Here is a 233871-nt window from a genome sequence, read left to right as displayed (position 1 = left end):
GTACAGTAAAGAGTTGCTGTCCTACCTCAGAGTGATTTCCCCGATGGGCACCATTTGCCACATCATTAGGGGACACTATGTAACACAATGGCAGCCCTGTTGGCAGTTTGTGCTATTTACAGGCTTCAACCAGGCTGATGGATGCGCCTGAAATAGCTTCTTTTTCATGTTTTAAGACCTCAGACATGTTTCGCAGCACAACCATCTGCCAATGTGTCCTCCACCTTCTGTCGCCGAGGCTGCCGACACCACTTAACGCTGCAGCTCCACTGTCTGGAGTCCTCGTGGTTTTTGTTCTGGTTGGTTCCCAGGGCTAAATATATAGATTTTTACCTTTTTAGCTTCCATTGAAATCTTGAGCCAGTTCATTTGTATCAGATTCAGTGCTTCTGAAAGTACAGGCTGGAATACTAACTATAAAATTCTGAATATCAAATGTAACTGACCATTGAATTATTATTGCAGCTACGACTGTGACAAAACACAAGTCTACGGTGGTGGAGAAATACCCAAGAAAAAAATTGTAATAGTATTTTATAAAGTTTACATATAAACTTCCTTCAGTCTAACTTTTTTTTTTCTGTATCTTATACCAAGTAGCGGCCAAATTTAACTATAAACTATAAATGTAGCGCATGTAAAGATACTCACACAGCCACAAACATGACTTGGTTACTAATATCACTTGCACAACCATAATTAGCAACATAAGCTAATAGTAGCCAACGAAAGCCACTGGCCATTCCAGACCAAATAAGGTGTGAGTGAACTGAGTAAGTTTGTTTTGTGACGTATATGGATTCAATGTTTCATTTAAAATAATGTGTTGTATCTTCTAATTGACAGAGTCTCACTTTAATGATGTAGTTGGTAAAAGTGGGTGTTCATTTTAAATACTTTATATCATTTCATTGCCAACCTGACAACTGCAGAGTGACCTGAGCCCCAAATTGTGCATATTTCCAAATGGTAAATGGGCACTTTACAGTAGAGAATAACCCGTCACACACACACACACATTCACACTGTGCATCTATGTGCAGCACTTTCTCTATCACACATCACTCACACACTGCTGGCACAGCTGTCAGGGGCAATTTGGGGTTCAGCTTCTTGCCCAAGGACACTGACGCATGTGGAATGGGGATAGACAGGGATCGAGCAGACGACCATATGGTTGGTGGACAACCCGCTCTATTACCTGAGCCGCAGCTGCCCCAAATATAAATATTACATAAAGTTGTCATGAAGCAACCTGCCGCAAATTAATTCAAACACAAAAATTTAGGCCAAAATTAAGAAAGGGCACTAAAAGTGTTGCTCGATGTCTTTGGGTATTTTAATATAAAACTATACATCATGTTTTTAGAAGATTGTCATATTATTTGTGCGGAAACTTTTTAACCATACCTGTCTAATGTAGTCAAGTCAAACAGCATCAAATGAAGATACTGCCTCAAAGCACAATCTACAATGTAATTATTTAGTTGCATTAGACCACTGTCCTATAAGAAATGTATAAGTTCAGCCGGTACCATTTGTTGAAGTACATGAACTCACCTACCAGTACCACAGAATACCTGACCATTACATACACCTTCCTTCCATTTGTTCTTCTTCTTTGTTCAGTTTATTGGCGGGTGGCAACCAACCTCAAGGTGCAGTATCGCCATCTACTCTGTTGGTGCACTGTTGCACGATGGACGGAGCGAGCCCCTGTTCCACCCCCCCCCGTTCCAAAAACCAATTTGATATTTCTGATATTAATTCCTTTGATATTTCCATTTGGAGACTTGCAACTGAAGTATGCACTCATTGGCTGTTGCTGTGCACTTGGCAGGAAATTGTCTCGGCCATCAACAAGTGGCTTGTGTTTTCTCGCCTTTGATACTTTGGAGCGATGGGTGCAGGAGATTATTGGAGAGTGGACCGCCCGCAGTAGCTTGTTTTATTAGCCTGATCTTCTAAATGCAAGTCTTAAGCCAAGTGGAACAGGCTCCCTGGGGCAAACAAGGAAGTGAGCCTCACAGGGAGCAATTAACAACACAGGAGCCTTTTTCCTTTTAAAATACACACGACACTGCTGTTAATGAGGTCCACTTCCCCCATTCGATCACATACCGTTGTGAGAATACAATAGGAATCATTTCTTTGCAGCAATTTGATACATTTTCGCTGTACAATCCTCGCCACTTTTGTTGTGGGGGCCATTTCAGGCTTACTCCCGACTGCGGGTGAATAACAATCAGGCAGTATGTAGGTCAGGCTCTCTGAGAAGTCGTCCCTCCGTCATACCCTCCACTCTGCCTTTGGAGCCCAAGTCGGAGCATATGTTCTCTCTCGCTGTTCGTCATCCATCTAGACCTGCCGGAGTGTTTGATGAACACGTGACTCGTCTCACACGCGAGCCTCATTTACACGGACGTGTCATGATAAAGAGTCAATGAGAGCGATGCAGAGAGACACAGGAGGACCAGACTTTAAAATAGCTAAATAAAACTTTAATAGGTCTAATTGCGAATGTACATAAATTGCACAGCCACATTTTTGTCAACACAAATTTCTCTGTACATTATTGTTTTGTCACCGTCGTCAAAGGAAGCAGAATCCAGCAAATACTTTATACTTTCAACATACTTACAAAAGTATCTTCTACAAGATAATAGAAAACATACAACATCTTTTACTCTATTTATAGCTTTATATTTCTGATTGATATTTTTGCCGGACTGGCTGAAGTGTGTGAAGCGCGAGCTCGCGGTTTTCTGACTCATAAAACGGAACTTGGAGGGGAAACATGGGACAAGTGATCCGATGGCAGAGAAGTCGTATTAGAAACCAAACATTAGAGTGGGTCTTTTACTTTGTGGAGATGTGTTGATGTGGTCGACATTTGTATTATTGTACACTGCAGTTTATAGCAAGTCTTTGTAACTTTTACTGAACCAACACCAGGCTTTTCATTCCTGTCATTCTAATCCATGCTACTGTTTTAGCTAAATGCTAAAAGGGCTAGTTTTGAGTTTAGCTGTCTAACAGTCATTGAAAATATTGAGATATTGTAACCATAGGAAAAGTGGAATCAATCAACCCTATACCGAAAGATGTATTTAACATTTCCAACTGTTTAGTTAAATACCTGACATGGTTTATCACTTTCAATAGCGTTCAGCTACAATGCTAAGCTAAGCGCTAGCAGAGATTCATATTAAACCTCGGAGCTCGGAATGACGCCACAACCGAATAACCAGAGTTGATGTTTACGTTAGCCATCTAGCCATTGTTAGCAAAACCAGTTTATAATAACGCATTACGCAGCATGTCACGCTTACTGACACCGTAGTAATACGTCCACCGTCAGTAATTGGACAGTACTATGTGTACGACATATTAAATGACAGAAGTGCGAATAAACGGTAAAAAACTACAGCTTTCACTAATTTTGATACACGGAGCAGCCATCTTGGATTTCTCAGTCAGGGGTGGTGAGGTTCCTCGGGGGTCTGTTATTCTGAAAAGAAATTTGCTCACCACCAAAGCAGCTGCTAAAAACCGAGCTAAAGAGCAATTAAAACCTCTGAGTGACGACTGCGGGAGGAAGAATGTGTCATTTCTTCTGTCAAAAGTAACATCATCTTGCTTTAATCTCTGCAGTTGTACAATATTATTTTAGGACTGGATGTCAGATATGAGGAGGAAAAAAGTCCCGTGTGATTTTTCTTTGTTTGTTTCTACTCAAACAGGAAAAAGCTGTAAATAGTTCTCTTTATCAGATACAACGGTCTGTGATTGAGCTTTATCAAAAGTCCCTTTCTGCGGGTTTGAACTGTGTTTTTCTTTTTAAACACCTGAAACCGGTGCTGTGCTAAAAACAGACAAATCTAATTATAAACACCAACCACTGAACGTAAAAGTGCATAGAGCCAGACTGAGGAGAAATACAGGATTGTGCTTGTGAATCTCATCCAGACTGGACTCGGCTCGGCCTGGAAAACCAACAAGTTCTCCGCGACTTCCCGAGAGTCGAACCCCTACATAACCTTTATTTTTTATTTTTTTTGGCTAATGATATTAAACTCTAAATACAAAAAAACAATAGCTTTAAACAGGGAGAACACTGAAAGGTTAAACTTTATAGTTCTACCCAATGAGGACAGATGACCGACTGAGCTAATCTGTATTTACAATATCCATAATGATACAGCAGAGTTTGAGCACAAGATACATTTACAAAAAGCTCTGTTTAACGTTAGGTAAAAATAACGTGGGCATTTTTATTTACACATTCCCAGGCTGTCCTGCCTCTTCATACACTCATCTATCATATGTTCACTATATATGTCTGCAGCAAACCATTCATCACCACCACCACCTTCCAATTGGCAAATAAAAACAAAACACAATGGTGATACCGATGCAACCGTTGGCGCTAGAGCGAGGATGAAGCATGCAGAGCCTCACACCTGACGCATATATTCTGTTACAGGTAAGAAAACTCCATACAAAAATATACAAAATAAAGACGCTGCGATGCGGTGGCGTAATGACGAGAGAGATCGGAAGGACTGCAACCCCACGTTAAGACCAACTGTGAGTCTTCACATTCAGAAGAGTTTGGGGGGATGAGCGAGGGCGGGGGGGGTGTGAATAAGGAAAAAGAGCCAAAAGAGGAGAGGATGATGCCACTAGGAATAAGAGAGTCACAGTATGGATGCAGCATACTTCATTACCACTGATAAACAAAGCAGTTAAGAGGGGAAATGTTGCGGGAGGCCATTGTAACAATGACTCACCAGTCCAGTGTATAGTATGAGTGAGTGCGTGGGAACACGTCTCTCAATAGCTCTTGTGCTACTGAAGGAGGGAGACCACAACCCAAATCACCACCTGGGTTTAACCGACCTGCGTCTTTAAGAGCAGCGGCGAGCACCGGAACGAGGGACCGATCGCTGTGGCCGGAGCTGTACAGACATTTCTTTGAGGTGTAGCGCAGGAACTGTGCGTAAAGGGCGAAGCATCGTGGGCAATTTGGAGTGCGGATCAGTGGACGGTGCTGATCGCTGCTCCGCGTGGTCTCCTCCTCCAGGGCTCGAAAGCACGCTACACACTACAGTCTTTCATCGTCACAGAAGAAAAATAAAACTCCTAAATAAAGGGCTGTTTTTATATATTTGAGGTTATCAAATATAGGTTCATGTGTGTATACTCTATAGAAGAAAAAAATGCATACATCTATATTCAATTTCATCAATATAGTATCACATAGAATTTTTCTTTAGTGTTCATTATACATTTACGTGTGTACAATTTATTTTTCCACAGTATTTACGTTGTGCCTTTTTTTTTTTTGCAGAAATAGAGGAGCTGCGGGAGAAAGTCGAGGTGTGTTCCTTACTTTAAGGCGTTTCATGTACCAATAGCCTTTCACAAAGTGCACTACATGGGGGACGGAGGGGCGGGACACAGGGGCAAGGAGCAGGAACACACCCGAGGAGTGAGGAGGGAAATAAAGACACTAAAAATATCTATTATTCTTTTAATTTCTATTTGGTTCTTTATAAAGAGTGACTTTAGAATAAAGCACTAGAGAGTAATCCTCTCAAGAAAACTAAAACGGTAATCCTCAACGCCTGTTATTGTTTATAAGTACGTCCACTTGGTCGTCGAGAGGGAGCAGAATAAAGAAAGAGGAGGAGAGGAGGGTTGCTAGGGCGACCGTGTCTAGCGGCCGTCACTCCGTGTGGTTATATAGTGGTTTGTCCCAGGCGTAGCGAGGGCTGGAATTTGTCCGAGCGACCGCACACATCCGCCGGCAAAGTGTGAGACTGATGGACAGCTTTACAGTTCCGTATGTACACGCTCCGCTCCGCCTCCTCTGGCCGTCACCCTCGTCACGAAGGCCGTCTGGTGATCCTGTTTCCTTTGATGATCTGTCCATCACGCTGCAGCCCCGCCTCTTCTGGCTGGCCCCTCAGAGCGATGACCTCACGTCGTGTCCGAAAAGTGGAAACGTCCTCTAAAAAATACTGTCTGCTTTTTTAAAAACACACACACACACACACACCTTCAAACGGGCATGCATCCATGCACGCACAGCGGCGTCCTGTCGGTGAATGACTGTACACTCGCAGGCACTCGACACACACTCTGAGGGTGGGGTGGGGTGGGGGGGCAGATAGCGGTCTGTCTAGCAGTTGCTGCTGTTCCTGAACTCTCCGTTCTCGGTGATCTGCAGTTTGGTGGGGTTGGTGGGGGAGATGCCGTTGCGGGTCTGCATGCTGTAGCGTTCCTTCAGCTGGGTCAGAGTGCCCATCAGACGGGCATTGGTTGCGTCCAGCGACGCTATACGCTTCTCCTGCAAAACACACACACACACACAGTTAGAGAAACATAGTACCGAGCCTCTAAAAAGACCGTGATCTAAATTTGGAGACATGCCACAATGATCTGTTCCTCCTCAGGAGATTTAACATTTCTAAAATTCTAATGCTCAACCTGTTTTACTTTATCGTGAGCCTTGTTCATTAAAACCCCTGAATAGCACAAACTAACTGTAAATAGCTTATTATGTGCGCCAAGGAGATTGTGTTTTCACCCCTGTCTGTTTGTCCTTCCTTGATGGAAGGATGTGGTATGGGTGAGGGAAGGACTCATTAAATCTGGCTACAGATCCAGGAGTAAATTTTTCCCTTTCTTTAACATGGCGAGATAAGGTGTTCTTCAACATTTGCATTTCCCACAGAAAAAAAACCCGGACATATTTAGGCAACTGAAGGCAAACTTATGAGTGTGTGGAATCTTGTGTGGCTTGATTGAATTGAAGGGGACTTTTGGGCCATGGCAGAGGTATGTGCTCGAAATGCCAGTCTGGCTTGAACTCCTGGAATGATTCCATGAGTAGGTGTGTGTTGGTCATTAACACACCTTTGTGGAAATTTTCATGAACATAAAAATATTTTTCCATCAAAAGCTTCATGTCCTACAGTTTAAAACCTTCATGACGTACGTGGCAGCCGTTACAGGGACGTAAGAACCATGCAGGTCTTAGATGAGACCTACAGAAGGTGATGCTACGCTGCTGGATGTTGCCCCTGACAACGACCTGTATATCGACCTTAAGAAACAAGAATTTCCATAGGAACTACTGAATTAAATTTATTAGGTAAAAAATATGCCTGTAAATGCTTTAATGTTAAACTGATATGGTGAATAGAATATTAAGTTTGTGCTATGTCTCACTTCAGTCTCATTTATTGAGATTAAGTTATAACTCTTAAATCAAAAAATACTGAATCTCAATTGTATGAGACAATGATGAAAATAATAGCTGAAACAAAATAATCGCCCCTAATAAATCTGTCTGTTTGAGTTCCCACACATGGCTCACTGTCTTCACTGTATGACGGAGGCTGGCCTGAACCACAGATAATGAGCTTTTCATTTCCATTCTCTCTGCCTGTTTACTGACACGGGCATCTTGTTGCTTTACTGTGCCGTGTTTGTTAGCAGATGCAAAGTCCCATTAGTTTCAGCGTGAAGGAGATTAATCATCCATGTACGTTTGTCTCTGGTTCTTTTTTCCACATGTCAAGCTGCAGCATAGTTTAATTTTTTTTCAGTTCTATTGTAAAATCACTTCCAAGATATAGAGGAAATAGGATCCGAAGAAATCTTTAACAAAGACAATATTCGAAATTGATTTCATTGAATCTATACAAAGCTGCACTGAGGAAGTACAAACACAATTTCACATGAATAAGAGCCACCATGGATCATAGAGGAGCTCCATGTTGACAGAAAAAATAGACGAGAGATTTGTAAATGTATGTTTTATAAGAGAGGGGGAGCTGAGAAATTCTGCTCAGCCATTCAGGCTTGTCAATGCCAGAGTGGAGAGGGCCATGAATTAAACATCTCTTTGTGTTGCAGTGACCCTTTGTTTCCTCAAGCAGAAGACACGAGTGACAGCACACACAAATTTGAAACACAAAGACGGGAACCATATGCAATCTGCAGAGTGCGCAAAGGAAATGTCCTGTCAGTCAGCGTATTGTAGACGGAGGGCAAACTGACCTGTGCATCGATGATTTTCTGTTTGGAGTCGACGACCGCCTGCATGTCGGAATGATCCTTCTTCAGCTCCTCTTCCACCGACATTAACCTGGAGAGGAGATCAAGCAGAGTCAGTGATACAGGCCTAATGGAAATAAAGGCTGCATCCATATGACAACAGCTTCATTCATTTCATTCAAACTTCAACAATCTCTGTCCACACATACACATATCATGTGACCACTCACGTACAAAGGGCATGCAAATGCTGGTGTAAACAGGAAGCATTTGGTTGTTGGTTGCAGAATTGTCACAAACTTTTGTCTCAAGCACACATAAACAGTTATATCATTGTAAAAAACAGAATTTGACTGCACAGCTGCTGTAGGCAAAGACAACAGGGTCTGTAATAGTTGTAATTGATTATGTTGCGTTCTACACTGGTCGCTGAGGCGGATGCCGGTTGCCGGTTGCTTTCTTTTCAAAGGGAACATTTGATACCAGCGAAGCGATTGTGAGTGCCTACGTCATCGTGTCCAAAACATCTTAGTTTCTGCCCGTCAAGAAGAAAACTCGGAGCGGGAGTTTTCAGACTACAACAGCGTTTCCAAAGTTCTCAATTTTAGCGCCTCTAAAACTACGGAGTAGTGTGGTTGGCAGACGTATCCGTAGTAACGTAAAACATTGTAGTGTGGATGTGGATAAGTCTCAGAACAGCTGCATTCCAACCAAACTCATTCTTCCCCACCTGCTGATGATGCCCTTCATCTGCAGGTCCTTGTCGTCCTGCTGTCGGCGCAGGCGCTCCTCCGACTCCTCCAGCCTGGCCTGGTACTCCATCAGCACCTTCTGGGCCTGCTCGTCCTGACCCTTCAGCCGGGCCTCATACTCCTCCAGCTTCTGCACCGATGCCCGCAGCTTCTCCTGCAGCACCGCGATCTCCTGCTGGTACTGAATAAAGAAGCAGAGAGAGGAAGAAAAATCATCAGCGCCGTTGTCATTACCATCTTGATAATCATTTTCATCATCATCATCATCGTCAACCCTATCAGCAGGCTGCCCTTCTTCATTACCATAGCTGACATGAAAGAAAAAAAAAAAAAATCTCTCAATCAGGTCGGAGATAACGTCCTGTTCCCCATCATTTATTTTCTGAATAGAGAGACTGCCTGTCTCTAGGAATCACAGAGTTCATTTGCCAGCATTTCTTAAGAAAGCACTAAACCTGTATGGCTGCACCACAAAACTAAACTCTGCTTAAATGGCTCTGATGATCTGTTCGGAGGTTAAGTAAAAAAAACCCCAAAAAAACTGGAAGATAAGCAAGGAAGTTTAGAATGAAGAACAGCACGAATGAGTGAAGAAGGGAGGGATGGAAGCAGTTGGAGTCTAGTGTGTGAAATAAGCTCTGAAATCTCTTCCTGACCTCTCGCTGGACCACAGAGAGGCTTCTGCAGTAGCTGTCTTAAAGTGAGGGGGGGGGGATGAGAGGAGGAATCAAATGTTAACTGCATTTTCTCCCAAAAAAACCCATATATAAATATATATAAATAAAAACATCTTGAGGTAATAGTATCGGATGTTGTGAAGTATCAGTGGAAGACCAGTGAGAGTGATACACATAGTTACACTAGACTACAACATCCACGCCAGTTGCTCTTTGAGGTGGTTCTTAGTTCAATGTTAACTTCAGCATGCTAACAATAACAGTTCTAACATGCTGATGTGTGCATATTTCCCACTATTTAATTTCACGTTAGCATACAATAGCCTATTTGCAAAATGTCTTTAGATGCCTCCACCAGGGGGCTGTTGTTTCCATGCTGTTCGACTGTGTGTTAGCAGTATTCCCCAAAAACGACTTTGGAGCGAATTTGATAAAGGGAGAGGATACAGGATTTTCTTTTCACTTTCTGTCCTATTGCGAGATTAGCATTAGATTAGATTAGCTGTGGCGGAGGGACGCGCTCTCTGAGTGACCTTCTAGTTTGACATGCATTTGTTCATAAACCAACGTCGGAACAAATTAAAATGCTTTCAATCCTCAAAGATAATACAATTAATCATGAGGGTCATGAATGTCTGAACCAAATTTCTTGACATTCCTTCCAATAGACATTCATTCAAATGTCATCAGGTGTCAACCTCATGGTGGCATTAAAGGAGAGATCAGGGGCTTCATCCTCTGGGTACCATGAATGTCTCCATTAATGTCTTCATGGTAGTCCATATAAAAGTTGTAGTTATTAAATTTGGACCATGGACTGTACTTAAAGATGGTCGACATGACGTCTCCACAAAACTGAAGCCAAATCATCTTGAACACCACCTAGTGGCTGGCTGCAGTACAGGTCATAAAACCCATGGATGGATGGATAGTGGAAGTGGAGATGTGTTGTCCATCTTTAAACGCAGTCTATCGTCTGGACCAAAGAGGTGGACTCTCACCAGCTACACTGCTACTATGGTAAATAGTCTCATAAGATCATTATGCTTTGGCAGAGTACGGTCACTTGTCAAGTATTCAATACTCGTCTCTTGGAATTGCAACTATCAATTTGACCGAAAGTCTCCTTAATTTTTGCTAAAATTAAAAGAAACATTATGATCAATACTATCCATATATAACAGCATTTTTTTTAGACTAAACTAAAACTAAACAAAAACCGCAATGACTATTTTATCCGTATATTATGCCTTATTATTCATCAATGCTGAAGCACATAGTGAAAGACAAACAATCAGAGCGCCCTGAACAATGGGATCCAATTACACAGAGTGAGGAAGCTGCCGGGATCATTTATCTTTCCCTGTCACCTTGTTTAGCCTCATCACTCTGCTGCCCACCACTGGGACATTCTTATACCATCACCCCCCTCCTCCCAGGAGGAAGAGTGACCTCAGAGTGGTCCTTCTTATCGTCTTTAGTCTTCTCTCCAGCTCTAATATCCCACAGCTCTTGTCACTAGGTCCCCTGAGAATGAAGGACATCTACTGTATCTGTAACTGCCTTTGATCTGACCCTTGTTCCCTGCACTGCTCTCCTTCAGATGCACAATACATCGCAGTCTGCACACTGCCACTGTCTCACCCTGTGTTCTCTACACCTGGAACGTAGGTGGCCAACTCAGGGGGGGGGGGGAAACAACAAACTATAACAAATATATTTTGGACAATATAAATGTTCGTGGAAATTATCATAAGCTTCTTTGTCGCTTAGTTTGACTTAAATATTTTAATTTAGGTAGAACATACCCCTAAACTAACTTTAGAAATATTAAATAATAATACAACAAAAAGAGCAATACAATATGATGGTAATTAAAAATCTGCAAGTTAATTGTCCCATTATTCGTATTAATTGTAATACAATTTATGTATTTAATTGATCTAATTTACTGAGCTTTTTCCCATTAAAACATAATAATGGTAGCATAAACAATTGAAAATGTTGTGTAATCTTGCAGAAAAGTTTGTCTTTTGTAATCATAGTAACAATTATCCTCTAGCTTTGTGAAGAATAAGATGTACAAATAGAAAATTCAAAGCACAAAATTGTGTTTCATATAATACATTTAAACACTTGAAATTTAAATTTCAAGCATTATTTTATGCTGACAATGTCTGACTTTTGTACTGATAATAATTTATATTTCGTCCTGATGTCTGAAGAAGACAAACGTGTACCTTCATTTGTAATAGATCACTGAATGTACGCTGTGTATATATAAATGAATTTGGATGTTTAAAATGCCTCCAGTGGGGACATGTATTGTTGAGACTGTTTCTAAGCTGCTGATTTCCAATCCTCCTCTTGTTGCTGCTCGGCTATTTTAAGGTGGACCGTGGCTTCTTTTGGTGAGACGGAGGTTATTGCCTTCTTTGGTTGCTCTCCCTCACTGGGCTGCTGGCTTCCATAAAGCATGGAGTTACGTTAGGATGACAGGTTTGTTTTCATTACGGATAGAGGAAAAAAAAAAAAAACAGGGAGCATTTGGCAGCCAATAAAAGCAAGGAAGCGAAGCTGAGGGTGAATATTTGTAAATGATGCTGAGAAGAGAAGCAGGGAACGTAAGCAGAGGAAGCAGCAAAGAGCTTGTTCTCTCGCTCTGTTTCTCACATACAGAAGATGCAAAGCACACACACACGAGCTCAGACATGTCTGTGTGGATGTGCTGCATGTGCATACACACACACACACACACACCTTCTATGGGTAATTACGTTCATTCCAAATATAGTAAGAGGGGCAGAAAGGGGGGTTTGGGATGTGTTTTCAAGATAAAGGCTAAAAAGTAAGACGTGAGCTGAAGTAACAAGGTTAAAGGGATAGTTTACAGAAAAATGGAAATTCACTCATTATCACCCCTATGCCGATGGAGGGGTGGGTGAAGTGTTTGAGTCCACAAAATACTTTAGGAGTTTCAGGGGTAAACAGTGTTGCAGCCAAAGGGACTGCTTCATCAGACGTAATTAAACAACAGAGAAAAACATAAGATGCCTCCATACTGCTCATGTGGTGTCATCCAAGTGTCCGTAAGCATCAACATTCATATTTGACTCAAATGTCGTCATTTACACCATGTTATGAACCCCTTCTGGAAGTAGCGATGCTAGCGGACGTAGCGATGCAAACGCACACCCCACGCGTGCCCTTGGGTGAGAGCTATGCGGTTTTCGGTGAGATGATTAACGCACCTCCAAGGAGGATATCAGAGGATACTTAGGCTAAAAACATGGTGTAAATGACACCGTTTCCAATCGAATATGAATGTCGGGGGCTTGTGGACACTTGGATGACACCACATGAGCAGTATGGAGGCATGTTGTTAAAACACTTTCCCCCACCCCTCCATCTGCATAGTGGTGAGTGGATAATGAATGAATTTTCACCCCTTTAAGAACATAATAATACTTCTTTAAGTGTGTAAGTCCTCCAACTGCAACAACTGGGTGATTCATGGCTTAAGCACCAATTTTCTCCCTAGTTACCTCCGTACGGTGGCTGCGATGTCTCACACAATCACATAAAAAGAAAACACAACTGCAAAGGCCACAACACAACTGCAAAAGCCACACAACGGAAGTGAGTTACAACGGATCTTGACAAAGAAATAGAGTTACATTCTGTCGTCAAGTTGTTTTTCTTGCTCCGGTCAATTGAGCCTTCGTTTGTGGAAAACCTGGTCAACCAGTCGCCACTTAAAATTTGATGCTTCTCTATTTGAGGTGTTACGGTACAGGTGCTTGGAGCACCCAAAAAAGGAAGAAAACACTGGACTCATGCATCCATGACTTGACGGCAGTTGGTAACAACTGTGTTGTGGCTTTTCGAATGTGGTGACACTTTGTGGTTGTGTTGTGGCTTTTGCATTTGTGATTTTTGTTAAATGCGCCTGTGTGATAGATGGTCAGGATCCAGATCGGGGGGTGAAGGCAGGATTTGTTTTTCACTTTCTTTAACACTGTGAGATAGGGTATTTTTTCAACATTGATTTCTCAGAGAATAATTCAGGGATATTGATGGAAAAAAAATCTGGCCACTTAAGGGGACTGATATTTATGTGTGTGTGCTATTTGATACTAATAAAAATCTGGATCAAGTTAATTTGAATGGGGTTTCATAAGGGGACTGCTGGGCCTTGGCATGTGCTCTACTGAGTGCCATTCTAGTTGTTTACTCATTCCAGGTTTACATATAATAATAACCTGTACAGCTTTGGAGTTTGGTTGAATTAAAAACAAGACATTCGTAATCATCTCTTTAGTCTGTTGCATCTTTCACAATTTTCTGAATTTTAAACCACCAGATGATTCATCGAGATAATAATCAGCATGATGTTGAAAGTCCTGGTGGTGATATTTAATCCTGCCTGCTATATTTAGCCTCACAATTATGTCTGCTGTTATAACTGCTTTCTGCCATTATTGCTGTTGCTATGACTTTCCAGCAGCTGATAGCCACAGTTCGCTGCTGGCTGTGACAACAGCCAAACAACATCACTGATAAACAGCTTCAACATCAGTGAGAAGCCAATTTCAGGGAAATTGGAGATTAAGGTATTAGGGGGTCACATGCAGAGTACTATATATCCTATTTACCTCAATGCATATATTATAACTTTAAGTAATAAGGGTTGGTCTCGCCCTTGTAAGGGACCTCAGGGAGGGCAGAGCTGGAATAGATACAGCAGATAATTAGAGTGTTTTAAGGGAAGGGGGGTATATGAGTGAGCTAATGAGAGGTAAAGAAAGGAAGGACAGTTCAGTTGAAGCATAACGGCTGCAGGTAGGGGCGGTCTGTGAAGAGGAGGCATTGGCAAAAAGGTCAAGAGTTGGACGAGGAGGCAGGTTACCTTCTCCACCTGAGTCAGATCCTCTCTGTTTCTCAGTGACTCGGGCTCCATCCGCTCATGGTCTAAATACTGCACATTCATATTCAATAGCCAGGCTGCTGTGCGGTCCAGCGCACTTGGGTTCACAGGGGAGGGGGCCTATAGTGAAACCAACACAACATCCACACACACACACGCACACACACGCACACGCACACACATACATACATACATGAGCTGAGTGCAAGTGACGGGGGGAGCAGGGGGAGCAGGGGGGAGGCAGGTTGCAACAACAACAACAAAACAACAATAGCACAGAAACAACAGAAATCAGCTTGAAATGCACCAACTCATCTGGTCTGAAAGCAGCAGGTGGGATGGAGAACACACTCCTGTCGTCAAGCTCACACATGCAGGGCAGCACAGCACACACTTTGAAGCCCTGATTTCCATGTGTGTGTGTGAGTGTGTGCGCACGAAACCAGCCTGTAGGCAGAGACTAGCAGCTAATGTGTGTGTGAGTGTGTGTGTTTCTATCCGTCTCATTTCTGATGGATGGTCTTTTACAGTGCATGAGTGGAGACGTAGGATGATTTTATAGTTCAACAACAATTTGCATTAAAGGCTTTTAAAAAGGTCGAAATATCCAAATGTTAAAACGGCAAATGGATAAAAATAAATGAAACTTTGTGTCGGCCCACACATGAAACAAAACTTTACAAAGATGTTGGCGTTAGTACCATGGCTACTGACTAACGTTGAATGGTTGAATAGGATATATAAATCTGCATTTTAACTTTTATATATTTCACCTATAACCTATAAAACTCTAACTAAGAAGCCAACACCATATCAAATGTGCAACATGAAAGTTAAAGCAAACAGATTTAGTTTGTTGATAAGCAGGTTCTTTCTTTTTTTTTTTACAATTAAACCTTTCAAAAAGTGAATTATCTGTGCAAAGTTGTGCATATTGTTTTTCAAAAGGCAGCTAATTTTCATTTCAGAATATTATGATACTGCTGAACGCTGCTTGATTCATATCAGCTCAGTAAGAGTCTCTATTGCATTTGACATCATTTACAGTCGAGTTTCTCTCCGAGCGGAGAAGGAGCAGAAGAGACAGGTTGACAACTTTTGCAGACGTTGACCAAAAAAGGAAAAAGAGGAGGTCAGGAAAAATATCAGCATTTGTTAATTGTGCACAATTTGGTGAGAGTGGATGTTAGCAGTTGTCGTGGCTACAGCATTAGCAGCTCTTCTGTTGTCACTGCCAAACGCATGTTTCTGGCACAACAATCAGCGTTGCTTGCTGCGCCGGTGTCTTGTACCTTTTTTACACCTTTATTTAAAAACAGGTAAACATACTTAAAAAAGGCAATTGACTCCTTTCCCACTGACAGTAGAGGAGTTTGCCTCGCTGATGTAATCCATTGCCATTGCAAGAAAAAACAAACAGATGCTGGTGTTTTTTTGGACCACTGGAAAAGACGCTTTTCAGACTTGCTAATTTTGGTTGATGCTGGACAGTATCAGCAAAATCACTACGATAATCACAGTAATTACAGATTAAAACCTTTTATTTAGTTTCCTATGTTTCATATTTATACTTGCACAAAACACACCACAGCAAATTCCGTGTATGTGTAAACCTACTTGGCAATAAAACCAGATTCTGAGTCTGATTCATCCCTACAGGGAGGGTCCCACAACTCAAAGTCCTGGGCTTGGTGCTTAGTGCCCTGAACATACAAATTAAATGAGGGTGTGGTACCCTGCTGTGGAGTATGGCACAGGGAGGAGACCCAGGCGAGATGGAGACATGCAGATGCCCTCCCCTTCAGCCTGTCACCAAGGGCAACCATTGACCAGTTTTTTTAATTACAACCTTGTAGTCCTGACCTGCCAATACTAAACACTCAGCAGCAAAGTCATAAAAGAGAATGCTCCCACTGTGACCACACACGCTAACACACACTCTGCACCAATACACTGACACAGTCATGTACTGGATCTGTTCAGAACCATGAGGGTCTAGTTTTTCTGATGCCTTGCTGGCACATATATCCCTTGTTAATAAAATGCTAATTGTGCCTACACCCTCATTCTCAGCCCATTAAACTTGACCAGTAAAACAGTGGTAAAGTGATGAGCTGCCTGTATGCAAATTACTGTCATTACATGCACAATGACTGCAGTTCATTACATGCACAATGTGCAGAGCCGAGGCCGCCCACACAGACTGTCCTCAACATGCTATGAGACAAATGGGCACTTTGTAAGAGAGACTTTCTCTATCAGTGAAATTTCAGGTGATTATACAGACTAAAGCAGCTATAGTCGACTGTCTGGAATCATAAATACCAGCTTCAATAGACGTGAAGTTAAAGATGTGTAGTGGTGTGAGCCCCGTACCTGTTTGTGCTGAGCCCTCTGCTTGGTCTCAGGACTGTCACCTTTGGAAGAAGAGGACTGCTGTCGTAACCGAGCACCGCTGCCGGGCCAGTCGGGGGATGATGTCATCATGCTGCCAGACGAGGGCCGGGGGTAGGGTCCGCTGTTTAGCAGATTCGGCGGGGTGCGGCCCCGAGTGATGCTCTGAGGCGGGGGCTGGTCTATCCTCCGCTGTGGGCCAGCGCTGTTCTGTCTGGGGACGGTGGGCTGGTGCTGCATTTCCGTGAGGGATAGTTGTCGGCGGTTGAACTCGCCCGAACGCCTGGCGTACTCGTCCCCGCTGCTCCCCCCACCACCACCTCCACCATGGTTCAAGAAGGCGTGTTTTCCTCCTGCGGGTCCCTCCTCATTGTTGCTGTGGGAACTGACAGAACTGTGGCACTCTGACCCTGAGTCGGTCATTCCGCGCGGGGAGACAGGCAGGCAGGCCGCCATCTGGTAAACTGGATTCTGGAAGGATAGGGGGGCGAGCAGTTGGGCGGGTCGACCTGGGGTGCTTTCTGTTCCTGGGGTGGTGGGGGTCTGGCCTGGCCTTCTCAAGGTGGGACCTCCCAGGATGTTGCCTTGTGGTACTCTGGCTGACCAGCCACCACCAGAGCCTGGGCCTTCACCCAAAGTGTCTGAGGTACAAGGACCCGGGCCACCTTCCAGACTGCGTGGGTCCTGGAGGTCCACCATGGACAGGCTTTTGCTGCCATTTGCCATGCCCAGGTCCGGCTCGTTGGTCTCAGAGTAACTCGAGCTGCGTGCTGGGGAGGGCTGGATCCCTGAGCTCCGTGTCACAAAGAATAGGTCCTTGTTTTCTGGGGTTGGGGAGGGTAACCTGGTAAAATCAACCAATCTGAAAGAGAGAAAAGGGATCCAGGTTAAACTCTCAGCCAATCCCTGATTGATCACTTGTTGATTGAAAGCTTTGTAAGCCTATAGGGGACTATACCAAAATGATAATGTAAACTTGAAAATGAAAAAACTTCCATCGAAAGCACTCTTGCAAGAAATGTCACTATGACATGGCCAGTAGGGGGTGCTGCTGAACTCGGCGTTATCTCGAAGTCACATGATAAGAGATTGTCTGCTGAATGTTAGCATATCTGTTCTGTTATTTACGCAAAGGTGAGCTCATCGTTCTTATTATCATATGGCAGCGTAGTTCTCCTACATGCTTGGAAAGGGAATGGGGGAAAGTACGGGGCATTCAGTTGGTTACAATATGCAACTTCACCACTAGATGCCACTAAATGCGACACACTTAACCGTTAAAGGAAAGAATCCGTGGTCATCTTCCCAAATGTGTGATTTTGTCAGATAATTTATTCGTCACATCTCGCTCATCTCATCCCTCCGTTCCATTACCCTTCTCTCGTTTAACTTCTTTCTACTCTTCCATTCTGCTCAATTTCTCCCTTTTTCTTTCTCCTACTTTGCATGTCACTGGTTAGTGGATGAGAAGCGATTAAGTCAGAATGGTGAGCTCATTCCAATGCTGTTTCAGACCTACAGCTTGCTGATGAGGAAACACACACCCACACACAAGCACACACAGGTCAATATGTGAGCAAACAGTGGCTGTGATAAAGTAAAGCAGGTCGGCTCTGACACATGGTCACATGGGGACATTACCTAATTAGTTCAATTGATCCCAGCCCCCTGATGAGCATAATGATCCCAGCTGTCTGACTCCCTTCCTGTTTCTCCCGTTGTCTCATCTTCCTCTTACATGCAGCGCATACTCATCTACCTGAGACTTTCTCTGACTTATTATTCATATCTCTCTCCTCCTTTGGGTCCCTGTGCCTCTATGTTAATCTTTTCTAAGTTTCACCTTGTTACTGTTCTGCCAGGGAGTAAGAGGACAGGAGATAAGTGAGATAAAGGTGCCATCCCGAATGTGTGTATTCATCCGTGGAGTAAACGAGGTTTCATCTGGCAAACAAGAAGGGGTGACACTCGCCTGACAAACATGAACCCTCAGCAGAACTGGTTGGTGGCGCAGGAAAACACACTAGCTGATTTGAAGAACAATGGGTGTAGAGTATCAGGGTTGACTCTACAACGAGGGAGGGTCTTAATCTTTTCTGCAATTAGCTAATCGCTACATCGCCAGCAATCAAATATGCCCAGAGCCGCCTGCTGACGAAAGCAGTGGGAGCAAAAGCTGAGAGCAGAAAGTGGCCCTGGGATTTATCTGTAACAGATGCTACATGAACAGGTCAGCTGTTCCAAGACTTCAAAGTTTATATCATTTGGAGAGTAATGGAAAAATATCTATAAATCCTTATACCTGCTTTATTGTCTTTAGTGATAAAGGGACATTTTAAGGTCTTTTAGTTTTTTCAGGACTGATATTTTACATCATCAAAAATGACCTGCTGAGTTTTAATTTAGGTTCAATTTATATTTACTTATACTTATATGTATACTTTGAACTACAATAATTGACACCAATGTCAAAAGCAGCAGCACCAATACACTGGACATCAGCTGCTGATTTAACATTTCCCCTGATCTGCACCAAGATTTAATGGGTTCTTCCCTGACCCATAACACATCCTTCCACTAAGGTTTGAGTTTTTGCTGCCTAACAAACCAACAAATAAACAAACACGGGCGATTTCTTTGTGTGTATTAGCTGAGATCTTGAATATTTCTTACCCTGAAAGTTCATTGTCTATGACCATCTTCTGCAGACCAGTGGAGATGCTACAGCTCGCCTCGGCGGGCGGCGATCCCATTTGCTCCGAGGACAGCCCGGGTGTCATCTGGACACTTGACGGGTTGGACAGAGCTGTGTTCACCTCCCGCAGGATCCTGGGCAGAGGACCCAGCTTCGAGGCCGCACTCTGAAGAGAGTTGACAATTGACAGTCAGCCAAATTAAATATAAACTCTGGACCACTTCAGTCGGGGCATTGATTGGATTTGATACAAGTGTTATTTTGATTGAATTTCACATTTGCATATTTTTTAGACCAAGTTATTTCCCCTACACCGTGCAATCAACTCTCTTATTCAGAAAACACACTAAATAATAAAGTAGGCCGGCTTGTGTGATTGACTGGAGTATCAAGCAGACTCGCTGTGATTTCTGAATTATTGAAAGATAAGGTTTAGGATAAGTATGAGGAAAGTATGAGGAAAAAAACCTAAACAAGAATCTGCTCTTTATCTAATAATCACAAGCTTCCTATCTGCTACTGAAGCTAATGTCAATGTCCTGGTAAACCATTAATATGCTTCGCCCAGTTTCCGAGGCTTCACAGTGCTCTCACTGTTTATGTAACGCAGCAATAAATTATTGATTTCATGTAAGATAAACATCCTAATGTAGTTAAGCATGATTCAAATCCTGTTCGTGCAGTTCAACCTGATTATGAAGAGAAGAGCTTTGGATCTTTTGTTACTTGTTGGATCCTTTATGAAATCTTATGAGCATCTACATTATACAGTGTGTCATCTCCAGTACCTGGTCCATCTGAGACACCACCTCAGACAGGAGGGAGTGCAGTGTGGACAGCTCCCTGCCGAGGTCGATGTAGCCCTCGAAGCCCGCCGTGTTGGAGATCGTCTCAGGATTTGAGATTTCGAGCAAGAAGCGCTGCATGTTGGTCCACTCGTGCTCCAGGAATTGGTTCATGAAGGACATGTACTCTTCCTTGTTACCAAATCTGATGTCACAGGGAGAGGGAACACAAACAATGAGTATTGTAGAAGTATCATATCATAAAATCCCGTAACTCTTGACCAGAAAGCTAAGCGTGTGTCTAAACTCACTTGGTGAAGTTGGCCAGGTTTTGGGTGACTTTGGCGATGAGCGTGAGGGTGCGCGCCGTGCGGTCATCGGGATACTCCTGCATCAGATTGAAAAGTGACGGGGACATGATGGCCGGACACAGAAACCGCAGGAACAAAGACGCACTGATCAGACGCTCGCTGATGTCCGGTCGACCCCGGTTGCTGCATTCCTGTCGCCACGACGCAAAGACCTCTTTCAATTCTCGGGGAAAGACACTGTGGAGAATAAAAGACAGAAGTTAATTTTGAGATGATTAAAACTTATTTTTGATTCATTGTGTGTTTTTAATAACAAGTTCATGGTCATATGAAAAACATAAACAAGCACCGGTAAAGATGATATTTAGAATTATTTCCAGCGGCAACCCATTTCTGTCAGTAATCCCCAGAAGTGTAAAGTAGCAATTCCTAATAACATCATTAATCATTAAACACAACCTGGATCTAGGTTAAGTAGCAGAACATTTATGGATGTGTGGCTGATTGAATTAATCAAATAAGTAAAAAATAATTATATGAAAGTCGACAGACAGTATTTTATATTAACATATGAAGACTACCTCCTCAGGCAGGCTACAGCAAATATTTAAGGCTTTTGTCTAATCCTTATCAATACATTTAAAGTTTTTTTTCAAAATAAGAAACTCAATCATTGTTTTTTCACAAAAAAAGCTTCTTTAAGGAAACACACATGGACCAAAGTTAGCAGTTTTTGAGAGCAGAATTTGGCATATTTCCTAAAACCATAATTATGGAACAGATAATAATATCACTTTGAAGCTCTTTGTGCGAGTGAAGGAGTCTTCACTTTTACTCCTAATGTGAAACTTAGAATAAAACCTATTCAATAAATGTTTTAAGAATCATAACTAAATATCTATTACTGAGGTCTTTAAATTCCTCTAAATGAAGCAGATTCTAGAGAGAAGTAGCACAGAAGCATCACATAGCTCCTGAGAAATGCTTTGGAGTGATTGTAAAAAAAAAACATTTAGTAAAGCAATATGTCAAATTCAGAATAAGCTATTTTCAATTTATTGTTTGCTTTTGATTTGAGCGTCTGATGGGATGTTACATTACTTTTCGTTTTATTTCTGCATTTGTCAGTGATGCAAACAACAAGAATGTAGCACTGCTGTGACTGCATTTACATTGTATGCCTGTTTATTTTCTAACAGTACTAACTAATACTTTTGTGTGTTGTGTTGAATGCAATAAAATAGGAACGGCATTATTATTATCAGTTATTATTAGCTACACGACCATCAGACACTACTACAGTAATTGTTTATGTCAGGTTGAATTCCATGTGTCTCACCAGTATGAGTTGATGATTTTGCAGAAGGCCAGCTCACAGCACATCTTCAGGTTACTCTGGTGTTCTGGGAGGTCACCTGACGAGCACTTGGATGGATCCACCTCACAGTTCTCATCTGACTCGTACAGAGCCTTGATGAACTCGCCTGAAAACAAAGAAAGAAAGAGAAGGGGAGGTAAGAAATGAAGGAACATCTGGGCTTTTGTAGATCAATTTCCTTAAAGTATCTTTGAGACAAAAACAGAACTAAGATGGTTATTTTTCCTGTTTGTGATTTGAAGTTGTGTGAATCTAAGCTGGGAGAGAGGTTGTCAATGTCATCCACACTCTGTAGTCAGGCCAAAATAGAAACGGATAGTTATGAAGTTATTTTTCAGAGCAGATCACTCTCTAGTTTGACCTTTGACAACAAACACAAAAAGCTGAAAAGATCCAGAAGCTTCTTGTTCGACTAACACTCACAAAAACAGAGGAACAAAATAACTACATCATTATTATTTCCTCCTTTCAGATAACAGACAGAGCTTTACTGCTACAATCTCAGTGAGTGAAAAACCTGCTATATTTCATTATTCCACTCTAATCAATATCATTGAAATGGGGGAACAGCAGCTTCTTTTGTCCCTAGTGCTCTAAAGATAAAGCTTGGCCGTCCTTGTGTTGCCCCAGTCGCAGTTTCAATGATTCCAATAGTTTAGCCAAAAGTCAAACAACAGAAACTCCAGCGATGCATAATTCACCAGCCGTCAGTATTTCTGTCAGTAAAGGCAGCATTTCTAGTTGAAACGATTGTGCCACACACACACACACACATACACACAGAACAATATAAAACACACACAGAGCATTAATATTAGCAGCGTATACAGGTGGTGAGTGCCAGGAAGGATGTGTGCCGTTCGGAGATTAAACCACCGCTGTGTACATTTCCGAGTCAGGCTGGGGGAAAACAGCATACGGTGCATACTGATGCTTATTGTTACGACTGCAGACACACAAACACACTGGATCCAACCTTGGAGTAACTCTGTACAAGTGGGAGTGCGAGGTCAAACAGTCAGCTCGTAATGATTTTCTACAAATCTGAGCCTCAGCCCGTCACAGTTGGATAAATCCAAAATCCAAGAAAGACAGCCGCACATATCGTATGTTGTATATTATGAAAGAATTTGGACAAATTGCACAATCATAAAACAGCCTAATATTGTATACAGCAGGGGTTCTCAAATTTTTCTCAGCCAAGGACCCCCTTCAATATGGAAATTATTCCAGGGACGAATCTGGATAAATCTGAAGGCCACAGTAGCAACAATAAATACTAATATGGACAGACATGGATTAACTAAATAATCGAAATAGACAACAAGCATGACTTGATAACAGAATTTCTTCTGAATAGGACTCTAAGATGACGGCTTTCACTCCTTTTCCACATCAATGCTCCACTCACCCAGCGCGTCCTGCAGGTACTTCTGTCCCACCAGTTTGAGGTATTCCTCGATGGCCTTTGTGGCGAGCGTGTTCTCTCTGAAGATGAGGTGCTCGTTCTCCCCGCAGCGGTCCACCTCCGACATCATTAAGTCTGTGAGGAAGTCCTGCAGAAAATGAAAAGACAAGACAAGCACAGGGTCAACTTCCAGTCCTATAATCCCATGTGATTAACCACACTTGAGTTTTATGAAGATATAAAGCAGGAATTTAATGAATGACCATGAAATTTAAATGTGTTCTTGGGAGGTAAAAACTAAGGAATAAGTAAATGAGGGTTTATCTGATTCGTCTTCATCCTCTCCCTCTTTTTTTTAGTCTGTGATATTTTACATCAGTACCATGGTCTGAAAGTCTGTTAGCTGTTATGCTGCATTCACACACAATTAAAATAATGGGAAGAACAAGAAAAATGCCCCTGGATGCTACTTCTGAGGTCCCGGGTGTTCACACAATATCCCAAGATAGTTAGTGACATGACACTGTCACAGGAATATGAAGGGAATGTTCTATTAGCAACTATTGTGAACATCATACTCTTATAGTATCTTATGCAGCATAAATGTAGATGATCATGATTTCAAGTATCACTTCTCAACGTTACCGGCGGCACCTGTACTGTGCAGGGACACTAGGAAGATGCGTGCGTCTCTCCATACACGACACCTCAACAGTGTGACAGGTTTTCAAAACATGTTTTTTTTTATGACCAAATTAAGACGCAGAGAGAATAATTTCTGTCATTACGATAAAAAGGCAGGAAACTAAATAGCTCCATTCATTTCATCCTTTGAGTTTGACATCTCCCATAGAGAGACGGAGAGAAACAACTTTGTGTTTATGACCCAACAAATGAAAAACTGTGACAGGACTCAGATTTTTCAAATGATTGCAGCAAACATTTTCTTCACTTCGATTCAACTGCTCAAAGACTAATTTTTGACATTTGTACAATGAGAGCATGGAAACATAAAAATGCCCACTCACACAAAAGGAGAATAATAGCTAATTATAGACCTCAACGGCGTTGTTTCTGAAAGTAAAAATCCCATACATTTTCTGGATAGAGATTTTGATATCAACAATAATATATTAATCATCCAAAGTAGACTTGCCACAAGCTACGATAATGTAAAACCATGTTACATGGTCCTGTAGAAGCCACAAGTTTGTATGATATCAACTGTGTTTTACGAAAAATTTGATTTATTCGCGAAGTCAAGGAAAATAACTACACTACCCATAATCCTTCATGAAATTTACTTCCTGAATCAGAGCCATTCTAAAAGTGGGCGGTCACTGCTATGTTTTATAGCCTGGAAGCTCCACATCCCAAGTTTCTTCTAAGTTATTATCACCTTTTGGCTACACATTGCCAATTTCTAATGCTTTTTTACTGATGTGTGAATTATTGATTAAATCTTTTGAACAAAATCATTTCCATGAAAACGATATATTACTAATCCGGGAAAGAAAAGTAACAGGTGGAGATGAGCATTGAAGCTTCCAAAATTCAAAGTCCGACCGGCAGAGATGGAAATGGAGCCACCTGGGGATGAATCATCCCGCGTTTGGATCCCTTCAACAAATTTGTGGTTGAACTCTCATGCGGGTCCCCTGGCAGCTTGTTAAACCAGGAGAACCAGCATGGCAGCGATGGGAGAGAGGGAAAATGACAGATGTATGGAGAGAAAGAGACAAGGAAGGGGGGAAACAGAGACAGAGTGGTGGTCTTTAAAGAACAGAGCAGGAGGCGAAAAGCGAGCAACAGAGCCTCTCACATGGTTTCAGTCGCTGCTGCATTTCAGCCAGTTATCCAGCTAATCAAAGATACACCACGGGGAGCCAATCACCCACTGATGTGCATCGAAAGTAGCCTTTCTGGAGTTTTGGGGCGCATTTCTGTATATAGGTTATTTTCATACTGAAAGATAATGAGATGAGTATCACCATTCCTCTCAGAATTTAGAGGCTTTCATGTTCTAATGTAACACAGAGGGTATGAAATTTCTACTTTTCTTGCCCTGATCAACATAAAAACAACCTTTACTATATACAATGTGTTATAAATGATTTGATATGTGTTCAGACCTCTACATCATCACTGGTGCCATCTGGTTCTAGAAGTCATATCAATGGTCCAATGGAGATGCCAAATGGTAATGGGACTGTATTTAAATAGATCTTTTCTAGTCTTATCGTCCAATCAAAGTGCTGTACTATACAGGCCACATTCATCCATTCACACACACATTCATACAGCAGTTCTATGGGGAGCTCTTTTTCTATCATACACCATGAGTTACCTTGTGGGTCAAAGCCACCCTATAAAAACTATATTATATAGCTCCATCTCTGTAGAGTTGACTACAGTATATATACACTGTAATATAAATAAAACTGTAGTATAAATACACCTGTATCTGGACGGTCAATGTGCTCTGGGCAAAAACCTACAAATGAGGAAAATGGAACAACTCAGCGAAAAAGTAAATGAAAAACACGTCGGGGGATGTAGACAAGAACATTTCTCTACCACTAAGAAATTCCTGGGAGTACAGTTAAATCAATGATTATTATGGAACAGACCATAAAGAAAACTGAGAGACTGTGCAAGAAGGAGACCAGGGAGGGAAGCCGCCAAGAGACCAACGACAACTCTGAAGTTGAGTTACAAGCTTCAGCGGCTCAGATTGAACAGACTGTGCACACAGCAGTGAGCTGGGTGCTCTGCTACTGTTTGCAGGAAGGCAAATGGAGAAGTTAACTCTGATGAGACCAAAACTGAGTTGCACTCACAGCATGTTATTCCTCTTTTACACCAAAATTAGCAGATATATACGCAGGTTTTTTAAATGTGGCTAAGCCTGTTTAAAAGTGTAAATATAGTTTGTATTTCTTTGGTGAGTCATGTTTTATGTCACGAACACGCGCAAGAAACTAAGAAGCTCTCTCACCTCGCCAGTCTTGCATTGCATGCAGGACCATGACAAAAAAAATCTGTTGCACATTATTCCAAAGATATTAAAAACAATAAGTCAACAAGATCCTGGAAATACAATGCGCATCTTCATAAGGTGCAGAAAAGGTGCAGTGTCAGCGTCTACTGTTAAAGTAGATTGTGTCCATTCCCATAGCAGACACCAGCCAGATGTTAGTGGGTTTTTTGACCAGTGGAAAAGGGGCTTAGGACTGGACATTATCCCAACACAGAATCCCCAGTAAGACGCATGGCTGGTGGTGGCAGCATCATGCCACAGGGAGTCCAAAATGAATGCAGGGATAAACAGGAAATCCTGCAGGAAAAACCTGCTGCAAGACAATGAACCCAGGAATAAAGAGAGCGCTTCCCCGGGACGGACTCAAAACAGCGATGTCCTGGAGCGACCCAGTGAGAGTCCAGAGAGGAGAAGCCTCTAATAGACAGTAAATCCTCATAGCTGTAAATTGTTTACATTCCTATTCATATCAGCAACAATAGAGTTTAGGTTATTGGTTTGTTCATTTAATACAAAGTTGTCACATCAATTCTGAAATCATCATAATTACAATTACATTTGACATCTTTATGATATTTTGAATAGAACAAACTGGACAAGGAAGAGTATATGGTTATTTATGGACTCCCGTCATTAAATCAGGGTTCATGTGTTTCTTTTTCCTTTTGGAAGAACATGTCATCCTAATCCTAATTGTCCCTCTAACCTCGACCCCTCTCCCTCCCTCTCTCTCTCTCTCTCCTCTCCTCTACGCTCTCCTTATGTGGCCGCTGAAGCGAGGCAAATCCAGGCCTGATTAGAGAGGACGGTTGGATGAAATGAGAGGAAGAGGGAGGCAGAGAGGGAGAAGGGAAACTGAGAGAGAGACATCAAACTAGAGGCAGAATAATAACTGAAGGATTTCTGCTGGTAGAGGCTAAACAAAAAATTTGACCCAGCGCCCTCTTAAAATAATCTCTTATAATGATGGGGCAACGCTTGAGTAGTTATTTGTGGAACCTAAGAACTTACAGACATGGATTTCTATGAATAAACTTGGCAGTTAATTACAACACATGGATATAAAGAAATTAAAGCGACCATAATGGTGGATTTGCATATTTCATCTCTGATTATTGACTATTTTTCACTGGATACCATATGTTCTACAGATTGATTTCTTACCTCCCAGGTGGCAGTCGGTTCTCATTTCAGCTGCTACTAAAATAGAAATGCCGCCAACCGACCATCTCCTTAATGATTTTCTGTTTTTATCAAAGTTGTGTTTACAGCATGTTCATGCAGCTACAAGAGGGACCATTGTGAAACTGTTGTTTGCTCTCTCTATTTTCTTATTTGTTAAGTGTCCTTAAGCATTGTTAAAAGTGCTGTATAAATGTATTATTATTATTTACAGTCACATCAGCACTTTGAGATAAATACTAATGTCAGCATGTTGACATACTCACAATAACATCAACAAGCTGACGTTTAGCAGGTAGTAAATACACAGCTCAGTTTAGCGCTAGTGTTAGAGTGCCAACATTATTGTCTTTTTCAAAATCATGACTAGTCCAGTTCTATCCCTGACAAATTCCCATATACTGCATTTTTTAAATAAATCTTATTGTAATCAATAAATCAATTTAAATCGACTAAACCAGACCAGGTATAAGTAAACACAATGTGTAGCCTAGCTAAACGGGAATGTCAATATTTACCTCCACCAAGGAGGATGTTTTCACCCCTGTTTGTTTGTCAGCAGGATTACGCAAAAAACTACAGATTTCCATGAAACTTGGTTTAAGGATGGGACGTGGGCCAAGAAAGAAGTCATTACATTTTTTCCAGGAATCTTTTTTTATCGCTTTCTTGAAGATTGCCAGTTGGGATGTTTTTTGACATTTTCACCAATTTCCCAGGGGATAATTCATGGATCTTGATGCCAAAAATCGGACATATTTAGGGAACGGATATCTATGAGTGTGTGCAATTTGGTGCAGCTTGATTGGGGAAGGGGACTTCTGGGCCTTGGCGAAGGTCTACTGAATGCCATGTAAGTATTGCACGTATTTGCTCATAAACCATCAAGTATGGGACAAATGGAAATTTTGAATAAATGGTTGACGCTAGAGAAAAAGTAACAGGATCACCAAAATCAGCTAAATTCATCCCTTGGGGACCATGACATGCTATCCCTACAGCCATGTTGCTGATGTGGCTAAAACCTTGAAAGACGAATCTTCGTTATCATCTGACAACCACGACTAACGCAAGTTTTATTATTCCTGTCATGAATCACATTGTTCAAATCACGTTCTCGACATCATGTTTAAATATGTAGAAATGAAAGATATAAATGTAAAAAGTATAGCATGCTTTAGAAAATGATCAGGCAGTGATGCTAAGTACGTGTGAGATTTGTTGTAATAAGCTGACTCATGGAGGAGAACCAGGGTCATAGAAGTCTGAACAATCACGTCTTAAAGAGAGACTGGAGCTCGCTGCTTTTCCTTCCCATCATCCCTCAGCCTTTTTCCTCCGACTCCCTTGATCCAGCAGTCGCCCCCTCCCTCTGCCACAGCGCTAATAAGGAGAAGTAGAACGCTCTCTGTATCGCTGCCACATCTCATCAGCCGAACCATGCTTCAAAAAAACTCAACGCCCCCCCCCATAACACACAGAGCGCAGAGAGAGGGTGATATGAAGATAGGGTTGGGGCGGAGGGTAAGACGGTGCATCATGGCTGATCAGATCTAATAAATAGCAGGGAGCGGCCCTGCTGAAAAAGATTAAGTTCCCTGTAGATGGGGGTTGCTTGCCAGTAAAAACTCATAAAGTCTAGTCCAACAATATAATCAACACATAGGCACAGCCCTGTGTGTGTGTGTGCAGTGCTCACGTCTCTCTTCGGCCTTATTCCACTGCACATTGTGTAGCTACAAGTTTAGTAGATGAAATGTAAAAACGTGGTCTCTGCTTGAAGTCTTGGGTAACAACATCATCTCCAATATTAGAATGAGGGATCACACTGTCTGACAAAGAGCAGGACGCAGTGATGTCTGAAATGACTTGTCCTTTCCAATTGCTGTGCCTTGAAAAAGTTTGAGAAAGAAAAGAGTGTTTAAGAAAATCGATGGAAAGGGCCAAGTTTAATGCTTTGTACCCACTCAAATGTTTTTCTGTGCTTGTGTTGTGTTTCTATGGTAATATAAGGGAAGACAAATACAAGAGCGAGAGCAATGAAATGCCTTAAAAGGAAAATTCTGGAGACTATTTTCTTCTAAATTCAGTCTTTTCAAAGAAGTCGACATCATGCAGCCTGCTCCAGCTACTTCTGATGAGATCAATCTTACCCTGCTTCATAGTTCTGCAATGTATAACCTGCATGGAAATCAATGCACTTCACGTTGCATCAAATATTATAAAAGGATGAAGCTGTTATAATGGTTAAATGATCGAAAACAAAACACTGAAACGTATTCAGGCCAGTGCTCACACAGTATTTCATTGTGAGAAAATATGTCGACAAATCCTTGTACTTTGTTCATAGTGGAGTTTGGCTCTCACTGCAATTTTCTGTCCGAAACCGACCTGAACACAAATATGATTTCAAAAGTTTTGTCCAAACCCGGCCCGACACTTGACGAGATCAACAATTTAGTTTATAGATTTTTCCTTTATAGTGAATGTATGGAACAATATAGAATAAGTCATACACTGTAGAACTAATACATAATTGATATAATAGGGGAAATCAAAGATTGTTTAAAATTACAGTGTTTGGGCTCAATAATTGGAGAACTGTCACAGATACAGTGTGGTCCAAAAGGCAGAGCTCACTTACCCAGAATGGGAAAGTGATCTCAGAGTGTATGTGAGTGGAAAAAAAGGGAAGTTGAAACCTGTTTAATATTAACTATTCGACTGATCAATGAGCCTGGTATTCCAGCCTCGGGCAAGGGCTGATATTCAGGGAGTGGAGAAAACAGGAATCACTCCAGCCACTCCATCCTTCACTCTCCTCCTCCTCTTTCCATCGCTACCTCTCTCTGCATCCCAGGGATTCCTTCCCCAGAGACTGGTGGCTAGTGTTACAGCGCCATAGCCTGCAGCTCTTCCTGTGAGGGTCACACTGGGTTGATGGAGAGGACCGGAGGCCGAGTGGAAATGGAAGCGGCTCCTCCCCGAAGGCGCGGGCGCTTTTCATGCAACAGAAAAACAGGAAGGGCTGCCGCGCTCCTGATTTGGCTGTTAGAGCACATGATCATTATGAAGATAGGTTTGACTGGAGGGGGGGTATTGCAGAGAGTGTCATCAGCTTCCGAACATCATGTTTGCCGACTTGCTGTGTATGTTCCCCATGTTTGTCTGTGTGTATTTCTCTATGTCTTGTATTTAGTGAGTGTTGATGTTAACAGCCAATGAGGCTGCGGTGTATATTTGATCACTGAAAGGAAATTTCTCCCACTTTTACATGACAATTAAGCTCCTATGAACCTGATCTAAAAACATGTCTTGTTGGTTCCGATACTTCCTCTTGTTTCATTGTAGTTAATTTACTTGCTTTTTTCTTGACTTTTCCAGGCAAATGATATGATCTCACTTAAATTGCTCATAGTGAGATACCTAAACTGACCGACACTGCCATCCATTGAGCCAGGCAGCTTAAGTGGCTAATCAGAATGGCAGATTTTAGTTTCTATCAAAAAGAGACAAACAATTGCAAAAGCAAGTTTTAATTTTTAATTTCCTATCTTTATTCTTATCCTCTGTGTCGGTGCCTTCACCTTTCTCTGTTAGGCCGTTTTCACCCCTCCTCCATCACTGCACGCTGTCAGGAGATGGTCAATAGAGATCCTGCTGGAATTATTTATCAGGTCGAGGATATGCCACAGTAGCCCAAACTGTACAGGACACAGTGTGAGGAGAGAAAGTGCACTGAAATGCTTTGCTTTCATTTCCTGTGTTGCTAAGAGCTCATATAGATCTATGGCCACATGACGAGTCTACTGTACTCTATATGACCCTGGCTCCCTCACTGAAAAACACATCTCACTCATACACACACACGCACGAACACACATCTATCTCCTGTATCATCCATTTTAGTTCAATATAGGCAGGTGCACAGAATATTGTCCGCAAGTGCAAATCCGTGTTACATTTTCTACTCTGCAAAGAACAGAACGGTGTCCTCCTGGCTCCTGCACAACTGCAGTTTGACAAAGTCATCCTGTTCTATGTGATAGTCGTCATCAAGAATATCTCAGGCTTAATAACAGAGTTGGACAAAAGAGAGGTACATTGAGCCAGCCACATGTATAACAAAAATAAGTAACAAGAGCAAAAACAACATGTAACATAGGCTGAACAGGTTATAGGATTTGATTCAGAAGATTCTCTGTACACATAATATGTGCAGACAGGGTTTTTACATGTAGCCATATCATAGCTATTAAAGGTCAACATCAAACACCTCTCCTGTGTTTAATTTGAGGGTTTGATATCCAAAAGAAGACATATTTGTAGTTTCAACTACCAGAAACCATTTCAATGTCGTTTTACATCTCTCTCAGTGTTCCCTATGGAGCTCTAGCAAGAACAGCTCAGTCAGCCAATCAGAGGAGAGAGCCTCTCTTCTATTCAGCTGTTTTGTGGGTGACGCACGGCCCAGGCCAACCGCAGGTAACAGATGTCCTTGCCTCCAGCTCATTCTCCTCTGCTGCTGGACCCTCTGGGCGCACCAGGACAGTGCAGCGTGAGAGTCCAATACCATCACCAACAAGAAGGACATGAGGACAAAAAGCAATGACAGCATAGACGGGAGATGCGATCACTGTACGTTACAACACTTACAGGCTATGATTCTGACATTTTCCCTGTAAATGTGGAGGGTATTGACAAGTGACTAGCATTTTATGAACACTCTGGCCCTCCCTGGGGACGACTGATTCATTAAAGCCAGGCTAAAAAACTGCCCAGAGGCATACAGAGCTACCAGAGTGCTTCCTGTCATGTTAGTAAATCATCTGTCACACTGTATTACATACATACAACAAAGTGTGCCTATGTGCAACAGCTGTGGGGATGAGCATCACTGCCCACTGATGGCAGCGCTGAATGCATTAAAAAGACACTTGCGTTTAACATAACTGAAGCTGTGCTGCGGGCTGGCAACAATTTTCTCACAGCGGATGCAGAGAGGATGAACTCACATTTTTCGGCCTCTTAAACAAAGCTGTTAGTTTACCTCGAGGAGCAGTAACATAAAAAAACACAACGGCATAATAACCAGAGCGCCACCCTCCTCTGGCCAGTTATTGCCAGGATAAATCCTCCGTATCGTCACTTCCAACAGTCCGCTCTGCTGAGAGGAGCAGCAACAAAATTAGAACCCTATCTCGCCAGGGGCTGAGGCGTCGAGAAGACTAGATCAATAACGCAGAGGATTTGTGCCAGGAGTGGATATTTTGGGATGAAAGAAAGGTGAACTTCTCCAGGCAAATGCAGCGCGGGGCTTGTTGTTGTTACTGTGGAGCTTCGAACAGCGCTGTCTGGATGTAGAGACATAACAGCAGGTCCCACAGGGGGATGAGGCGGCATCATGACCTTATAACACAGGAAATGAGCTGGAATATTATGACTGGATTTCTCATTTTGATTTCAGATTTTTTAGATTTTATAGCGTCAATTTCTTTAAACATAAAATGTCGATAGTTTATTTGAGGTTTTGGCCTCTCTATGGGCGTTTTCACACCTGTCCTGAACATGGTCTGAACCTTGGTTCATTGTTTGCATTTTATCTGATTAGTTTTGATAGTCTCCGATACATGACATTGATTGGTTTGTAGACGGGCGTGCGTCTGACGTTGGTGTGTTGTCAATTGTTCCATTGTATTCACTAGGGCTAATCTTTCAGTTTGAATGGAGAAAACGTTGCCACTGTATTACTACCAACAAGATGAACGTCCTTAGCATCATCAGAGGCAAAGACTACAAGCAATCCTGTAAACCACTTTCGCTTCTATTTCTATTGTTCAATGCTTTCTCAACTTCCTGCAATTGGTCCAAAGGTCCAAACTATCCCAAAATCTGTTTTTCACATTGCAAACAATCATGAAACATGGCTTGTTTAGTCTGGAGACACACTTGTTTTTCTGGTGGTCTGAGGCAACTTTCACACCTGTTCAGTTGGTTCAGACTAAACTGAAAAGTCAGAAGGTTCGAACCAAACAAGCAGGTGTGGAAGCCCCCCTTAGACCACATATATCCTAATACAGCTGCAAGCCAACTTTCCCCTGCATCAAATCGGATAAACCCGCTATCTCTCTGCTAATGCCTTGTGATCACATAGGTGTGCATAAAGTCAGCATCTGTGCAGCCATGCAAGGTGGGCCCGTCGTGCTCACCACATCCAGACATCAATACATCATCGGCAATGACATCTCTCCAGAGAGCTGTGGCCTCAAGATGCAACGAAGCATGAAAGAGAGATGAAGGAACACAAAGACGGAAAGTGGGGGGAGAACAGGAGAGAAGGAGTGGGTGTGCAACGGAGCAGAATATTCCGGGTGTAATTATTTGGCGATGGGTGATAAAATGACACATGGAGAAACAGAAATCGAGAAGTGCTGCATGCTAATTTCCATCATAAGCCCCAATCTGCATCTCTCAACAGTTGCCAGCTGAAGTTGGAAGCTGTTTCCCACCTGTGCACAGCTGATTGAGCACGATGCACATCAGCAGAAGTTACTTCTACATCTCAAAAAAGAATCTTCCTGTTCACCGTGAGAGACTGTGCTCTTTTGCAGAGGTGGAGGAAGCATTCAAACATTTTAGTAACAGTACAAATAAAAAGACAAAAAAATACCAAATTGAGTTTACATCCTCCCTCTGAACTGCCCTGTGATTGGTATATAACTTACCTACCCTAATTTTAATATATTTATATTTGGTGTTACTGATAGATAATTTCATAATAACCTTAATGTAAATCAAGGGATCTGAGAGAAAACTAGACTTCCTCATCTGCTCCGTGAGAGAAGGCCTTGACCAATCACAGGGCAGTTCAGAGGGAGGATGCTCTGATTGGCTACTAAGCAGATGCAAGTGCACGTCCCTTAGTACAGACCATTCTTTTATATTTTGAAAGAAAGCTGCAGATGATAGTGATGACAAAACTTGCATTGTCATTAATGATTCATTAATTAATGGCTGAGTCTTGGCGGTGGCCTCTTCTGAATCCATTGTAGCTGTAACACATTACATTGATAAAATGTAGTGTAGTAAATAACAAATATTTGCTGATATATGTAGTTTAGTAAAAGTGAAAAGTACCGGAAAAATGTATCTACTTAAGTAAAAAAACTAAAACGTAGTTAAGTACAGTGACAAAGTAATTTGTACTTTGTTAAATCCCACCGCTGCACTTTTGTGATTTCTCCAACTCAAGTACAATGAAGAGTCTGTTTTTCTGTCTGAGCCACAGAAATCAGCTGTGCCACTGACAGAATTAAGACCCTGACTCGTGGATTTGACTTGAGTTGGGATAGTTGAACTACACAACAAGAACAAGGAGGAGGGTAAATACCCAAAGGGCCTTCCCGAATATAAATCAGCCATGTTCAGAAAAACCACACCCGAGTTTGGCAACGCATGACAGAGGAACTTCCATCATCGGATTGGAAATGAGCAAACGACGCAAAATTGGCCAAAATAATGTTTATGTAAAGGATATCCTAATTAGGCCTCTGGATTATTTTAGGGTAAGTGGTTTGCTGGTGGGACTGCATGTTGTGTTTGGCATGACGTGACGGCTTTATCCATCAAGGCTGAAGGAGAAGCGTGCACTCAAGTCTGCGTGTACTAAATATGTCAGAGCATGTCCCAGTGCCCTGAATGATAAAAGTCTTTTCAGAGGAGGAAGCTGCAGTAACTGCGCTCGCACTTCTCATTCCGACAGTGGCTTTCATTAATTCTCGCTGTTTACATCAGTCCAAAGGCGGCTGCTCGCCTCTTCTTCTGAAGGCGGCTGCAGCTTTTCTCTGTATTTACAGCCCCAGAAGAAAAAAAAGTTTTTATTAAAAGGAATTTTTCATGCAGATTTTGTCTTCTTCTTGAACACAGTTGTGGTGAGGACATTATTTGAGTCTCTCTCTCGTGATTAGCCATCTTGAGGCATCATCTCTGAAGCCTGTAATATTTTACAAGCAGCACATCCTACTGCCAGCAGAGAACCCACTGGGAAGAAATATTTTGGAGAGAAGGAATAAGTTAATACGTTTTAGTGCTTTGCTCAGAAGGTGGGGATTAATTGAGAGTAATTAAGGATGTGACTATCTTTCGAGGGAACAGTCGTGGCCCTCTAACCCCCGTCACTCTGAACCGGCAGACTGGAGGTATACGTAGTGGTTGTGGTAGACGTCACGTCTCTAAGCGCCAATCATTCCTCGCTCCGCTGAGCTGTGATAAAGCCAGAGAAAGTTTCAAACTGATGCTGATGAGATACTGTCAGGAAAACTAAACTGAGGTGACAAAGGGGAGACAACAAAGAAGTGAATGATGCAGCGATGAAAACAGCCTGAAGCAATATTCACTAAAAGCTCAAACACGACAACTTCAGACGTAACAAGAACAAACACCCATTTCCTGACAAAAATAAACGTGTTCATAGGAAATCCTTTGAAATTGAAACCATTAGTATTAAACTTTATTTAAGGCTGCAACTCATGATCATTTCTATTATTAGATCATTTTCTCAATCAATCCCCAAATCACCAGGTGACGAACAGACCAGACCTGGAGCTACAGTATTTTTATTACCCTCACCCATTCAGTAACTTGCCCAAAAACACTTCAGCAGGCGTAATGGGGAAAACTGTGATCGAACCGCTGACCTGGTTAGTGGACGACCGCTCTACCTCCTAAGCCAGTCACCCAGTTTAACACCAAAAGTGGAAAAAACAAAAAAAGAATGCATCTCCTTAAATAGACATTTAACTGTTTGTTTGGTCGATTAAACCAAATGAACAATCGCTCAGCTCTAAATTTATTATTCACACCTCATCAGCTTCCAATAAGAGTTTTTTTCCTGTCATATCTCTTATTCTCATGTTTACACAGGGATAAAATGCCCAGGATTGTTGTTCTGCACTGAAAAGACACACGCTTTGATACCAAAAGTGAAGTGAAAACCAGCTATTTTGGATGCATGGTACATTATCTGAGCCCAAACAGCCTGCTGTCATGGGAGACTTAGCTCCTACTGTGGTAGACTAATCTCCTCGTGCCTGTAGTGCTCGAGACTGAGGTAGTTATATTGTGCTTCCCTTCAGAATCGGTATGCTGGGAAGCACTGCAGGGGATACATGTAAAGGATTAGCTCGAGTTAAAAATGTAATACAGGCTGGTGCAGCAGGAGGAAAATCACCTTCCTGTCTGGTCTGTGTCTGCGGCATATTATGGCTGCGGGGGTCAATAGTTCATCGGATGAGCAAGAAGCAGAGGAATAGTTAACCTCTGTGTGCTTCTATTATGTCTCGTCTGTAACACATGGCAAGATAATGGTCGGATTTTCTGGTTCTGGGATCCATTATTTCTCAGTGGAGAGAATAAATGTGTGTGGGGGGGGAATGGAAATAAAATCGTGTTATTTGTACTAACCTTGGCCTTGCCCGTGCTCTGCAGAATGTGGACCAGTGCACACGCCATCTCCTCCTTGTTCTTGACGCTAATCCCGGGCTCGAGCACCGAGCACAGCAGCATGTAGTTGTTGGTGGTGTACTCTGCAAACTCCTTGTACATCTCCATGGGAAGGATGTTCATACTCTGATAGCGCGCCTTGATGCGGATCATGGGCCCAGAAGTCTTGCCCTTAGGGGGGTTGGGCGTGCTCACCGGATACCATTTCTCCACAAACTGTCGCCCGGTAACCGCTGCGACGGGGATGTTGACGAGTCCGATGTAATTGTTTTTGTCTTTCTTTTTCTTCTTGTCCGTGTCCTTGTAGAGGTGGGCCGTGATACACTTGACAGCAGGTAGGTTATTAAACTCAAAGTGCTCGCCCCAAAACACATTGTCAGTCTTGAGCTTGCAGGTGGTGCGAGCGTAGAGGGATTCATCCAGACACAGCTCGCAGAAGTATTTCTTTTTCGCCGGCAGATCCTTGGCCTCGATGATCCACAGCCTCAGCAGGTTCTCCACCCGGCGACTGTTGTCCTGGAGACAGAGAGGATGATAGGCTCGGGTTTAGTGAGTGACTTTTTTGCCAATACCAGTGAAATCACAAAGAAAAAACCACCACCTTTACACCTGACCAAAGGGATTATAGATGAAAATTTGCCTTTTGGCTAACTCCGGCATTTTGATATTGTCGTTAAAAACTTTATAAATAAACTTAATAAATGAACCTAAAAATGAATCAAGACTGAGTGAATCAAATAACTGCAGAAATAAGGTAATAACAATCAATCAAAACCTGCCTCAACTGGATTTTTAAGTTTCTCCATTTACAAGACAGTACTTCAAACATTTCATTGAATCAACTTTAAAACTGACTTTTAAAAGCTAAGAAATCTCACACCTACATTATTTCAGAGCACTAACCCATTCTTATGTCATAAATTGCCATTTGCCGTGAGTGGGGCACATTTTTTTTGTCCCATTATTCAGATTGCCTTGAAGACTAGCTCTGAAAATGAAGAGAAGAAGGACGAGAGGAGCTAATAATGACATAATTAGAAAGAAAACCAGAAGCCTCTCATAATAAGTAGGCCTTTGGATGTTTGAAGTGCTGCAGTTATGCTATGAAATCTCAACCTTATGTGGATGCTTTTTATATGACAAAAAACATCTTTTGTGCAATTAAATTCAATTCATCCCCAGTGTTTCTATTGCCATTAACCATTAACATATATAGAATTGAATGTGTCGAACATTAAATGTGTGGATCAAGAGGATCATGTCTCTCAATCCCCTTGTAACTTAAAGTAGAAGAGTTTTTCTTAACAGTTGGTTCAAAACACAGGGCTATGTTACTGACCCCACCAAGAAAGGGCAGTGGCATTTTTTCACAGCCCTTAAAATAAACAGGTCAGGCCTTTTTCCATCTGCGGCTACAAGAAACATTTATTCCCCCTCCACCATCCTCTTTTTTGAGTAATGCCAGATCCTTCCACTTCCCCTCACTCTAAATTCCCACAGTTTTTCGCCCATTTATCCATAAATGTCAAGTCCCTCCACTAATCCATCTCCAGCTATCTCACATTCTTGAACCAAATCTCGAGGTGAGGTGACTCTTGTTTCGGTTTCAGGTCCGTTCTCCACGAATCAAGAGAGCGACCCCTCCTGCAGACACTGACAGCGATAAGCAATCGCTTCCATTACTTATTTATCTCCCCAAATGACGCCAGATACCTCAACTCGAATGATTCATGTGCTGAGTCAGTCAGCACGTCCTAATCGGATAGGACGGCTCCGTCTTCTGAAGCAACTCAACGGGAAAACAACAATGTGTCATAAACATTGTGTTCTCAGTCAACTGATGTTCCTCAGACTCTGTAGTGTTAGAACGCCACAGAACTGTTCTCCATGAAGATCCAGAGTTGGGATTTATTTTTGGTAACACGGGTGATCAGTGTTCAGTAACGCCTCCTCGGCAATGCCGTCAATTTTACAGTGTACTCCCACTTTGAATGAAGGTGCTCCGTACCATCAACACAAATTAAACTTGGCTCTGTGTATATTTATATTCACACATAGGTATTAAATATAAAACACCACTCATATTGACGACACCTAAATTACCTATTATCATAATTAGCCATAATTATCCTCTTACATAGGAGATGAATCTGGCTTAAAGCTACAGAGAAAGACCAAATGTAATTAACTCTGAGAGTTGTTTGCATGTTGACGCCCCTGTCCATTGCTTTGTTTGTTTGCTTGTTTGTTGTCAGTAGGAATACACAAATCTATTAAACTAATTTCCACATGAGGATGGCACATGGGCCAAGAAAGAACACATATATTATTTTGGGGGGTTGGACTGGACAACTGGACAGATCCAGTAATTCTGTTTAATTTCTATCCCTTGCTTTAACATATTCAGTTTCATAGTTCCATATTACATGGATCTTGATCGAAATAATCAAGCATGTTAAGGGGACTGATATTCATTTTGGTGCAGATCCAAATAAAAGTCCATATCTAGTGGATTTAAATGTGGTTTCACAAGGGAACTGTTGGGCTATGATGGAGGTATTCACTCTACTGGATATCATTCTAGTTTCTTTTACAATTACTATTTTGCACTGCTTTCTTCTCCACCAGCAACAGAAAAGAGACTTCAGGGTGATGTTAAGATAACAAATAGTGACTGAAAGCCCCAAACAATTTAACAGGTTGAGAGATCTGTCTGCCTCCTGCATAATGTCCTCTCAATGTTCTCCCTATAGACTGTGTATAAAGATGGACGACATGACTGCTCCCCAAGTGAATCATAAGTGTCTGGATCGCCACCTGGTGACTGGCTGCAGCATACATAATAAATCCCTCTTCCTCCATGTTAGTGGATGGGATGGTTTGTTTCTATTTAGTTATTTGCTATAAAACTGTCACTGTATTTCTTTGCTAGCCATTAAGTCCTTTAGGAGCTAAATAAGTTTTCAGTGAAAATAAATGACAAGAACATTCAGCTACTTAAATAGATCTCCATGCTGTCATTTTGTTGGATAAAGCATTTCCTTCACTTTCATATTTTACCTTCATCTTTGGTCGAATCTCTGAGAAGCAGCAGAGTTGACAGTGGTAACTGCAGTAGAAGCAGGTGAAGTGGTAAATTGAGTGTAAAAAAATCTGCTTAATCTCTTTAAAGACAACTTCCTTATCGATCTCCAAAGAGTTCCATCTGTTTCCAGACTACGTGTTTGCCAGAAAACACTGAGCTGCATCTAATCTCTCAAAAATCATAAAAGACGCAAAGCAAAGACAGACAGAAGCAAAGCATCCTCGCCAAATGAGATAAGGGAGACTCGAACGCTATTAAGGATCTTTTTCATCCTAAAGTTCTAATCAGTGAGTAATTTGCGAAATAATGACAGATGAGGAAGCAAAGACATTGCGAGATCTGGACTTTTTTTCTTGGCTTGAAATGTTTGCCATTCTCCCTCCGCCACAGCTGTGTTTGTCAAGATTACATACGGTGTTGACGCGCACGAGAGGAAAACACTTTCGGAGTCTTTGTGTTCCTCGCTGCGACCTCTGCCGCCAAGGTGCAGTGAGAGCACAGCTGGATGCAAACATCAGGCTCTGTTGTGGCATGACTTACGACACGATGTCAACACCTTATAGCCCACGCTGCCTTTGTCTGTCTCGCAGGGTGCGGTTTGGAATTGGGACACTCGCACATGAGGTGATTAGTGTTGATTACTTCACACGGTCTCATCACTCCTATTTACGTACTCACCTTGTTGGGTTGCACCGCTCGCCGCAGATTCTCCATCCATTTGTCTCTCTCGGCTGATGAGCGGCAGGAAAAGCATTTGCTCCCCGTGGAGGTGGTGACCTGCCGTCGCGACGCAGACAGAGAAAGAAAATTAAAGCTTTAATGATTAAACCCTTAATGCATAACAAAGAGGGAGAGGGAGTGGAAAAGAAATGGCTTTTACAAAATTTCATAAACAGCAGTTCTGTGACTGCAAAGAAGCTTATCGAAAATACACACACACACATACAAATATGGGATAACATGAGGAGACTGATGATGACTTGGCAGAGTTCGGGAATGACTGAATGGACAGAGAGAGAGATGGCTGCTTGGCAGACTGGGTGATGACTGAGTGATTAAAAAATGCACAGTGCAAAAAAACTGCATGAAAAGAGAAAATGATGTAATGAGCAGGATTATACAGATTAGTAGAGATTATGGGATACAACAGGGTTCAGTCATTTCTCTCTACAGCTGCGTTCAGACATTTACCGATCTGCGGACATTTTCCTGAAATTTTCCGGAGGGGCTGGACGTGAGAACGCAAATGTCAGAGTCAGGTGCTCCCGACATTTTTCGGAACTTTTGCTGCCAATCCCGTTAGTAAAATGTCCCAGAAAATGTGTGAGCGAGCCCATTGAATTGGAATTGGGAACAGAACACAGCAGCACAACTTCCGCTGACCCAGAATCCTAAAGCAAACTGCTAAAGTTTTTTTTTATTATCTTTAGCTTCTTCTCTGCATAAGCAGAACTTTAAAAAAGTGGCAGCATGACAAGCTGTAAACACAGCACTCATACTGTATATAATCCCCTAAAGTTGTTCCGGTCACCAACAGTACCCTCTTTACACACCCAGCAGATGTGGGCAACATTACGATTGATATGGAGTCACGTGTCTGGCTGATTAATGTAAGTCCAGTATTCACAGGGTTTTGATCTCCAGCAGTTTGTTGGTGTCAAATGTGGCTCATTAGCGTATGAATGCTCCACTTTGTTCTCCAGCTATCGTCGCTAACTTTGTCTTTCTGCCACATGGTGCAGGGCAGGTTGCGTACGGAGAGTTTTTAAATATTTTCCTGCAGAAGTCACTGTCAGCTGTGACTGAAGACGACGTTGATGAGACTAGTGGTTGTCAGCCAAAAGAGTAAAACTAGGGATTTTCTTCATTAACCTTTTAACCATTAACAGACAATAAGAATTTTGATCAGTTATTCTGCTCAAAGAAAATCCTTGTTAACATCTGGGCCTCACAGTTAAGAGACTGTGCACCAGTCTGACCTCACAGCATGTGGACATGTTGCTATTTTTGAATAAAAAACAGTTGTCAGCTTTTTTCTGAATTTACAATTTAATCATTTCCTTATACCTTGCATTGGTATTTTTTAATGCGTCAGACACTTCTCCAATATGTCATATTCAAATATTATCTAAATAATGATTATTTATTTTAACCGCAACAATTTATTTGGCTGTTAAAGAGTGCCGGATAAATTCAGAATGTGCATCCCAAAGCAAAACCAAAACAATGTACTGAAAGACACTTAAGGTGGTAGGTGATATTTCTAATTGATCTTTTCACGTTACAAAAAAGGTATTTTATTCATTGCTTATGATATTGATCTGTGATTGAACCAAGATAATTTTATGTTCCACCAAGTCAAGAAGTCTTCTGACATATCCATCTATACGTCTCTAAAATGAACATGACTTTTACACAGTGATGCCTGAAATAACTCATCCTACTTCGAAATTCCATAACAACATCAAATGTATAGCTGTGTGTGGATGCTTTTATTAAAGTGGAGCCAGTAGTGGGAATGTTGTGACTGTGTGTATGTGTACATGTATGTGTGTCCCCTCACCTCAAAGCAGAAGTCCTGCCCGAGGATGCTGCTGTGAACAGGCTTGATGATAACCTCGTCCTCCATACTTAGGTCCAGAGCTTCTACAGCGCTACTGGGGCTGAGCAATGACTCATGGGAGCGAGACTCCTTCAGCCTCGGCATCAGATGAGATCTAAGAGAGGAGGAGAGGAGGGAGAGAGAGAACTGAGTCACCCTGCAGAGTCTGAGGACGGGAAGTGAGAGAGGGGGAGCATATGCGCCGCACGTATCATCGAGCGTCCGTGGTGAGCGTGAAAGAAGAGAGAGGTGTGAAGTGTGAGGGTGACGACGAGAGAATCCTCCACTTGCCTCAAAGTCAGCGAGTTTTCAGCAGGATGAGTAAATCAACACGTGTTCATTAGAGCGGAAACAATTCAGAAACTGAGACGAGACCTCCATACAAACATTCAAATGGTGAAGGACCTGCATTCAGTCACGCTTTTCTGGTCTTAATGACCACTCAAAGTGCTTTACAGTAGAGTTGACATTCACCCCTTCACACACACATTCACACAGTACTTCTATATCTAGCGCCTGGCCTATCAGTCATGCCTCTCATTCATACGCTGCTAGCACAGGAATTTGAGTTTGAGTGTCTCGCCCATGTACACTTCATCAAATGGACTGGATGAGCTGGGAATCAGACCACCAATTCTCTGATTAGTGGATGACCCACTCCACCACCACCCAAATCACAATCTCACATCTTGATAAGGACCATGGAGCTGGGATATTCCAAACCCAACCCGCCACCGCAGCCTTTTCAGCTCTCATTACTTCACTAATGTCAAAAACTCTTTATTCATTTCATAATTAAATGTAAAATATGCAACTTTGACCACTAGGGGTCTCTCAATCAAAACAATAACAGAAGACCTGGTTTGTTGTGAAGCAGCGTGGGATCATGGGAGTTGTTGTCTTCACCACCACTGCAGAAGAAAATCTACCTGACACAACAAATCATGCTCACATATAAAGTTAATATTAAAGTTTTATTAATGTTACACAGCAAACGGCAACGAATAATCTTGATTCATTAGACCAATACAAACAGTGGAAGGAAAAAAATCAGGCGACTGGCTAACTGGCTAGCAGTGTGGTTTTTCTTCGTCATACGTCGAAGCTCTATTTTAATTTAGGTTCAGCTATATATTTATATGACACATTGCAACCTAACTGCATGTGTCATGTGACTATTCTGGTCAAATCCTGAATGAGTCATCACACCTGCAATAAAAGTTGTGCTGATTCAACACAGATAACAACCCTGAGACTGCAGACACCCGTGTGCATATTCATGTCAATCGTGTGGGAACATTTTGGGGTCCCCATCCCCAAAAACAATACACCAGATCATGGCTAAAAATTCAAGGTCGAACCGAACTATCCATTCCCATGCATTCCATTCTGCTGACGGACGCTTTATGACTTCTCATGCAATGAGTCAATGAAAAGGCATAGAAGATTTGAGTCAAGCCGCTCTGCAAACTGGTGGAAACACTACAAATAGGCAACGATTTGTATCATTGATTATCATGAATGGTCAGACTTGCACAATTTTCATGATGTGATAATGTTTCACGGTGATAAACCTCACACTCAACTGAGGTTCATTTAACAAACACACACCACACAAATAGCATGCTCAGAGCGGATATTTATGACGAGAGCCCCGGAGTGCACTTTAGAAAGCATTCGGTATCCTCACAATGACAGCCCTCGAGCCCTTTCTCTTGGCCATTCTTCAGGCGGAGAATAGAAGGAGACAAAGTAAAGAGCTTTCTGCTGTTTGCTGTGTTTGATGTCGCCCTACTTTCTGTGTTTTTAGAAGAGTTAGAGAGAATGACTGTCACCACAAAAGAGCAAGTGTGTCTTCATGCAGTGATCATATGCATGTGCCAGCGATCCACATCATTCAGCTTAATATTTGGCCAACGTTTAGCTTCACAAACACGCACAAATTAACATGTAGCTTAAAGGTGGGGTAAGCAATTTTAATCCAGTACGCATGCTTCTTGAAAGGCAGACAGACACTGCTGCGCCTGATTCTGGTCCTTGAACGTGTAATTCATGCAAAAACAGAGGGTGTATCTTGGCTACCATTAATGCTGATGTTTTTGGTGGCTAATTCTAATTTGTGAGTGCCTAAATAAGGGGGGCGGAGCTTCCGAACTAGAAGTGAAGGGAAGGGTGTTCTTGTTTTCAAACATGAATAGTCCCTCCCCACAATTGCTAACCCCACCTTTAAGTATTTAAAACTATGTCATCGTCAAACATGTTGTGAAGTGAACAAAAAGGAACTGACGCCTTTAGCCCGCCATCGACCATACCCGTGTTGTCGTCACTCTCACAGTGATAAGAGGATGAAGAAGCTTAATACGCTGGTGGGGGATGTAAACAGCTACATACACATTAGCCCCTGACACTCAGCTACTTGCAGGAATGCGGACGATACAGGGTCAATTGCTGATGTAATGAGAGAGAACATTCTTTCAATAGTGCCCTCTGTGGACGGCTTACACGCTAATCTCATGCAAGTGTGTGAGCCTCTGTGTGGTTGTGTGTGTGTGTGTACTGTACATCTCTGCTGTGGACTAAAAGAAGAGCATTCCAGGAATAACATGCAGCAGCCGTAATGACAGATTAACAGCCGCATGCAGCCCTGTTGTACAGTCGGACAGCTTTGTTGTCAAATCCACCGTCCAATGCAAAGTAGATAATAATCTGTCCACCCTTCCTCGCCCTCGCTCTGTTTTCACGCAAACACACACACACGCATATGCACAAATTTCATCTCTCTGAAACACAACAACATGTGCAAACACCGCCAGGACAGCTTTGCATATGTGAGCATCCAGTTTCAGGAGCTCTTAGCCTTTTCCACAGCTGCAGAGGAAGCAATGTTTGCACCTAGCTCTGCTTTGTGATTGGCTGACTGGGTACCGGGCAGAACAGCGAGCGAGTCAAATAAAAGAGGAGGAGGGAAATCAGGAAGATAGAGAAACTTTATGTCTCTAGTCTCAAAACCTGCATGATGATGATGTTTACGTGATTTAAAAACAGATGAACTGAAGGAAACCAACTTGTGCCATCATTATCAAAGATTCTTATGCACTGGCATATTTCTAATATATATATATATATATATATATATATATGGAATAATATTCTGCATGTTGTGATATAGAAATATTTATTCTTCTGTTGAAATGTTCTTTTCTCTCAGCGTATCATAAGATAAGAACATTAGTGTCAGTGGAAATGGTGGGGGTAGGAACTGATGAATAATAATGCTTGCCTTCATCTGCATGGCACTGTATTAAATTCTACTGTAACGTGTAATTTAGAGCCTTTTGTGCGCCACTTTGTAATAATGACAATGAACGACACGTCTGGCAAGTGAAATCTGCTCATAACTTCTGCACCAGCCAGTCTGACGCTCTGTTCGCGTCGGCCTCCGCACACAAGCAGCATTACAAGCAATGACTGTCATCCTCATCTCCTCATTTTTCCACACTTTGGTTCCCCTCCCCCAGCATCGTCTATTCTCAGCAAATGTTCTCTGTCCTTGACAGCCCTCCAATATTGTGTTCCTCTCATTCAGTGTTTACCTGAGGTGAAGGGGGGTTTGTTTAAGTTAAGTGGATTTTTTTGGTACACAACTTTCCATTTCACTCTTCCACTCCCTGTTCATCTGTTTAACTTTGTTTATCTCCCTTCGCCTCTCTTGCCTACCGATTAATCCATCTCTCCTTGTCCCCTGGGCTTCATTCTGGCTATTTAAATGTTTCACATATTATGTAGGAGATACACAAGTGTCTGACGGTTTGGAAACTTCCACTGGCTCCTCACAACTATGTAAAGAGCAGAAGGGAATAAAATGAAAAGGTCAAACTATAAAGAGCAGTTTTGTGAAGAGAACACTGTTCATATCTTATCTATAATACTATGATACAATACAATAAAATGTTTGCATACATATATGGATTAAATGTTTGTGTGAAAGTCTCTTCATCCAAAGAGACGCAAAGATTTATTTTTCAACATGAAAACGGTTTAGTTTCCATTTAAATGTTGAACAAGTTTTAGCGAAATTCTAAAATAATAAAAAGTGAACTGCATAGTGTTTCCATCATGTGTATCTATGCAACTACCTTCAGGAAGATGTGAGAGGGGGACATCATTGAAGCACCAGTAACTCAGACACATCGTAGCATTTCATTGATGACTTTTCTGTTTTTTAATCTCTACATCTTCACGTTCAAACTATGGTATTTTTTTGATCAGGGGTTGATGGAGAAGGGGGCAACATTAAAAAAAAGCCCCTCTATCTGGACTCAAACTATGGATGCTGGTTATGAACACAGACTATTCTTTACTTCTGGCCTTCTGTTTGAGGGACACATGGCATCAATGCTTTGATTATAGTAGATAAAGCAAAATCAGCGAACACAACTACAAGGTCTGTCCCAGTCTTTTATTCCTTATTATCATTTGTGATATTTCACGTGACATAACGGCTCCCATCACAGGTATACAGACTTACAGAGCTTAAAGACCTAAAACCTCCCATTAGTCAGTTAGAAATGAATAAGCCTTTTGGATAAGAGGTGAAACACAAGCGAGTCCATATGCCTTCGTACTCGAGTGCAACTTCTAAGGATACCATGACCTGGATGACTGAGAATCTTCACAGACTTTGTGGCATTTGGAACAGAGACTAAAAAGAAGTTTTGAGAATGCAGAGAGTTATTACATTAATACATTTCTGCATAATTATCTATGAATTCTATCAGCGCAGTCTGAGAACGAGATGCACTGTGCCCTGCTAAGGTTCAATAGAAACCCAGTTAGGAGCGAGCGCCGCAGAAAGCAGAGCAGAGTAATGGACTCTGAGTGTGTCTGGACTGCGCCCAGTGTGCTTTGTCTCTGCATCCTGTAAAGAGTTCATCTGATAGCCTGTCTGGGATCTGATATAGTCTGAAACCTTGGGCCTATATAGGCGTCAGAGCACTTAGACCTCTGACACACTGACTTGATGGCTGGCTGGCTGCGCCACGAGGGACTATTTTTGCACCGATAGTTGAAAACAGGCTGAATTAATGTGGTGCGGCTCCAAATAACAGCGCTTTGAAGGTCTGCAACCACCTGGGTTGCATCACAAATATGCATTGTTCCAACACAATCACATTTGCAACAACAACAGCACGTTATAGCACATGTGAAGCGGTGTTAATCTTTACATAATACCCTCTTTGTGTTGCTCCTCCACTCACGCTACTGTGCAGTAATTATCCAACACACGAACTTACCCCAATGACCAAAGTTAAGCTTCAGGCATAACCTAAACACAACAAGTACTTCTCTCAGGAGAGGCCCTCACTTAATGCCAGAGCTAAGCGACCTGATGTTAAGTCTCCTTGCTAACAGTTTTTCACCGTGGATACACAGTGTTTACACAGCACTTTGCTTTGCTGTTAGAGCAGCATCTACAACAATCAATACGCTCCCCACTCACAGACTGGCACAGCAATTACTTGTTAATAATGCGCTCGACCAAACAAACACATGCCAGGCAGAGGCGTACAAAGTTTTTGATGATTTCTGTGGCTCCCGCTCCTTTATGTGGACTTATTGTCAATTGTTTTAGACATTAAGTGTCAGCTACATTAATGATATGTTCTAAATAAATCTGAATAAATAAGTACTAAAACATAATGAATGCAGATGCTTCCCTTCAGGGGATGAGGACACAGTGAATGGTTTGAATATGAAAATGGTGTAAATCATAAGCTCCAGTTTGTGCCTCCATATATATATATGACCAGTGCATCCTTATCACAGACGATAATATTAGTTATTCTCCAAAAAATATAGGTGTTATTTTATGTTTATGTTTTTTTCAATAGAAAAATACACATTAATTAACAAGCGTACTTGAGTTCAGCATGTTAATGAGCCAGATTTAGCCAGGCAGGTTACTTTTTATGTAAAGTTTGATCTAAAATAACACAAAAGAACTTGATTTTCAAAACATGGTTCACTTCCTTCAAGTTGAGGAATAGCATTTTGGGCTATCTCAATAAAAGAGGGAGCCCAGTTATAACAGTCAAAATAGGTTTAAAATCTATTTAGCACTATCACGTAACAGCATGAGGGTTCTTGGTCTGGATCTTGGTTTGGCCGGGGGCCTTTCAACATTTACATGTTCTCTGCATGTCTGCCTAGGTTTTCTCTGGGTACTCCATTTTCATCAGATAGTCCAAGGACATGCAGATTGGGGTTACATCAATTGGACACTCTTAACTGACTGTAGGTGTGAATGGCTGTTTGTCTCTATGTGTCAGCCCTGGTGACCTGTCCTGGGTGTACCCTGCCTCTCACCCAATGTCAGCTGGGATTAGTTGCCGCCCTCCGCAACCCCACACATGGATGTGGACTGAATGCAATACTTTTCCCTTTTGATGCTTGGAGTAATCTTTAAGGAAAGGTCATTTATTCATTTTTCAGGACCTGCTTGGCTCTGTGATGGGCCAACACCCTCTGTTACTGCATTTCGATGTTATCTGTAATCAACAAGCCAAAGTCCAATAATGAAAACACAGACAGCAAAGACGATGTTGATGACAAGACAAATTCATCCTCAGCTCTCAGATAAATAATGATGAAAGCAAATCTGCAGCAATGCTGCCTGTAAGGGTTTGGTGAGACCTGAAAGCCCAGTGGTTACACTAGTGGTTTGTAATAGCGTACCTAAGGAGAGGCTGCAAAGTTTTCACCAAATTTATTCCTGCAACATTCTCCTAACAGCTGCATCGCCATGTAACATGGTGCTCAAACCGACAGGCTCCATCCAGCCAGCAACACGCCGACCACTCCGCTCGCACCTGGGCCCCAACTCAAACATTAAAGCAGGAAAAACAAAACAGTTAACAGTGGAACTCCTGCTGTGCACACAATCGCACTGTAATTGTTCAAGGTTGATTATGAAACACACACACACTGCAGAGACAGGCAACTGGACAAATCAGCCATTATTCATGCATCAAGCCTCACACGATAAAGTGTCCATTATTCCCACTGCGTTGGCGCTGACTCAGTGGAAAGGACCACAGGCTGTGATGAAACAACCAAGTGTCTGTCACACTGCGGAGTGCTCTGTCACTGGCTGATCGCTCATTTGAACCAAGCAGATGTGGTTAGTCCTTCTTAATTCTCACAGTGAATAATGAGGCACCCTCAGCTCGGAGAGGAAGTTAAAGTCTTACTGCAGTGTCAGTGTCAGATTTACGTCCTTCATTCGCATTTTTTGCAGCGATACAGTGGCATTTGGAGTTCTGTTAAGCCCATGAAAATATATGTTTTAGTGCATCAACCTGCCAGCTGTCAAATGTCATCTGCACAGGGGTGCCGGAACAGCTGGGTGATGGGTAGCTGGAGAATATAGACAACAAAACAAACATCTGGCCCCACAGCAAGAGACGAGAAGGGAAAGAGTAGTCAAGAGGAGGTGAGGGGGAAGAGACGAGGAGGATCCTGTCAGACGCTACTGGTGCAGAACGGTGGATGTGTGAGCGGAACCATTGACATGTGGCTACAGGCCTCCGAGCCCAAAATCCAATCAGGACGGGTAGAAGACCCCTTCAAGAGCAAGCCTCACTCACTGTCAAAGGCAGAAACAGTACAGAGGAAGGACGATCTCTGGAGACAAACACAGAGTTTGAGGTTGGGGTGAGTTGGAGGAGATGTAGCTAATGTGACGGCCTCAACTACCATTCCTTTTACCAATAACCCCTCAGAGGAAAATTTACACTCATCAAATCTAGACAGACACTCTCAATACAAAAGACCCGGCCAACCCTCCAATCTGTGACCTCAGTGAAGGTATTTGCAAACCAAGTCTGCATTTTTTTATCTGTCAGCCAAACCTTGCACACTGAGTCTGATGGGTCGTATTATTCTATTTGTTCAGAAAATGTTCAGTCGGAGATAAACTGGAGTCGAACGGTGAGGATGATTTTGTGGTCCTCTCACTTCTTGAAAAGTGAAAAAGAATACATTTGGCCCATCCAATTCTGAGACGCCGTCAGGAACAAGGAGAATTTAATCTTGTGATCAAAGAGCGAATTGTGAATTGTCCCAATCAATCCAGTTGATCCAAAACAGTGTTTGGCAGTATGTCTAAGGTAAACACACAAACACATACATAGATAAAGACACACACACACACACACACACACACACACACACACACACACACACACACACACACACACACACACACTATATGCCTATAATTTATCAGGCTGAACAGTCAAACTACTCTCTGGAAAGACCTTTGACAGAAGTGAAAAACCCAGGAAATCAAAACTGTTTACTGACCGGCGAAGGTTTCGAGATCGGTGTGTTAACGTGATTGACACAACATGACGTTGTGTTTATTTAACAGTTTTGTTTGTTAACATTTTCAGACAAATTATACGGACTCGGTGTGCAAAGACCTAAATTGGCTGTGCCGAATGTCCATTAAATCAATAACAAAGACAGCTAAAGAAAAAAAAAAGGGGAAAATGTACATCGTCTCGTTGCCGTCGGTCTAACTCCAGTGCATTAGTGCTTTGCAGCACCTGTGCTGGTTGACGGCTCCTACACTGCCGGCGGAATAATGCACATGAGACAAAAGAGAGATAATGCTGTGAAGAGGGGTAAAGAGAAAGGGACCCTGCCCCAGGCATCACTGCACCAAGTAAAAAAATGAAGCTATAGTGTGACCACTTTTGTGAAGAATAATAAGAGGCGGTTAGAGCTCTATAGAGGGGAACCCACATTAGCTAAGAATGGAAGGAATAGCTGCACACAAAGATGGCCTTTCATTTACAGAGAGGAAGGAAGCTTTTAAGGACAAGAATGAGACACATGCAGACATGTGCACACGCCTCCCTGACAAATACACACATGCCAGACACAGGGAACGAGGGAGTTAGCTTTAGCATTTAGTATCTCCTAAATAATCAGCCTTACTAGGCCCCCTTTATTATGAGTCTGCAGGGATGTCTGACTCAGAGCACTGGCAGACATGCTTCATTGTGGGAAAATCTGGCTGGTGACTGAGATCAGGTGGTTGGAGAACAACTGTTGGAAGAGCTAACTCGGCCACCAAGCCAGGCTGTCTGGTAACACACACACACACACACACACACACACACTTGTGCACAGCTTGATTACAGTGAGAGCGCAGCCTCCCTGCTAGGCTGCGAGGTAATTCAGTGTAACATCTGCTAGGACACTCACTGCGGGGGACCAATACAATACTTCGGCAATGAGAAGCGGCTCTGGAGCGGGGCCGAGCCGAGGTTTGAGCTCTGAGGTCATGTGCCGAGAGTCGGAGAACAGAACAGCTGGTTGCGAACCGCTGGACGCAGACAATCGCACTTTAGCAGCTGCAAAACACAGTACGTCAATTACCTGCAATAATCTGCGAGGACTGTTTACGTTTTTTTTAATATTTGCAGCGATTTCATGGGAGGATTATTCTGCGGCCGACTCTGCAGGATGTGACACATGTAGTACATCCTTTTTACATCTCATTCCTCTTCCCTGGACAGTTTTAAGAGCCACGAGTCAACGGTCACTAGAGCAAATAATGAAGCTTCTACAGCACAATGGATTTTTATGACACCATACTATGTGTGAGTGTGCCGGTGTGTGGGTGTTTGACCATCGCTTTATTCACAGTAATTACATCGGGAGTGCAGCAATTCAAATAGGATAATCAACACATCGCAATTGCAGGGAAATTATATTGAGGTCAAAGGTCAGCCCAAACAGTAACTCCCTAAATAGCAGCTAAAGTCAAAGGGCGAATGTCATACTGATGACTGATGGCCTTCTGGGAGCCTACCGACGCAGTGTGATCGGTATATTGATTTAAAAACTGTTCACTTATAATGTGACATGTGAGGGAAAAAAACCATCATGGTAGAATTTGACTTTACAAGAGTACATATATCTGGTTTAGTCACACAGCCTGGTGGAACACTGTCTCATGACTCATGACACACAATGTGCTGTGACTACTCACACACATGTGGTGTCCCCCGAGCAGGAAACAAAAACACTAAAATTCACGTGAAGATGCTGTCAGAAAATCCACTACAGAGTATTAGGGCCATAATGAGAAAAAAGAAATGAGATTTTCGAGAATAAAGTCTTAATACTATAATAATACAGTCGTAATTTATCAGAAAAGGGTAAAGATAAAGAAAAAAAATACATCTGTAGTAAGTAAGCAGTAGGAGCTTGTACTCCTCGGAGTGGAACTGGGAATATAACAATTTTCTTCATGTATTATCCCATTTATTTGTTCGCTTTAAGTGGCCCTAACACTCACAGAAATGAGGGGGGGAGAGCTGTAAAAATAACTGTGTCTATTTAAACATTGAATTCATGTACAATAATGCCTCATCTGTGACATATGATAAATATATTGCACTGTACTATCATATACAGTATTTACTAATCCGGTAAATATAGAAGTACCAGCATCATGAAAAATGGTTTATAAAACATTATATTGTATTCTCTACTTTCTACTTTTCTTGACCAGCTGAGCAAGAAAAATGAGAATAGCTTGATTGTTTGTCTTTCTCTCTTTCCCACATAACTTCATTACTAAAACCTAATATTAAGGGGTTTCTCAGTTACACCAGTGGGTCAACAATGAATGTGTTCATTGTATATTTTCACTTAAAAACAGCATTAAGAATGATTTTCTTTAACTTAAACTATTTATTATGTGAATGTGAGCCACAGTGAAGTCATGGGTCAGAAATTGATTATTCCATCAGAGGGCAAATTTAATCGAACCAAAATCCATGTAATGTACTTAACTTTCACTCCATTGATTTGTCTTCATTACAACATTTTGTGCATTATTTGAGTTTGAGCCACAAAATGCGTGAGAGCAAAATGAACAACATTTGAATATATGAATAATTGCGAGTGAATACATTTGTATTGTCAACTTGTAACTCGCTGCTGCAAGTATAAACAGCCTTACAATCTAAGCTGTCAGGGAACTAATCAGCCCAGAATGAATCAGATGCCTGATTCGTTTGTTTGTGATAATTATAGGGGCTTTAAAAAAACACCAGCCAAGCTCAGTCCACTTTGAAACTGCCAACGAATAACCTCGACAGGTCAGGACTGATTCATTATTTTGAACCGAGGAAAACGGCACTCGCAACAAAGAAAAACAGACTTTTACTTTTTACTTTGTAATTCAGGGAACCTTTGACCTATGAATTCTGAACAAAAATACCACAGCAGAGAGGGAGAGGGAAGGGATGGAAGGCGGAGGAAAGGAAAATACAGTTATCACCAAGGATACTGAAACAACCGGACTAATCGGGCCAAGTGTCTGCCCAATTAACTGATGTCTTCTGGCTTCGGGCCATCCAGAAATCCTTACTGTTAAAGCATGAAGGGTGATGAGGTGTCAGTGAAAATGTGTCCCTTACCATATTTACTTGAGAACGCACTGCACTGTGAAAAGCTATTTATGGTCTTACTCTAGACACGCAATTAAGTCACAAATACATATTTATGTTGACTTCGGGATTACCCATTTCATAATCCTCATTAGCCATTATTGATCTAGCATTTAAAGCTAGGGTTGGTAATCATGGAAAAGCTAGTAAGTGCAGGCTACACTACAAATATGCAGCCGGTACATCCCACCTCCTCCCAGTGACCCTATCATCAAAGCTAGGCCCCAAAAACACAAACACACACTGGCTGACAACTGCTAGAAGATGACTTTACCGAGATTTGCTCGCTAACTTCTGGCTATCGTCTCTGCCTCAGTGGTGTATATCTCTAGGGCTTGTGAAGATCATGTGCAGTGAGAGCAGGGGCAGGAAGGTCGGTTAGTGACAGAGGGGGTACGCCAGCATATAATTTGGTCCGAATGAAATGATTGGTCGTATTTATTACAGTCCTGCAAGGGCCTGCAAAGGACTTTCTTTATAGGGACGTGGAAAGGATTTTTAAAAATAATATAAAAGGAGAACCAAATTAATAATGGAAATACCACTCTGCTGTAACCACAACAACAATATTAGAGACAAGAAAGTCACATATCAGTGTGTATGACTCAGGCTTGACCATTTGGCCGAGAATACTTAAGGCAAGACAAGGTCATGGAAATGGTGCGTGCCTCTGTGCTAATGTGCTAGTTCCTGTGTGTATAAGCATACATGACACTGCTGTGTTCATGTACTGTATCTTTACAAGAGATTCACTCTATTTGTTAAGCTTGAATTGAAGAAAGTATAAATTAGATGCAAGCAAAATGTAAAAATAAGCCTATTCTCTTCCATAACTGTGAAGCGCTCAGGGCACTGATAACAGCATGTGCAAAGAAGTCGAGGAGATGAGGAAGTGTGTTTTTTCACTTCTTGACCTGAATATTCAAACATCCCTGTGGCATTGGACAAAGAAACAGGCAAACACTCAAGTTCACAAAGAGAAAAAATACAAAACAAAAAGGGTAGAGACTTTCTTCCCACGCAACACGGAACAAAACTTCCATGGATAAAACAATCTAGCCTATGATCTCTGCAAATGCTACTTTTCCCACTTTGTTGCATTTTTTATTAATACTAGATTTAGACAGGTGAGGCAGCTTTAGCACATAATTGGTTCTAAACTGTAGAACCACTGTAGCCCACTGTCAATACGGAAATCTTATTTAAACTCTAAAGCCAAGATCTGCCTCTGGCACTGAATAGTTTTCATGTTCAAGTCTAAACATATCCTTGTTTTTCTCCAAGCACCTTCCTCTCCAACCATTTAGCTACACTGCTTTCCCCTCCTTATATTTAACTCTCCAGACCTTCCTTTTACGTTCAATCCTCACGTAGACAGTACTTTCTTATCGCAAAAAATAGCCAGATAAAATCCCAACGTACAGTCATGGACTGTGGGTGGATGCAGGGACAGAGGTTTTTGTGAAACCACAGCGTGCAGCTGCAGCTGTAACCATCCACGGCAGTGAGCACAGCTATGAATAAAGCATTAAAACAAAACGACACCTACGATCTACTGAATATGTGAAACATGGTCCAGCAGAACCTCGCCGAGCTAGATCCCTGGGACGTGCAGCTTCCCTTTTCCGTCACATTCCTCACTAGTGGCTGGTCTCAGTGTTTTCCCGACTATTTTTGAGTCGCTGGGAACGTGGCTGGAGCCTCTGCCCTCAGAGTTAAACCACACCACTCCCAAAGGATGTATAACACACCCCTCTCCACATCCCATTTAAAAAGACAGTGCTGCAATTTAGGACAAGCCTGCCTATAGCCCAGAGCAACATTGTATTACCATGAAGTACTGCTTAAACCAAATTTACATGGGCATTTAATGGTAAGGGTGGATTTCTAAATAATACTACCATATAGAGCTATTACATTATTCTGCAGAATATACTCTACAGTATATAGCTACAGCTATTTTGTTGTACCTAATGACAGGTTTTCCGTCTCTGCACTATAGTTCGGCTTTGGAAATTGCAAAATAATGACATAAAATGTGTATTCATATATTGCCAAAATAAATTATTCATCTAAGGTACCCTGAAGGACAGTCCAGACTCCCACCATATCTAATATTCATGAAAGTAAAAGAATAATTAAACCAAAAAAGGGTCAAGTAGGGAAGTTGCAAGCCTCTTACAAAGTTATTTGGGTGCTACTTGCTGGGAAATGGAGCAAAGCTCGATATTTTATTCTGGCTGAAGTCAGTCCCTAGGATACACAGTTGCTCTGTCATCATCAGATCTGTCTCCCCTGCTTTTTCTCACACTGATGTAGACCCCAAGTTGGCAGCCAGGAAGTGAGCCTGCCTCCTCCCCCTCCTCCTCCTGCTCCTCCTCCTCCCTACCCGTTTCCCTGTAAGCAAGAAACAATAGCTCTGCCTTCAGCACCACACTCTGTGGGAAAATCCTGGGTCCTTGGCCGGATATTGGGACTCCAAGAAAAATCTGGGGAAAAAAGAAAAAGAGAAGGGAAGGAAGGTACGGAGGAGAGACAGAGGGAGCGAGGGAGAAGTGGAGGAAATGAGGACAGCCAGGTTTGGGGAGGAGATTCGCTGCCAGATGTATCGTATGGTTGTTTTTCGCATAGCTGGCGACTCAGTGAGGGAAGACTGATGTCACAGCTGTCAAGAGACGCTTCAATTAAAACTGATGTTTGAGCTCCGAAAAAAAGCCAAAGACCCAGAAATGCCAGTCATCTGTGAAAAAAATACTCTGAAACGGGTCCAGTTTGGCATGAGCCAGTTTCATTATTTATTTTCCTGAAATGTGTTCTTGAACGACAAGAGAATATTTCAGCTCGATCATTCAACAGTCTGGAGAAAATATAGCCATCATTATGTTAAAAGACTTGAGTGGAACTCCGCAGACGTCTGCGGTGATCGTCTGGTTCATACTTCAACAAAGGAGGTCACTGTGGACCGTACAGTGGAAAGGTCTTCTATTATGGGTGGACGGCTTCTCCAGCTCCAAAACAATTTAAATATCATTTGGGAGGTGAAACTGGAGGTGGTGTAATGTACCTGTGCGCCTCAGATGCAATGGATTAGAGTTGCTTGCTCTTATCACAAGTAAACAGGCCTGCATACCTTGCTGTTTTGGAGAATGGCTGGGTAAAGGTTAACTACAAAGCCAAGGCAAAGCTGGGAGACTAAACACTCAAGGGGATTTCCTCATTCCTCTGGCCTAGGTCATGATAATATCATACTTCACAGGGTTGTTTGGAGTGCGACTGCTCCCGAATATAATGCAGGAGGAGAGGCTAGTCTTTCTGTTGAAGTTTGTTTGTAATCACTGCAGTCGGAGAGGAATGCAGAAAATTATCTTGAATCTCCATTATTCATAGGAAAATGCAGTTTGAACAATGGGCTTCTGTACTCAGAGAGTCATGTGGCTCCGTTTACAACTCATTTTACATTGTCACGTGTACTTGCATTAGTGAGTTCAGAGCAGTGCATGCATACAATCTCACACACTCACACAAATGCAGTTTGTATTCCACGGGATTTTTTGTGAGAAAAAACTATTTCAAATCATACCAAGAAGTGTGTGGGTGGGTATGTGCCAGGGTCCTGAGCCAAGTGTGCAGCAACAGACAGGACAGGGTCATGAGAGAGAGTGGGAGAGACGGGGCTCTCTCTGCTCACTGCCTGTCTGCAGGAGCCCCCCCGCCTCTGAGAAGTTATTCCCCTGCTAACAGCTAACCCTGTTTAGCAGAGCACCACCTGGTTGCGCAGAGGTAAAGACGAAGAGACAGGGAGGCAAGCGGAGGAAAATACATTCCAGGCAAGCTTCCACAAGCTCGCATCGCAGAGAGGTGGGTGGCGGATGGAGAGAGGGTGAGACATGTTGGACAAGGAGATGTTGATAGAGGGAGGAAAAAAAATAACGACGGGGAGAAGAGCAACTCGATATCAAATCAACACTCCAATGACTCATCTAGAGAGAATATGAATACGACAGCAAGGAGGGTGATTACCAAGAGAAGAGCAGGACGAATAATTGTTTATAACACTGCAGTAAATCTGGGTTACAAAAGATTAAGTTTCATTTGACATTTCTGCTGGTAAATTTGAAAGTGTCATCTCTCCCCTGACTGGGCAATATGATACTATATATAATGCAAATGAAGTGAGTTTGTCAACCATTATAAATTTATATCAAGGTGATTATCACTTTAATATCTCTGGTTGTATGAGGGCGTTGGGGGCAACGTCACAAGGAATTTTGTATCAAAGTCATGTTAACTCTGCGCAAAATGTAGTAAAAAGAAGACAAAAGGTATTTTAAAGAGTGAAGACAAGGAGAGAGGTCACCTGCCATGTTTCTTAAGGCTCATTTATGCTCAATGTTACATACGTATAGAGAACCAGCAGGAGCCATTCTGTCTGCATTAAATTCCTCCATATTTTTGCACATCTTCTGAAAACGTACGCATATGGACAAAACAGACATAAACGGAGCAGTACCATCAGAAATAGTAGGGGGCAGTGTAACCAATAGTTCAAGCAAAACGACTACAAGACATGAGGAAGACATTTCAACAATGGCAGAACTTTTTACGTAGAGACTTGGTAAGTAACTACAGGCAAGGAACAGGTATTAAATGTGAGTTGGAACCTGCTGAAGGAAAAGTAGAGGACTGTGTGGGAGCCCTTTGTTCTGAAGAGGTATATTATCAAAACCTCTTCCACCGTCGCTATTTTTGTAGTTGTCAGAAACTTTTCGCGTCTCCGCTGCCCTCTATTGGATGCATTACTTGACAACCATTCCAATTTAAAGGGCAATGTAAGTATGTGGGCAGTGACAGTTACATCATTAAATGAAAGCGAACCTATCTCTTTTCATTGATAAAGGCAACATAAATGCCCCTTTATTCTGACAAATACGTCATCTGTTTGATACATGCAATTTAAGATTCATTTCTCAATCTTTCCATCTCGCGAGCCTCTATGACGCTTTCAACACAATTATCAACTGCAAGTAGATCAGTTTGTAACATTTACACATACATTTTTTTGCTGCAACAGGTCATATTTTCTGGAGGTATCTTTCATTTCCTGTCATTCTTCCTGGTAGATCACCAAAGTAAAGTGGCTTGCATGTCAACGGGTTTTACCGCCCCTTAATTTTAAAGAATAGGTTCAGTGATTTTCTTGAGACACACGGTGTAAGCAAAAGTTACTGAAACAGAAGTAAATTGTACTTCTAAGTCAACAGCAGTCACTGAGTGAAACAGGAGTGCGCACAATATCGACTCCCCACCTTCAATGTCTTCTGTGAGTCCCCAAATCCCTAACATCATGTACGTCACTATCCAGATCTGGTCAGGGAGGCGCCCAGTCAATAGCTGTTAAAAGTTTGAGCTAATGCTAAGACAAATGTCTTCTCTTAAGTAGGTCCAGGAAGAGATGTGGAATGCAAGAGGCCCCTTCCTCCATCCATTAACTCATCCCCTATAGCTTACCCTCCATTTTAATTTGAAAAGTACTGACGTGAAGAGATGGGGTAGAGTGACTTCACATCTCCTGTGTGTTTGTTTGTGTACAAGAAACACATAAAGACATAGAGACAAAGAGACTGAGAGCCGAGAGGACAGAGACTTGTAGGCCTGATACTTGAGAGCTCTCCTCCCCTGTTGTTCCTATTGACTCGGCGCTCTAGCCTTCGGGGCGCGAGAGAGCGAATGAGTGATTCAATTATTGACAACACACAACTCTGCCCCATCATGAACATATGCTTCCTCTTTCATCCTCTCCCAGGCCAGCTATATGGAGATCTGGAATAATGGTAATGCATGCCTTCGACGCAGCCCTCTTTCATTCTCGATGGCGAGCTCGACCAAAGTCAACAGTCTAACCTTCAATTTGCTGACACGCATCACAAATTTTTTAAAGCATTCAACTCACTGAATACAAGCCCTCTGGAATTAGACATTGTTATGTACAGCGAGTCATTCTCTCGTCCTCTCATCCATGGGCTTCATTTGAATTTGCCTCTAAATCCTTTTCAAATTGACAATTTTTAACTAAAACATGCTTGTTTGGTTTTTCCAAGAAAGTCCAGCAATCCCCTACAAGTGTTTAAATCCTGATCAGTTAAATGTAACTGGTGGATTCAAACTTGATTTCATTTATAATCTCCTCTTCCAAAATAAATTCACAGGAAGAAGGGGCGGTATTAATGCAATACGAAAGCAACAGCACCAACAAAATGAAACAACTTCTGAAAGTTAACTATTACTGCTGCAAACATGACAATTTATGGGGGATAAAAAATGGCCAACCTGAATGTTACAGGAGATGTTTTGATACCATTTGTCGATTCCGATACCTGAACTTTGCGTATATGCCGATACCGAGTACCAATCTGATACCGGTGCATAAAAAAAAATAAAACAATTTATATAAACTGAATTTGAATCTGTCTGTTTAATCTCAATCTGTCAGGGATAATTGGTTTGGTATGGCCTGGCTCAGGTTAAACCGTTTAATCTGGGTGAAACTAATATAATTTCAAGACGTAGTATCACATCCGTACATAAATGTGCATACTCACCAGCTGTATGTTTGATGCGGCCATCGCAATATCTCTAAATCTCTTCTGGGGATGTTCACGTTTGCTTGGTCATCACTAAGTGTCGGTCATTATGCGTTTTTAAATGTGGCGGTTCTTCCCTCCCCCTTCTTTTAAACCACCAGTGTGTCAGACCTTTTGACCCCCCAGTCGCGTTGCCCCTGGGCGCGGCCCTGCATGGCCCTCCTCCCTCCCTCCCCTGTACAAGTGTCTGATCAAATCCTCTGCTCCACTTCATCAGCTCTCAGCAAATCAATGGACATCACAGAGATTATCTTTGACAGAGTAATTACACAGAGACAGAGAACTCAGAGGATGACGTGAAGAGATGGGGAGGAGTGGCGGCGGGACGCCGTGCGAAGCCTCAGCTCTGCATCCACTCCTCGCCTTTCACTGCCCGCCCCGATCATATCAAGGAGATGATTATGATATGTATTCGACATCACGACACATCAGTGTTTCATTTCCTAAAATGAGATTGTACTACATTGTCCAGTTCCCGAAGCAGGAATTAACAGCAGCGACCTGAAGATTACATAAGAGCTTTAGTCACCCGGAAATAAACTAGCACACTAAACATCAGAGTGTAAACAACTGAAGTCTGTCGTTTCTCTTATGTTTTGTGATTTCTTCTTATTTATTTCTCTTTTCTCACACTGCTCGTCCTATCTCCATCCCACAATCACTCCCTCCTTCCTCTAGCTACATGTTCAAGACTGTTAGAATGACTAACACCTCTTTTTCTCACTCTGAAATCCCCCGTCTAGGTTACTAATCAACACGATTGTTGGATCATACTAAAACACACACATGCAAAAAAAATATGCATATCAACACACAGTATGTCAACATACATTAATATGCACCGAAAACTCATGCATGCAAGCAGATACAGTACCCCAGCTTGAGGAGAGGAACCACACTGTTAGTGCATACAAACACAGAGAGACGCTAATGCTTGTGGCATAATATGTAGATGTCGAGCAAGGTTTTTTTTCTGTAGGGCTCAGCATCGAGAGGACCACCAGCTGAGCTCTCACACTGAAACATATCAGCACATTAAACGCCACCAAACAGTAATTTATGTGTTTACCAAACCAAAGATGGCTTTCTCCCGTGAAGCCACCTCTGAGGAGAATAAATGTTTGGTTGAAGTGGAAGCTACTTAACTGAACTCTTCCCTCATGATGTCGCAGGAACAAGTTGCAGACTCAGAGCAGCAGTGTTTTATTCATCATCTTAATGAGTAAATAAATGAAAATGGAATAACTCCGCTTAACTGGAATAACTTGATTAGAGTTGATGTGTAGCTGCTGACTAACTTAATGCGTGTCAGTAGCATGTAGAGCTCATCTTACACCCATGTGATTTTTGCATGATGAATTCAAATGTAATCATCCTGAGGACATACTTTTAAATAACCCATGTGGAAAATGTAAACAAATCTGAGACAGCTGACCAATTTAGAACCATTTTGTAAGATTATTTTACATCTAGACTGTAACAGGTTACAAATAGTTACTTCCTAAGCCTGGACGAAAGGATCACCACCCAACAACAGTCGCCTTTCCACTCATCCCTCCTCTCTTGTGCAGCTATTTCAAATGTGTCCACAATAGAATGAGCTGTGTCTCTCCTGAGACCCCCAAACTCTCTGTCCTTCGGCCACCTATCTTTAAACTGCTAATTGTCTCCAACATATGACCGGGACTGTTAATGCCACACAGCCAAAATCAGCGGCTGACCTCACAGCGTGGCCCAGTCATCTGATTTGTGTTAGCTGGCTGCCCTCTTGTCACACAGGCCATTTAGGACGTGGTCAACAGTCACATAATCCAAACTACTCCTCTGCCTTTTTATGTCAGGCGTTATATGTAAATTCACAAATCACACATCATAAATGAGCCACTCTGAATGAAAGCCCTTTGGGAGCTAAAAGCAATTACAGAATAATGGCTTGAATATCCTGAATATACGCAGGATGTGAGTGTGTGTGTGTGTGTGTGTGTGTGTGTGTGTGTGTGTGTGTGTGTGTGTGTGTGTGTGTGTGTGTGTGTGTGTGTGTGTGTGTGTGTGTGTGTGTGTGTGTGTGTGTGTGTGTGTGTGTGTGTGTGCTCAGCAGAACAACCTCCCTTGCATTGGCACTGATAGAGGGAAGCAAAGACAGACGAGGGACGAGCACAGCTGGAGTACGAACAGCAGCACAGAGGCAGGGGAGCGTAAACAGTCTCACTGAAGCATCCTCTCTACACGCACACACGAGTCCACATCTCTATTCATGGATATGCACAAAAAGAAAGAAAAAAAAAGCACCTCTCGCAGCGTGAACTGAAACACGAAGGAGGGTGAGTGACATGTGAAATGCAGGATAACACTCACCAGCCATTGTCAGAATTCCACAGAACAATCAAAGCCGAGCGGAGAGAGGAACCGAGGCTGAGCCAGAACCGGAGGGAAGGGAAATTAAAAATTGAAAAAAGGCAAGGATGGATAAGGGCAGAGGCGATTTCAAAGCTCCATTTTTTTTCTTCCCCCCCCTGCTGCTGCCGATGCAGACTGCCGCTTGCCTCTTCTCTTCCTCACTTGTGGTTCTCTTCCTCCTTCTCTCCCTGACTCCTTCCCTCTCTGCTTTAAGGCAAGGGGTGGAGAATAAGCGCTATAATGCTCTCGCTCCCTCTCGCTGCTCCCTCTCTCCCACCCTCTCTTGCACACCCTGCACAGAGCATGCCCTACTTCCTGCCTTGCCTCTGACACGGGACACACTCTTCTCTCTTATGCTTGTGTTCATTCACTCTGACATGAATGAATTAAAGGGTAGCTCCCGAAAACCTGCCTCTGATTTGAGAATGATGAAGGTTTGTCCCCTTTTTCTCACTTGCTCCCTCTTCCCGAGTCCAGCTAAACCCTCCCTTTTCCCCCCGTCAGTGATTGACTGCACCTCCCAGCTCTGTTTCGCTGCGCAGGGAGGAGCCTGCATATGGATCGCAGGGGGGGGAATCACATGTATGTGTGTGTGGTTGCAGCCCGGCTTGGCCCTGCCCCCCCCTGTGTGGCTCCAGCGGGGGTGTGTGTGTTGTGTGCTCTTTGTCCTGTCAATTCTGGAGCTTTTCCTGTCAGCCACTATTGCTTGCCTGTGTTGCCACCACTGGCAACACAGGCAAAGGCAAGGGGTAAGGAGGTGGGGGGGTGCAATCAGCCCAGAGTGTTGACTCGGTTTAGCTCATGCTGGGCCCTGGGCAGAAAAAAACACACCATACATATGAGGCTGGAACTGCAGCTTTGGACGAAGTGACTTGGCCGGTGGGGCCAGCCAAAGGGCTGCTACTTGTAGTTCCAGACAGGAATTTGGGTGGGAGGGTTTTGCCATGCTCAATTTGAGCCAGAATTGGTGGACTGGCAGAGGAGATAGGGCTGAGTTTGAGGTTATTTCTAGAGCTCACACGGTGCAGGAACTGGCACGAGCCGGGGCAGGACACACACGGATAAGGCAGAGCAGCTGTGGAGCTATGGGCTGGTTTACAGAGCCACCACCACAGCTTCTGCACGTCTGCAATGATGTCATCAAATATGACATCATCCACCCCCATTTTCCTGGACACACAGACACACTCACATAAACCAAATGTCCACACAATAGGGTGCGGAGGACAAATACTGAGCTCAGAGTTCACACCCAGTTTTAACAAAAGCACAGGTCACAGGCGCATTGTAAGCTTTTAAAAGACCAAAACCAGTAAACCTATCCCAGCGGCTTGTTGCTGGCCACCTGTTTCCTCCTGAAACTGAAAAAATAACAGCAGCAAATATAACTTCACCTCCAGCTAGAATTTAGAGAAGGCTTAATAGAGTGGTCAGGGGGCTTTGAGTTGTGTGAATAAATAATATTCATTATTTATATAATGGATATAAATTGCATGATGAAAATAAGACCCACATTTTGCACATTGCATGCTAAGGCTGGTTTAAAATAACAGATGTAATTATCTTTGGTCGGAAATATCATTGATCTCATCATAGAACAGAAATATTATGAAGTTTACAGCTAAAGAAATGTTATTAAGTGTGCATATCCTCTTTATATATTTCTACAGACAACTACTGGCATTTCACTCGGTTTCAGTTAGAATCTGACAGTTTGAAATTCAGGTTTAAGTATATCTGATGAACAAAGCTTTATACAAAACATCATACGTTTACAGGTTTGGTAAAAGGTGTCTCAACATGCGATAAATAAACATCTGTAACTCTAATTTGAACAGTGGACAACAATATTATTATCATCTAGCTTTGTGTTATTGATGAATTATTTATTCATACAGTGAGAGCGATGTCAGGTGCGATCCAGTGCAGTTGGTGGACTTTGTACCTTGGCCTTCTTTGATTAGTTTACTGCAGAATATACAACGTAATATACTCATATGAGTGAATGAACAAATGTGTGAATCTCTGGAGTCGAGTGAAGGTGACTCCATGGATTTATTAGTGCTTGTAGCTGAGCTAGCTCAAACCTGCTGTGGCTAATTCATGTAACAACAAACAAAGTGTTTCAGCGAAAACAACATTTAATATCTGCAATTTTCTGTTATTTTTGTGTTTATACAGGAGACTGTGTATATAAAGATCAACGGCAGGACTGCTCCCAAAAGTGAAGCCAAAGAATCTCAATCGCCCCCTGGTGGCTGGCTGCAGTATAGTTCATAAAACCTGTCTCCTCCACTTTAGTGTATGGGACACTGACCCAACTAAAATGTCAAAACACATGTAAAATAAGTTCTCAAAAAATGGTTTCTGTCATTTTAGATAGTAATTATCACACCGTTGTATGTTTGTGTGCAAATTTTTCCAGTAAGTTTGATTTTAGTTAATCATTCGATGATGTAAAAATGGGAGGAAATGCCATGACTGACAGCTGAGACTGACACGTGAATGATGGAATGCATGCATCAATGGGACCTTGCTAGCGTGGCTCCATCCCCTGATTGGCGCACACTATGAGAAATTGTCAAAACATATTTAAATTGAAGTCTGTGAAGGTTTTCATGCAACGGCGGAGGAAGCGTTCTTTTTACCGGTCGGCTTCTTATCCTGATGCAAACCCCTCTCATGCTTATCACTGTTAATAGAGGCACGCTATGTGTGGCTGCTTTTGAACATCAACCTTTTTTCTTTTTAATACAGCTTAATGAAGGTATCATCAGGAATGCTTCTTCATTAATAACTTCCTCTGAGCAGTGCCTCTGGGCTCCGGTCCATTCATAGATTGTACCGTTTCTATCTATCACCCCATCGGTTTCAAAAAAATCTAAGAAGCGACTCCTTTCTGGTTCACTTAATCCAATTAGATGAGCTGAAAGCTACCACTTCTCTCACTTTCCACGCACTCACGCACGCAGACACACACAAACACATACACACATGCACACATGCACGCACTCTCTCACTACACACACACACACACACACACACACACACACACACACACACACACACATCCAGCCGCTAATCACCGTCCCTTTTATTAGTCCGATTAGCTGCACCTGTAACACGCTGCTTCCAGCTCCTGCAGCCGTTGCCAACATTTAATCACCACTTTACCCACCACCACCACCAGCATCAAGGCTCCATCAAGTCAATGGGATGATGCTCCGGTAGGTTATGTTGCCAATAATCTTAACGACAACTATCATGCGAGTTTTGAAAGGGCTGCTTTATGACACCGCCTTGGTGACACTATTGCCAAACTGCAAAAAAGATGTGAATAGGAGCTGGAGCTGGGTGTAAGTTAACCCATCAATGAAAATAAGTGTGGGGTGTGTTAGGGCTAAGCAATTACATAATATCAATAGTTATCAATAGCAAAATAACAGCGGTTCAATAATATTATGACTCCATCTAATAATCCCAGAAATACTCAATTACTACAGGTCACTTTTACAGTTTCAGAAAGAAAATCAACATATGCCTAAAATAGACATTTCTGCAGTTTAACTTTTGATATTTCTGTAATGTGCAATATTGTAAGATGCAAACAATTTCCAAACCACAGCGTGCCTAAACTCTTTGAATGGATCAAATAGCTGCAGCGTATTTGGATGGACAGGATGAGAGTGCAGTGTGATTGCAGGGAGCTATTTGAGAGAGTTAGCTGAAGCACAATGAAAAGCTGAATGTCTGACCCAGACACAATCCAGCTCATGATGACAGCACTCAGAGAACACAGCCTCTATTTTTTTTTTTTTTTAAAGGGATACTGAGATCTGTCTGGCGCCATCTCATCTCTCCTCCAATCCAGTGCTTGTCCCTTCATTTACAATTCCCCGTGTAGTGGGAATGCAACGCAGTGCAACGACAGCCATCAGTAAAGAATGCAACGGTCTGCATCACGCTAAGGGAATCCGTCTAATACATTGTGACTGATTCTAGTCAGTGGCAAAAAGAGTAATTTTGCACTGGTCGTCTTGTGTTTTGTGCATGAGAATGACAAGCGAGTGGCGTGTGAGTGCGAACCGAAATGCACCTCTGACTTGTGGGGCAACCCGACACTTGTGCTCAGAGGGGAACAGACAGCTCGACACCTTGGTACTGCAATGTTTATTTCTAACCAGGTCAGACTGCAACAAACAGAGCTGTGCTGCTGTTATGATCCACATGGCAGTGCCTCTCTTCTCTTTAATTCAGCTTGAGACGTTTCAGATAAATATCGCAGCATTATTATTTCATTAACAGCGCATAAAAAACTGTGTTTAGTAAAGAGAATGACATAACAGGTATTGCATCCATATTATTACATGAAATGCAGAAGATCTACTGTTTAGACATGTGATATAAGGTTTATAAGAATCCATAGAACATAAGTTAAAGCTACTAAATTAATTTCAGTCAGGTAACTCACGTTTGAAAAATCTGAACTCCTTTGTCGGAGCCTTCAGGTGGATGCTGGGGTGGTGGAAGGGCTGAATTGACGGGCAGCGATACCGACGCAGGGCAGCAGAGGAAGGAAAAAATCTTTGCTGTATAAATAAACCACCAAATTGGGAGTGTGTCTATGATGATTGTGGACAGTGTGGCATGTCCCATGATTAGAACCGATCAGATGAGATAACAGACAGTGAGAAGTGACTCAGAGAAAAGTAAGAAAAGTATCTTGACTCTACTTGACATGAAAAAAGATAATTTATTTGTCATTAGAGTATTTACTTATGATCCCAATAAGTTTCAATGTGAAAACTGAAAATAAATATTTAAATATTATTACTTTATCTTTGATTTGACAGTCAGTTGTTGGCTACAGACAGAGGTTGATAACTAATATTTCAATATATAATCATCATAAATCTAGTTAGACATTATGATGGTCCAGACCTTTGCTTGAGGATGTTTTCTGTATCTGGACCTCTCTAAATTTAGATTTAATTTCCCTGATTTTAAAAAATAAAACAATGTCATTAGACTGAAAGAATAAAACAAAGAACGAATTATACAAATATGAAGAAGATGACGAATACAGAGGGAAAGTCTTTATAACAGAAGTTTTAAGAAGGGATTGTGTTTCTTTGTGTCATTGTATTTACTTTTAAAAACTGATATCACAGTTTCTGAGCCTCAGCACAGACACTGTTTGACCTTGGCGAGGCAGCATCTGGAGAAGGCAGAGCAAGAGAAGGATAATGAAGTGCACCAGGATCCCTGAAACCAAGTCTGAGGTGTTCTATCACCCCAAGGTTTATTCACACACTTTTTAATAATACATTTCATAATTTATTATTTATACTATTTTAAAATAGAAGCAATAGCACTTTAGGAAGTTGAGAAAAAAATGTAAAATTGTTGATGCAGTCAAAGAGATTGATGTGAGAAGGCAGGTCACGAGACAACGGAGTGAAATGAGGTTTGCGCTTTGGAGGTTTCCAGTGATGCAGCATCGCAGACACGACAGGAAGGCCATGCCACAAGACTGAAAGATCAGGGATACATAAGTAACTGAAGTCTTGTGAACACAGGTTGTGCACTGGCTCGTATGATGTACTACAGTCCGACAGGTCGTCAGGTGATTCCTTTATCTTTGCACAAACAATTGGCTGCACTGTAAAGTCAAGAGCGTTTAGGAAGGCCAGACTGTTTGTATTAGGTGCTGAGGATAGAGGCCAGATGTGACTTGGATCAGTCGATGCAGAGTCAGGAGGGCCGGTGGACGCGGAGCCAGCTCGTCTGTTATACGCAATTTAGCAATCCAATTCACTGCTGGCTCACGTCCCCAGAAACAGAAGCACGGATGATGCTGATCAAGCTGCAGAAATCTAAAAAGAGGCTGCCTGTTTTTAATTTTCTGAACATAATGGATAGGCAGATGGTGACTGGAAATGTAAAAAGAAAATCCTCCCCTGCTCCAAATCATGGGACCTGTTAAAGGATGCAGTGAGGATTCGTCTTGCCAAGCCAAAATATCCCCGATATGAATGCTGCCGTCGACGCAGTTTGGATCAGTGGATAGAGCAACGGTATAGAGGTCCTGTCAATCATGACGCTTCAGCACCGAGTACAATGGCACCCAGGAGAGAGTATATATATTCACTAGATCCAGACATATCACTGACAGCTTTGAGAAAATATTATTTGACGTGTACTTTATTTAACTTTGACTTTATAGTTTGGTCCACGTCACATGGGGGAGGTAGGGTTTATGACCTATTTACTGCAGCCAGCCACCGGGGAGCGATTGAGATTCTTTGGCTTATACACAGTCTATGGATCATTATCAGCTGATCATGATGGTGAGCTATACGGTGATGGTAAGTCTACTCTTTTGCCACGCACACGCACACACGACGCACGCACGCACTCACACACGCACACACACACGCACACACACACACACACACACACACACACACACACACACACACACACACACACACACACACACACACACACACACTCAGGGTAATAAGTGGTAAAGTGGCAGAGAGGCCTGTTAGTGAAGGGAAAGTGGTGAAAAGGCATCTAGAGTCATCACCATGGTAATTTAGTGGCTCTGTGATAGTCATTGAGCATCTGGACTGTCATTCACTCAACTCTTTCACATATGCACTTGATTTTCTTCGATATATATACAATTTTTATCGATGTCCTTTCCAAACGCTTTTTTATCTCTGGACAAAAAGTTCTATTTTCCCTTTTATAATTCCTTTAATAGTCTGTGTGTGACTCTTGTCAATCATTTTAACTCAATCCCTATAGATTCCATAAAATCCCATATTCTTTAAATTCAATCCCAAACATTCGTCGGGGAATCTTTGCCGTTTCTAATATTTACAATACTGCTGCGTGATAAATAAATGAAAAGTCTGTGACCGTAGTAGATTAAAGAGAGGGATGAATGAATAAATGAGAGTTTGCATGTATACTGAGCTCTTCTTTAAAGGGATGCGCAGGGTGCTGCTTTGATGGGGCCCTCGGTATTCCTGTCACGCTCGAGGCCCTATCCATTACAGCTCATTACCCGGGGAGCGAATGAAAGAGACGAGAGCCTCTGGCCGCGCGTGCCCGCTCGCACAGAGGGGCCCAGCAGGGTTAAACATCAACTACACCAGCGAACCCCACAAGCTGGGCAGGTGTCAACAACACTCGGACCGCCCTGAGGAGGATTCTGCTCCAAATTACACAGAGAGGAAAGTGATCAGAGGAGCATTATGGAACACATCGAAACTAATGTCCAACACCGGTCTAATAAAGTACAGTGTGAAAATCATGCTCACATTCTGCCCCATTCACTGTAAGGATGAGCTACATATTCCATAAAGGAAGAAAATAATAAGCAGAAAATAAACTTGCTGAGAAGTGAAGCTAAAGCTGTTTGGAATATATGTGCACATTAGCTCAATTTGAAAAAGAACAGGGGATTCTTTTCCTTTTTTTTTTGACGGTACAATTTAAGTTTGACTTAATTATACATCAAACTTTATTGCAGCATATAATTAATTTAAAGCAGCGGGAGTTTCACCTTGGTTCTGAGCTGTACTCTCCAATTTGTAGTTAATGTTTTCAGATAGAATGATTATACTGTATTTATTTTTATTTAAAAAAAACAGACAAGGCAGTTGACTAAATAAGAGATAAAGCACATTAGAGATAAAGCAGTAACACTGACTAAAGTATTGACTGACTAAGACAGTATAAATAAAATCATAAATGTTTCCAGGTGCTTATAGACATTCTCATCTGAAGTTAATTCAAAAGCAAAAATGTTTTTCCTATTTTGACCCTCAGACTTTCACAAGCATCCACTTTTCCAGTACATGAGAGGATCATTTTCGTTGAGTTTACGATGATGGTCTATTTGTATGAGTGTTTGAACGCAAGCAGTAACTGAAACAAGCCTCGTTCAGAACACTGAGTAGAGAGTATCCTCAATTCAGTGGATGCATCCTTGGGATCGCTGCAGTTGAAGAGCAATTGCGTCCTTTCGACCCTGAGCAGCCTCGGCCAGCCTATCCCAGAATTCATTGTGATTTTGTAATTGTTTTTCAAAGAGATAATAGCGGCAGTAAAGGGACGTGATGTCCAACGCTTAAGCTTTCAAATGTATGTATCAGGCTTCAACTCAACCAAACAGCTAACGGTGTGCCTGTTAAAAAACACAGGGGCGACTAAAAGTTTTTACGTCGTGTCCACCTTTAGCTATGTTGCTAGGCAACAGCGGTGAGGTGGCACATGCTGGTGACACAAATAGCGGGAATCATCCGTGGAACAGTCCATCTCATCTGGGTTCGGCCTTCCCACTCTACACAGCCCATGAAGGCTGTGTCCTCAGCTACTTTATCTTAGGTAATGCACTACTTTGAGGGTATAAAGCTTCGATACCCATTGACAGAACTTGTTTGGACTCTGTCACAACAGTAAAACAGAAACACACTCTTGTGCCTGTGTGCTACAATCTTAAAACTGAATAGCCATCTCTGTCCTTGAGCTAAATGAAGAGCACTCTGTTTATGAAACCAAAGGCTGACAAATTAGTTTTTTTTTTTTATATAAAAGAAAAAAACACCCAGCTCTGCCTGAGCACCAAAACAACACCACATCACTCTTGAATTAATAAAATGCTCATTAGGAGATATAGAAACAGAGACAGATGAGGCTATGAAGTCGTGTAATCATGACCAAATTAGAGGCATTAGATGAGATGTTATTGATGGCTTCATTGAATGTGCACGGGATGTTGCTCAATAATGCACAGTAGTAAGTGGAACCTGCTCTGTGCAACACATTAATACCCTGAGAGCTCTGATCCATCTTCACCAAATAATGCTGATACATTGCAAATGAGATGGAGTGAGGAGAGATGCCAAAGAGAGGAGGAGGAGGAGGATGCACTCTTCCTCGGCCTAATTATACTGCAGCAGCGAGCATAATGAAAGAACTGCTGTTGTGTTTCTCCAGACGAGCAAAAAAATAAACCAGACATTTGATTGTTGTCACTATTAAGTACGATGCCTCTCTGGACAGCGTACACATACACATATACTGTGTGTGTGTGTGTGTGTACACTGGTAATCATTAGGATAAACACTGAGTAACACTTATCCTTATCGCATCGATGTTTGTCCAAGTGTACATTTTTCTGGTAATTTGGGTTTTAAATAGTGATTTGATGCTATAAAAACTGGGTGAAACTTCATGCTTGACAGCTGAGACTGACTCGCGATTGGTCGAGTGTATTTTTTCGGTGGGACCTGGATACAGCCGCTCCTCACCATGATCACCACTGCACTGCTTCTGGCTCCACATGACGTCAAAAGCGCAAAAGCCTGTGGATCTGGGACATTTTGATTCAGTTTTTACAAGACAGGGATGTGGAGATGTGTCATATTTTTTTATATGCAGTCTATGGTATGAATTAGCGAATGAATGAATTAGGTGAAGACATAATGAACCAGTTGGAAAGAAAAGAAAGATTGCGTCTGTATGTGTGCATGATTGCGTGTTGTAGGGATGTTGCATGGCCCTCAGCTTTAGAGGAGCGGGACTGAAAAAAGGAGCACGAGGAGCTGGTAAAGGAGACATTTTCCCCAAAAGAGAGAGAGCGATAATATAAATGGGTTGGGAGCAAGCAAATAATGACAAATGTGAAAGAGACAAGAGTCAAGGAAGAGAAACACTGGCGCTGTTGCACGAAATGATGCGGCGAGGGCAGGGAGAGGAGAGGAGAGGATTCGGGGGGGCGAGTCTCTGAGCACTCGACTGGGCTTAATGTAGCGTAAATCCACCAGTGAACTGCGGCTCCAAACAACAGCTCCTAACATAACTGAGAGACGCAGATAAGAGGACCAACGTGACAAATGATAGTGGAGCAGGACTGCACCGGAGAGAGAGAGACGGATGAAATAAACACACCAGAGAGAGAGGAGAGTCAAAGAGAGACAGAGGCAGGGACTAAGAAGGGTTAATAGACTTTGGGATTGACTGTCAGTGAATGAGGGAGTGAGACGTGAGGAGGGGGAGACAGGACCCAGAAGAAGGGAGAGAGCAATAGAAAAAGGTTGGATATTACAGTCAGACCACCTGGGGAATGTTTACAGAATTTAATAACTCTAAATGTCATCACTTTATTGGATTTATGTATGGATCTCTCTCTCTCTCTCTCTCTCTCTCTCTCTCTCTCTCTCTCTCTCTCTCTCTCTCTCTCTCTCTCTCTCTCTCGCACACACACACACACACACACACACAAACTAGCACCCCCACCTGCAACAATTACCATGGCACCCATCGCTGCAGCTTTATGGAGAGATGACAGGGAGGTTTGTATGAAGGGCTCTTGAATTCGGTTACAGGCAGGGGAAGCTCCTTAAAACACACACGCTGGTGCTTCACTGACTTATATGGTCTCTGAAAACTTGACATTACAACTGTCAATACAAGGGAAGACATCACAGAGTTCATGGAACACATACTCAAGACCCCAGTGAGGGAAGATATCCTTGTGAGCGCTTTGCATGATCAACACCCTTCGATACTAATGTAAAGGCTACTTTCACCCAAAAATGACATCAGGGATGTGTGTCCATGTCGCTGAGTGAATGGTTGTTTGTCTCTGTATATAATGGCCCTGAGATACGCTGGCGACCTGTCCAGATTGAACCCTGCCTCTCACCTAATGTCAACTGGGGATGGGCTCCAGCCCCATGCGAGCCTTACAGGATAAGCCATATAGATAATGGATAGATGGATTGCAGTTAGATTTGTATTCATAAACAAAGACTAATAATATATTAAGTCCTAACTGGTTATGGCTGATGTTTATTTACTCTCTCAGAACCGTAGGTCAGTGTAAATCTGGACATTTTATTATGTCCATCCATTATCCTCCCTGAGCCTCTCCCACTATTAGAGGTAGAGTTTAGATTTCAAAGGTGGGGCACACACACTAAGGGCAAGAATAAATCCTCAAAGGGGCTTTGGCTTTAACAATGATTGATATGTCCCTTTCATGTCTTTAAAAAAATGCTTATAATAGAAAATAGTCACTACATTGACTTACATCGTAGGGGGAGACGTGCAGAATAAAACCACATTACAGATATGGGAAGTCCTCTAATAGGCCCCTGATATCTTTCCTGCACCTCAAAGCAATATGAATATTAAAATATGTGTTTCTTATAAAACTAGAGCCTGGAGGAAAGCAAGCAGCAAATTAAAGATAATTTTCCTGCACAAGAATCATGATTGATTTGTCCAATACTGCCTTCTGAAAAAGTGTGGGGGGGGCATATCCTCTGTGCACCCCTGTAATTACGCCCCTGACGGACATATATCTCTCAGCGTGCAGCATAATGCTCCCTGCAATGCAAACATAATTGAAGAATATGCTGAGCAGATTGTCTGAGACGTGCGAGACAGAGGGAGCGGGAAGAGAAATACTGATGTAACAAATCTGTTCAGCCATTTTATCCATCTGCTGATATTCAGAGCTGAAGTCTGAGAGTGACGGCAAAAAAGGCTTCCCTGCTGTGTTATTGAAGCAGCCGTTCCATAAAGACGCATGAGTCACCGGTGCCCACAGTGCTGAGAGCTGCAGTTACTCAAGCAGGCGCACACACACTCACACACACACACAAAAACACACAGCGATATGCATACAAGGAGACATAATCACAAACCATCAGTTACATCAAACTACTCCTGTAGCAACTAAATGCAGACAAACAAGTGTTCCCATGATCCCACAGTGAGGGACTGGATGGACAGGAAAATGGAGCGTGGCTACTGTCCTAATAGGATATAGGACGTAGTTGTCTGTGTGTGTGTGTAAGGGTGTGTTTGTGTGTGTAAGTGTGTGTGTGTGCTTTCAAGGAAGCTGGTGCAGGGTATGACAGTATGTAGTGTGTGTTTGTCTGTCTGTGAGGGGGAGAAAGAGAGAGGTAGTGATTGTGTATGTGTGTGGACACAAAACCAAAACTTTTCTTGCTTGTACGATGCTGTGGGGAGGAAAGCAGCAGAGAAAAGAGAGGATGAGAAACAGCACTGAATATTACATACTACTGGATTATTCAAGTGTTCTTGCCAACACACTTCACTGCTCTATTGGCACACAGAGATGCTTCTTTGCATGTTGCCGCCACCAATTGGCAATCAGTGGAATTGGGTGGGAGCACCGGTGGGAATGAGCAACGTTGTGTATGATACAAAGAAAAAACATGGACCCCCACTAATAAAAGCATTGAACACAGAACTCAAAATGTGCATGTACACGTTCTGATTTTTAACTAAAACTATATCTTCTATTTAAAAAGACTAAAATAAAGATGGGAAAAGACAAGACACGCCTTCTTTATCTTGATTAATTCATTTGTATCTGAAAAAAACTTCCATTGGAAAAACATCTGCCAACTGTTTTGGAAAAAAATTACAACAAGATGGCTTAGTGCACTGTGTAACCAACGCACTGGGCTGTTGCTAAAGAAACTAAAAGCCCAAACGTTTCGACCCACTGTGATATTCATCAGTGTGTCCAGTCAAGGTCGGAGTTGATCAGATGAGAGGAGCAGAAGCCAGTGAGGGTCAGATTTATCTCTGATACAAGAAAAACACAGAGCAGATGAGAGCAACACGACACAGGACAGAGGACATTATCAGGTCAGCACACAGAACAGTGACAGACCACTGCACAGAGACACTTGGTTATATTTAAACAAACACATAGTATAGCCTACATTTGTCCAAATGGTGTCTTTGCAACTGCAGAGCGCTGATTGTCTAAACTGAAATGTATAAACAAAGGTCTCTAAAAGTGAACCAAAGGGCTGAACGAAATGCGCAGTGTATTTGTGAGTCTATTAGCTGCTAACTAGTATTGTCTTTTTTTATTTTTGCCGATCTCGGTAACTAAATACTCGACACACAAAGTCGGAGCCCATCGGATGTTGTTTGATGAAGAATTAGCCTCTAGGGGCAACGACCAATATTGTGGGGCTTCCAATGTAGAAAGCAGATATCGGGGCCATGACTGTCTACCGTTCGCCACATGAGTCAAACTTGTCTCCACACAAAACAGCAATCAAGACATTTTGGCTAATCTCTATTAACATCTATCTGTGTATGAATGTAAATAAATTAAGCAAATGGCATATCTGTCACTCTGCACACGGACTGTTTACCTGTGGGCCACCAAAGCCTGTGTTTGATCAAACTAGAAACAGAAACCAGAAGTATTTCGGTCCCAACAATCTTGGAACAGAATCTGTTTATAGAGATTACTCATCCCACAGCTGCATCCATGAAACTGTCGGTAGTGCCCTTCAGCTGAACGTTTTGTTTATCAGTATCTTTGAGCAGGAAAGTTCACACTTATAGGACACTAACTGAAACGTGTACAGTGGATAGAGTACAGCTCGGGCCACAATTTTCTATTCAAACCCGACTGAGCCAGAGAGAAAACTAACCAAGCGATACCAGAATTCGAGGAACTCTGTTTTCAGAGACCGAACCCGACCCTAGTCAGATATTTTCCCCGATTACAGGCACGTGAAGTGTAAAAAATCAAGTAGATAGCCCAGCTAATGTGACCTTACCTGACCTGCGCCCAAAATACCCATCCACACTGGACTAAAATTACCTAATAAAGGCCTCAACTGCCACAATAAAAGCTTAAATTGATGTTACCTTGAAAATATTATGCAAATATAATGTAATCACTGTTTTTTGTGTGTGCAGTGCTGGTGTGCATGCCTACGCATCGCTGTGTTTCTGCTTTGCTATGTAGATAAGGAGTGTTCAGTTAGTGTCCAGCCTCGGATTAACACAGATGAATATTTCATGTTGGACGTCCAGCTGCTCCTCATCTGCAGGTCTCCCCCCTGAGACCACCTGAGGCTACGAGGCCTAACAATGTCATCACAGCAAACACACACACACACTAAGCATCGACACGTAACACATGATGCTGCGCAAACATTAAAATATGATTATGAAACTGAGATACATGCAACTTTTATTCCTGTACAACGAGATACAACAGCGGTCAGCGCTCGAGCTGTTAAGCGCTCCACTGCGTCTTTCATATTCAAGGCTGAACATCTGCACACCGGGGAGTGTTCGGGGTATAGGATTCCTTCCCTCCTCCCTTCATCTCTACTTTGTCTCATCATTTCTCTTTTTCCTTCTCTCCCTCTGCCAGTTCCCCTGCCCGTCTTCTTCTTCTGCTGTGTCTTCTGCCCTGTGGGGAGACTGCTCCCAGGCTGCCAGGGAGCGTCACCGACTCCCGCTCTCAGCACATTACTCTCTCGTTCTGCATCCTTTTCATGCTTTCTCACTTGTTTTTCGCACACACACACACACACACACACACACACACACACACACACACACACACACACACACACACACACACACACACACACACACACACACACACACACACACACACACACACACACACACACACACACAACGATATCTATCTCCTGCCCTTATAATATCCTACAAGAGTGAAAGCACCAGAGTGGCATTTCTCTCTTCCTCTACTGCATGTGTATGGAGATCATTAAATACGAGTCAGTGTGTGCATTTGTAAGTGAGGTAGGCGTGTGTGTATGTGTGTGTGTGTGTATGTTGTGTGTTAAACCAGGTGAGATAAGCCACCCCCTGGACATTCCAATTTCCTGTCCGATATTTGCCGTCTTCCCGGAGCACTTTATCGAAGAGAGAAACATAAATGCTGATAGCTTAGGAAACCGTTCTGCTGTTTGAAAAATAGGGAAACTGAGGGCTGAAATTGGAGAGTGATGAGTTGGAAATGGACAGAAAGAGGTGAAGTTGGAATGATAGAAGCGATAAAAAAATGTTTTAAATGGGCAAGAGAATGAGAAAAGACAGCGGGACGAAGAGGAGGTATGAGCTCATTTTGTACGACTGCAGAGTTCGCCATGTTCCACGCTAAACACTTGGTAGCGTTCTCTTGTGATAGTCTGACAGTGATGTTAATGCCTCATTAAGAGTAAGAAGAGAGGCAGCCATTCATCTGCCGGTTTTAGAACCAAAAAAAAAGCAGAAAATCTCTTCAAATGCAGCATTCTCATTAATTAAAACCACAGATGGACACCTTGGCTGTTCTCCAGATGCGCTACAAAGATAGGCACAGGGAATGATAGCTGTTACTCGCTCGTGTATGGAAAGACGATCAAAAAACACGGGGTGAGCAGGCGGCGCGGTTACGGATCCACGTGGCCTGGTCTGGAATTCTAATTGACATAGTCAGGCGAGGGTCAATGTTTGCCAAGTGGCCGAGTTTCTGAGGAAATTAGGAGACTCAATCAGAAATGGGCAATTATCACAGCCTGAAGCTAAACACTATCACATGCTGTAGAGCTGTGAGCAGGAGACCCAACCCAGATCTCTACTGTTTAGAGTGAGGCAGTGGATGGAGAGGATTATAGGAGAGGCAGGTTATTGTGTAGGACTGGTCGACTTTCATCTTTCGAGTATTAGGGCCATTAAAAATAGCACAGGTTTCGAGAATAAAGTCAAAATTTTATGAGAATAAAGAAAAAGGAAAAATTAAATCATCATAAAAACTAAAATATTAATTAAAATATTATTCTAATAATATTACATCTTTATTCTCGAAATCTTTTTCTTCACTTTAAGTGGCCCTGGTACTCCTTTGTAGGATAGATGGGTGGATAAATGGATGGAGTAACTATTTCTAATCGGGTTAAATATTTGTTATGTATTTGTGTTTAAGGACCAGAAAAAAAGGGATCAAGAATTGCATGTAAACAAAATATCTACTGAGATAAATCCACTATCCACTATAAGTCTAAATACTTATAATTTATACAGCGTGCAATGTTTGTAGCCACAGGCCTTGTATCTCAGATCAATCCCAACAACAGCATTAGCTGGTATTTATTAATAGAGCCAAAATACCAACATGTTGCTTGTATATATTTATCATACATGCTGTACGTGGTGTGTTTATCTAAAACATCCAATCCAACTAAGGATGTTCTGGTTATCTGATTCGTTTCTGAAGGAATAACATGTGCTTGGTTAGAAAATTTGTTTTTAAGCGATTGGCTACTAACACACAACAATCTAACCTGTTGAAAGTTTCTACTTTTCCCTTCGAGGAAACATTCTATTCCGACCAGTGTTTATATTATTTCTACTGCTTCGCCCAGATGGCGAGACAAAGCAAAAAATTCCTACTTGAGCATAAGTAGGTTACAACCTTGATATTGCAGAGACAAGCCATGACAGTACAGAGGAGAGGAGACTCGTCATGTGTTTCTGAGAGAGAACGAGAGTAAAGAGCGAGACGCATTAGAAGTGACAGATTGGAGAGTCAGGATTTGCTGGTTTTCACAATATACTGACAACGCAACACAAAAACGTCAACTGTGACCTGAATAACCAGCCATCAGAAGGAGCGAGGCACCGGAATAGAAGGCGGCGGACCAACACAAGAGCAAAACAAAGCTGCAGCCCGGCAACCAACGAACCCCTACCTGTCATTGTCGACGCTCCTGAAGCCGGGGAGGATGTGTCTGAAGCTGGAGTTGCGGTCAAGTTTGGGCTGACTCTTGGTGCGTTTTATCGAGCCCTTCAGCCGCCGGCTCAGAAACCCCTGATGGAGAGAGACAGAGACGGTCAATACAGCGGTGTCACTGCGAGTTTGCCACGAGGAGAGTCTCAGAGACGTCAATCACTGGCGCTCAACTTGGCAGCGGGACAGAATACATTAATACCAACATTTACCTGCCGCAACCTTAATCTGCTGAGGCCCGAGGTCACGAGCAGTTAAAGGAGAAACAAATAGGTATAGATTTTCATATCAGGCTGAGAGCAATGTTTACTAGAGAAGCCGGGACAAGGTCATACGCATAATATTTCCTGAATACAAAACTTCTAGCAACATCAAGCACATTCACACACAGGACCATGACTAAAAGAGGATTCTCAGAGAGCGCAAGCAGAAGAAAAGCCGGTCGGAAATACTTTTGGCACAATTACAGCGCTGTCTGTATTTGTGACCTCCAAATACAGTGTTTTGTAATTATTTCCACAAACTAATTCAGCGGATACACCCCTTTATCAGTTTGCTCATTTTCCTCCTTTGTCTGAGTCTGTGTGTTTACTCCTTCCCAACATCTGCAATCGCACTCCCCCAAGCACCTCGCCGTCGCCATGGCAACTGCCGGCTGGCATAAGGAGCGAGAGCATATGAACAAAAATGAGATGTGGTGCAGGAATCTCAGGATGCTGCAAGTTTATTTTAGACCCCGGTCGTCTTGGCCATGCAGACGAAGAGGATGACCACGAAACCAAGGTGGCGAGAGTTGACGGAGAATCTACGGAAGGCAGCATGAAGAGGACAGAGCTTCATGAGTGAGCCAGTGTGCAGGAGAAAGTAGTGAGTGGATAGCGCACAGGCTCAGGTGCAACTTTAGTTACAAGCAAACAACATGGCAGCTGATTCACAGGCTGAACAATAGACTAAAAAAGGCACAGTGCAGTCAAGGCACTCGTTTAACTCGAGTGACTTTAACCTTATGTCATTCTATTACATAAATTTCCCAAGACAGGTGACAGGCGACAAAAATGAGACCTCTTTCCGCCGCCGCCAGGCCATCAGCAAACCTGTATAATCACCACCTACAGTGTGAATAGGTCGCCCCGGGCAACAATGGAGTAGGTTTAATTAGAGAGCGACTTCCAGACAGGCTGCGAGCTGATCACAGAGGAAGCCGCTGCCTCCTGACGAACGACGCCTGTCATCAGGAAAGCACTCCGAGCAGGGAACAAAGACGAGCTAATGTCGGTATATTCAAGCTCACGCCAATAACAGTGTGGATGTTTCATTAGTGTGTGTGTGTGTGTGTGTGTGTGTGTGTGTGTGTGTGTGTGTGTGTGTGTCCAAAATCAATAGCTGTGTCCCAGTTTCACACCATATGCTAAACTGAAAACTGACATATACTCAGTAAATACTTAATTCTCTCCCAAAGAAATCTTGATTTGTTGAGTGTGTTGTTTATGTCCACCGCTGTTCCGCAATGCAATGCTCATAGGAAATCGAGGAGCTATTTGCATCTGCTAAATATTACAGCAAATTTCATATGGTGGTGAGACAGCTCGAGAAAATGTTGGAAAACAAGAACAAAATGAATAAATAAAGGCACCCGCCATCGATTCTGCACATGAAGTTCAGTTTACTAGACATGGGGACGACTCCTCAGCCTGTAGAAGCAGTTGTATAATTGTTTCTCTGGCTCTTGGGGGAGCTTTCTAAAGTCTGTGAATATAACTCAGTTCAGGCTTAGAGACGACACACCTAAACCAGCGAGACTGTGTTTGAAAGAGTTTAAAAGCTGTGGGATCTTTTCTCCCAGCAGGAAAGATCATAGACTGACTATAAAGATGGATGACATGACCGTTTCCCAAAAATGAAGCCAAAGCGTCTTGATCACCACCTGGTGGCTGGCTGCAGTACAGGTCATAAACCTGGCCTCCTCTATGTTAGGGGATGGGGATAAACTAAAAAGTCTAAGTAAACATTAAATAAGATGGTTTCTGTCATTTTATGTAGTTTTTATTACAGGGATGTTTGTTCAAGTGCTCATTTGTCAGGTAAGTTTGGTTTTAATTATTTTTTTATAAAAATGGGGTGAAATGTTATGTTATTGTCACTTTAAATGTGACAAATCAAACTGCTCATTTATCATTATCATCAATGGCTACTGTCTACATTCTAGATAATGATCAGATTTAGTCAGTATCATTTTTAGCTATTTAAAAAAGACCTGTTTGTGACATGGTTCCTTTCTGAATCAAACTTTCATTTCACCCTTTAGATACATTATTCACGCCACACATGTACATGAGCATTTTGGCATGAGGACAAATCAGCATAGGCACCATTCTGAATAATGACAAATATGAGATGGCACTTGAAATGGGATTATTGTTCCTTTGACTGCATTTAGCATGACCTCAGATTACCTCCTTCTACAACATGACAAGAGAATTTATGGAGAGGCAAGATATTTTTAATAGCAACGATGGTGATGAAGTAGAACAATCACCCACGCCCAAACATATGCACAAACACTGGCACACACCTTTTCTCATTTCCGCGTATCATCACTCACAATCCCCTCCAAATTCATCGTAATTCCTTGCCTCTTCCCTTTAGCCCCTCGAGAGTCTGTGTGCCTGCTGTTGTTGGCATATTCACAGCTCACAAATTAAAATGCTTCCCATCCACAGAAACGTGTCCCTGTAGGCGAGGTGGACTGATGGCTGCTCTGTGTGGTTTTTACCTTTCTCCTTCCCCTGATGGATGGACTCTAAAGAGTGGGTGGAGGAAGAGACGAGTTGTACCAGAAAGGTACTCAGTCCCAGGCCTATAATTTCTCTGATTATTTTGTATTTATTGTTCTCTTTTTCACCTGACACGTGCATGTGAAGAGAAATAATATCTGCCTGTCAAAGTTCTTGCCGGGAGAAGGTCAGCAGATATGAACAGCCAATTCCCCCACTTAAAGTCAGTCAGTAAGGATGATTGATGCCTGTATTAACACCAGATTAAACCCCAAAGGAGGCACGGCACGTTTTAGCATTTAATTTGCCTTTGGCACCTACTCATACAGGAAGAGCAACAGGAACAATAAGCGAGGAGACAAATAAGAGAGACAGAGAGAGTGAGGACGGAAATAGAGGTGAGACCAGTTCCTGCCAGGGGAGGCGGGTGTGAGATAAAGGAGAAGGATAAATGGAAAAAGTGGGGCACAATGTGGAGGTGGCAGATAGAAACAAGCAGCAGAATAAAACAAAAAACGAGGGGAAAACGTTCCGCAAATGAGCAACGAGGACGCCGGAGGATCAGGGCTCAGCAGAGCATGGCCCCAGCTGCAGAGGGCAGAATACCTCCCTGTTGGTTTATATTCTGATCAGTTTTCCCTCCTATATCCCTCGTTTTAGCAGATGACATCGGTCGTTGCGAATCAGGAAAGTGACGGCTGACACACTCATGTACAGAGCTTGACACCTCCCTACTCCCATGTCTCGTTGTCAGTTCTTAAAAGCAGAAAGGACGGTGATGCCGGCACACACAATGGAAACTGACACCTAATGAGACGTCGTACATTATGTCATTGTTGTATTGTGTTTTAAAGAAATGTGTTAATTGACACATAGGATTACTCTAATTCCCCAGTGAAGCTTGGTTGAATAATACCTAATTCAATATCAATGCATGAATGAATAAAAGCCATAAATATATGATTAGATGCCTCAATTAATTTCTGATATTGGTGTGAAAAAATTACTGAATTTGCTACAATGTCTTTTACATTGCATGGTGCAAACACATACTCATACAAAGCAGCGTGACATGGCTATTACAGCCAGCGCGACCTGACAGGGGGCATAACAGTGTCACGTGTTATTGTGAATATGAATGAGCTCTTTAATTATTCCACATTTCCACGGTTGACACCTAATTAGGGGGAAGGAGGGGATGGAACAAACTAAATCAACACGCATCCAGGTTTAAAGATACGACTGGCTGTGAAGGGACATTAATGGCAGTGAAAATAATGTGTTTGTTCATATTTACTATGTTACCTAGTTTACAGTGCAGATGTGTTACCTCTGTGCATGCATCTCTGTGTGTGTGTGTGTGTGTGTGTCTCTATAATAAGATTGCATACTTGATCGTAATCTCGGCCTGTCCAAGCCCATTAAGTCAGAACAAGAGGACAGCTCAATTTTATCGCTGCGCTTTTTTCTCTTTTTTTTTTTAGATGTCTTTTTTTTCCATGAAATTAAAGCAAATGCTTGCAACAAGTTAATTCTATTCCCCTTGGCTTGGCAATTCCAGGCTTCCTTAATGGGGGGCTGATAGTATCAGTGCCTGGACAATCAGCAGGGTGTTCCCCGCTTCCATATCAAGCTCTCTTGTCCTCCTCGAGCACAAGCTGATGAAAACAAGAGACATACCTGTCCAATTAGACCCCCTGCTATTATCTGAGAGGGAGAGGGGGGTGGGGAGGGAAGAGTCAGGGGGAGATTGGATAAGGACCTAAGTCACTATTGAGAATCAATCCAGCCAGCTATAGTGCAGTCAGCGGGACGTGGACCTGACAGACATAGATAAGGTTTGTTTTTCGGCTCTTTAAATAAGCCCTGAATAAGAGAAAGTAGTAAATAATAACTTTTATATTTAATGTATGCAATCTTTTACTATTTTTGAATCGGTCATGGGAGATGAGGCTTTGCCGAGAGTTTAGCTTTCGTCCGTGCCTGCTGGTGAGAAATTGTTTTTGAGAGGCACCAAAGGATGTGCTTTTGAATGCGCGTGTTTGTGCACGTGGAATCCATTTGTGTGTGCGTGTGTGCAGACACTGAACCCAGTCTGCAAAGAACATGAGAGAAAAACATTTTGACAGATTTAGCTCAAGGCCTAGGAGGGGTACTTTAGATGTCACTGCAACTCTGTTTTACTGGAGGGAGAAGAGTGAGGGGAGGTTTGTCATCGCTAAACGCGGGAGATGCAGGAGGAGAGGAGGAGAAGAAGAATACGACCGCCTGTCTACTCGTCTTCCTGTTTTCATTCCAACACTTCTGTGTGCCAACAGGCGTATATCCTGTCCCTCTCTCCATCCAACCTGAGCTGCAAATTAAACCTTTTTAATCACATATAATTTGTTTACTAGTTTGTATTCCAGAGAAGTTGGTGAAAACTTAAATTGCTGCAATAAAATCCCATGCCAGAAGGGGGCAGTGTATGGAAAAGTGTAGGACAGGAGGCAAGTAAAGTGGTCATGTGATAGAGACAGGATGACTTTGCTGTAGTATCCCTCTCTCTCTTTCCTCCCTGGAGGGTACAAGTAGCTGCTTAAAAGACACTTAATCAATATTTAGCCCTTTCATCTGACCCCTTCTGTCTCCTACAAGCTCCCTGATCTACCTTTCATTCCTACATCTCTCTCTCTCATACATACTAGATCATATAAAATCTGTTCAGTGACGATATTTGCATTGTTTTTATAAATAAAAGGAGTAAAAACTGTAAAAATGTAGTCAAAAAGACAGAAAGATGCTAAAACTAAAAGAAAGAAAGTGATAGAAATTATAAAAGCGCAGATCTAGTCAAGTAGGTCTCTGTGGAGGCATCGTAGTTTGGTGTTAGACTGAGCACTATCTTTTACTGAAACTCTGGCCATGTTCAGACCTGGCATTAACGTGTGTCTTTAGAGATCCCAAGTGTTCAGCTTCATGTACGTGTGTTCACACAGGTGCTAAATGCATCCTGAAAATATATAATCTTTGACTCCTCTCACTTCCCCCGCTCTATATGCAAATAGTCACAACTGTCATTTTTGGTTGAGAAGAAAAATGGTGTTGTTTTAACCCGGTTTGACTTTACATATGTTTCTGATGACAACGTTCGAGTGCGTGTCGGTGTAGAGAAAGAGAGCGAGCAAAGTCAGGAAGGACCGAATGAGCACAGCTATGTAGGAGGATGTCATTACGTGGTGATCAGTGTTGATATTGTGGCGGTGGTCACAAACAAATCAGCGTATGGACACTGAGAAGCGTGGAAAATTTGTTTAAAGTGTAGCAGGTCAGAGACTTCAGCTGAGTGGGCGGTCCTTCATCATCCTTCACCGCAGTATTTATATTTACAGCAATCGGACCGATTACTTTACACATCTGTCGTGTCCTAACCTCCACTCTGGGACATTATTTGGAAATAGAAGTTTGAAGGTGAACACAGTTATATATTTTTGTAAGTGGTCTCCAGTGCGCTCAGAGCACCTGACAGGACAGTCATGTTCACTGCAGCGACTTTACACACACACGCGCTATATGAAAACGTCCTACTTTGTTATACAAGCGATGTGATACAGATACAATGTGTCCTTCCACCGCCACAAAAGAGAGGCGTCCTCCTTCCCGGCCCAACATATCCCATTATTCTTTGCGCTCCAAAATCTTTTTCAATGAGGTAATGGCGACAAAAAGCAAGGTGAAAACGCCAGGAGAATGTATTTTTAAATGTAGCTACTTAACCGAAATCTTTTCAACATTTTTAATCAACAGAATAACTTTTTCGTCTGTAGCTTTGTTGCTAGGCGACGGCTGTAATGGTGACACAATAGGAAGACCAGACTATCTCATTTGCAGGATGCAGCTGACGTCGGCTGCGTAGACTGGATCCTCCGCATGATGCTGCCACTGAATTGAGACACAGCTACAAGGTGTTTTAGAGCTTAACTTGGCCCGTTACTGTACCTGCTGAGCCGTTACAAAAGGCTGATGACTGAGCACTGAGAGCTTGTGGCCCTCCTGGCCTAACATCTACTGTTTACAGTTCACCTGCGGGTCTTCATCTCCCCGCTCATTATTTATTTATGAAAATGTGCACTGCTAATTGCTAATTAGCTTTAAATTGATGACTCATGGCATATTTCTTTGCTTCATTAACTGGCTGTTTATCTATTGAATTAAACATGGCAGAAAGCAGTCTGGATTTGAATTAGAGCAAGATGGCAGGCAAACGGACCACTCTGTGTGTACGTGTGTGTTTGATGGAGAGGTGTGTTTGTAGTTGAGTGACTGATGGTATTGCGTGTGCACAGGTGTGGAATGTGTGCGCAGGTTGTGAATAATATTCGGTGTGAAAATCACACAGGATCTTAGAAGTCAGTGGGGGATAGTGGGCTGAACACGAGATGTGTAGACGCAGGACGTTCAGAAGCCAAACATCAAAGATCCTGTTCCAATATTTGAAGTAAATGAGTTTCAGCTTGGCACAAATCCATCTGGACGCCAGACAAGGCTTCTGTAAACCTTGTTATATAACTAACAAACTCTTAAAGCAGGGGTGGGCCACCATGCCACTACATAAAGTTTAGGATTTATATGAGAAACTTTGGCTAAAACCAGCTGTGAGTGGCATCATCCACATCACTACCATCTGATATCAGACGCCTTGCTAAAGAGAAGCAGTTCAATATGTGTTCAATAATGTATTATGTGGCCCACAAAGGATATTATAAAAATTTAAATGGCACTTTGCAGGAAAAAGGTTCCCCACCCATGTCCTAAAGCAAACTAATGCGGAGACCAAAAGAAAAGCCAAGAGAGGAAAACCAATAGACAGACAAAGACTCAGATGGTCCATGAAAACACACTCACAGTACTCACGGTGACTCTGAAAGGTGTGGTGGCAGTGGACGTCGCCTCCATGGTGGGTGTGGTCTTGTCTGAGGATCCGCCTGGCACGCTGCGTCGGCGCCCTGTCCTGTCTGGAGGAGACTCTGCAAATAGAGAGATCTTTACTTTGTGGATTCTGTTTTAACATTGTGAAAAATATACCATATGATTATCAAGTGGGTCAAGATGTTGGGGAATAAAATTATATGATTTTCTGCAGAGACTTCGAGGAGATCGATACTACTCGATACTACTATTTTCTATGCCTGAACTATGGAGATATAGCCAGGAGACGCCTAAAATGGGAAGCAAGGAGAACTTTTTATACTTTTTTATATGCAAAGTGATAATTTAGATGGGTATGTATAATTTTGAGCTTTGGGCAGAACCAGGCTCGCTGGTTTCCCTCTGGTTTCAGTCTTGATCTATCTCAAACCGTAGCGTAAAGATTTCCATATCTGTTTGTTCACTACGAATCAAAGGCAAACATTTCAAAGGAAGTTAAAAAAGGGCTTGTTATATCTTTCTATCACAAATTTCTTGATCTTTAATTTGATTTAGAGAAGTTTTCTTAGGATTGCATCCTATTACCAATTCCTCCATGAATATATGAAATTAGCCCATTCAGGGTGTGAAAGACTGTTGCTTTCACTTCCTGATTTTCTCATCTCTTCCCTGTTTACTGAACTTATCTGAACGTGTTATCTTTTTATCTCGCTTGTGTGAGTGTGTGTGCGTGTGTGGCACAGTACAGCGCAGCATCAGATGCGAACGAGCAATGTGCAGATGTGTGGGACATATCTGGACATGTCCGTGAGGAATGTTAGTGTTGTTGAGCATGCAAGTCCCTACAGACTTCTGATAGCCATCACTGCTGACTGCTAGCTCGTAGGTACAGAGCAGATTATCAGTTTGTTAGGCAGCTGGTGAACTGATCTTACCCCATGATAAATAAAAGGTGGTTTTAGGCTACAGTGATATGTACCTACACTGTGAGACATTGACAGTTTACGCATGATGAAAGTTTAGAAAACAAAATGAAACAATCTGTCAGATAAGGCCTGAATATGCTGCTATAATAATGGCCAATCACAGGCCTTTGTGAAACTCATGTGGTCATTGCATCTCTGAGGTCATGTTCGAGATCTACGATCGTCTTCAACATTGAAAACGATTGAAATTACTGAATGTTGCAGTGTGACTTTAATCAGGATGAAATCACATTAAAAAACAAATCCTGTTTAAACACACAAACTACATTTTCATTTATAATATATAAGGACTGTTTTATTTTATTGGGAGCTTCCCACAAACTGCTCATTCAATCACTTGGTATGCAACATCTCTGGACTCTCAACACAACAGGCTCTTCATTAAAATAAATTTGGATCGTCAGTGCCTACAGATACAAAACTAATGTTTGTCTGGACTTGGCAACACAATCTGACTCTTCATCTGTTTAACTTCAGTGTTCTCACAGAGTGACAGCTCTGGATATTGGTAAAATCTTAAAATGGCAAATACTACAATATTACAAATACTAAATGCAATATGATTCTCATTTCTCACTAATGTTAGGGAATGGAAGCTGTGAGGAAGTGGAAACCTGTCCAATCTTTTATCATAGTACAATGTTTATTATTAACAGACCATTTCAAAATGAACTAGAACCTCTGCCCTGTAGTTGTATGCCTCCGCTAACCAGTGCAGTTTCAGTCCCTCCATGTGTTCCACACATATTGCATTCACAATAATATGAGGTCACATATCCTTTACATTTGACCAGTGAAATGTAATCGGTTTATCTTTGAGTCCAAGTAACAATTGAAGAAAATGCCCCAAATTCCCAAAAGGCAGACTTGGGATATCCTGTTCAAGGATGAGGCCATCATGACCTTGAGTCTAAGTGAATATTTGTGCCAAATTTGAAAGGATTCTCTTTAGGCGTTCTTAAGATAACATGTTCACAAGACAAAAGAGATGCAAGGTCATAGTGACCTTGACCTGTGATCAACAAAATCCAATGAGTTCATCTCAGTCAAAGTGAATGTGTGTACCGAATTTGAAGACATATCCTCACTCTGTTCCTGAAATTATGCATTCACAAGACCAAAAAGGTGTTTTTGTAAGGTCACAATGATCATCGCCATCTTAGAGGCTTAAAAATGTTGTATGACTCTAACTGATGTTAAGAAGTTTACAATGTTTAATAATAAAAACAACCTTTCCTGTCCCTTCCTCATTGCAACAGTCAAAATACGGTGGTATTGAAATATCTGCTGTCATGACAACAAGTGGATTTAATCCTTTTACATGTGGAAATCATTCAACAGGAAATAAGCGTAGATGACAATTAAGACACCAGTGTGAATTTCACTTTCTCTTGTCACAAATCATTTTTGTGCTCAACTTCATCAGATTCACCCTTCGCTGCTTAATTTCTTGATGGAAATCTCCCCACTTGTACACAGCTGGCTGGTTTAACAGGCGCTCACAGCAAAGCTCACATAAACACACATTTAGTCGTGAACTAATTGCGGCATGAAACTTCAGTGCCTGCTTCTGCACGTTTTCATCACCTGCGTGGGACACTTCTTTGCAAAAGCATAGACAAAAAATTCCCCTTGCTTAATAACTACTGTGTCTTTTTAACTGAAAGTAAACAGACTCACTGAATAAAAGTTAAATCAAAACACAATGTCTAACCTGAATCCTGGAGGAAATCATCAGAGTTTTGTACAACACACTGTGACCTTTGACCTTCTTTCCAATGTCTTCCCTGTGATCTCTTCATCTTTTCCTCATTACCACTGCCCAGGATTCACAAAAGAAGGTGGATCCATACAATTTTTTATTAAGTTCGACATCCATGAAAATGAATGAACTCTGCTAAACGCCGGGCATCCACACTACTCCAGAGTTTAAGAGCCGCTAATACGGAGAAGTTTGGAAATGCCGCTTGCCTTATTTTATTTTGAAAACTGTGGGGCTGGTTTTAGTCTGTATGGACAGAAACTAAGATGTTTGGAAACAATGTCGTAGAAACCGGCTTCCTTTTGGTCACGACGTATAGCCTTTGCTGATTTGTCAGGCTCTTATCACATGACCACCTTCCAGAAAACAACCGACATACACCTTAGCTACCAGCGTAGGATGCAACATGGATACAGTAACAAACGTTGCAGACCCGGTTGTCTTTAATAACAGTTGTTAAATTCTGCATTTTACAGCTTTTTAATGACACAGCTGCTTACATATGAGTTGATCTTCTAGTTTGTGGCCTAGCTCTTTCTGCAACAAACAACAAAGTGTTTCCTTTTACACTTGTTTACACCGGCAAGCCGTTTTATCATTTGAAAACACCCTCATCAAAGGAAAACGTACATGTAGCCTATCTATCGGCTGTTGATGGAGGTATTCACTCCACTCAGTGTCATTATAGTTCTCCACCTTTTTTCCCCTTCACTTATTCTCATCCTCCTTCACCAATCCATTTTCTTCCCTCTCTTATGCACTCTAATTATGATTCCCTTCAAACCTCTGCCTTCATCTTCTGCGTCACATCACATAAAATCCTCATCTGTCATTACCTCTTCATTTCACCTTTTTATTTTGTTCTCTGCCCTCACACATTCCCTAGAAAACTTCTTTACCCTTCATTACCATCTACCCACAAATAAAGCAATCCCTCTTGATTCCACCCTCCTCATGCCCTCCTCACGTCGTTTAATGAGACCCTGGAAGTGCCAGTGAAGGCCCTGGGGGGCCTAAAGCTGTCTATAATAGTTACTAGAATATTGTGTGTGTGCTGGAGTATATGTGCGAGGTCGAGGTAGAAGCAGCCTGGGAGCGAATGTGTCTCTTTGAGGACTGAACTTTACTTTAATAGTTGTGGAAATATTCACCTTGCTGAGAGGTACATGAAAAGGTTGACACCACCCTCTCATCTCTACGCTACGTATGAAGTTACACATAGCAGGCACACAGCATAGCTTAGCATGAAGAGCGAAAGCAGGGGGAAACTGTGAGCTTAACAACATGTTGTAACTTTGTGGGAGCTCTTGTTAGCAATGTGATTTCTATATTTATTAATAGGTGATTTAAGTGGGGAGAATAAAACTATATGTGAGATAAACCAGTGGTCGTATATGTGTCCTTTCACTTGGTATAAAAAAAATACTGTCTGGTCATAGTTATTTTTGTAAGACAGTGCTGGAACAGAGAGCGCAAGAGAACAAATGAGATTTCTAACCTGCATTGTAACTGTGTGCAGCACTAACACCCATAAAGTGTTTACCATCCATACAGTCAGACCTCATAGTTTCAGCTGCAGTTGTGTTCATGTCCACAAGTGGCATACAATACATGTCTCTCTCGCATGTGTGTGTGTACCTGTCAGTCAGAATCTGTTGCAGGTGAGAGCAACCTTTGTGCGTGCAAGTGCACCCCCGTTACTGCCATAGATTGGAGTAAATCTGTGGGTAACGCTGCAGAGAAAGTGACTTTTTTCGGGGGTGATTAGCCCATTAATTTGGATCTGCACCAAAATTTCATCTAGGGCCATGTCACAAAGTTTCACAGAATTCGGTTCAGTACATGTTCTGTAATTCTGCAACGTAACAAACAAACAAACTTATGCAGACGAGAACATAACATCCTTGGCAGAGGTTATAGTAGATGGGAAATTGTTTTTGTGTTGTGCTCCTGTCTTGTGTAGACTCTTGTAAGTAAGCAATAAGTGTTAGGGTGGAGTTACTGTGAAAGTAATCTATCTATCCATCTCTCCATCTCTCCATCGCTGCCCTCCATATTTTCTTACTAATAAAAGTCAGACTACATGTTTCCCCACCAAGGCGTACTCCATCCAGTGACCAGTGCCAGACCTTCCCTTCCCCTCAGACCTCGCCAACACAGGATATTCCAGTGCGCAGAGTTCCAGCTGTGTATGAGGACGGGGGGCAGAAAAAGTTCAAAGCTTCTTCCACTTTTGAAAACTGAGAATATTCAATATTCTGAACATTTTGTCAGTTGCTGTTAAGGCAAAAGATAAACAGGATGAATGCAGCATAACTGATTCATGCAGGAGATGAGCAGAGGAACCGCACAGTGGGTATTCAGGTGGTGATGTGTCACAAAAGCTGTTAGAAAAACAGATAGCATCGAGTGAATCATCAAGCAGGAGCACGGGAGTGATAATGAACATTTTGCAGAAAGTCTTTATTTGTGCTTATTTTAAAAACACACATTATTATTTTGCCTGGAGTGGTCTTCTTTATAATCACTCATCTTGAGGGGCTGGCTGGGTTAAGAGGCTCCATGATGACAGAGAGAATTCACAAAGGTTGTTGTGAGCAAGTTGTTGCACAAAGCTTTTAATGTGCCTACAAATGAAAGTATCTACACACTGCACAAATTGCGTTACACTATGGTCTAGTGGAAATGGATTTTTGACTATTTCGCCACATCACTGAAAATATGCGTCATCTACAAGGCGTGCAATAACATACACAGTTTGAGTGTTGTTGCTGCTCTTCTGAATGATGCGTAGAGACTGGCTGAAGCATTCTTTCAGCAATATCAAGCTAATTGGGCCTAAACAGGCACACACACGTTTTACGACTTTCTTGTTGGGGCTGATCGGCTGATTTGACTAAATCAGTAAAGAAAATTTAGTTTCAATCGCAATAGATGACTAGTATGGAACTCAGCATAGAGCCAATACCTCTGCCAAGGCCTAATTAACCCATTAAATTCGATCAAGATGCACTAAATCTCACACACTCATACATATCCTCTAAATAAGCCTGATTTTAATGTTAAAGAAAGTTAAAGAATAAAATAGATCTGCCCCCAGTTCTGGATTCACACCAAAATTAAATGGGTTCTTCCCCGAGGGATTTCGCATCCTTCCACCAAGTTTTGTGGAAATCTGGTCGCTTCTATCAAACAACCAAATGGACATGGGTGATAACATAACCTCCTTGGCAGAGGTAAAACTAATAAATATTTTGCAAGTCATTTTATTTGTGTTAGTCAACAAGACACATTAGCCAACTGTTAATAAGTGAGGAAGCATTACATTTTCTGGCCACTTGGAGGTAGTGCAAACAAACTGTAAACGCAAACTGATATTATCTCCTTTTAGCTGGAAAGTACAAACAAATAAAATAGTTGATTATTTACATGTCCAGCAGATATAGGGAGTTCTGTCTGCCAGTATGTGCTCTATTGTCCTGGCTGCCATTGGCCTATTAAATTTGTGTATCTTATTTTGACTGGCCTTTGAATTCATTTGTGTGTTTTTAATGCACAATGTGCTTGCAGTATATGCTATTTACTTATTTTCCACTGCTTTTATATTGTATTGAGTTCTAATTTTATTTGTTTGATGTCACTTTTTTTTCCTGATGGACATGTGCATACTGCTGACTGCACATCAAATTCAACCCAGAGAATAATAAAGACATCCTTGATCTGACTAAAGTAACTCCAGTTTTCATTTCTTTTAGCTCCTCTTCGTTTTGATGTTGACTACATTTTCTATCTCTGTTTTTTCTTTTTTTTCTGCTTCAAAGAGCTGCATGTTGTGAGCTAAAATGGCGCTTTGAGAGTGGTGAGAGAGAAGCAACCTAGTCACACTGCAGAGCACAAAACCAAAACACTGAGCTGAAACACGTCTTACAAACCCATGTAGAGGTAGGAGGAACTTCGGTGTTGGGCGGAATTATCAGTGGGTTCATGAGTATGAGTAACAACTTGCACATTTGATCCATTTTGTATATTAAAATATTGATCATAGTTGCTTTAAAGTGTGTATTTGAGCAAAATAATCCAAACTGTGCTCATCTAACTAATAAATACAGTACAAGACTGTTAGGAAGAGCAGTGTGTGTATGTATTTCAAGAAGTCTTTGCCTTCAGGGATGAAAAATAGCCTCAGAGAGAATGTAGAGTTTTTTGTGTTATGACAGGAGGTGAAAGAAGAGGAAAATACACACACACACACACATTCTCTATGGGCTGGTGAATTATACAGCAGAAATCACAGGCTGTCAGACTGTGTTTACTGTGTTCTGTCTACCTGCAGGACTGTCTTCTCTAGGTCCACGCCACCTCTCATCCCCCCCTTCCTTCACAAATGCATCACTTTCCCGCCCCCCCTTGACTACAAGACAACCAGAATTTGTCTCGACTCACTGAAAGTGCTGCAATAAAGCTCTGTCACTCGCCGGCATATAAAACAGGAATTGATATCAATCAAAGTACGATCAGGCCAGGAAGAAGAAGTCACACAGCAGCGTCTCATTACAGGTATATCAGTCTGCCAGCGGAATGATCATCCATCCTCCATCCAGCAGAGGCCCACACAGCCGCAGCATTACATGCACAGGTTAAGTGAACACATGTGTTGGTGTGTGAGAGACATGGGAGTGCGTTTCCTTGTCTGTGTACACAGGGACTATAATGTGTTAACACTAAACTGTGAGGACAGCGCTGGACTTTTGACCCCTGAGATGCTTTATTTACTCGGTGCAGAGATGATGGGGTGATAAAGAGGTGCCGCTCGGTCTCCTTGGAGTGACTCGGCAGACGTTTCATACTAGAACTACTTCTCGTGAGGACACAGTCAACAGTACCTTCACTCAGAGCTTGGTTACATTGATTTAGGGTTGCTAACACAACATAAATTCGCAGCAGCCTGAAATTATGCTGGGATTCTGCCTCAAAATGAAATATGGAACGAATCAGTCTCCAAAACATCAATCAACAGGGTAAAAGGGCAGATATAAGCAGCATCAAGCAGCACTGCATCGTTTTTTTTCCCTTTTTTCCAAAAACACAAGGATTCTATATACAACCATATTCAAATCCCAATCTCAGAGAGCGTGACTCTGCTTCATGTTTAGTTTGGCACATGCATGCCTTTGTCTGCGACACGTTATAGGAAGGAGTAGAGGGCTGGAAGAGGAGGAGGAGAAGAGTGGGGTGCAGAAGGAGGAAGTTTGTGTTTGTGCAGAGGGGCGACGCAGCAGCAACATTCCTGCGATGCCGTCTGCGACCCTACATACTCCAATAATATCCACTTGCAGACGAGAAGCAAACACAACAGTTTTTTTTAGCCCTGCCTCCCAACAAAAATTCCCAAAACCAACAAAAATGACAGATGCACTCGATTCTTTTGCATGATTGTTGATATCTAATCTGATGGATTGGTTTTATAAAAGCTATCAAGGATTCGTTATTCATTGCCGTCTGTCTGTCAGCAGGATTACACAAAAACTACAGAAAAGATCTTCTTAAAACTCGGTGGAAAGATAGGATATGGGCCAGGGAATGATCAATACAATTTTGGATCAGGACAAAGGGGTGGATCCAGGTTTTTTTCCCACTTTCTTTAACATTGCTAGATAGGGCCTTTTTTTAACATTTTTGTAACATTTTTAAGAAATAATGCATGGATTTTTACTTTAAAAAAGTTGTGCAATTTGGTGCAAATGAATTGAATTTAAGGGACTGTTGAAACGGAATGACAGAGGTATGCGCTCTACTGGGAGCCTCTCTAGTTTCATAACGTCAGACTCCTGCATGGAAAAACAGTAATCCTTATTTGCACATTGTGTCAGCTGTATACGTTGACAGATTGCATATATAGGGTGAGCTCCTATAGTTCTGCAGCTACTTCCCCAAAACTGCTCCCCAGCTCTGGGTCGTAATCTGAGTGGATATCCATGGATTAAGGGGCATTAGCCTGCACCTGTCCTATTGTTATTGGACTTTTCTTCTGTTGCTCAGAGGCAATTTGTCATCTGGCCCATCTCTGCCGTGCACCAGGCTGAGGAATAAGAGGGTAGGCAAGGACACAGGCTCCAGAAATGAGACTATGCAATCGCGGGTTTAACAATTAGAAGATTCCGAGAATTCACTTCTGCGTTTGATTGCTTTATTTACTGTCTCTTCCCTCTGTCTCATGTCTGTGCTTCCTATTATATGATCTCAAAGGCAAACTGATTAATTTTCACTTCACATCCTGTTATACAGAGCTGCCAAAGCAGAGGGGAAATACTTTCTTCCTACTGTTTCATTCCACACACCCCCCTGCCTTTTGGCCTGCCTGTATGTGCTAAAAATTAAATTGTTAAAGCTGAAAAATTGGGGGAAAATGATGAAAGAATTCAGCTGCCTGAGCTGTCAAGTCTTTACTAAAACAAGATCTTAATTTCTGAGAGGTTGCTGCAGTCACAAACTACAAAAGGCTGATCTGCTCTAGAGAAACCAGGCAGAGTGATTCCATTGGCGACGATGTTACAGTGTAAACTTGACACCACTTCGCTCTAAATCTCTATTTCATCTCTCCATCACATTAATACCAGATGCAGAAATAATTAATACAGACGTGCTTCCCGACCCTTCAAGAGTAACTGTGATGCATAGGAAACTGAGTCACGTTTTGTCCGTGTTCTTCTGCCCCCCGTTTCCCAGCTCTCGGCCTGAATTCTGTCCTCACTTCCCATCAGCACACACACACACACACACACACACACACACACACACACACACACACACACACACACACACACACACACACACACACACACACAAACACACAAACACAAACACACTCACGACGCACTAACAGACGAAAATCCGGCTACAGATTAACTGAACAAAAAAATATTAAGCATGACACAGTTCCATAGAACAAGAATGTTTCTTGGTAACTACTGGTTGAGGATATGATCACTTGCAATAACTGTCTGTGGTAATGCATAATTGAGTTGTTATTGAGTTATTAAACATGTTCTAGCAAGCTGCTGGAAGTATGTCCTTTACTGTTACTGTTCATTGTATATTAAATGGTTTCCTTCAGATGTTCCTTTGCTTCTGTTCCTGGAGCATTGTACATTGAAAGAAGAGATTCTTTTTCCATTGCAGTTACTTTAATTAAGCTTGTTTAAGTGGAATTATTATATTGGTCTTGTTATATTTAAATTAGGCTTTATACATCTCATACTCAAAACTGCTTCTGTTTTGTTCTATAATTGCCTTCCTCTAGTTCTAATCAGCTTCCTCTCTAAAAGTTTCTTCCACTTTTTCCTTCCTTTTCCTTTGTCATATTTCTTCTTTGTTTTGCGCAGTTCTTCCTTGTTCTTAAGAGACTGTAAATGTTGTTGATGTGGACCCATAAAGCCCTTTTGAGTCATTGTATGTGATGATGAGCAAAGGCAAAGACTTGACCTGACTTGTTTTACCAACTCTGGCTGGTAGCCTCGTCCGCCAACACTTCATTCCATTCAGTGTAATAATAGTGTAAGAAGTGAAGCCAAAAATGAAAAGGGAACGGATTGAGAAATGCACTTTGTACAAGAAAGTGATGCAAAGATCCAAGCCACTCTCTCCTTTTCATCTGTACAATATGATCTGCAGGCAGTTAGCTTAGCTTAGCATACAGACTGGAGACAGGGCATGTGCTTGCCTGGAAAGAGCTGCACATAGCCCTCTATAAGACAAAAACAAGCCACTTTTAGAATTCATCTTCTTTATGAAGACAGTAAAAAATCTATTTCCCAAAATGTCACCCTGAGGTTAAATTGCTAAAATAACGATAGCTTTATGTAAAGAAAAAGGGTTTGTGAGAGTTAAAACTGGTTAAGTGTGGGTTAAGAGGCTGAGATATCTTGGAGGAAAGGAATTTTGTGTAATCTAGAATGGCACCAAGTTAAATGCGTGTGTACACTTCTGTCACACACTTGCCAAATGTTGTTTAGATGACATTTGTCGGCTCTTTAAGTAAAAGTCAATGAGCGAGAATAAACTGAGATCAATGGAAGAGAAAAGAAGACAAGCTAGTTATTTCTGCCAGGGAATAACCAGTGGATTAGGGTGACATACCTGGAGGACAGATAAACACAATATTTGCATAAACCCTCTGATATCATGCAAAAAAGATTAGATGATGGCAACCATGATGACAGCGAAAGTCAGCCAAGTAATTTGCACAACACGAAGCAGAAAATACAAGACAGAAACCTAACTTTGATAAAAGCATGCCCCCTTTCAGAGACCTAATTTTCACCAAAATGTGTTTCTCCAAGGAGATAGAAGTGTGTGCAATAGTTAAGACAACTTGTGAGGACTTTTACAATTTAAACCTGTTGTGTGTAAAAGAAAAGCAATGTAGATAAAAGTGAGACGGATGAATGCATTTCTGAAAAGGTCACAGGACAATTCAGTAACAAGTCAGATCAAACGACGCCTCTCGTCTCTTTGCAACCCCTCTTTGAGATAAACGGTCATTTTGGATGTAAATGTCAGCGAACCTGACGGAAAACAGAAGAGGGGAAACTGAACCAGCTGAACGGACATATACGATTTTTCCACGCACTGGTTACGACGAACTGACGTGTAGCACACATGCAGAGAAAACAATAACACATGAGCTCACGCAACTGACACCTGATCTGTCCCAGCTTCAGTTTACACGTCAAGAGGGGCTCCAGTCACTTCCTCCAGATAAACTCACGGATCTGTGCTAGGCTGAGCTGTGAACAAAAGTAACCTTTTCGCCCCCGAGCTCCAGGCCCACAGAACTGTTAATTAAGTTTATTTTTGTCCTAACAGACCTAATTTCAATGAAATTAAAGGAAACATAAAGGGATGGAAAACACTGATTAAATCTTTTATCAGCGTGTGTATAATTCTATATCACAATATTGATGTATACAGTGAGAAATTGGAGGTCCATTTTGGTCCAAACTAGTGAATTTAATATCTGACACACCAAAATAAATCATATTGACCGGGTTAGTGTTACTGTTACTGTTTTAGCCATTAAGAGGTGGCAGGAACAAGCTATGAAATCTAAACTAACATATTTCCAGCTTTATCTACAACCTTGTTTGGCCCCAAAGGGCGATTTGTTTTAAAGCAAGACACAACAAAAGAAAACTATAGAAATAAATAACGTAAAAATTGCTAATGTAAGGTACTTCAAAAGGGAGGGGGAAGAGTGGGCAGGGTTAACTGAATGTTGCAGGCTCAGTGTAAAACAACAGTGGTATGTGTTGATATCTAAAATTTTACATAACATTAACATAAATATGTGGAAACAGCCTTGAAAATCATATTATAGACAACCAAAAATCGAACTGGTTAAGTACAGCAGCATTATGAAACCTGTCACAATCTATGAAGATGGCAGACATGATTGCACTCCACTATTTACACATCAAGCAGACCTACAGAGCAAAATTGGGAATCATTTTAGACTCGTGTTTTTTTACAGTCACCACCAGGTTCGTGAAAGTAAACTGAAGGACACAGCAGTTAATGCAAAACTGCAAAGTCATGAGCTCTATTGGTAATATAAAAATACTGACTGTAACTTCTTTAAGTTCTAGTCAAACTACAATTGACCATTTGACTCTTTGTAAATGTCAGAATTGGTGGTGAACATCTGAATTTATTATGTGAGTTCTGTGGGTAGTCAGATTTGTTCCTGCAACAAAGTTTCCTCTGTGGCGAGAGCTGGTTAAAAAATCTGTTTAATCTCAAAGTATATATAATACGTGACATCTTATCCAAGTCTAAAAACAGCTGCTAGAACATTCTGTGCAGCTTCAATAATCATCTACTGACTAAATCATAATAAATCCTCTGGAGGCATGTGATTTTGACAAACAGCGGTCTAATGAAATCTGCCGATGGATGCACATTCTGATCTCCAGAATACCCTGATAAACACTGACACACAGTTACCAGTTGAGGGTCATGCAGAGTACGACATTAACCGTTTCATTTGATGCCGTTGCAAAAAATATCTGGGACGCTCTGGAGAGTCGCTGGATGTGTCTTTGCGATCTTGTCTGTGCATCATTGTGTTAATGTGTGATGTCCCAAAAGTTTTTTGTTTTTTTTGTGAGGGGACTTATTTGCAAAGATCAAGGCAGTGTGTGTTTGTGTGTGTGTGTGTGTGTGTGTGTGTGTGTGTTTGTGTAGTCTTTTGAGGACTGAATGATACAAAGCAGAGACTTCAAAGCGCCTCTTTCATCAGCGAGAGAAGCAAAGTGAAGCCATACAAGCCAGGCAGCTTCCCACAGTCAAGCACTTACACTGGTTTTGTCTGTCTTTTACCATCTACATTTACTCACACTGCAAGTTACTTTTAAAAAAGAATGAAACAAGCAAGGTTCAGTGAGAGAAAGTGAGACTGATGTTTTCCCTGCCTTAAAAAAAACAAACATGCTTGCATCACATCCACAGCCAAGAGAGCAACAGATGCGCAACACTCTCCTACTTAATATCTTACTGTGCATTTTAAATAGTTAACTTGAGAGAAAGAAAGAAAATAAATCAATATGCTGAAGATTTCAGAACTACTTCTTTTCTCTCAATTCGAGTAAGTTGAGCTAAAGCCTTGGGGGCCGACTTATCACTATAACCTAACAGTTCAAACACTGCCTGCAGCGGTTAAGTAGAGCAGCTGGCTACCGAGAGGCAGAACGGCAGCAAAGTGAAGAAACAGGGAGCTTGAGGACATGGACTAACGGAGAACACAAGTAGACATGCGGCACAGAAAATGCTCAGAGGAATAAAAACTAAACTGCACGGCAAGGCACCTGGGCAGGTTGGAACTCTGCAGGTTAACGCCGAGCTATCAGAAGTCTCGTGTCGGTGGTGTGATTTTGAGAGTGGTGTCACTGTGTGAATAGTGACGCCAAGCTGTCATCTCACTCCAACTATGCACGCTAGTCAAAACACATCAACAACAGTGGAGCGTTGCCATGGGTTCAGAAGATAATGTTACTTTAATAGCGGGTCTCACATGAAGAGGAAAACGTTTTAGAAAAAGGAGAACTGCCTGTTCACAAAATGTGGCCAAGAAAAACTTTTCAATATCAAAACAGAAAGTGTTAAAGTGATTATCGGACTTTAATTGAGCTACACTATCCGTTTCTTTTATAGCATTGTGTAGGAACTTTATGACTCTACTGTACACGTGTCTCTGGGTGTAAACAAGGCAAAAACTGCTGCGTGCAGGACTTTTTTTAGTAGTAGAAGTATTTATTACCCCTCCTGGCAGGCGGCCTGGTGCGGCTGCGGGACCGACTTCGCTGACGCTGCAGTCGAGACTTGCCCAGGAATCTGTAGTAGTACGAGCGTCTCCCAGACCCCTTCCTAGTGACCCCAGCCATGGTGCTTAGAGTTCCCAAACTCTGACGGCCAACAACAAGAAGATCTCTCAGCGGCGCCACTGAAAACAAGTCCTCCCGATTCTGGTATCAGTGCAGATAAAAGCCCCCTGCAAAGTTCTCATGGAGTGCAACCCCTGTTTATCACCAACTTGACAAGACACTCACATCTACTTCAGTTTAAGTCCAAATGGATTGTGTCAGGCTCAAATCCACTCCACTTTGAAACCATTTCCCACTGAGGAGGGGAAAGAGAAGATTAAACCATCAAACTTCCCCTTCTGGTCAATACTGTGTCCTCTCCTACAAGCTCAGGATAATGTTTTTTTTGCTCCACCTTCGAACACTCCCCCTCAAAAGTTTCCCACAGCGAGATCCCAGAGGCATGATGTCCGGAATACACTGTGAGCGTGTATCCTGAATGACAGGAAAGCTGTTCCTGTTCCCAGTGCCAGAGTGCACTGAAGGAATGTTATGGACAGCTTCTTTTGTATTCATGAAGCATTAAATGAGTCTCGTATAACTCAAGTATTTTACATCCAAATCCATGTATCTCCAACTCCTGTGTCTGTGTGTGAGTGTGTGGAACAGACAGACAGAGTGTGTGTTATGTAGAACAACAGGAGAAAAAGTTTAGGGCTGGATGGAAAACATGCACAGATAAGAGCTTCAGTGGAATGGAGTCAAGGCAGAAATCCGGGTGTTTTCACATCCCTCCATCAAAGCGTTTCTCTTACAGCCTCACACATCAAACAGCATCTGGCGCAGTAAACAAGTCAGACTTATAAAAATGCCACCGCCAACCCTCCCTTCACCGATAGCAATTCCCGATCCAGTTGCGCTCTCAATCACGCTCCGGGTTTTCCTACTTAACCGCTTCAATTTGCCTCCCTGGGGCAGGGAAGGAAGGCATGGAAGGGAGTGACAGCCAATCAGAAACAGATGTAAATGGGCTGTTGAGAGCGGCAAGGAGCCAATCGGAGCGGGCTCGGAGTGACAGGGTCAGCCAGATGGACCATAGTCCACAGCGAGGCACAATGAGGAGCATGCACAATGTCGGTGCACTGGGGTTAAGCAATGTCAGCTGTTTCCAACTGTGACTAAAATCGTGATGTATGACTGGGCCTGAAGAAAAGGGATTATTTCAAAAGTAATCATTGTCGAGATTAACTAAAATATTAATAGAACATGTATCATAATATTATAAGAATAGTTTTTATAATAAAAAGACTTCGTCTGAGGAAATAATTTGTCAGTAATTCAGCCAGTTCCATATGGTTTTTCTGTTTGTCACATGGCTTCACTCCGAAGTAAAACTGATGGTTGATTTTGTATCACTTAAACTGCATCTTGATCCCAGCAACTAGGAACCTTTGCAGTAACTTCTTGCATTTTCACTGCAGGGACCAAGGTCTTAATTAAGTTCGGGGAAATCTTTTCACATCCCAAAAACGTCCCTGGTCAAGAGGGGAGTACTTTTACGAAAGTACCTGAACATTTTGAGTGGGGCCTGCAGTGCTCTTGGTTTAGTGCCATTTTATTTCTTTTCTTTTATTAGAATTTTTTTTCCATTTTATTGTTTAAAAAACCTGTGGCTGCGTCTACAGGATTTTAGATACTGACATTCGACAAAGTCCAGGCTCTCAGAGGTAATTGGAAACGGTGGTCCATAAGAGATAAGGTTTATTTAAAGATCTCCAGTGAGTTGAGCAAACCTAATATTAGCCGTACTGCGAAACAGTGCCAGGAGAAACTCAACAAATTGAAGCAGGACTACAAGAAGAAAAAAGGCCACAGCAACAGACTCTGATTTTATGAATTAATGCTGAGAAAATAATCAGAAATTGCGATTAAACATTTGGAATGTTCCTCATGAAGTAATTCCTTCTGGCGGAACTGGTGCGAAAACAGTGTGTATTTTCTTTTTTCTTTGAAGATAAATAACTTTTGGGTGGCACTGATGCTGAATCTTCATAGTGTGTGTAAATGAGACATCAAGTGATGGCAGAGCAGTAAAGTGCTGTATAAACACGGTCCCTTTACCATGAACTGAATTTCCATTGGTGGTCATAAAGTTTTATTTGGAAAACAGAAGAAGAACTAGCATAGTGATAGTCACTGTGGGTAAAAAGAGATAAAACTGCAGTGCAGGCAGACTCGAAATGGATCTGCAGAAGAGAAAATGCAATGCAAACACCACAGAACTAACCAAACTGTGATTGACAGCTGATTATTGGATAGAATAGAAAGAAATTAACAAAATAATTTCACCAAAGAAGTGTCAACAAATGACAAATAAAGAATCTTAATCTCTGTATTAATTTTCTGCAGGTTTCAAACAGTTAAATTTAAGACTTTTTAAAGACCATAATGAGTTACATTTAGTCAAGAACAACAGATATGCAGGAAAGACTTACACTTACCCATAATTAAAGGTAAGGTACCACATTATCTCTCAAACTACAGGCAGAAACAGCAGTTATCCATAGTCTTTGTAGGTTTTTTTCCAGTGAGCTAATCTGTATTGTTATTTTGTTATAAGAATACAAAACAAACATATCTAAGTGTGATGCAAGTAGCTTTAAATAAATGTTGACATAATTAACACCTAGTAAATACATTTTAACATATTTAAGACTATTTATGGCCTTAGATTCAGATTATTAAATTGTTTTCAGAGTTATTAAGTCCCAGCAGAAATCCTGTCTATTGATTGTACCTATAATCAAAGTCTCCTTCTCCTGCTTTCTCATACTCTCCCTCTGCATTACATTTCCTCCTCCTCCGTAGTTGTTCAGTTGTTCACCCTGATGCCACTTGTTGCTCCTGAGAGCGGTGAGGGCCATAACACTACACGCTGTGTGGAGTTGTGTCATTACCTCAGCCCATAAACTCCCAACGAAAGAATGCAGCAGTGTGTGTACATGTCTGTAAATCTCTAACATAGGCTCCACTGTTCTCATGGCTCCACGGAGAGTATTCAGGACAACCATTAGTAGGTATATATCACTCCGGGGCAAGTCAGAGGCTCGTGCCGGGTAGCAGAGGGAATGTAAAGGCCCTCCGGTTTCACACTGCTACCGCTGAGTTCATGAAACACCCTGGAGACACGTTCTCGAGGAAAAACCAGAGATATATACGCAGTGAGTCTAGGTTTAAAGACCAAGCTTGTAATGTCACATAAATACACACAAATTTAAGTTACAACTGAACTCATTTGGCTGTAACAGTGAGTGTTATTCACGCACACAAAGGAGACGCGTGTGGAGGCCACACAACCTTTTTAATTGCAAAGCAAAGTGATTCGTCTTTCCTGCATAAGAGCCACAGTGGGACTAGTTATCTACAATGAGTTGCAGGCTCTATAGACAGGCAGACCAGAGAATCAGAGTCGTGCAGAGTTTGTGCGCTGCTGCCGGCCTCCCACCGCCCCGCACACAGACGTCAGTGTGCGGTGGAGAGGCCGATAAAAGGTCAAGAAAACTGAGGTAAAGTTAACCAAGAGATGCTTTAAGTCACTGTATTAATGTGAATATCAGTGGTTACCTCTAATGCTGCTTTCAGACATACTGAATGCCGCAGTTCCTCCCTATTTTATCCGGAGCAGGTGCATATGTGAACGCAAATGTCCGAGTGAGACGCTCCGCAGTTTCTGCAGACTTTATCAGCCTGACCTCCTAGTATACTGCCCGTAGAAATCCAGAAGTCGATGTGAGAACACAGCAGGGGATCCCCCGCTGGATTCACAGCCAATCTTTCGGATTTGACCCGCAGGTCATGTCTGTCTAAAAATGGCTGAAGGGTGTGGGAGTAGAGAACCCACAGGTCAACACCTTAAGAGGAAGCCAAAGAGGGGCAGATGAGAAACTATTGTTGAGAGGTGTAATGTTTGCCTTCCCATAGAAACCTAAGCTCATTGGTCTTTTGGCTATTATCCATATAAATGAGTGTTGCTATCAGATAGAGAAGACTTTAGATATTCTATATTTCTCTTAACGGTCGGGTTGGAAATTCGTTATCGTAACACTTATTTATCTTATTTGTTGAAATCCTTATACAATCAATGAATCAAGTCCTATAAAGAAAAAGCTGGTGTAGCCTGCTCTTGCTAGCTTTTCCAGGATTACCAACCCTAGCTTTAAACTGCTTTCCGACATGGGCAGAACTCTGGTTTTCCTGCCAGACAACCAAGTAAAATGTCCAGAAAATGTCTGGGAGAATATATCAGGAAAGGCATATTCACAACGACTTGAGCAAAACTTTTTTTAAAAACTAAAAGAATACAAACATCTTGGGATGAAAAAGAGGAGCTCTACATAAACAAGACACAGACGAAGATGAGAACTTCAAAAGACAACAAGATACGAGAGCTTTTGGCAATAAGGTCCAACACCAGTGTCGATTCACCGTAAACAAAAACCCCTGATTTCCGCAGAGGAGGGAACGTCATGCTCTGCCTCCTGTAAGCTCAGACAAGGAATCTCTCCTCTCCTGTATGCTACGGAAATGTTCCTGTTGTTGGTTGTGAACACATCTAACCTGGAGAATGTTCATCTCTGAAAACCGCTTTATAGTTCTAAGAAAAGACCGAAGCCTGGTCAACTGATGAACCTAGACCTCTGTTGTTGTCCAAACACATACACAACTCCCACTGTTGCTCCGGGTAATATCTCTTTTCTTACCATGTCCAAACACCCAACTGCTGTTATAAATACTCACTTGAACACAAAATGTGAGTCAAGCTGCTTCTGTAAATAGTCCTCATCAACTACACAATTTACTACAGCTTAAGTCACGATTGCTCAAAACTACAGTGTTTAAAATTATAAATATATAGTCTTTATTACCAATTAATTTATGCCTTGTAACCTTAGAGCAAACCAGTGGGTTAGACCCTTTTCTCTAATGGGATAATGTGTAATCTTACTTTCTACTTTAATACTTCCATTGGCTGTTATAGTGATAATATCGCTTTGCAGGTTTCTCTGCATACTCAACATTATGATACTCAGCATTTCCATTAGGTATTTAAGTGTCCACTTTCCAGTCAGTCAGCACATTGAAATCATCACCATCAGAGAGCAGAGTGGTGGAGGTCTGGAAACAACAGACCTCTGCAGGCGGATACAGACGCACTTGAAAGAAGTTTAATCACGATGAACACATTGTAGTGATTGCAGTGATCAGCAGAAGCCATTAAGTAAAGAATGATAGTGAAAGAAACATGGTGTCTGCAGGTTAACTACGCACCGACGTCCTGTTTTAAGTAGGAACCAGAAACCGAGGATTCTATGGGGGACGGAAACCGGCAAAATTAAAAAGATATATGAAAAAAAAATGTTTACAATTTGATAAATAAAATAGATAAGTAAATGCCATAAAAGATACTTCAATACATATTCAAAAAAAAAATACACAGTTTAGAAATGGAACAGACTATGTATTTTTACATTTATTAACTTATTTGTCTATGCATTTATGATTTATGCATCATGAAGTACTTTATTTATTCATCTATTATTTTAGTTGCGGTCCTCCTATAGAATTCATCTATGAAAGATGGAAAGAATATGTCTGCCGCTTGCTTTAAGAGAGAAAGAAACCTAGAGATGGAAGATGTGAAGAGAACTATGTACCACATTGAGATTCTCACACACAGTTAAAGTAATTCATGTCTTACCTGTTGTTGAGAGCAATGGAGGGAAGGGTCAGGTACACATGGAAGAAAAAAGAAGAAATAGAGATAATGTTAGAGAGAAAAAGATACTTCATTACTTTCCAAATGTATTTAAATTGTCAATAGTTTGTAACCAAGGTTAACTTGTTGGTACTTGAAAAAGGTCAATGTGTAGACCTTAAGCTAATTTAGGCTCAAGATGAGATGCTGTGGACCCTGACGGAGCCTTCTGTCAATACTAAGCGTTCATTTCATCCATATTTGTGCACATCTTCTGAAAGTACCACTGGAACTCGTGGAAATCAACAAACACGAGGAAGAAATTTCTAGAATGAACTTGAAGACTTTGCAAGTTGGTAAGAAACTACTGGCGTCTATAAGATGTTACTTTGCCTGGTCACAAAGAAAAGCAGCTGCCTCTTCTTCAGAGGTACATTATCACAACCTCCTCCACTGTTACTGTGTTTGTTGTTGTTGTCAGATACTCCATCTAATCTGCGCTGCTCTCTTGTGCTTAACAACCATGAAGGACTCATGGAAGTAAGTGGGTAGTGACGGTTACAATTGTTTGAAACAGACAAATCTCTTTTCATAATGTAAGACAGCATAAATCTGCCTTTAACAAGGAATAATAAACACATGCCAACAATTTCAGTTTTAAAAAGGTGCTTTACAAATCTTATATTTTTCACCTGCTGTTTGTTTTACCATATTTTGGTAAACGTTTGAGGCTCATACTACAAGAAAAAAACATTTGTCTTGTTGCTCAGGTTTCACACAGGCTACATCAACATGGATTACACACATAAGTGCATGTACAAGCAAACATTCACGATAAAAAAAGCAGTGTTTGAAACCACAAGAACCCCTGTGAGAATAGCAGACGCATTGCTGTGAATGAAAATTATACCGAAAACTTGAAAAGTCACCAAACCTTTTAAAACCCTGAAACATTTCTTATTATATAAATGCTGAAGTATCCAGCTGAGGGGAAAATGGAAGTAATTCCACTTTCAGAGCAAACAAAAACACAAAGAGAGATGTATCGATCCCGAGCACAGCTCATCCTATCGTCTCTATAGTGGAGGGATCAAGTGGCACATACTGATGTTGTGCCTGAAATATACTGCATACTGCATATTGGAGCAAAACGACCTCAGAGGGAGTCTTTGGGATTAGACTATAGACTCAGAAATAACAGGGCAGACGCTGTGTGATAAGCAACCGTAGAAATCGGAGTCTGGGTAATACTCGTCTTGAACTGACAAAACATATTAGTATGGATTACAAGCGGGGGAGAAGCCTGAAGTAACGGCTGCTGCTCCTTGAATCTCCTTGGGCAGATAATAGTTCTCCCTCTAATAGACAACTTTAAAATACAAAATAAAGTCAGTGGAGTAAAGAGCAACGAACTCTGCCATTTTTTTTCTCTCTGTCGTTCATTAACCAGAGGGTCAGCTGTTCGATCCCAGTCTCCTAAATTCCACACGCTGAAGTGACTTTGGGTGAGATACTGAGCCCCAAACTGCCCCTGGTGGCTGTGCTGGCACTGTGTTTTCTCAGATAATTGTTTGGTCTATACAAATCAGAAACAGCCATTACAATTTCTGTCAAACAATTTTTTGCATGAAAAAATACATTAATTATAATCAATTAATCAAATAACTATAGAATATTTCTCTGATTATCAACTAATTGATTAGTTCCAGCTCTACATTTACTGCAGATAGTGCAATCTAATCCGTTACCGAGTCATTCGATCATTGCATCATCATGGACACGTGTCTACATTTGCATGTAATGTATCCTGGGGACTGAGCCAAGAAGCAGCTGACATGTGTACCAATACTGACCCCTTCTGGACAACATGGTGATGTACAACTGGTAGTCAGAGCACTAAATTCTTTTTTTACTCAATTTGATAAATGACTTCAACAAACCACACAATTAGTTCACTGTGGGAAATGGATCAACACAACCTCTAATTACTGAATCATGTCACAATCTGATACAAGCAAAAAAAGACACAGATTAACTGTAACTGTACAACCAATGAACTTGTTTGTCTAATGAAAAACAGAATTCTTGTTGCGGCTGCATTTTGGTTAATTAGCAACACAGTGATAAATTAAAAAATCAGAGGTATAAGCAGATCTGACAGTGACTGGTGTCCACTTTGATATATTGTGCTGGCTGACCGCCCACTCTATCACAATGTCTTGTTCTGTCCAATCATCCTGTAATCTGATCTAATCCACAAGAGAAAAAGGAGAAAGGGCAAAGATAAAGACAGAGAAATCACTGGCCGCTCTCTAATAACAGATAAAAGACGTCTGCTCTTCAGTTTCATCTCGAGGAGCTCGCGGATTTGATCGGATTAAAGAGAGAGACCAAGAACAGAGCCTGTTTATAATCTCTGTCTAATTAAATGACATCAGTGAACACAGATATTTGTAATAATCTGTTCAGTCTGTGTCTGTTTGTATTCACTTCCTGTTTTATTTTGTTGCCTGGGTTCTTGTGTGTAGTTCTACTTCCTGTTGGTTTCCCCCCACACCTGTACCTTGTTTGTCATTAAGCCTTCCCTATTTATACCCTGTGTTTCCCCTCACCCCCTGCCAGATTGTCATTGTCTCCTTCGTGTGTTCATGCTCTCCAGCGTTAAGTTCTGTGTGTTTGCTTACCTGGTTTTGGACTCTGCCTGGATTACCGATTTTGGATTTTGTGCCTTTTCCCTGAATGGACTTGTTTGCTTCTCTGACTGCCTACCCGTGTATAGTACACACTAAAGTAAAGTTTTATTTTGTACTTTATTTTTTGTCTCCCGTGCTTCCTTTTGCAACTGAGTCCCAGCTTTGTACAGAACCGTCACAATATTTACAAAATAAGACATCCCTCAATTTCTCCGAAATAAAATGGAGGTTTGACAAAAACAAACCATTGAAACATTTATACAAACATTGACACTTTCTGAACTTTCCAATACTGAACCATTTGTAAGAAAACAAATAATTTCTTGCAAATACTGGTTGTATAATTATAAGACAGACGAGTCTTTGCATTTACGTTTTTGAGAAAACTCAAAACGGAACTGATGACCTTTTGATCCATCATGTATAGTATATGAGAGGTCGACATCATTTCAGTATTTTTTGGCTCACTTCATTTGCGGATCGCGGTCTTAATATCTTTCAGGCAAAAGTTGAAATCATTCTAATAGTATAATGAAAGTCTGTCTACAGCTACAGCGGGTGCCTCTCATACAGACACTTGAGCCCGCAGCAGCCACAGGTTGGGTGTCTGACCCATTGCTCTGTATCTTTGACGTAATGAAACCAAACATACCAAAAGTCACCACTTTTTCACTAAAACATTCCAAATGTTCTTCTGCTCTGGACACAAAATTTGCACAGACACACGTTTTTGGATGCACTGATCACAATATCCCTTGCATTATATGCTGGGGGATAGAAAACTGCTCCTGCTTGCTAATGAAGAGAGGCATAATAAACTTGTCCACATGGTTTACTCTGGGGTCTGACAGAGTGGAACGAATGGGGACATAAAAGAGACTGAGATGCCTTGATTCACCAGCTGAGCAGTTGGGAAACAGGTTCATTTGGACATGTAATATGAAACTCATCCATTAGCTATACTGCATTATCCTTTGTGGGTCACGGGTGGGTGGGCAAGAGGTGGGGTACACCCTGGACAACCATTTACATTTGCATCCACTCACATTCACACCTAATCTACAATTTAGATTCTCCTATTAACCTAAGCCCACTCTGCATGTCTTTGGACTGGGGGAGGAAGCCAGAGAAAACCCACACAGACACAGGGAGAACATACAAACTCCACACAGATAAGTGAGAACTGAACAGGGATTCAAACCAAGAACCTTCTTGCTGTGAGGCTCCATATTATATTATATCTATCAACTAGAGCAGCTTAATGATTCCTATAAAACTAAAGGGAAACCCTTTCAGTCGAATCACATCCAACCAGGAGTTGAAGTTGGATCGAGGAATTAAGGGACTGTTTGAGTAAGACACAGGACGTCCATGTCAAAATGTGTACGTTCGGTAATTACTGGTGTCTCTATGTGCAGCGCGGGTTACTTTATATCTCCAGTCTGTCATTAAAGTTCACAGACACAAAGGTTTTGGCTGCACTTGTGTGCTCCTGCTGCTATAGTGACAGACTGGAGCCTTCTATCTGTGCCGCCTTTTCTTCCTCCTCTTATACAAGCCTCCCTCTCCCTCTTGGCCCCAGAGTAAAGGCCAAATTGCAGAATGCCTCGTCCCGAGCAGAACTCATTATAAAGACTACAGACAGACGGAGAACAGAGGACTCTGTGTGACACTGTTGGCCAGAGACAAACAGATACGCAGGATAGAGGAGGATGAGGAGGAGGAAGAAGAGGAGGAGGAGAGGGGGGTGAACTCCTTTTTTTGCCATGATTAAAGGAATGAAGATCACAAATATGAAGCGTGGGAGGGAGTAAGAGATGAGAGAGGGATCTCGCTAATGAAGTGACCACTTGAGACGAGCACAGAAAAGACCTCTGGCAATATTGTTTTCAAATTTAATATCGAATGTGACACAAAGGCACAGACAGTCATACGGCCCATGCACTGTCATGCGCGAGCAACTACTGTTCACAAATTGGATTTTCATGAAATGTGAACACATACAGCACTGTCCATGCACACAGAAACACAAGTGACACAAGTCCACTGCTTGTCACCAGTTAGATACACTGGAAAAAGTATGTAAGCACAATGGAATGACCTAATTTTCGGCATTAAATGGTAACAAAATGTGATCTGATCTTTATCCGATCAAAGTCACAAATACAGACAAACACAATGTTCTTATGCTAAAAAAACACATGAAGATCTATACTCTTTTGTGTCCTTGTTGAACAAACCTATAAGCATTCACAGCTCTGGTGGAAACAGTGGATTTAATAACTCCTCGCACCTCTTTTGGCAGGAAAAACATCGAACAAGCTCCTCTGGCAGATGTGGCTAAGACCTGCACAACGTTCAGGAGGGATTTCTAACCATTGTTCCTCAGAGCTGCTTCAATTCAGCCAGATTTCTAGGATTTCTGGTTTGCATTGCTCTCTTGAGGTGATTCCGAAGCATCTCCATTGAGTTAAGGTCTGAGCTCAGACTGGGCTGCTCCAAAAACCTGCAAAACGATGTGCAAGATAATACAAAATTCTTTGTTATAAGTCATCATCCTGCACCAGCTGGTGGACAGCCATCCTGACAGCCATCCTGACAGAATCTCTGATAAGCCCCTCATTCAAACATTGGCTGTAATTTCCCTTGAAAGAGGAACAAATTAAGTTCACAATCAGAGCTCTTCCAATTAGTTCTATTCCAAATGGGGATCGCTGATGGACTCTGCTAGCCTTCCCACAAATAATGTGTCGCCATGGCATCTCACCTCATGCCTATTCACATCAGGTCAACGCCTTGCAACACTCACGGCCAGCCCCCACATTGGTGAGTATATGTTGTTCCCCACAGACCAACCTACAAGACCTGCAATAATTGGTCATTGAAGTGAAAGCTTTAAATCATCATTTAAAAAAAGGGAATTTGGAAAGTGACATCTTCCTTTTACCCTGCACTACATGCGATAACCACCTACTGTACATGTAAGAAGACAATAATTATTGGACATTTAATATCAAAACAAGCATACACACAAATCCAGTGAATTCTGAAGTGCAGAGAGGCACCTGATTGCGTTTTAGTAACACTTGCCATTTAACATTTTTTTAAAGGCCAACATTCTTAATTTCTGCAGGTAGATACATGACAAACTGACTTCCCACTTTTTTCTGTATTAAAATAGAGCTTTTCAATGTTGTTATTAGAGATTCACTATATAATAAAAAGCAAAAAGATGACAACTGTCTTTTGCAAATGTGTATGTGTTGTCATTGTGTCACTCCACAACCATCTCTGCCTCAGGCCAGTGATAAACACAGGAGAGGAACAATATTTAAACAAAATAGCTTAAAATAAACTGCAGCAGTGGGTTTTGTTAAGCAATCTCAATATGATACCAAACTGCTACTTTAATATTGCTAATTTTGCTCACTCATATAGCAGCTGTAGTGTTATTTCATACCATGCTTATTTACAGGCTGCCTGTGTGGAGTTAAGCTTATAGCCAGAGGTCTCTCCTGTGGCTGTGTACCTCTTCTCTTATCAGCCTCCTCCACTTGTGGTCCTCTGATCACATGGACCCCCACAGAGCCACAAAACACAATAGAGGAGCTCACACCACAGGGCGAATCCTACGAGCTCGAGGTCTGCCCACTCCATTTCTGTTTACCTCACAGCAACAGCTCTCATTATACAGCAGTCAACACCTATAGACTTAAATTGCTGACCAACGCTTGTAGTTACAAAGTGAGTGCTTATACTTAAAAGCATGACAGCAACTGAATGGCGTCAATGCAATGAGCAGGAAGTGGCTCCTTAGAGTCTCAAGTGCTTTTTTCCCCTTTCTTTCTAACTATTTAATTAAATAAAATTTCAAATTGAATTATTCTTCATGTGCAAAATTAATTTTCCAAACAGCGCTTGGTGAAGTGTAAGAAAAAGTGCAAGAGAAAAACAAACCTGTAAGTCTCTACTACAAAATCTAAATATATTCAATTGAGCTGGTATCATGGGAGTTGTTCACCACCATTGCTGATGATGACCTACATAGTGGTTTTTTTAAGACATTTTAATTAAGAGTTGTTACATAATATATCTTTAAGAAGACGAAACCAACATATGTTGATTATCAAAAGCCTGTAGATGATAAAATACCCGATCAACTTATGGGTGAACTGTTCCAACATGTACCTTTACTCTTGTGTTCTTCCCATGCGGACACTCACTGAGAGACAGTAAACAGACACACGTAGTGAGCGCATGTGCTGTGCCCATCAAAGGGACAATGTCGGGATTACAGTGTGAATGGCCCACATTCTGGTGTTGACAGTGAAGTGAATGCTTGCACAGCGAAATCTGTTCTAGTAAATCCTGTGTAGATCAAACAAATAAGCAAACAAATCAAACAAGTAAGCGACCCCATTTGCAAACACACTCGGACCTGCAAAACAACTCACACGAGAAAGTACCACGGACTGCAGGACGCAAACTCACATCTGCATCCCCCACCCCTTCCTAATACAAATAGATTGAAACTTCATTGATCCCAATGGGAGGGGGGCATGAGGACGTGCACATGTTTTCACGCATGCAGAACCACACACATAATACTGCGTAAGCTCTCTTGCAGGTTTTCGTTGTCCATCTCCTTTTGGTAATCTTGTGCTTATTTAATCTACATAGCCACTCCCCTTTTAGATCCCAGGGTCAAACATCACGCTATGGCAGAGCGATGGACGAGTAAATGAGATGTTGCGCTGTGTTAAGGAGAATTTTCATAAACTTCTCAATATGGAAAATGATCCAAACAGTTGTTACAGGACTTATGGTGCCGCTCGGTCAGAAAATAGAAGCAGAACAAAAACACACATCTGTTATCTTGAACAGGAACAGGGGTGTGGTTTATACATGATGTAGTGGAAACATATTTTCAGTGTGAGCACCATGTTTTTTAGTGTACAAGTTCTATCTATTTTGGACTGTTTTTCTGACTACAAATCATGGTAAAGGGAAATGACTCACCTCACACACACACACACACACACACACACACACACACACACACACACACACACACACACACACACACACACACACACACACACACACACACACACACACACACACACACACACACACACACACACACACATATATATATATTAGAGCCCGACCAATATGGATTTTTGGGGGCCAATATTGAAATGCTATCCTGGTCCAGTCCGGTTGAGTTCTACTACTTCTATTACTATCTTCTTGATTTCTATCTACCACGTGCATGTAATCGGGAAGACATCAGGCTCGGGATGGGTTCGGATTCAAAAAACGGAATGCTTGTCAGGTTTGGGTCGGACTCTGCTGGGTTTAGACTTGCGGTCCATGGTCTAACGTTGAATGGTATGTCTGCTTATTTCAGTCAAATATAAACTTAAATATAACTACATTTAGATTTAGGCCAATTTGGACTTAACACGTGCTATATATAATAAAGAACAGTATATATAGGACTTGTTAAGTCTGAATTCTTTCCAGTGTTTGACAGGCTGTCAACAGGCAGGAAACAAAATAAGAGGACAGACAGAAGCAGGGAGCTGGTTTTATAGGTACAGAAACATGTCATTACAGAAGTGAGACTGCAGCACTTCAATTATCCTCCTCTTACTTCATTCCTCAGTTTTTTATTGCTACTCTCTTTAACATCACCCCTCTCTTTGTAATTGTGAGTGAGAACCAACATTTCTCATTCTTTTCCTTTAATTGCTCACTTTCCTTTCTTCTGGTTCTACAGTAACAATGCAAATGTGTGACACAACAACCCCCACGTCTGAGCGGATATGTTAACATGCCACTAATGGAGTGGAATTCTTGAATAATACCGTGATATCTCATTTAAATAAAGATAACACCTGCTATTGTTTCCCGTTTAATTCATTAATACTTTATGTTCTTTATGTAGGAATTCATGGAATTCAGTCACAGCCCACACGAGGGTCGCTGCGTCTCATTCAGCCACAGAGACTCCATTGTGATATGAACAATAGACATGATTTGTTAAATGGCCATGTGAAATTTAAGTGGCCCAAAGAGTGAGGCTCAGGACGCCCGACTGCAGCTTTGGCAGCGATACAGGCAATACTGAGGACAGCAATGAATGATACTGTAAAAACGTCTCTAACCACCAGCTGCTGTGCAAGTTGTATTGAGCTGAACTCTCACCTGCAGGCACAGACTCATGGCATATGAACAGCCGCTGCCATCTCTCTCTGATTGTAGTAGTAAATATACGGCAAGGATGAACACATGAAGGAACACAGAGTCTGGCCTTTATAGCAGTGCTCCTCGTGAGCGGAGAGGAAACTAACAATGCAGATGACTTCATAAGGATTAAGTCAAATACATAGTAGGTATCAGCCAACTTGGTCCTTCTTAAGTCATACGCAATCCATTCAAACTCAGTGTTAAAGAAGTCTGCTGACTTCAAACCATGGTGTCATGGATACTAAAACTTATTTAGGCTTATTTGAAGTTCTCTATAAAATGTTAATGAACTCTGCTTTGACTTCCCAATAACCACATGATATATACTGCAATATCCATGCAAGACTACATTCTGGTGAATGCTCTTTTAACAGATGATACATGCATTCAAAAGATAGATAGATCTTAGATAGATTTTAAAATCCCTTCCAATTCATTCCATGCTAAACCATGCAATGCTAAACAAAACCATTCCATGTCATGCATAACCATAACCGGGCCAAACCATAACATTCCACTCCATCCCTTACCAAATCAAACCATGTCATGCCATGCCAAGGCTCTGTACCATATTGCATATCTTCACCCTGAACAATCACTTTATCCTTTTATTTTTATTTTCATCTTTCGACATCAATCACCACCGCTGCAGCCCCAGACCAAGACTAAGCAACTACAAGATTTATACAGTTGTGTCAAGACCTTCTACCCCAGAGTGTCCAATAGAGTAGTTTATCATTTTGATTTGTGTTCAATACAAATTCCCAGCAGGGAATTTCTGGACTGACCTGCAGGGCCTGTGTAAGACTCACTACATCAGGAAGATTGCTAATTAAAAATGTGGTTGTTTTCTCGTGCCTGCAGAAAACAGAAGTTGATGCTCTTGACAGCGTCTACATTTTCCCCAATATTTCATTATACTGTTCCTATTTTTAGCCACAGTAGCAGCATGGGCAGCTGGTCTGTGTGTCATTTCACCACTGTGGTCCAGACTGAAATATGCCAACAACTATTTGAGGGATTGCCATGAAAGTTTGCACACATTTGTGGTGGGGTAAAAAAACTTAGGAGGCTTTATTGTCAATAAAGTTATTCTTTACCCTCCAAGTGTTGCTCGTGTTTCTACTACTTCAGGTTTTATGACATTTTTGCTTTTGAGTGAAATCACTCTACTACCATTTTATAGATTCTGATGAAATTTGGCACACACATTTACGCACCCCTCAGGGTGAACTTTATAAAATAAATTTGGTGATTCTCTGACTTTTTATCCAGCAGGACAATCAAGTCAAAATGTCTTTGGCTCTTACAAAATACCTGCAAAATGAATGACATTCCCACCATGCTTTGCAGTTCTCTGTTTTGTGCTAATTAACGAATTATAGCTAGCTAAACTAAGATGGATCAGCAAGTTAACATGGTCAGTGTGACCATTGCAGCATGCTGGCATTAGCATTTAGCTCTAAGCTGCTATCTGAAACATTCAGGCTAGGATTGGTGCCTGGCTAGAGTACGCAGGAAGCAGGACGTGAAGTGTGCATTTCCCTGTGGAAATCACATGTTTTTTTTTACAGCACATCGCAGATGGTGGGAGAAAAGGCTACTGACTTAGTGGTAATTTATTTTTCGGTCAGTGAATTCCTTCCTTTGACTTGAATGAACGCCAACACTTATTGCTTTAAAAAAAAACGTATTTTACATTCTAAGATTTCTCTTCACCTTCTGACTTAAAGTATAGATATCCACTCCATTCACATAATATTGACTTTATTGACATTTATTTAACTGAAAAAGGTTTAAGATAGATGGATAGATGGATAGATAGGTGTTGGTTCAATCCCTTGCACCATAAGAGTGGTCTCACAGTACTTTTTATTTGCTTGACTTATAATCAGTCTGAAAGCAAGGTTGTGGAAGGAACAATCGAAACTGGAATTGAAGAAGAGCTTATATCCATTTCTTACAATCTAAAAGCTTGAACTGCTGATTGTGCTGAGATACACCTTTTTTATTTCATGTCATGCGGAAAAGTTGGTAAGTACCCTTTTCAGCACTGCACACCGCAGGAACTCAGCCAGTGGGAAACTGCTAACAAATCCACACACAGACACGTGGGGACAAAGACACACACAGATCTACTCAAACATGAAGCAAAGATAAACATCTAAACAGACACTTGAAGTGAATTCTGTCTGCCTCGGAGCGAGGCCTCTAAATGCACTCATCACTGTGATCAGCAACACGTTATCTATCGTGGGAATCCACATCCAGGCTATAAACAGCAATCTCATGGTCTCTCTCTCACAGACACACACACACACACACAGACACTTTGTGGGTGTGTTTGTGTCCTTCCTCAGTGGAAATGGTAGCTGTCAGGAAGGAAATGGGCAGACATGGAGTTCTGTATTTTAACTTCACTCAGAAAATCTACCTTTACCTCAAAGTGGCACAGTACAAATGACAGAAGTTAAAACTTGTATGTCTGTGTCTGTACGTGTTAGGGCTTATGTGCAGCGTGTCTGTGTTTGTGTAGCTATTCAGAGAGATCGAGGGCAGGACACAGGAGGAGCACAACTATCTGGGACAGTGCAGTCTTCACCCGTCGGTTCTACAAAGACACTGAGAAGCAACTAGAAAGCAGCTCAATGTTGTACTAAAAACCAGGTTGTTATAACCTCTACACTCTACTTTCAAACTATACGTTACATCTGCATATTTGACCATAGCGTCTTCCATAGTGTTAGAGTGTGTGTGTGTGTGTGTGTGTGTGTGTGTGTGTGTGTGTGTGTGTGTGTGTGTGTGTGTGTGTGTGTGTGTGTGTGTGTGTGTGAAGGGTCAAAGTGGGAGGTGGGGAGTTATGGGAGAGGAAGTGAGGTACGTCGGAGGAAAGGGGGAACCTTTGGGAGTGGAGTTTATTTTTTTCGGTTTCCTGTTTTCTGTTTTGTCTCGGCATGTAAGGCCACCTTCTAATATGATCAACATGACTTCTCTCACACCCACGGCATGTGTAAATGTGTGTGTGCGCGAGCGTGGGATCAACTGAGGACACTTTATGCTAAGATCAACTGAGAACTCTTTTACACCAGCTAAAAAAAGGCCATTTCCAGTAAAGTTGGTCAATCTGTTTTTTTTTCCTGCCAGTGAGTCATGACCGACGTCATGAATGCGCCGGAAACCAACGCATAGTCGACGGGAAACACTACACACAACAGACGAAAGCACCATGGACACCAGCGACACTGTTATGGTCGTTACACTTTTATATGTTTTACTTCAGTCCCTCATTCAAAGTCAACTGCAACTGATAGATTTTAAATCGCTTGCATCTTGCACGATACAAGGAAATGAAAAATTGCTGTTGCACGTTTTGCCCAAGATATTAATAACAGTACACAAAAGCTCATGGCTATTTACACGCCAAAGGCTGGAAGTTCTGCTAAATCATTTAACAGAGGAGTGTGTTCAGATTGTAACCATTCCCATTGCAGACAAAAGCCTGATGTTAGTGGGATTTTTTGATGAGTGGAAAATAGGCTTAAGATAACCTGAGAAAGAGAGTGAATGAACAGAGAACTTGTCCATCTAATGCATCATGAAAGTGTCACCAAGAAATAAGGCTGCTCCCAGGACTCTTGTGTGAAAGAAAGTGAATTGGTCTTGTCATTGAGGAAACTAATTTACCTCCATGTCCGGGAAATAAACTATTTGATTTAAAATTGAACCATTAGTGTTCAGTCAGTATATTAACCAGTCTCTCTCAGGAAGCAGCATGAGTCTTTTTGTTGATTTGAATCTACTGATCCCCTGACTGGTTGCCATAGAAACAATAAAAGACTTGTGATTTGTATGCAAAAACATTTGTGTGCAGATTAAATATAGATAAAGAGATGACAAAACTAGCCTTGAATGTCGCTAAACAGATGGGCATAAAAAGTACATGTACATGTGGAGTTTAAATTAGTTCAAGTCTACTCAGCACACTTCTAAAGTGTGTATGTTTAACGTACATTGAAAAGCAAGTTAAATACTTAATTACTCTGTGTAAACACAACTACAATGATGATCCCTTATTGCTCCAGCAGCCTTGTTTGTTATGTGATTGTAAGTTTGATATTTGGTGTCTTTGAAAGCTGCATGAGAAAAGTCTGCAGGACTTTAATCTCCAGTTCTTCGAGCTTGTCATCTGGGCTCCCGTATAAATTAAAGAGTGAAAGGTGCCCTTAGGTAGCAACAAGACTATAGCATTGCAGTTGAACAACTTTGTCATGCCATTATGCAAATATGTTGTCCACTCTGGGTTTTTCTGTAGGCTACATCCATACTCCTAAGAGGATCAAGATGCATCAACTCTGCTACGGATACGCCTGACGTCCACAGTACTCCAGAGTTTTAGAGACGCCAAAACAGAGGCGTTTAGAAATGCAGTGGCCCCATTTTACTTTGACAACTCTGAGGCAGCGTTTTAGTCAGGAACACTAAAGGGGAATGCGTTCTCACATACAGGCAAAAACAGAGATGTTTGGAAACGATGATGTAAACACTCACAACAGCCTGCTAATTGGGTCTTTTCAGTCCACACATAGCCTTCCCTAATTTGTCAGACTCCTGTCACATGACCAGAAGAAAACAACCACCATTAGCCTCAGCTACCAGTGTAGAACACAACATGGATAATCAATTACAATTTGCTGACCCTGTTGTTTTTGCTAACAGCTGTTAAATTAAATTCTGCAGTTTACAATGATACAACCGTTTACCTGCATAGGAGACGAGCAATTATTCAAGTAATCGGTGACTATTCTACGATTAACATCCAAATGCTTCTTGTGTACACCAGCATGCGCATGCCCAGTTTAGGTGAGTGGTCCTGTGATATGCATCCAAAACGCTCATTTGGACGAAGATGGTTTTAGCTTGAAAACAGTGTTTTCAAAACATAGTGATATGGACACAGCCTCAGTCTTCAGGTTGAGTGGTAGAAGGACTAGTTCACGCAGACAGTAGATGTTTTGTTCGCCACTCCAATTTAATTTTGATTCAACAGCCAGAGGGCTGGTTCAGTGACAGACTTTGTCACTGCAGATTTAGTGGTTATCAGCTTGTCTGGAACTTTGGGATGACATCATCAATTTGTAAATCAATTTTGAGGCTGATTTGAAAAGAGGATGAAGACAAATATAAAGGAGCAAGGAACGTTGACAGCAAAGGTTCCTCATTTGTAGCTTTTCCATTGAAGAGTAACAGAGATTTATTATAACTTGAGTCTTATTTTCATCAGTTTGGTCATAAATCCTGTGGAATAAAACACTGAACTGATTAAATGAACTACAGAGATTCAAGGGCGTCACAACAAGTCAAAAAAGGAGTCGAACAAAGCAAGAGCCCAGTCGTCAACTATCTGACAGGAAAGTCAGTCAAACCTATTCGGAAAAAAGACACCCCTGAAATTATAAACCTGCTTTAAAGACAACATTTCCTGTAAAATTAGCCAATATGACAAATTCTCGAAATGAAGTGGTTTCGAATCAGAACCTGATTTAAAGGGGACATAGCATGCAAATTCCACTTTGTTAGTGCTTCTACAGGTTAATGTGGGTATCTGGCATGTCTACCAACCCAAAAACTCTGGGGAAAAAACACTCGCGCGTTTTGTTATAGTTCCTCTAAGTCAGAAACGTCATGCTTGAGCGACTCGATTGCGCTTCCTGGGTATTGTTTTCGTAACAAGGAACTGGAAGTCTCCTACATGGTCTACCGGGGCCTTGAGATCCAGCGCGCAGGCGCTGGCTGTTCACGGGACGAGCATTTCTCCGCTGGTCAGCCCCATAGACTGTATATATAAGGTCAGCCCGCGATTCTGCTTTCTCCGCTTGTTGTTGTACCGTTGAATGTCGGGGTTCGGGGTAAATGATGGTCTTCACCCCCACCTCTCTTTTCTCTCTCTGTCTGTCTGCTTGTGTGCTTGTAGTGGATGGGCAGAGGGGACCATTTAATTATGTGATTGGGAAAATTAAAACTCCAGGACAAAAGGGAATACAAAGTATGGGATGCATATTTGATAATTTATATCATATAAAATATGTAATTTATATCGTTTAAAATCATGGGGGGAGAGGGGGGAGGGGGGAGCTGGCTCATTAGCATTTAAAGGAACAGGCACTCAAAACAGGTCGCTCTGTGGAGGGCTGTTTTATACAGGGTAAAAAGGGTGCTGTTTTATATGATCCTTGTGGTATTTTGACCAAAGTATGTTACAGACATTTCATTAAGACCCCAAGGAACCATATCAACTTGTGGTAAAATGGGCATGCTATGTCCCCTTTAACTGGTTAACATCTATCTCCATGTGTCTTTATATGAGATACGATATGATGACCAAATCTACTCAATAAACTGAAATTATAATTACAGTACTTTCTGTATGTGTATAGTTTTTTGCTACTACATACTGTGAGTGACATCATTCACTCACAAGTCATACAAACACACACTTGATGCCAAATTGCCACTCTTCATGGACTTTGTAATGAAGAAAAAAACATAAGGGAAAAATGTGTAAGGGAATACACAAACACACACATCCAAACACATGGAATAAAAACTTGACTATAAAAGAGGCAAAAATAAACAGGTAATATAAAACACAATCATCTGCACATATAACACTATACGAAACAGTTAAACTAGACACTGATCCACTGCCACCACAGACACCAGCCCTAAAATATTTCTCCATTATCTCTTGGCTCATTGAAAACTCAATGGGTGGGCTCCTTTGGAAGCAACACAACAAGGCTTGATCAGACAAGATGGCACACACAAACAGTGTCACACCTTTAAAGACACACAAATAAACACTAACATTGCATATTCAAAATAGTGCACGCACTTTCAAGAGAACATTAACTTGTTGTGAATTGCATCCCAGATCTGTCTTCATACAAATATTGGCATTGCTACAGGTAATGCCTCTCTGTCTGACTGAAAGTGGATATGACTCATTGTCTCGGAAACTCAATTAGACATCAATTTATTTGAATTTTACCACATTACCATGCCATCATCAGTTTGCTATATACAGTATGTTGCCTTCTTGCCCATCTGTTCACTGTGGCAGTTCTCCACTTATAACCTACTTTTCCAAAGTCGGACACTGGAACTGCACCATAATAGAACATGTGCTCTGATTGGTGGAGTAAATGGATGGTAAATGGACTGTATTCATTCACACATTCATACAACGCTTCTATATCCAGCACTTTTTTTCATTTCTATCACACACCATTCACACACACTGCTGGGCACAGCTGCCAGAGACAGTTTAGGGTTCAGTGTGGACACTTTGGACATATGCGGACAGGAGGAGCCAGAGATCGAACAACCAACTATCTGGTTAGTGGACACCCCGCTCTACCTCCTTTGCCACGGCCGCCCCAATCCCAGTGAGCCCAGAACACCAAAATTAGCATTCTCATGCACACAACCAACTACAGGCACACAGAGATGGAGCTGGTAAAAAGGCCAAAAAGGTCAGTAAAAACATTTAGGATTTTTTAACAGTCCACCAGTGCATCAGTCCGCCGTAATTTCGCAATTGTCCCATTGGCCAACATACATGCTGACACTACAATGTGTTTATTCAAATTCTAAGCCTACATGAATACATCCAGAGAGACATTGAGCCCATGGATCTGTTTAACTGGCAGCTTCGGTAGAAGGTCATGGTTGGTCATTCGGTCGTGGTTGGAGCACCACATATACAGGGAGGAGCCAGAGTGCTCAGTTATTAAAAACTACATATGGACTCCAGCTGGATTCATAACCAAATTCAATATATCAATACATTATTATGTCATTATGAGAAACGCACATCAGTCCATACCTTGAAGTTCTCCTCCTCCAGCCATGTGCACATTGACAGTGCATGTATACACACACTCACACTAAATACAGAGAGAGTAAATGTCCACTGTAATGTTGTTTTTATGGCATATTAAGAGATGCGCTTGTGAAAGCTAAAGGTTCGAGGATCCCACTGGAGCTGTACAGAATGTATTGCTTTCCTCCTCTTGGGATAGAATTAAAACAATTATATGACCTCCACTCATTGGTAGAAGAAACATTAAATACATTAAAATATTTGCAAATGTTTAACTCAATTTCTTCTCAGTAAATTGGTTCAGCAAGACCTCTAATATGTCTACACTGTATGTGTGAGTTTGTGCTCCTCCATCAGCAGTGGGAGTGTTTTGGTGCAAATAATTTAAAACCCCCGGCTTCTGTGGCACCTAAATTCAGATGTTAAGCACTTCACTGCCATAACAAGGCCACAATGAATAATTGCCCCAGAATTATTAAAAGGCCAACTGATTTTGATCTAAACATGCAACTACTGCAAACACAAAGGCTACAGCTGCACCCACATGCCCAAACATGTGTGAAAGAAATTGAGACACATACTAACCAGATTGTTTATCTCACATGATCACACACATAGCGAGATCCAGTGTCTTACAAAACATGCCCCGTATAACACGTTTTATGTTGTAACTTAAACAAGAACCCTCTACTCCCCTTCTTCTCTCCAAATCCAAAATCCACATACACGGTGAAACCACCCCCATACATTGCTGTCAAACATATATCGAAATCCCTTCTGTTGTCTGTGATTTATGAACAACTAATTACATGGCTGTTCTTCAGAGAGCGAGGGGAGGAGGGGAAAAATGAAAGCTGGGAAGAGAGTGGAAGAAATAAGGGGCAGGTCCCTCGCTTATAAAAAATCTGTAAGCCATAGTGAGAAGACACTGCAGACAGTGAGAGAACTAAAGACCTCAACAATAAATACAGAAAACTATACCATTGTGTTAAAGAGTTAAATATTTGGATTAATTGGAACAGTGTGATAGTTGGTATTTGTCTTTACTGAGTGGAATTCTAGGTGTATAGGTACAATTTCACTCAGTAGAGCGCATAAAGCCCAACAGCACCAAGTTCGACAAATAAATATCAGCTCCCTGAACATGTCAGATTTTTTTTTATTAAGATCCATGAATAATTCTCTGCAAATACTTTGAAAATGTTACTTTAAAAAAGCCTTATCTCACAATGTATGTATAAAAAAATCCTGGATTTGTCCACTAATGCAGATCCGCACCATCATTTAATGGGTTCCCCCAGGACTAATGCATCCTCCCACCAAGTATTGTAGAAACACGTTTAGTTGTTTTTGTGTAATCTTGCTTCCAAAAAAAGATCCAAACCAAACAAACAAATAGACAGCTCCACCCTGCTTCCAAAGAATCTAAAGCAGCCCCAAAATGGTGCATCATCTTTGATTTCTCCCTAGGCTAGTGAAAACGCAGAATTTACCCACGTGATGCAGAGTAACAGAGAAACGGCAGTGCAATAGAGTGAGTGAGAGAAAATCAGAGAAAAGTTTCAGAAACAGATAAACAAACAAACAAAAGGAAATGAAACCAGATGAAACTTGATTTAATTCAAATCACTTGATCACCTTCAAGCTAGAAAATCGTGATTCTCATTTTCTTCAGAGTCATGCAGCCCTTGTCAACACAATATCCTCTCCAGAGTAAATGCAGCTGGAATTTTGATCTATGATGTTGCAATCATTAAAAGTATCTAAACAAGTACGGTCAAGACAAGAGATCTTAATCTTGAATCTTTTTGATCCAGTTTTTCGCTGATAAGACAGTTTCACAACATCTCCACGGGCGAATTCACCCAAAAAGTAAACTGACAGAATACATCACTGCCGGGATAGACAACTTTAAACTCAGCAGCGGTAATAGGTATAAAAGTTAACGATGCTTGAAAAGATGAGCAAAAAAAGTCCAAAGTTCTAGGTAACAAAGTCATTGTTAGTGATGACAACAAGGAAGTACTTTTCACTGGAATACACACGGGAGATTTACAGGGGGGAGAGGTCGCAGAGATGTGAGTAGAACTAGGATGCTATTATCTCTTCAGCCAATGAGACAGCAGTTTATCACAGCAGTCAATCACAGAGTAATCGCTATCTGCGAGAAACTCCTTCCACTTTCACTACCTTGGAACAATTAGTCAGCTTCCACTGCCTGGGCTGTCACAGATAAAGATTTCACAAAGAGTGAGTTAGCAGACTCAGTGACAGATTCTATTAGCCTTGTATTTTATATTTATTGCCTTACTTTACACTTGTATTGTGATCTGTAGGAAAATATTAGACACCGGGCCAATATGGATTTTTGGGGGCTGATGCTAATACCAATATAAGGGAGTTTAAAAAAGTTTGATGCCAATATATCAGCCAATGTTAGTTTTTATATTGGCACATATCGGCAAACACAAAACACTGATACCGATGACATTTAATTTCTCATGTCGGCCAAACGATATAGCGGTCAGGCTTTAGAGTATATGGCAATGTCTGGTGATGTGTTTTTTTCAATAGCTGATTAGCTGTTCAGCAGAGAACTGATGCATTGTTTTTAATGATTGATCAAACAACATCTCAGCAATTTTCCAAGCAAAAAAAACAAGCAAAACTGTTACTGGTGTCACCTTTTCTCTGCTTTAAGAACAGCTTTGAGTTATGGGCTGCTTTTGAAGACACAAACAACTGGAAGACGTCTCCTTAGAAAGATTCATATTGTAGATTAATAACCAACGGATAAACCGAATGAAAAACGTATTACTTGCCGCCCTAAACAAAATCCAGGTCAATAAATCAACAACCAAAGTAATCCAGATATACCACAGCTATAATCTGCAATTACAGCAGAGTGGATTAGTGCCGATCACTGTTCACTATGTCTTTCTTCTACTCTTGTGACCCACACCGATCCTTGACTGGAGCTCTGGCCTCGCTCATCTTCCCCTCCACTGACTCGTCCACCTTCAGGAATGCCATTCCACCGGTCAGTCCATAATTCCCGCTCAGTGTTTCCCAGTAATCCCCTCTTCTCCGGCTGCTCCGAGGCTGCTTCCTTCCCCACAGCTGCCGGCTGGTCCGGCTTGCTCTAATAATAGGACAACAATGCCCGCCCCACACCCCAACACCACTGCAAGAGAAAGCTTTACATCCCAAAATGTTTTTCATTGAATCGGTACATTTTAAGATTGTTCCCCAAATGTTCTTTAAAAGTTAAAATGCTTGTTTAATTAACATAACTCGTTAGATCTAAATTCACAAAAGCAACTTTCTAAACTGTTGACATTCAGCACGTCTGCAGCATGTAAACACATGTTGGTGGAGGAATGATGATGAGGCCCACTCAAGTGAGCTGCTCTGTGTGGTGGAGGAGCTACAGAAGACACTGTAATCACGCAGGAGCTGATAAATAAGGACTGCACACTGCTGAAGTAGTTAAACACCACCTTGCGCTCGTGCCACAGTGTTTTGCGACAGGACTACACACACACGCATAAATATATATATATAGCAGACTGGTTATGAATAAATGTCACATTTGTTCTGCATGGTCCTCTCAGCGAAGCAGCCCCCCGAGCTGCACACACTCACACAAACACATGCCAAAGAAAGGGAGGCATTAATCAGAGGAGAGAATGGAGAGAGTGAGAGCTGGACTGAGCCTTTTCTCTCTGATCTTCTGCTGTCCCACTTGTGGAGGCACAGCTCACAATCACATGCTGCAGCTCTTTGGTGTCTTTGAGCCGGACATTTAGTCTACAGCCTCTCTCCTACTCATTCGTTTCTTCACAGTTTGCTTCTTTCACCCTCTTCTTTGCTTCTTTTCTCTGACAGACAGATCGGTGTGATAAACATTGCTTCCCGTGAAAAAGCTTCCCCCTCCACACCTTCTCCTCTCCTTCAACCCCCCTCCGCCATTCCACCAAGAGAGCAATCACACTGGAAATACTCAAGAACTTGTAGGTCAGACCCCCATTTTTTCCCTCTCACAGAATTACTGGCCAGCGAAAGTTGTTAAAAACAGAGAGTGGGATTGTAGTGCTCACCTCAGACAAGGTCCCGCTGCTGCAGGGGGAGCAGAAGTAGTATCATCCTCAATCCTCAATCCTCACACAGAAAAACCAAGAGCAACAAGTAGCAACTCCAGCGATTTCTCCTCCTCCCCTCTCTCTCTCGCACTCCTGCTTCCTTGCTCTCTGCTTTGCACTCATTCAGACTGCAGTAGCTGCAGTGGAGTGAGCGAGTATGCGTGTGTGTGTGTGTATGGTCCTGTGGACTCCTGCAGGGGCACTTAACAGGGTTCAGGTCCTCCCCCCCTTCACAGGCTCACACAGAGAGAAAAAAAAAGCTCACACACACACACACACAGAGGGCAGGAGAGTATTCTCTTTGTCTTTTGTTGCTTTCTCTCACTTCCTTGCTCTCTGTTTTCAGATGTCTGTAACTCCCTGTTCTGCACCCCCTTTCATATGAGAAAGAGAATGACAGAGTGAGAGAGAGCCAGTGCATGTGTGTGTGTGTGTGCACAGGGAACGCTGTCCTGCCTCAGCGCCTGGGGCTCAGAGAAGGAGGTGGAGGAGGGGGAGGAGTTTCAAACTCAGAGAGCTGAATTCCTACCACTGGTCCCAACCAATCGGAGGCCTCCCTGCAGCTGACCAAAAACCGCGGGGCCAGGCCGGGCCTCGCCACCACACTCCAGCTTTAAAGCATTAGCTGAAGTTTGCTGTGCTCTCAGGATACTTTCTACAGTGGCTCTATGGATGATCATGAATGTTGTTCCCTGGGCACTCTTTGTTTACGTTCACATTTTACTCGTATTGATATCTCCGGATGAAAACATTCAATAAAAGTATAAAAAATACTTATTAAATGTTTATTGCACTGGAAATGTTATTTATTTTCAGGAGGGATTTAAAGTGTTACAGGGTTCATAATGTATGCAGAAAAAACTGTTTAAAAGTCAGATGACTATGTTGTGGCTGTGTTGGGATGTTTCCTTGTCTTTTCCCATGTCCCTTCCTCCTTCCGGCAAAAGGAACAGGACTCTCATGTTTCGGCTGCTGTCCTTGGCCACACATTTGTCAAGCAAGACATTTGTCCACAGAGGTGACATCAGATCTCCCCCTCCTCCAGCTATTCACACCAGCTCACTTCTACTTCAGCTTCTTCCTTCCCTCCTCCACATCAAGTCAAACTAAAGGCTTAGTGTTTTTGTCATGAGAATAACATCATGTGATGCTGTTTCCCCGTGGTAAACTGTGTTATCTTACATATTATTTGAAATTAAATACAGTCTGCTATTATGTCATAATTTTAACATTAGGTCTACAGTCATGCTGGCAATGTGAAAGCTGTGTGAATGCAAATGTCTGAGTGAGAGCCTCTGGATTATCTGCAGACTTCCTTTGCCTGGACTCATAGTATAATGTCCATAGAAATTCAGGGGAATTCAATGTGAGAACTCAGCAGGCTGGATTCATCGCAAGTCGGGGGGTTGATGATGCTTCTAACACGCAACAGACTGAAATAATGAAAGAAACAAAAAGAAAACAAATATCTCCGGGTAAAAAAGTGGTGAGACACATGTAGAAGACTCCATAGAAAGTGTCAAGAGAGAATTTGATATCTGTGTGTTGTAAAGAAAATCACGAGATCTCCACAGTCACCTCCTGCCTCTGCTATGCTAACATTTTTACATCTTAGTCTAGCATGTTAGCATGCTAATTATCTCTAAACTTTATGGACAGCTGCACCTTGTCAGAACATTATTAGTGTGGCAGGTATTTAGTCACAAACCAAATCAGTGAAATTGAAATTAACCGATCAAATCATTGAAATTTTTGCCCAATAGTGCCAGATGACAAGAGAAGGGATCACCAGTTTTGTCACCTCTGCCAAGGAGGCTATGTTTTCTTCTGCCTTTGTTTGTTTGCAGGATCGTAGAAAGACAACTAGACAGATTACCATTGAACTTAGGAGGATGCTGTATGGGAACGAAACCAAGGAATTCTGGTGCAGATCTGGGAGCGGATCCAGGGTTTTTCTCATTTTCTTTAACATTGGGAGATTTATCTGATATTTATCTGATATTTATGAGTGAGTGAAGATCCAAATAAAAATCCATCTAGTGACTTTAAATGTGGTTTCATTAGGGGACTGTTGGGCCTTAGTGGAGGTTCTAGTTATGATTCATCCTGAGATAGACATGAATGTGTTTACCACTTGTCGTGGCAACCAAAGTAATACTCATCAAGTCGGCTATGTCTACCTCATGGTGGCACCAGAAGTAAAGTCAGGGCTCACCAAAGTCAACACGATTCATCCTGTGGGGACCATGAATTACTGTATAAACCGTCACGGCAATCCATCATTCAAAGAGATGGACTGACGGATCAACATTGTAATACCTCGAGCCATTCTGCCTCTGTGGCACCAGAATTCACAGGAGACAAAGAGCAAATCTGGAAAAGAAAACCTATTTTTCAAACTGTATCATTATAGAAGGATTATTGATGTGTTTACACTGATGTAGCCTTTAATAGACCATTCAATTATTCAATGATTAAGTTTTGTATGTATAAGGTTAATAGACTGATCTGGGAGAAAATTGCGGAGACAAGATGTTTCCTTTACTGAGCTGCCTTTACGTCTACAATTAGGCTAATTCTAATTACTTCAACAGAGCATTAAGAAAGCCAGTGGGTTAGAAAAAGCTGATGACTGACAGCTCCATGTTTCCTTCACTGCACATGTAGTGAGTCGTGGCTTCCAAACCCAGAATGGAAACAGCCCAGTTTCCACATGTCTCGTAAATGTGAAATGATACAAATTGCTCTGTGTGTGACATCAGTGAGGACGGGATAAATACGTTGATCTATGACTTTCATGTGTTTCTCGCTTCTGAAGGAATTCAGCACAACTATAAAAATATCCAGCAAAACATCCTGTTGTTAGTTTGTCTCTTCGTTTGTTGCTCAGCAGAGCTCGGTGATGAGTTTTTGACACATTTTGGCAAATGACTGCCACATTGGCAAACTGCTTTTTTTGAAGATCGGCATGTTTACTTCACCTCATCATTCTAAACAGCTTTGTACAATTAGTGAGGCTTTTTTCTAAAAAAAAATTATGAAAACACAACAACTACCACTTTACATGTAATTCAAATGCAATCCGGATATCTCAAAGGACATTGCAATGGACCTTTTTTATTATTATATTTAGGACAATATCCAAAGAACCATAAAGAGGCCAAAAGTGAGCAATGTCATAGATAATATGTCTCTTGAATGCCAAAATATCAATTGCAATGTTTCAGAAAAAGACCACCACACAAACTTTTCCTTTAGAAATAGTGACTTATATACAGAAGGGAAAATGTTTGTAAAGGTATGGGGACCATTTACTGCTTTGGCGAAATGTATGGACGTGTCAGATGATGAAGAGGAAGAATGAGTTCTACCTGATGAGTCTGTGTACGTCAAAAGAAAGCTGTAAACTGAGAGGCTGCTCAATGTGATGTTTGTTTTTCTATGTCACAGTGTGTGTTTTTGCTGATGAGGGACAATGAGTAGAAGACACTAACAAAGATGTCAACTTGGAAAGACAGGATTCGAGAGGTTTTGGTCCGCAGCGGAATTTATACGTTACGTCCTGCCTCGCCACCCAGGCGCCATTCCTTGCATGGAGTGTTACAACTATTTTTCTCTTGTTAGCGAACGCATCAACAAAGACAAACCAGACGTTTTCCAGAGTTCATGTCTGTAAACGGCTCATGACAGAAGTCCACAGATTTTACTTTTAGAACAAGAGAGAAAAGTTGCACAACTTAGTCTTGACACCCATCTTCATTAAAAAATGTCATTCTCACTGTGTGAAATGAGAATTCCCAAGTATGAAACTGTGGAAAAAATGTTTTCGTTATCTAAAACAATTAAATACAGGTTTAACCTGACTGAGGTCAAATCAGGAAGCCTATAAGATGTTTGTTTAGGCCAGAGTTTGTCTGACGTCTAAATCCAACTAAACAATTACCAGGAAAAACACTGATAAAGACGGAGCGAGAGTTAGAATGGGACAGACAGAAACCTAAAGGCTGAAATGACATAGTGAGTGAGTACTTCGGTATGTGGGCTATAGAGTTACACATGGACAAAAAAGTGAAGCAGCAAAGTCCACTCCTATAGACAACACAGACACGCCTCCGCTTTTATCCTCCTCTCTGTTTGTCTCCCTCTCCGTCGCAGTGATCCCTCACCCCCTGTCACTCTGTTTATTTTCCTGAGTCGATTTGGGTGTGTTTATGTCAAAGAACGTGTGAAAAGGTAAAGCAGCTTTTGTAAGTTACGCTCTGAAGTTGTGGAACAGACTGCCGCTAGATATCGGAGAAGCAAACGTCATTCAGTCAACGTCTTTAAAAGAAAACATTTCTCTTTATTTCAGCCTTCAACTAGATCTTGCTCCTGCCTGCAATTTTATAATTTTTTATCACTTTTTCTTTTCTGTTTGCACGCATTTTAACATGTTCTTTATGTTACTTAAAATCCGTTCTATATGAATTACATTTTAACATGTTTTTATCTATATGTATGTGAGCTGCATTTCTTGGATGAAAGGTGCTAAACAAATAAAGTATATTATTATTATTAAAAGTTATGAATATGCACAGTGATGACAAAGTTTAACCCTATGCGTGAATATCAGGTTCTCTGGAGTAAAAAATGATTAACTTATTTTGTTCCTCCAGAAACAGCATTTAGGTTTCTGCTGAACCTGAATCAGGAGAATGACAGCAACAATGGAAACGTAATACAGGATGTAAGGAGGGAGATCAGGAGCAAACAGAAAATGAAGAATAGTGTCTGTGTGACAAAGGAGCATCAGTGGAGATACACAATCTGCATAATGTGTACAGCCTCCTAATGATGTGCCTTAAGAAGTCGTTCTGTCATTCTGTGCCTCTTTTGAATAAATGTTTATCCTGAGGCACAACTTTAATAACACTTTTCTCCTCAGAGAGCTGAGTTTATGTGTCATAAAGAAGTAACGCATTAAACAGTCCAACTCCATCAGGCTCGTTTCTGCCTCCTCATGAAAGAGACGGAGGAATGTGTGTGTTTCAGCTGCAGGAATAGTTGGACATGGGACAGTCAGGAATGCCAACATCTGCCATTTTGAGACAAAGGCACTTGTGTGCGGCACGTGGGGTCAGGCCGCTGCCATGCCAGCAAGTGCTTTTTGTGGAGGGATTCCAAATGGAATTCAACATATAAAAAGGCTGGAACTGGGGCATCCTGGGGCCCGGCAGTCTATAATGCATGCACCGCATAGCAACTAAGGCCCCCCTGGATTCGTACGGACATTTATCACATACCACTCACGCCTCTCTCTGCATATGTTTTCTGTCACTCTCTACTGTCAGCGATAGAAAACCCCTAAAGCAGCTCATCCAGGGTGACACACTGAACTCTGAGGGCCTCGTCATGAATCGACAATTGTGTTGGTTTATAACTCTGCTGACAGCCCCATGCAAATGCTGTTTCATGCTTTACTGTCGCTCTTTCCACTAGATCTGAAGATATGGGAGTCGTTATAGCTGGAAGGATTCATTTTTCAGAATTCTCGATATTGCTCCTAAAAACTGAGTTCATGCACACAACTAAACTGCAAGAGCTCGTACATTTCGTCGGAAGCATTATGGCTTACAGATTATATTTTCTTTTAACATAAGGATTTGTTGTTAATCAATGCATCTGGCAAGCCACAAATACATAGAGACTGATAATAATCAGTACAGTATATATATATACATATATACACACATATATAAGTATCACGCTGGACTCACACGTACTGTATGCCTTGGCCAATTCAAACGAAACGCTGCTCATTCACTTTGAATGGGGTGACGTTGCTCGTGCTGTGTACAGCAGAAGTTGAGCAGTGGATGCACCAGCCAATCGGCTCGTGCTCAAACAAACATAGGCACTAGCCAATCAAATCACGCTGAAGGGAAAGCAGAGGCAGCTAATGAAATTGGTGTGTGTTCATCTGGTTGTGGATTTTTTTTCCTGTCTACTTCTCTTCAGCATTATATTGATAGCTAGCATGGCACGTTAGCTTGAAAGCCGGCTATGTTGTGTGTCCCAAGCATGAAACTGCGATTGCTGTCGTTATGACGATCAGGCACCAACGGTCAATGTGAAGCATTAACACAAGAGTGAGTCTAGCAATCGAATCATGGTGATCTTTATAAAGTGATGCAAAAAGTATTTTCTGATTTAGTATAGACACAACATGAACTTTAAATTATAACTTTTAAATTTACAACATGTACTTGCAATAGCCTACTTTTGTTGACAAAATCCAACCGCAGACTGGGCTCTGGATGTGCCTATTGGGCTCTGGATGTGAAGCCTATTCTCGATTGTGAGAGTGATGCATTTTCTATGCCCAGCATCCCCCTCAAACGCCTCTTGGTGCCTCTGCAAGCACAGCCATTAAAAAACTGTAGTGTTGCATTTATTCAAAAATATGTTGCCTCTTGAAAATAATACAGCCAGTGAATATGTTGCCCACGAAACATATCTGTTGCAGTTCAGTTGTGCAGAAATGAAATTTCTAGGAAAGAGGATTTATTAGAAATTCTCCATAGAGCTGAGCTTTTTTTTTCCTTTTGTAAATGGTCAATACTGATATAATAGGTGCTTCTGACTAAACTTACTATACAGGATCTAATCGCTGCAATTGTATTTCATTTTAATGAAAACAGGCAATTAAACTGATTTCCAGTAGTAACCTTTAGTGCCGCCTACGAAATCTTCAAATGCTACTACATTGAGTGACATTAATTGGTTACTTTTTCACAGAATTACTCTTGTTATAGCATCACCGAACATACCTTGCCCTCTTTAATCAAAGGGGTTTTACAGACCATAACCATAATTTCATTGTGATGGCGAAAAACAAAGCAGATAGACAAGCAGAACCAACCATCTCAAGTTTTATGTTGCTGTTAATCCCAAAGCTCTAATTTCAGGCTCAAATTACCCCATTTTCCCACCAGTAGTGGCACTGAAACAAACACCCTGGTGGATCATCACAGATCTGTAGCTGGGTAAACCACACAAACAATGAGGAAGGATAAACAAAACGCAGATTAGGATCAGTTTATCCTACGATTCCTGCATCCTGCTATCACCCAGGGAAATACTTGCATCCACGATGTCTGACTTCACCAGTTTACTTTCACACAGTCGGTACTTTCCACCTCTCTCAGCTCCCACTTCGCTCAGTGCGGGACCAGCACATTTACATAAGACCTACACAGACGCGAAAAAAGCACATTCCCGACACGTGAGCATGTAAGTAGCTCATAAGTGCGTTTGGCTCAATTGTTACCGCCTCGCAGTCACTTTGACTTAGACACACACAACACACTTCCACAGCAAAACACACCAGGGACACGCTATGGCTCACTGTAGCACCCACGCACGAAACCACACTAAACATGCTTAACGTCGACATAACAGGCGCCGATTTGTGACAGTACAATTTTCCTTCAACACTATTGTCTTATATACCCTGCACTCCCCTGTCTCCCCTCCCTCCCCCCTCAGCAGTGACTCCGCTGACAGACAGTTCCACCCCCCCCCCATCAGGGTGGCTTTCTGACAAACGGGGCCAAATGGAGTCGTGCCACTGTTGCTGCTGGCCACAAGTCAGCTCTCTGAGGTTATTGCTTAGCTCTGCTCTTGCAGTGTTATTTATATCCACCATCGCAGCACCAGTCGGTTTGATGAACTTTTCATCTGTCATGTGCCAAGGGGACCTCACAGCTGTGGATCTTTTTCTGCTAAGTCTTCTTACGATGGCCTACAGGTGTGCAAAAAAGCTGTTCACCTCCTGGACCAGGTCTAGGAGGTGAACAGGGCCTCTGGGGGTTGTTGAGGAATATCTAAGTTGCTTTTAGGACTACTGATATAAAATTGTTTGTTACTTACATTTAAATGACAGTTGTAAAGCTGAAGCCCACGAGCAAGATTGAAAAGTATGAGGCAAATGTAAGGTTGAGAAAAAGCAAGAGAAACCAAACTGATGTTTGTATTTAGTGACAATTGCCTTATTATGGTTACGGCATAAAACAGACTAATTAAACACTCCAACTTTAACAGATCACAAACAGGAGATTGATACTCTGGAGACAAACATTTGTAATATGTTGAAATTGTCATGTTGTTTGTTGTAATATAAAATTATGTGATTTATAGTCAATGTTGTAAAGGACAAACTCAGCTAAATGTATTTTGTTTTTTCTCCACATACTTGTACCACCCAGTGACATTTGTGCCTGGTTTGATTTGCTTTGGAAAGACAAACAGAACTGTGGAAAAAAATTGTCTTGAGTTGAGTCCTTGAGGCTCCTTAGTTCCACCAATTGATTAAAAAGACACGAATTCCTGTGATAAATTTCAGGCCAACTCATTGATGCTTCTGGGACATTCACCAGCAGAAGCACCCCTAAGTACCCAGAGGACAAATCAGGACCCAAGTGCTCAGGCCACATTTGGTCAGGGTTCAGGGTTCATCCAAATGGGGTCAGACAAATGTGTCCTTGACCTCTGGACTGTTAAGTTTTTAGTGGGCCTAAATACAATATGTCCCTCAAAAGCACTTCCAGGCATGGGCCACTGACAGGAGGTAACATTTTCGGTCTCTCTGTACTTTCATGTCTCCTTTTCCAGCATTTTCTTTTTCATTTTGAGTTTCTCAGTGTGTTGTACAATCCATTATGCATATAACCACAGCATTCCTCTTGTTGGAGATGACGGCTGCGAATGTGTGTATGTGTTTTTTTCCCCTCTGTCTTTGAAACATTCACAGTTTCTTCCACAAATAGAGTCAAATATAAGCATGGAAGAAAAATCCCACCACAGCAGCCACTCGAGAAGAATTTGAAAGCCAAGTGTGAAACGCAGTCTCAACTAGATGTCTTCAGAACCTGAAAGTTTTGATGCACAATACAAATAAAAGAAGGTGAACTCTTACATGCTTTTGGCTCAGTAAAGCTTATGGAATTGAATTCAACAATTAAATTATAAAAGTCCTGTAACAATGTGAACGTTATTCTGTCGTAGAGCCGTGTGCAGTCCATCAATTCACTCAGCCCCTTTTTGCCCAGCTGTTGATCTTTCCTTCTCTCTCACATAAAAACTTTGACAACACAACTGTCTCTCAAGTCATTGTCAAGCAAGTCAGACTGGCACTGGGAGAAATCCTGTTGAATTGATGAACCATTGGAGCGTAATAAAAGTTTTTACCATCTTTGGCAGGCAAGAAAACAATGGGCATAACACTGGCCCGACCTGTGTAGAAGTAACTCTGAGTCAAAAAGTCCTCTTCATTGATTTTAACAATGCTTTTTGCGCATTGGTACAAACATGAAATATGACGGTTGAGGAGAATAGATCAGCCCCATACATGGCTATATTCTCACGGATACCTGACCGTGTCAGTTGTGAGTCAAGTGGGTGTGAAGGCCTCAAATGTATTGCTTTGTTTCACTCTCACATCGCTCATAGCATCATTTAAAGTCGCAAGAGGTGGCAGTTAAACCCACTCTAGAATACTGGCTTTGCACTAAATGGCAGAAATTAAAAATAAATTGGGACTTTCTGGTGAACATACAGTGGTGAAGCATTTAAACACTTAAATGGTGGAGACCAAACAAAGTCTACAATGTCTTTCCACCTCAGATTTAAAAATCGAGATTTGCTTTCCAAAAGATGGAAATACAGAAATATGCACAAACACAGGCCTACATACAATGACGTGTTTACAGTTTGAAACAAGACAGACTAAACATCATGGGTCTCTAAACAATTTTGACAACACTCATCGGCTGAAGGGTGAAACCCAATAAACTGAACAAAGTCTCTATCACAGAATAAAGTGAATTTCATCATGAGGCCTGGTACAAGATAATGCTTCTTCTTTTTAAACTAGATCGAAATTTGTAAGCCGACAGCCAAGTTCCCAAATTTATACACCATGTACGACCCTGCTCTGGCTAAAGCTTAGCACATGACAACACATGCAAGAATAAGTCTTTTATTAAAAGCTGAACATTCTTCGAGACAAAAGCCCTGCAGCGCTGTCACCCAAAAGACCACAGATTCATCTGGATAAAATCTGGGAATTTTAGTCTAAACTCTAATTCACTTCAAAGGGGAAAATGAGTGAAAAAGCCCTTGTTTTCCCTCAAAAAACTTTTTTGATAAAAGAAAAGAAGAAATCTCAGCGGGTTTAATCCCTGTCTCATCAAAGTTCTGACACTAGCACACACAAATACACACACTGTGTCCCTGTGTTTACCCCTCCAGTAAGTGAGCAAGCATTCAACCTTTCTCAACTAGGACAAAAACATACAGACCTATTTACATGTCAATGATGGCCACTTTCTCTGCCTCTCCCTTTTTAGTTTCCTCCCTTAACATTCCTCTGATCCCTATGTGCTCCTATGAAATAGTGGTTATGCTTATTTTGAGGCTGTGAAGACAAATACTCTTACTTAAGGGCACTTTACTTCTGACAAAACTACTGGGTGCAGCATGTAGTCAAGTGACTACTGTTACATTTAAATATGGCGGCGGTAGCACAGCATGAACAATCATCTGCTTTCTATCCATTCAAACAGTGTATGACATGAGGATGCATTTGCAGCACTATCTGCAGCTATTGTTTATGCACATAAGATAAACATCTACTATTTATACAAAATACACAGAAAAAAGCATGCCTATAGGAATTCAACGCAAAGCTCTGCTTGTAGATTCGTTGCAAACAACATCTCCATGCGTGCGTGTTTGTGTGTGTCTGAGAACGAGTGAAGAGTGATGCCCGCGAGCCTTGCGAAGCGTGAACTGAGCAAGCCTGAGGTGAGAATGTAATCAGGTGATATCAGATCATTAGACCTTTAGAAAGCGGGTCTCCTCAGGCTGACAAGGTTGAGAGGAGAACCTGAATATTACTGCACAAAGCTGACATTACAGTTTTGGGAATCCTCACTGTGAAGGTGAGAAAAAAAAAGCTCAACTTTCTCACTTATTTGCAAACGCAAAGTTTTACGTCTGAGGAGATGGATACAAATGCTGAAAGTTATCTTTTAGCAGTCCCCTTTACCCCTCTCTTTGTCTCTCCTTCTCCATCATGGCAGGGAGCCCAGTGCATATAAAGCAAATGTGGCTTTGACGCTGGCGAAGGGCAACTACGCTCTCTTGAAATATGTTCTCTGTTGACTCATTCTGTTAACCACATTCTTCATCAGCAGCGCAGCAGAGTCCTTCCCGTCGGCCATGAAGACAAAACATCGTCTCTTCTGGCCCAGTTAATAATACACCCAATTTTTTTCCTGCCTTTTAACTACCTAGTTTAAACTCGAACATTTGGAACGGTGGATGGGAAAAAAAGAGGCAGCAGAAAATGAGGGGGAAGAGAAAGAGTGAGCGCTCTCACTGGCCTACAGTGCAGCTGAGATCCCCCTGGATTTATTTGTGTACATAACTCTTTCTGTCTCTCCCCTTTCCTTTCCCTCTGTCTCCCACTTTCATTCCTCTGTGCAGCCCTATCTCCAACACGAACACCCACATGCAGAAACAGCTACACAGCGTACAAACATACACATTCAAATAACCATCAAATTATCTTGCGGCTTTTGAAAAGGGAACGGTACACCCACGGCCCTCATAGTTAATTATTCCATTTGCAGAGCGAGAGGAGAGCTTCCTGCTCTGTGAGGCTTGAACCAAAACAGCCACAAACTGAACTGAAGACAAACATAACTGAAAAACGGGAACATTTTTGATAAAAATAAAGGTCATTAGAGCAAAAAGTGTCTTTAGCAGGCAGTTGATTTCATCACATTGCCATGTAACACCCCTCACCCCTTAACCCCCTGCCCAACAGAACAGACTGAAGTCCTATTCATTTGACCACAGAGGCCCTAGTCAACAGCTTAGAGCCAAAAGGAGAGCCTAGTCATAATGGAAACCTTTCCGGAAAATCATGTGACCCAACTCCCTTGTTCACGAACACGCTACTGAATTTTATCCACAAGTATCACTCTCTCTGTGTCAGATCTTTCACTCACCATGCTGCGTCTCTGGGTGGGTGCTGGTGTCAGGGTCCATGTTAGAATCACAGGGTGATGAGCACCCGCATCAACACACCCATGTCCCGAGGCAAAGTCAGCTGTGCAACTGAACTACAACTAGTGAAACTGCTACTAGAACTACTGTTATCCCCCCTCCTCTTCTGCTGCCGCCGCCGCTGCCTCTGACGTCCCCTTTCGCTGTTCTCCCCAGTCAGAGCTACTGGCTCTGGTCTGGCCCCCGCAGCCTGCCAGCTCAGCTCAGGCTTCCACTGTTGTGTTACATCTGTCTGACTGAACCCCTCTCTGGAGAGTGGGGAGAGAGAGGGAGAGTGAGAGAGTATGACGGAGCACGGAATGGGAGGGAGGAGAGAGAGAGCGGAGCAGTTTCCACATTGTGGTGGTGGTGGGGAGAGAGATGGGTGGAGGGGCTTGCAGAGCTGAATGTTTCCACTTTGATCAATTTCACGCTCAGCATATTTTATTCCCATCATAACGAGAACTTTGTAACATCAGTTTGGAAAACGCCACCATGCCAAAATAATTTAGAAACTTCCCGACTACTGCGACAATGGATGAAGTCCAAAACCTGACCAGGCTCGCTGGCTGGGTTTCAACTCACTTTTCAATCCGGCACACAAAACAGCACATGTGGCTTTAGCTGACAATTGACAGCTTGAGCAGTATAAGGTAACAATAGCTCTGCAAGACTGCAACTAAAGATTGTTTTATACATCTATAGAGGATATATCTATATAAGGATAATCTTATAATCGTCAGAATGGACACACTTGCCGCTTGTAGGAAACAATTTAAGAGCAGCAGTTCCAGAGACTTTGAATCTCCCAGAAACTGGCAAGATTCTACTTCTTGGTATTATAATGGTGGTTGCCAAACAACTTTTAGGTGCATTACTGCCACCTTATGAACTGGAGGGTGGAGAACTTGCTTGATTAAACGTGACTTCAAAAGAAAAACAAACATGGAGGAGGACCGACATTGTGTGTTCTGTTGTCAGCGAAAAACAAAAGAAGAAAAAACTATGGATGTTGTCATGGCTGAGAAGGTGGAATTGTCAAATCAATTTTTCAGCGCGAGCGGGAGGGGAGTTGGAAATTTATTGTTGCTTTAGTCGCAGCTGTACAAGTACGTTACATCTGGTTGGTGATGATCAGCTCGCTCTCATTGATATACATGTTTGAAACATAGGTACGGCTGTTTGTCGACTTTGTATACACAATGGGTTCCCCTGCCCTTTCAGATATAGCAAGCAAATAGAGCCCAGCCAACCCTAACCTTGTTAACATTCTTATCTGAACTATAACATGTTGTTGATGAGCTATAACTTCTTATATTTGAGAAGATTTGAGTTTGTCTTTGTTTAAACTGATACAAGTGACAACAGAAAAGATACTGACAAGGCAGAACAATCCATTAGTGGCATGAAGTCAACAAATACAACTCTGACAAATGACAGATTGCAATTATAAACAGAGGAGAAAGATGGAGGCAAGGAGGACTTAGTTCAATTAAACATCAGAGGGAATTTTAAGATATTCAAAATACATTAGAGTTAGTATCTGGCCTACAAGGCATGTTAAAATCTTTCAACAGCCTTCGGTCAGTTATCCGGCTCTCTTTAATCCCATCTAAAACTTGACAGCTCCTGAAAAATATTTATGGAAGCAGTGAAAGCTGGAAAATAGGGCAGCATATGCCCCAGCATCTTTAAAGAACCAACAGTGGAGAACTTTTCCAAAGCTGCATCCAGAAAAAAAAACTCCCACCCAAGTAAAATTAAGCCTTGTTGGTCTGGTGGGAGCGTAACAGCGCTCTCCGTCTCTGGCATGTTTGTGCCAAAACCACAAAGAGTTCAAAAGAGATGCGGCAGCTCCGCTCACTATTCAGTCGGAGGATGAGACGAGATGAGAGTGCTCTCTGATTTGCTGAGGATTCCTATTCATCTCAGTGTGGTTTTTATTCATCACGTTGCTTATTGAAAGCCTATGTCTCTCAAGGACAAGAGCAGGTGAGAACTATGGCAATGAATTATTGAGTAAAACAGAGAGCACGTGAGTGTGTTTTGTGTTTTTGTGATATGAAGCATGATTTATAATTTTATACAAGTGGGCACAAAAACACACAAATGCATCCATCTGTCAATATGGTACTGAAGGTTTCTCTTGTTTTTTTATTCATGTGAAAATGATTTTACAGCTGACCAGTGAAAACAAGTCCGTTTTAATCAAATTCTAGCAGGATCTCAACCCTTGTACTAAAACTATATCTATATACCTCTCTCTCTCTCTCTATATATATATATATATATATATTTTTTTTTTAAAATACTTCAGGTTTTAACACAACAAATCTTGTTGATGACCTGAAACGTCGTCATCGCAGCAAAGCTGGACTATGAAGCAGCCACAGTAGCTAGCGTTAACGTAATAGCCCTTTATGGCCAGGCTTTTCCATGGTGAAGGACGGATGGTTTTGTGTAATACTCCCCCAAGCCACCAGTACTTTTCAGACGTGTCCATATACCTGCTCTGTATGATGTGGGCATCGCATACATTCAATACCAAAAATGTGAGATCTTCAATTATAGATATCAGCCATGAGAAGCTGAAAAAAATGTGTGTGTATCCCAATAAATAATTTAATCTGTTATGTTCTAGCTAACATGCAGAGTAGTGCATCTTCAGTATGTTAATCTGAATTAGTGAATAAGAAATGATCTTACATAATAATCATGGGAAAGTTTTAAAATGTTGTTGACAGACTTGCTAATTACTCTGTAATTAGTGAACGAGCTGGCACTTTATTCGTTTAGCCAGTTCCCTTCTCATACACATCCAGTATGATAATCTTACACTGTATCTACATCACTATGACATCAGTAAACAGATTACAAAATGGGATGCACATATTTAAAACTCTTCTGGTTGTTGTGTGTGTTTTAGCATCAGTAAACTACTATAGCAAAAAATTGACTTTGTACTTTAAAGGCCAAATATGTGCTGTGCAGCGAATGCTGGGAAAGAGCCATAACTTAGAGGAGACAGAAGGACGTCGCTGCTCATTTCATTATCTGGCTCTCATCACAGCAGAATGTGACCTCACTCGGGAGATACGGGATGTGATAGAAGTGTTTTAACATTTAAATGAGACCATTTCTAAAGTGTACTAACTGACATAATGCTTTAACTACGTTTGCCTAAGAAATAAATACAAATTTCCTTAGGGATTGCGAAGTAAATCTGTATTTACTACTGAACTAAATAGTTTCCACGAAAGAGTTAGTGGGTCAAGAGATGATGCTGTAAATCCATGCAACCACAAACTCACTGACTCACTTGTTTAGATGCGAAAAGCACTGTTTAAACAGTCAGTGTCTGCAGAAACCTTCGTTCTGTTCACAGCACAAAACATCACTGTAATCAAGAAACGTGCAACTATCTTATTGGTCAAAAATACTGACACAACACTGCCAAGTCCGAAATGATACGATCTTTATGCCGTCTAGACACAACGTCTCAGGGATAGAATGCAACAACACCTCAGGAAATCACTTAACTCAATAAAACCTCCACTCAATGTACTGTACTATATACAGGGTCGGGACAAAATCATGTAACGACATCATGAAAGAGCACTTAAACTTAACAAACGCTGCGCACACTGATTTAAAGGCAGGAGGTAACATGTTGCATGCCTGCCAACAACCCAGCAACGGTAACCGTGGGATACAAACGCTTGAATGTCAAACCTCAGAGCCACCTTACTGTCCGTCTCACTGTGACTGATTCAGACAAATCCACTACGTCTTACTGAAGTGCTCCATCGTGTCCATAGTCATAAGTCTACATATCCAGAGAGCAACTGTATTATATCACATTACATCGTCATAAAAGCAATAGGGAAAATGCAACATGACATCAGCATTTTGCACAACCTTTATGAGTGTCTGAGTTGTTAGGATGAGACATAAAGTGCAGTGGAGCGCTGTGAAGCAGCAAGCTCTCCATCTAGTGGATATGTGGGAGAAGAGAGGAGAGTCAGCGATTTAAAAAAGGCTCATGCAGGCATGAATGCAAGGCTCACTTTGCATGTGTATGACTGGTTACGTCACTGGCTCTGTTCAGACGTGGTATTGACAGCCGTCCTGGGAGATCCGATCACAAGCGGTCAGCTCTGAGTTTGTCTTTGAATGCCTGTGACCACATGAGATCATGTCTCACTTCCCTGCTCTATAGGCAAATAATCCTGTGCGTCATTTGTTTGTTTGTGAAGACCAAATTATGTTGTTTTTGCCCAGTTTACAGATGTGTTTGATGTCACTGTGTCTGTGTGTGTTGGCACGAGCGAGCGAGAGAGAGGAGTCAGGAGACGAGGAAAATGTATCAATAATTACGTGCTGGTCAGTGTTGACATTGGTCACAAATAAATAAATGTATGGGCACCGAGAAGGTTAAAAATAAACTTGGATCATTCATCATGAAACAGTAGCAGGTCAGAGGACGTCAGCTGAGCAGGCCGTCCTTCATATGTGGCCCAGGACGCACTTGCTTTCACACAGCGAAAACAATGTGGCCCACATGTGTCCCAGACCACCGCTGAATGGGGTTTGCGTGATCTCAGTTCTACAGTTTGGTGCATTCACACATGTACTTAGAGCTGTCCACTTGTTATCACTCGGGATGGATGTTAATAGCTGGTCTGAACAGGGTCACTGAGGAGCTGAAAGAAGAGCTACTGATTGCTTCTTGAGTTACTCTGCCCATTTTAACATTGTATCTGACAAGCATCTGCCTATGAGTGCTTAAGTTGTAGGAAAAAGGCCAAAACTGGAGCCAAACCATAAAAAAGCACTTTTTCTCCACAGGCTGCACAGTCTTTAAACTTAATGTGTCCATACCCACGTTAAACAAGTGTTAAACATCGTGATTTCAAGGTTATTTATTACTCGTTCTAATTTAATTAAACAGTGTAAAGAAGGCAATTAAAGTAATTCCACTATGTGCATGGAAATAGTGACGCATCCTCATCACTGCTGAGGTATGTCCTCGGGCTACTCACCGCTCTCAGTGGACAGCTGGCTGTGGAATTCTGGAAACTGGGTTTCCACTGGAACGCTGATGGTGCGTCGCAGGAGGTGAACCTTGCATGACGCCGAGCGCCTCTCCTGCAAAAACAAGGGAGGAATCCGCTGAGAAAGAAAGGATGAAAGATGGAGACAGAGAGGAAGAATAAGACAGATAAAAGGCTGAATACATTGAACAAAAGGCAAAGATACAAAGTGGGCACAAAAAGGAGATAGAGGAAGAACAAAGAAAAGAACACAAAGAAAAGTAATAAATGAAAGAAAAGCACATACATAGTCACACAGGCTCCTTATCTTCTCTGTTGTGGTTATTCTGGACAACGTGTTTAATGCTTTGTTGGGCCGATAGCCCACAATAGCTGCGGAGGCCCTGATAAATGAGGAGTCATTGGCTAAAACAGAGCAGGCGTTGGCAGCACATCAGTCTGTGTCAGCCCATATCTTCCTGTTGCTTGCATACCAAATGTTTGGCTTCAACAGATTACACAGACAAAAGGAAGGAGGGCGGCTGTGGTGAGTCCAAAGAAAAAAGAGAAAGGGCCCAGCACGCAGAGTGATAATGGGCTTATCGAACATCCTCACACCTCTCAACTCTTTGCAGCACCCTGTCCGTCTTGTTTTCTCGGCCGCTCTGTTTCCATGTCTGTCTGTTTATCGCCCTGTCGCTCTCTCTCTCATCCTCTCTGCGAGTCACCTCTTTACTCGCTCGCCTCGTGGGGACTTGGTTTTGAGGACAGCGCTCGCGCTCACTTTCTCTGATGTAATGACAGTGTCTGCTGGTCTGAGCAGTAATGACAAAGCAAGATGAGCTGTAACTCTAACCTCCATGCATTAACTCAGGGTGACACGGATACATACAGTACTGCGCTGTGTGTGTGAGTGAGTCATAAGCAGTGACTGCTGTATTATCTGTGGCTTAATTATAATAATGACTCATTTAATAATCCATGAGTTCACACACTCATCCAATTATTAATTAGTCACACTCACTGATAAGTTATTACCTCTAACAAGGGGGTTATATTTTCATGTGTGTTACATTAATCATAAATGTTAGAAGCAGCTATTCCAGATGGCAAAAGCAGAGACTGTAACATGACGTTTATTTTGAAGTAATAAACACAATAAACACATATTTAAACCCATGTCATCTACCGCTAATAATGGCCTTCTCCATCCTGGAATTGCACGGCTTGCCGATTTCAACAGGGGGTTCAACACACCACCATTTACATTTACTTTTTGTCCGGGCTGAACACAGCTGTGGCTTTGTTAGCAGACATGCCAGACTAGCTGCTAGCCATGCATTATAAAAATGTGGGGCATTGTGACATCACAATGATGCAGAAGTATCAGCCGGACTACTGACGAGGCGGTGCAGGAGCTTCAAGAGCTTCAGGATCAGTGTCTTCTTTCGGGGAGAGGAGAGGAGGTTTACCGTGGACTTTAGGCTTTTTAACTTTACTGTCTTTTTGAATAAACAGAAAACCTATGTAAAAGAGTAGAGGAAAGAAAGATTGAGAGAAGCAAAATAGGTCTCCTTTAAGGTTATTGCTTTTGCCACGGACATAATCACTGATGCAAATGGCAAATCTCAGTATAAATACTTGCATAAATCTGCAAATCCCTGTTGTTGGCACTACCACAAAAAGAAAATCACGAGTCCCCTCTACTGGCCATCATGTGGAGCTTTGGAAATGTAGATGAGAGTAATGAGCTCAACTTCTCCACTAGATTCGCTCAAAATGTGCTTCATGAGTTCGAGGATGAACTGCAGGCTTCACGGCGAGCTGCAGGTGAAAATGAGAAACGTCTAAACTCTGGAAATCCCTCCGGAATCACACCTTTCTCTCACTTTTATTAGGTTCTGATTGCAGCCCTCAAGACATGTGACACACTTGGGGAATGTTGAGATTGTTATCCACACTCTCATAGCTTTCGGTATCTGTAATCCTCCTTTTTGGCTTTCTTTCCGCATAGGGTAAGCATAGTTTGTCTTAGAATTAGGGAAGTGTCAAATTGGCTGAACAAATGGCCGAGGGCCTAATCGCCTTTGGCACATAAGGCCACAGTCATTTATTCAGTAAACATCCTTTTACAAATGACTATATCGGCATCAGCTGCTCTCAGCGATGCTGCACTTCAATTCTCTGTTTTCCATTATGTCCTAAGAGAACAATAGAAAAACTGAAAATCTGATTAAACCAAAAAGGGATTCAATGAAAGGGCAAGAAATGAAAAAGGAGTCACTGTTTACTTAAAGCCCTACAGCAAATACTTTCACGGCCAACTATAAATCAAAACTTTTGTGCATGGACTCTGGTACAAATAGATTTTTCTTTCTTTCTTCTCAATTTCTCTCCAGCATTTTCTAGAAGTTGTACAAAATGTAGAAATACAACAACAAAATGTAAGAAAATAAAAAGTGAAATAAGACAAACATTAATTTATTAAGATTGAAATATGCTGCACTTCAGCATACTGATATTTTTACTTCATTAATTTCAATATTGAAAAAAGGATTTATAAATCCGTCAGCTTCGTACATCAAAGGGTGAGTACAATCGATTCTCATTTTTAATTCGCGGCGAAGTCTGAATTATTTAAATGCGTTTGAGAAAGACCTCAATGTTTTCTTAGAAATGCTGCTTTATGTAATGTTTGCTTGGAGGAATGATGAATCAAATGGAAAACAAGAACAAATAAAAACACAACCTCAGCCAGGGGCCAACAATCCCCTCATGGAACCACATTTAAATCTGCTAGAGCTGGAAGAAATGCAAGAATTTTTTTAATCAAGATCAATGCGCAATTCCGTTGGAAATTGGTGGAAATGTCCAAAAAATCAATAAAAAAAACACTTCCTTTCAATGTTAAAGAAAGTGAAAAAATATGAATGGATCAGCCTCTTTCTTCTAGCTCTATCCCAAAATTGTATGGATTCTTTGTCTGCCCATGTCCCATCTTTCCACCAAATCTCATGGAAATCCATTTGGTTGTTTTTGTGTAGTCCTGCAGGCGAACAAACAATCCAACCAACCAACTAACAAACTAGAATGGCACTAAGTAGAGCCCACACCTCCGCCAAGGCCCAACAGTCTCTTAAATTACATCAAGCGGCACCAAATCTTTCCTGACCCAAACCGTATCCATCCACCAAGTTTTGCGTTCACACTCAAACAAACTAAGAAACAAACAATCAGACGGGTCGAAACCTCCTCAGTAGATAATAATTTTCTCTCTCTACTGATTACTGTCACCCCAACATTAAAAACTCCCTCAATCTATGGAGCTATAACTGACATATTTTGAATCAAATCCCAACAAGCACATGGTCTTATCATTCTGTTGAAAAATAGTTCATAAAACATCTGAAGCCATGACATTTTGCACAGTTCACTCAGGCGTGCTTGTAAATGTTTGACATCTACTGCATGATTGCATATTCACAGCAGTTGCTGCTCTGATCAATTCAACGGAGCTTGTTCTGCTCTCTCAACCTGCATGTCGCCCCACCTTCATCTGGAGCAAGCCATTATAAGACTGTATAATCGTTTTGACCTACAGTTTGCTGACATAACAGAAATCCTGCAGCGTTATGGACGACCTTTCAGAGTCTGGGTCTCTGGATGGATGCGGCTAAAAGCTGTTGTTCTTTGTTGCTGTGAAACAAAAAGCACTGTAGTGGAAAAAGGCTGCGGATGGGTCGATTGGAATAACAAGGCAAACGTCAGTAATGTCAGAAGGAAATAAACGGAGGCCACACTTTTCTCCATCATGCTGGTTTACGAAAAAAGTTTGGCAAGTCCGACGACTTCATCCTTTGTGATTCTGAATTCATGTTCGAGCACCACAGGGATCAACTATTCACCCAACTGAAGTGCTCAGGAGGCTGCATTCCCCCATAACCACAACTATTTGACATCATGAGGTGGCAAATAAATAGCCCATCGCTTTTAAGGACATATCTTGAGTTGGGAATATAGATTTCTAACTTTACATGTCATTTAACTTTGTTTTAAATAGGGTTTGAATTGGAACTGATGTGGCATAAAAGCAAAAAATATGTATTGCCAATATACCAAATGACATGAGAAATTGGTTTTATTCCCATTAGTGATCTCAGACCGGTAGTGTTTTTGGTGTTGTTGCTGTTCTTAGAGCTTAAAAATGGTCTTCATTCATATATTCATTTATTGGACATTAAAAATGTTATGAATAGGACAGAGTTTAAGAAGGAGATTTATATAGATAGATAAACGGTACAACGTGATACATGGTTTTTGCAACTTTGTCACAATGAAAGCCAAAAGATGCGCAGTGTTAACCCTACAGTGTAATGTACCAGGAATTTATTTGTAAAAAAAGTTGAGACAGGTCGACCAACTTGCAATTTTTTTGCCCAAGTTCAGAGGGATGTAGCAGCAACAATACTCAAACAGTGGCACTCATACAAAGACTGCCTGGTATCAAGGGGCCCAAAATGTGGCAATAAGGTAATTTCCTGCACCATTACAGTGCCACCAGTCTGGATTTATAACACCAGGCGGGTTGGATACACAAATTCATGCTGATTAAGCCAAATTCTGCCTCCACCATCAGCGTCTCTCCGGAAATAAAATGTATTAGAATATGCAATTCTTTTTTTCCCTGTTTTGGTGAGTCAGACAGCTCCAACCAGTCTGATGATTCTCCTCTGACCGCTCTCATCAACAAGGTGTTTCCATCTGCAGAACTCCCACTCACTGGATGTTTTGTTATTTCGCTACACTTTCTGAGTACGATCTCTAGAGACTCATGTGTGTGAAAATCCCAGGAGATCAGCACTTTTAGAAACACTCAAACCAGACCGTCTGGCACCAACAATCCTGACGCAGTCAAAGTCAATGAGTTCACTTTTTTTCCCCCTCATTCTGACGTTTGATGTAAAAATGAAGTGAAGCTGCTGACCTGTCTCCGTTTCGTTTACTTAGTTGTGCAGAGAAAGTCTGTGGATTACAGCCAAAAAAGTGCAGTCGAGTGGTGAAAACAGGACCTGACTCAGATGATGCAAGAGGCTTTTTGCTTGTGTCAAAACTGAAGGAGGTAATAGATGCTGTTTCACATTCTCGAAATAATGTAGGACTAACAAGTAATGATATATATAATTAATTTAATGAATATGGACTGACCTCGAACAGGATATGAGATTTTTGGTCATATTGCACATCCCTATTGACATGATTGGCTGATTGGGTAATAGTGGGAATAGGCAGGTGTAAGGTGCTTGGTGAATGTATATCATTATTAAATAGGTGAAAACGCCTTTCTAGGAACTGGGTTTGTGTCGCTCACACAAAACTGTTAAGCAAGGAAAGGATGTTGCCGACAGAAGATAATTTAGATTAACAACAAGGACCTCTAATCTCACAGAATCTACCATAATCCTGTGTGATATTCATCAAAACAACAGAGGCAAAGAACCAGACTCTGCTCTGCTTAACCTGGCTACTGGTGGTGTCTGCTGTGGGATGATGGAATGAATTCACACCCTACGCAGAGTTCACTCAGAACCTTGTGTTTCCAATTACAACCTCCTTACGGGGGTCCTATTATCATCATTCTCATTATTATTATTATTGATTGATGCAAGACCTTCAATGACAGATTAACACATGGGCAAAGTGAGCAGATGCAGTGTCTAGAGCCCTGGAGCCAATGGGGCCCATTCCCTTACAATTTATTATTAAGTTCTTTTTTGTGTTAAAGCTATTTTTGGTAATCCTGGAACATCTATCAAGAGCAGGCTACACAGTTAAAACACTGGAGATAATATGGTTTTATGTTGCGTGATTATAAAATGATCTGAATGTTTTATAAATTAGTATCGAGCAGTCAAACCACCGCTAGGGGACAATCCACTCAATCTCCTAAATCACAGCAGCCTAAGAAGAAAGACGATGCATGAGGTCGGATATTTTTCACTGCATTTTTGGTGGTTTTATGCTGTTTATTTATGTAAACTCCTGGATATTAATATTTGCGGTACATGGAATGAATGAAAGACGGAAAATGGCAGTAATTTAACATGTCCAAATATATCTTCAAAGTGGTCTATGCTGTGTGGATGCAGACATGCCCTCAGGCACATGCAGCGTGCGTGTACTATTTGCATGTGTGTACCAGGGTCAATGGGGAGTTTTTGTCCAGGGCCTGGGGTCATAATCCATCCATGAAGACCCAGAAGCAGTGAGAAGGGTAAAAAGGGTTGGTGCACCCGCATAGCCTGTGTAACCTTGACTCTATTTTTAACTGGATTAAAACCTGGATATTAACACGAGTTGAAAATGTGTTACTATAGGCTACAAGTGGGGAAACGCTTGGATGGAAAAGGGCTAAAAAAGCAGAAAAAGGGAAGCAAATGAAAAACATTTAAATGACAAGAACACTCACACACACAAACAAGTGATGAGAAAAACAATGGTGACACAGAGGGACTTGACAGACAAAGAGATTGTGCGGTCTGCTCTCACCACCTCCTCATCCTTCAGAAGCAGCATCTGACAGTCAGCGACCACACAGTACTGCGGGTTCCACACAGTTCGCTCTTCACAGGAGTGGCCACGTGAAATCCGGTGTCTGGACGGACAACGCACGTCTAGAGCGGAGGAGAAGAGACACAATCAGAAAAGGATAGAGGTGTTTGTGCAGAATATGGAGTAATAGCTTAAATAGTGGTATCTTAAAAAGTCCATAGAAGGAGGGATGAAGTAGATAATAGTATAAGAGGAGAACAGTTGGGGATTTAGTCTAATGGACCCAGAATTTACTTTTCAATTCCTGCAAATTCCTGTTTTGCTCACAGAATGCAAAAAAGGATGCGATTGGAGGATTCTTCCACTTCAGTCGGATGTTGGCTGAACAAAGGGGTAAAAATAAAACAAGTGGAACAGGAATTTATTGGATTCTCCTCCATCTCCAATGATGAGGTGACAAATCTCAGGAAAAAAAGCAATACATGTGCTTTTTCACACGGAAAATCCGCTCCATCGATTCCCCCACACGTAGCTTACTGTGACAGAGACACTGACTACATCACTCACCACCGACTGAGTCTGACAGTTTCATTACAGATGTGTTCGGTGAAACAGGCTCCCTCACACTGACTGCATACAATAAGAAAATACATTTTTGATGAATAAGCTCGGACAAAAACATCCACTACAACATATCAGTGCAGATTCAGATCACCTGACACCTCACCTGAAAGCAAATAAACTGAGCAATATTCATGAGATTTAATTTTTTCTATCTATCCATTTGTATATTTCCTTTGTAAATCTTTACAACAGGCACAATTTAATTAGAGAATGAGACTTTTGTAATTTTGTTATGCTTGCACAACAACAATAAAGTTCCTGAAGGCAGAGTAACGTGCCTAATGGTGCTGGGCTGTAAAATACTTCATATGTATTTAAACAATGCTTGACGAAAAAGCGACTGTTTTTATACAGTTTGCTCAAAAGTGTTTTTGCTTCCAGGAGTAACTTGAAAACTGGAGACTTTCATCTCTGTTCTCAAATGTAAAAGTGGGAAAGAGAATATAAAAGAATCCAGTGTTCTCTCTGAGACTCTCAGAGTTTCAAAGCGAAGCGAGACGTATATTATTCATACAATGCACTGAAAACTTTTTGTCATGCATCTTTTCAACCATCTTATTCCATCACGCCATCTTCACATCCCAGGTAGCCTTGTCTCCACGTGTACGGAAGTAAACAAGGAGAAGAAGTCGGTGATAAACATGGAGGCCACAGATGTGAGCGGTTATGGTAAAATTTTTCGCTTGATTCTTTCAAACACAGAAGTGGTGTGAAACAAGATCTAAATTTTTTTAATGCGACCTCAGACTGAACAGCCATGTGACCCATATCAGAATATATTGTGACTTTTACATCACTCTAGATCGTACATGGGGGTGACACGTCTGTACAAGCAAAACTTGAGGGGTCGTATCATAACCGGTCTGTGTTTGAAAGAATCCAGAAAAAAATTAAAGGATTAAACGCTCACATCTGGGCCATGACAACTCCACATTGGAGTCTAATACTGGCCCGAGTTCAGCTACATATATAAACATTTGATCTAGAAAAAAAATCTGAATTTAACACCAAGGCAAGCAGTGTGAACGTAGCTTAAGTCGAAGTGCACAGTCACATAAATACACAATCCCACACACACACGCACACTGAGAAATACAGCTACTGCAGACGGCACCTGTCTGATCAGCTCAGACTCACGCTGTGGACAGGAGAAGGTGGAGCACAGCGTTCTCCATTTAGCGGAGCTTCTTCAGAGGCAGGTTTCTTAATCCTGCCGTTATTTCAATTATGTAATTTCAGCATCAGTTCCACGAGCTTTAAAATGGTGATACTGGGAGAGACATGACAGAAAAGAGACAGGAGGGTGAGGAGGACTAAAAAGCTTGGGAGGTCGAGCATTTCGCTTCCTTCGATAAAGCCACACAAGTGAGATCTGTGAAGCGGGAGATCAGCGCCAAGTTTTTCCCTCTCATGGTTGAAATTTATTTACACAGCTGTTTGGCATCGACTACAATAGAAAGCGAGGACCACAGTTACAGACGCACAAATCACTGGCAGGTCCAGCGCCATAAAGAAGCTCCGGTTAAACCGTGCACCACATTTCTCAGACTCTGGTCGACAGACAGGCTCAAGGACTAATATGATATAAATTATGTGGATTTATTTTTTCATGGCCTTGCTGATTTCTTTTTTTTTTTCTGTTGTCAATCATTTATGTATTAAGTTTATGATCTTTAACACACTATGAAGCAGGAAATATAAACCAATGGTGATTAAGCAGTAATACCTTTAACCAACTGTTTGGCTACCTGACATGAAGAAAATAATATTGATTTTCCTTGATGTTAAAAATGCAAAGACAAATAAAAAATGTGTGAATAGGTGTTAAATAAGTTTATTTTAGGGATGTGTTTGTGGTTCAACAGATGGCATTAGAAGCATCAACTTACTCAACATTCAGTCTATGATTTTAACATCTTTAACCCTTTCGCAAACTATATTTTTAGTCTATATTGTCGTCTCACAGTTGTGCCACATAGTGAATGCATAAAAGATTAGAGCTGTTTGGTGAAAGATCTCGCAAATAATACACAATGTTCTGTATGTAAATCTAACTGTTACTTCTAAAATATGTATTTTGGAGAAAATATCCTGAGAAAAAATATGAGAAATTCAGCTTCTGTAGCTGCTGCATTGTAGCTCTAACTGTAAATAGTTCAAATCAATGATCCGATATTAAACATTTTATTCAACATGTTCTCTTTCAGCAACATTTCCATCTAAAACACTCTGACTCTGTGTTGATGATAATGGTGCTTCATCTGCCGTGTGATTCAGGCTAAATGCTATCTGCTAACTGCTAACTGCTAAATGCTATCTGCTAACTGCTAACTGCATAGACTGATTAAAACTCTGTTTAAAAACATGCACTTACTGCTGTGACGACGTGTTTATTGACTCCTCGCAGACTCTACTCGTCTTCCGGATGAAAAAAAAACTTGTATCATGTTAACATGATGTTTTAAAAAACGTTTTTCAAAGTTGTGAGTCTGTCCATGGTTTGTATATGTCTGTGGGCGGCCATTTTGTTTCGAAAAACAACTTTTGCAACTTGGGAAACGGGTTGAACTTGTTTGTTTTTGTTTGTGTTATTTTGTGTGTGTGTTTGTTTTGTTTGTGTGTTTACTCTAAAGGGTCTTTAGGGTAAAAATAATATTAGCTTAGCTTAGTTAGCTTGTTTTCTCAATATCGATGTTGAGAGTAAGATGCCATCTAATGGCGAGAAGTGGTAGCGCACTAGAGCTGTTTTACAGCAGCACAGCAGCTGCTTGTCTGTGGCAGAACAGTGAAATACTGCATGTGAGATATTAACCAAAAATAGATTATTAATGTCCCACAACACATTTAAAAGCTGCATATAATTCAGAAAACTTAAAGGTCTGCCTTTCTGACCTTTGCACTATAATTCAAAACAATTGCATTCAATACAGACAGTATAAACAATACTAGAATAAAGTAACACATTTGAATAGAGGCGACATTGCACAGAACAAGTTATTGCACAGATAAATTGAATAAATATTACACAAGGGAGTGTTGGAATAATATGAAGATTAGAACTTATTTTCACTTATCATCCCTGAGTCGACCTCTTCTGTGTGGTGTTGTAACTGTAGTAGACATTTGAAAGCCATCACATGAAAAGTGTTGGTATGACTAATACCACTGACTCATTTCCAATTCCAATGTAAGCGTCCCAGTAAGACATGTCAGTAAGCCAGCATGCACGATGCAAAAAGTCCATGACAGGAATCAAATTGGAGCAAGTAGAGAAGTATATATTTTTGTAATGAAGCACATCTGTGCTGTTTATCCTGCAAATTATCACAATGTATATATATGAGATAGTTACTTTAGTTTGGAAGTTAAAAATGTCACAAGGTCTTTCGACACCATTCGTACAAAGGCCCTCTTATTATTTCCCATTGTGGTACAGTGACCAAAAAGTTTGGCTTTTATAATGAATTCTTGTTCAGACTTAGTAGTGCAGAGGTTTCATTTCTGCATATCTAAACTAAAGCGACACAAGAAATAGATGCAAGATGGAAAACCATAATGTTTCAATGGCTTTTTGACTGAGGAAGAAAGACGTATGGAGTTGATTCCCCAAAGCCTATGTGCATCTATGTGCACTTTCTCTATCATACATCACTCAAGCACTGCCTGCAGAGCCATAAGGGGCAATGTGCGGGTCACTATCTTGCCCGAGGACACTTCGTCATGCGGGATTAGGGATACTCGAATTAAAACCCTTATTTTCCGGTTAAAGGATGACCCGCTCTATCTCCTGCTCCACAGCTGAAGACCATTTAAGAAGCAAACGAAGCTAGAAGAGAAGATGTGCAGTATGAAACCCAGCACAGTGGAGCAAAAACCCTTTTGCAAATTGAAACCACTAAAAAACAGCCCTTTAACAGTATTATGTATTCCACTAATCCCCTTATGACACACTGGTCATTTTACTTTGCACATTACAAGCTTTACCTAATTACATAACATCCCCTCTAATAGAAAATGTTAATGTCAACCATGTGGTGTAAATATATCAATCCAGAGTACTCTGGGTACATGCTGCATGTGAAATATATTTAAAAATATTCATATTGAAATCTTCTTAAAAGGACAATATTCGTATATTATAATTTTTTTAATTCTCGATCTTAATAACATTGCTGCAGATTATATTTCAGAAGTGGATGTCTGGTTTTGGTAAATGTTTTTTTTAATCTGGCCGCAACACAGTCCTTTCCAAAATAAGAGTCTGTGATTAGGATCCACATTAGAGTGCTGTTTTGTATTTCCTTACCTTTGATTGTAGGGCAGTTATGTAATCAGGCCCATTTTACTGACGCTGAATGAAAGGCGGGGGGGGGGAGAGACATAGATCATGTATTCATTAGGAGAGTGCGCAGTGATGTTTGCGTGTCCGTGAAAGCTCAGTGTCAGGGACGAGTGTTTTTGTTCTCTGTGTGTAAAAGATAAGCAGCGCTCCAATCCGAGATGCTTCATCTGACTCGGATGACAGGCATGGTCACGTTGTGTTTGCATTCACTTACATCGCTGCTGCTGCTGCTGCTGCTGCTGCTGCTGCTGCTTATACTGCTGCTTATACTGCTGCTGCTTATACTGCTGCTGCTTCCTGTGTTCCAAACATTAGCGGCTGACTGAGATCAATAACTGCACAGTATTAGCATTTCTTTCCCCTCTCAGCATCAATAGCTTTGCTCCGCAGTATGACAATAAAGCTCACCTCTCCTCGGCTGCTACAGAGTCCTTCCATCAGTTATCGATAGAGCAAATATAAAGAGGCCCTAATGGTTTCAGATCGATACTCCAAAGTTCGGAGGAGATGCCTCACAAGCGCTTTGTTTGGAAATACCTGCTTCCCTGTTCCTGTGAGTTACGGAAAAGGAAAGCGGGAGAGAGGATGTGATTCGACGTTTTGAACCTCGCAACACTGAAGATATGAGGCTGTATGTAGGCTGACTGCAGATTTACCAAGTTGACCGCGGTTGGAACAAATCTGAGGTACATCAATGTCAACCTTTCTGGATATTTTAGGTTTCCTTCAAGGGTATCGCACAAAATAGAGGTTAATATTGACTGGACCATCATGTAACAGTCTGTGCTCCTACTACTCCCACATCCTGTGGATTCTTGCCTCTCGGATCACCTAAAGTCGACTTTGTGCAGGAGTATGAAACTTAAAAATGTTTAAAGGTTCAATTCCGCGGACGCTTTTCTCAACCAAAATATCCCTCTGATTTAAACTCAGAGTCAACTTCACTGTGAGTTCTGCCATGTGCACAGGACATAGATTCAATGCTGTTTCTTTCTGAACCCCCGTGTTAAGAGTCAGGTAGACACAAAAGTAAACAGTATGTAAGTTACGCATTATATAATTACACAACACTAAGTACTCAAGCAACATATAAGTTGGCAGTCAGAGAGGCACAGGGTAGACAGGATATGAACTGCAGAGTATGATTATAGTGCAAAAATAGATTAAGCAGTGGAGATACTTTGGGTGAATGTGCAGATAATGTACAGTATTGACAAGTAGGATGAGTTAAGTATCAGCATTTATAGTAGAGCAGGAGCGTTAATAGTGAAATAACAGCGGACCACAAAAAGTGACTGGTGCATCTTTGCAATGAAAAATAGTTCATGCTGGTTTCAGTAACAAACTACATTTTAAGTTTCGCTTGCACATTAACAATGTCTCCATGTTTTGTGCATGTGATCATGTTCAGAAAATGCATTGACATAAAAAGCACCCCTCTGGTAATACTGTCGCCTTGGCACAAGACGTTGAAAAGAACATTCTCAGGGAGGACTTGGGCTGCGATGCATTCAGGTGGGACAGTTCCAGGACCCTGCTATTGCACATGCCGGCTAATTGGTGCAGCTTCTGACACCAAAAAAACCCGATGGAGTTCACCCATGATTTATTTAGTAACCCCTGTGCTCTTACACACATTGTCGCCTGGCTGAGCTCCGACTTCAGGCCAAGCTCGATCTGGAATTTCAGTCTCACAAAGACTCGCTTTTTTGGTTTAATATCTTTGATTTGAGAAATCACGCTTGCTTAACCACTTCTTTTTGTGTCATGCACAACAAGTAATAGCCCAAAATAACAGTTTCTACTTGAACAAGGTGGTAAAGTCTGTACGTTCATCAAAACCAGCTGAAGAAGCACTTAAGAAACAGATGCATCCATTGCACCCACACAGTAAGTTATAAATCCTGCCTGTCTACATGCCGCTGGCAACACCAGCATGCTCCACGCAGCTTTGAGAGATTTAGAGCCCCTGGGTTTGCGCTGCTGATGAGAAGCGTCATCGTGATTTCTGCTCATACAAAGCGACTCTGCAAAGGCCCCAACGTGCAGCGATTAAACCTCTTCACAGAGCTCTCCGGAGATGGCAGGACGTTGCCACCAATCCCAACTTCAGGGTTAAAACAGGTAACACAGAAATGGCAGAGTATGCAAATGCACAAATAAGACTTTGTCAATCCAGCACCATTTATAGCTCTAGTCTAGCGGATGTTGCCACTGACAACCACTCATATACACTCGAGTGGACTGAAGGGTCTCACTGAACCATACTTGTAAAATAACAGGCTCAAAGAGATGGCGGTATTAAACGCAATCAAAGCGCATGAAGATACTACTCGCAATGAAGAGCTGTGTCAGCCAGTCAATGCCACAAGAAGCTGGAAAATGAAGGAGAAAGCCTCTGTAGTCTCAGTTTTAATATGAAGCTCGAGTAGTTTTGTGGCTTCTGGTCATCAATTAAAAATTAATATACAGTTGGCCCCCTCAGTCAAAAGAGGAAATGATCAAAGATCAGTGTTCCACATACGGATGTGTTGACGCTCGAGCTGATGAATTACTGTCAGTGTGGAGCAGACGTTGTCTTGGAGACTCTGGTGCTGATACAAGTTGAAGGGTTTCAAAGAGAAAACATGGTGCAATGACAACAGGATGTCACGTACTGACCTTCAGTGTATGCCTGCACTTTAATGACATATCATAAAAAAGCACGAGATCTATTAGGCAGAGATCAAGACAGCACAAACACCACTTTAATGCTTTAAGGGATATAGCTGGGCATTAATTCCACAGTCTATAAAAAGGCACTTCCTTTGAGGGTGGGACGACCACATATATTGTCTCAGACAAAAGATCACATTAGAGGTTAGACTTTTAAGCAGAGTGGATCAACTTGAAAGAAACAGCAGAAATAAAGGAATTTATAGGCAAAATTTCAATTCAGATTGAAGAGAAAAAAGAAAGGTGTGATGAAGAGAAATGTACGTGTGGATTAGAGGTCGTAGGGTTTAAACATGGTTGGAGTGTTGAGAATTAATAATACGTAAGTAAATGTATTTGTATTGTATTGTATTTTTTTAATTTAGCTGTATGACATTGACGATGTTATGAAACCAGTCTTTTACGAGGATAACAGGATGCCGAGTCTGTTTTCCTGGTGTATTTAATTGAGAGGTGAAAAAGGTTTGAATCATCGTTATTATAATGTTACTGTTTGAGACAATTTGATACATTTAAAAAATATTGCTGTTTTATGTTTTTACTGATGTTTCTTTTTTAGAACACTTCAATCAAGACTTCAAAGAAACATGTCACAGCAAAGAGGACTATCATGGGGAGGCTGTGGCTGAGTGGGTAGAGCAGTTGTCCTCGAATCCCAGCCCTTGCCGAAGTGTCCTTGGGCAAGAAGCTGAACCCAAAAAAATGGCCTAATTGTAACTGACAGGATAAAAGCGTCAGCTAAATGACAAGTAATGTAATGTTTTGTTGTCAGGTTATAAAAGCAAAGCTTTGATGGACAGTGTTCAGTCCACCATTTGCAGTCAGAGAGAGACGCACGAGCAGGAGCGATCAGCAGATTCAGGATTAGAGATCGATTCTCCGCCTTCTCAGCCACATTATTGACAGGCAAATAGTTGATGTTAAATGATGTCATCGTGGACAAGTTCAGGAGATTCCTCTGCTGCCTCAGGTAAAATTTAACTCTGAGAGAATTAAGATGAAGCTGAATGTATCTGCTGTGAAAACACACATAGTTCACTGAAAAATTTAAATTCACCACTATGTCAATGGAGTGGTGGTTCAAGTGTTTGAGTCCACTAAACACTTTAGTAGTCTCAGGGAGAAAAGTAACTGGTGACTCCTTCTTCAAAACAACAGGAAAAAAACATAAAATTCCTCCATACTGCTACCTACTGTTACTTCAATTGTATTGGATTTGGCTGCAACACTGTTTACCCCTGAAAGTCCAAAAGGGACCCTAACCCTAACCCTGACTCATACCCTTCACCCACCCCTGCACTGGCTTTATGTCCAAGAAAGAATAACCCTGTTTGTTACTTGAGGCCAATGATGTTTTTGCTTCCAGTTTTATCTCCCATCAAAATGATCTTGTCTGATCTGTTTACTGAAAACATAAATAATTCAAGTCATCAGGAAATCAACACCATGTTGATCATATTTTTATAATATTTTGAATGTTGACTGAATTAATCTCTCACACTGAATACACCCACGTCACATATTTTGTCTCCACAATCTCTCTCCACAGTTTCACTGACAGCACCTGAAGTTCAGGCGATCGAGACGCTCCACAGCAGCTCTTCCTCCTATTCGGTCCTGGACTTTAGAGAGGAAGGCGACTTTGGCAAAACAGTGGAGTCCATGAACCTCAGGACACAGTGTTCGCCCAGGACACTGAGCGTGAGGTAGATGACTGAAGTCTTTGTTTATAATCCTGTGCTCAGGTGTTGTCTGCTCCATCAGAAAATGTAGCTTCATCTCATTCCTCCTCTTTTCTCTCCAGGTATCCGTATTGAAAATCATCAGTGAGCTGGATTCAGATTGCACGAACATGGTCAAGTTCTATGAACAATTCCAACACATGGAACAGACCTGCTTGGTGTTGGAGATCCTGGAAATGAATCTCTATCAATGCATCATGAAGCGAATACTCTTTTGTTAAAGACAGCCCTAAAACCTAAACCAGGCACCCAACAACATCACATGGTCCTGCAGCTCTTGGTGGCCTTGGATGGCCTGAAAGATCTTGGCTTCAGCCGCTCAGGGTGAAGCTAATTGACTTTGGCTGCGCCGTGATTGTGTCCCAAGTTGAGTTGGGGATGGAGATCCAGCCGTATGGGTACAGGTGAGTCCATCCTGCACATTATCTGTTTAGCCACTTTTCTCTGCTCTGAAAATGTTGCAACAGATCTTTTATCTTTGGCTCATGTCTTTCCTTCTCAGGGCTCAAGAGATTTCCCTTTGCCATCCATTCACCGAGACTCGATGTGTGAGGGGTCGGGTGCGTACACCTCATAATGTGTATTCTGTCTGCAGATGAAGAGCATGGTTGCAGTGCTGGGCCTGCCGAGGGACCACCTGCTCCGTGCTGGCAAGTACATCCAGCTGTTCTTCATTTAAGAGGAGGCCGAAGATGGTTCATCATTGAGACTGATGGTAGAGTAACCATGTTCTTCTTTGTTTGAGAAGTGTAATTCATTTTTAAATCCAACCGCCTTGTTCTAATCTTTTTTTCCTTTTGTTCCTTCAGACGGCAGAAGAATTTACTGCCGCAGATAACATGATACTAGAGAAACCCAAAAGCTTTATCAAGCCGCCAAGCTCTCAGAATGGCCTGCTTCATGTGAGTACTCTCTGATGTGTTGTACAAGTAAAGACTGGATCCGTACCAGCTATTTATCTGCCATTTAGGAGCTGGATCATCTGACCTGAAACCTGTTCTCAAATCCAGATCCGTCCAAAATCGGAGGCTGCTGAGATGGAACACCACGTGAGCTTTGAGTCTCTCTTAGAAGGGTTGTTGCATCTTGACGGGGATGAGTGGGTCTCTCCTCGTCAAGCTCTGCAGCCGCCCAGTGTCACCTACTGAATTAGAAGATTCTTCTCAAGCCTCAGAAGCCGCTTCCGTTTAAAAGTGGACGACTGAATAATTATTTCTATATATATATTTTAAAAGATGTTTTACTACTTTTCAATACTTCTAATGTTTTATTAATACTTCCTTACTACATTTTAATACTTTTTAAATACATTTAATGGTTTTAATATTTTGTAATACTGTGTAATACTTCTTACTTTAAAAATCATTATGTGGCGATGACAAAACAGAAATCAACGTATGGTCACAAAGAGGAGTCAAAATACATTTGATTCATTGTGTTGCAGGTCAGAGGACATCAGCAGAATAGACAGTTCCTCATATATGGCCCAGGATGCATTTGCTCCACCTCCAAATGTGGTTTGAGTGACCTGATCTCAGGATGCATTCAGGCACATTCAGATCTGCGTCGTAGCATCGACCACATGTGATTGGATCACTCAGGATGGATGTTGATACCTGGTCTGAGCGGTGACTTAGTGATGCTCTAACCACTACCCTTCATTCTACCCACAGTTATTCTCTGGTGTTCTCTCATTCCTAGTCTCCAACAACTTATTGAATCTCAGCAGGCCCCCACACTGCATCCATGAGGCAGATCCAAACCATATTCCCCTGAGGAGGCCTCTCAGCTCCACCAGGCCCTTTAGGATTAAGACACTCATCATTGAAGCTAATGTGTCACCTACTGTATCCACTTGTTAGAGAGATATCATTTAAAGGCAAACTGTAAATCCTTGGAACAGGAGATAATGAGTGAGAAACAGGTAGCAGAGAAAACACGCTTTCCTCTCTGCTTGATCAGTTTTTGTGCCACAGATTCAGTGTATTTGTGTGAGAGGTACCAGTGTACCCCCACCACACACACACAACAGTTAACAGTGTTAGCTTGTTAGATTATCTGAAGAACAGCAGGACTGTGAAAACTAAATGTGAAAAAAAAAGATGATCTGCAAGTAACATTGTGTCCCTGTGTTTCTGTGATGGCAAAAATTCATTTGGCGAAAAAAGAATGATAAAAACAGAGTTAAAAGTAGAGCAGTACTCCGTAGAGTGCCCATCCCCTCAAAGGTCAAACAAACATGTCGGTCAGATTCAGATTATTAAAATATATATTAATATTATCCGGATCTTGCACTCAAATATACCCTGCTTGTGCTTAGATTTTCTGCACTTCATCGCGCTACTCTTTTTTCTTTTTTTCTTCTTCAGTGCTTTGATTTTTGTGTGAAACAAGTCTGTCAAAATTCCGCCAAACAATAGAATGCCAGGTGTGGTGTTGACAGGTGAAATTGACCCGCCCTCCAGTTTTTTCAGGAAAGCAAAAAATACAGAATCTAAACGTGAAATCAATCCTGCACTCAAACTGAAAGGCCACGCTCTTGAAAAAGGGTTGGTAAAAAATACAAAGTCTGCTGGCAGAGGTGATCCACTGCACCGATTTCAAGGGTTGTTGTATGTACAACTATTTATTATTTACACTTTAACTGGATCTGCACAAAAATGTAACAGCTTCCTCCATGGTCCCATCCCCACGAATCAGGGCTCAGTTCATTCTGCACAATCCTATTTGACAGAAGTAAAAAACTCAACTAGGAAAAAGAAGGTGATGACACCTGAATACTAATATGACACAATGAATCAAACAGGTCAATAAGTGAAAGATTTGATTTCCATTTCATCGCCTTGAGGCTGTGAACTCCAGTCACCTTTACTCTGAAGCCTTGACTGAATGCTCTCAGCTGCTGAGTGGGAGTTGGCAGTTCAACACTTGACTGTGATGGAGGATATTTTTTCCGAACACACTAACTGACCCAGATGTTGAACTCTCTCAGCAGCTGCTGGTTGGACATCTTTTGTCTGGTCCTCTGTCGGGGACGAGATGTTCTCACTCGGTATCACTGGACACTGAGATGTGTGACCCATCTGCTGCTACTGATGATACAAGGGATGAATGAACAGGGAGGGTCTTCATCTCAACAGCTTTGAGAATCAGCTGAATAATGATCAATCCATTTTGATTTATGAAATTATAATTTGTCTCAGGGCTCAACAATCTGTACATGGTGCGACACCCTCTGCCCTTAACTCTTGACTAGAGTCAGGAAAAACTACCAAAAATAGATAGATACATAAATAAAAGTTTACTGCTGTCTGTCTATTAACAATTTTCCCTAATAATTATTTTCCATAAAAAAAAAAAAACATTACAAAATAGTACAAAAAGTACAAAAACTCATCAAAAGTTGTGTGAAAGCAGACACCAAGTTTGACTGATGAGTAGAGAGAGGACACAGATTGTGGTGGACCTGCATGGGCCTGCTTTTCTTTTACAGGGTTTTAAATTAAAATAAGATTAATGATGGCCTTGAGCTGAGTCCCAAGAGGAAAAAGAAGGCCGCAACATTACTTAACGATGTATTAATGAAAACGGCCATGCTTAGAAAGAATGAGATCTGTGAGCAGCCAGGGTTGACATCATTTCAGAGGCCTGGGCCCTTCAGTTTTTCAAGCGTTATATTCTAAAAAAGTCATATGACAAATGACCTAGGACATTAAAGAAATGCAGAATATGGAAACTGAAACAAAGAGAACATTTGCAACCCTTGTCCCCAATGCAGGAAGAAGGAATAAAAGACAATTCATGGAGAGACAAAGTTAGGGTTAGGGTTGTCTTTCACCATGAAAGACATTGGATTAGTCATGAGTATAAGCCATTAATGTTTTTCTCCAGAATTTACAACCTGTTAATCACCCTGAGCAGAAATAAGTCGTGGATGAACACATACATTTGCCTTAGATTAAAAAAAAGGAATTCAGAACCTTTAAGTTTATACAATAAGTATAAAATCTGTATTTTTTTCAATTAACTTTTAAATGAAAAATTTTCTTAACATGTGACTTTAAGCAGCATTACACCACGTTTAACCATAAATAACAGCTTCAAAATGAATTTGTTGCGTCACTGACTTGGAATAGGGAGAATGTTTCCTCTTTGACCGTCTGTACTTGCTCTCTGTTACATTAGTGCGCAGGTATACGATCTCCTGTGAGAAGTGTGGAACTGACTGAAAGTCCCAGCTTCAAATCAGGATCAGGTCCAAGTTCAAGAGTGATGCTGAACTGTGGATCAGCAAAAAAGACTAAGAAGTCATTTAAAACCAGAGTTTATCTCCAATACTCAGCCAGGAAACGTTTAAAACTCTGAAGAATTGTAAGCAGAGTTTGGTGTATTTGTCACAGCAGCAGCTCTTGTGGTGCAGAAAGCCAGGGATCATGGGTAATATCCAGCAATTAGTTGTGTTTCAGTTCAGTAAGTGGGACTACACAGCCAGAGCTGCACTCAACACCTTAATAGGCTTTGATTTTTCTTTGTATGAAAACCACTTAATTAATTATTCACATAATTAATCACCATGTGTGGCTGCAGAGGGCGCTGTTGCCCAGTAAAAGTTACATAGTGTTGCTTTAATAATGAACTAATAATAAATCAGATTTGATTTCTTCCCTCCTTTGTGTTTCTTAAATTGTATACTCTGTTATTCCCCCCTATGTCCCTGTTGTAATAGAAACTAATTTATGTCCTTCCACCAAATATAATAATACAGGAGTTGACTGTCTGATTTAGTGACGTGGAAACAAACTGTTGGTCCCTGAAGGAAAGAGTTTGAAAATTGGTAACCCGTTCTCTGTAAATCTCTAAAACTGCTCCGGTGTGCATGCAATTACGATCCACTCGCTCCCGTTTTGAAATTCTAGCTCAGGCGCCGTGCGGACCCTCAGGCAAACAGGCTCAACTGCTGGCACCAATATGAGTTCAGTTCATGCTGCCTCAGTGCTGCCTGACTTTTATTTTCATTTTAACTGTGTGAGCCGTGGATATGTGGAGCAGTCGGCCTGCAGCGCAGCAGCCCTGCATAAGAAAAGACCTTCCAGATCCACAGAGGCTGGGGTCTACCACGGCAGGACCCGAGGTGCAGGCTGTGCAAAGAAGCCCCTTGGGTCTGGTCCTGCACATAGCAGCAGGGTTTAAGATGCAAGCTGGGTCAGTGTACCCTGAGAGGCATAAACAAGAGGCTGGGATAGTGTACAGAAACATCCCAAGTCCCAATGGGACGTACCACGGAAAAGTGGTAGAACACGGCAGAGGAAAGATCCTGTGGGACTTCAAGCTTCAGTCAGAAAAAGCAGCTGCTGGCTAGCCCACCAGACACAGTGGTGGTAGAGGAGGGGCAGAAGACGGCAGCAGTGATGGATCTGAAGCGTTACAGGCTGTGACCCCGGAAACTAGGACATCAGAGTTCAGATACAACATCTGAAGTCTCTTTCTAAAAGGGTACAGAACAGCTGAGATACAGCACGGTACCCTCAAACTCCCAGGTCTGCGCATTCACATGGTGTCGGAATAATCAGAAAGATTAGTTCCCGTCAGAGAAAATTCCCATGAACGACATCTCAGGTCAGAACGACTCGGAATGTTTTGGTGCTTGAGCTGCTGACGTAATCACTTATAAACCAATCAACATGATTTTACAATCAGCTCTAAATTGCTGCTTTTAATGTCAACTTCTCAAACGTTAAACTTTTGTCACGTGCAAATTACATGTCCATCTCTCACCAGCCCTCAACGCCACGTTTTAGCCATTATTTATATGCCTGTCACATCTGATCCTTCTTCTTTGCTCTTTGTTTTTATACAAATATTGGAATAGAGGTGTTATTTGAATGCTTCAAACACATAAATACAACACATTTTGAATACAGCGTCCTTGTTTGGTCCACATTCCCACCTCAACACACATGAACACACTGAAGTCGGAACAATGTTTTCACAATTCTGGAAATGGGTCTAGTGTGTGTGTGTGTGTGTGTGTGTGTGTGTGTGTGTGTGTGTGTGTGTGTGTGTGTGTGTGTGTGTGTGTGTGTGTGTGTGTGTGTGTGTGTGTGTGTGTGTGTGTGTGTGTGTGTGTGTGTGTGTGAGTGAGAGAGATAAATGTGACATTACAACATTTACACTTTGAAGACTTTAATAATGAAGATAACTGTTCCATTATTTCCATCAGTTCTTGGAGTGCAGACACTTAACGTATCTCATTTACTGAGATATGTTGTCAGGGTTCAGACTCGAGTTCTTGGCTAAAAGAATCTAAACTGAACCAAATTGCTGCTTGAATAAATTGCTGCACCTCTCCCCTGAACACAGTGTGTATGATTTTAGATGAGGGTGAAGGTGAAAACAAGAGAAAAAGGGTCCAAAAGCTTCTTGGATTCATTATTGCAGAATATTTAAAATTATTACAGGACTTGTTTTTCACATTTCTTGCACGAGTGTGTGTCTTTCTGAAATATAATGAGTCCGTAGCTTGTACATTGTTCTGCTGATGTTTTTTTGCTGATGCACAGTTGTTGATAATAGCGAGACTTTGAGCTGCTTCACTCCGTAATTAAACCACAACTAAATCCTGCTGAAGAATTCCCTTGTATGTTTTTCATTATTATAGTATGTATGTATGTGATTCTCTCTGTGTGGAGTTCACATGTTGTCCCCGTGTCTGCAAAGGTTTTCTCTTCTCCTGCTTCCTCCCACAGTCCAAAGACATGCAAAGAAAAAATGAAATCCTTCCCAAGGCTACACACTAATATTCGTTTTCTTATTGTGAGACACAGAACACAGGCTTCATGTGTGGCAGACAGGCATTTTGAGTGGCATGTACGATTCATTTAGTTATATAAAATGCTGGGTCTGGTGTGTGTGTGTGTGTGTGTGTGTGTGTGTGTGTGTGTGTGTGTGTGTGTGTGTGTGTGTGTGTGTGTGTGTGTGTGTGTGTGTGTGTGTGTGTGTGTGTGTGTGTGTGTGTGTGTGTGTGTGTGTCTTGTCTGCAGCTCATTCTTTCTGGAAAAATCTGTATATTTCAGGAAGTGTTTGTTTTCCAGTTCTTTTGTGCAGTTTGGCTCTTTGATTAACTTTGTCTCCTCCTAAGTCTCAATAACAACTGTTATAGAAACTGTGCCAACGCAGTCACACAAAATGTGCATCTGACAGGAAAGGGAGAAACACAAAACTAAAACAGGCTGACAATGCGCGTCGACCCACTAACAAGTCATTTCATCAGTGCCTTACACTTTTCTCAATGTGAACCTTCTCTCTTGCACTCACACACATTATGTAACACTTCTTGCCACCTGCTATGTCACTGCTGCAGGCCAATACAACACACTTAAGGCTAAATTATGCCTCTGTTGTTCACGCTGAAATTTGCACTACTAATAACAGCCATCTGTCTGAGAAGTTCACCGAGACGAACGTACATCTGTACCACAATCACCTCAGAGCCGCGTGTGCTGTTTAGCGGTTCCGGCTCGCAGATCCGGTGCAGCGGAGGTGACGTGAATCGACCTGAACCGATGGGACGCGCTGATAATGATTTCACCTGGGAGCTCGGATGAAGCCGGTGATGGGTGAACAGGCGGCGTGTCAGAAACAGGAGTGATGTCTGAAGTGCAGATAAATCACGAACAACAGCGCAGCAGCAGCCGCGGCAACATTATGTGTTTCGTCCTCCTCCGAATGCCACGGTACGATTTTTGAAAACTCTGTATGTTTGTTTGTCGTTTAAACAGATTCCGAGTGTGGAAGTGAGATGCAATGCTTCTGTTTTTAGAGCACACTGAAAATAATCACACTCTACTGCTCCAATCTTAACTGCACCTCACCTGAAGGGAACATGTGATGTGCTGATGTCGGCTTGTTTTTTCATCTCTTTTCCATGTATCAATACCATAAAGGAGGAACTGTGCATATTGCATCCCCCAGGTTTCAAATCTTCATTACACATTAGTGTTGGTGACCTGTCAACACGAAAAACCTTGACTGTCAATCATGTAAAAAAACTACAATACATAGTCAACAAACCATCAAAGCTCACTGGCACTGGCCCCCTCCCATCTGTTGAACCACCACACCACCAGCGCACCGTCACAAGGGCACAAAAATATTTCCCTGACCTGTCCCACCTGCTCACCACCTGTTGCCCTCTGGGAGGCGCTAGAGATCCCTGCCCATGCATCAATTCATCCCCACAGCCGAAAGGACTCTGACCTCTCTGCAACCATGATGATGGACATGCATCTTAAACACTCTGCACTCCCTACCGCCGTCTGTGTCAATGTCTATGTTATTTTTCATGTTGAGAGGAGCTGTTTCCATGGTGAACCACATAGGAATTCCACGAACTTGGTTGTGTGATCATAAATAGATGATTCTGACCTAGTCTGCAAAATGCCAATGTCAAGCGTCAATACGCCTGAAAACTAAGCTAAAGCTAAACTTGGCGAGTTGTGAGGACAAATGATCTTGGATGAACTTAAAGCTCTTCGGAGGAGTTTGAGCGCCCAACACGCAACTTTCACAAGATCGCATTTTGACCGAGACAATGTTAGTGATGAGTGACAAGTGTTGTGGTGAGCAAGCTCGTAGCTAAGAAGCAGAAACCTCAGTCCGAAGAGAATTTGTGAAGGAGCCTCGTTGCCGCTGCGGCGCTGAGACAAAGTAAGATTATTCTAAAGTTGTCTCGAAGAACAGTTGCAGAGGAGATTACTGATACGGCACAAAACACTGAAGGACCCTGTAAAACACTGAAGGACCCTGTAAAACACTGAAGGACCCTGTAAAACACTGAAGGACCCTGTAATGCCTGCAACGAAATATCAGACCTAACAAATATTCTTTTATTCTGCACAGGATAAGTGCTGAGTTTGACACCTGCAAGTTACTTCCCTGCCTTCTACCCACAGCATGCTGGGACATTTACTATATATTCATACTATATTGCATACTGTTGTGGAATTTATAACTATATATTTATATAGAACTTTCTATAGTTTGCTAAATATAGATAGATATAGATTTGTCTATCCCAATATCTCCATATATTGTTAAACTTATACACAAATACACGTTTACTGGCTCGTGCAATCGTCCTGTGCCCCTGCACTTTACTCAATAACGTTTCTATACAAACAATATTTCTATGAAGAAAGGTGTATATTACGTACATATTCTGCATGTCTTGTTTCATTTCCTATTTTCATTCTATTGCCTTTTTATTTATGTTTTCCTCTTGTTTACCTCATTCTTACTTGTCTGCTGCAGTAACAAATAAATATCCCCGGTGTGTGGATCAATAAAGGTTTTTCTCATATTCCCCCTCTGCCCCCAGATATCCCCATAAATGCAGATTAAAGGCATTTTCACTTCAGAGGAGAATCTGTTACCAGCTCGCTTGTTCAAAAATAGAGGCGATAATGAAAGGTGTTTTTAAATGAAGAGCCCGAAAGTCAAATGTTTCAATTTTTTACAGACACCATCTCATCTCATCATTCGCCGCCCTCCAGTTTTTGTACTTCTTGGAGAGTCTTACACTGAGTCCTCCAAATGATTCTTTGCAACAAGGAAACAACCTGGTTTTATCATAATTCTCTAGATTTTCAATTAGAGTTAGAATTTAATTAGAATTAAATTGATTCTCAGCAATAAGACTTAAAGCAGTAATGATTTTTTTAACCTCAGGGTTAACAGTTTACTGTCGCCAATCAAATTAATTACATAACTAATGAAAGATGAATGTGCACCGACCAGTTCCCGGATCAATACCCAGCAGCACTGTCCTCATCACCAAGGACGACTCCAGCCTCCACAGTCCAAACGCAGCAGAATGCGACCACACTTTCCCACCGTTCAGCAAAGCAAACCTCAGCTGTTAAACTTCATGCAGCCAGATTACCCAAAAATCTGCCAAAACTCTTAACCGATGAGGACATTTAATGGAGGCGCACTGAATATGGTGCAAGTTGAAGGAAAACGAGGGGATTGCATCCTAAGTGGCACGAGCCTTGTGGTTGTATATAGGTCAGAAGAAAGCAATAGTCCATATATACTTCAACAGCTGTGCTTGGGATGTGAAGCAGTCAGAGGAGCTGACTCCACCTTAACGTTCTCCCCTCCAGCGCTGCCATATGGAAAAAAAACAAGGTGCACCTCCTGATTTTCTACAACAACACTCATCGCGGTTATCACCTCTTGAAGCACAACACATGCACTCATGAGCACAAAGTAGATAAGAGTGAAAAAGCAGGCAAACAGACGGATGGGTAGTGAGAGAGACAGAGGCAGAGAGAGGGAGAATGGGAGAGAGTAGCCAGGGAAACAAGAAGAATAAAGAATGTGGCATTAAATGGTGACAAAGAGGGAAAGAGAGATGGATAATGATGGAGGAGAAGGGAGGGGATGACATTGATGCACATCTCGTTCTGTATTTACCTGACAGGGAATCAGAAGACAAGCTCTCTTGCTGATGCATCTTGCTCCAGTGTGAGATTGTGGATGAGTGTGTGTGTGTGTGTGTGTGTGTGTGTGTGTCCACGAGCCAGCATGCCTCACTGTGTGTTTTGATGACGGAGTCTGCGTAGCAGCTCAGGGGAGGGAGCGAGGGAGCAGCAGAGCCAGGAGGAAGGTGCATGGGAGAAGAAGACAAACTCCTTTTTTTTTTTTCACCCGGCTGCCAAGTGTCTCCGATCTCTCCCTCTCTCGCTTTCTCTCATTCTGGTTTTCTGCGGAGCGTGAATGTGCATGTCCCGCACACCGAGCACATGTGCTGCAGATGAGGATTTATGGGGAGCACAGGGGCAGAGATTCAGGGAGGAGCACGAGGAGGGAGGGGTTTTTGTAGAGGCTGAGAAAGATGAGGAGGAGGAGGAGCAGAGGAGAGGAAGAAAAGCAATCACCTTTAGTCACTCACTCAGGCCCTGAGCCATTACTCTTCCCTCCCCTCCATGTAACCTTGCAATGCAGAACACCAAGCCAATTCAGAGCTTACACGCACCACAACATCTGTTTGGCTGTGTCAGAGTGGATCTTAACTTTTGTGAATTTGCAGCCCTCAATGGAAAAAAGCATAAAAACTGACAAGAATTCCATAGCACACAACACAAGCTCTCTCCAAAGGGGCGCGGGACGAGATCTCACGAGTTCTCGCTGAACTCTTCTCGTGCCCCTCTGGCAAGAGGTTGTGCGGCCGGAGGGTAATAGTGGACAATTAGGCAAAAACCACGGTGTAACTGATAAAGGTTCAAGTTGAATTTGAATGTCGTGGGCTTGTCGTGGGATGAAACAACAGGAGCAGTATGGAGGCTTTTTTTTTTTCTTGTTGTTTCTTTATGATTAAAGAAGATGTCACCATTTATTTCAATTGTATTGGTTTTGTCTGCGATGCTGTTCACCCCTGAAACTCCAAAAGTGTTTTGTGGACTCACACACTCCACCCACTCCTCCATCGGCAAAGTGGTGAGTAGATAATGAGTGAATTTTCATTTTTGGGTGAACTCCCCCTTTAACTTCAAACCAGTTGTTTGCTGTAATGTGCAATACATATAAAACCTCTTCCCTGTCTTCTGCAGACCTCGCAGTCATAAACTTTACTTTTCCTTGTTTCCCTCCCGTGTGTTAAGATGCACACCAGCACTCTTTGAAAGGAAATGAATCATCGTCTACACTTGATTAGAGAGAGATTATTAATAATGTCGCCCTTGACTTCCTGCAGAATGAATGAGACTCCTCTCTTTCAGCTGACGAACACCCCGCCGCCGTCAGCTGACACCGGCTCTGCTCCACGCATTCAATTTACAGTTTATAATTCAAGGAATGCGCTGTGTTTCAAAAACAGTGTAATTATGCATGACCGCTAACACAGGCCATTATGCATGCTTGGGTGCCAGGACTTTTTCCATGGATCTCACAAAAGGCTCTTAATTGCTCTCAAAAAACACTAATAGGCACTCGTATGACTTTTTTGGGGGGGGCTGAGTTATTTAATGATTTAAATCAGGTTCGTCATTAATTCACTCACAGTCAGTTAATGCGTGGAATCACTTCAAAGTCCCCGCGCTTTCGGACATCGTCATTTGGAGAAGGTCACACCTGTGTTCTCTGCTGTCAGCTCTCTCTGTTTCACATGTCACTGTTATTTCTCACACACGTGTTTTCTCTGCACAGTAGCCACAGCATTTATAAGAGAAATTGTGTAGAGCAAACATATAAATACACTGTGCAAGGAAAGCGTTCAAAAGAAAAAGACGTAGGGGATATTATGAAATATTATGAGAAAAAAATTAGAGAGAGAGAGAGAGAGAGAGAGAGAGAGAGAGAGAGAGAGAGAGAGAGAGAGAGAGAGAGAGAGAGAGAGAGAGAGAGAGAAGATGCACAAATAGAACATACATAGAAATTGTCTCAATGACACTGCAAAAATAAGTACATCATACTTATCAAACTTACTACTACTACTACTACTACTACTAATAATAATAATGATAATATTAATCATCCTCTTCATAATTTAAGAAAAACAAAAGAAAACTCAAGAACATTCATTGCGGAGCACCGTGAACTTGGCTATTGACATTCGAGTCTCACAATATGGTATCATGCATTTTAGCAAATTACTTTTAATATAGAATCTTTGTTAGTTTTTCTACCATGTGACACAGGGAAGTCAGAGCAGAAGCTGTAGCCAGTGAGTGAAACCCTCCAGTTCATCTATGATCTGAAGAGGGCTGTGAACGTGGCTGCTTCTGTGACATGCACATCCATGCTGCGTTAAATATAAAAGCTCATTCTCTACCTATGTAAAAAATCCATTTTGTTCTATAGTGAGGGCGTTTTTTATTTAATACACTGAGTTTTCAAATCAAAAAAAGGCAGAAAAGATGTAATTTGAAAACATGAATTTGAATAAAAAAAAGTTTTTTCTTCTGTTAGAAGCAGGTCTGGGCTGCTGTATAATCATGTTGCATTTCCCCAGGGATGAGCAGTTTTCTGGAGTTAACTGTCTGCAGCCAATATATTCCTCTTGTACTTGCATCGTATTCATGTGATGCAGCCCCCTTTTTCCCAGATTGTGTCACTCTGCACCAGGATCCAGTATTTACACCGGTGGTCTCACTCAGACACAATTTAATATGAAACAGAATACTACACAGTGTGCTTGCAACCTATGTTCTTTTTTGTTCTTACACCACCTGAAATAAGTATTTCTTTTTTTTTTTAAAGGTAACACACTACATTTAAGGATTAAGGGTCAAACAGTAAAAGCTGAAGCCAGTCATATAAACTAAAGTTTTGTTAATGCACTTTATATGAGGTTGTATGTAAATAATGTGAAAGCCACTTACACTACACAGTCATTATGCTATCCCCCTGTAAATCCATCCATTATCTATGCTGCTTCTCCTTTAGAGGGGAAACAGGAAGGGCTGGAGCCAATCCAAGCAGACATTGGGCGAGAGGCGGGGTGCCCCCTGTCGCCAACGGATCTCAGGGCCAAACAAGAGATACACAACAGACATAAACAACCTTTAACAATATGGTAAATTTTAGAGTCTAACCTAACCTGCATGTGGGAAATGTAGGAGGAAGCTGGAGTACCTGGAGAAAACCCCCGCAGAAACAAGGAGAAATGTTAACTCCATATCAGAAAGACCCTGGTGGAACCGTGAACCTGGTTACCTGCTGTGGGCTGACAGTTCTAACTAACAGACCACTGAGCTGCCCTTATATATAAATATATAATCGTATGGACCTATAACAAAAGGTCAGAGGTGACACACAACTTTGGACTTGATCACAAGATTTAAGATGTGAGAATGTGGTGAAAAAAGGGAGAAGAGAACATCAATTTATTATAAGTAATTACTACAATATTGTTAATTATCAATGACTTTTCAGACCAGATGCTAAACTGACTCTCACACAAAATGATAAGGATGACAATATAATATATAATATATAATATTTGCAGGTTTGGCAGTATTCTTCATTGGAATGATTCAAACCTGGGCTGGACAACACAACACTACTGTAAAATCAATAAGGTGAAAACTGAAGAAGAGCCAGGTGAGGTGGTGTGCTGAAGAATTCCAATGTTATCAGATCCCAATGCTGCAGGAGCGCATTGCATTCACTTGAGAAAAAAAAGTTCTGCTCTGTTTTACTGATTCAAGACTTATTCATTCTTAATCCCGAAAAAAACAGACTGGATTTTTTTAAAGGGGAAAATGATCTAGTCAATTCAGAAAAGCAGGGCTGTTTTTCGGAATAAACATAATTATATTATATTATAAACAATAAACATACCTCAAAATCCCACGGTTGTTGCTGCATATCAGCTCACCCCTGATAAGCAACCGTCCAACAGTGCTGTATGGTTACAAGTATGCTGTCAACAGAGGTAAGACACTTAAAGACACAATTATCTCCAGATGTCTCAAACCCAAACCAAAATAAAACCGGATTATGATATACAGTTAGACTATAAGGATAACACTATATTTGGTTTTACCAGATTATACAGTAGACCATTTTGTTTGTAGAACTGTTTCTAGACAGTTTGTAGTCAAACAACAGGACCCGTCTTAACAAAAAGAAAGCTTGTCTTTTTATCCTCTGTGGGAGGATTTTCCACAACCTGGCAACCTGAAAGGATTTCTTGTAACTAAATGATTAATTAACATGAATAAAGACATTAATGACAACTCATGAGGAATATGAGGGCTGACGAGATACAACATATGCACGTCCATCAAACTTGTTTGGAGTTGTGCACAGTATTTCAGGACAGAATGGAGGAAATGTCATTGACCTCAAATGCATCATTTGCTATGAATTACTTTTCATTAGAGTGCTGTTTATGAATTGAAGTGCCATTCACATTCTGAGCCAATCCTCACAATTTTATTAAAAAGTCTGTGCTGGCTTACTACTCCTGCCTCACACGGTCAGAAAGGTGTGTGTGTGTGCGTGTGTGCGCGTGTGTGTGCGTGTGTGTATTGATCCTCAGTTTATTGAATCGCACAGTGGGAGCATGTTGTGTGTGTCTGTCTCATCCAGCTTCTTCTTAATTATCCTGTTCTTTCCTCTGCAACCCAGGGAGAATTTAATGAAACACAGGAAGAGGAAGAATGACTCGGCTTTACACATATTGAGTGAATATTCATGGAGAAATATATGGTACGGTTATTCCTCAGTTACCATAACTTTGACTGAAAACACTGTCAAATAAAGATATACAGAGATTTGTTTTGTTCTAATATTTCGACAAGTGAAAACTAACATTAGATGCACAGTGACCATAGCTCATTGGTAAAACTAATGATGAATAGGAGAAAGACGACTAAACGGAACATTGACTAAGAATGAACTTGATTTTGAATTAACATTGTTGCGACATCACTTGTGACTCTCCCTGAGTTTTTTTTAATGTTTTTTGGTCCTAACTCGAGTCGAGGGTCAATGACAGAGGATCTCCTTGCACCTTGTACAGATTGTTAACTGTGATTTGTGAATATGCGCGGGACAAATACAATTTAATTTGATTTGAGACACAAATCATTCATCATATCTAGTGATAATTAATATCTTCTCTGGTTTAGAGGACATGGTGAAAACCAAAGCTCCAAAAATCCCCCCAACACTTTGTCCGTGATCAATAAAGTGATGAGAGCGTTGCATGGTATCTTGGTGGTGGAGGAGAGAAAAAAGATTGCTGTGACACCTTTCAAATGACTACTTAGGAAAGTATACATCTTAAAATAATATACACAAATGCCTTTTTGGTTGCAAAAAGTATACAAAAATGACAATTAGTTAACGTTTTTCATGCGTATAGAAACACCACCATCTAGTGATCATTTATTGACACTACAGGACAGAGTTTCAGTTTTCACAATGGCTAGTGTCTCCTGTATTCAGTTCATCGTACATGCAATAACCTCTCACACCAAATCTACTTTACTACCGCATTCCACGATTGAACCTAATTCTAGTTTTTGTATTGGGACTTCATGTTTAAATTTCTGTCCAGTGTTTTTATTCTGTTTTACTTGTGTGCTTTTAATTTGTGACACACACACACACACACACACACACACACACACACACACACACACACACACACACACACACACACACACACACACACACACACACACACAGTCTAGTTTTCCTGATCCCTGGTCATGATGAGGAGGATTACTTTGGCTCCACAGACACAACACACTGACTAAACCATGTCTGCACTTTCTTTGTTCAGGCCTTACGCCGGATGCTCTTTCTGCAGACCGCTGCTTCCAGCGTATTTTTGTTTCATGAGGTAAGCGTGCACTGCTGACCAGTTCTCTACGTACCAACAACATGACTCATGACATTTTCTTGTCCTCAACAATACTGAAGCTGTTTTTGAAAGTGAGCAGAACTTTTAGAAACAGATCATACTAAACACAATAAGAAACTCATGTACTGCATTTGTTGTCATGTGCATTTGTCCAATTACTTTTTTTTTATTGATCTATTAATCTTATATTACAAATTAATTGTGATTAGTCTTATAATCAAATAAATTACAGTTAATCTGTTATTAAGAATATTAAGATTAAGGACAAGTAACTGTCAGATAGAATACAATCCATGCACATGACATTGCGAAATGCAGTTGTATAAAAAAATATATATATATTGTCATGTGCAATTTGTCCATATACATTTTTTAATGATTTAATTTGTCTGATATGAGACCTGATATATTTGTTTTTATCCAATGTAATTTGAGTCTGGCTTTTATTTTGCAAGACTCTTGGGAAGATCAAGGATGTGTTATCCAAGTGAGACATGCTCTTACAGCAGCAGTTCTTTTGTTTCTCATTAGCGATACACAAGAGAGACTTTAAAGATCAAAATGTACAATAATGCAAAGTACTATCAGTCATATCTGTTTGTTTTATCCTCTGTGTTATAGAGGGGAGGTTATAATGTTTCATCAAGCTGAGCTCACCTGGAAGCAGAGCATCAGGACTCAAATTCAGCAGTATTGCATCTTAGTTTTAAATGTGCTCGAGGCAACAGTTCTGTGTCACTACCTACAACCTCCGCGCCAATAAAGGAAATAGTAAGGCTGCACGCGCCCGCCACACGGGTCTGTGTTCCTCTTATACTGCCTGATAAATCAATCAAGTATTGAACGCTAGGTACCTGCACGTTGCTCTGACATCATGTTCCTTCCAATGTTGCTGAGCAAGTTTATTTTTTGTGAGGACTCAGCGTTTTGCTAAAGCGCAGCTGACTTTCCAATTCACAACACGACATATCAGGTAATATATGTGTGTAGGTACGCATGTATGGGCAATGATATGTTCAGAAAGAGGCTAAAAGTGACAATGACAAACCAATCTCCCTTGTGCTATATATTGTCATACCCTTAATATGTTCCAAAACTGCAAATGCAAATTCTCAATAATAACAAACAGCATTAGATTGACACTCAGCTGAGGCCCAACTTATGGAAACACATTTAAATTCACTGTATCCGCATTTTTATTTGGATCTGCACCAAATTGGACACACTCATAAATATCAGTCCCCTGATATATGCCTGTTTAAAAAAAAAAAAAAGATTCGATAAATCAATTAAAATGTTGAAAAACACCCAATTTCGCAATGTTAAAGAAAATGAAAAAAAAAAAGATCTGCCACCTGATCCATATCAACACCAAAGGTAAGGGGTTCTTTCCTGACCCATACCGCATCTTTCCACCAAGTTTCGTAATTATCCGTAAAGTATTACTGCTGTTAGAGGAGAGCGTTACCTGTATAAGAAGTGTATCCATATGAAATCAATAATGCAAGAGGTGGAGGAAGAATGCATGATGAAAAAATTGTCCACCTTCAAAAGTTAGTTAGCAGTCGCTTTAATCCATGTTGTGTCAGTTTCTGCAGTGGTCGACTGGATCTGCTCCCCCCCCCCCTCCCCCGTCGTGTTATACAATTATGATTGACAGCTGGCAGTCAATCAGAAACATGTATTTTCTGAGGCTCTGGTATAAACCTCGTATAAAGGCTGAAATCTCCACACTCTCCACAGTCTATTGTGGAATTCACTGTGAAAAGATCAGAGCAGCAAGATGAAATAATGTAAATGTCATGTAGTGAACTTTGGTTCAGTCGAGTGCTCCACCACAGTGATCCGAAAGCCTTCAAACAACAGCGTGCACACAAATCGCTGTTTTCCTCCTTCTGCTGCTGCTGCTGCTGCTGAGAGTGGATTTGATTCTAGTGATGCATCAGTCATCTGGAATGGCCTCATCCATCCACTTCATGTAAGCCAAGCTGCCGTCCTCCACCGGGAAGCTAAGGACTTCTGGGTTTGCATAGGGATGCACAGACCTTGAAAGGGGAGCGTCACAAACACAAACATGTCACATAAAACCAACCAGAGGGACAATCGGAGAGTGCAAACCTCCGCCAAGGCTGATTGGCCACTTCATCATCATATGGCACACACAAATATTCAGATCAGGTTCATATACAATGTACACAGACATTTACTGCAAACTGCTTACATTAAATACAGGGAAAATATCCATTCTCTGAAAGGAAATCTTATTGTTCCACTGAACTGAATAATTTTTGATTCACAAAATCGGGATAAGTAACTGGATCCGCATCTAGTTTGACATGTTCATAGACATCAGCCCTCTACACATGCCTGACCTTTGGATGGATCCGCCCCCTTGATCAAATCCAAAAGTTAATGGTTTCTTCTGTTTTTATAAAATGGTTCAGTAGTTTTTACATAATCCTGCCAAGAGAAAGTTAAACAACAATAAAAACATAGCCTCCTATTGGCGCACGTAACTACAGTATTTATAAACAAGCCCTTTTATACATATAGGTGTATTTAGTCTTTGCCATTATGTCATTTGACTTCTACACTTCGCATCAGTAACTCCTTCAAACCTCTACATCCCTTCTAGTTTGTTTTGACTGAGGCTTCCAAGTAAAACAAAAAAAAAGAGGAAAAGCCGGCTGCACCTGTTCAATCCCTCTCACAACACGACCTTTAACTGAATAATGGTGACACTGCGAAAAACCTACTTGTCTTCAGACAATGTTATCATGGGCTTCACTGCCTAACACCTGCAGATCTAGAAGATATCCTGTGTAGATCAGCATGTTTAAAGCCTCTGATGCTGAGTTTAGAAAAGGAAATAAGGATTAGTTCCTACTAGTAATTTCCACTTAGAATATGTAAGACCTTGCACCTGACATTGCAAAATGTAGATATATAGATAAAGACATTAAACGTCCACTATCTTCTGCAGCTCTATTGAAAATCTAATAATCAATGGCCATATTTTTCCTTAGGAATGTATCTGCTTTTGAATTTGGATCATTTATGAAGTCAGACCTCTAAAAAACAACCCTATTTTGAGCAAAAACAACTAATTCTGCTTCATTTTCTTCCAACAGTTACACAACTGAGCACGTAAGCAACGTTGCTATATTATAAAATATTCTCTTTAAGAATAAAATGTTGTTTGATCGCAGTGACTGCTTTTCCAAATGAAAGCTGTTCTTTACCGAGCCCCTTGTAAGTAAATACATTTCACGCACACAATAAGGCCCTCATTAAAAATACCCACAGAGAACTGTTAGTGCACGTCTACTGCGGTGTGCACAGCATTAACAAAGCTTAAAACCCTTAAATACATGAACGTTTTTCGCAATGACAACACTGAAATAAGCGAATATTACATACGGGGACACCTCACCTCACGTAATCTGTGACTTGCTGGATCCGGGAGGTCTTTGTTTTCACCAGCTGCAACAACAACAGAGACGTCTCATTTTACAGCTGTGACGGCCGTCTCAACAGGCCTAGTGAGTACGTGTTGATCACTGAAGGACTTTCTCACCACACTTACCATCAGAATTTCACTTGCATCCTGGATTTCGCCTTTCCAATAGTACCTACAGACGCAGAGAGGAGAAGACGTCACAGCTATTGTACTACGTAAAGGCCTGTAAATGGCCGTGGAGTATAAGTACCAGCGTGTGTACGAGGTGCAGAGCCTTTACGTTCTGTAAAAAACTGTATTTTATGAAAGAGCACAACAATCACAGCTTGTAATCATATTGTCAACCTGCTCCTCTTGAGGCTTTTATGACTTTAACTGCCTCTTTTCTTTTTTATTTGTGGACAGTGAAAGACAGCACGCCACAAACTGAGAGTCCACATTTAAGAATGCTGCATGACAAATGTGAAGATAAATATTGAAACACACTCCTCATCAATAGACACCAAGCATAGCCTAAGCTAATCTAAAGCAGTGCACAGACTTCATTTGTCTTAAGTGAGAATCTTAAACACAAATATCCATTAATAGATGATTAGATGTCTCCTGATGATGATGAGGTCATGCAGCAGTGGACTAAAAGAGGAGCGTTGCCCTTTGGTTTTTGGTGATAATTCTTTTGAAAAAATAAGAAAGAATAGTCTATGTCTTAGTGTAATACCTTGATATTGGTATCATCGTTACCACCCTTTTACTTGGCATTGGATTGGAAAAGAAAATCAGTGGTATCGCACATAACTAACCAAATGCCAGAAATGGGAAGTGACGAAGTATAAATACTTTGCTAACGTACTTGAGTTGATTTTTGCTGATATCTGCACTTTACTTGAGTATTTACATTTCTGACATTTCAACACAAATACAGATACTCTCGATTCCTTACATTTCTAAAACAGGGTCGTTACTTTCATATTACCTAACCTTAAAACATTTATGTTTTGGGGACTTGCTGGTTGTCCACATAAGGAAGACAAGTCCAGATAATGTGACGGTAAATGGATTTAGGTCTCAAGACATGAGTAATACCTGACACACACACACACACACACACACACACACACACACACACACACACACACACACACACACACACACACACACACACACACACACTTACAAACACCTGACCACCTCCATCAACACCTTCCACCTTAAACTAATCCAACCACATGTTCTATTTTTAGGTTAAACCTCTGTTTGGGTTTCAGGTTTAATGTTTGTACCTTTTCTATTCCGTCACCGTCTCACCTCTACTCCACCTGAGTGTTTCCTTCCTTGTCCCTTTTTATGGTTATACATTAACAGGAAAGCTACACCGTGCATATAAACACACTACACTTGTTTGGGAGGCCAAACTGCCACACATTTTCCAGTGACGGGTAAAAAAAAGTCATCAGACGCAGCCCATTCAACCTCCTGGTTTCCTCAGCCACCAGCAATGCGATCTACAACATATGTGTATATAAGTGTAGGTGTCTACATGTGTGTGAGAGACATTATAACCAAGGCAACATCTATACAACTACGTTTTTGTTTGAAAACAGAGTTTTAAAACTAAACTGATCTCAGTCCATACAAGTGTTTTTAGTCCGTATGATTTTCAATCCCCGTCCATACTCAATCCCCGTCCATGTGACCATGCACATAAAATGGGCATGAGTGTCCCTCTGGAGACAGCAATTGTCCCAGATTGCTCGTATAACAGCTACACTTGTACTTATGTAAACACTTGTATCGTTATAAAATGGTGATTTAATTGCACAACAGCTGTTAGCAAAGACAACGGGGTCAGCAACGCTTGTAATTGATTATCCATGTTGCGTTCTACATTAGTAGCCGAGGCTAATGCCTGTTGTTTTCTAGCTGAAGGGGGGTCATGTGACAGGAGCCCGACGAATAAGCGAAGGCTACCTTGTAGCAGAAAAGACCCAATCAGCGAGGGGGTGTGGTGATTGTTCGCATCATCGTTTTCAAAACATCTCAGTGTCTGTTCAGACTAAAATGCTGCCCCTAGAGTTTTCTAAAAAAGGTGCAACAGCGTTTCCAAACATTTCAATTTTAGTGGCTCTAAAACTCCAGAGTAGTGTGGACGTTGGGTGTATCTGTCGCCGAGTCAATGTGTTTTCAAACCAAAACGTAGCAGTATGGATGAAGCCTGAGCTCGTTCAGCTTGGTAGAAAGTTGTGTCAAGGCAGGGGTCAGATATGATTTACATTGTGGAGGTCCTGCAGAGAATGTTAACACTGGCTGCCAGCCGCCTCTCCATGATCGCCCTGGAAAAGAAAACAGAACAAAAGTGAGCGAGGATGGAAACAAGGGGGAGGGGGGGGGCACACCAGCTGTTTATCAATTGCATCATGAAACACAGCTTTTTCTTGACGGTGCTCTTCAAGTGAGCTGCAGGAAAAACACGCGAATGCAGTAAATTCTCGACGGAAAACAGAAAAGACAGTAAACTTTTGCTTTCTGCCGCAGCTCAGCTAATATCATAGTTTATCACCAGCTCCACAATCTTCCCTCCTCACACCAGGGGCTCGTGGAAGACGAAGTGATTTACTTCTCTGGCGTCTGCTCTGTGGCTACTCTCTCGTCCTGACATGTGGTAAATTGATTGAGCTCATTTACATGCAGCAAAAAACCAAGGAGATGAGAGTGCAAACGCAGCGCTCCACCAGTTGTGGGGTTGACAAGATTGTATCTCTCCCCTCTGTAAAGAAAAGTCACTAACGCCTCACTGACTTAAATTGCACTTCGACTAAAATTGCAAATCGCAATTCAGACACCGAAGAGACATAATTTAATCAGCATCAAGAATAATGGAAAATTCCAAAACTTATTGACTTTTTTTGCAGAAAAGTTAGATGAGATGATACTATTTATTTCTGTGAGGTAAATATGAAGCTAGAGCATAGACTGTATATACTGTAAAGATGGACGACGGGACTGCTACCAAACGGTGAAGCCAAAGCTACTTGATCACCACCTGGTGGCTGGCTGCAGTATAGGGCATAAACCCACCTCCTCAACTTTAGTGGATGGAATATGATTTTTTTTGTTTTTTCATATGTTATGCAAGTCTTGGACTAATTGATTTCACGTTCAGATTTGTAAAAAGGAAAGAACATATTCAATTTGAGGTGTGGATCCAAACAAAGTTTCGGATAACGACATTTTTTATCACCTTCTTTATCTTTATCTTAACATTGTGAGAGTTTTCACAAAGTTCTGATGGGGATAACTCCTGCATCTTGATGACAAAAATCTGGAATGTTTAAGGAACTGATATTTATGATTGCCTGAAAAATCATGTGGCTAGATTGAATTTAAGGGGACTGTTTGGCGGAGCTATGCGCTCGACTGACTGCCATTCAGTTTTAAAGACTGTGACACATAACCTGAAATTACTGCGGTGACCACTCAGCACTGTACCTGCCGATGTCTTTGGCTGCCTGTTCGTTGGGGCTGTTGAGGAGCAGCACCGAGTGGTGGCCTGGCACGTAGCTCCCCGTGAGGGCTGAGTGAAGCCGGACGCCAATGGACCACAACCCAGGATACAGGGACACAGACAGGACCAGCAGCTGGAGAAGACATGTCAACAACAGACTCAAAGAGGAGGCGGACGATTGGGTCTGTACATAAATGATGTGAACATGTGGTTGTCACATACGTCTGCATGAGGGGGGAAGTGCAATTTAATTATCTCCCACCCACTGAAAGGTTTGCCATGTTTGGATTGGATTCACTATTTATCCCCTTATTATTTGGCGCTGTCCTTCACAGATAAATGATTACAGCTGTGCCTTGGCTCGGCTCGGACGCATCAAGCAAATTATAATCTGCCCTACTTCTTTGTGCAGCATTGCAGCCAGACATGGATACATGCAACACAAACATGCTAAAGGGACACAAATACAAATTTATCACAATACACATTTTCCACGGCAGCCATTTTGATATGAATTAGAAGGCAAACAGAGGTGTTAATACTGATCGCATGAATTATCGCGATAGAGCAAGACCTAAATGAATGTGATTAGTATTAAAGGGATAGTTCCCCCAAAAATGAAAATCAGGGGTAAACAATTGAAGTAACTGGTGACCACATCTTTAAACTGGTGCGGTTTGTGAGCGCCAACATCAACGCGGCTCCAGAGGAGGATAACAGCGGACATTGAGGCTAGAAACAGCCGTGTCGAGTAGAATTTGAATGTCGGGGCTTATGGACACTTGGTTGACACCTCAGAGGCAGCATGGAGGCATTTTATGTTTTTCTTCTGTTGTTGTTTTTTTTTACGTTTGAAGAAGTGGTCACCAGTTACTTCAATTGTATTGGATTTGGAGTTTTGTGAACTCGAACACTTCACCCCATCCTCCAACGGCAGTGCATTTTCATTTTTCGGTGAACTATCCCTTTAAAGAATGTGATTAGTATTAACACCTGTGTTTAACTACTGTTTCATGTCAAAATGGCTGCAGTGAAAAGGGTCTATAGTATTTCCAATTTCTTCTCATCATGGGTTACTTTGCTCCAAAAAAGGTTTTCATGTCTGAGATGATCACTCTAGTCACTAGAGTGATCTACTCTAGTGACTAGAGTGATCATCACTAGAGTCTAGTCCATAAAAATAATCTCTTACCATTAATGACATGAAGAGCACCGAGCGGAGGGCAGAGTGGGAGAGGGCCTCTTTGTGGCACCACTGGAGGAGCATCCTGGTGGTGGCAGCGAATGTCATCCCCTCAGTCCAGCTGCTGCAGACACAAGGCGGGTCACACTGTGCACAAGTTCATTCATTACCAGTCCCTGTCCCTGTATAACTGGTGTGCTGTCATTTCTAGACCCGCTCCATGCCTCGTTCAAACAGCTGCGGTGTGGGAAGTCATCGCTTTTAAACAAGAGGTGTGTTGATGTGTTGACAGGTGGCTCTGGAGGTCAAGGACAGTGATTAATGTCTGCGCCGTTCAATTGGCTGCTCACTCTTCCTGACACAACAGCGGACCAATCAAATTGCTCGTTCACCGTTCCGCTGCCCCTGCCTCCTGCCCGGGGTCATAATCGGCTTTGGTGTTTTTAACCGTGTGTGAACACAACTCACTAAGAGTGAGAGAGTGTGGGTGTGTGTGTGTGTATGAGAGAGGGAGGGGGACTGAGGGAGAGAGGGAGAGAAAGAGAGAAAGGTTGTGAGTGTGCGAGAGAATAGAGAGAATGTGTGTGTGTACATGTGTTCGAGAGAAAGAGAGAGTGTTTTTAAGTGTGTTAGTGAGAGAGAGACACACACAGACAGAGAGAGAAAGAGTGTGTGCGTGTGAGAGAGAGATAAAGAGAGGGAGGGAGGGGGGGAAAGAGAGAGCGTGTGTGTGTATGTCTGTGTGAGAGTGAGACAGTGAGCGAGACAGAGAGAAAAAAGAGAAAAGAGATATTGTGTGTGTGTGTGTGTGTGTGTGTGTGTGTGTGTGTGTGTGTGTGTGTGTGTGTGTGTGTGTTGTGTTGTGGTAATGTGAAGCTACCACTGTTTTGTAAGGATGCCCTTCAGTGTTGGAACTTTAAACTACATTTTGTTTGTTTTACTCCTGTGTCAGTGGTCATCAAAATGGTCACAAGATAAGTTGCAGGGTTCACAAAGTTGTTTTCGAAAAACACATTGTAAACTGGAGAATGGTTTTAATGTTACACCGGCTGCACGAGAGTGTGTGGATACCTGAGCTGAGCCTGTCAATAATTGCCGGGTTTGGACAAAATATTTTGAAATGCGGGTTGGGTTCGGTCATGTTGGCTGAGCTAGCTACTTGATTTTTCCCACTGCTCTTGCTTGTAATCAAGAAAAACATCCGATTCGAGTCGGGTATGGACACAAATACAGAATGCCTGTCGTTTTGGGGTCGGGATCGGTTAGTTTTTTTTCACCGGTTTGGGCAGAAAACTCTAGAATACACCAATTTGCCTTGATTTTAACATTGGTGCAGTGACTCAGTTTTAGAACACGCAGGCAGCTCACTGTGTATATGTATATAAATATATATATACACGATTGCTGTTGGTTTAACAAGTTTAAAACTTTAATTGTAGTTTCTTTGAATGTGCAACTCAAGTTTATACTTCTAAGGTGGAAATACCATGTTGTTGACTGCTTATTTCACTCACGATATCACGTATAAAAACAAGGTTAAAACTTGATTTTCGCTGGAGGGAGTCCTTAACAATGGGCTCCTCTTATTGAGCAGATCAAATAATATAATTACACAACACAAAAGGTCCACATACACTTTCATATTCGTGTGGACGAAACATTAGAAATAATAATCTTCACAAACCCTCACCACAGCAACCAAACTGTTATAAGCACTTAAGTCACTGCAGTCACTAAGACAACACATTTAAAACACACCAGTATGTTACATTGAAGTTTGAATGACTATTACAAGAAGTTAGACTTTGGAGCTTTAAGTGGCATGTAATAATTAACACTTAAACACCATTTGCTTTGTTTGTTTGCTTTCACACTGAAGTGTGTAAATTACTGTTACAAGAAGTAAGACTTTGGAGCTTTAAGTGGCATGTAATATTAACACTTAAACACCATTTGCTTTGTTGGTTTGTTTGCTTTCACACTGAAGTGCAGAATATTCTGCAACAAAATAATGATGTGCAGATACAAGTGAAAACACACATCCATCAAAAAAGTGCTCTGTACTCTTCTGTCCCTGTGAGGCTCTGTGATTTGCGGATGCTCGTGTAAATTGAACGGTGCCCTGCAAACACACAGATGTACAATGTGACTCGAGTGCACTCAACCCACACGTCTCACCACACGGTGAGTAAAGCAACTTGTCCTTTCAGATAAGCTACAGAGGAAATCCAAGGACACTGTTCGCCTGCATGCGAATGAAGAAGATTCAGACAAACAGGAATCTTACAGGAATATGAATAATTCAGTGCTGGATTATTGATGCAAGAAACTGATTCAGCCTTGCTTGGCATTTTATTTGCATTTACAGACCAGAGGTATGGTGTGGGCCCAGACATAAGGAAAACAGATGAGTAAAGGAAAAGTATTTCAGCATGGCAGCTAAATTTGTTGTTTGGTCGTACAATTCAATATTGATGAATAAAGTTAGCTCATTGAAGGTCTGGATTTTCAAAATAAAAAGTGGTTCTGTGCAGGATGTCCACATGGGGGAGCTGTGGGTCCACACATCTCTCTCTCTCGCTGCATCATCCTGTCCCTCGTTTGAGAATAAATGAAATGTAGAGTGTGCATTTAACATGTATGAAACTCTCATCGACTAAAATGAAATGTAAATTCTCTTTGTGACTCATCCCATTCTGTTTTTTGTTTTGTTTTCTCCTTGACCATCTTCCCCCGTCACCACCCTCCACGTTCACCCGACACGACGTGGATCGCAGAGCAAGCGGCAGGGGGCGCCAGCGGGGGCCGCGGCGCCTCAGACCCCAAACCAATTTATTTCCCAAGCTCACTCAGGCTTCTTTTGAGAGCCCATCAGAGAACTCCAATAGAGCCACTTAAGCCACTGTTCCCCAACATGAAAGAAGGCAGCCAAAATAGAGAGATAGGAAGAAAGGCGAGGAGCCAGGGGAAGAGGCGTTTGATCTGCTTGTTCTGGGGCATCACTCAGAAGGGCTTGCTTCCCCTGAGGAGAAGCTACCGAGGCCTTTTTGTCCCTGAGTCTAATGCGAAAAATAAGAAAAAAAAAGTCTTTATTTCCATCTGTGCTTTTTGTGTGTTTGCACATAACGAGGCCATAAGGTCTACAGTAAGAGCGGAAAGGGGAAAGTGAGAGTTGAAAAGAAGAAAGGTACAAAGGAATGTGCAAAAGAGGTGCCTCGCCTAATTCTCCATTAAACTGCAATTGTCTCTCCGTGCGATCAATGAAGTTGCCTCGCTGGGAAATAAAACAAATTATAGCAGGGAGAATTAGAGAGATGAAGGGAGCGCAGAAAACAAAGACTGTGTGAGTGCGGTGGGTGAATAAGAGAAGGGGAAGGAACTCTTTGGACTCTCCCTGTGTGGCAGTGCCATTACTGCACTGAATGGGAGGTATGGGACATGAGGAAAGATACTGTGGACACGAGAAGACACGTGAAGGTGAGGAAAGTGTTAATGAAGGGACATCCCAGGCTGTGATTATCTCTAAAGGAATTGCCTGGCGCTCCCAAAGAGGTTAATTAAAAAAGTCATGGGGGCCGAGCAGGGAAGTGTCTCCATCACTGCTGTGAACTCCCGTGACCCTTCCGTCCCCTCAGACGGACAAAGCCATCCATCACGGCTGATTCCCGGCCTGTCTGGCTCCTGCCGGTGCCACTGAATTCCCTGAGTGACTAAAATAAAAACCCACAGATGTCTATGTGGCAGCACCACATCTCTGACAAGCGACGAGAAAAAAATAAACCACCGCCAAGACATCCCCTGGCTGAAGTCCCCCAGGTAATGAAACCTCTCTCCTTTCAAGGATAACACAAACACCATGGGCCTGTATCTTATACCCAGTGTAAAGCAGCGCAGAGCATTATGCAACGGTCTGTTGCTGTAGTTTCACATCGACGCAGCTTTCCCCCTCCAGAGCCCACATTGTTTAAATAGCAAATGAGCTCTCATGGAGCGTTACTTTCTGCAGGACTAACACAAACCTGGTCTGAAGTCAAAGGTCTTGTTTTTAGGGCACACTATCAAGATAGAATGCACCAACACAGGCGGGTGCATAAATTGGTTTACTGCAAGTTACGCCCAAAACACAGCCATGACTATAGACTGTGTATAAAGATGGATGGTGCATCTCCACTGCCTCTCACCATCCAGAATTGAAGCCAAGATTCTATGAATGATGGCATCTTGTGCCATTCTTGTGTCATTAGGAGTCTGCGCTGTAGCAACCTGGGGATGGAGCTACGATATCGATGTCCTGCCAATATGCAGACTCAACCAATTGCAAGTCAGTCTTAGCTGTCAATCATGACCTTTTTAAATTATAAAATAAGTAGAATGGCACCCAGTAGAGCGCAGACTTAAGCCAAGGCCCAACAGTCCCCTTGCATTCAATCAAGCTGCATCAAATTACACACACACATAGATATCAGTCTCCTAAATATGCCTGATTCATTTCATCAAGATCCATGAATTATTCCTTGGGAAATCTGTGAAAACGACAAAAAAGTGCATTCTCCCCTTCGTCCGTATTCACGATAAATGTTATTGTTCCTTTCTCTGTCCATGTTCAGTTTTCTGATTCAGCTCGAACCCTGAAAACAAATCAATTGTCTCAAAATTGCAAATTGTGGTTTATTTGTCAAGTTCCTGGAGACAGAGAACATCTCTCAGAATGTTAAAGAAAAGCACCAAAATGTAATGAGTTCTTCCCAGACCCAAACCACATCCTTCCAGAAAGTTTTGTGGTAGTTTTGATGTAATTTTGCTCACAAACAAACAAATGGTCAGGGATGAAAAAATAACCTCCTTGGTGAAAGTAATTAATACCAAACTTACCAAAACATGAACAATTGCATGCACATCAGTGGGATAAGAGCTACCTAAAAATGACAGATTTTTTTTGTATTTTGAGTTTTAAGTTTGGTCCCATCCACTAACATGGGGGATGCAGGGTTTATGACCTATACTGCAGCCATCCACCAGGGGGAAATCAAGAAGCGTTGTCTTCTCTTTTTGGAATCTGTAATGTCTTCCATCTTTGTATACATTCCACGGCGTTACACAACAGCGAAAGTGAATTTGGGCACACCATAAATGTACTCGCTCAATGCACACAGATCGTTAATATGGAGCCTCATAACTTCTCACCTTTCCCATTCTCTTCATTGACGTTCTTCTTTTCATACCCTTCTATGTCATAACTACTGGAGCGCATCAGACCATTCATCACAAAACTGAGCTGACTGTCACGTTGTTTACTCCTCTCCTGCTCTCCAGTAAAGATTGCAGAAGTAGCACATTTATGTTTGTTTAGCAACATAAGCACACTGTTCATATCCAAAACCACGGGGTAAGCGTTTAAGCCCGCCGCAAAAGGAAAGCAGAGTATATGAGCATTGACTTCCCCACCACAGCATGAAAGAATCAGCCACCGTCAATGAGAAATCCCTCCAGCAATCCCCGCTGAGAAGAGGGATTTGTCATCCCTATTCCCCCAGTTTTTGGAGGCGAGGACAAAGGTGCGATAATGTGCAAAATGGAGAAACACCGTGGGGACAAAAGTGAGCTACAGAGACAGAAGAAGGGAAGACAAGAGGGGAGACAAAGAGAGAAAAATGGGGTGCTCTCTGTGATTGGTTTTTGAGAGAGGACGGAGACTCCGGAGCTGTCGTACAGGAAAAAGTGAAACATTTTCATAAATCTTTTCTTGGGAGAGTGGCTGGAGGCTTGAATCACATCACGCTTGATTGGCTGAGAGGGAGAAGCCGATCAGGAGCGCAGGGAGCCACCTTCTCGACACACACACAGAAATAAAACCAAACCCCAATGCTTCCTCATTAAACTTTCCTCTCCGAGCCGTCTGCAGCATTCCTCGTGCTGACGCAGGTAGAATAAGCTCATTCCTGCTCTATTCTTGCGCTGAGTGCACCAAAATTCGGAGAATTGGGGAAAGCATAATAACTTCAGACTCCCGAGTTAGAGTGCCTGCAGGCAATAAAGTGGAGGATGAACAGTGGAGACTTGATGGAAGAGGAGTGTGTGTGCAACGGAAACGGGGGTACTGCTCTTGACTGCCTCACGAATCCTCCTGTAAGTATTTATTTTGAACATGTCCCATAGGGATGCTACGATCGGTGACGTGCATTCAACGTAATGAATTGAATCACACACACAAATGAGCCATGTTGGCGGGCTTATGGTTCCGTTCTGGAGAAATTCTGTCGGGCGATGCAAAGGCAAGGTCATTTGGAAAAACATGGCACTTCGGAAAAAAATTTAATCAATAACCTCACTGATGTTCTGTCCATTCCACAGATCAAACTTTGAGGCCGGCGCGTAGTTAGGACGAACCATCAGAAAGTGGCATTATGGAAATGCTGGAATCACCATGAAAAGGGCAGCCAGAGGCACGCTCAGGGCAACCTTTTATATACAGCGCTTAATCAGCCGAGCAACTGCCTTCGCTCCTATTTACCCTGTTTATGAGTCACCCCCCTAAATCTGCAACCACTTCATCGGATCTCTTCTCCTCCCCTCTTCATCCTCTCCGCTAAGAAAGCAGCCGCTTCTTTCCTGTATTCATTGTTTTCCACCTGGGCCTTGTTCAGCTCACCTTATTATTCAGACCTTCACTGCCAGCCTGCTGATAACCTCCAACTGCTGTGAGCAATTAACAGGAGTTCACCCGCTGTATGGCGTCCGCGAGGAGGAATCCCTTTAGAGCCGGAGGAGAGGCGGTGCAGGGAAGGTGAGGAGCGAACAAGGTGGAGAATAGAATAAGAGATAGATGGTCATTCAAATGGAAATCAATGCTAATGAATGGCTTGCTTTGTGCAATGTGGCGATAAGGAAACGACCAGCTTTAGAGCACGCTGCTCTGATGTGCGTGGGTTTTTTTTGTGTGTGTGTGTGTGTGTGTGACCAAACTCTGATAAGGATGGTTGATATCAAGGATGCACGACCCACTCCGCGAGGCACAGCAAACACAGGTGTCCTGACCCATTAGAAAGTGGTCTAACCTAAAGACCGAGTCAATATCCGGGGTGTTGTATCGATTGAGCGACTGTGACTGATTTGCTGTGGTTCACATGATGCGGCCAATACAGATGAGAGGTTATTAAAAGCAGCCTTTGTCGCTATTTCCCCCTTGATCATGACCTGCAGAGTTTGAAACTTTGTGAAATATGTCGCAGAGCGGGGGGCGCTGTGGTTAAAACTGACAGATCAAACACGCAGCCGATACCTGACATAAGCAGGTAAAAGTTTTAGTTTCATGACACTATTCACACCTTGTGTCAGTGTCAGCAGGGCGAGAAATCTCAGTCTCACAATGTTGGAGAAAGTAAAAAAAAAAAATCCTATATCCACGTTGTAAGATTTCATGGGTTCTTCCTTGGGTCATGCCCCACAGTAGTTTTAAGGGAATCCTGCTAATAACAAACACACAAGGCTCAACAGTCCTCGTATGAAATCACATTTAAACTCACTGGATCTGGATTTTATTCCTTTCTGCAGCAAATTGCACACACCCATAGATATTATAGATATATTTATTTGTTTAGTTTTTTTAAGATCTAGGAGTTTTGCTCGTTGAAATCAACGAAAATGTTGCAATGTTAAAGAAAGTGAATCTTCTGGATCTGCACCAACATTTAAAGCTAGGGTTGGTCATCCCTGAAAAGATAGCAAGTGGCTACACTACAGAAAAAAATTCAAATGACATATCCCACCTACTCCCATCGAGCCTCTCGTCAAAACTACGCCCCCCAAAACACAAACATGCACGTCCTGACAACTGATAAACTTTTCTGTGAGGCACTCGCTGACTTCAGGCTATTGTCTCTGCTTCAGTTTGTCTCTCGGGCTGAAGACTGGTCATGTGCAGCGAGAGCACCGGCAGTGTGCGTTGGCAGGCGGTGACGGACAGGCGCGCCGCCACACGACCAATAATTTCATTTGGACTGGATAAAATGATACATGCTTTTTTCTTTTTATCTTCAGAGGACTTTATTTATTGATGCTATCAGGACAGGAAGAGGATTTCAACAAATAAGATAAAAAGTGTCTTGGAAACAAATGACCAACCCTACTAATGACTTCTTCCCTGATCCATACGGCATCATTAAGTAAATCCGTAAGGTAAAAAGGTGTCTTCTCAATAAACTGATTATGGTTTTTCATGTGTAACAAAATGCAGATAAAAGTGTAGTTGTCATCGGACCACAATGCATCCTGTTGAGAAGAAGAAGGTGTTGGTATTCGCAACAGCTTTGAGAAGCCACACAGGCAAAGTCAGGTGTGGGAGTAGATGGTGGTGGTAGGGGGAGGTTGTTCTCCAAATCGCTAATTAAAGTGGGAAGGTGTATAGGAAAACTACAAATTAGACATGCGTCCCCGGTGGTATCAAGTATTTTGCAGGTTGCAAACATATTTGCTCTGCCTGTTTATATGCACATACAGTATTTGTTGGTCTCGGCAGTTTCCGCGGGTGCTTACAATGCGTATGGTTGGGAGGGTAGAAGTTTACAGTGGATAACAATAGAAGCGGGAGCGTCGGAGATCAAACGATTTTATTTCTGTTGTAACTGGGAGAAGGGGGCTCCTTCCCTGTCTCTTCTGGGACCGCTGCTCCAGATTCTGATATCCATTTTCCCTTTGTTTTCTCTCTTGGCCCTTTGAAATATTTAGCGAGAATCCCTGACGAACACGTATTAACGTGTGTATGTGTGTGTGTGTGTGTGTGTGTGTGTGTGTGTGTGTGCATTTACAATTACTACGCTCCTTCCAGGCATCAATCGTCCACTGTGTGCTCAACATCTGGATGTGGACAGTCATTCCCTCTGGACAAGGACAGATCGGGTTTAGCATGGAGCTCCTCCTGAGGGAATGCTCATCCCGGCCCAGCCTTGGCCCCTCATATTATTCCACCACTGGAGGCTCCACTAAGGAACCTCTCAATAATTACCCCTCTCCATCTCTTTATTCCTTCATTTATCTCTTCCCCTTTTACACTGGTGCTACTGTAACCTCCCCCCATGGGTTGGGTTGGGTTCCTCGCCGCTTTACCTTCACCTGCAGATGTTGACAGAAGTGAATAATATGCAACCTTATATATATATTATAGACTGTTAGAAAAAAAAGCAGGTCAAACACTGTCTATTAGCAGACAAAGAGACACATCTTTGGGCTGTGTTGTGTAAGAACTCCCACCTGACGACATGCAGTATAATAAACCACTATTTCATTAACATCAGATAATGCTGCTGTGGCCCCCGCAGCCCCCAGAATGCCATTTCACCTCTGCAGAGCACAACCTCTGAGAACCTCTCCTTGCAATCTGTAGCACCTTGTTAGTGCACACACACCATATGAGGCCTGTTGTATTAGTTATTCTAATGCATGTCTTGTTATCCATATAGATGAGAGAGGGACTGGAGCAGCAGATGGCCGGGGAAAGAGGGAGTCGAAAAAAAAAAAAATCCTCCAGGAATGCGAGGATCGTATTCATCGCTCGCACACACCTGGAGACTCGCGGGGTGCACCCTCTGCCTCCAAATATTCCACCGCTCGCCAATTCGGCTCTGAGGTGTCCTGGCGAGAAGCCACTCAGCCGGTTGTGTTTAAAAGTTGGCGGAGATTTTAATCTATGCTCGCCCTCCAAGAGTTTCCTGCCGGATCTCTGTTATTTCACACTCAGAGGTATTAAAGCGTGTCAGTAAAATGGTTTCTTCACAGGTTAGGATCCTCGGAAGCGATGAATTATACAGAGGGTGTGGAGTTTGCCTCGTCGGCTTTGAAACTACAGAACATTTTCTTTAATTACTCGCACATGCATTCACAAAGCACACGTAAGCCTTTGCTGAGCTAATTGATTGTATGTTTTTCCACATATCAGTGGATCTAGGATTTTTCTAAATCAGGGGCGACAGTTAAGACAGAGTAGCCGATTATATGTCCAATATACAGGCACAATTCCTGGTTTGGTAAGATGCACATTTAAATCAAACTTTGTGTACCTAGAAAATAAAACATTTTAACAAATTGCTATATATTTCTCTTATATTTTTCGAAGACTACTGACAGGACAGAGGCACTTCAGATTTCAGCTGGGGCCGATGCCCCCTGGCATCACCCCTAAATCTGCCCCTGAAACAAATACGAATTAGGGTCTAAGTAGATTATGAAACAAAACTGGAACGGTATTGTAAACATATATAGGCATGTTTAAAAAAAGAAAGAAGCATTTACTAACTATTATTGTCTCATTAGAAAAAAACTATTTCACCACTCACTTCCTGTAAGGAAAAACCTGCCTGTCAGTCTTTTGGAGGACTGATAGTCATAAATTGTTTATTAATCCTGTATAGAGCATTGGGTAAGATCTGCTCTTAGCTGGAAAATAGACCCATTACAGTGTAACTGCGATGTGAGGTGGAGGGGAAAAAAACCCTTAAAAGGTTTTCCTATTGCATCAGTTAGCTTGTATTTGTAAGAGCAGCTTGGCAAGAGAGGGAAAGAGCCACAGAGACACAGCGGCAGGAACAAACAAGACGGCCATAAGCTGTAGATAAAAACCCAGGCTATGGTAAAGTGGTATTCTTTAGATTCTCCCCACCATTGTCCACATGACCCTTTTTCCGTGTTTGTGCGCTGGCCCGGTGACCTCCTTCTCCCGCCTGACACAATGAAGACAGACGAGCTGCTCCGAGACCTGCTCTGTTTTGTCCAATTTTTTCCCACCTCTGCGCGGCTTTCTCCTGACTGTTACACACCTGCATGGTCTACATTAGAAAAATGCGTCGCTTTCTGTGTGCGCCCTTGTTTAGCCACGCATTACGGTGCAATCAGTGGCGCGAGGAAAAAGACACGCCACCATCAGCGAGGTCAACAGAAACGTAGCCTCCGTGATCCACTTAGAGTCATAATTTATCCGTGTGTGTCTGTCTTTGTGTATGGATCGAAAAAAAGTAACACAACACGGTGAAGATACATTCTTTGAAAACACACGAAGAGAAAATAATGTGGTAAAACTGCTCGCTTGATCAATCATATTTAACTGAGACCGAGCTCCGTGTGTTATTAATGCATCGCATAATCAACCTGTAATGTAGGCTACATAAAGAATGAATGTAAGCCATTGGCTTTGAGTAATGAAATGAGGATGTACTTCACACTCCAAGGAAGTAGCTGGGCACCAAGTATAGCCTTTGATGCATGTGTTTGGCCTACTCCAAGCCCATTGGGACTGTCTACAGAGGACCATTACTTTTGTTGTCATTGCTAACTGCATCTCACAGGAGACTTCGCCACATAGCCAGAATATTGCTTTTCCAATTTCACCCCCTTTTCGATATATGACCTCCCGATATACAATGAGTGCATTGATTTCCACTCAAACCTTAAAATAATCCGAGAAACCTCGCCAGGAAGGACAAATTGAAAACAGAACGTATCAGCGATGTTTCATTTTTCCCTCCTAGGCTCCTTCCGTTGCGTGTCCATCAGTGGCTCATTCCACCCACTCCATCTCATCACTTGTCAAAACATTTTGCTGACTCCAGTGGTCCAGGTAATAACTATTGTGGGGTGATGCAGTTAATAATATCAAGTAGACTTGAGAATTCCCCGCCACCCCCTCTTCATACGTATTGAAAATCAATGTCTATAATAATGAAAACTTATTGCCACTCCCGGTGCATTCTGCACGGAGCAAAACAAATGAACTGACCCGGTGTCAAACATATCCACGCTCCTTTGTGACACCTGAGCAGATTCGACCACTCACTCACTCACTCACTCACTCACTCACTCACTCACTGTTTGCTGGACCTCAGAAAAATGAGAAATCCAATCCGATAGCAAGGCTTATTTCCGCTGTTTTCATCTTCTTTAGAAATGTTTCAGTTTCCAAAAGGAAAAAAAGGGCTAGTTTTCAAGTTTGACAGGAAAGGTTAAAATGTGGAGGAATGAACGAAAATAAATACAAACATTCTTTATCAAACAAGTGTCGTAGATTTCAGCTTTCCCGCCACGTAAAGCGGTAAGTTTTACAAGCTCCTGAACAGAAAAATCCTTGTAGCAAATATCATGACATAAAGCTGGAATAAAATCACCATCCAAGTGAAAATTAAAGATGGCAGTACTCCCTGACTGGCCTATAATAGGGTTTTTATGTGCAGCCGTATAAAAAAAGAAACGTAGTGATCTGTGAAAAAAGGGAGAAAGGGGGAGAAAAATTACAAAGCGTCTCCGAGGGCCTGTCTCGTTATTATTAGTTTTAGATGAAAAACACAAACGCTACCCAAGAGGCAGCGGCATGCAGCAGGCAGGCGTTCTCTGACATTTGAAGGGGTGGCAGATTGGGAGTGGGTGAGCTGCAAAAGTAGCAGAACTCCTCCATGAACACAAGAAGTTGGCAAATAGTAGCTGGGGCTATACTTTCTCCCGACTTCACTTCAGTCACGCAGGCGACTGACCCCCACGGCCAAAAGGTCTCCTGAAGTCAGTGTTTACATGTTATAAATCACAGTATAAGCAGGGTTATGTATATTCACTCATTCTATCTATGGAGCTTTACTTTTCAAATCTATCTATAATTTAAATAACAATACAAAACATTTTTTCACCTAAAAAAGTCAAGAGTACATCCCCACTCCTACATGAACCGTGTACTGTGCACTAGATTTCTCGAAGTTTGCCAAAGTTCAAAAAGGCATTCATAAGTTCAGGAGTGTTTCAAGGGACTTTGAGGGCTCCAGAAAGAAGGGGCCTGGGGGGCCCTACATCAAACCAAACAGAACCCCCCCTAAACCACAACATTCAAATTTTCAACCTATTATTTTATCATCAAAATTATAAACAAAGTGCATACTGTGCATGCTATGGCCTCTATATAACGATGGGCAATATGACTGCTCCCCAAAAGTGAATCCATAATGTCTCGGCTGGCTGGCTGCAGCCACCTCCTCCATGTCAACACATGGGAAATGGACCAAATCAAATGGTTAAAGGACTCGTCAAGCACATTTTCTCAAAGATGGTTTCTGTCATTTTAGCTTGTTCTTATCACATTGATGTATGTCCCAGCGCCTATTGTTCCAGTAAGATGGGTTTTATTTGATGCAGTAAAAACTGTAAAAACAGGGTGAAACGTCGTGATTGACAGCTGAGACTGTCTCGGGATTCGTTGAACCTGTCTCAGTGGGACCACGCTACAACGACTCTGTCTCCTGACTGCTTCTGCACAGGCTGTGTCTCCATATGTGCAAGATGGCAGCTCTAATCTGGGATATTTGGGCTTCATTTTTGGATAGTGGGAGGAAGTGAACGCGCATCATCCATCTTCACACCGTCAATGGTGCACGACATAAATAACAGTAAACTAGTGAAGTTTAAGTTTAAACGCCAACCACCACCTCGGGTAAATATATACGCATTTAAACAATTGCCTGCTTTACCTACTCTGATGCAACGCTGCTGCATAAGTTCACAGTTGAAAACATTCCTGAAAAAGCTACGAGATGATGGATACTTGTGATGTCTCACCTGAGGACATTCTATGCCAGACTCTTTGGAGAGGTCCATTGCATCAGTCTGCAGCTCTACCCGGTCTGGTCAACAACAGCCATCGGGCTGAAGAACGGAGAGGAAAAAAAAGTTCGACCACTGCAGTGGTTTCACAAACAAACCATATATATTTTAGAGCAATGACAAGCTCATTAACTTCAGTCAGTGATAACTTTTACCAAAGGTTAGAAGTGGGAGAGAGGAGGTCAAATTATTTAGTTTGTAGTATCCAACTTGTTTTAATGACAAAAATAAATATTCATCAAGCAAATTAGCATCGTCAAATCATTAGCATTGCCAAATAACAAAAATCCACTCATGAAGCACTTGATTATTTAACAGAGCTCCACAGTGGATCAGCACACAAACCACATGCTCAGCTGCTCAGATCCCAGATAGGTTGTTTTGCCGAGCTCCGTGCAGCAGGACAGCACCGGCTGCATGCTAAGTGGTCAGCAGAAATCTTGTAAGCAAATACTGTCTCATCAGAATCGGATGAACAAAAGAGGCAAAGACATGCCAGCTCGTACCGGTTTCCTGCAGGACTGACAGCACAGTACTCAATCCTCTGCTCATCTACGCGTGTCAATCACTTCACAACGCGTTAACACAGCAGTGACTGTCAGTTATTATAGCCAAGACAAAAATACAGCAAAGACAAGTTGACATTTATTTTAGTGACTTGCATACAAATAACACTGGCAGAACAAAAGGTGGTAATCCTTTCCAGCATCTTTAAACTGTTGCGACTGACTGCGGAATCGAAGATGAAGCAAAAGCACAAAGGAAACAAATGTGAGGTTTTTAGTTAATATGCCAGAGCTTTTCAATTTTTATTTATTAATTTATTCAGGGAACTTTCAACCGAAAGCCAATCTCTCTTCTGCAGGGACGCCTTGACACTCACGCAGTTCCACACATCCACTGTTGGGGTTTGAGGATTTCAGGGCTCAAAATGCAGACACTTGACAAAGGCAAGTAGAGGCCATGAAGATAATTTAATGTAAATAACAGGCTTACACACGCTCCTGGTTGGCAGGCAGGCAGACAGGAAGGCAAACAACAAGTCCAAACTCTGAAATGCTCTGAGAAACTCAAAGGAACTGAACAGCAGCATGTGTGAAAGACTGGAGAGACGGCCAGAAGAACTGATGAAGAGGACTGCAGGTAACACAAAGACCAAATACACAAGAGAGGCAGGAATAACTGAAAGAAATCAGGGAGGGGCAGACAATCCCAAAAGTTGATCAAATGGACAACATTCAGAGGTAGAATATTCAATAGACACGTGTCTCAATTCAGGGGCTGCGTCCTTCAGAGGCTGCATTTCAAGACCGATTGCGTCACAGCAGTGTGACTCTGCTGTCCCTTTTCAAAGGCTCCTTCAAATATGGCTCCGTTGGGTGGATCCTCCTCGGCCCAACCTATCCCAGGATTCATTGCGTTTCAGCGACGAACCCTTTTTCAAAGAGGTAATAGTGCCAGAATGTGCAATGTCCAATGCCTGAGTATTGCTCTCCAACTCAACAAAACAGCCAACGGTACACATGTTAAAATAATAAATAGGAGGATTCTAACTTTCAAGTCATGTCCAACTATGGTGATGGCAACAATGGAAATCCTCTGTCGACCAGACCACAAAGAAAAGTCAATTTTCTACCGCTCAAGAAAACCTACTAACATCTGGCTTTTGTCTGCAAAATTAATCAGTACTTATTCATGGGTCGATGCAGTAGACACGAGTCTTTATTGGCTCTGGCTCCGATCTGCAGCGACGGAAAAAAAGAGACACCCAGGTGAACACGCTAAACTATAAAGACAGCGAGGTGAGAGCTTCTCAGTTTCCTGTGTATTTGTGATGTTGAACCAGGGAAAAAAAGGGGAAAAAAAGAAAAAAGATACAAACTCTTCTATTGGCAATAGGACAGGAGTCAACGACCTTTTTCAGTGGGTTTACCTGTGTTAAAAACCCTGCATGAACCCGTTAAACTTGGTGTAAAAGAGGTGAAATAGAAAATAAATGGGGACATAACAAAAGTTCAAAATAGTCCAAAGGTTCCCATAGGGGCAGATCTTGACAATTACCTCGATAACTGACAGTCTGTCCTGCTGTCCACTGAGCAGCAGTTTGGGTGACGGGCCCTGAGAGAATTGTATTTAGCTCAGTATGAAAATAAAATGACAAAATACAGAACAATAAATGAAAAACAAAGGGCCATGTATGTCCCCATTTGCCCAAATATACCCCTGAGAAAAGGTTAAGTAAAGTTAAATGACTGATCCAGTCCTTGTAGGCAAAGCTGATATTTAGATTAGAGAACCGTTTTGAAGGCTACTACATAAGCAATCATTTCAATGCAGACGTACAAACAAAGAAAAAGCAACATGGTTCAACCTGAAGCGATTCTTCTCCCAATCCACTTTATATCTGTAATTGAGTAGTGCACTGAAGAGCATTTCTTATTTCTGCAGCAAGACTGCATTCAGGTCTTTGGATCTTTTTGCTCCTGACTGATTTTCCTAATTGACTCTTTAAACTTTCTGATAAGGACAAGACACTGTGGCGGTTCACACTTGTCTGAGGGTTCTTTGGGCAGCTCGTACCTCTGCATGAAGTGAGAATGATTGATGTCTGGTGTCTGATTCGAAATCTGTGGCCTTTCAAGGACCCACTTACCACTTTGGTGGATTTTCTTTTGATCATTCCACTGATGACATGGCTCACACTTTAAGGCTAATTACCTTGTTTTTTTTTTTACAACTTTTTTTTGCATCTTAAAAGCAAAGTATATAAACCTCATGTATCATAAAGCAGTCCAGGAAAGCTGAACACGTGAAAGTTGATTTACCCAGTGACCTCTAACTCCTCCATTGACTGCTATTTCTCCCATCAGCATTTATGTTTCAACAAATCACCTAAATTTGCAATATGTATCTTTGGCCACTAGGGGGTCTCTCAATCAAAACAATAATAAAACACCTAGTTTAATGACGTCGTGAAGCAGCTTGGGATCATGGGAGTTGTTGTATCCGCCACAACCTGCGACTCACTCGCAAATCATGTTCAGGGATGAGGTAATGTTTGATTCGTGTTACTCAGCAAACTGCAATGAATGTTCATGATCCTTTACGAGCGACCAATAAAAACAGTGGAAGGAGAAAACAGCCGACTGGCTATCAGCGTGTTTTTTCTTCATCATATGTCATTTGAAGTTATGGCTGAGACGGACAAAGCCATGGTTAAAGTGCATATGATACCAATAAAAGGCGACAAAAATAAACAAAATTGGGGATTTCTTTGAGTTTGAACATTGTTGGAAACATTTTGGAAGTACACATGTGAACAAAATATACAACATAGGTCCAGTTGTTTGTAGACATGTTAATAAAGAACACAAACATATGATAACTTTAATACGTTTTAAGCACGACAACTTTTTTAAAAACATGTTTTTTCTGTTAACAATGATATAGATGAATTTGTATTACAGAGGTGGGTCACCTGCAGTGCTCAAAATCTCAATTACACAGCTTTTAATAAAACTCTTCTACCTGCCTGTTAAATGCTGTTTAATTCTCCTTTCTTCAAAGTGCCTGGCCCAGCTGTAAGTGCCTCTCAAGCCACAGGTTCTTTCTCCTCTTACTTCAAACATGCCTTCATTTAAATACATTCCACCATACCGCTAAATTGTGGAGGCTTCACTACAAAGTTCACCTTTGAAAAGTTTCCACTGCGACTGCCCTTGCCAAGGTTAATAATGCCTCATGTTTTGAAAATGGAACCATAGATGTTCTCTTTTATTGTTGGTTCAGATACAAGCTCACGATTTAATGCAGAGGGCAGTACTATCTTGTTGCATACTGTAGTGTGGGAAAAAAAGAGGAGGTCTCTGTGGAAACTTCTCTGGCTCTGTTGCAGTTTGATCTTTCAAACAAAACTGTATGTATTGTTGTGGGAGTGACTTCTGTTTTTAACTGCTTATTGTGGGTGGAATGCATTGCTGTCTGCCACAGTGTCTCTTTAATGGATGCCAAAGTGAGAAACCTTCATATCCTACACATTGTGGATTTAGACAAAATTCTAAGAGAAATTGGGGCGGCATGGTGGCGCAGCGGTTAGCAGTGTCGCTTCACAGCCGTGTGTTTGTGTGGCGTTTCCATGTTCTCCCTTTGCAACCCTGCAACCCTGGCTTTGTCCCACTGACACGCAGACTTGGGTTGGTGTCATTGGAGACTCTAACTTGACCATTGATCTGTCTCTGTTTGTAGGCCCCATGATACATTAGCGACCTGTCTGGGCAACCCAGTCTCATCAGAAAATGTATAGTACCTACGTTGGTCCACTTGGGAAAACGTAGTATTCTCACAATTTGGCGGACATTCCTTGTATTTTCAGATAAAAATGTAATTTTATAATATAGTTTGGGCATTAAAATACATTCTGACACCATTTCTAGCGAGCAATATGCTCTTTGCTTCCACAATCTTCAGCCAGTTCATGCTTACGATCTATATTTTATTAGTTATCACGAATATTTTTCAGATCTCGCCAGAAAAATCGTAGTAATGTAACATTTTTATCGTTGCTATGGTGGTTGCTGTGAACGCTGCCATGCCGTAAACCACGTCGTAGCGTGCTGTTTGAATCATCGTCCGTGTACGTTGTGTCGTTCAGTGAGCGTGAATGTTATTCACGTTATTTGATATTAATATTTGATGATAGATTACACCTCTAATTCGAAGGATGTAAGAAGTCCCCGCAACTACATTCATACCGAGGCGGGCCCGAGTACGCATGTGTGAGCGGATCTGTCATCTTGGACGGCTTAGTATGGCGACTGCACATTTTTACAGTATATATGCCTAGTGTGTATTTGATAAATTTGATATGGACTGATGATGAACATTAAGATTATTTTTCGTATATCATTTATACATTTTTTATCTTTACTTTTTTCTCATAACTTTGTATTTGTATTTCTGCTATGTAAAGAGTTGTTTGTACATACTGTTAATCTTCATGTGCTCTGTAACAGCGATGAATAAAAACAAATCTGCTGTCTACTTGAATTTGAATTTTTTAATTTTGTATTACTGTATAGAGAAGATAGACATACTGTATAAGGCAAGGGGCTAAATCAATTATATAATTTATATATAAAATTCAGCAAACAATTCCAGAATGTATGTTAATGCCCAAACTATATTATAAAATGACATTTTTATCTGAAAATATAAGGAATGTCCGCCATGTTTTCATTTTTGCATTTTTGCAGACGGGAACTTGTGACGTGGGCACAGGCCAATGCAAAACAATGGGCAGACAAAAACGTAGGCATCTCACAATTTGAGAGGCCAAATTGTGAGATGCCTATGTTTTTCCAAGTGGACCAACGTAGGTACTATACGTTTTCTGATGAGACTGGGTTGGTCTGGGATGTAGCCTACCTCTCCCCTAATGTCAGCTGGGATTGGCTCCAGCTGCCCTGCAACCCTCATAAAATAAGCAGTATAGATATGGCAGAATAACAAGGCGACTGAAGAAAAAATAAATGAGAATAAAGTGGTGATTGAGAATACATTTTATGAGAATCGTCATTATTTAATGTGAATAAAGAAAAAAGAAACGTGCTCGTCAGAATTTCATTTCTTCTGAATCCACAATTTTTAACCAATCCCATTGGGACACTATGGAACCCCTTCGGATATCAAAAAGATGAAACCAATAATGTGCAGTCGACCTCTATCAAACTTTTTCTTGTTCATAAAAGAGACATTTCCTGTCTGTGTGGTTCTTTCTCCTGAATACAAAACCTTTCTTGCATAATGTTAGTCCTGATACTTTTGATAATGTGGTGCTTATGTGACAAAATAAAAGTATTATGTTATTTCTGAAACCTTTACAAAAGTTTAACTTAAGAAGATGCTCAACGTTATTCATTTTAATGCAGGTGAGAGGTTGAGCTCCTCAAATTCCTCCTCTAAAACCACACGTAGACTAAAATTAAGACTTTATTCTCATAAAATCTTTACTTTTTCTCGTAATATCATGACATTATTATTATGAAAATGTTGATATTATTGACGTTATATTACATAACTTTATTTTCGAAATCTCCAATTTCTTTTTTCTTCAACATGGCCCAAATACTCCGTGGTAGTACAGACAATGGATGCATAATGGAGTAAGAGAAACATTTGTTAATGAGCACTACATAGGAATTAACCAGTGTTCAACCAAGAACACCAGAGCATCTCCCTGTGTCTGCGCTGGAAGTTGTTTCCGGACCAAAGTCAGTTACTGCAGAATTGTCCATAATGAACATTATCATAGGGGGATTAAGCTGGTCCTTCTGTAGCTGTAGACTTTCTCAGATGTAGCACTGGCTTTTGTGTGTTTGTTAGTGGAGAGCGAAGCTGGCAGCCACACGCCGACTGTGACACTGTGGGGAATTGAGTTGTGCCAAAATGAGCGCTGCTAAAAATTAACACTGTTTTTCATTTAATGTGCTGGGATCGTAAAGACATGCAAAAATCATGCTTTTCTTGTTTGTGCTGTGGCAATTAAATTGGCTGGAGGACGCCAAAGAAACAGGAGGGGAGAGGAGGAAGTGGGAGGAGTTTAGAGAAATGAAACATTAAAGCCACGGGGGACTTCCAGGACCATTTTTGACCTAATGCATTGTGACCGTGGTGCCAAATGCACCTTCCGATAGCAGTAATACATGTTACCTGCTGAACCAGTTCACTCTTGTACAAATCCAACTACAGTCACAGACTTTGATTTTCAGCTGTTCAATGTGTGAATCTGCACAGGTGTTTAAACAAGAAGCATGAAGCCTGTTGTTATGTCCTGTCCTCGTGCTGGTGACTGTGTCTGATATGCAAGAATGATTAGATACAGTGTAATCCATAGCATATCCATAAACCGTCTTAAAAGGGCTTCTTGCCCATCCTACCAGGTTAAAAAAAAAAGAAACACACATGGCAGGTTACATCATTCAGTGACTTTGATGAGATGACATCTCTTCATGAGAATGAATCACCAGGATCAAAGCGTCATCCCAAGCTAATGCCTCTTCGCTTATGTGGCTGAGCGTGACTGACACACAAACGCACACGCACACGCACACACGCACACACAAAGAGGGAGAGAGAGGAGTGTCAGGTGGAAAGAAAGACCATAAAGCATTACCTTTGAACATTTGCATTTCTGAGAGCGGACATGAAATGCTGCAAGAGAAAAATTTGTTACACAGCGGCCAAAGACATGAATGAGAAAAAAGAGGAGAGACGGAAAAAAATCAAATAGTGAGAGAAAAATAACCGCAGCGTGACTGGAGTCGCAGCAACATGTTCTGTTGAAGCATGAAGTGCTTCACACTTCACTCTGACACACATTTGAGCAATTTTATTCATTCTCACATTCAAAATATCCTCCAGGATATAAACAATGGCAGATACAGATTCAGTTTGCACCATGGGTATGCCGGGTCAAGTGCTGTTTAGATGATACAGTGCAGTTGCTGTGCAGAGCCAAGAGGCACAAATAATCTGTACAGACTCCTGACATTGATATAAACAAACACTCGCTCTATTTGCTGTGCGCCCATTTATAATTGCTCTCTTTTCTCAACTGCGATATCTGGATTGTGGCGTTTCTTGTAATAAATAAAACAATGACGGACATTTATTTTGAATCTACAAAGATTCTTATCACATTTTTAACACAGCTCTTTTTTTCTTGTCTGCTTTGAACTGCGATTCAATGTTTGCTCCAGCAATTTACAACTGAACTACCATTATGTTGAGGGAGCAACCAAAATCTGTTCAAAAGAGCTGTGGTATCCTGACTTTTATTTGTTTTGGCTATAAGCAATATTTTTATGATAACAGTTTTGTGACAATGCGATAACAATGCATACTAGCAACAGAGCTACGGACGTAAAAAAGTTCTTTGGTTGATTAAAAACTTTGAAGAGATTTTTTGACATGTACCGTGAGTACTTAGATTTAAAAGCAAATACATCTGAAGTTTTAGCCTTGCTTTTTGCCACTGGTCAGACTGGACGGACTGGTCTTTAAAAAAGGATGTGTCCTCTGAATTGAGACACAGCTCAGGTCCACACCCAGGTCAGGCCCCCAAAAATGTGAACGTTGCTCTTTAACTGCAAGTAACTGCCAATAAGTTAACAAAATACACAATCAAGTTTCTACGGCCCCCAAATGGCCCCAAAAATCACTTCCTGCTGATTAAAAAATTTAAGTCAAGCTTAAAAAACCCTAGATCCTGTAATTCTTAAAACGCATTGGCTATTTTACACCATCTCTCATTAAATCCAGTCTTTCTGTTTAAATGCAAAAGTAAATAGGTGAAACAAAGCCAAACTTTGATTTGCAACACAATGTTCCACCCACTTCATGGTTCATATCTGCCATCAGCGATGATATTTGGATTAATACCATGGAGCAACTTACTTGTGTAAACTGGACAGATGAGACTGTGCTCACAATCTTCTACGTGTGGATGAGCAAAACACTATTGATTTATCCGCTGCAGGTGGATTAAGAAAACACGTATGCCTCCCTCAAGAGAGCAGACTTGGGATGACTTCAGTGTAAATATGAAAACTACTATGTATGTGTGTATGTGAGAGAGAGAGAGAGAGACAGCCGAGACAGCCGAGACAGCCGAGACAGAGAGATAGATTGCTAGCTGGAAGTGTGGCAGTGACATTTGGCTGTTTTCTGTCTGCAGTCTGACATTTCTCCAGTCAAACAAACAAGGTCCAATCTGTCAATAACAACGGAGCAGCATGTTTCTCTTGATTTCCCTTTAACTTTTCAAATTCCATTATTTCTTTCCTCGCTGTCTTTTATCGGCTGATCTTGTATTTTGTGTTTCCCACTTCATTGCATTCACTTTTCTTTCCATCCAAACTTCTTGTATACTTGTGGGCAGTGTAATTATATTCTCAACTTGTTAATGCATCCCGGCCTTAACACATTATGTAAATCCACAGGAATTGTAAACACTCTGACAAAATCTAAGAACATTGCATAATAGGTTTGATTGACGTCTAAAATTGGCCGTGCACAGGATGTATAGGAAGTTATTATCTACAATATACAGGATACAGGTTCAATGGGTTTGGCAACAAAAATATGGTTCTGTTCAAAACATTTCTCTTTACTTGTATGTCATACAGTCTGCATTGTGAGCTAGTGGCAGAGCGGAGAGGTTCTAGTTCCTGTATTTTCCTGCCTCTCTAATGCTGTCTTATTACCGCCTCCCCATCCCAGGGGAAAAGACCCCTTTCTACCTGTGATCTCCCAGCGCTGACACTATCTGCACAGTGTCTCTGCTGATGCCATGCAAAATGACAGCCCCAAGTCCTCTGTTCCGCTGCCAGATAACAGCGCAGGGGGGCCCATAAAGCGGAAAATACCAAATCACATTCTGGTAATACCCTCGGTGGTGACAGCCTCTGTCTTAGTTCACTCGAAATGTGCTGCAGCAGAAATAACTTAGGGTTGTGCTACTCTAGTGGCTGTGCAAGTTTGCTAGAAAAACTCCTTGATTGCGTTTATTGAGACGAACAAAGAAAACACCAAAGACCGCATGAAAGCCGAAGATGCCAGAGGGTTGTGAAAGAGGTTACTGTCATATCAAAAGTAGGATTTTGAACGGATGCTAACGGATGATGCTGGAAATCAGCCTCCATGGGAGAGTAGCTCAAACACTCAGAAATGAGCCTGGAGTGCTCACTTGTTGGAAGGAGTCTGCTACAGTAGTTTGGGCATCTGATTAAGATGTCTTCCAAATGCCTCCCTGGCAGTTAAATGTATTCTGGGAACATTTGGAGGTGGAGAATCTTTTGGGCGATTCAAAACATGCTGGAGCAAAAACAAATCCTTTTTTCGCATGAGAAAATCTGCAGGATCTCAGAGGAAAAGGTTCAGGGGGAAGGTAAATGGAGAGAAGGACAGTTGGCATCCTTTGTGGCCATTGTAAAGACTAAGAGGTGGTAAACAGATGGATGGGGAAGGAGGCACTATATCAATCATCTGCAATCTGTATCCGTGGGCTGATAATTTCCCATCTGCACACTGAGCCTATCATGATAATCTTGTGTTCTTCCTGCCCAGGCCTTGTCATCAAGGGTGACCCACACAGCAGCCCTCTGGCGGTGGCGAGGTGCCAGCAGGGATGGGATGACTTCCAGAAATCTCAGGTGGCGTGCTGCGCTCTGATGACAGCGAGGCCATGTGGTGGCAGCTTAACCAAGCAATGCCCCTTCTGCCCTTGTGAGAGTCCCACCAGGTTTGTTCTCCAATCTGATATTGCAATGCATGTTGGCTGAATAGTTCTCCCACCGCAGGACCTTTCTGAAAGGAAGGATGAAACCCTGTTCATCAAACACAATGATGGGTGCGGGCTTGGCCATTTTCAAACGAACCCTCACATCTCTGGCTCCGCTCATCATGAGAGTAGATGTTTGGAAATACATGCTAAGCCCTCAGTCTAAACATAGGATTGCCCGCTGTCTTTGTGATGGCAAAGCTTAAATTTTGGCAGGCTAAGACCATCCCCATTGGCAATCAACAGGCTAGATCAGTGGAAGGAGAGCAAGACATATGTGCAGCATCAACTAGACTCGCCCTCGTTGGCTGACTATCCTCCCACATTCTGCTTTGCAGGAAGGACGGGCGGGAGTGGAAATTGTTTTTCCTGACAGTCTGGTGTTATGCTCAGGGTCTTTTTCCAGGTTCATGTTTAGGACTCAGCAGAGACAAGTGGGTGTGAGGTTTACCGTGCAGAAGGCATGAAGCTTTAAGATCTACATGTGCTGGCCTTGCTTTCACTTTGTGCTTAGTAGGACTGGTTGAATGGGGAAGGAGTTGTGTCCTGACACCAGACATCCAGTGCATGTAGCCTTCAGACGTCTGTATCCCCCTAATACCTCCGGTTGAAGCTCTGAATTCATTTATGTGGAATGAGGGCTGAGGATTCTGTTTCTCCATTTCTTACAGTGAGGTGATGCTAGAAACAGATTGCTACAAGGCCAGTATCGACGGGAGGAATGATTACAGCGTCCAGCCAACTCGTTCAGTGTACTGTAGATACCATGCGAGTATTGTATATCTGTGTCAGAGTCTAATGCAGTTACTAAGATTTGCAGCCCTGCAAATCTCAGCATTCTGAATGAAACAGAACAAAAGCTCCATAATCCAACTGTCCATCTGTGATAATGAGCAAAGATCCATTGCAGACAGAGCAAGCCAGAGTGAAATATCCCAAACAATCAGTTTCCCCCAGAGGATGTACTATACTCCTGACATGGGTATTAACCTTAGACTGTATATAGAGATGGAAAACATGACCGCTCCGCTAAAGTGAAGTCAAAGTGTTATGATCGCCACCTGGTGGCTGGCTGCAGTATAGGTCATAAATCAGACCTCCTCCATGTTAGTGAATGGGACATGGACCAAACTGTAGAGTCAAAGTACTTGTGAAAAAATCGTTTTCTCAGAAATGGTTTCTGCTATTACATCACACCAATGTATGTTCAATTGTTAGAGTAAGTTTGGTTTTAATTAGTTACTTGATGCTATAAAAATGCAGCAAAAAGTCATGATTGACAGTTGAATCAAGTGTGTGTATTGATAGGACGTTGCTACCAAGGCTACATTTCTCGATTGCTATTGTGCAGACTTTGGCTCCAAATAATGGTAGTGTACGTAACCAGGGTATTTAAGTATTATTTCTGGTTAGTGGGAGGAAGTGGAGACGCATCATCTGTCGTGAGATACAGTTTGGGTAAAACTCACGACCTGATTTAAAGGCAGAAGAAAATGGGGACCACACATGACACTTTAACGTAAAAATGTACATGTATCTAATGAAACAATTTTTTTTGACTGGTTATGAAACAGTCTCATTTGTAATATTGCTGCCTCTTAATGACCTATAACAGCAAATGAGACAATCAGGGAGAAAATTGGCTTTTTCTATAAACTATTCTCAATGTCTGTGATCGGGTCAGATGCAAACGATACATAAGGCAGTCAGAGCGGACTGAACCAGGGACTCAGCCGGTGCACAGCCGCAGAAATTGTTTCCAAACATTGCTGCCCAGACCTCACGGTAAGGTACAGACTTAATAAAAACCATAAGATGCCTCCATACTGTGTTGATGGTTGAATATGTTCAGTGGTAACTCAACCAAAAAAAACTAACTAAAACCAACCAGTCAGCATGGGTTCTGCATTTGTTTTTTTTAAAAAGTTAACAGTGGTTGTACATATAAATTATTCACGTCACTGCTGATTTGCATATAGTTTTTTCAGTGTATTACACATATTGTTATCTGAGTTCCCTCTGTTTATATCACATTAATATGCTTTTCATGGACTTTCTCTTTAATCACTATTTTATTGGTGACAAACCATTGACTATGTATGAATAGCAGCGCTGAAAAGGGTGACTCACCGACAATCGGCAGTCCCTCAACTGAGTGTGTGTGCACTGTGGATGTCAAAAAACACAAAGAGATGAAAAGGAGGGGATAAAAACTGCATGTCAAAACCAAGCACACGGGCAAACAAACAAACAAATGCACGCACAGACACAAACAACACCGCAAATGCTGTCATCTTCACACAAAGAGCCATTATGCAGGCTGTTTGGTATTTCTGGTGCAGGCCTCTCAAGACATTAATGAGTAAAATGTTAGCTCATGTTGGGTGGATGGATTTTCACCCTAGGCATATTCTGCTAAAAGAGGTTTCACACAGAGACATTGTTTTATGATGCACACATATCAAAGGCATACGCACGCACACACACACACACACACATGGAGAAATAAACACAGATTTAGGGGACACTTCACATCGTTTGGAAGTCGCGTACTCGCAGGCATGGGACCGCTGCTCTGTATTCCGCGGCTGCCTATGGTTTGGATATAACTTATTTCCGAGCGCAAAAAGCCTGCCGCCCCCACTGCGTCTCCTATTGGCTTACTTTTGCTTTTGTTTTTCTGCTGCTCTAATATTGCCTTCCCCCGGCGCGCCCGCTCGCTCGAGAGCAATCTGCCTGAATTTACTGCAGCTGTAATGCCATTTTCCCCAGGAAAGGTGACCTCCACCCCAGGTGTGGTGAATCTGTCAGGGCTCCCACTCTGCCACCTCCACTCCTGCCGCTAATGACACCGATGCTTTGTTGTGCGTCCTCGTGCTCATTGATGCCTCTCTGCTAGTAAAAGGAGATTTCAAGCCAGAGGGAGAAATAAACATCTGGATATTTGCGATTGGTTTTAATGCGTGTGCACATGCGTGACATCATCATTTTTGTGCTTTTTACAAAACCGAGTAAACACACATGCCACTTCTGTTCTCACACTTAGCTTCTCCATATAAAGAAGGTGAGAATGTGCTAAAAGAGGTGAAAGGCAGACCGCGTGTAGTGTGCTCCTCAGGATAAAGGGGAAAATTGTCAAAATGAGAGCACAAAAACTCAAAATATATATTGCATTATAAATGAAACAGTATGGAAATGGGACAAAGCCGGGAGATAAAAGCGCCTGAGAATGTGAAACACATTTAGAAACCCATCATTGTCACCCCATTTATATCAGCTGAGTAAAAGTATATGTAGTTTTTCACCCCCCCACACCCCATAGAAACCCAAATTAGAGTGTGAACTACACTACATTTTTTAACATGTCTCCTCAGCTAGAGGAAGAACCTATATTTTAAGTAGTTGGAGCAGCAGTGGTGACATCCCCGCTCTGTCTGCTGCTAAATTAAACAAGAGAGCGAGACAGAGATTATGAACATAAGCCTTGGACGAGATGCGATGTGATTCTCGGGATGTGAGGCTTGTCTGACCGCTTTTCCCGTGCTGCAGAACAAGATGTTTCTTGACTGCGGGTCGAGCACGAGGCAATCACTACATTTGGATAATCACAAATAAAAGAAGAAGCATGCACCGATTGGAGCGAAAGAATACCCAGGGAGGGAACGCCATCTGTGGTACGAGGACACTGGTTGAATTCGTTTTTTCCAGTTTCATACCACAGATCTACAGTATGCTCATTAGTGGCTTTTGGAAGTTGTTGGAAAACTGGAGCTCTGAGGTAGATTTTTCTTTTCCAATCCAGGCACATATTTGCATACACACACACACACACTTCTTTAAGATATAATTTACATCTAAAGGCACTAGGTCAGCATTAACACGGTGAATTCAGGATGAGAATACTGAACAGTAACTCCAACGGACAACCAGTAATGTGCTGACTACGGTGCAGAACACACATGGTAATACTCATAACTTGGTGCCCCGAGATCTCTAATGAGCCTTGGTTACCATAGATCTGATGAGAAAATGGCTGTAGGGCCGTGCAGTGTAAAAAGGTGCTTTCCATTAATACCACAGGAGCTGTAAAGCTGTCACTGCCACTCCATGCTCGTCCCACATAAAGCTGATTTGTGATGCCTCCAATCCGCCAGCCCTCAGTCTCCCTAATGATGGCGAGATCTATCACACTCATTTAATCAGAGCTGAAAGGAAAGCAGAGAAGATGGATGAGGCCATTGTGTGCCTCAATAGGCACTTTATAAAGTGGCTCTCGTACCCCCCCGTCCCACACTGCCCAAAATCTAGATGATAATACAATTACTAATTTAGTGGAGCTGGAGTCGTGTATTTTTTTTCAAATCACCCTCTTGAAATGTCGACGCTAATGAGAGTGTAACACAAGCAGTGTACACTCTTCGATTGATGGTTCCATTTGATAGAGCGCCCATTCTTTCAAGAGCTGTTAAAACCACAGGGAGGACAACAAGCGAAAACAGAGAGAAAGAGGATGTGACTGATGTACTCGCATCCCACGGTGACAAGATGCTCCTCCAAAATGAACCAAATGATCACAACAGCAGCAAAACTCATGAGTTTGGTTTGTCTGGGCAGCATTGTTTCGTCAGCGCTTTCCAAAATGCCACCGCTATATCGGTCCTGATATGTAGGACTAGGTATTAGTATCCCTTGCTTTCAAAACGTGAGACCTGTGGGATGGCCAGCTGAGTGGTGGTGACGCCTTTCCGGGGTTATCGAGTGGGCGCCCTCCTTCCTCAATGCTTCCCTGATAGGCCCACGACGTCTGCAGAGGGTTCAGCAGTGAATCCTGGCCCCCCCGGGCTCACCCTTAGGTGCCATCTACTCATTTGAGGCCCAGGTGGAGTCCATTCTCTTCATCCAGAGCCACTGATTGTCCTTTCCAGCAGTTCCGGAGAGATTTTTCACTGGTTGCCGGTGGGTCTTTCCTCACACCTCACACCCATCTCCCAGAGTAGTGCCTACTTCAACTGGTCGGACTTTTGCTTATATATATATATGAAGCTATGTCTGTCCTTGCCACTTAGAGAGGTGACATTACTCACATGGCCACAATAGGTTGCAAGAAAACTGTGGACAATCTTAAATTGTGGAACTAAAGACCGATTTGAAGAGGAGAGTTTTAATCGACAGACAAAAACAGAGAAGAGGAAGAACTCGTTCAAACCAAAACAGATCACGATCACTCTTAATCAGTAAGTCACAGCTGCTGCATAATATATATGTATTGGCTTCTTTATGTGACTACATCACCATGACAGTCTCTACAATCAACATGTACACTAGTGGCATACACTGCTGGTGCACAGGGCAGCTGAGTGCCAGAGTGGACAGGCTGAGGTGGTGAACTTGTGCACCCAGAGGACCCAGAGTTCACTGTGCAGTCAGCTGTGCAACAATGACGAGGCTATAGTGGAGAGGGTGGGAGCGGTGTAAAGTATGGGAAGTATGGAAATAGGCCTGTAATTCTCCATCTGTAGGAAAGTGTGCTCATGACCTAACATGAATAATCTGTCATGGGACCTGTCCCTGCACTCAGACACTCAGCAGTAGGGAGGAAATGAAAGGAGGAGGAGGAGGAGGAGGAGGACTAAAAAGAAAATCAAACCCCCCCACAAAAAAAACAACTGACGAGTGGGTGAAATAAAATCTAAAATTAATGGGAACACGGCACAAGGTTGTTTGCTTCTTTCAGTACTTCATCAAATAGTAAGTCATGAGAAAATAAATGACAGATTCCTTTCTCCTCATTCATGCTCAGTCATTTCAGTAAAATGAGTATTTTGGCCTTATAACGAAAAATAAATTGTGAGATTTTAAGATAATGGCATAATTTAATGAGAAAATGTTTTTTTTTTTAAAGTCATAGTATTACAAAAATAAAGTTTTAATATTTCGAGAATGATGACAAGATATTAGGAGAATATATATAATTGATATATTATATTATTTATTATTACATTATATTATATTACATTTAATAACTGAGAAGAAAATTACAATATTTTGAGAATAAAGTTGTATTTGAATGGAATAAAAGTCATGGGTAAAAAAAAATATTTCAATCTATATGACTTTTTCTTGCAATATTATGACTTTATTCTCATTCATTTTTTTCCATTCATAGTTTGCCCGTATTTATAGAGGCTTTGCTGTGATTGGTCATTACCTGTACATGAGTGCAGCCAATTTCCCACCATTGACTGTTTTGCTGTGCATGGACATAACGTTGCAATTCAGCAGAAAGTTGACAATGTTATCCTTTTGCCTGAAGCTATTGAAGTATATCCTGTCTGTGCACAGCAAGCCACTATACCATCTGTATTAGAGTGTGTGTATGTATAGCCCGGTGGGTGGTGGGGCGATATATCTGGAAAACAAATGGCTGGACAGAGGTGGGGGTGGACAGTGGGTATATGGGCGTTGGATGTGTGCGAGCAGCCAAACAAATAGCTGACTCTATCTTCCTACAGGCAAAATGAGGTTACTTCTTCGCTGAAGCTGCCCAATAAACTCTGCAATGAGGTTAGGGTCAAAGTAAGACAGGACTCACAGCTTATCACTTTATGTATGTGCAACTGTGTGTGTGTGTGTGTGTGTGTGTGCAAGCCTGCATAAGTGAGCGTGCAAGCCTGATGTAAGGATAAGAAGGGAGAGAAAAAGGAAGGAGAGAGTGGAAAAAGAGGGGAACACACACACACACACACACACACACACACACACACACACACACACACACACACACTGATTGAGACGCCTGCCTTCACTGTTTGAGATAGTTCAGCCCAGTGGGACAGCCCATGTCACCATATTACATTTTCTGCCTTATTGCCTCAGCCAAACTCTCTCGCCTCGGGTCACTTTCCCGTACAAGGGGGACGCACATTTCTCCAATCTCCTCGATAACCTCCCAGATATGTTGATCTTAGGCCGAGGCTTTAATATCGTCCGGCTCACCTTTCAAGATCCCCCCCGAGTTAATTCAATTCAAACAGCGTTAACAGGGAGCGTGTCAATAGGCCATATATTGAAAATATTAACTCCAGTAATGCATGCAGGTATATCCAATTTCAAGAGGCAGGGGGAGGACTCGTCTTAATAGAAAGCCGCATCAGCACTCGTTGAGTTAATAAATGATGAGGGGTGTGTTGGCTTCCTTCGGCCCTTTTTATTCAGTGGTGTGTTGGATGAAGGCTATGCAAATTCTGAGGGAGGGAAACTGTAATCTGCAGCTGAGATGGATGAGATCTCAGAAGAGAATAAGACGCTGTAAAAAAAAAAAGAAAATCAATATGAATACAGAGAAAAAGCAACGTTTCCTCTCAAAAATCACTTTATCTCCATCTGTCCTTTCCCTGCGTCTCTATCTGCCTAACCTTGAGTGATTAATGGAATCTGCAGACGCACACATGCATGCATGCATACCCAAACGCTGCACCGCCAACACAGATACCACGCGTACGTCACTATTGTAAAAAAAAAAGAAGAAGAAGAAATAAAAACAGACAAATTGAGCTCCGGGTGTGAAAAATACATCTCACGGTGCTGCAACTATATCTTCAGAGAAAACATCCCTTGGAGGAAACACAGCAAACTTAGCAAGGATGGGGGAGCTTTTCATATCATAAACGACGTCGGGCTGCTCACCTCAAACACCACATTAGCATTCACTCAGCAGACATGGTTCAGAGGTAATGACACAGGTGAACTCCTGACATTCAGCAGCGTGCTACGAGCGGGACGAGGGCTCCGCAGGTGAGTGTTGAGGCTTTGAAACAAATGAGGACATTATGAACACATGCATTATGGTTCATCCATCATATATGTATATATATATATACATGACGTGGCTCGGCAGTCTTAGTAATCTAAGTCAAGCAAATTCATATGTCGAGGAGTTTTTTCATGGAGCTGGTCCATGAATCAACCTGTTGGATTTACTCCGCCAGGTCATTCTCAATCATCTGCACCACATATGTTTGAGGTGCACGTGCTGAAATATGTCCCTGTATGAATCCAAAACTGGACAAGTAAGGGTGCATGTAATAACCCATCATTCGCCTTCTATTTGCTTTTTCTTTAAACAGAGAACTAGCTGTGATAACGGCTGCAGAGACAGTGAAGAGCTGGCTGAACTCCGCGTGGCACGATATGCAGAGGAGCAGACGGAACAAAGGAGACGTGCCAAAGAGCGAAAGATGTTTCTGTGGCAAATTAAACAGAGATAAGTGTTCTCTCAAAACAGAGAGAGAGGTATTTGCCAGGAAACAGCGAAGTCATTCCCGGGCCATGCAGAGGGAAGAAAAACAAGACGAGTCTGCTGCTGGAGCTGGTCGGCTCGATCATCATCAGCCCAGGGACCTGTAACAAGCCTTCCCCTTCATAAACGGACAAATGGCAGTGTCACTGCAGTCTGAATTCATGGATGGCTTTTCCCGAGGAACGTCAGCTCTAATGACTTGAGATTCATGTTTTAATGGGAAACGCATTAAATGGTGTAATTTAATTCTCTCTGCTACATTTAAAGTCTAGTGGTCTTAATCTTGGCGCAGTGCAGCGAGTTATCCAAGCTCTGTGACACCGAGCGAGTCCCATCAGTCTTATGGTAGTTACGTTGTGAGAAAGTGCAAGAAAATGACTCTGGATCATCAGCAAAAAGCAATGATATCTTTTTAACGGAACACATTTCCGTAAGATTTCCCTCAAAATAAGCATTTGATTGGATGTGAAAGGTTCAAATGTGTGTCCGAAAATTCTCTTTCACTCCAACACAAGCACCACACCAAGTCCATCCATCCGTTATCAATATATCTTTTCCTTTAAGGGTTGCAGGGAGTCACAGATGGACCCCCACGGTTCTGAATACATGTCAACTGCAAATGATTTACAATGTTCACATATTAGTTTTCAAAGTAATAAAGTGCAATCCAGAGTTGCTGTTAAATCAAAGTAGTTGCGTATTCACGGGAACTGGGCGTGTTAAAAGCAGATGATGGTGAAAGCCATGGCTGCTGGAGGAGAGGAAGAATTGGAGAAGCCTGCTGCATCACGCAAGTCTCATGCATGGGAGCATTTTAGAATTGATCCAGCCTGTAGCGGTGCACCTGCACGTGCATGTAGTTTGCTCCCTCACACAGGTACACAGACCAGAGAGTGAAATACAAGCCCTCGCGCGTATTTGCTCCAAACCGCGGGTTCTGTGATCCGCTGTGCCCCTATTCCCAGCTGGGCAAGAGGCAGGGCACAGCCTGGACCAGTCACCAGTCCATCACAGAGCTGACATACAGACACAACCATATACTCACATTCACATGTACTGTATCTCCAAAGTCTTGAGAGGAAACTTGATCAAATCCTGGGTGATGTAAGGGAAAGATGTAAAGATTTAGATTTGGAAATCTATGACAAAATTAACACATGCTTCGTGTCTTTAAGGTCATGAGCTGCATTTGTAAATATTGATGAAACCATTTTCTCAGTTATGGTTGAAAGTGAAGCTGAAATCAATAACTCATCAAACACCTTCAGTTCATAGAAATGCTGGTAATGTCATTTACTCTCTTTTGCCCCCAAGCTGAGGAGGACAATTACCGCCAAAGGGCTGTGAACACAGGAAGCGTTCAGTGATGGTTATGAGGTCAACACCACCAACAGAGTCAGCACAAATCCAAATTTCACAGCAAACTAAACATTGTATCAGGAAGGAAAACCTTTTGCACAAAATAATTCAACAGATTATGCTTAATTTTGTTCCTTCAGAAAATGGGGCTCTGTAAAAAGTCCCTCTGTTGGTAGATTTTTGTCATATATGAGATTAAAATGTATAGTATTACAAAAGGGGATATATATATATATATATATATGTGTATGTAGTCTATTGTTCTAAATCCACATGTATGCAATGCTTAGGGGCTTTAGACACAAGTGACAATTGATCCAATGCGAGTTAAAATGGAAAGGCCAATGAATGCCTTTGGGCCCAAGAAAACGGACCAATAAAAAGGATGGAAATGTCGACGTCTTGTCAGCAGTAATTAGTGAGCTGACTGTTTGGATATTATTTATTAGTTGACCAAGGGATTGATTACATAGGACAATATCTCCACAAATTTGTTGTATGTCAGAATTACTGGGGGATATGTTTGATTTGAAGGCACCATGTTAATGATTAATGCAAAAGAAATGCTGAAAAAAGCAGAGAGAAGAAATTAAAATTGGAATTAGTACACAGAAATCCGATGAGACGCTGTGGGGATGGAGCCTCGGACACAATTAAAATGACTGTTTTCCAGTGCAATGCAATCTAATGGGTAAAACGTGTTATTGAGGATTAGAGCTGCATTTACTCACGACTTGAGACAGGCGAGGATCCACGTGCAGGAAGTGCAGCAAAGGTAAAGTGTTTTATAAAAACGGTGAGCAACGCTGAAACTACAGAAGCAAGAGAGAAACACTGTGTAGTGGAGGGAGGAGAGACAATGTGACACAAGTGTGACACGTGAGGGGGCAGGGGATCACAGAAGCAGGAAACAAGAGGAAGAGAAGTGAACTATAATGAGACACATGTGAAACAGGAAGTGATGGTGAAAATAAAACAGGAACTTAATTAATATGGAGGATCTAGAGAAATATTCTAGACTGCGGCGGAGGCTGTGTCTGAAATCACCCATTCATTCACTAACCCCTACTCACTATATAGGGTCATTTTCTCTGCACCAGTAATTATGTCATTGTTGCAGGATTATGAAGAACAAAAACAACAAGAATAGCTGGTGGAAAATCCCATAATAGATTTTAAATGCTTATTTTACACTTAGTGTTAATACTTTTAGGTAAACAACACGTTGAATGACAATCTTTAATTGTAGAAATAAACTTGTTTGCCGTGATTCGCTGCTCTGCTTGTATTTACATTATTACGACAGGTCGGGCTGCTCCTGCTGCCCTCAGTCCTCTCGTCTCTCCGCCACGAGCACAATGCATGATGGTATATTGCTCGATTAGTGACCATCGGTTGTACACTACTTTGCACGTTGCATTGTGGGAAGCAATGAGTGCATTACAGAGGGTATAAAAAGTTCTCAAAACATTCGGACAACAATACAAAATAGCATACTCCCTATTTGGTGGACTATAGTGATCAGTGGGTGATTTCGGACAGAGCCGTGATCAACATAAAACAGGAATTGACTTGGCATGAGAAAGCAACAGAGGTGAGGCAAACAAGGAAGGGTGACGATTCAACACAGAATCCAAAAACACAAATATACAAAAGCAAAGACCAAAAGGTTTCTCAAGAGTTTCACAACCGGAGACGAATCCCGAAACATTTGGTCTGGATTAAACTGTCCCGATGAACATGACCTCCACCTTTTGACATTTTCTGCTTTCTTTCCAGTCGTGTCAGTTGGTCTTTGTGAATTTGAGCACGTTATATGTCCTCTCACGTCAGGCCGTGCATGCTGCTGTATTCACAACGGGAAAAAATGTATGTCGACGGATACAAATAACCTAAAAAGAGCCAGTGTCACATGACTAAGACTATGGAGAATGTGCTCTTATTGGATGAAGGCTCCTTAAACAGTTTAAATCCATGTCTCGCTTTATAGTTACCAGCTTATCTGAATAGGATTAGAGCAACAATATGACGAGGTCACAGAACATTACGCTGCGTACGGAGGCTTCCTATTCAAAAGGCAATGACTGATTTTATCCTCATCCAACCTTCTCTTTGTTGACACATACTGGCACCGACAGTCACTGACAGTACAAAGAGCAGCCATAGCTCTGAATGGAGTAAATGCCCTGTAATTACTTCAAGCACTGAGGTTGTTTGTCTTGTTGGTTGTTTGAACGACATTTCACAAGTCAACAAAAGGACAGTTACACAACTTTAGTTATGTTCGCCGCAACTCATCACCATTTTCTAAACATGCAACAACTGCAGGAGAGTAGTTTATTGCGGGTAAGGTCTTGTGACAAAATGTCAGAGATGTCGCAGTCGGGTTTTCCATCAAACTTCTGGCCTTTACTAACTCACTTACACTTCATAACAAGCAATCCTGCAGATGTTGATGGGATTTTAAACGGAAATGCCAGCAGCCACTCTGAGGGCAAAGCTCATTTTCCCTGGATTTAGTTATTCCCTTAAAAAAAAGTAGCATTATAATATATCCTTCTTGGTATTTTGATAGGGTCCAGGCGCAGATATAATATTGAAAATATTTTGTATTATTAAAAAGAAACGACAGGTTTTACAGCCTCAGCGGAGCCATGTACGTTTTTTGTAGGGTTGTTAAATAAATGTTCTACTTTATTCCCTTGTTATGGGATCTGTGGTATTATTAATTTGTAACATTTAAACCACAATAAAAAAAAATACATCTCTCCGCCTCTTCATCCCCTTATCAGCGTCCTGGCTCCAGTGGCAGCGAACTAATAAAGGCAGAGGAGGCAGCCTGTTCCCAAGCCATGCGCTCCAAGCCTCTTCGAGGGGATCCTGAGGCGTTCACAGACCAGTTGGAATACATAATCCCTCCCGAGTCTTCTGGGCTTCCTCCCAGTCAGACGTGCCCGGAATACCTCCGCAGGGAGGCTTCGGGGAGACAACTTAATCAGATGCCCCCACCACCCCGGCAGGCCTCCGTTCAACATAAAGGAGCAACTGTTGCAAGAATAGGTTAGAAGCTTAGATATGGTATCAGAGAATCGGAGCTCCCCGAGCCTATCCCTGAGAAGAAAACTAATTTCGGCTGCTTGTATCAGCTCCATCCTCTTGGTCACGACTCGAATCTGCCGACTAAAGGTGAGAGTTGGAGAGCAGATCGGCTGGTTAATCCCGAGCTCCACCTTCAGGCTCCCAGCAAAGGCCTGGCGGTGACGCCATGAACGGCAAAGTGAGCTGAACACACAGAGAGAAAATAAAAGAAGGAGCCAGAATTACTGAGGCAGATAAGTGCATTCTGTACAGAAAAGCCGAGGCAGAGTAAACATTTGCATTTGCACAAAGGAGATGGCATTGATGTCCAATTTGCTACGAGCTGCACCACAGTTAAATGTTACTCATAATCAATTAAGCATGAGGCTAATCTGCTAAATCTCAAATTCATTGTTCTACAAAGGCCGGAACTTATAATCGTTGTGAGCCGTGAACCGTGATGAGCACAGAGACATTTCATATTTCACTGTGAATTAATTTGAGTTTTTAGCGGGTTCCCAAAGTTATACTCTCGACAAGAGTCTCAAAAAGAATTGAAGTGAACTTTTCAATCCGTTATTAGCCGTGGTAAATGTCAGAAAAAAGATTTTATTTTTAGGAGAGACATAAGCTGCTCTCAGACATGCGCTGAATTCCAGATATTCTACTAAGATTATCCGGAGAGGTTGTGTGTGAGAATGCAAATGTCCAAGTCAGTTAATGCGAATATTCTCCAGAGTTTTTGGAGTAAAACCTGAATGAGTCCTTGTGAGAATCCATATATGAAATGATGAGAATTCACTGCAAGCGAGTTGGTGCATATGACATTTCTAACACGCAACGCAAAACCCTCAAGTAGTGTCACCCCATGTTCTTATGAGGTCTACAGCCTCACTGTCCTTCCACTGACTCCCTCGGTCGCAGCTGTCTTTCATGTTTGTTTTTAGTCAAGTGCCCCCTTCTCCTGCGCATAATTATGAGGAATGTCGATCTAGAGTGACGTAAAAGTCGCATTGAATTCCGGTCACATGGCTTTTCAGACTGAGTTCGCATTTCAAAAAGTTTGATCTGTATCTGATTTAGAACCACGTATGAACGTTTTTTTAAAGATCAGATTCCATGTGATTTGTGCTGTTCACACTGTCAAATTTTTTTTTAATCATATTTGCCCAATTTCAGCCAGGATTGGCTCCAGCACCCCTGCGACTTTTAGAGGATAAGCGGTAAACATAATGGATTGATGGACAGATGGACATATTGTCGATGCATAATCACACAGCTTGTACAATTGTAACAATAACACCTAAATTGTGGAAAGAACAAACAGCACAACAGAAAGTGTTGAAATAAAGACAACACATTTGTTTTCACATCGTTGAGGTGCATCTGAGTTTAGCTGCAAAGTAGCTGAGAAACTCACATTCTGCGTTTGTGATCCAGCAGGAAACAACAACGTGACAGTCACACCGCAAAAGGCAGTGTGACTTCTAGGTTCACAGCCATTGTGCCGGCTCGTGCTTCTATTTCTGCACGTGGTGTGAGAGTGTCTTACGAATGTGTGACAGAGGGGGAAAAAAGTTGGATTTGGATAAGAGGCAGACAAAGTGAAGGAGGAGCAGTGAGAGGAGCATTGTACACAGGATACCACGGGGTTGGAGTGTATGGAGGGGGGTGCCCCTTGAATCCAGTGAAATACATCGGTTTTCCCTTCGAGCACACCAAAGATGCCTCATGTCCCATATGACGTAAGGGAAAGATGTTGTTTTGGTTGCAAACCACTTGAGGATGAGTTAAGGGTTACAGGCTGTAAGTCTCCCTCTCCATCTGTACAAGTTCTCATTCATGCATGATACTAACTCTACATAATCCTTCTCATCTCCCTCCTCCTGCAGGTGTTTCTGCCTCCAGAGCTGCAGACTCTGGATCTGTGACCTCCTGCCCTCATCATCCTGCCCAATACCCACTGCTGCACTTATTGTTATTAGTATACAACTCCTCCAAACTTCTGCTATTCCTCGCTCCTCTCTCTTTCTCGGCTGTATTTACAGATGGACGATGCATCTCCACTTCTTTATAATATCCAAGTTTCAAACACTGCCATCTTGTGCTGAAGGGGTCATTTGGAGTTTGCTCAGACACAACTGGAGGATGGTGCCATGTCAGTGTCATCCCGTCTGTTTGCAGGTCAGTCTCAGCTGTCATGATGTTTCACCCCCGTTTTATAATATAAAATAAGGAAAATATAGCACTTCAACATAACTCCATTAATAAAACCTGTACAGGGTTTATGACCCACATGCCAGCCAGCCACCAGGGGGCGATCAAGATGTTTCTTTATTTCTTTATAAATTTCTTTATAGGCTGGTTTGTTTTGATGGGGTATTTATGTTCGCACATCTTAAGTTTGTTAGTTAATTGATGTTAGTAGTTAGTACAGCCCCCCTTTGTGTTTGGCTTGGACTAGTCCATGTCTTTATAAGTTCCCTGTGTCATTTGTGAGCAGGTCAGTTTGGATATGTTTGGTTGAGTTAAACTTAGTTGACCTCTTTTTTTAGTCAGTGCCTTTAATTTTGTAGCTCTATTCTAGTTTCATATGTTACACAGAATTTATTTACTTTTGTAACTTGCTAGCAATTTTTGAACACTTTCAATATTAAAGGAGAACATGTCCTATTTTCCACCTTGTCCTTGTGCCTTTTTGAATGCTCCCTGACATTTAGGGACATAGTTTGCCTAGGACAACCAAATTAGCCAAACCTATCACAATAAATTGACATCCTACAATAAAAGGCTAACATTTATATATCGTCAACGAGTACAATTGATTTATAACTGTGCAGCACCAGGCACAATGTGGTGCATGACCACCAGGGGCAGTGGCCTCGCTCCACTCATGCTCAACGGGTTAGTTGTTTGACCACATAATCTGAGCGGCTGCTCCACTGGAACACACACTGCAATGATTTGTTGTACCAGGCGCCACTTTTCCATTGCTTAAAAATCACATTTCACATCAGAGGGAAGCCAGAAAACAAAGCCAGCATGAGAATTTGCATTTGCAGTGGCAGAAGAATGTGCGATCTGTAAGTTGTGCGAGTCTCACACTTAGTGTGCGTGAGCTGGCAGCACTTGTAGGAGAAATGCAGGAGGTAATTATGATTGATGACGTGTTTTTTTTAACATGAGCTGATTAATTGGTTTGTTTTCTAGCAGAGTGTTGTGGGGAAACATCTGGCTGGATGTGCTGGTGTTGATATCTGAGAGTTGGGATGTTGTGCCAGGAAAGACTGTTCTGTTCTGATCAAGTTAACTGAGCATTGTTTATTCCTAATGTGGTGTGACCATTAGTTCTGGCTTTTTGGGAAAAGAGATTTATTTCTTACTACATCTGCCAAAAGGAAATATTTTAAGAAAGATTGTGTTTGTATTTGAGTAGAGTGATACTTTGTCTCTGTGTGAACACCTGAGACTATGTTTATTAGTGCACGTACAAAATAAAGTGCTAAAGGACCGTTTTCACCTATTTCACTTCTGGGTTCAGATTTAAGTCTTTTATCGCAGTTATTGAAACAAATGTCATTAATCAATTCATCAATTAATACATAATGAACCATAGTATAGAAATAATCAGCTAAAATTGTCATGGTTTTGTCTTTTGAGTGTTTGTTTTTCAGTTTATTATTACCTCCTTGTGTTTCATGTATATCCTTGTGTTTACGTTTGTATGTGTTGTTGTTTCTGTGTCTCTTGTTTTCCCACTCCCTGTGTCCTGTTTCCTGTTTTATTTTGTAGGCTCTGCTCCTAGTGTGTTTTCTTTCTTCACTTCCTGTCTTTGTGATTGTCTGCACCAGTCCTCATGTGTTCCACCTGTGCTCAATTGCCCCTGCCTTCCCTGCGTGTATATAAGTCTCTGTGCTTCCCTTTGTCCTTGTCGGTTCGTTGTCGTATTGCCTGTCATCTATGCCTTGTCTCTTGTGCTCGCGTCCTCTGCATCCTCTCTGTTGTAGTATGTTCCCAGTGTTTTCCTGTGTGCTCTTAGTTGTTTTTTTCAGTTTAGACTTTTTTGAGATTCCTCTGTTTGTTGTTTTTTCTGTTGGCCATTTTCCTATTAAAAGGAGACTTTTTGTTTAAAACTCTGCATCCTGGGTCCACTTGCTTAACCCAACCCTGACAAAAAACGTTACTTTGTCTCATTGTCTTTCACATACATATGGGAATGAATGTTAATCAGTGTTATGTGAGCGTTCGATAGCTAATGTCTAAAAGCTGTTAACGTTTGCCTGTGCTGTTGTTGCATCGAATGAAGACGTCAACATGAGATGAATGGTAACATCATGCTAAAGTGGCTGAAATGATCATTTCAACCACTTCTTACATTTGCTAATTTACACTAAACTCAAAGTACTATTGGGGGTGATGGGGATGCCATTAGGTCATGAACAAAAAAGTAAAACCAAATTAGATCCTTACCTGATGGTGGTGCTGGAGGTAAAACATAATGTCGAGATATTTCACTGGATAATTGATGATTTTGAATTGCCGCTGCTGTAAAATATAAAGTCAGGGCATTAACAAAACACTCCTGCACATGGTGGAGGTGCATACCAGATTTCGAGATAATCCAGATGATAATCGTCAAGACATTTCCACAAATATGAAAAACCAAATGTCAACGTCATGGCAGCACCGCTATAAAGGTCTGGGGATCATAAGCGTTAGCAGGCTTCGTCTTCTGGGGACTGTGAATGTGCGTATCCAATGTCTCGGTAATCCATCACATTGTTGTCGAGTTATTTCTAGACCAAAATGGTTTAATAACTGACTGACATTGCCAATGTGGTTTCTTCCGTTTCAAGGGTGTGCATCCCCACAGACTCCCAGTGATGCTCTTGTGCAAACACACACATTGGTTGGACTATGCAGGATCACTTCATACCTTTTTATATCCCAGAGCGTAAGTGAGAACCCTTTGTGTAAATTCATTAAAAGCCTGTTAGCTGAAGCCTCACCTTCCTCCCGCCAACATCCTTCCACCAAAGGCTCTCATGGGGTCTCCCTAGTTATTAGCCGCTGCTCCGTATATGTGAGGGGTCACCTGTAATAAGCAGGTTCCAGGTTGCCTCAGCCAGTGTCTGTCAGGCCGAATATTAGATCCAAAGTTCCAACAAGGCCCCACTGGGCCAGCACCATGAATTAGCTGTACACACAATAACGTCTCATGTCAGGGGAACATGGCAACTCCCGGGTAGGATCATCACAAAGCCCTAACAGAGGAAGGGGAATAGCATGATACCATTTTTGCACAGAGGGGTGTGTATATATATATATATATATATATATCCTGGAGCGTGGATGGATGGGTTCAAGGGACACTTCTTTCACAAAGAATATACTGATGTACTGATTGTAAGAGAGCTCCACCGGGGTGCAAGCCAGGATTGCATCCATTCCTAAAAAAACACACAAAAACAAGAGGCTGTAAGAATGAAAGATGAAACATTGAAAATGATGATGCAACTTCATGTAGTGGATTTCAAAAGATGAATTTTTTTTTTCCAGCACTAACTTCTCTCTGATTGAGTTGATAACATATGTGTAAAATCTGACTTACAAAGGCCCTCCTAGGAAACATTTATACATACATCTCCACTTCATACTCCCCAGGGACCAACGCCAGGATCCTGTTTGTGGACTTCAGCTCTGCATTCAACACTTTAATCTCTGCTCTGCTTCAGGATAAGCTCTCCCAGCTGAGCCTGACTCCATCTGCAGGTGGATCACAGACTTCCTGTCTGTAGGAGACAGCATGTGAAGCTGGGGGAAAATGTCTCTGACCATCGGCACCGGATCCCCCAAAGACTGCGTTCTTTCTCCTCTGTTCGTTTCCCTGTACACTAACAGCTGTACCTCCAGTCACATGTCTAAAACCTTTCTGATCCACTTGAATGTAACAATGTATTATAATTTGTGAACTCATCAGCTGCGTCGGAAACATCCTCAGAGGACTGACACCCGAAACCTTTGCTTTTCAGAACCCCCCCTTGTCAAACACTGCCAGGCACAGTACGTGGAAATCCTCATCAGAGACGACACTTGTGAGAAGAAGGGGGCAGGAGTGATCACATGCAGGGACGTGAGGGTCACTGATCAACTGAAGAGGAAGCTGGTTGAGATGAAAGCTTCCCGTCGCTCAGTCAGCACCGTCCAGTTCATCAGGGAGCTCTTCAGGTCCGACGTATTGAGTGAGAAAATCATGCACAGCTGTATATACAGACTTCTGAACAATCAGGATGCAGATTCTCTGGAGTGTCTGTGTAAACTCTTTGACATCATCGGTCAGGATCTGGATAAAGTCACAGCAAAGGAGGTGACGAATTCTTACTTTAGACACATGGATGCTTTGTCCAAGCAGGAGAAGACCTCACGCAAGATTTCTCTCTTGCTGAGGAAAACTGTGGATTTGAGGAAGAGTGCGTCCTCAGGACCAACGGACTGTGGAGCTCCACAGACTGAGGGTGCGACCTCTGTCGCCACCACGCAGACAGATCCCACTGTGACAGTCCTCAAAGAGCCACAGCCAATCAGCGAACAGACCGGCCCCACTCTTACCCCTCTTGTGAAAACCTCAGTAATGGAGGAGGAGATGGAGACGCTGTCTGAAGCCATTGTTGACTATTATCTTAACGGGGACATCGTATGCCCATTTTACCACAAGTTGATATGGTTCCTTGGGGTCTTAATGAAATGTCTGTAACATACTTTGGTCAAAATACCACAAGGATCATTTCAAACAGCACCCTTTTTACCCTGTCTAAAACAGCCCTCCACAGAGTGACCTGTTTTGAGTGCCTGTTCCTTTAAATGCTAATGAGCCAGCTCCCCCCTCCCCCCTCTCCCCCCATGATTTTAAACGATATAAATTACATATTTTATATGATATAAATTATCGAATATGCATCCCATACTTTGTATTCCCCTTCTGTTGTCCTGGAGTTTTAATTTTCCCAATCACATAATTAAATGTCCCCCTCTGCCCATCCACTACAAGCACACAAGCAGACAGAAAGAGAGGGGGGCTATGAAGACCATCATTTACCCCGAAACCCCGACATTCAACGGGTACAACAACAAGCGGAGAAAGCAGAATCGCGGGCTGACCGGCGCGAGAAATGCGCGTCCCGTGTGAACAGCCAGGGGGCTGCGCGCTGAGAACGGCGCGCGCGGGCGCTTCGCGTCCGTGTAAACCCGGTGTGTAACAAGTGTGGGGGCGGGGGATGAGGTGGGCCAAGGCCATGTAGGGAGACTTCCAGTGTATTGTGACGACACAATACACAGGAAGCTCAATCGAGTCACTCAAGCATGACGTTTCTGACTTAGAGGAACCATAACAAAACGCGCGAGTGTTTTTTTTTCCAGAGTTTTGGGGTTGGTAGACATGCCAGATACCCACATTAACATATAGAAGCACTAACAAAGTGGAATTTTCATGATATGTCCCCTTTAACAATGGCAGCTTGGAAGACCCAAGGAACACTTTGACAGAACAAACTATCTCCTCTGTGCTCCACGTCTTTGTCAGGTCTGTTGTGGACCGGACATTCAACTGCAGCAGCGGCTCCAGGAGGAAGTTGGGCCGGTTGCTGCGTGAAATGTCGACCACAGGGATCCTGGCGGCAGAGCAGGTGGTTAACGTGCTGGAGGACATTATTCAAACAGCTGTTTACATCGATCAAGAGGACATCTGGCTCTGCTTCTCTGAGGTGATCAGGCCCTGTGCCTCTCGAGGTGTCTCCTCTCATGGACGCTTTGCTGACGTCCAGAGTGTCGCACCTCCTCGACAGGCTGCCATGATGACTCAGTCCGACCCCCGACTACACCCCAACTCCTGTTTGACTCCCTACTACCCCCGCAACCCTACCCCTCCACCCCTTTCCTCCTCCTCCCTCACCCCTCATCTTGTTTAAATGATGTAACAATAAAGTGCATATTGTGTTTTCTAACCTCTGTTTTGTTCTGTCCTGTGACAGTCAATTGGCAGTAAATTACAGGTATATTAATGTTAATGTCTACATTTACATTTTCGATCACTTCTCATCTGCTCGGTCACAGCAGTTAGTTAATCCAGGTCAGAGGGTAATAGGAGAAAACACATATATATATATATATATATGATCTACAAATTTACATATAGTACCAGTATTAACATAGATTCAAGTTTTCAGGATTATCTGTGTCTGAATGCGTGTCTCCTGAGAGAACTGGAGAATGTTTATATTGATGTCATGGATTAACTAATTAAATATATATGGGCAAAGGTCAAGGGTCAAGGTCGCTGTAACCTCAGGAAACACGTTTTTTGATCTTGTGGGCGCAACATGTCAGGAATACTTTAAGGGGATTTATTGCAAATGTGTCACTTGGATTCAAAGAGGAAGTAAATAGTTGTGGCCGTTGAAGGTCAAGGTCACAGTCGCCTCTTGTAAACGAGATGTATCAGTAACCTCAAGAGGGAATTTCATTACATCTGGTACAAACAGTCACTTGGACTCAATGATGACCATATAAAACCAAAAACTTGTTTTCCTCGTGAACGTGTTGTTTTAAGAACGCCCTGAGAGAATCCTTTCAAATTTGGCACCAACATTCACTAGACTCACAGTTTAACTGATTTGATTTGGTAGTTTCTTCATATTTTGACTGGTTGTCTCTTGGACTCAAAAATTACACAATTACTCAACACTTAAACCACTTCCTGATATTTAGTCCAGTTACTGCAGGAAGTTTGAGAACATGGATGACAACCCTACCTGTTAGTTCTTAATGAGAACGACCTGTTTCTGGTTTAGAGGGAGCAGATTGAACTCAGCTGCAGCAGCAGGGGTGGAGCCATGTGACCCAATAAAACCCTCCTGCAGCCCGTCCTTGATTTGGTCAATGCTAACTTTTATTCAGGGCCATAAATCTGCAGAAAGTGTAGCTGGTGACGCTGACGTCTGCTGGGTAAGTCATCCTCTGATTTATCCAGCAGGCCTTCATCATCAGTAAAAAAATAAATATATATAAGATGAATTATTTCATTCAAATTTTGTGAGATTGATGATTTTAAAACCAGTCTGCAAACCAGCATCTATAAATCGGAAAGTAACACAACAGCATATGAGGGTTATGTGCAGAAATATCTATTGTTCGTTTTCAGAAACATTTATGGAAATCAGTCCAGGGTTGTTGGGCTAAAGGGGGCTTGATACCGATGTTCATTCATTTTCTCCTTTGAAGTGGAAAGACTTCTCTTTTCGATGCACTATTCAAAGACGGTAGTGAATACAATAATCAAATTGACAACATGCCCACTTCAGACGCAGGGCTACAAACCAATCAATGTCAAGTACAGGCAGACGCAGCCCACGTAGGTGATAACAGGACATAGGTATATCATGCAAAAATCCATTCCAGGAATTACAATGTGAAACCAAACTGACTGGATCACATGTAAAGACATGAATCTTGCTTTGGAACTTGGTCAGGACTTTCAGGTGAGAAAACATCCTTGGTAACCTCAATTACTTCCGTAATGAGATTCTATATGAATGATATCACATTCAGCTCATTTCACGAGACATTTCTTTGTAGAATCTGCAGAGAGATGATGGATTGTTTGTTTACTAATTGCACCCACACAGTCCTAATGAAGCAGAGTTTGAGTTTTTTTTCAGGAGCTGTAACACGAGGGAGACAGTCAACCTTTCTCATTATAAATTAATTTTAAGGTTGCAGTCAACCGACACTCAACAGCAATTAATGCTGTGCTCTGAGTATATTGAAGTCGACATATTTAGTTTTCATTCCTCTCACAAATATGAGTGTGCATCACCAGGAACAGTTTGCACTTCTGAAGTCAAAGATATCCAGCAGGGCCCCCTTCTCCTTTTCACCTTCACCAGACTGCTTCTCACCTGGATGAAACTGAACTCCGATTAACCCGCTGCCCGTTTCCAGAAACGCAGAGATCTCTTCGCCAGCAGCTCCTGCGTCACTCATCATGACGGAGCCTCATGTGAAATGAATGCCTCTGCTGCTCAGTTTAAATCTCTGTGTCACTGCTGGGGTCAGTGTTTGGTTTTAGCGCTTGTCACTGCTGCTGCCAAGGCCGAACCCCCTTTGTAAAGGCTCCCGATCGTGGTCGCTTGTTTCATGTCTGCAGCGAGTGTCAGCCTGTCTCTGACTCTGTTGTTGGGGAAGGATCAGTTGGATGTTTTCGCAACTGGGCCGAGACGGCTGGCATTTTCAGCAGCGGGGACATGGAATGTCACACGTAAAACACACTGTTTTCAGAGATAGCTCTCACGGAGAAAAGGCCCTCTCTGCTGAACAGTGGTTTTATAACTTGCCCTTTTTCGCAGTGGCTAATAATAATGCGACAACGGTGCCATTTACAATGTTGTAAATATGAAATGTGAGGCTGAATGTCAGTTGTAAAGTCTGAAATCAAAAGGCTATAGAGACTAATTTTCCCTCAATAAGTGACAAAGAAATAGTTTACGAGGAGTACAGTTATCCTTTAATATTCTAGTTCCAGAAACAATCCACTCAGTAGTTTGTTGGTCTGGACAAAAACAAAGGTTTCCAATTTGCTGCCTAATAATTCCACAAACATCGTAGAATTCATATCTCTCTGTGTGTGTGTGTGTGTGGCTGTGCGTGTGCGTGCCATCAGTAAATCACTGTCAGATCCTTTTGATAATTTGATTATTTTATATCTGACTGAGACATTGGAGCATCAAGTCCCCTCTATTTATTGATTACTTTTAGAAATATAAAACTTGTTTGTAAAGTGCAGATATTTACTGATGTAGGAGTGAAAGAGAAAAGTACCAGAAAATAAATCGGTTTGAAAGAAGTACAAAAACATGAAGAATTTACTTAAATACAGTAACTGAGTAAGTGTACTTTGTTACATCCTACCAACCTGCCTGTCTGGTTATAATACACTGGTAATTCACATAATCAATCTGAAGCAAGAGACAACTCTGTTTACCACAAT

At 41.8% G+C, this 233871-nt stretch overlaps 2 protein-coding genes across 13 annotated transcripts; both read right to left on the bottom strand.

Moving 5' to 3' along the window:
- Positions 1-2479: 2479 nt before the first annotated feature.
- dab2ipb (DAB2 interacting protein b) lies at positions 2480-146080 on the bottom strand. 11 transcript variants are annotated; one of them, XM_035184054.2, is made up of 17 exons: positions 145942-146080; positions 145644-145773; positions 87653-87774; positions 79957-80075; positions 42769-42922; positions 40884-40982; positions 37082-37636; positions 23401-23545; positions 21951-22095; positions 20612-20848; positions 20304-20505; positions 19494-19681; positions 16803-17682; positions 14409-14546; positions 8801-9003; positions 8074-8161; positions 2480-6355 (listed from the first exon to the last, which is right to left on the bottom strand). In XM_035184054.2, exons 3-17 carry the CDS (start codon positions 87701-87703, stop codon positions 6188-6190), a joined length of 3372 nt encoding a protein of 1123 aa, XP_035039945.1. In that variant the 5' UTR covers positions 87704-87774; positions 145644-145773; positions 145942-146080; the 3' UTR covers positions 2480-6187. The 11 variants fall into 11 exon arrangements, with proteins under 11 accessions (XP_035039945.1, XP_035039934.1, XP_035039938.1 ...); XM_035184043.2 differs by having other exon boundaries at positions 87662-87774; XM_035184047.2 differs by lacking the exons at positions 145644-145773; positions 145942-146080 and adding an exon at positions 140565-140863.
- A 32661-nt stretch (positions 146081-178741) lies between these two features.
- Positions 178742-186484, bottom strand: zgc:63972 (protein CutA homolog). Of its 2 annotated transcripts, XM_035183935.2 has the most exons (6): positions 186139-186480; positions 184931-185079; positions 183715-183774; positions 181571-181616; positions 181418-181467; positions 178750-180029 (listed from the first exon to the last, which is right to left on the bottom strand). In XM_035183935.2, the coding sequence occupies exons 1-6, from the start codon at positions 186235-186237 to the stop codon at positions 179927-179929; spliced, it is 507 nt and encodes a 168-aa protein (XP_035039826.1). In that variant the 5' UTR covers positions 186238-186480; the 3' UTR covers positions 178750-179926. The 2 variants fall into 2 exon arrangements, with proteins under 2 accessions (XP_035039827.1, XP_035039826.1); XM_035183936.2 differs by lacking the exon at positions 183715-183774 and having other exon boundaries at positions 178742-180029; positions 186139-186484.
- Between the last annotated feature and the right edge of the window lie 47387 nt (positions 186485-233871).

This window comes from Hippoglossus stenolepis, chromosome 18 (assembly GCF_022539355.2).
Source record: "Hippoglossus stenolepis isolate QCI-W04-F060 chromosome 18, HSTE1.2, whole genome shotgun sequence".
Taxonomy (NCBI): Eukaryota; Metazoa; Chordata; class Actinopteri; order Pleuronectiformes; family Pleuronectidae; genus Hippoglossus; species Hippoglossus stenolepis.
This window is presented reverse-complemented; position numbering and strand designations above follow the sequence as displayed.

Bases quoted from the DNA above. Each gene is read 5' to 3' on its own strand.
- dab2ipb (XM_035184045.2), bottom strand. From the start codon at position 101,862: ATGGCTGGGGTCACTAGGAAGGGGTCTGGGAGACGCTCGTACTACTAC. The intron at 37,637-40,883 runs GTGAGTACGTAA...CTCTGTCTCCAG, and splicing joins GAGCGGTGCAACCCAACAAG to GACAACAGTCGCCGGGTGGA. The intron at 17,683-19,493 runs GTAAGAAATATT...TCTCTCTTTCAG, and splicing joins ATAGACAATGAACTTTCAGG to ATTGGTTGATTTTACCAGGT.
- zgc:63972 (XM_035183935.2), bottom strand. From the start codon at position 186,237: ATGACATTCGCTGCCACCACCAGGATGCTCCTCCAGTGGTGCCACAAA. The intron at 185,080-186,138 runs GTAAGAGATTAT...TGTCTTCTCCAG, and splicing joins TGCTCTTCATGTCATTAATG to CTGCTGGTCCTGTCTGTGTC. The intron at 181,617-183,714 runs GTAAATCATATC...CTGCGTCTGTAG, and splicing joins CTCTGCAGGACCTCCACAAT to GTACTATTGGAAAGGCGAAA.